This window comes from Heteronotia binoei, chromosome 16, assembly GCF_032191835.1.
Source record: "Heteronotia binoei isolate CCM8104 ecotype False Entrance Well chromosome 16, APGP_CSIRO_Hbin_v1, whole genome shotgun sequence".
NCBI classification, from domain to species: domain Eukaryota; kingdom Metazoa; phylum Chordata; class Lepidosauria; order Squamata; family Gekkonidae; genus Heteronotia; species Heteronotia binoei.
Window position 1 is genome coordinate 28,952,073 of NC_083238.1, and position 257,786 is coordinate 29,209,858.

General features: G+C 43.1%; 1 protein-coding gene across 2 annotated transcripts; it reads right to left on the reverse strand.

The window, feature by feature from the left end:
• Positions 1 to 9,731: 9,731 nt before the first annotated feature.
• On the reverse strand, positions 9,732 to 193,095 carry STK39 (serine/threonine kinase 39). Of its 2 annotated transcripts, XM_060257267.1 has the most exons (18): positions 192,787 to 193,095; positions 145,853 to 145,965; positions 137,419 to 137,527; positions 135,653 to 135,794; positions 135,062 to 135,117; positions 125,825 to 125,934; positions 125,623 to 125,724; positions 120,851 to 120,984; positions 117,688 to 117,736; positions 117,520 to 117,585; positions 85,897 to 86,019; positions 85,761 to 85,790; positions 85,165 to 85,227; positions 84,024 to 84,091; positions 40,772 to 40,824; positions 38,508 to 38,576; positions 21,160 to 21,224; positions 9,732 to 11,302 (listed from the first exon to the last, which is right to left on the reverse strand). In XM_060257267.1, exons 1-18 carry the CDS (start codon positions 193,013 to 193,015, stop codon positions 11,228 to 11,230), a joined length of 1,656 nt encoding a protein of 551 aa, XP_060113250.1. In that variant the 5' UTR covers positions 193,016 to 193,095; the 3' UTR covers positions 9,732 to 11,227. The 2 variants fall into 2 exon arrangements, with proteins under 2 accessions (XP_060113250.1, XP_060113251.1); XM_060257268.1 differs by lacking the exon at positions 85,761 to 85,790.
• Between the last annotated feature and the right edge of the window lie 64,691 nt (positions 193,096 to 257,786).

The window sequence follows — 257,786 nt, forward strand, 5'->3', positions numbered from 1 at the left end:
CACTCTTAACCACATCATGCTGGCTCTAGGGGAAAAAAAACCTCAGGCATTCTTTGTACCTTGTTCTTCCCACAACTTGAATATTGTGTTGATGCAGGCTTCTGGCCAGACAAACAATTTTTGTGCTTGCATACGAAAGCTCATACCTTGAATAAACTTTTTTGGTCTTAAAGGTGCCACAGGACTCTAACTTTATTCTAGATCTTTTTTTACATTACATCACATTTAGTAATTTTTTTTCTGGAGTAATAAAATTCTGGAAAGTGGCCTTGTGGAATTTGTGAAAACTTTCCCTGAAAGCTCTATTTCAGATATCTTGGCATAGATGCTGTTGAGCCAGTTCTATGGCAGTTGTCACAGCTAAGGTGCTTTGTCATGTTACACATCTTAGTTGTGGGCGCACAGGCAAAAACATACCTAGCCAACTTTGTACCCAATTAGACCTCTCAAGGCAGTGAGCAGTTAGAAAAAAGACAATATAAATCAGTTTTCAAAACAGTACATATATATAAAACCAACAAGTTAAAAGTTGGATTGTGACATCTATCAGAGGATTAAATTAGTTGAAGATGTAGCTCTTGGTTTAAATAAAATTGGTGATGCATTTCTCAGTATTAAGAATAAGTTTTATTTTCTTGTATTGCTTAATTCGTGGCTCCTTTGATCCAGTGGTGAGTGAGGAAATTAAGTTCCCCTCTTTCTACCTGATGGTTCCATCAGTATGTTGGGATTGTTCAGTTGCTTAGGCATTTTGGATGGATGTGGATTTGCCTCCTCACTTTCTGTGATGAGAAACTTTTCCACAGACCTCGAGGCTGAGATTCCTCCAGGATGACATTTTTATTACTTTTACATAAATGATGCCTATTTTATTGAATGCATATCAAATACAATCATAGTTTTATACAAATAAGGAAAGTAACTAAGAAAGCACAATTGGGGATTTCTCTTTTCCAGAGTAAGCAAACTGGAATGCAGAAGAAAAAAAGGTAGAGCCAAATGAGAGGGACCACATGGAAGGGGTGTGTTTGGAAGAAAAGGAGGCCATACCAAAGGGGAAAGGGGGGCCAGTTACACTTTCATCCAGAGCCCATGCAATCCTAGAACCAACCCTGCCTCAGCTCAGCCATTTGTACTATGATCAGGGCAGGGTCATTTTGTAGACAAATAGGTGGTGGAGCTCATCCAGGGATTGTTATGCATATTATTCAATGGATAAGGAGATGGAACTCTCAGAAGGAGGAGGTGGAGCTCTCAGAAAGGTTCAGGAGCTGTGCTCCATTTGAGCTCCCACTGAATCCGAGGCCTGACTATGATGATGATGTAAGAATTTCCTAATTGTTTGCCCCCTTACCCTGCTTCCTTGTGGTCTCCTAACTTGTATCACTGACTTCCCAAAGACCGAATGAGGGAATGACACTTGTTCCTATCACCACTGATTTCTGTTGGGAGTGCAGTTCTCCATTAAATTTATCTACAGTACAACTGTTGTATAATCTTAATTCAGGTGTTTTTTTTTAAAAACTGCATTAGCAGAAAGCAGAGGAGGTAAATTATTAGATGGAGGTCAACAGATACAGGGAATGGAGAACGGTGGGGAAGAAAGATTATACTCACAGCCAGGCCTCAGATTCAGTGGGAGCTCACAGGAGTGCAGCTCCTGAACCTTTCTGAGAGTTCCACCTCCTCCTTCTGAGAGTTCCACCTCCTTGTCCATTGAATAGTATTGCAGCTGCATAACAATCCCTGGATGAGCTCCACCACCTATTTTTCTACAAAATGGCTGCTGTGCAGCTTATCTTCCACAGCTTTTTTTCATCCTTAACAAGCCTTGCATCTACTTTATTATTCAACTAGATGACTTCTGAAGGGATTCATGTGGCAACAGATGTTGAAGAGAGGGATGTTATAGCCACCAGCCACATGAAGACTATTTGACCAGATGTGCCATTTTGGCAAAGTTGCCCAAATCAATGAGTGGGTGGTCCACTCTCCAAAAAGACCACGATCTCAGTAAAGGCTAATAAATCCATGCAGCACAAGGGTTTGGCAGTTTTCTTCTGACCTTTATCCAATTTTTGATTGATTAAATGCTTATGCAAAACAGCAGGGCCAAATTTTATCCTAATTGCGCTACAGTCTCATTAGCCTCAGCTGAACTGGAAACATGCTTGCAATTATCCTGCTGAGCTCCTGTCCGTATTTTAATCCTGATTGTCACTCAAGTGATCTTACAGATATTCCACTTCACAGTAGGAATATGCAAATTTGGCATTTGAAATGACCTCTGTGTTGGAATGCCAGTTTACCCCTGCTTTGAGTAGACTATGTGCTTTTACAGGTGTCTGTTGCCATCTAAAATTCATGTCCTCCTAGCAAGATATTTTTTCTATTTATTAGCTCCAAATATTTTTGGGGGTTTTTTCTTTCTCATGAGTTGTAATGGCTCAAGTCCCCATCAGTCATAGAATTTCCTGCCTGCTGCCATTTGCCTGTGGGGCAAAAATAACACAAGGCGGTGGCCAATCCCACATGGACAGTCTGTAAATGGAGTTGTACATGCCTTAGAAAGTGATAGAACTTAGTGTAAGCCTAGCAAACAGACAAAAATATGTAATTTTCACAAGCAATGAACTTTAGCTATACAAAATGTTCAGTTCCGAACAGCTGTCCACTCTGGCTTTCAACAATGAGCCAGAGAGCGCTGCCAAATTAGTCTATTAGTGGTCAGTGTTACTTTTAGAGAGGAGGAAATTCCTACTGTCTTGAAAGAGGAGAAGGGGAAGATTGGATTTATAACCCACCCTTCACTCAGAGCAGCTTACAGTAATCTTTCCTTGCTCTCCCCACAACAGACACCCTGTGAGGTTGGTGGGGCGGAGGGAGCTCTTTCTGAAACTACTCTTGAGAAACAGCTCTGAGAGAACTCAAGGTCACACCAGCAGGTATATGTGGAGGAGTGGGGAAATCTAACCCGGTTTCCCAGCATGTGCTCCTAGTGTGTGCTCCTAACTACTACACCAAACTACTTCTAAGAGGAAGTAGTAAGGCTTTCCTAAATAAATATTCTTAGAACACCAATTATTTAAACTGAGCAAATTTCCCATTGGGGCATGGGGCTGCAGAAGCAGGTAGTCGTAGCTATCGGAATCCAAGCGTGTTCGGATGAGACTAATGAACCTATTTCAGCTCAACTTCAGGCCTAGTTTTATATGAAACCACTTGGTCACCCTAATTTGCAACCGTCGCTGGGGATGGGGAGGGCAAACCTGGTTATTCTTCTGGACTTCTTGTGGCTAATACTGTCAATCAGGGTCAACCATGGTAGCTTCCAGGCATCTTTGTGATTAAACTGGATGAGACAGGGACTGACTGAGGGAATCACACTCCAGTGGTTCTACTTTTGTCAGATAGTTAGCAGTAGATGAAGCTGAGAGACAACTTCTCAATGCGGCATCATATGTGCTGTGATTTCAGCAGAGGTTCCCTCTTGTCCCCCATGCAGTTTAGCATCTCGAGGAGGATTTAGACTATACTGTCAACAACAGGTGGATGAAAGGCAACTCCATTTCTTCTTCTTACCTAAGTCCAGAGAGGATGGAGGTAATGGACTCGATGAAGATCAGTACATTGAAGCTGAAATGACAGAGGTTGGCCAGTACTAAACCATCCAGATGAGTCTGGTCTAGATGGCATTGCAATCTCTCTGAAGGCTCACAGTGTACTTTTTAGTTACAGGTGGAGACACAGGCATTTTCTGTGACCCGTAGTGCTTTTGCCCAAGTTGGGTTGGTGTAGCAGCTGTGGCCTTTCCTCAGCAGACTTTATCTGGCCACAATTACCTTTGTTTTGATTGCATCCAGATTTTATTATCGTGATGCACTCCATGTAGGGCTGCCCTGGAAAATGGTGTCATATAAAATGTTACAGCCAGACTACCATCTGGGGCAGGCAATAGGGAGTCGTTGTCATTACAATCCTGGAACGACTGTATGGCTGCTTACTTGCTTCTAGGCTTCAAGCAAAAGTGATGGTCATTCTCTTGAAATGATCTGGGACCAGGATACCTAAAGGATCACTTTTTCATCTACCTTCCAGCATAATTAAATGTTTCTATACATGTTTTTCTGTGTGGAAGGTGAGTGGCCATAAGGAAGAGGGCTGTTTCTGTGGTCATGTGCTGGATCTTACTACTTTTAAGCAACAGGCAGAAGCTCTTTCTTTAACCAAGCTTTTGACTGTGGGCTGCAAAAAAGTGGGTTTTAGATATATCTATTTTTATTTATTTTACAAAATTTATATCCTGCCTTTCTGCCCTCACCAGGGACACTAAGATGGCTAACAAATTAAAACTTACATAAAATCACATTTTAAAACCATTAAAATCAACAAAAAAGAACAATACACCATTAAAACATTGATTAAAAACATATGAAGACATAAAAGCAATAAAACATTGGGAAGGAAGGAAGGATCCCTGAGAGAATGTCAAATGAAATGAAAATGTTTGGCAGAAGATAGCAATAGAAAGGGACAGAAGAATCTCCCTGAGGAGAGAGTTCCAGAGTTTGGGGGCCACAACTGAGAAGGCCCTCAGTTGCCACCCACCTAATCCAAAAGGTGAGGGCCTCCAAAGTAGGGCCTTGGTAGATGATTGCAGTGGTTGGGCAGGTTCATAAGGGAGTAGGCAGTCCTTCAAGTATGTTGGTCCCAGATCATATAGGGCTTTAAAGTGTGCGGACTCTTATCTGGGAGAACCGGGTTTGATTCCCCACTCCTCCACTTGCACCTGCTAGCATGGCCTTGGGTCAGCCATAGCGCTGACAGAGGTTGTCCTTGAAAAGGGCAGCTGCTGTGAGAGCCCTCTCAGCCCCACCTACCTCACAGGGTGTCTGTTGTGGGAGAGAAAGATAAAGGAGATTGTGAGCCTCTCTGAGGCTCTGAGATTCAGAGTGGAGGGTGGAGTATAGATCCAATATCATCATCATCTTCTTCTTCCCCCTGAAACTCTTGCTACTGGACTTGAATTGAGCTGTTCTACAGACCCTTACAGTTACTGTCTACTGAAGTCAAGGGCTTAGAAGGGATTGTGCTGTAATGCTTAGATATCTCCAGCTCCTCCTGGTATGGTACATTCCTAGTTTTCCAAAAGTTTTGGGCCAACAGCTGGTGCCAGAAGGACAACCCACCTACAAGTGCATGAAGTTCAGGCTGGTAACCACTCTGCACAGTCCCAGAAGTCGCAATAATGGGGGAGAGGGGTCACGGAAATGCCCTGCTTTAGGGATGGCCAAGTTCAGTTTTCTGCAATATACATACAACAATTTTGGGACTAGAAATGTATTTCGCCACACAAAATAGGCCCTTGAAAGAAGTCAGGCTGTTTAATCAAGTTAGTGCTGTGTAGCATTAACAACTATTATTATACATTAACAAATTATTAGGAACACGGTTATTTTCAAATACCAATAGTGGTGCTACATCCAGAAAAATTGTTAGCCAAAGAGGAGGGCAATTTCCACTGATTTTGTTGGGTCCCTCTCCTACTGATCATGGGACTGGGGAGGATGACCCATCCCCCAGGAGCTACATTTTGGGTGTCATTTGGGGATGAAAGGAAGTCCTGCACAATGGACAGAAATCCTTTCTGTCAGCACAGATTTACTATGTGTCATTCAAGCCGCAATATGCAAATGTGTTATTCAAGCCGCAATATGCAAATATACAATACCTGATCCCCTCGTCCGATGAAGTGTGCTTAAGAGAATGCACGAAAGCTTACGTTCTGAATAAAAATTGGTTGGTCTTAAAGGTGCACTTGATTCCTGCTTTGTTCTACCGCTTCAGACCAACACGGCTGCCCACTTGGATCTATGGGTCAGATGTTCTTCCACATTGGCCTCACAGTCCCAGCAGTGATATTTTCAGGTCAGAGATGCCTGCAGGAATGCAGAGGAACACAGGAAAACCAGCCTTCTGCACACGCAGGATTGGATACGTGCCCAGTCAGAATTAAGTGGATCCCATTTTGAAAACAGAGCTAAAATGGATCCCAGGATTGGCAGGAGGTTGGAGATCTCAGCAGTAAAGCTCAAAACAAAGAACTTCTGCATTTTCCTACAAATCCATGTGTGCATTCCATGGCCAGGGAAAATATATGAACGTAGCCCTTGGGAGAAATTTAGGCCCAATTCATAGGAAGCAGTAGTGGAGTGATCATTTGGCTTTTCAAATTATAAAGGTAATCCCCTGTGCAAGCACCAGTTGTTCCCAACTCTGGGATGATGTTGCTTTCACAACATTTTTACGGCAAGACTTTTTATGGGGTGGTTTGCCATTGCCTTCCCCAGTCATCTGCACTTTCCCCCCAGCAAGCTGGGTACTCATTTTACCAACCTTGGAAGGATGGAAGGCTGAGTCAACCTCGAGCCGGCTACCTGAACCCAGCTTCCGCCAGGATCGAACTCAGGTCGTGAGCAGAGCTTAGTACTGCAGCTTTACCACTTTGTGCCACGGGGCTCTTTTTCAAATTATACAAATCCATAAACCAGTGTATTAAAACCGCAAGCTGCATTTCTAAGAGCAACTGAGCTCACTTTGTGCACAGAACATAAACAGGCTTCTGTGTAAAGCTGCTTAGCATGACGTTGCCTCCACCCATTCGATCGTAACAATTACAAAGTCGTTGAAATTCTGATCGGCAACGACGTTTGGTGCCAATAAAATAGTTGCTGCATGTGCATCTGAATCTTTCAAGTTCGGCTTCTTAGGCATGGGGTGAAGAATTCAGCAGCACAAATGCAAACACGTCAAGCAGTTCATAAAAGAGCCAAATGTGTTTGATTTCTTATGGCTGCATGCATAGCAACTGAGCTTAGTTTTTCCTTGATCATTTGTCTGTGTCAAATAGTAGCTTTATGTCTCATTTTGAGGTTGGCAGCAGTGTTTTTGGTTTCATTCAAAAGAATGCTTCAATAACTTTTCTGCTTTTACCTTTGGACCTATCTCTACAAATTCTGCTATCAGCTCTGTGGAGTTAACAGACTGTAGTGCAGCATGAGAGAGCTGTTAAATGCATCCCCACACACACGGTTTGCACCCATTCACCGCTGCGTCAGATAAGTGTTCCTGTATTCGTATTCTGTAAATGGAGGAAGACCTACTCAAAGTTCCCATATGCAGTTTAAGAGATTCAAAGAAGTTCCACAAAGCTGTCCTGCACAAATCCACAAATCTTTCTCCCCCCCTGCACGATATTTCACTGTCCAAAAGAACAGGAGAAAAAGCTAAGGTACCCTTATATACATTGAGGGATTTGAACCCACAAGCTGATCCCCCTCCCCACAAGCACAGAACACAAGACAGTTTAAATATGCTGCATCTGTGAATATTTGAAACCACTCTGTCATGGGACCACTGAATAGTCAGTCTAAAATAATGCTGCATTGCTGGGGCAGACTAGATATACATCTGAACAATGCAGTGCCCTAGCCAGGAGGGAAACAACACCAGATGCAGGACACAAGTACAGTAATTTAACTCTTTACATCTAATTAGGCATAAATAGAGTCTCAAGTGTAATTAAGACAATATGTTTAAAAAATTGTGGAAAAGTGGCCTTTTTAAAACTAGTTTTGTGAAAATACTGGAGAATTCTTTACAATGTTCTGTGATGTTTTTCCCATTCTTCCACTATTAAAATTTATTTACTCTTTCCAGCTTGTACTACACAGGAAAACAGGATTGCACACTGACCTGTAACCACTGTTTATCGAGTGGTCTTCTGTGCAGGCAACACTGCGCTTTCACAGGCTGACCAGAGAGGAGCTAGTAAGCTATTTTGAGAAATTTCTAGAGCCCCAGGAGCGCTCCCTCTCACTTCAATGTGTGTAGTTTTCTGTCCAAATGGTCATGTGACCTGGGGGGAATAGTCCTTTTGCCATCGTAAGGCTTTGAGCCAAAGCCAGCAGTTCACAGTGGGGGAAAGGAGGGAGGAATGTGTGCCTGCATAGAAGTCCACTTGATGAATAGGGGTTACAGGACAGTGCAATCCTGTTTTCATCCTCATGGCTTCTGTGCAGTCCCACATGAAAGAACAGCAAGTTCACTCACCATGGAAGAGGATGTAGGCTGGATCAGCAGAAAAGTGATTGTAACACTGCTTTCCCCACAGCTGCCTTGCTCCTGGAATCAATATCCATTGAGTAAAGACAGATAAAAGTTGAGGACATTGACCATGTGGCTGCTTTGCACACATCCATCATGAGTAATCTCGAAGAGAACAATGCAGAAGAATCCTTGGCCCTTGTTGAGTGTGCAGAGACATTAATTGGACAGCTCCTACAAGGCACAGTGTACACTGTCTTAATTGCAGGGACTAGATAAAGCCTGTATAGAGGCAGTTTTACTTCTATTACAACCTCTGAAGAAAACAAGTTCTATCCCTCCTGAACTCTTCTGTTCTTTTAAAATAAAATAGAATAGCTCTCCTAAAGGCTAGTGTGTATGATTTTTTTTTTTTGCTAAATCATTGGGGGATGGGGGGAAACAGAAAGAGTAATGTAGGTAACCAAGTCAAGTCGTAGTCTAAGAACTACCTTTTCCACATGAAATTTTAGAAAGGGAGGGATGCAGCACAGACCACTGAGTTCTGCTACCCTTTAAGCTGATGTATTGTATTAAAGGAAAGATAACTCAGAAGTAGCCATAGACTCAAATGGTTTATAAAGAAGTCTCAAAAGAACTAGAGACAAACTCCATTGAGGGACAGAACTAGAGAAAAGCTCCACTGATTGATCAAACTTAAGCTGGAAAGCTTTAAAGATTAAAAAATAAAATAAAATAATATGGTCCAAAAGGATTAAGAGACAGAATTGAGTAACGTATGTTTATGTTTATAATGACCCAAGGTCAGAAATGTTAAGAATGAAAACATAATTATATGCAGACCACACCAAAACAAAAGTATATAAGTAATTTATATTTAACAATGTAATACCTGTTTAACAATTTTATAGGTAGAAATATGTTATTTGTCATAATTCATTAGACAATACTGATCATTAATGATGGTTTCTTTCATGCATTGATTTTTGCTCTCCTGTTGATCCAAATATGACTGTTTATGTATATATACGGTGGTATTTCTATCTTATATTTGTTAATGTTTGCTTATACACACACACACACACACAAAATTTCCAGATGTCCCAGATGGCATCCTATTAGTCCCCTCCACACACACATTCTGGACTACCATGATGTCATATGGGGGGGGGCGGAGAAAACCTACAAAGTGTCTGGGGAAGGAGGAAGAGGGAAAGGAATATGGCAGTTTTTGAAAACTGTACGCCTCTCAACCAAAACCCTGACAGAACATGTCTGCATTTCAAGGCCTGCAGAATTGTGTGAGGTCCCGCAGGGTCCTGGTGTCATTTGGCAGAGAGTTCCATCAGGCTGGGGACAGGACTGAAAAGGCCCTGGCCCTGGTCGAGGACAGCTGGGCCTACCCCCAAGGGCCAGGGATCTCCAGTAAATTGTTATCAGTGGAACATAAAGTTCCCTCTTGCTCCCACATGGGCTCTAGGAAACACATTGGTAGGCACCACGTTAGAGACGACTGCTCTAGGTTAGCAGATAATCCAGCTTGTTCACTTACCCAGGCAAAGCAGTTAAATTTGCCATTTGGATTTATAATCCTGTGAAATCATCAATAGAAGAAATACAAACAGTTTGTGCAATACACTTTATTTTCCTTTTACCTCTGCAGTCAGTCTTTGAGTAATCATTGTGTAAACAATAGAATGGAATGAAATTACATTGAGTTGTATGCAAATGGCTCTAGAACACCTCAAACATTTATGACAAGGCATTATAAATAACTTTTAAATAACATATCTGCCATTCTTTTTGCCCCTCCCGTATGTCAGAGAGAGATGCCGTTTATCTATGTTTAGCATGGAAGTGGCTGAACATGGCAATGTCCAAGAAACCCACCTCCTGAAAAATATGCTTCAAATTAGAGAATCCATCTAATGATTTACTAGCTCCAAAATATCTATGCCACAGGTTAAGCATATGACTACTTCTGTCAAAAGTATTTTTTTTAAAGTCTGTAACCATTTTATTTCTTTTTACCCTTAAGTCATTGCACAAAGCCCCTTCTCCTTTGCACTCCACCATGGTGTTCTGCAGAATTTCAAGTAAAGCTTAGATTCTCTTCAAGTTTTTTTAAATTGTTATAACACAAAAATTCCTAAACTTTTAGAGATAAGCCAAATCAGAGATGGGCAAAGTAAAGGCATATTTTAAAAGCTTAATGGCAACTGTTTATAAGAAGTTTTCGGCTTGTAGACTTCCCCCCCCCCCCCACCCCCAACAAAGCAGAATTCAGGCCATATTCTGTTTCAAGTCTGATACAGCAAACCTTTCTCATTACTCAAGAGATCTCGATGTGGTAGGTCTAGAATTGAGATGAGCTCAGATTCACAAAGCTTCAGGCACAGTCTTAGATCAGTTAATACCCACAAGGCACCTCCCACACCCTCCACGACCAGATGATGGATTTAAAAAAAGACACACAAACCAAAACAAAACCAAAACTAAAATGCCTACATCAGTTCAAAAAACTAGGAAAGAGAGCAACAAAAGCTTCAAAGATGAACCTGAAACTCTCTTTGAAAATTAAAAAAAAACAGGTTACCTGTAAGTAGCACATAATCAAGGAAACAACAAAAAAAGATATAATCGATTTCTTATAGCTAGGCTGTATAATGCATAAATATAAGGAAAGAAAAAAAAAATTCACAGTTTTTTTTTTCTTAAAACTAGAATTCAAGTTTGGCTAATAAATTCTAGCATTTGTAAATTATGTTCAGTTCTACCTACAACAGAAGAGAGTCAGTATTACCCCCCTAAAATAGGTTGTTATTGATTTCTTTTTTCCTTTTTAATTAAAGAAGAAAAAGCTCTGATAGAAAATGAGTGCATTTCCAATTCGTCTGCTTTCACTTCAGGGAAATCCGAACTTGATTGCTAGAAGAGAGACATTTAGTAGTTTCTGGAATGGTAGCGAGAGCAGGATAGCGGTGGGCTTTTTGCTTGTTCCAACTTGGTGAATCGCCGTAGAATGAAGCAGGTCAGAGTGTGGTGCTCGGATTTTTCCTTCGCTAATGAAAGCTGGCCTCTTTGCGATCTCGCCGTTCTGCTGGGGGTCAGGTGGTTGGCATCAGCTGACACTTAACTGAGCAAAGCCAATCAGTTTTATCTCATCCGGGATCTCGGTGCCATCACAGCCGGAAGCCTGGAAATGCATTGGGAGAGGAGGGAGGGGGAGAAAGAAGGGGGGAGGGAACAAACAAACATTTGTTATTTGTAAGGAGACCTACTTCTTAAACATTATGTGCCACACTTTGCAGACTGGAGAACATCAGGGCTGATCCTGCCAACTTTTAAGACCACTCAGTTCCTTTTCTTTATTACAAACCCTGTGCTACATGGCTACCCGTCATGGCAGTCCAGTGATTTCCAGCGTAGCCTTTTTGGTGGTCCAAAGGGAATTTCTCCTACACTTTTCACTGGTGAAAAAGCTGACTGGATCCAACCCACTATTTTATCCTTGGAAGACTGAATGAACTTCTGAATGAGAGAGCCAGTTTGGTGTAGTGGTTAAGTGCGTGGACTCTTATCTGGGAGAACCAGGTTTGATTCCCCACTCCTCCACTTGCACCTGCTGGCATGGCCTTGGGTCAGCCATAGCTCTGGCAGAGGTTGTCCTTGAACGGGCAGTTGCTGTGAGAGTCCTCTCAGCCCCACCTACCTCACAGGGTGTCTGTTGTGGGGGAGGGAGATAAAGGAGATTGTGAGCCGCTCTGAGACTCTTGAGTGGAGGGCAGAATATAAATCCAATGTCTTCTTCTTCTTCTCAAGCAGAAGAAACAGACAGCAGGTTGGTTGGGCTGATCCCTCGGAAAAAGCCAGAAGAAAGAGCAGCACAATACCTACACGGCCATGGAGAGCCATCTCATTCCCTCCCTTCAGACAAACATTCTCTCTGCTCCCCTCTAAACTAAGCCAAAATAATGTAAAACCAAACCACGTGACTTCCTATTAGTATGAACTGGCTAATCGTTAACCAGATAAGAACTACTATAGGAAAAGAAACAGCTTTGTAATAACAGACTCAATTTGTGATTTACACAGTGCCTGCTGTAACAGGCTAATGCAGAGGTACATAAGCCTGTGATCTCTGAGAAAGCAGCATATAAATATTCTAAATAAATAAATGCCCCTGTTCCCATATCGCAAATGACAGCCAGCTAGTCAACAAGTTAGAAAGAGGCCTACAGAGACAGAGAAGCTGGCTACACCTATTATCCATTTTAAAGCACCATCCTAGCAACTGGGGTTCTTCTCTTAGAAAGTATGATCTCTAGCCTCATTAGGTATAGGTTGGCTGCTAATATCCTCTTTTTGGGTAAGCTGCTCAAGTCCAAATGGCTTTGAATGAAACCCATTCTCTAGACTCATTCCAACTGGATTTCAGTCTCAGCTTCAAACCAGAGACAACTTCGGATGCCCTAACGTCAGGAACGCAATGGGGGATGTTTGCAAGATAGTTTTCAGTACTGCTGACCTTGTTACCAGCATTGGGAACTGTGTACTCCGCTGGATCCATTACCTGGCTAATTCTTTCAAGAAAACTGAGATGGTAGAGTTTTGTTTGGCACCATGGCTATTACACAAAAGCGCTGGATATGGTCCAATTCTTTCTTGCATCCTATTTTGTATCTATATGAAACTGTTGGGAGAAGTGATCAAGAGACTTGAATGTGATCTCTTTCCTTTCCATGTGAATCAGGTGGGGCTGTCAATGGAATGTATCAGTTTCTAGATAAAGATCAATAAAATGAAGTTCAGCCCAGGTAAGAATGTAGTGTTGGCTGGTGCTAGTGTTGATTCTTGAGCTGAGAGACAAGGTACTCCGGATGATCCTGGACCACCACCACCCCCAGCAGGTTTACAGCTTGTAGTCCGGATCTATACCTGGATGCCTTAATTTTGTCTGTACTTTGCAATGCTGTTAGATCAACTTTAGCTGGTTCAACAGCTGCAGCATTCCTCAAGGAATGTCATCTAGTTTCAGTGGCCCATATTTTTATCCTCTCCTGATTAGATTACTATAATGCACTCTATATGAGGTTGCCCTTGAAGACCGTTCATAAACTTCAATCGGTCCAAAATGCAAATAGCAAGACTTCTAGCTGGGATGGACTACAGGAAGCAATTCAGGGCATCAGTGCTGGGTAACATATGGTAGCACTAGGGCTATCTTTTAGAAAAGGGCTTGACCAATGTATTCATGACAGTTTGATGGGCAGAAATAATATTAAGCTGTTTTCTTTACATTAAAAAAGGCTGCATATTTAATAATATACCTTCTCCACCCATGCCCAGCCCTAAGCAATTTCCTATTGAATACAACTGTGTTAATGTAGATGACCTTCATTAACAGTGAAGTGTGCATTTATTTTATCAAGAAGCAACATCTTTTGATCAATACTGCTAATTAAATCAATAGCTTGAAGGCATACAACTCTTCTCTCGCTATTTAGGGCAGGTTAGCCTTCTGAAAAATAAGCCACAGATGTCCGACACTTTAAACAGAGACTAATATGTTTGTCAAGAACACACATTTAACACTTCAATTAGCTATTCTCTGTGTGTGTATCGACTACTCCCGGAGAATTAATATACTAATTGTTCTGGGAACATGTGCCTTTTTAAGCCCTCTTTTAAGCAGACTTTTACTTCAGGCAGGGGGTAAAAAATATTTATTTCCCACTTTAGAAGCAGGTTTGAAAGGCAGTAATAGTTAGACTGTTGGGAGACCTGGGTTCAAATCTACACTCTCATGAAATAGGCCAGTCATTTCTCTTAGCCTAACCTACCGCACAAGGTTGTTGTGAGGATAAAATGAAAGCATGCACCCCATCTAAGCTACAAGGGGGAAGGGACGGTTTCATTCACATGCTGCCACTATTTAGTCGTATCCTATAAGGTAGACTTGGATCATCCCCAAGATATCTGCGCTCCTACTAGATTTTTGAAAGCCTTTGCTGCAAGTAAAATAGCTTTTTACAGCTTATACGATACTCTGAAAAAGTATGTGTGCCTACGTGCAACGTTTTCTGCTAAAAACCACGTTAGTTTCATACAATTTGATTACTTTCTATAGGTAGGAGCTAAAAAATGAAGAAATAGTTTTATTAGTAGAACATTTTAAAAAGACCACATCTAGTGCAGCCCACTCAGGATATATATTGATTATGATGCTCAGTGTTTGCTGCAACAGATGTGCTCTGTTTGGTCTTCTGGTATTTTAATCCCTTTTATGTATAAATGGAAATAGTAATTTACATATTACAACAGAAAGTCTTGCAATAAAGTGCTGAAAGAAGCCATCTATCAGAGGTTTAAAGACCTCTCATTGCTATTTAGTGGCTCACCACCTCCCCATTGGGTAGAGTTTGCAGGACTCCAATTGGAAGATGTACTCCCAATTAATGTTTCATTAATATGGCGGCACATTTTCCCCTCAAGACCTGTAGAGAAAACAGCCATACAGAAGATACATATTTTCAGTCTTCTTCACCCCTCACCACTTCAAAACGCTGTGCTGGATCCTATGAACTGCCAGCAAAATGCATTTGTAACCTGGCATTCCACAAACTCTTGTGTGAATTCCTACATTAGTGCTTGTACAAATCTTTTGTGCAACGGCTTTGCCCAATGTGTGATGGACAGGGTAAGTTCCGCTTCTCCCTCAGAGTGACCAATCAGAGCTGACAGAATGTTGGGGAGAGGGTTGGAAAATGGCAGTTAAGAACAGCAGCTGGAGTTGAGGGAGAGAAGTCAAATGCCTGACCGAGGGGAACTACGCAGAAGAGCTGCTCAGAAGCAGGCTAAATATAGTCAATTTGTAACTGAAGGATCCTCATTGCAAGAATAGGATCTTAGTTCAAAAGTTCAATGGTAGCCAAACGTTACTTATACCTCCGTTTCCTCAGTGTTATGGCCATACCATAAATAAAAGTTAACTTCTTGTTTTGTTTACACTACAGGCCACATGTCTAAGGAGAAAAAGCGGACACGCAATTTCAGTTCTCAAACTGAACATGCATTATAGGATATGAATAAATAGTGGCAGCACGTGAATGGAACAGTATTTGAGCCCCAATCCCAACAAGTGGGTAAGGGCTTGTTGTTAAAGGGAGCTGGGCTACGCTGTCTGTGGATGTCTCTGTGCATGAGAGAGAGGACCTGAGATGTGCAATGCTCATGGATCTCTGTATATTTTAAAAGAGACAAGAAGGGTGGCAACTGTAACGTCCTGACCTATATGGGACCTGAGAGTTTTAAGAGAGTGATAGGCACTCTGTGTGAGTGCAGAAGGGGTGTCACAATGACTGAACTGAGGGTATCATATTTTGGTCACAGGAGGAGAAGGCAAGAGTCACTGGAAAAGACAATTATTCTAGGAAAAGTTGAGGGCAGCAAGAAAAGAGGAAGACTTGACATGAAACTGATTGATTCAACAGAGGAAGGAACAGCCCACAGTCTGCAAGACCAGAGCAAGGCTGTTAACGACAGGAAGTTCTGGAAGTCATTAATTCATAGGGTCGCCGTAAGTCAGAAGTGACTTGATGGCACTTAACACACACGCACACAGAACACCAATTAGTCTTTGCATTTGCTGAAGTTTACTGTTGGCTGGATCTAGTTTGACTACTCCATCACAAACTGTTTTGCCAGCAGAGGATATTGAGGACCCCTGAGGCGAGGGAGGCAGGGAGGGCAAGGAGGAAGAATGATGACACAAACTAGATTTGGGGGTGGGGAATAACCACAGCTTTTATTGAATACAACTGCAGGAGCATTAGCGCAGGAGATCCTGTACCAGGCGACCTGTGTGATATACCCTATCCCCATATCTCACCTGCTGGGGAGAAACTGCAGAGTGACAAGCCCCGGGATCCACATGAGTGCAAGCTACCATGTGGCTCTCTTGCCACCTGGTGGTTAAAGCCAATCAACAGTCCCAAGCTGAACATGGCACCCCCCCAAGACGCCTTTTAGAAATGTCTCCAAAACAGGCAAGGCATAGCCTCCTTGACCAGCAGATCCATCCCAATGCCCAAGTCACCCAACCAAGCTGTGAAGAATGTGCAGTGACATGAAAAGCAAGGTATACCGAAATGCAACTTGTAACAACTGAAAATGAGGGGTGGGTGGGAGGAAGAGTCGGAACCAATTGATGGTGAGGCCGCAGCAGCAGCCTGACTAAATAGGGAAGGAACAGACCACAGTGAGAACTCTGAACTCCAGTTCTGCCTGGAGCTCCACCCCTCCCTGGCTGGCCCAGGGCTGCTGCGGGAACCATGCCCTCCCCCCCCCAACTCCACATGGCTGGCTTGGAACCAGCAAAAAGGTCTCCCTCTGCTCACTCCCAGCACTGGGCCACAAATGCAGCCCCTTGGTAACTGCTTCTCTGCACTCACATTGGAAAGCTGCAATTGCTAAGGCAACTGATTCAATACCAAAGCCTTGTGTCTATTTCAAGTAATCTGATTCCAATCTAAAGTTATTTCTGCAGCAAACCAATTACATTTATGGTTTACTGGCTCTGCCAGACTACTGAAACACTGCCTGGTCATGCATGGCCATTGGTGCATTGACGGCTTTGCTCACTTGAGCTATTCTAGAATCATTTCCCATTGCACCGTCCAACTGCCCATTTATCTTCCATGATCCCTGATTCCTTTCCACCCCAAATAGATCACAATAACTCAGCTCTACTGGGAAGCTTCATTAGAGCGCTGCTTGGGTCCATTTTAAATTCATGTACACGGTGAGACTGTGTTGTCAAGGAGCAATATAATAGTTCTCAACTCCAAGATTCACAATTTTGCTTCTTACAAAATGTAGCACTGAAAAGGTAGTGTCACAGCAGGAATCTTCACCTGTACAACATTCAAAGAAAGCAAAGGAATGGAGCACCAATTGAATCCTCTGGTTTTGTTGAAAGAAAAAGAAAATCCCATCACTACTTCTACGCCTCTTCCGAAGTGGAGTGGAACACTGTGACCTCTACCTTCATCACAGGCAAGGGCACTGCTACTTCTTTGTATGTCAACGCCACAATAAATTCAACACACCAGAGATGCATCTGAAAACTGTACACCAGTTACAAGTTCTTAACTTAGGCTGGTTAATGTTCTTAACACATGCTGATTAAAAGAAAGGATACATGTCTCCAATATCACGAAAGTCATAAAGAAATCCAATCATGTTGTACCATCATATTAGCAATTACATCCCTTCCTTTCAGAGGGATAAGCTCGCATAACCATAGCTCGAATAACCTTCTTAATATCGCTCTCAAATTCATAAATGTAGGGCACTGCCTGGCCCAAAATGAAACAAAATTGGCGCCAGTCAGGAACAAGCCAATTAGGAACAAGTAGAGCGCTTGTAAGAGAAGAGTAAGAGCAGCTGACCATCTACTACCCCCTCCATGCCCCAGAGAGATGAATAATTTAGGGCACTGAGTCTCCCAAAACTTATTGACTCACTCTTGGATGAATCCAATCAACACCCAATCTTACTTCCCCTGCACCCACTTACTTTAATAATCCATTAAGTTATTGTTTTTCTGGAAAATGGATCAACCTGCCCCAGGGTACATTTTGCCCCTACATCTGGTGCACCCTGCTTCCCAGCAGTGTGTGGGATCCCTCCTACACCCCGACTCTTGTGGATCATCATCTTCTGCTTCACAAAATGCTGGCCATTTTTTCCCCTCTAGATCTACTGCTTCCATGGACTTCTTCAAGACTGGTAAATATTACCCTTCTCTAAAAACCTTTCCCATTTCTTCCCCCATTTTCTCAAAGTTAGGTCTTGTATGTGCAGGGCGGCACCAGGGTTTTTGGTGCCCTAGGTGAGGCCCCCTCGCGCCCCTGACTTCCCTGCCAAGAATTGGCATTGGCCCCCACAGGGTGGGGGCTGGACAGTAAGCACCTGTGCTTCCTCCATTCATCCCGCACCAGGCCGTTCAAAACCTGAAGGTGACCAGCAGCAAGAATGCAGACTGGGCAACCTCCCTACCTTTGGGCTGACATCCCTGTCTGCCCGAGCTAGGCCTACCCGGGCAGACCTGCAACAGGCCAAGAACTGTCCAAGGGTGGAAGGCTGCACGCTTGGGTGGGAGATGAGCAGCAGCAGCAAGCCCGGCTGGAGAGGAGGTGGAGGTGGTGCTCACCTTGGCATGCAGAGGAGCACACATTCCTGAGCAGTGCTCCAATTGGCTGGGCAGAAGGGGATGTGCCTGACACCGATAGAGAGTGGGAAGGGCCAAAACTGCTGGCCTGTTCAGGCTTGGATGATCTTTCCACACAGGTGCCCGGACACTGGTGAAAAGGATTCAGTCTGATGGGGAGGCCGGGATGGGGTCATTTGGTGGAGCACTGCCGCCTGCCCCAGTGCAAGAAGAGGCTGCATGTCCTCCAAGCACTCGAGGCGGAGGAGGGTGAGCAGTGGAGAGGCTGCCACTTGGAAATGGAGGAGACCAACCATATGGAGTCCAAGAAAGGTAGGCCTGAAGGCTGCAGGAGCCACCCCTTCTGCTAGAGAGCCAGCTTGGTGTAGTGATTAAGTGTGTGGACTCTTATCTGGGAGAACCGGATTTGATTTCCCACTCCTCCACCTGCAGCTGCTGGAATGGCCTTGGGTCAGCCTTTGCTATCGCAGGAGTTGTCCTTGAAAGAGCAGCTGCCGTGAGAGACCTCTCAGCCCCACCCACCTCACAGGATGTCTGTCGTGGGGGGAGAAGATATAGGAGACTGTAAACCATTTTGAGTCTCCAATTCAGAGAGAAGGGCAGGGTATAAATCTGCAGTCTTCTTCTTCTTCTTCTTAGGTGGCACCCCAGGCAACTACCTACCTCGCTGACTTGGCAGTGCCAGCCCTGTGTATGTGTTTTTAGTGTATGTGCATGGATTTTTGTCCGTTTCTATTTTGTTTTTATTTAAGTTATCAGCTGAACACTATTTGGCTGAAAACACAAATGTTGCATTTATCACATTTATATGCTGCCTTGATAGCTGGAAGAGTCTCAAAGCTGCTGCTTGTGATGTAGGTGACTCTTAGGACCAACCCAGATGTTACGTTTAACACCACAGGCACTTCTTGCAGAATCAAGTTCCCTGTGAAAACCTGATGCTGAAGGACCAATTTGGATCGAGACTATGGTGCAGGGGAAAAAGGGCTTGAGTCTTCCCCTTGTACTATTTTCCTAGGCCCACCAGCCCCAGGGGCCATTACTTGCTTTTGGGGGGAGGTGGGTTTGGACATGCAAGTGTTCAATGCACATACAGCAATCATGTCCCCTGTGACCCTTCAAGTTGGGAAAACCACGTGAGGAAAGCTGACGCCCGCCCCCCCCCCCCCCCAGCAGTTCCAGTCCACCCTGGGCCCCTGAAACAATTCAGAACTGAGTTCCTACAAGGAACTTGCAGCAGCCATCTGTCTTTCAGTCCCCATGAGGGTAGACATTATATGAAACAACTAGTTTGTGCTTTGTTTTGATTTGAAAGGCAGAAATGAGCTGAGTAGGCTGACAGCAGTTATGGCAACATCTAAGACTTTGGCTCTCAGGGCCTAATCTGTTAGCAGCTTCTGTCCCACGCTCATAAACATGGTTAAAATGACACTCAACATTAAGTGTGATGTTCTCTATTTATATTTCTATAGGTAGCATATAATATTTATATCAAAAGCAGTGTGCCTCTTTATATTAGTTGCCGCGAAGCATGGGCAAGAGGATGCTTTTTTAGTCGTCCTGCCTGTGGGATTCCTAGAGACAGCTGACTGGCTGCTGTGTAAACCAAATGCTGGACTTGATGGGCCTTTGGTCTGATCTTTTTATCTTCAGATTTGTAGACAAACGACTTCCAAGATCAGGAATAAAAGGCAGAAGATGCTGATTATAACCAGATCACAACAGACAAATATATGACTGCAAGTGATGCTTTTAAAAAGGAGTGAAAGGAGGAGGGGGAAATATATACATGGGAGAAAGAAGAGAAACCAGTATTCAGGCACCCCTGAGAGCCAGCATGGTATAGCGATTAAGAGCAGCGGACTCTAATTTGGAGAACTGGGTTTGATTCCCTGGTCCTCCGCATGGAGCCTCCTGGGTGACCTTGAGACAGACACAGTTCTCTCTGAACTCTCTCAGCCCCATCTATCTCACAAGGTGCCTGTTGTGGGGAAGGGAAAGGGACTATGATTGTAAGCTGTTTTGAGACTCCTTAAGGTAGAGAAAAGCACGGTATAAAAACCTATCCTTTCTAACGACTTCTTCGGAACAAGCCTTCAAGCAGAGACTACTCATCAAGGAGAAGGCTCACACACTGACTCCAGAGCTATAAAAATGGCCTTGTATTTATGGAATGGTGAGCACCCTGGACAGGGTTTCTTCTATTTCAGTAGGGAGGGGGGCACACACACAAACTCTGTGTAAGCAGCAGACACCAACACAATGCTGAATAAAGGCAGCATGTAACATGCAGCAGCAGGCAAAGTATTAATATGGTCTGGCCTTTACACAACATGCAGTACCTTCTGCAATTCCTAGACACAGAGCTGTTTACAACAGAAGGATGGGCCTAGAGGCCAAGTCCCCCGACCCACACATCAGTTTTTGTTCTCTCAAGAAAATAAACTATTGTAGACTAATTGGCTTAAATGGTCCCAATGTGAAAACCTTGCCTATGGCCATTCAATAAACTTGAGGCTTCAGCAGTCAAGAGCAGCTGTTAAGCTTGTGGATGTACAATACATGCCAGGCATTACAAGTGCGGCACACTCTGTTTTGCAAATTATTCTTTTCAGCAAGCAAATTAAAAAAAAAAACAGCCCAGGCCATTAAAACATGGGTTTCTGCTTCAGACTGTGCAGTGTAATAAAATGCTGAAAAGGTCAATGCTCAATACAGAAAGGTGGCTAATAAAACATCAGAAGAAAAGCTGGCTCAAAAGACTGGTAATTATGTTCTATTTACTAATATTATTTTGTTGCCAACGTTGCTTTACTTACCAGCTTAAAGGTTAATGTTTTCAAGGCCTTGGGGTCATCTACTATTTTTTGTAAATTAGCAGCAACTGTAGAAAACAAAACATAAACTGAAATGGAATATACAGGAAAAAAAACCATGATACAATCAATAACTGAAAGCCTTTATTCATGAGGAGAAGAATAATGCGTATCTCTATAAGATATAGGTAAAGATGACAGCCCTAAGAATTATTCAACCATACTTCAGAGGAACAGAGCTATTAGACATAGCCAGCTTTATTTCCTTGAATTCCTTGAAAGGTTCTTCATCCACAGGGGAACACTAGAGAAAAACAGATCAAAATTCAAAATAATTTTGCCTTCTGTTCCAACTTTTTCTACAGGTCTTCCTCTGCTAGAATATGTCCATACAAAGGAGATCTTTGTATCAGCTCCACCCCTGTACCCACTCCTTAAAAAGATTGATAATTTAACAGCAATTTCTACCTTGGCTATTCAGCCTGTCATTAGACATTTTACCTGTCATGGCAAACCTAGCAGAGCATCATTAAAAATACTTAACCGAGAAATATCCTCTTTGAAAAGTAGTGAACACTTATGAAAAATAAAGGAAAAACTACAAAACAAATAAAGGAAAACTACAAAATAATAAGAACTCAAGAGAAGCCATGTTGGATGAGGCCAATGGCCCATCCAGTCCAACATTTTGTGTCACACAGTGGCCAACCTCCCCCCCCCCAAAAAAACCCCAGGTGTCATCAGGAAGTCCATCAGTGAGGCCAGGACACTAGAAGCCCTCCCACTGCTGCCCCCCCCCAAGCACCAAGAATAGAGCATCACTGCCCCAGACAGAGAGATCCGACAATACGCTGTGGCTAATGGCCACTGATGGACCTTTTCCATTGAGAGGAAGATGGAACCTTGATGCTGTAGTTAGAGAGACAGAGACCTTGAGTTGAATCCCCACTGTACCACAGAAGGTCACTGGATAACTTTGGCCCACTCATTCCCTCTCAAGCCTAACCCACTTTGTGGATGTTGTTGTGAGGATAAAATTGAAGGACCCATTAGATACCAGTGAAACTACTGAATCCATGACAAATACAAAATTAGAGACTTTGTGGTAAGACTACATGTGATTCTAGATTTTATTATGCAGGTTTAAAGCACTGACATAGTTGATTTTAAAACTATTACCAAAAATTAAAACAATACTATTAAAAGCAAGAGTAGCAGAGACCCAATCATTAAACAGTTGGAGAGACTGAAGAAGGCCCTTAAAATATGTCTCTTAACAACAAACTTGCATTTAAATCCTATCTGCTAATAACAGAGTTGAACTAGACACCAATGTCAGAAGAATCTTGAGGGGTCAGATCTTGGGTTCAGCTTCCCCAGCATCTTGTTTCCAAAAGCAATCAGCCAGCTGTGTGTCTTCAAGGGCCCCAGAAGCAAGTGCATGAAGGAAACAAGCCTCCCTCTGCTGACAGAAATTTGGAAGCTCCATTTAGTTATCATGCAATACTAGCATTTGGGACAAATTAGACAGCAGTGGACTTCTGTGACTGGAACCAAAATAATTAGTTGGTCTTAAGAAGCTGTTGGAGGAAGGGAAGGAAAGATGTGCATTAGGACTGAAGCACTAAGGAAGGAGATGTTAACTCCTCCCTGTGCTCGTTCTCCAACTGAAATTACCCCTCCTATCACATTACTTTCAGCTCTTATGGATGTCCATCTTTCCTGTCAATAAGGGCATTTATGCTCTATGACAGTGTTTATTTATCTTGGGAAAGTATTTCTCTCCTGCCTTATTTCCTTGGTTTTAAGGAGCTATCAGTGTGACTACAAGATGCAGAATACAAAGCATAAAACTCAATCAACAAATAAGAATGCACAGGTTTCAAATATTTAGGAAGTTAAAGCATCTGCAGTATACACAGTATTTCACAAGTGGTCACACCACAGACTTATATAAAGGCATTGTTATTATGAATTTGACTGGTAGATGATGTTCTGCAATTCCAGATCTAGCCATCTTTTGGGGAATTGCAGAGGTATCTTCACAGGATTCTAGCTGTTCCAAGCAATGCTGTCTTCTGCATCTAAGCTGGTGCTACTTGCTCAATGTCCTGAGTGTCCAGGTGTTTCTTGAAATTTCTAGGCACTGTTCCAAGGGCTCCAATGACAAATGGCATGGTGGTCACCTTCTTCTCCCAGAGGTGTTCTAACTCTTCTTGTAGGTCTTGGCATTTGTGATCATCTCCTGTTCTTTCTGCTCTATTTTTATGTCCCTGGGATTGCAATATCCAAACCCTATTTCTCACACACACCCCAATTATGATATCAGGGGTGTTATGCTCCAGATGTTTATCTGTCTGGATCTTTGTTTTCTCATTCTCCATGATCTTGTCTGGTTCAGGCCCATGAATTTCTGGCTGATGTAAACCATACTTCTTGCAAAGATTCCAGTGCAACATAGCTGCAACTCTATCATGATGTTTTTTATACTCAGTTTAAACAATTTTACTGCAGGCGCGGACCATATGACTGATTGTTCCATCCTTTGTCTTGCAAAGTCAACGTTTGCTGTTATCACCGGTCTTCTGAATCTTAGCTTTCATACTGTTCATTTCGAGTGCCTGCTCTTGTGCAGGTAGAATGAGTCCTTCCATTTCTTCAAGTGCTTATTTTGGAGCCACTTCCAGGTATCTTCAATATCAGCTTTGTTCTCTATGTCTTTCAAATATTGCCCATGTAAGTGCTTTTCTTTCCTGCTATCAAAGTGAGTTTTGATTTCCATCTTTTTATAATCTTCACTGGTTTCTGAAACTTTAAGTAAGTCTGCTTTATAAACTTCAACTATAAACTTCTCTTTGCTTTTCTGGGTGCCGTCATTCAGTGCTCGTTTTTCCTCTTCAAATGCTTGTTTAACTTTTGGGAGACCTCTTCCACCTAGTTTTCTTTGTAAGTAAAGAGAATCAACATCACTTCTAGGGTGCAGCAGTGAGTGATGTATTGTCATTACATTGCAAATTTTACTATGTATGCTTCTAATTCTACTATCTTCCAATAGATAATGCAAGCTCTGTATCTTAGAACTGGGACTGCCCATGTGTTAACTGCCTTTACCAGGTTTCTTCTATTTAATTTTGTTCGCAATATATTTTTAAACTCTTTGGCAATAATCCTCGGTTGTATTTTGCTTAACAAGGTTATGTTTGTTGTCAGCTTCCAAAATTCCAAGATATCTGCAGCTTTCTTCAAAGTTCAGCATCTTGATTTCATCTTGCTCAATGTTCTAGCCTCTATTCAATCCTAATGCTGCACAATTGACGAGGCCAAATTCCATTGCTATATCTTTTTATATAATTCCTCTTTTGTCTTGGCAAATCCAAGCCCCCTCATTGGTTGGAACTGGATGGGAGTGTGTTGCATCAACCTCTGGCCAGTCAAACCATCAATCAACCGCTTTTGTGTTGCACTGGCTGACTCTGCTCTCTCCCACCCACTGGTGGCCCCAGGACAGACAAGAATTGGCCTTTGAGGAAACTGCTAGGCAGTGGCTGCTTCTAGGCAACTAATCTTGCTTCACTCAATAAAAAGCAACTGAGCTTGTTCTCGCAATAAATGGTGGTAGAGGGAATCCCTTTCAAGTCCTATTTTTGTCTTTGAGGGAGAACTCATTGTTTGACTCTGCTCCTCTCTCCCGCCTGAGTGGCTGTTGCTAGCCAGCCAAGCTCATTCTGTCAGTAAAAGGCAACCAACCTTGATTCTGGCAATTGCTGCCTCTCCCTACTTCCCATTGGCTAAGTTGCCTGTCTCACTGCTTTCGTCAATTGTTTCTGAAGGCTTTCCAGGGTTATTGTGAGATCCTCCATTTACTTCCCTTTCAGCTATCATCGCCATGGTCATCATCATCAGTCTGTGGGAAGCTGAGTCTTTGAGCAGCTGAAGGGTGTGAGAAGGACCTGCTTAAACCTTTTGATTAGCAGGTTTCCTACAATTATAAGCCTTCCTCAATCCCCTCTTTGGGGAGAAAAGATACTGGGAGCCATGCTGCTTCCATGTAGCTGGGAAAGCAGTTGATATAGGGAAAATTGTGAACAGAAACAGCTACCAACTCCCCATACAGAAGCTACCACCCCCCACACAAACACACCTTCGCCTTTAAAAATTCAGGAGACTGTTACATGCCCCTGCCTTCTAGCATCCAGTTTGGCCCTGGATTTCTTTCTTTCAGGCTGCTACTGATAGATCTTTTGACAATTAAAATCCTGGCACTGAATACAGATTGTTTCTGTAGGAGTACAAACAAGAGAAGGAAGCAAAGGAACAGAGAGGCAACTCACCCAGGTGGCTTTATCTAGCTAAGTAGCAACTCTTAAGAAGGGCACAAGAAAGTGAACAGACTCAAGAACATAAGAGAAGCCAAGTTGGATCAGGCCAATGGCTCATCCAGTCCAACACTCCGTGTCACACAGTGGCCAAAAAACCCAGGCGCCATCAGGAGGTCCATCAGTGGAGCCAGACCACTATAAGTCCCCCCACTGTGCCCCCCCAAGCACCAAGATTATGGAGCATCACTGCCCCAGGCAGAGAGTTCCAACAATATGCTGTCACTAATAGCCACTGGTGGACTTCTGCTCCATATGTTTATCCAATCCCCTCTTGAAGCTGTCTATGCTTGCAGCCGCCACCACCTCCTGTGGCAGTGAATGGCAAAGCCATGATGTTCTGAGATAGGGAAACCAACTCAGAAAGAGCCTACATAGGCAGTGTTTACCTATGACTTGTACCTTTGGCAACTGTTAATGTCTTTCCTTAGTTGCAGCTCACATATCTCATGAATCATGGTGCATTCAGGAACAGAGTGGAAAAGCTGCACAAAAGACCTTCAACTAGATGAATGTATTGAACGTCAGAGGTATGGAAGACAGGGGAATGAAGATATGAAGATATGAAGCTGCCTTATACTGAATCAGACCCTTGGTCCATCAAAGTCAATATTGTCTTCTCAGACTGGCAGCGGCTCTCCAGGGTCTCAAGCTGAGGATTTTCACGCCTCTTTGCCTGGACCCTTTTTTGGAGATGCTGGGGATTGAACCTGGAACCTTCTGCTTCCCAAGCAGATGCTCTACCACTGAGCCACCGTTCCTCCCCATTAATAAGCAAAGAATGATGGAAGTAAAAATAAAATAAAATAAAAGGCAAGCCTTCAGAAGCTTTAGGATATTCTCTTGTGCTTAAACTACAAATGCCACTGCAAATTAGGGAGCTACTGTATGCAGACACTTTGATCTCCCTGTTTTTAATATAAAACAAAACAAGCAACTCCTACATGTTTCGGGGGAAAAAACGCACAGCAAGTCACAAAATAAGCCTCCCTGGGATTCTTCAAAAGAAATAAACAGCTTTAAAAAAAGAAGAAAGAAATGTCCTTAAGCAAGTTCATTCTTAGGTACCTGACTGACATGACTGAATGACTGCAAATGGTCTTTCTGCAGCACTGAGAAATTATGTTCCAGGACACTGTTTTGGTTAACCTTCCCTGCTTTTCTTGGTAAAGTGAACTGCATCAAATCTTGCACACAATTTCTCCTTACTCAGCCTCACCAGAAATCCATTTCATTAAAAGATTTCAGTTTCTCTTGCTTACTAAAGCATGAACTAGTATCTTGGTAGACCCAGGTTTGAATCCCCACTCGTGCCATCGAACTTGGGCCATTCATACTCTCTCAACCTAACCTACCTGATGGGGTTGATGTGAAGATAAAAATGGAGGAGAGTAGAATGATGTAAGCTGCTTTGGGTCCCCATCAGGGAGAAAGGAAGGGTATATATGAAGTAAGTAAATAAATTTGTAAAAGTTCCGAATTTAAAGCCAGCTAGACAACTCCATTATCAACAACTCCATTAGCACTACTGGGGCACTCTCCTTCAAATATATTCATATTTATTTTCTGCTGAGAATCCTTGCTTGTCTGTACAGTTATTTGTTATTTCCCACTGCCTATATTTATGGACAGGCATAATTTTGGAGCTAGCAAATCTTAAAACAACAAGGCTTCATGAATAACTAAGCTTAGAGTTACCAGACCCTGCATCACACATCCTTCATTAGAGAAAAACAGGATGCAGGTTTCCCCCTTGACAAAATACAGTACTGGAAATGACAGGCTCCCTCCCACTTTGAATTCCTCCTACAGACCTAAACAGGGTTGTGTCACTTTCATTTCTAAGACCGGAGAAGTACAAGAAGAAACCCAACTCTCTCGAAGTCTGTGGAAGTGAGCAGATAACTTTGTCTTGGCCATTAACCTCACCCACCTGCTACAGAATTCCATGGTTGTGAACCATGGTTGTGATTCCCTCTGACAAAGGATATGCCTCTTCCAAGCCCGTCTAAGTTTACATAATGGCAAAGACCAAACTCTGTTGCTACTTCATCCCTCTGTGCTTTGTCTTTTTTGTCCACTGATGTAAGGGCCTCTATCCATGAACAGGAGAGATGAGAGCCCTAGGTACCAAAATATGTAGGGCAGTGACCCCCAACCTTTTTGGCACCAGGAATGGGTTTTGTGGAAGACAATTTTTCCACGCACCGATGGAAAATGTTTCAACTTATTTTAAAAAGAGAGCTTTCCAGTTCTGAGCATTCCATTTTTCAAGACTATCCAATGAAATAGAGTGTGTATGTGTAAAATTCTAGGGATTCTTCCCAGGTGGGTTAGAACAACTAATAACCTGGATATTTTTTTTTGTTTTGATATGAGATCATGGAGGAAGGGTTCGATCCTCCTTTCTCTAAATGCAGATGTAGCATAAACTTTGCCATGTTTCCTTGAGCCACTTCAATTATTTTACTAAAAATGGTTTCCTCACTGTGGAATCTGTTACCCTAGAGCAATACTCACAATAAGCTATGAAGTCTCTTGTGAGTAAAAATTCTACTTCATGAACTACTGGCATTAAAGCTGCGAGCTAGTTTGCTCTGGGGTATTTTTTTTTTTTTTTGAGCAAAGACAATATGTGTGAGCCAGAGGCTAAGAAACTGTCAGCTAGCTCACACTAACTCAGCTTACAGGGAACACTGCTCTAGAGAACACTACCTATCTTATAGTGAACACATGAACATTTTACATGGACATCTGTTTGTAAGAAAAACTAATACAAATTTCAGTTAAAAATAACAGCTGGGGACCAGTACCTACATAAATGTGGGGATGAAAGTGCGCGATACCCTAAATGCAGCATAACAACAGCTCAAAATGTGCACACAAAAAAAATCAAATGTTCCTTGTCCGTTGCATAGGTACAGGGCTTCTGTTTGTTCCTATTCTCTGAATTTAACCTGAAAAAGGAATCACAGTGAGGGAGGGAGACATCCCTAACATAGGAAGGCAGCTGCTTATGATTGATGCCATTAAAATTATCCATAGTGTCATCAGCTTGGATTCTGCTTTACAGATAACCCTAAGGAAAAAAATTAATCCTTACCTTGATAACATTACAATCTAAAATTTTAATATGAGATTCACATAACTCTAGTTACAAATGTTCTTCATGGTTGTAATTTTATTTTCCGGGAAAAGAGCAGCAAGCAAGGTAATCTGTGGAGGGGGTCTGTCTGTACCTCTTGTTCCCCATTCTGCCCCCCCCCCACAAAAGAAAAACTTACCCAATTTTCATTTTAAAGTAATGTCCAGCTAGAGCTCAGACACACTGAATTGGACTTGTGTTATTCAGGAGGCAAGGCTCATTACTGATTAACATCACACAGGTAACTGCATGAACACATTACTTTTAAGCGGCTCTCAATCCATGCAATACTGTTTGCTGAAGAACACTAGAAACTTGACCCACAACACAAGTGGGTCCCCCCTCCCCGTTACATCCCTTCTAACTACCACTTTTGGGGCTCTCAAGATTTATTTTTTAAAAAATATATTACTATGATATCAACTCTCACAAGGCTTCCATAGAACTCGAGAGTTTTGTTTTCACTCACATTATAAACAGACTGAATTTCTGCCCGCTTCAGCTGAAAAGTGGAATGTAATTTATCAGCTGCTTTCAATCGGGCAGGGAGGGAGCGAGCTAATGGAATCAGTTCCTTCCTGCAAACAAGGTTAACCCAACTAATCTCTAAAGCCTTCCCAGTGTGAAACACCTATGGTGAGGAGGAGAGGGAAAGGAGAAGTGTCAATAAATCAAGATATGCGCATAGTAAGTGTGTGGCCTGATGTTATTCAGCATATTCTACATACCTGCTCTCCAAATCTGATTTGGCAATTTATTTTTCTGGTCACCAGGTCAAACTGAAGCTCTGAAGAGACGTGTTTCAAACAAGTTTCATTTTATCTGTTTAAAAACTTGGAACCCATTTTCATTTTAGCCAGAGACATTAATGCCTCCCAAATTGTTAAAGTGTATCATTAATGCTGCAGACCTAACTACAGATTACAAAGATGTTATGTAATGTTCAGGTTTACCTCAAGAACTTTGAATCAGATATGTACTATGAGTTCCCCACTGGAAACGCAATTTGGGTTGGGACCACAGCATGCAGAAATAGGGGGCCTATGACTTCTCCCACACTGTTTTCTTCACCTGAAATGTCCTGGAAGAGTGCTATTTGCCCAGTTGAGGAAACTAGTGTGTATTCCAAGAGTATGCCAGGGATCCCTCAGTGGGGCCAATAGCCCCACTTCAAGTCAGGAAAATGGCTTAAGCGTCCCTTCCCATTTGCCACCATCCTGATCTGAACTGCCCCCAACCAATGTCTGGGAACTAAAGTCCAATTGGCTGATTGCAACCACCCAAGGAGGATGTGAACGAAACATAATGTACAGTTAGGCACTGAGACACACCTTCTCTCATCCCATGGATAAAAGGGAGCCCACTTTCACACAGACTCTCCTCCCACAGAGTAAGGTGTGAACAGAAATTCCATCAAGAAGCTTTTAAAAACTGTATCATGGGGAAAATAGTAAAGGACAGGTTTCTTACCTGTAACTGGTGATCTTCGAGTGGTCATCTGTGCAGTCACACATATGGGTTTATCCGCCAGGATCGGGCCCATCTCGGAGAATTCAAAGCAATCCTTAAGCGTTAATTTTGGCGTGCCTTTCCCCTCGTCCCGGGGAGAGGGCAGCGTCTGTGCATGCCCAGACGAGGGGGAGGCGCCCAACCCACTCAGTTTCTTCCCGCCGCCATAGAGGTGTAGTAAATGCATTGATATGATAGTCCAGCAGCGGGGAAGGCTGGGTGGGTATGTGTGACTGCACAGATGACCACTCGAAGATCACCAGTTACAGGTAAGAAACCTGTCCATCTTCTTCGTGGTCTCTGTGCAGTCCCACATATGGGTGACTGGCGAGCTATTTGTCAGGAGGCGGGTGCTGGATCTGTAATAGAAACATTGTAAGTTATTAAAGAGAATAAACTTGTACTCACAAACAGGTAGCGGAAAGCATCAGTCGAAGATTGATCTCAGCACAGCCTGCCCAAAGGAGGTATCATGCCGGGCACGGACGTCCAGAGCGTAGTGCGAGGCGAACGTGGATGGGGACGACCAAACCGCAGCAGCGCAGATGTCCTCCATCGGGATGCCCTTGCAAAAGGCTGTTGAGGTTGCGACGGCTCTCGTAGAATGAGCTCGCAAGTGCTCAGGTATGGGCTGCTTTGCCAGTTCATAGCATAGTGAGATGGTGGCAGTAATCCACTTTGAGAATCTCTGGGTAGAGATTCTAGCACCCTGATTGTGGGTAGCATAAGACACAAAAAGTCTATTGTCCTTACGGAACTGCTTAGTTCGCTCGATGTAGAAAGCTAGAGCTCTTCGTACATCTAAGTTACGTAGGGTGCATTGACCCGTATCTGTAGGGTGTTGAAAAAACACAGGCAAGACAGAAGGCTTCCCCAGATGGAAAGGTGACACCACCTTAGGTAAGAATGCGGGGTCAGGGCGTAGGACCACCTTGTTGTGGTGGAAAACTGTATACGGAGGGTCTGCTCTGAAAGCGCATATGTCGCTGGCTCGTCTGCCGGTAGTAAGGGCTACTAGGAGGGCTGTTTTCCATGTTAGGAGATGTAAAGAAATAGAAGCCTTGGGTTCGAAGTGTGGCTTCATTAACTGACTGAGGACCAGAGACAGGCTCCAAGCAGGTTGTATTTTGCGGATTGGAGGGTGAAGGTGAAGGATCCCTTTGAGGAAGGCCTTGGTGGCAGAGTGTGAGAATACAGTGGAGCCCTCAATATGAGGATGGAATGCGGAGATAGCTGCTAGATGAACCTTCAGAGAAGAGTAGGACAGTCCAGCATTGGAGAGAGTTAGAGTGTAAGTCAAAATTTGGTTGATATTAGCTGATTCTGGTCGAAATCTATGTAAGTCAGCGTATTTGGAGAAGCGTTTCCATTTGAAAGCATACGATTTTCTAGTGGCCGGTTTCCTGGCATTGAGCAAGATGTGTCGGACCTCCGGAGTGAAGGTCATAAATTGATCCTCCATGCTGTAAGGCGGAGGAGAGAAGGGTTGTGAAGAAGAACCTTGCCGTTCTGTTGAGAGAGTATGTCCTGGGCTTGAGGGAACCGGTGAAATGCACCGTGCGATAGTAGAAGGAGGGTGGTGAACCATGGTTGGCGGGGCCACCATGGGGTCACTAGGATGCAGTTGGCATTGTCTGACATAATTTTCTGCAATACTCTCGTGATGAGTGGTATTGGAGGAGCATGTAAAGCATTGGTCCGCTCCAAGACTGTAGGAAGGCGTCCCCTGCAGATAGTGGAGACGACTGGCCGCGCGTGTAGAAGCGGGGACATTGTGCATTGTCTGGTGCTGCAAATGCATCTATCTCTGGGGTGCCGAACCTCTGAAACAGAGGGAGAAGATAATGACTGTTGATGGACCACTCATGGTCGTTGATGGATTGCCGACTCAGAGCGTCCGCTTGAATGTTCTGAACTCTGGGTAGATGCACTGCAGATAGGAAAATGCCGTGGGCAATGCTCCAGTGCCATAGGGTTAAGGCTCTCTTGCACAATCTGATGGAGGCAGTACCTCCCTGCCGATTTATGTAGAAGACAGTGGCTATGTTGTCCGATGTGACTTGGACATGTCTGTTGTGAAGCGACGGAAGAAAGGATCGCAGTGCCCTGTGGACTGCCAGCAACTCCAGGCAATTTATGTGGAGAGACCTTTCGTATTCTGTCCACTGGCCTTGTACAGTGAGCTGTCCTAAGTGGGCTCCCCATCCCCACTTGGAAGCATCTGTAGTGACAATCACCGAGGGAGGAGTCTGAGTGAAAGACATTCCTTTGAGCAGATGATGGTCTAAAGTCCACCATTTCAGGGAGGGAATGATGTGAGCTGGAATGGTGAGTACAATGAGCTGATGTTGACGTTGTGGATGAAACGTCCTCACGAACCACAACTGAAGAGGGTGCATGTGAAGTCTGGCAAATAGAAGAACGGAAGTGGTAGCAGCCATCAGTCCCAACATCCTTTGAAAGGTGAACGCTGTCTGAGAGCGATGTAGAATGATATTTTTGGCCAGAGATTTGATGTGCTGTACTCTGTCTATCGGCAGGTAAGCTTTGCATGTCACAGTTGAGAGATGTGCCCCTATAAACTGTATGGATTGAGTAGGGGTCAGATTGGATTTTGTGTGTTGACCTGGAGGCCCAGGGTGGCCAAGAGGGAGAGGGTCGCGGAGACATCAGACTGGAGTTGTTCCTTGGAATGGGAGACAACTAGCCAGTCGTCTATGTACGGGTAGATGGAGATGCGTTGTTGTCTCAGAATTGCTACTACCACCGCCATGCATTTCGTAAATACTCTCGGAGCTGTTGAGAGACCAAAGGGAAGGGCGCGGAATTGATAGTGTTGATTCCCTATGGCAAATCTGAGGAACCTCCTGTGATGGTGGTTGATGGTGAGGTGAAAGTAGGCATCTTGGAGATCTATTGATGCCATCCATGCTTGTTTCGGGATCAGTGGAAGGATGGATTGGAGTGTAACCATCCGAAATTTTTTGTGATGGATATGGAGGTTGAGCTTTCTGAGATCTAATATGGGGCGTAGGTCACCGTCTCTCTTTGGCACCAGGAAGTAGCGGGAGTAGAATCCGGTGTGGTGATATTGAGGAGGGACTGGTTCTATAGCTCCCTTGTCCAGCAAGGTTGCTACTTCTATGAGCAGATGGGGGGACGGAGGGGTAGATATGAACCTGTGGTGTTTTGGAGTCGAACTGAACTCTATGGAGTATCCATTTTGGATGATTGACAGTACCCAAGAGTCCGATGTTATGGCTTCCCAGTTGTGGTAGAATGGCTGCAGTCTGATGTCTGAGCGGTAACGAAGTGGGAGTGGAGCAGGGGAGTCAAAGAGACTGTTTGTTGGTTGGCGTTGTCTTCTTTGTGGTCTGAGGGCGTGCCCTCTGTTGGAACGGTTGTTTAGTTTGAGGAGGCTTACGTCTCCAAGGTTCAGTTTGGCGAGGAGATCTGGAGCGTTTGAAATAGTTAGGCTTCCAGGATCTTTGTTTTATGGCTGACTGAGGCTGAGTGGCTCCTAGTCTTTTGGCCCTTTTCCTGCTGTCATCAACATTGGTGAGGATATCATCTGTCATGGCGTTAAATAGGCCTTGGCCGTCAAACGGCAAATCCTCAATTTTAAATTTGATGTCTGGCTGCAGGGAAGAAGACCCGAGCCAGGCATGTCTGCGCAGGGCAATAGCTGAAGCTAGGGTCCTGGAGGAGCATTGGGCTGCATAGTGAGCGGTGTTTATCTGCTGCTTGCTAACTCTAGAAAGTTCCTGCAGCGTGTGAGTGGCTTGCTTCTGAGTAGCCTCAGGAAGGGCTGTGACCAAGGAGCTCAGCTGGGTGGTAAGGTTGTGAGCATACGCAGAGAAGTATGCCATATAGTTATGGATCTTGGTGGTGGCAGTGGTGAGGGAGTAGATTTTTCTCCCGATGGTGTCAAGTTTCTTGCCCTCTCTTTCAGGAGGGACAGGGTGTCTGGTTTGTTTGGATTTCGATGAGGAGTGGACTATCATCGAGTTAGGAGCCGGGTGGTTGAAGAGGAACTTCGACTCTGGAGCATGTACTTTGTAAAGTGCCTCAACCCTCTTAGACGTAGGTGGTACAGAGGCTGGTTTGTCCCAGGCTTCCTTCAACGTCTCCAGATGGATGGGGAGCATGGGAAATGAAGAGCCCGCAGGGAGGTCTGTGTGAACTAGGTCATAGACCACGTCAAAGACTCTTGGAACATCTGTTGTCAGCTTTACATTGAGGGAGTTAGCCATATTAGATAGCAGGTCTAAATAAGACTTAGGCCCTTTCGATGGAGAGAGGTTGGCTGGTTTGGCTATGTCCGAATCTGGAGAGTGGAGGCCGGAAGCTGAAGAATGAGAGGACACAGATTGCTCTGCTTCTGATTCATCGAGAGTCTCCACTTCTGGAGTCTTCCTGATCTGTTCTGGTCCTGAGAGCTGGGTACGTTTGGAAGGCTCTATAGCCGTAGAAGCAGCTGGAGAAGGTGGTTTTGGCAACGAGATGTATTCACGGTACCGTTGTTGGTCGTCACAGAATCGTTGGTGGTCGTCGTGGTAAGGGTGCTCTCGATGCGGAGAGACGTCTCGGTATCGGGGGCGAATATCCTCGTGAGAGTGATCCCTGTAGTAGGCCCTTTCTAGGTGCCTAGAGTCGTCACGGGACCGAGAATGCTCACGGGTGCGGTGTCTGTAGAAACCGGGAGAGGGTGACCTTCGGTATCTACGGTATCTGCGAGGAGATGGTGATCTGGACCTCGAAGGGGTGTAATAGTAGTAGCGGTCTCTGTGGCCACTTCTAGACCTTTTTTCTCGGAGACGTAGAGGAGTTTCTCTCGGAGTTGAGGGAGCTCTGGTTAGTGACGGGGCCGTGATTGGTTGTCGGAGATTTGGGACTTCTCGGAAGGAGCGATCATCTAGAAAGTTGAGGTGTTGGCTCTTAGTTGAAGTCGGAGACTCGGTACCGAGGATTTGCTCCGGCAGCAACTCGTGCACCGATGGTGATCTGAAGCTGATGCGGACGATTTCCAGTGGTGTGGTGGCCGGAGTCGCGGTGGATTTCGATGCCGGAGTGGTCTGTATCGAGGCAGTAACAGTCGTGTTCGGACGAGGCGTTGGAGGTCGAGTTACGGCGATGGGGTCGAGGACCTTATGGCTAGACTTCGGTTTTTTGGGAGACTTCGGGTCCGAGGGGTCTCTCGAGGTCGACTCGGTACGGTGCCGCTTCTTGGATTCGTCAGACTTCTTTAGGTGTTTGCCGGATTTATGCTTGCTGGGAACCTGAGCCACGGAAGCCACCGGCTGAGTCATTCCCTTGTGGATCAGGGAAGACGGGGAGGTCTGCGAACCCAATGCGTGCGACATTACTGGGCGCAGCGATGACTCTAGCAAATGGCTTTTGAGTCTTGCCGCGCGGTTTTTCTTCACCTGTTTGCCGAACTGGCTACAGTGCACACAGGAGTCTGTTCGGTGTGCCTTGCCAAGGTAGAAGAGGCAAAGAGAATGTCCGTCGGTAGACGGGATTTTCGAAGCACAGCGAACGCACCTCTTAAAAGTTATTTTTTCCTTCCCTTCCATCCGCCCGGAGAGGGGGGGGGGAGAGGGGGACGAAAAACGAAGTATAGAGAAAGATTTTTTTAATATATATATACAATACCAGAATGAAGAGTGAAGAGGAGTGAAGGACAATGAAGAGACGAAGATATAGAGATTCAAAGGACTGCAATGAAAGCGGGAGATCAGCGAGATAGGTGTTCTCCGGACGGCGGTAAAGAAGAAACTGAGTGGGTTGGGCGCCTCCCTCTCGTCTGGGCATGCGCAGACGCTGCCCTCTCCCCGGGACGAGGGGAAAGGCGCGCCAAAATTAACGCTTAAGGATTGCTTTGAATTCTCCGAGATGGGCCCGATCCTGGTGGATAAACCCATATGTGGGACTGCACAGAGACCATGAAGAAGATCAATTCTTTCTTTGTTAGTTCCCAGTTGTCTTTTTCAGCTTGCAATTATGATGAAACCTGGAAGCCACTTATTGGATTTCTGAGACAAAATGCAGTTCTTCCATGTAGAAATGGTTAGAAACTGGTTAAAATTGTAAGGTTACTGTAAACATGTACCAATATGAGTTTAGGAGACTGTATGAAATGTGTGCGAAAAACTATGACATATTTCGTACTAGCCTTTGTCCTGGTCTCATTCTCAGCTCTCAAGTTTGTGCGGGGCAGGAAGGAAGCAGGGAACATGCAGCCCTGCTCCAAAGATGCCAATGCAGAATCCGGGAAAAAGAGTCACATTGAGGAGCCCCGCACAGAAGGAAGGGAAGTGCTAAATGCAGAATCGGCCTATTTTTAATTTAGGGTTGCTGTTTTTTTAGTATCTACTGGGAGATGATGTAATTGTTTTAGATTGCTCTTTTTTTGTCAACTTAATTTTTAATAAAAATTTCAAAGGAAGATTTTAAAAAGACTAAAAAAGAGACATTAGAGAATTTATCCAAGCTTAAAGGGACTGGGAGTAGGTCAACATGCTCTCTCCCTAAAGTCTTCTTCATACTGGGTTTCTAAAGAAGAAGAAGATGACATTGGATTTATATCCCGCCCTTCACTCTGACTCTCAGAGTGGCTCACAATCTCCTTTATCTTCTTCCCCCACAACAAACACCCTGTGAGGTGGGTGGGGCTGAGAGAGTTCTCACAGAAGCTGCCCTTTCAATGACAACTCTTGCGAGAGTTATGGCTGACCCAAGGCCATTCCAGCAGCTGCAAGCGGAGGAGTGGGGAATCAAACCCAGTTCTCCCAGATAAGAGTTCGCACACTTAACCACTACACCAAACTGGCTCTCAAAGCAAAGGCTTGAGTTCCCTACCAAAGATAGAACCAATTTTGGAACACGCTGGGATCCTTCCCCTTTGAGTGACTTCCTCTGATGAGATCTGCCTCCATATGATGAGAGCTCTGCTACTCCCTTTCTCATCTGAAGGCTGTCCTCCTAACATCACTGAAGAAGTTCCCGGGATTATGAAAAGCTTTGAGCAACCCTGAAGAAGTAATTTTATGTTATGTTTACTGAAGTCAGAGAAATTGGCTGGGCCAAAAGAAATTATGCTGCGCTTCGCAAGGCCCATTTCCTAAAAAAGGCCTCATTTCAATAATTTACTTGGGAGATGGGAGAACTGAGGTAATCCAGAACAGAAACTTTTAAATCTCCCCTCCCCCCGTCTTGAGACTGGGAAAGGGGAGTTTCTGTTTCTCTTGCTGTCACCTTATTAGTATAATCCTGGCAGAGACAACATTGACATTGCTTGATACTTATTAGGTATCTGTCCCTCCTTCCTTTTCACACATGATGCAACAAGGAGCACAGGAAGCAATATTTCTTGCCCTGACTATGATTTTTCCTCAGACAACACCACATAACCAAATCTCACTGATTGTGTGGCATACCATCATGAATCCTTGTTTTGGCATTCATGAGGTCAGAGGAAGAGAAGAACCTGCTGAGCCACTTGGTGGGAAGGGCGGGATATAAATCATAAAATAAATTAAATAAACAAATAACAACCAACGCTTGGTGACCCCATCCACAGGACAATCCAAGCAAGACAGAAGTAGAGGTGGTTTGCTATTGCCTTCCTCCACATAACCATCCCTGTCAACCTTGGTGGTCTTCCATCCATGCACTGACTGTAGCTGACCCAGCTTAGCTTCCAACTCTGATAAACTCAGCCTAGGCTGGATTATTTGGGCTGCCTTCATGAGGTAAAGAAAGAAAATAACAAGAGAACCAAGCAGCAGCAGTGAGCAGTATTCCCACCGCAAGTATGTGGAGCAGGCGCTATGCATCATCTTGAAATCCTTTGAGGGAGGGGAAAAGACATCAAAATATCCCCTAAATGCACCACCCTTTCCAGAAGCTATGAAGCTGAAGGGAGGGGAGAGTTTTGACTCAGCACTGAACAAAAGGCTAAAAAAAAAAGGCAGTTGGAGAGGCATAGCTGTAGATAATGAACACCACAAGACACAAAAGCATTTTAAAATGAAACCGAATCTGCAGTTATCATAAACACTGAATGGCAGGCAAAGATACTCTTTTTCCGCCTCACTAAAAGTATTGGCGGTAGGCTGCAGTAAAGAGTTTCAAGTATGCCCAATTTCTTTTAGAATGAGTTGCTGGTTCTCTTGTGAACAGAAGCGAGTAAAGGAAGATTCGCTAACAAGCGCCCTTTTTTGTTGAAAAGCAGAAGAGAGGAGATGTGAGTGGGCCCTTATCCATTTACCATATTGCGTTGTAGCAACAGCATAATTCCAAAATGAAATGTGATTTACCTATAACTACATCGTGGCCGTCAACCAGCCCTGCAGAGAACAGCTCTTGAGATACGCCATCTGCTGTATCTGTGCAGAAATGGGAAATGAATATATATATTTATATATATATATATGTATCAGTCATGATAAAACTGGAGAAACAAAACAAAAAGATATAAAACCAGGGCAGTTTGTTAAGCAGAATATATCCGACCTATAAACACCCATCATCATTCTGTGCTGTGGCCAAAAAGATTCTTTGCTTAGAGATTCCACATGTTTTGCCCTCTGTGGATAACTATAATTTTCAGCACAGGAGAACTTGGAAGATTAATCTTTTCATTCTTCATGAATCTACTGCTGCTCATTCATTTGGCTGCTGGAATGTCTCCTCAGCTTAGGCATCCTTACTGCAGTGCACGCAGCAATAAAAGAGCCTTAAAATAAACAGGGAATGCTTGCCACAAATCCTTCTCTCTTTCCTCACTTTTTATGGAGTCTTAAATTCAAAAGAAACGTTTAAGGCCCATGTTCATGAATGCCTTGGGAAACAAGTATTAAAAAATAAATGCCTGAAACTTGTTTTGCATAAAATGCAGCATTGCATTTGTAATGGAAGGGACAGTGCCTATTTAAGAAAGATCCTCTACCAGAAAGGATGGGAGCTTGCCACAGGTGCCAATTAGTGTTTATAGCAGTTGTGTATTTTTATTTTTTGGTTAGTCTCTCCCTCCCCACCGGTCTGTGCAATCCTTTCAAAGCTAGGATATTTCAAGCAATCCATTCTAGAAAGAACATATTTTGGGGTGTACACACATTGGTATTTTGGGGGTTCATATATATTGAACCAGAAAAATATTGGTATTTCCCAATATTAATCCTAATATCAGTGTGGTATTGGGATTTTGGAAGTATTTAGGAATGTTGAATTTTTTTTTTGCTCCATTATATCCTATGGCCCCCAGAGACTATAATGGAGAATCTGGGACTCTGTGGGGAGGCTGCTTTTCAAGGTAGAGGCACCAAATTTGCAGCCTAGCTGCTGGTGCCCCTCCTCAAGAAACAAAAACCACACAAAATTCAAAAAGACTGGATTAGGAGAACAATTCTATGAGCCCCAGAAGTAGATGCACCATCCGCTGCTGTTTCCAATGGAGAAAGAAAAGGCATTTAAAGGGATGCCATAGGCGAAGTACCCTGCAGGGTTCAAAAGAGTCGAAATGGCACATACACTTCCTAAGACTGGAATAATCTGACTGTCTTGGTGGGGTCATCAGTAGGATTACAGAAACCAAAGCTTCCATATGCTTTATATTATGCCTGCAGTTACAATTTCTACATAGCAACCACTTCCAGGTAGGCCACAATAGCTGACAGGGTCGACAGCACTTAGATCAGCTTTCAGCAGGCTTGCTTTGTACTCTGCATTCCACAAGATGAAGACCAAATGAAACAAACTGCCCTCTATCACAGGGGTGTCAAACATGTGGCCCAGGGCCCGAACCAGGCCCCCAGAGGGTTTCTATCAAGCCCTTGAGCAACTGGCTGTCATCTGCTTCCTTCTCCCTCTCTCTTGCTTCCTCCTGCATAACAGTTTGCTTTGCAAGGCTTGCTCAATTGCACAAGAGCAACAGAACCTCTATTTTCTCCACTGGCTAAAGCTCCTCCCTTGAGGATAAAGGGGGGGGGAGGGAGAGCTTGCTTTGCCAGGCTCTTTCAATTGCACAGTAGAGCTACTGAGCCAAGCCTCACTTCCTTCTATTGGCTGAGGTTCCTCCCCCTCCTGGTCCCCTGGGGAAGGAAGAAAAGAGCCAGAGCTTCCTTTGCCCAATTCCCTGGATCCCATGGAAGAAATATAGAGAAAGCACCTTTAAGACCAACAAGTGCTAATGTTTTAAGTATGTTTTATTTTAGGTTTTTAAAAAATCTTTGTGTTTATGTCCTTTATAAAGTTTATATCTGCTACCTAATCTTAAACAGGTCCACACATGGCCCGGCCCAAAAAGGTCTCATTCGGCCCTCATAACAAATTAGTTTGACACCCCTGCTCTATCAGTATATGATACCCTCTCTGCCTCCCACAATAGTCAGAACGCTTCATAACTGTCACTAAAAATGTAAAAAAGTGGCACCATTTTTGTTTTGGCTAAGTAGTGCAATATAAAACACTTGGTTGGTGCAAGCGATTTCATAGTGCCAATTTATATTAAACTATAAACAGAAATCAATTTCCGAAATACCATTTGGAGTCATAAAAGCATAATTTCAATTAAAAGCCTTACCTCTGCCTGGAGTAAACTCGAATCGTATGTCATTAAGTTCCTTTCTGGAATTCCTGGAGGGGGGGAAGGAAGCCATGGTAAACATCAAAATGTAATGAAGTGCAGCTTGCTCACCCTAAATGCATTCAAACTTTATAAATAAGTTGCTGTTAATATGCAGGCCATATTTTACAACTTTATGTTCTTGTCTTTCCCCCCAAACACATTACAAGTGTGCATGGGAAAAGCCCTGGAGAGTTTAACTATATTGCTTTTCTAAGACAAGTCTGCAATTGCACATTTTTGTAGTTGCGAGGGACGGCTGTATCTAATTTTTTAAAAATGCATATAATTCCAGTCTGAACCTCAAAGACATCTCAACATCTTTTCTCTGAAGGCAAGAGAGCACTTGAAGACTGCAGGCTTGAGTCTTTCCAAGCTTAGATCATTTGACAGAACTTTATGTTTCTGACCTTCTGTCTCAACTCAGTGGCTTTTGAAGGTAAACAGATTTAGAACGTTATGCATACAAAGCTTGTACTGTATCACTGAGTGACATGACACTTGCCACAATAAGGGATAACCCATGGAATTACTAACAGAAGAACAGCCATGACAGATCAGTCCAATTAGTGTAGCATCCTTTGCCATACAGTGGCCAACCAGATGTTCTCCAAAAACATGTTACAAATTCCTACCACCAGCTACTGCTGCTATGCCACACACACCCTTCTTCTGAACTTATCCTGACGCTGTGCACTAATGTTATGAATGCCGTTCCCAATCCAGGGAACCAGTTATTCTTCTTCTATTATTTGTAGTTATGAATATTTATATCAAGGCTAAACAAATATTAAAATTGGACAGACTGCTTCAAGCCTAGTTTATCTGTTCTCTATTAGACATACATCTGAATGTGTATGAGAAAAGGGAGAGAAAGGCTTGCTATTCCCTGCCAAACCTCCCTCCCCCAAGACTTCAGTGTGTGATTGGGTATAGGACCTGCTGATAGGTAAGTTGTTCCCAGAATTCCTTTCTAGAAGAGGTATCAAGGTTTATAGTTTTAAATAAATAAGCATGTACATTAAACACATGACATTTAGGATCATTTTACAGGCAGGTGTAAAAAAAAATACTGAAAATATAGAACACTGGAAGACAAAACATGAATTAGCTAATATTCACATTATATATGCCTCTCTCCTCCTTGAGAAATGGATCAAGTATTTCTTGTTTCACCGGGATCATCAGGGTATTGTAAAAGTGGGATAAAGAGGGGGAAAGTAAAATAACAAAATAGCCATTGTCATGACATCATTTCTGGGAAAACTTGGAAGTGATGTCACATCTTTCTAGGAACTGGCTGAAATTCCATATTAAAACCATGCGGTTTTTTGGCAATTCCTAGAGAGGCATTAGATCACTTCTGTGACTTCCCCAGAAGTGATGTCACCCCATGAGCACATAGGTCCCATTCCCCTCCTCATTGCAGTCATATGCACAATGTGGAGGAGGAAATGTTTGTGTGCTTGCTCCTTCCTCATCATAGCATACACTGTTTTCTGAATGTTGCTGATCGTGGTTGGAAGCATACGTGCAGACACTTCCTCTGCCTAGGTGTGGGGGGGGGGGGGGAGGCAGTGCAGTCATAAATGATTCACTCTTACCTCTTTGACTGAAGTAATAACAAAAATTGAAGATATTTATCTTTCATTTTATGTTGCGATCTGCCCTGAGCCTGCTTGCAGGGAGGGCGGAATATAAATTTGAATAATAAATAATAAAATAATTTTTGCAAGTACATTTAAAGTAAATCTAACCAGGGCTTTTTAAGTAGAAAAAGCCCAGCAGGGACTCATTTGCATATTAGGCCACACACCCCATGTCACCATTGTTTCACACAGGGTTTTTTTTTGTTGAAAAACCCCAGCAGGAACTCATTCGCATATTAGGTCACGCCCCTTGACACCAAGCCAGCTGGAACTGCCTTCCTGTGTGTTCCTGCTCAAAAAAAGCCCTGGATCTAACTACAACCATTTAATTTACACATATATGAGAAGTAAATGCTATTTGTTGTAACAGGACTTAATTTCAAATACATCTATTTTGGAATAGGCCAGGGAAATCACCTTGAAGTATTTTCTGTTACTGAGAAAAAAGCAAAGCCTGATTTCTTGGGGAAAAAATAGGAACACTAGATTTAGCCTACCCACTCCACAATCTTTACTCTGACTCTTGTTTAAGAGGCATCCATTTAAAGAAAGTGAAGCCCCGCTTGTGGCAATGCGATGGCAAATCTTGCCTCCTCCATCTCCAATATCAAGTGGTCCATCTCCTGTTCCAAGGGAAATGTACTTCACAAATGCACGCCAAGGGCCCGTGAAACACACAGAGCTACTTCTCTGCCTTGTCATATGGATGTGCATCTTGCTAGTATGAAGTAAAATGGCTGATGGCATTCTGTTTTGAAACAGTTCCCCCAGGGATAGATGATCCCTTCCAGAATATGTCTGAAGGCGGATGGCTATGTACTTCACCAGCTTCTTGTTTTCTATCAAACTGCACAAGCAATTTCACCAGTTCTGCTCTATTCAAAGTCTGCTTCATCCATGCACAATGAGGCATGTTTTTTAAAAGTCCACACAGGTTTTCCTTGAACCATAAATATCTTCTTTTAAAAATTTGACAACAAGGGTAATCTACATTTCCGCTCTACTCTTGGTTGACACTTTCCGCTGTCAACAAAGGAGGCGAAGAGAAGATAACCATTTCATTTTTGGAAACAGCAAGTGGGCAAAGCCCAGATAGGAACGTAATTGCCGCAACACACTTTTTTTGCCCAGCGAATAGCTCAATCTACTTGAAAAGCTAATAGCAGTGAAATGTGTTTTGCGGTCCATTATTCTTCTGTTCTTCAGCACAGAAATGGTAAGCAGGCTCATATTTCAGTTTACCAGGCCATGAAGACTTGCTGTGGGAAAAACTAAATCCAGCATCCAGGCCCACTCAGCCATGACTCAGAACCATTATCACTTGCTAAACACATATTAAGAAAATGTCACACAGTTACAAAAAAAACAGAAGCATCCAAGAGCTACAAAAATGGACTGGCAAAGGCATAAGATACAAACTTTTACACAGTGAACTAAAGTGTATGCATGTGTGAGAGAGATCACCTGCTAAGCTACCCGCTTTTTTTTTTTTAAGGTAAATTAATTTCTTGCCGTCCCATTTCTTGATTCTGATCGAACGGATATTATAGAAAACGCCATCATGTGGTAAAAAATAATTATGCAAAACTGTTTTGACCATTAACTGTGCAAGTGGTATTAAGTTCTTTTGCTTTCTTCAGCAGTTCAAACCATTACTCAGAAAGCATTTGCATATGACACAAAACCACCAAGCTTAAAATGAAGTTTCTGAAGTAGAAAAAGTGGCAACTCCAGTAGTTTGTTCTAGGCCCCTCCTCGAGGTCAACTACCAACATCAGAGCTACTGAGAAAGCTGAACAGAGGCTGACAGGCAAAGACCCCACGGGCATTCATAGTCCAGCTAGAGTGACCCATGGTACTCTTCCAATGCCATGTAACAGCCTAGCCAGTCTTCATATGTAAAAGAGTTTGGGGGTCTCTTTCATCTTCTCTTCGTACTATTTATGCAGCTTATTTTAAATACACAACCAACTGGCAGTTAGCCAGCTTGAATATTCATGATCAGGTCAGACATAAATAAAAATAAACTGAGGATCTGAAGCACCCTCTTACTGTCTAGCTGATCTTTCTCTAAATCAAGTCAGTCTTAAGAGATGCTGTGGGAGCTTTCCTACAGCAGCAGCAGCTGTTCCTACTCAAAGTCAAGTGTACCTTTCAAATTCTAGATGCAGAAGTTGTGGGTATTTTGAATGGGTCGGAACAAGTCTCTGTGCCCATCTTCTAACCGAGGGAATGTAATACAAACAATATTCTTCCAGTACGCTTGCCCAAATTTTGGTTGGCTCATTTTCTACAGGCACATTCAGACTTGATGCAAAATGGCCACTATGAGGCAGCTTTCAACCATCCAATAGGTGCTGCCAGTGACACAAAATATGCAGTTGGTGTCAATGTATGCGGTGAGTCTGTATAAGCAGAGCAGCCTGGTATACTGTGCAGCTGTTACACAGAGGAGGAGGAGAGAAGTTTGGATTTATCCCCCGCCCTTCACTCAAAGTCTCAGAGTGGCTTGCAATCTCCTTCCCTTTCCCTCTGCGCAACAGAAACCCTGTGAGGTAGGTGGGACTGAGAGAGCTCTGAGAGAACTGCTCTTGAAAGAACAGTTCTGAGAGATCTTGTGACTGACCCAAGAAAACATCCATGCCCTTCAGGATTTCCTACCTTTCTGCAGGGCTTGCAAGGCAGACATGTTCCATCATGCTTTTGGTTGAGGACAGTGATGGGACAATAAATAATCTGGCACTCTCAGGTTCCCCAGCCCCCCCCCCCCCCCGCCTTGCCTACCCTCTGAAGTGGGGAGTGGTAATGCTATCAAATTTGCTTGCCATTTGAACTGTTTATTAACTACAATTTCACTGTATTTTGATGTTAGCTAATGTAACTGATTTTGAGTGCCAGTTGTTTTTAGGCTGTTTATTTTGATGTAAGCTGCCCTGAGACCTGTGTGAGGGGAAGAGTGGCCTAAAAATCTAAATAATAAATAAAGGTCACATCAGCAGCTGCATGTGGAGGAGTGGGGAATCAAATCTGGCTCTCCGAGATTAGAGTTTGCACTCATAACCACTACACCAAACAGGCAGTTCAGGTAACTTTCAGGTGGCAGTCATATTATAAAAGTTTGCCATCCAACCTGGGTTGGAGAGGAGGTCTAAAGAAATGCAGGCAGGATGCAGAAGTTCCACAGCCTGTATGCTGCAGTATCCAAAAATAACTGACAAAATTTGAAGAGAATCACAATAAGTATCATCATGAAACTTAAGAACGAATCTTTGCAATGGCTGCCCAACTAAACACAGCCATTTGGAGAAACCCTGCAGCCTGTGTGTGAATAAATTTGCTTTCAAGACAAGTGAGAAGCAGAGGTGGTCTATCATTGCCTTCCTCTGCAGAGCCTTCCTTGGTGGTCTCCCATCCAAGTACTGACCCTCCCCACAGCTTCTAAGATTAGGCTAGGCCATGCCACCTTCCCTCCCCCCTGGAGTTTGCAGAGCCTCTAATCTGTAATGAAGTGGGCAGGCAGACTGAAAAACAAGGAAACTCATTGCCACAACCAACCCTGTTCTCCTAGCTCATAGTCTGTGGCTGCCACTTTAGACAGATCAAGAGGCAGGAGAAAACCCGGGACAGCCATCTGAATGAGAAGTGAGAGATGACAGGGAAAAGTACCAGAAGCAATACACTTTCCCTACTCATTAAAGTGAGATGGTAACGGTGACTGAGAGAGAAGGCAGTGGAATGGATGATTTGAATGGCTCTGAATGGTTGATGATGCCTGGAATTTGAGATGAGCCCAGGACATTAAAGAAACGCAAACCAAACTGGATAGAGTTGAAGGAAGTGACTGAAAAGAGAGGTATTACCACAGTTAAGTGACATACGCTGCCCACATGATTTCACAGCACACCACTGTTTTACCACCATTCTAATATATATATATATTCCCTGTGACAGTCAGAGCACACAAATGTATCCCATCACAACCGAAGCCAACGAAAGCAGTGCTCTGAATAAGTCAATAGGAGCTGTGTACTGGGAAGGAGTCAGGTTTGACAGGTAGAGATTCGGTCAGTTAGGTGCTGATGATTGAGAGGCTGAGGTTGCATAGTGAGAACCTGGCACTGAAATAGAAAAATCAGGGGAACAGGAGTGTGAAATATCTGTGGAGATTTCAGAGGTTTAGTTAACTTCCGCTTGTCTGGGTAAAAACAGGTTTCTTACCTGTAACTGATGATCTTCAAGTGGTCATCTGTGCAGTCACACCGATGGGAGAAGGCGCCTGCGCCGATCACGATCGGTAAACTTCAAAGCTGCGGATTTCCGCGCCTCCGTCCCAGTGCGCATGCCCAGACGCCCCACTGCGCATGCCCACCGGGACGGGGAGCGGACATCCCGCCAGTTCCTTCTGACCGCTGCGTTAGCCCACAGATGGACCGACAGCAGAGGGGAAGGAGGGCGGGTAGTGTGACTGCACAGATGACCACTCGAAGATCATCAGTTACAGGTAAGAAACCTGTTTATCTTCTTCGTGGTCTCTGTGCATCACACCGATGGGAGACTAGCAAGCCAAGGTCCTACCTGGAGGAGGGAGCGGCGGTCCATCAGGAAGAGACAGACTGCAACACAGCGCGGCCCACCGAAGAGTCCTGACGCCTCCTCAGGTCCAGCGCATAATGCGAAACGAAGGTATGCGCCGAGGCCCATGTGGCAGCCTTGCAGATGTCCGGAAGAGGGACCCCTCTCATGAAAGCCGTTGAGGCCGCCACAGCCCGCGTGGAATGGGCCCGGACTGGCGTCTTGCGGAGGAGGTAGCAGAGTCGAATGGTCCCAGTAATCCATCCCGACAGCCGTTGAGACGAAATCCTCCGTCCCCGCGACGCGGATGCGTATGACACAAATAGTCGAGGGTCCCTCCGGGAGCCCTTCGTGCGATGGAGATAAAAGGACAGCGCCCGCTTGACATCCAGAGCGTGTAGCCGATGCTCAGAGTCCGACGCCGGGTTGGGAAAAAACACCGGCAAGCACAGATCAGCATTCAGATGAAATGGAGAGAGCACTTTCGGCAGAAAAGTTATATCAGGCCGAAGCACCACCCCCTCCGGGGTGAAGCGCAAGTAAGGGTCATCACACCGGAGAGCCGCCAGCTCGCCCACCCTCCTGGCCGACGTGATCGCCACCAGAAAGGCCGTCTTCCAGGCTAAAAGATGAGGGGGGCACGTGGCCATCGGCTCAAATGGCTTAGCCATCAAGGCTTTCAACACCAAAATTAGGTCCCAAGCCGGCGCCGGAACCTTGATAGTAGGGTACAGCCGGGTAATCCCCTTAAGGAACTTCTTTGTATCCGGATGAGCAAAGACGGAATATCCCTCCACCCGGGAATGCTCCGAGGAAACAGCCGCCAAGTAGACCCGGACGGAAGACACCGTCAGGCCCCCGTCCAGCATGGACAAGATAAAATCAAAGATGACAGGCAAGCCTGCCCCGCGAGGCTCAACCCCAGCGTCCTCAGCAAACCGGACAAACCTCGCCCACTTATAGGCATAGGACTGCCTAGTAGAAGACTTTCTGCAGTTCAGTAGGACGAAGCGCGCCCGGTCCGATAACTGCGAGCGCTGAGGCGCCACGCCGTCAATTTCAAGTGCGGCACATCGTGGTGTAGGACCTGGCCCTGATGGGAAAGCAGAAGGTCCGGGGCCTGTGGGAAGTGATGAAGCTCCCCGTTGGCGAGACGCAGAACTATCGGGAACTACTGCTGCCTCGGCCACCAAGGGGTGACCAGGATTCCCACCGGTCTGTCCCGCAGGATTTTGTGCACCACCCTGGTTATCAGCGGAATCGGGGGGGAAAGATAAACGCTGAGGTGGCTCCATGGAACTAGGAGTCCGTCCCCCAGAGACCCGGGGTCCGCTCCCCCCCTGCTGCAAAAAAGTTCGCACTTTTTGTTGTCTTGCGTTGCAAATACGTCCAATTGGGGAGTCCCCCAATGCCGGAACACTGGACTCAAGAACTCCCAGTTGAGCTCCCATTCGTGCAGGGAGGTCCCCCCTCGGCTGAGGAAGTCCGCCCGCACATTCAGCTCCCCGGGGAGATGGGTCGCGGCAATCGAAACCCCCAAGGTCTCGCATAACTCCCAGATGGTCACGGCAAGCAAACAGAGGCTGCAGGAGACCGTGCCCCCTTGTCGGGTCACATATGCCATGGCCGTTGTGTTGTCTGTTAGAATGGCCACCGAGTTGCCCCGAATCAATGTTTGGAAGGACTGGAGAGCGTGGTATATGGCCAGCAATTCCAAGAAGTTGATGTGCCGGCGAAGGTGATGGTCCGTCCAAGGGGCCCCCACGCAAAGACCTTGAGTGTGCGCCCCCCAACCCCAGAGGGATGCGTCCGTCGTAATCATTACCGTCGGGGCCCGCCTCTGGAAGGGGACGCCCTCCGTCAGCCAACACTTCAGTCCCCAACAGTCCAGGGAGGCTACCACCTCCGGAGGGACGTGCAGTAGTCGAGAGAGGGGGTCGACATTGCACCGGAAAGCTCTCAGGAACCATAGTTGTAGCGGGCGCATGCGGAGTCTCGCTAGACCGATGACAGACGTAGTGGCCGCCATAAGTCCCAACAGTCGCTGGACTTGCCGGGCTGACAAGGTAGGGTACTGGCGTACTGCGTGGACCATTCGCACAATGGCGTCCGCCCGATTCGGAGGGAGAAAAGCTCTGCAGACCGTAGTGTCCAGGATCGCCCCTATAAATTGCACCCTCTGAGAAGGGCAGAGGTGAGACTTTCCCCAATTGACCTGCAGGCCCAGGTTGGCCAAGAGAGTCACAGTGACGTCGATGTGCTGCAGGAGGAGCTCCCTGGAGTCCGCCACCAACAGCCAATCGTCGATGTACGGAAACACCGTTACCCCCTGCAGCCGCAGGTGGGCCGCCACGACCACCATAGTCTTGGTGAAGACTCTCGGGGCTGTACATAGGCCAAAGGGTAGGGCCCGATATTGGAAATGGTCCTCCCCTATGGCGAAGCGCAGGAACTGCCGGTGACTCGGAAGGATGGAAACGTGGAAATACGCATCCTTCAGATCCAACGTCGCCATCCAGTCGCCACAACTGAGAAGCGGCAGGATGTGCTGCAAGGACACCATGCGGAACCTGTCGCATTGAACGAAGAGATTTAGGGCCCGGAGGTCCATGATCGGCCGTAATCCCCCGTCCTTCTTCGGGACTGTAAAGTAACGGGAGTAAAAACCACGGCCCCGCTGGCCCAGAGGAACCACTTCGATAGCCCGTTTGCAGAGGAGAGATTGCACCTCTTCCTGGAGGGACGGGGAAGGTGGGGTATAAACAAAATGCGGGGTCCGGGGAAGACAAATGAACTCTATCCCGTACCCGCGTTGGATAACTGATAAGACCCAGAGGTCCGAAGTAATGCGGGACCATGCTGACAAAAGAGGGAAAAGGCGGGTAGGATCCACAGCCGTGGATAGGCACGGGGCCGGGAGGCAGTCAAAGGCCCTGCTTCTGTTGTTTAGACCCCTTCTGTCTGGCTTCGTACACCAGGACTGTTCCGGTGACTTGGAATACGGCTTCTTGGGCCACGGTTTCCATTGGCGCTTTTGAGGACGAGAGGTGGACACCCCCAAGTTTCTGGATGTCTTCATGCTCTTATCCAGCTCTTGGAGTACAGAGTCAGTGGTGGAGCTGAAGAGACCCGACCCGTCAAAGGGAAGGTCCTCAATAAAAGCCTGTGTGTCCGGCTGGAGCGCAGTGGACCGTAGCCAGGAATGGCGCCGCAGTGAGATGGCCGCCGTCAATGCCTTGGCACAGGTGTCCCCAGAATGTTTGGCCGCATTTAGTTGTTGCTTCGCCAACAGCATTCCTTCCTTCTGAAGCTTCTTCAGAGCACTCCTACTCTGATCCGGAAGGGTATGGAGAATTGTAGAGACCTGGTCCCATAAAGCATACTGGTACCTGCCCATGCACGCCGAATAGTTGGCTATTTTTACGCCGAGGGAGCCCGTCGAATAAAGCCGTCGGCCCATTGAATCAAGCTTCCGGCCCTCCTTATCAGGGGGGGGGGGGTGGAGTGTGTCTTCTTGGCTTTGGACGAGGAAGACACAACCACAGAATTAGGCCTCAGATGGGTGTAAAGGAACTCTGCTGTGCTCTCTTGGATCCTATACATATGATCCAGACGTTGCGAAGACACTGGGGTAGAGGCCGGCTTGTCCCAAGAGGACTTCGCTGTCTACAGCATGACATTTGTGAGCGGAAGCGCCACCGCAGTTGACGTGTCCCTCTGGACAATGTCGAATACACTGTCTGTGACTACCGGTTGCGGCTGTTCCGTGGTGAGGGACAATGACTGCGCCATTCGTCTGACCAAATCCCCGTAAGATTTTAAGTCCTCTGATGGGGAAATGGGGTGCTCGTCCGAAGTTTTGTCCGGCGGGGAAGGCACCTCAGGGGAGGAATCTTCCATCTCCTCCGGGGACGATTCCCGGTGCGATCGTGGAGACGCCGAATCCGAAGGCTCCGAAGGATTCTATACCGGTGGCGACACCGGTGCCGCCGGTTTGGTAACAAGCTCGGGAGCAGGCTTGGGGCGTTGTTCGACCTCGGGTGGTTTCGGTACCGAGACCGGTGCCGATGGGGCCGATGCCGACGCTGACCGCTTCGGGGTATGGTAGGATGTTCGAGAGCGATACGACGTTTCCGACCGCTGGTCCCACTCCGATTGTTTGGGGGGGAGCCATGGAAAAGGTGGTGGCATGGAATACGCTCCATACAGGTACTGCCATTGGCGCTGGTCCCAAGGCACATGAGTCACAGGTCGATCTTGAGCGTCATCACGGCGTGGAGAACGGATGTCGAAGGGTCGATCCCGACCGGTGTCCCATCGATCCCGCAGTGGGCTTCGGGGGCGAGGGGTCCTTGGCCCTGGTGTGAGGCGGCCCGTCGGACTTTTGTCGGGTTTGAGAGGCTGCGCCAACTCGATCTCGGAGTCCGAGTCCGATATGACGAGCTGGGTGGACATTGACGAAATCGGGGGGCTTCGCCGATGCACCGGCGACGTGAAGAGCTTCAGCGGGGGACCGACCCGCGTCGGTGCCGGGGGCGATTCAGGAGAAATCTGTAGTGGAGGCTTAGAATGTTTGGCTTTATCGGCCTTCTTAGCCTTTTCCGTGTGCTCTCCAGCGTCATCCTTGTGCCGTTTGGCAGGCACAGAGGGTTCCGCGGCGGAAGCCGAGCCCGAACGTTTTAGGGGGCGATCGGCATCGGTTGGAGCTCGATCGGCGTCAACAGTTTTCGATGTCGACGGTTCGATGGGCGCGGTGGCCTGCTCCTCCGCCATTTTCTTGGGGGTAAGCGCCTGCTAACTACACTAATATATACAGCTATTAACAAATCGAACGAAGTTCACCGACCGTAGCCTATGGATTGACTGATCAGCGCGGCGGTCAGAAGAGAACTGGCGGGATGTCCGCTCCCCGTCCCGGTGGGCATGCGCAGTGGGGCGTCTGGGCATGCGCACTGGGACGGAGGCGCGGAAATCCGCAGCTTTGAAGTTTACCGATCGTGATCGGCGCAGGCGCCTTCTCCCATCGGTGTGATGCACAGAGACCACGAAGAAGATCTGAGGTTTTACGATACGCTGGAAGGGTTTACTGAGTCGAATGCAGACAGGACAAACATTTGACCCATGGAGCAGAACTGGCCTGCCCAGGGCTCTTATCTGACCCATGAGTAACTGGGTGGAAACCAGTATGAATGTGGACCAGAAGGGTCTATATTAGGATATTATACCCCCCTGCTGAGTCCCTCCCTTCCCCAAACATGGGCCCTTTCCCTATTGGTCTTCCCCCAGATCTTCAGGAATTGCCGAGTCTGGAGTTTACATAAGGGCAAGAAGGGCCAGTTTGGCCACAAGCTCTGTGCAGCCAACCCTCTTGAGTCTGCTAACCTTGGCCAAGGCATTGGGCTGGGATGCGCTGCCTGCTACCACCTCCTATTCATAAGGCTTCTGCCTCTGCTTCCTGGGCTGCTGGAAAGATGGCTGGCTGTTCATGTGTGGTACGCAGAACTACTTTAACTCCACCCCCCTGAACCCAGAAGTTCCCATTTGCAGACAGCCTGGGAAAGGAACCTGCGGGCATAGGATGCTGTGGAAAGCTGTTGGTCTGCTCACCAAATATGAGAACTTATCTAAGCATGTGAACAGAGCAACAGGCTGGGTGTGCTGTGCACAAGAGCCCAGAAAAGAAAGAAAAGCAAGGGGCACCATGCATGCAGAACGCTGAGGGTTGGGGGCAGAGGAGACCCACCAAGTTGGGTGAGTGGATTTGCACGCAGCAGAGGCAGGTACTGGATGAGCATCTGTGCACTTGGCACATGGGGAAAGAGTTTGATTCCCCACTCCTCCACTTGCAGCCTTGGGTCAGCCATAGCTGCTGTGAGAGCTCTCTCAACCCCACCCACCTCACTGGGTGTCTGTTGCGAGGAAAGAAGATAAAGGAGATTGTAAGCCGCTCTGAGACTCTGATTCAGAGAGAAGGGTGGGGTATAAATCTGGAGTCGTCTTCTATTTCGGGTGGTTTCATGATGCAGTGGAGCTGGCAGGAAACAAGTCTGCGAAAGGCAATTAAAGTGGGGTTGGCATCTTTAGAGAGTGGCAGCACTTGGACTATTGCTTGTTGTGGTACTGGGGAGCATCGCCGTTCTCCTTGTGGTTCAAGGTTGCTGCTGAATTTGGGACTTTAACAGAGGCAGACGTAGCATTGTGTGGCTGCCTCATCCCCCTCCCCTCTCCAAAGCCTGATGGACTGTAGAAGTTTCTTTAAGGCAGGGCTTGTTGGGTTTCCTGGTTGGTGCCACTTGGCCAGCTGTCTTTGGTGGCTGTGCCTGCAGCAGTGGAATGTAGCACTTCATGCTCCAGATCATCAAAAGCTTCTGAAATGTGTTAAGTCTTTGAAGAGCCAAGAGAGTCTCTGGTTCTTCCACCTCAACTGTCAGGGTGTGCAAAACTTCTTGCGCATATCGAGTAAAGGGTGGTTAAGTAGGTGCTGAGGAGCGGTGAGGGTCACAGTCCAAAAAAATACCTCTGGTACCTTGCATTATGTTTTATGGCACACATGGCTCGACAAAGTTGAGAGCCAGTTTGGTGTAGTGGTTAGGTGTGCGGACTCTTATCTGGGAGAACCGGGTTTGATTCCCCACTCCTCCACTTGCACCTGCTGGAATGGCCTTGGGTTAGCCATAGCCCTGGCAGAGGTTGTCCTTGAAAGGGCAGCTGCTGTAAGAGCTCTCTTAGCCCCACCCACCTCACAGGGTGTCTGTTGTGGGGGAGGAAGGTAAAGGAGATTGTGAGCCGCTCTGAGATTTGGAGTGGAGGGCGGGATATAAATCCAATATCTTCTTCCTCAAAGTAACATTTATGTCAGATCTGGCCCTCATAACAAATAAGTTTGACACCTTGAGTCTAATGTGTAACTTACTGCTGCATTTACGCATAATAAGCCTGCCTGAGAGAGGGATTTTCCTCAGACGCATATTGTTCAAACCCTAAATCCCATAATTCCTGTTTTAAGTGTTAATACTTACCTCAGCTGTGTGTTTCTTTCTGACTAAACTTTTTTTTAAAAAAAACCATCTGTCAATTTTCCTTTACTTCATTATCCCTCACTTATTGATCCAGGTTTGGGAGGCTTCATATGCAGGCCCAGATTACATCACCTGGAATCTTCTAAAATTACCACTGAGAACCCCGGTGCAGTGGGTTATGTAGAAAATTGTGATAGGAGGAACCCTGCAAGCTAGTATCTAGTTCCAGGAATTCCACGCTTTTGCATTCTATTTTAATTAGGTATATAGTACTGCATTTCTGGGAAAACTACATTATTTACTCATTTTATATTTCAGATATTTTAGAAGCTGAAGAACAGTGTGCAAAGCGGATCATTTTAAAATGCCAAGCCTAACCCTTGGTTCAGAAATCCCACATAAATTAGTGCAACGGTAGATAAAATAAAATGAAACACTTAAAAAAAAACAAAAAACACCCTGCAATTAAGTAGAAACGCCATAAAATGACTTTAGCCTTCGTTTTGTCACGATAAAACACATCCCAGAATTATGAGCTCATTAATTGCCGTGTCCCGGAATACGGTGCTATTTCAATCATTTCCTATGATGCAGTAAATATTGATCTTCCATTTTGTAGGGTACACGTGAGAAAACCACTGCACCAACCATAATTGGCGTTGTCCTATAAATCGCACCATCATTGTTTAACTGCACAACATATCTGGATAACAGGCCACAGAGATAAGAGCATTTAATATTCTGAGACTTCTGTAACTTAGGGTTACCAGCTCCAGACTGGGAAATACCTGGAGATTTTGAGGGTGGAGCCTAAGGGGGGGTGGGGTTTGGGCAGGAGAGAGACTTCAACTGTCAAATCCCTTATTTACTGCGCAGGCCTGTTGTATGTCTTGCATGGAATGTGTGTCTAGATTATAGCCACAGGAATTTGGCACCTTCTTCGAGTGGGAAAACGTTCACTTCAAGACCGGTAGCTCCCACCTTAGAATGCTGTTATCTCAGGGTAGCCATGCCCTGAGAGGACTGTTGATGTAACATTTAACCTTTGTAGTATGCAATGTCTGCCTTTGTAGTCTGAAATGCCTGCATGCTCTAAATTGGGAGCGCTGTTAACTGTCAGTAACTGCCTATATAATTTTTGTCCTGTTCAAAGTGAGTCAGTTCCTTCACTGACCCAGTGCCTGAAGTATACCATGCTACCTTCTATTAAAATGCTTATTTGAAAATACAAAGAGCCGCTCTTTTGAAGGACTTGAGGACTTGACATCAACAGGGTTTCATGCCACAGAATCCACCTTCGAAAGTGCCCATTTTCTCCAGGTGAACTGATCTCTGTCATCTTGAATTGTAAAAGAGGGAGATATCCAGTAACCGCTTGGAGGCTGGCAATCCTATTCATAAGAGTTGCTATATTCATATACTGGATTGGTGAAATGTCTTTCTCTTTTAATCTGAGAGTTGCGCTTGAAGAAAAACTGCTAAAATAGCCACAAGGTCAAGGTAGTACTTAAAGCAGATTAGAAAGTAGCAGCAAACAATTTTCAGAATAATTGCTGTTTCAACTGTATTTGTCTGAGAATTCAATCATTTCTAATTGAAAGCAAGTTCATCCTTTGCAATGTGGCAGGAACGAGACATTTAGACATACAGTTAGGTTTTTAAAAAAAAAAAATACAAGTAATGTTTTCCATTTAGAAACTTTTAAGTCTCAGACAGGATAGGATTGACAGAGCTGCAAAAGAGGACTTCAAGTTCTCTACAAACTTGAAGTCACAGAGTAGCAGAAAAATAAAAAACAAAATGTTGAGGGATTGAAACTCCTCCAAATAATGGAAAGAATGCCGGTGGCTTTAAGAAAAGTATGTCCACTGAACTCTCAGGTTCTCTTGGAGGCTGCTAGGCAACCTCAAAGATATTGCCAAGCCAGCTAAAGTGGACTGGGAGGCCAAAACAGTCTTGAAAAAGGTCCACCCCTCTAATACTGTGTACTCTGGTGGATATGGGCTGGTTACCTCTCTGTTTCCAGGCACAATTCAAAGTTCTGCCTTTGTCCTAAACAGTTTGGGGGCATGGTACCCAAAGGACAGTCTCTCTCATATTGACAGTTAAGATGTGTCTCTGAAGAAGGTCTTTTTTTGTAGCAGGAACTCCTTTGCATATTAGACTATTCCCCCCTGATGTAGCCAATTTTCCTGGAGCTTACAGTAGGCCCTGTAAGCTCCCCCTAAGTGCCCTGTAAGCTCTTGGAGGATTCGTTACATCTGGGGTGTGTGGCCTAATATGCACAGGAGTTCCTGCTACAAAAAAAGCTCTGTCTCAAGCCTTGCCTTCAGAAGTGGCAACTAGAGGCAAAGCATTTTCTTTGTTGACGCCTCACCAGCTTGAGGCTTACTGAGCACAGCTATACCTTCTTTCAGGTACCAGGACAAAACATGCCTTTTTAACCAGGCTTTTAAATTGGGGATTGTCTCTTACCAGCTTTTTAATGGTCTGCCTCTGTTTTAGGGATAATTTTTATTTTTGCCCAGTGGCTTGTTTTTAATAGGGTGATGTTGTAAGCTCCCCTGATAAATCAAGCCATCTTGAGCATGACCCTGAAGAGGCAGCATAGAAATATCTTAAATAAATACATGGAAGAGATGTGGAAGGTCATTTAAAATGCTATCTCCCCCCTCCCCACTCCTGGTTCATTAGGAAAATTGGGATTTCTGGGAAGAACTGAAAAAAAACTCCTATGAAATACTTTTTTCTTATAGAATGAATGAAACACTTTTAAAGACAAAGTGGGCATTCTGAAGACATATATAGCTCTTAAATCCAAGATGCATTTCTGCACCAAGAAGGATTCCTAATCTTCGTGAGAGGAGCATGCAGGGCTTTCATTGCTTCTCAACCGTTGAATGTCTTCAGTTGTACTTCTGCTCATCTGACTATTCTCTTGTGGCTGGCCTCAAAATATCACAACACAGATTGGGTGACATGTAGCTTATTGCTCTACCTTGCTGGAGGGAAACAATATCAGAAGGAGGTGGGGCAGAAACTGCGCCAAAGTCTCAAGGGAACTCTGGAGACACAGAAGCAAAGGAGAGGGAGGAAAGAAAAGTTAAGTAAAAACAGTCCACAGGAGTCTGCAAATGCTGGCTCCTGATCATTCAGTCATTAGGGATTGTAGAATCTTTCGCGATCAAGCGCCGTGTTCTACTGGAGAAAGTTTTCCTTCCAGACGTTTCAAAACGTCTGGAAGGAAAACTTTCTCCAGTAGAACACGGCACTTGATCCCGAAAGATTCTACAAACCCTAATGATGTTACCAGCCATGAAAACCTGAAATCTTTGATAACATTCAGTCATTCTTAATATTTCTGGGATTTTCTGGGACCTTGTTTTTGGTTTTCCAAAAATATCCTGGATATATTTGGGAAAGCAAATATACCTGAAAACTACCAATAAGGTATTTTTGGGGTATATTTTCAACTCAAGTTTATCTAAATGCACACCGCTACTGATGGCCTAGTAATAAATGAAATACGTATTCCATTCTATTCAGCTCAAGAATGATGCAGAGAAAGTGCTACTAGGATAGTACCATATGCATATGATGAAATATTGAGTAACAGCTTTGTTATAATTTTTCATTTCAGCTTAATATCGAGAACCTAATGATTTTCAGTGACTTGACTTTATTTTAGACCGGCTCATTTGTTCCCATTTTTTAAACTGACTGAAAAGAGCTTTCGCATATAATGAAGTCTAGAACTCATGTTCATACTTCAAAGCAACAGGATCTTTTCTACAACAGAACAGTTATACTTTGGGCAGCACAGTTATACAACAGCCTTGAAGAAGAATGTTCTGTCCCTTTAATAGAGGTTTAATGTATAGAAAAGGGCAGCTGAAGCTTTTCAGAGCATGGCAACCCCAGCCATACTACTGTTTTCACAACTTAGCCCTTCCATTTATTTTTATTTATTTACAAGATTTGTATCTTACCTTTCTGCCTTTACAAGGGCCACCAAGGCAGCTAACGGTTTAAAACACACATGATAAAAGAATGCCCCAAGTAGAGTGCATTGCGGTAATCTAACCTAGATGTAACCAGGACGTGTACCACAGATCTTTTCTGCCCAGGAAAGTTTGTAGCTGCCTAACTACTCTGGCAAGAACACCCCCAGACTATGGACCTGTTCCTTCAAGGGGAGTGCAACCCCACCCAAATCCCAAGTCAGACCTCCTGCCCACCAGTAGCCCTTCTGTCTTGTCTGGATTAAACTTCATCCACACCAAAACACTGCCTCTAGGCACCAGTTCAGGGTACCTACAAACTCCCTGGGATCAGCTGGGAGACAGAGCTGAGTGTTATCCATATATTGCTGACAACCTAGCCAAAATCTCTGGATGACCTCCCCTGTGGTTTCATGTAGATATTAAAAAGCATAGGGGATAAGATGGAACTTCTGGGACCCCAAACATCAAAGGCCAAGGGGCTGAACAGCAGTCCCCCACCACTGCTTTCTGACACCTACCATCCAGATAGGACCAGAACCACTGCAGAACACTGCCTCCCAAACCCAGTCCAGAGGGATACCATGATCAGTGATATCAAAAGCTGCTGAGAAGTCTAGGAGAAAGAGTCACACTCCCTTTGTCCATCTCCTGGTGTAAGTCATCCACCAGAGCAATCAAGGTTGTTTCAGTCCCATAACTAGGCCTAAACACAGATGGGAAGAGATCTATTGCATAAACATATTCTACTGCATAACCAAATTATTTGCTTCCATATCTCCCATAACCAAATCCTCACATACACTGGATATGTATATTCTGCATGCCAAACTCCCTGTCTCTTTTCAGAGAGTCCTTTGCTACATATGAATAATCCTGGCCTGACTACTAATAGGTGAAATATGGATGGCAAGAGAAATACCCATACTCCCAGCCTTGACCTGAACCATAATGTTTAAAATGATTTCCTTCACAGTGTAGTGCAACACAGAAAGCACAATCGAACTGGTTTCATTTCTTGCCAAAGTCTGCGTGTATTAAATTCACTTTTATTTCTTCTTTGTTGTTGTCTGGTGTTTACACATTCCTTCACTGTCTATTGTCTTCACTTCTTTCTCATGATCTGGTATGCAGTTATGGGCCCTTGCCAGATGTGTTCTATAACTGTATTGCTGCAACTGTCAGATGCTCATGTGTTTATTAGATTATATGACTCCAAACGGTTGGAGCGAAACTGAAGGGTTAATGCCAGCCAGCCATTTAAGCTGAACAGCGGACCCCATGCCACACAACTGTTAGGTTTAAATGGCTGGTCCCGAACAGCCAAACCAAACCAGTCAAAAGTCAGGTAAATGTTCAAGGAAGACACTTTCCCCAAACATCGGTTCCTGAGTTCCTAATCCATGTCCAATTCATGCTGAATTTTGGCTTATGAGTTGGTTCATGCCCATCCCTAATATCCAAAGATACCTGCAGTAGAGGGAAAACAATTAAGATAATCATCCATAGCTGGATTCTGGGGGGAAATGATTTTGGAAGGATGGAAAAGGGCTCCTTAAGCATTAAAGAACACCGGAGAAACAATTTACATTCCCGACCCAGGAACTAACAAACTATATGAATGGAAATCACATTCTATCAGAGTCCTGTGACAGGAGATGGGAGAGCTGGAGCTACACCCTCACCAGTGTAAAGTCCCAAACAACAAGCAGCAGACCAACTGGAGGCAAGAAACACAAGCCATGTACTAGGAGGCATACTGCAGGGACCATAGGTCAAGGATCACATAGCCATGGAAGAAGCCTCCTCACTGAGAGACCTTACTTTACTCCCGCATTGTTCTTTTCAGCATGAATGCAAAAAGAGGCAGGGAACTTCACACCCTTCCTCTCAGTGCAGCTGGTCTTTCCAAAAAGGCTCCAAAAACGCAGTGCTCAAGGAGTACATGATCCAGCAAGGGAAGCTCCACACCCACCTGGGGGTTCTGACCCATGAGTTGAAGACCACTGTGACACAGGAAAGTTTATTAGCATGGTAAAGGTAGTATAATGGTGTTTGATTGCTGAAGGGTTTTTAAGTACCTGAAAGAACCCTTCAAAACCTATTAGAAAAAGTTGTGGGAGAAGAAGAAGAAGATATTGGATTTATATCCCGCCCTCCACTCCGAAGAGTCTCAGAGCGGCTCACAATCTCCTTTACCTTCCTCCCCCACAACAAACACCCTGTGAGGTGGGTAGGGCTGGAGAGGGCTCTCCCAGCAGCTGCCCTTTCAAGGACAACCTCTGCCAGAGCTATGGCTGACCCAAGGCCATGCCAGCAGGTGCAAGTGGAGGAGTGGGGAATCAAACCCGGTTCTTCCAGATAAGAGTCCGCACACTTAACCACTACACCAAACTGGAGAGTAAATGGAGGTAAGCACAACACAGACAAGAAGCCTCGATCAGGTAACCTTCAACGCTCAGAAACTGCTGTTCACCAACAGAATCTATCTGCAGATTTTTCAACAGATTCATCATGGAACAGAAGCACCTGTAGAAATATTAAAGGCTTTACTTTCCTCACACCCCACAGAAAAGAAGAGAGAATCGTTAAATCTGCTAAATCAACAACACGGCATAGTGACTACGCTTTTCATTTGTAACACACGGCATCTCTACAAGAGCAGTAGACTGTCTAGGCAAAAACCGACGAAACAGCTGCCGAATGCCACATACAAAAAGCAGTAAACATTCCTGGTGTGCTAATTCCATGTTTCCACAAGAAATGCCATTTACTGTTTGAACTTTTATTATCCATTTTAAAAGAAACTCTGAATAAAGAAATGCTGGGAAAGATGGAATTATTTCAGTAGACGGAATCGCCAATTAAACGTAAAGCTGTGTTTGCTATGAATCTCTGCTCGTTAACTCTCCCACCCAGCTGGAACCCATTCGTGTACTGCTGAGATTGAACCCATTGACAATGGTGGCCACAGCACCTCGGGCCTGAAGCAACATTACTCCCTGTGCTATTTGCTTCTGCACTGCTAATGCAAAGACACAGTTGTGTACTTCCCTCTTATTTAGTTTTGGCTGGATAAACAAGCTCGGGGAAATGGATAGAATTTTTACACACACACACACAGTGGATCGACAGTGGCCTCTGACAACGCTTCCCTTGTGCTCGTTTTTGGGTCAAAGATAACTTGCTTCAAAGAAAACTCTCAACAGTCATCCCCCTCGGGAGGCAGCTCCAAGACACCACAAGGAAAAGAGTAAGCTTTTCAGATGTATTCAAGCAGTACATTTCCCATTTGACGATTTCATTAGGACGGTAGGATACATTAAATGAGACCATGAGCCGTGCTTCCATTATACGTATCCTAGCATTCTGCACGCATGCTCATGATTTACCAAGTCTGGTGGCTCAAAAAGCTTCTACGTAAGTAAAACAGAAACCATTTTAAATTATGGCCTTTTCTTTAATGAACTTGAAAGATCCAGTGGTATCCAAAGTACCGTGGCACTGTGTAGTAATCTGAATACCACAGTGTCACTGTCCTATGTAGTACTATGGAAAAGCACAGCCCCGCTCCAGTCAAAGGCCACATATCTCTAAAAATGTAAAGATAGTCTAAAAAAGTAAAGCTAGAATGAGGTTAACATACAAGCATCTATATCTAGCTATATAAATGTCAGACAATCATATATACACACTTGCACCTGTGTGTGTGCTAACAACTCACAACCAACTCACAGTGACTTCAGTAAGGGGCTTTCAAGGTACATAGGAAGCAGAGGTGGTCTGCTTTTACCTTCCTCTGAAGAGTCTCCCTTGGTGAGCTCCCAACAAAGTACCAACTCTACTTAGCCAGGTATACCACGCTGCCTTCCCTCTCCAATGATATAGACATAAACAAAATGTTTTAATGAAGTGATTTCTATACCATTCTTCTACTTTAGTAGAACTTGGGAACAACAATAATCATCAAGTAACTATCGCATGAAAGACAAAGTAATAAATTCAGCAATAAGCCATACTTTTCAGAAAGCTGTTGCCTTCAGATGCATTTAAAAGAAAGACGAGGTGGATGGACATCAGTTATTTATTTTATTCGATTTTTTTTTTTAGTGACCGGAAGACATCAGTGTGATGAATACCCATGTAAATATGAGTAGAAAGGGAATTCTACAACAAATATACCACAATAGAAAAGACACTCTTGCTCTCTGAATAGCAATCTGCCTGACTTCAAAAGATGGAGATCCTTTGAACAGGTGGATTTTACCATTTCCCAGGCTGAACTGGCTACTCCCCTTCCGTTGTAGGTCAGAAGCCAAACTGGGTAGCACATGCAGCTTTGCAGGTGACACTTGCTCAGTTATTCTGCCCATCTCTCTTTGCTACAACTACTGAAGCCCATTCAACATGTAGAGGGGGGGCTCTGGACAGTTCACATCCCTGTACTGAACTTGGTGCGACATCTCAGTTAGACTCTCATCTAAAGGATGCTAGGCAAGTAAATCACATCAGGTGACTCAGGGTTCTAGCTGGTCTATCTGAAGAAGCCTGCAGCACTTGAGACAGCTATGCTAGACAGCACTGAAGAAATGCAGTACAGGCAGGTTCTTTTTCATTGCCACTGTCTCCATGCAGCATGTCTGAAAATGGGCTCTCAGTAGTATTGGGCTAGATTCGGTTTCCTTCTTTCAGGATTCTAGTTGCGGTCCCAATGGTTTAGCTGCGTTTCTGTTACTGGTCTCACCTTTGATGAGAGAGAACCAGTCCCCAAGTCTTCCAATAACTAGAGTATTTGTGCCCCTTTATTATTTTATTTATATCTTGCTTTTCTCCCCAGTGGGGACCCAATATGGCTAACATTGTTCTCCATTTTATCCTCAGAACATCCTTGTGATGTAGGTTAGACTGAAAAGATGTGATTTGCCCAAAGCCACCCAGCAAGTTTCCATAGCAGAATGGGATTCAAACCTGGGTCTCCAGACTGTACTCCAAAACTCTAACCACTGTACCACAAACTGAAAACAAGAGTGGACTGAAAAGTTTTTGTATAGACAGCATATATTCAGCTCTGTATAACTTCCACTGCACCCTGGGAACTTTCTACTTCATAGTATCCAGAGAGTAACTCACTGACACTGGGAGGAGCACGATGGGATGACACCAATATTAGCAGAGAAGGATAAGGAACAGTTGCCTCTTCTGAGCATCAACTGGATGCCCAGAAGATGTTCTGCTAGCTGTGGCATTCTGGGGAAAGCATCTGCCAGTGGGGTTCCATATTTCATCTCAGTCTTCTCATGAGACAAGTTTCCTTCACAGGGATATGAAAAACCACATGGTGCACATGCATATTACAACACATTATTTAAGGCTGAGAAGGAAGTCTGCCAGGGACAAAGCTGGCCCTGTTTTGGGTGCCCCTACTAATTGAGGCTGGATGGACGGCAACCCGAGAAACAGCCCTCTCAATCATGGCAGCAAAATAATGGAATTCCTTCTCTGGGGAGATACCAGTGTCTTCCACCAGCAAGTAAAGATTTTTCTGGTGTTCTGTTACTGATCGATCCTCCTTCCCATTCATCTGTCTATGCGTTTTATTTTCTTTATCTGTATGTGCGTTTAAACCAGTTTTTATTGTTCACGTCCTTGGGGACCCTTAAAACGTTATCAATCAGTAAAAGGTCTCCTGACCCAAATGATAGTGTTTGGGAGTAAATGAGGGCCGGGTGACAGATTACCCTTTTCCCACCAACCCTGGGGCCAAAGAGCTGTCTTGGCCCAATTCCAATCAATAAGTACTGAAGGTTGGCTCATAGAAACTAACATCCCCTTCGGACAGAGGCATTACTTAATGCAGCAACTCTTTACATGGAAGCCAAGGCGGTCAGACTGCTCTAAAATCCATATTTGTGTGTAATTTTTATTTATTTATTAAAACATTTATATCCCATGTTGCCTCTTGAGACAAGGGAGCCTACCATCAGAGCTTTTCTTGAGCAGGAATGCACAGAAATGGAGTTCCAGCTGGCTTTCTGTCAGGGTGATTGTGGCCTAATATGCAAATAAGTTCCTGCTGGGCTTTTTCTACCAAAAAAGCCCTGCTTACAATAATAGCTAAAACATCCTCAGCTGAAACCAAAGACAAAATATTCAGCCCCTAATCCCCCCCCTTAAAAATGCTCACCACTTAAACCCCCTTGTAAACAGACAGACCTTGTACTGCCTCCTGAAAATCTCCAGGAAAGGGGGCCCCTCCCTCTTCTGGAGTGGTCAGCTATATCAAAGCCCACTGAGAGCTCCAAGTGCCTTTGATACAGTATTTTTAGGATGCCAAAAGAATTTTAGAGCATCCTCCTCCTATGCTGACAGAATCATCCATCAGAATCACGGTGGATAAAGCTGTATTCGGCATGTGCCTATTTTCCTTGCTTCTCTCGTTTAAACAAAGGCCTTTGTAAATAATCACAAAAGGCTGCCGCAAACTTGCTCTCATTCTTCTTCATCATCTGGCCCTTGCCGCCATTCTAACTTTTGGGAAAAAAAAAAAATTCAGCCCAAGAGCTCTAATTTCTCTAAATTATTTGCTTATGATGATGGCTGTCCTCCACGATTGAAGGCGACAGATTGCCTCCAGATATGATATTGGCTTGCTCAACAGTGCTGAGATTCCATAATGCAGGTTTCAATATCATTTAGTCCTGCTCATTAAAAAAAAATGTTAAAAATGTCTTTTTAATCAGGCCGTCCTAATTTGACATGGTCAATGCCCAAGTATTACATCCATGGTTTGTTATGATGGATATCACAGCATATTGCCGTCTTAAGTATCTCTCAAATCTGTGGTGGACCTCTGGCACTTACAACGTTTGAGTGTGATGTTGCTCTTCTTGGGACGTGCTGCTTGTTTGTTCAGAACATCTACATCCCACCCATGGTGGCAGGCAACAACACAGCAACAGAGGCTTCTATGATGTAGCGATAAAATCAAGCTTTCGCTAGCATTTTAAGTAATGATATATGTAAGTGCTTTTGAATCCCATTAGTAAATCAGTAGCTCCATGAAAAATACATGATTGTGTAATGTTGCTGCATTGTGCATCCAAAGAGGAACTTGAAGAATTCAAGGGAATCTACATGTGCAGCAAAAGCCAGTGTGACAAAGTGGTTAGAGTGTCAAACTAAGATCTGGGAGACCCTGATTTAAATCCCTTAATCCTTCGCCATGGAAGCTTGAAGAATGATATTTGGCCAGTCACACACACACAAAGCCTAAACTTCCTCAAAGGGTGATGGTGGTGGTGGTGGAGGAGAGTTGGTTTTATATCCCGCCCTTCAGAGTGGCTTACAACCACCTTCCCTTCCTCTCCCCACAACAGGTACCTTGTGAGGTAGATGAGGCTGAGAGAGTTCTGAGTGAACTGTGACTGATGCAAGGTCACCCAGCTGGCCTTATGTGGAGGAGTGGAGCATCAAACCAAGTTCTCTAGCTTAGAGTCCACTGCTCTTAACCACTACACCAAATTGGCTCTCTCAAATGGTGAGGATTAAATGGACAAAAGTACAATGAAAGCCACACTGGATTCCCACTGGGGAGGGTGTATTCCCAAAAATATATAAAATGTACTGCAACATAAACAACTAGCCCAATCTTAATGATAAACAGGATACAATTTGTAGGACATCTCTTGTGTTCCAGCAAACATACGTTGCAGCAATCTGACCTAGGCATTTCATTGAAACCTCCCACTGTTTAAGATGGGAGAAAAAAACATTTTTGTTTAAGAAAAGATATGTACAGTGCCATTGTAAGTAGAGATATACACGTCCAAGTCCTTGGCCAAATCACTGGGCTTAACAAGTTGCAACTCTGTTTAGGAAGGCACCGTTGGCAAACACTCTGAAAGAAACCACACTAATTGTATTCTGGGGTTTATATCTTCTCTAAGCCAAACTCCAATGTGTCTTGGAGTTGAAAAATGTCTCACAGTGCAGAACATTTATTTGTGGTGGCAGAAAACATTGTTCTTTTCAATAGCCAAACCATTATGGTCTGAAAACATACTTTCACAGGAAGGGGAAAAAATTGACTGCTATAATAATATTAAGAACTGTACACTTCGCAGTCAGTCTAGGGTATTTTTCTACCCCAATAACATCTGTTTCTGTGGTGGTGAGGCAGATGTTATGAGGGGCTCTCTCCTTCTCTCACCCTCCAGAGAACTTAAAAAAAAAATATTTCCCTAGATCAGTGATTCTGGGGAGAGGGGGGAATTCATGGAGTATTTTTCTTTTTCTCTCAAACTCATTTAATAGAACTGGATGAAAAAAGCACCCAAAGCACAAATGAGTAGATTTCTGGGGTTACTTTGTACCACAGGTGCTTTTCTGTGTACAGAAAGAAAATGGCAAATGGGAAGTAAAACTACTTTGTGGACACTGATTATTAACGTGCAGGTGACAATATTGTATGTATTCTGCCAACAAGAAGGGCATCTGGGATAGAAATCTACCCCAGACCACAGGTCCAGCACTTACAAACTCAAGAACGCTTCAAAAGTGATGCAACTGTAAAATAAGATTTGGATTTAAAGCATTTCCAGTTCAATGAAAACATAAGAACATCAGGGCTTCCTTTGCATATTAGCCCTGATGTAGCCAATCCTCCTGGAGCTTACAGTAGGGTCTGTACTAAGAGCCCTGTAAGCTGTTAGAGGATTGGCTACATCAGGGGTGTATGCCCTAACATGCAAATGAGTTCCTGCTATAAAAAAGCCCTGAAAACAACCTACTGGATCAGACCAATGGTCCATCTAGTCCAGCATCCTGTCTCAGTGGCCAATCCGTTCCTCTGGAGGTCCAACAACAGAGCATAGATGTCAAGACTTTCCCCTGATGTTGCCTTCTGGCACTGGTATTCAGACGTCTACTGCCTCTGAATATGGACTTCCTTGTAGTCACCATGACTAGTAGTTATTGATAGACCTATCCTCCATGAATCTGATTCCCTTTAAAGATGGCTACACCTGTGGCAGTTAATTCCACATTTTAGTCACTTGTTCAGTGTAGAAGTATTTCCTTTTGTCCACCCTGAATTTATTGCCCACCAACCTCAGTAGATGTCCTCAAGTCCTAATATCTGGGAAAAGGGAGAAAAAATGTTCCCTGTACGCTCTGTCTACCTCTTCCATAAATTATAAATCTCTATCATCCCCTCCTCTTAGTCATCCCTTTCATAGGGAAGATGCCTCAACCTCTTAATCTTCTTGGTTGCCTTCATCTGTACTTTTTCCTTCGCCACAATGTCCTTTTTTAAGATATGGTGACCAGGACACCACGCAGTGTTCCAAATGAGGCCACACCATAGATCAGTACAAAAGATACTATTATACTAGCTGTTTTATTTTAAACCCATTTTCTAATAATCCCCAGTAGTTTGCCTTTTTCACTGTTGCAGTACATTGGAGTGACATTTACATTGAGCTATCCACTATGACCCCAAGGTCTCATTCCCTCTCAGAGTCAGCAAGTTCAGATTCCACTAACGTAGGGTGAGAATTCTTCAAGTAGAGTGAGACTTCCTGTTGCAGTTTACCCCAAATTCTGTCCCTTGAAGTGCAGCAAAACCTCAGCATTGGGTATCTGCAGTAAAACGAGGCACTTGCAAAAGTCACCCTTCCCTCTACCAACAGAAGTACCATTCTGCCAGTGTAACTGACACCTAAAGATCCAACCAAATTTGGCCTTGATTTGCAACATACAGCCTCATTTATTCTATATGCATACAAATTAGATTCCATGCACTCACATTTTGTATTGGTCTTTCAGTTCTCAATCCTCTTTCTCTCTTTACTAGGAGGATACACAGGGATTGGAGTGTAACCAAGGAACTGAATGGAATGGTAGGACTAAGATTATGAAAAATTGTTAGAAAAATTTAGTGGGAAAAAAAAGCAACTGGAAACATTAACACAACTACGATTGGGGAAACCCAGGTTCACATCTCCCTCTGCCATGGAAAGCTGATGCCATGAAGATATTCCCCCTAGTCCAATCTTCTGACATTAATTTTCATCGCTAATGTAGGCAGATTTTCTTCTTCATTCATAGACTGCAGGAGAAACTATGTAACTATGTCCATAGATATACATGATTTCTGTCTCACCCCAAGCTTACTGCTTCCCCAGGTTTATTCAGAAACCTAACTATGACTTTCCCCATATACACTGTTTATGCATTTGTTCATCTGAATTGGTCTAGCAGTATATATGACATTTATTTAAATAACACATTACATATAACTGACATACATGTGGAGCTTCTATCTGGTTTCCTTGGCAGATATATGTATTAGTGAAAATACGCTTTGCAAGGACTACATTGTGTACTGTTTGTGTAGAAATTGCACTGCTAAATATGTCTTCTTTTTCTCAAACTGGAATTAACAGAAATTTATATGAAATAGAAACAAAATCGATTGCATGCATGTGAAATGGCAACCATCAGACATTTAAGTTTTCTCTTTTTGTCCTTTCCTGAATATGTGGAGGACTCGGTTCACTTTCCAGTAAACCTGACATCTCCTAGGTCTGATTATGACTGGAATGATAGAATGCTGCCAGGTTAGAAAAGATGGTCACTGGAAGGTGGAGAGAAGGGAAGGAGGGCAAAACAAAATCTACTGAAGCCTAAACCTTATGAGAGGGAACACTAAATCTAGAATGCAGATCTCAATGTTAAGAGGTTTACTGATTTAACAATGTCTTTCCCTCAAGAAAGCAGAACTCTATTGCCACCTTAGAAACTAACAAAGTCTACTCCAGCATAAGCTTCCATTAGTAAGAGCTCACTTCATCTGATGCATATGGTATGGAACATCTTTGTACAGAGATTTTTGAAACCAAAATCATGGAGAGGGACAGGGAGAAGGCAGAGCTATAGAAGAAAGAAGCCTGTTGTAAATCATTAGATGTGAGACTGTGCAAGGGACTAGAGCAGATGCATTTGTTATATATAATGAATGATGAGACAGAGGGCACAGTCTCTTGTGGGCACAGATGAACAATGTGTAATAAGGAAAGACTGGGCTATTGCAATGCACTATACCTGGGGCTGCCCTGGACGAGTGTTTGGAAGCTCCAGCTAGTGCAGAACACTGTAGCTAGACCGCTGGTGGGGTCCAGCTATAAGAAACGTGTGACCCCAATATTTCAATAATTACACTATTTCAATAATTATTACAATATTTCAATAATTAGCAGGAAACCATCCAGGGAGGCAGTGGGGCCCTTGGATGACCAAGGGGTACAAGGATTACTGAAGGACGATAGGGAAATGGCTGAGAAGCTGAATGCCTTTTTTTCCTCCGTCTTCACTGTGGAAGACGAGAAGTGCTTGCCCGCTCCAGAACCACTAATTTTGCAAGGGGTGTCGAGAGACCTGAGTCAGATTGAGGTGACAAGAGAGGAGGTCCTACAACTGATAGATGAATTAAAAACTAATAAGTCACCAGGTCCGGATGGCATACACCCAAGAGTTCTGAAAGAACTCAAAGTTGAACTTGTGGATCTTCTGACAAAAATATGTAATCTTTCATTGATATCTGCCTCCGTTCCTGAGGACTGGAAGGTAGCAAATGTCACCTCCATCTTTAAAAAGGGTTCCAGAGGAGATCCAGGAAATTACAGGCTAGTCAGTCTGACTTCAATACTGGGAAAGTTGGTAGAAACCATTATCAAGGACAGAATGAGTAGGCACATTGATGAACACGGGTTATTGAAGAAGACTCAGCATGGGTTCTGTAAGGGAAGATCTTGCCTCACTAACCTGTTACATTTCTTTGAGGGGGTGAACAAACATGTAAAGAAGGAGACCCAATAGATGTTGTTTACCTTGACTTCCAGAAAGCTTTTGATAAAGTTCCTCATCAAAGGCCCCTTAGAAAGCTCAAGAGTCATGGAGTGAAAGGACAGGTCCTCTTGCGGATCAAAAACTGACTAATTAATAGGAAGCAGAGAGTGAGTATAAATGGGCAGTCTTCGCAGTGGAGGACGGTAAGCAGTGGGGTGCCACAGAGCTCAGTACTGGGTCCCATGCTCTTTAACTTGTTCATAAATGATTTGGAGTTGGGAGTGAGCAGTGAAGTGGCCAAGTTTGCAGATGACACTAAATTGTTCAGGGGGGTGAGAACCAGAGAGGATTGTGAGGCACTCCAAAGGGATCTGTTGAGGCTGGGTGAGTGGGCGTCAACGTGGCAAATGAGGTTCAATGTGGCCAAGTGCAAAGTAATGCACATTGGGGCCAAGAATCCCAGCTACAAATACAAATTGATGGGGTGTGAACTGGCAGAGACTGACCAAGAGAGAGATCTTTGGGTCGTAGTAGATAACTCACTGGGAATGTCAAGACAGTGTGCGATTACAATAAAAAAGGCCAATGCCATGCTGGGAATTATTAGGAAGGGACTGAAAACAAATCAGCCAGTATCATAATGCCCCGATGGTGCGGTCTAATTTGGAGTACTGTGTGCAGTTCTGGTCACCGCACCTCAAAAAGAATATTATAGCATTGGAAAAAGTCCAGAAAAGGGAAACTAGAATGATTAAAGGTTTGGAACACTTTCCCTATGAAGAAAGGTTAAAACGCTTGGGGCTCTTTAGCTTGGAGAAACGTCGACTGTGGGGTGACATGATAGAGGTTTACAAGATAATGCATGGCATGGAGAAAGTAGAGAAAGAGGGTTTTTTCTCCCTTTCTCACAATACAAGAACTCGTGGGCATTCGATGAAATTGCTGAGCAGTCAGGTTAAAATGGATAAAAAGGAAGTACTTCTTCACCCAAAGGGTGATTAACATGTGGAATTCATTGCCATAAGAGGTGGCGACGGCTACAAGCATAGACAGCTTCAAGAGGGGATTAGATAAAAATATGGAGCAGAGGTCCATCAGTGGCTATTAGCCACAGTGTGTGTATATATATATATGTGCGTGTGTATATATATGTATAGTTTTTTTTTGCCACTATGTGACAGTGTTGGACTGGATGGGCCATTGGCCTGATCCAACATATGTTCTTATGTACACTGACTACTGATCCACTCCTGCTGTTGTTTTTGACCTTTAAAGCCTTTCATAAGCTTGGAACTATGATAGCTGAAGGCCCATCTTCTTCCATATGTTCCTGTCTGGGAATTAAGATCACAGGGAGAGGTCCTCCTGACTGTCCCATCAATCAAAGCAGCTCATTTGGTGGATACACAAAAGAGGCCCTTCTCAGTGGCAGCCCCATGTTTGTGGAATAACCTCCCTGACTCCCTTGCTTTTGATTTTTAGGAAGCGGTTGAGAACAGGTTTATTTGCATTTCGTTAAGTTTAGTAGCAATTTGAGTACGATTTGGTTTTATGCCTTTATTGTATGTTATCCTATACATTTACCTATGCTTGTGTAAGCCACCTTGAGATCTGTGCATGGAAGAAAGGAGGCTAAAATAGGTTTTAAATAAATAAAATAAATATTGAATCAAGGAAGAGACAGTATGATGATGAAGATGACTGCAGATTTATACCCTGCCCTTCCCTCTGAATCAGAGACTCAGAGCGGCTTACAATCTCCTATATCTTCTCCCCTCACAACAGACACCCTGTGAGGTGGATGGGGCTGAGAGGCACTAACTCCTGCGATAGCTATGACTAACCCAAGGCCATTCCAGCAGCTGTAAGTGGAGGAGTGGGGAATCAAACCCAGTTCTCCCAGATAAGAGTTTGCACACTCCAAAGAGTTTGTGCTCCAAAGAGTGACGAGAAGAGCACAAAAGATTTGTGGATGTTCTCTCCCCTCATTGGTGGATCTGTATAATATGGCATGTAAAAGGAAGATACAAATGATCCTAAGGGACCATACACATCTGGGCCATTTGCTTTTTGAGATCTTACCGTCAGGTAGACGATATAGAGTGTTGAAGGCTAGGACAAACAGATTTAAGGACAGTTTCTATCCAAGTGCTGTGGTTAGGTTAAATGCAGGGTTATGAAGGATTATCTGTTTTAGATGTATTTAATGGTTTAAATGGTTTTAATGGTTTTATGAATGTTTAATGGTTTTATGAATGTTTATTTAATGGTTTAAATGGTTTTAATGGTTTTATGAATGTTTATCCGTTTTAGATGTATTTAAATGGTTTTAATGGTTTAAATGGTTTAATGGTTTCAGATGTATTTAAATGGTTTATGAATATGTGTGTTTGATGTGTTGGTATGTTTGTGGAAGAGCACCTCATTTCGTTGCTCTCTTTTTGTTGAGAACAATGACAATAAATTCATCTATCTATCTATCTATCTATCTATCTATCTATCTATCTATCTATCTATCTATCTATCTATCTTTACCATTGCACCAGACTGGTGCAAAAAAATTAACATGTATAAAAGATTACAACGTAATAACATGGTAGGTAGAACCAATTAAGGACATAGGGAACTTCAATGGGTTGGGCCATCTTCATGTCTGCCCTCTGTCATTCCCTGTTCCGGCTGTATCACACTACCCACAAGCAGCATTACAAGTTAAGAGTTCCTTTAAACTTCATTTCTCCTTCAGTTTTTCCTAAACACCTCGTTGCTCACTTTTTTTATTCCCTTCCTCATTTTAGAAATAATTGCCAAGTTAAATATAGCCCCCCATTATTACCTAACATTTGTGGGGGCAGACTAATGCATTAAGCCTTGGATGCTCAAGAAAAGTCTTCTCCCTCCCAAGAACAAAAGATGGGAAAATATAAAATTAATCTTTTACAGTTCTTCTGACTTCTATTTCAAGGCAACCATAATGAGTTCACTGTCTCCATGCATGGTGATTTACAGACAGAGTGTCACAAAGTCAATTTTACCATAAGATATGTTAGCGAGGTTTGATTTACATTTTACTGCTCGGGGAAACCTTGATAAAAATGATGCAATATACCTGAATGGGGGTGGGGGAGAGGGGAGGAGGAGAGTCCAGAAGTCAAATGAAAGTACCCTGAAAATAACTGCATTAAATTTATGAAGTTGCTAAAGCTTTGTGTTATGGTAAATATGATGCAACAGCTGTAAAAGAGTTAGGTAAATAGACATTGCAACAAAAATGTTTTGTGGTGACTTCTGAAAATGTCAGTGGGCTATATGGGCTAAGTGAGGAACATTACAGCAAATATTGGGTTGTTGACACAGATGAGGAAGAGGAGACTGGATTTATACCCTTTCATTTGGAGTCTCAGACTGGCTTAGAATCCCCTTCCCTTCCTCTTCCCACAACAGACACCCTGTGAGGTAGGTGAGAGAACTGTGATTGGCCCGAAGTCACACCAGCAGCTGCACATGGAAGAGTGGGGAATAAAACTTGGTCCGCTCAGATTAGAGTCCGTGCTCCTAACCACTTCACCAAACTGGCTCTCCAGATGCACCCTATCAGGCTCTCCCAACTCTTCTGTAACATGCAGTTTCACACATCTCTGAAACCATAACCTGTATGTTTCTTACCATCACCCTCTCCCCTACAACTCTGGGCAATGAATTGGAGAAGGGCAGGAAACCTGACCATGTGATGTCACAGGCATGGGAAATGACATATTATCCCAGACAAAGAATGTGACATGAAAATGTGGGTTTTGGTGGCAACTGAGCACCTGCCACACAATTCATAGTTCATCCCTCAGCTTCACAGTTTTCCTCCCTGGATGAATTAATGGAAAGTCTGTGCCTTCCACTATTCTACGGGAAAAAATGAATATAGCGACTACATTCACACAGCATGCTGTCAACAAATTCCAATTTGCCACTACAGACACAAACACGGCTTGTGGGTTCCAGCCACAACCCCCTTGCTGTTTGTCCTGTAAATGGCAAAAACTTTCCCCAGCTGCTCATGACCTTCGAATACAAGCACCAAGTTGAATTGGCATTGGTTTCAGGACTCTAAAATAGGATTCATGGAGGCACTTCCATTTGCCCTGGTGCCTGGATTCCAAGGTCCCAAGTGGCTGAAGTTGGCTTTCATTATCCAAGCACAGGGAAAGGAGTGAAGACAACATGAGGGCACAGCCAACAAACTTAGTGCCTGTCGAAGCAAACTGGCTCAGAATGGCCAGCATGGTGTAGTGATTAAAGAGAGAGGACTCTAATCTGGAGAATCTTGTTTCATTCCCCACTCCTCCACAGGTCTGCTGGGTAACCTTGGGCCAGTCACAGTTCTCTCATAACGCTTTCAGCCTTGCCTACCTCACAAGGTGCCTACTGTGAGGAAAGGAAGAGAATGTGATTTTAAGCCTACTCAAGGTAGAGAAAAGCAGGGTATAAGAACCTGAATATGATCATAGCTTGGTTTTTTCACACTGATAATTTTACTCTCACCTGTTCAACTCAATCAGTTTCATGAGATACTTCAGGGAACAATAAAAACCATTTAAAAAAAAAAAGAACCTTCATGCAATTAAGATTTATGAGTTAAGGTCTAGGTATATTTGTGCTATAATTTTATACCCAATATATTCTCTATATTCAAAGTGGAGAATGAAAGAGGTTCTGGATTTATGTTCAATAATTTGACAACAGCCTATTACCAGTTCTTGCTTGTATCTACCTTCACAAACTTTTTTATTTTCAGATTCAGAATGCCAAGGGAGAACAAAAACGAAATTAACCAAAGTCATACAATTAAAGGAAGAATAGAATTGAAGTAAGACTAGAAGTAGTTTAGACACATTCCTGAGCCCAAAGGTATTTCCCCCTCCCAAATAACTTACAAGCCCATGGACAAGAAAAGTGGATGCAGCACAAAGTCGCAACTATGCTTTTATACAGTTCAGTCTTCTCTAGCTACTTCCACTAACTAGTTGTTAGCTGCATTTGTCTGTCAACTACATGCTAACCCAACTCAATATGGAACATGGCTTAACTAAATGGTTGTGTCCTTAACGCTAGGCATCAAAAGGAGGAGGCAGAATGGTTTTAAACAGGAGTACCATTTAAAAAGCCAGGTTCTTTCTGTCTTGGTTCACGAAACATGAACAGGCCAAAATTCGTGACAAATCTTAGTGAGCTGGTTTGTGCCCGTCCCCAGGACTTTTTTTGAGCAGGAATTCCCAGGAGGTATGTACTAATATGCAAATGAATTCCTGTTGGGCTTTTTCCTACAAAAAAAGCCCTGCCCATCCCTCTCCACCACCAAGACAACTGAAAACACTCATTGTGACAGATTTCCTCAAGTCTAGGCACCAATTCACAGGATTTTACAATGTGTCACAAGACAGCTTCCTGCCTACTCCACTGACCACAATTCCCAGTGGGGTATCAAACAAAGTTTTGAAGAGATAGAAGCTGAGCCTGCAGTAAACTCAACCCAAGCTTGGATAGATAACTGGTGTGAATAAATACATCTGAAGTAAATATTAACACGTAAGTAGGAGCTGGTTATTGTTAGGTTTTAGAGAGTACATTCCCAAGATTTGAGTCCAGTGGCACATTAAAGACCAACAAGATTCCCAGAGTAAGAGCTTTGGAGGGTTAAAACTCCCTTTTTTCGTTCCTATGTCCAAACAGCTCAGAATGGATTTGATTATGGGGGAAAGACTGTGTACAAATCATTGCATGCATGGGTGTGTAAAGTGCCGTCAAGTCCCAGCCGACTTATGGAGACCCCATAGGGTTTTGAGGGCAAGAGACCAACAGAGGTAGTTTGGCATTGCTTGCCTCTACGTTGTGAGTCTTGAATTTCTTGATGGTCTCCCATCTACATACTAACGATGGTCGACCCTGCTTAGCTTCTGAGATCTGAGAAGATCAGGCTACCTTGGACCATCCAGGTCTGGGCTAAGCAGTGAATTGGCCTCCTCCTCCACCATCCAGGTCAACACTGCCACCTGATGAGACTTATTAGCAGGATCACTTGGTACCTGTCTATGGACTTTTCCACCTGTGTTATTATTTCATCACTTGTGTGCCTGCATTGGGTCTTTTTTTTTTTCCTTTTCTGCACGTTTTGCTCCCTCTGTAAGCTACTTAACAGTAGCTATTGCAGTAATGTAGAAGTAATCAGAGTTACTGAAAGCAAAAGCTAGATAAATGCTATTCTTTGCTTTTATGAATTATGACTACATTCTTTCTAGTTGCAGACATTGTTAAATCAGCAAGTGCTTGATCTCCACGCTCTGAACTTCTAGTGGAACAGTTATGTTATGACAGATTGTTGACTGACACAAGAACATTTGGCTTGAAGAAACAGAAACTGCTGGCATCAAGGCCCCAGACCTGAACTTTCACTGACATATACTGAGGCAAGAAATTGCTGTTCTTCATAGGATACTAAAACAGTACTCATCTTGAATAGCAGAGGAACAAGCCTTAGCTGAGGCCACATTTAGGCTATGATCAAAGTATTTTGAGACTGATCAACATCTGGGTATTGTTGTGAAGTTACAGTAAGGACTACTGGTCACATGAAACACTTACTGAAGCAGCATTTTTCCCTAGACGGCGGAAGTCATTTCATGAACCCAAGCAAGCTCTAACCTATATGGACATATTCTCATTCTCAAGCATTCCAGGTAGTAGCCTTCTACATGGAGGAACTATATCCCAGAACATGATGCTGCCTTCTACTAAATCAAATCCTTAGCCCACCAAAGTCAGTCTTGTCTTCTCAGACTGGCAGCAGCTCACGGGAGTTTCCCATCACCTCCTGCCAGATTTAACGGGATGTGCTGAGGATTGGACCTTCTGCATGTTAAGAAGATGCTCTCCCCCTGAGCCATGATCCCAGCCTCTAACATGCTAGAGATGCTCATGTTCTGTTAGGCTTTTAGAAGTTGTACCAAAGAATTTTTCTGCAGGACTTTCAGCCAAGTACAGGACTTTTCTTGTAATTTTACAGCATATTTTGTTATCTAGTCTTTTCGCTGTTAATTACCTTATCAGAAGCTGCCTCCATCATAAGAAAGATAGGATATAAATTAAATTAAAGCATTATTTTATTGTATTAAGACAAAACAACTCTGCCTTTTTTTGAGGGTCTAACACATTTACCCTACAGGAAAATTCAAAAACTTTACTGGGGAATTTTTTAAATGTACAATACATCAACTCAGATAAATTAGACTGACTCTTTCAATTGCTGAAAAAGTGCAGATTTTAAAGTTTTGCTATTTCTAAACTTTAACAGAAGCATATTAATTATAGGTTGGACTTTTCTTTTAACTAGATAATTTTCATTCTGAGAAGCACTGTGATGTGCATTCTCCTGATGAACGGAATTTATTTTTGGAACCACTCAGAGATATTGACACTATAATCAAGCTAAGTGATGGTGCTGGTGACTGCGTGTTACCCTAAAAATAATAAGGGTACCATAGGTTCTTCTCCAGCGTATGATAAAAGATCTAGTGAATAAGAAGGGTTTTATAATACTTTTCTGCTAATATAACATTGGTTGCACTGAACAGAAGTGGTTTCTTTTATGTGACTTTTCCATAGGTTTTGGCCCTAGTTAGACTTTCTCCGTACACCTTTAATTTCATTAGGTGTTGTCACTAGTTAACTCCAAAGCTGCCCTTGTGAAAGGACAAGGCATTTCCTTTTGTACCACAGAAAAGGGACACCAGTCATTTCCTCAGATTTTATTTTTTGCACTTGAACAACAGCCTCCCACACTTCAGAGCAGCTTTTCAGGTGGTGTGGGTGGCTGCTAAGACCTCTGCATTGTGTTTCTAAGACAGTCAACAATGACCTAAACATCACTTGAAAGGGATCTATTACCTGGGAACAACACAAATTCCTATGGTGTAACTCGCCTTTCAATCAAAACCCAAAGGTTTTTAGAACAATAATTATTTGGAATAATAAACTGTACTGTAGTGAAAAGTAGAATGTAATGTAATTTAGAATGGTAGATTGGAATGTATTTCTCTGGTCTGGGAACAGGGGAGATAAGTCTACACAGCCAACTGCACCACCTCAAAGAACAGGATGCTCTACTGTTGCCTTCACACTTGAGAGGAAATGAATGGCATGTAATAGCAGGGTGTCAGTTAATAACTTTCAGCATTCTACAAATAAAAGGGTACATCTGTCCATCAATCTCCAATTTTGATATATTTATTTCCTTCACTAGGTTTCCCCCTGGAATTAAACCCAAACAAATGGTGACCATAAACTAAGCTTGTTATTCCTGTTTGGTCCTTGCATTTGTTAAACATCTTTATTATGCTGTATGCTAATTTGCTGCTCATTCGCTAGACATATGTATGGACTGGTAACTTCCATTTCAATGTATCTGAAAAAGTGTGTGTGCACATGAAAGATTATACCTTGAATAAAACCTTGTGGGTCTTAAAAGGTGCCACCGCACTTGAACTTTGTTCTATTTTTTTAAGTGACATTTGAGCCTGACATTCCAAACTTTATTGGACCACCAAGCCTTTAAAAAAGAAAGAAAGAACTCTGCTATGCATGTGAAGATCCATCACAGTACCAGATGAATTCTCATGAGAATGCAGTTTAATATGCAGTGGTTGACTTGTTCCTCTTCGGGAACCACAGAGCTCATCATAACAGCCCTTACCCTGCAGAAGTTGCTTGATGTTCTCTAGGCCATATCAACAATCAGATTTAAAGATCAGCTCAGCTTGTATTGTTATGACATTTAAAAAAAAAATAGCAGTGATAAAGCCAACAATCCCAAGAGACGTTATCCCCTTCTGCTTGTATTAATACCAGAACTCAAGGCACATTACAAAACAAATCACATACAATTGAGAGATCATACCCTTCTCTCTATGCAGAATGGAGCAATGGAAGCCAGAGCGATAGTGAATACATTTTATAGAATAGTTATCTTTTATTGGGCTCTCAGCTTTTGTTTGTGGCAAGGAGATTTACTACTGGGCCTTTAAAAAAAAAAAAAAAAGCAAGCACTAAACCCAATAATAGGTGAACAGGAAAAAAAACAGGTATGGAGCTCCTACAGTATCCGCTGCATTTTAAAAAACTGTATAGAGAAGCAACACAAATAAAAAAACCCTTATCTTGGACTACTGTTATAAATTCTGCTGGAAAAGAAAGATTGCCTGCCCTTTCCTGCCAGGAAAAGAATGTACACAGAGTTCCACAGGAGCCCACCATTTGTAACCGTCACAAAGACCCGTTCTAATAAAAATTAAAGCTCTTTCAAGCACTGCTGAAATAGTCTCACTCCAAAAGAGTAAAATAAGTTGAGAATTGATCACAGGCCTGAGACTTGATGTGGCACAGAGGCTTAAATGTGGAACTTGAACAAGGCAAAATGTGGCTTCAAGCCCCGCTGTATTATAAAGCCCACCAAGCAAGTCGCGATCACTCAGCCTGGCCTACCCAAAGAGACTGCTGTCAGGCTGAACCTTCATCCCTTCAGAGGAATGTTGGATTACAAACGTGACAGTTACCATACACTGTTGGAATCTGCAGTGGATGCCCACTCAAAGAACGAGTTGGACATATAATCTAAGTGACGACGTTTGGCAAAAGGTCTTGGTAATTACCGCCGTAATGAAGACTCCACTAGGTTGAAGACAGACAGATTTGCCTATTTCAGCTTGTTATGATTCAGATAAGGCCTGCACTCAAACCCTATGAAGCTGATTCACAAGAAACCCAACTGGTTGTTTGTGCAGCCAAACTGGCAGGGGTACCGTCCACAAGGAATATCCTGTGTTTAAATCCTGCTGAGATTAACGGAATCATGTAAACGCCACTGAGATGAATAGGACAAGTACAAATCACAATTTACCGTATGAATTTGGATGTCCAAAATCTTTCTTGCCCATGCGTCTTTATGACAATGTAATTTTGAGTGCGAACCGTTCTCTGTATCCAACTCTGACCATATACATGTGTCTACATTGTCTTAGACACTTTTGTTTTTTTTAAAAAAAGACTATACTCCAGTTTAGTCCCTGGATTAAAATGCACGAGTACAAGCTCTCTTTGCTGAAAACAGGTATTTTAAACAATTCTCTGAAAGAAGAGGGTTTTATTTTTATTACACAAGAGATGCATTAATTTAATGCACAGCTCTTTTCCCTAGATAGTTCAGTTGTTACATAAATCCATGCAGGGATTCTGAACTTCAGTTTTAGTTGGTAGTAAACTAAACTGTGTACAGCAGACCCAAAAAAAGGAAAAGAGGGAAGGGTGGGAGGAAAGCAACAGGCATGGCTGGTGCTTTTCATTACCTTCCAGACCAGGTCCAAGATTGTACTCCACCTTGGAGTGGCAGGAGGAAGCAAGCGCTCCTTCCCTGTTCATGCCCCTTGGCTCTAACAGCTCACACCTTGGAGGTGGAGGAGATTGTCCCCTTCCATGACTGGCCATGATGTGGGGTGTGTAGGATATCTCCTCCTGTGCTGAGTTGGTTGGGGTTCCAAAGAAGGTTCAGCTTAGCCTTGCTATGAGACTTACTACTGAGACCTTGCTTTATCCTTTCTACTTCTGCAGCCTCAGCTTTTTCACAAAAATATGAAATAACATGTTGATTTACAGCTGGCATGACTGCCACTTGTAAGTACACAAGTTTTTGCTGGAGAGTTAAAGGGAGAGGAGAGAAAACTAAGAGAACTCAAACTAAAAAATCTAACAAATCAGTTGGGCACATGAGATAGTCCTCAAGGGACATAATGTACTACATCCATTATGAATATAAGCCATCACTGCTTGTTTGAAGACAGTCACATGATAAGATCCTCCTGAATGCAATTACAGTGCTAAGGTTTGCCATGTGCACAGTGATGCTAAGGGGGGGCGGGATGATTACCTGCACCTAAAATCCAATGTTGGATTAGAATCTGAGAAACCTGGGTTTGAATCCCCCCTTTGCCATGGAAGCTAGCTAGGTGACTGTGAGATGGTCACACTCTCAGCCTAATCTTCCTTACAGGTTTGTTGTGAGGACAAAAAGAAGAGGGGAGAACTTGTAAGCCACTTTGAGTCCCCACTGGGAAGAAAAATGAAGTACAAATGAAGTTAATAAATATAGTTCAATCAAGGCTACTGAGAAACTCACCTGGGACCAGTCCTTCTCTTAGCCTAACCTACCATACAAGGTTGTTGTAAGGACAGAACAAAGAGGATAAACACATACGTTATCCTTAACTCTTGGGGGGGGGGGGCATAAGAACATAATAAATTAATGTTTTATGTCCACAGGCTGCAGTGGGTAAGCACAAGGAACCCTGTTGTTAAGTGGGGAGTCTTCCTTCATTGAGCCAGGGTATCTCACTTGGCAGAAAAAAGCTTCACCCAGCCTGTTTTTTCCCTATCAAATACAATACTCTGGCCTATTCGTAATAACAATATAGAAGCTACACGGCGAAGTAAAATACAGACTCAAACAGAAATGATCACACGGTATTTAGTAAACAAAACAGCAGGCAATTAAATATGAGAAATTTATCCTTTGGTTGGTTAAGAACACATGGGCAAAAAATGGTTTAGAATAGGAAGGCAGATAACAGGAACAAATGATGTTGAGTAAACAGTGTGTGTACAGAAGCATTTTGCTTTGTTGCCAGCAGAGCTGGTTAGGCAAGCTACAACATGAATTTTGAATATGACAACCCACAGAAGCTGATATTAAGATACCGAGAAAGACTTGAGTAATTCTATCCTTGGAAGGCAACTTTCTCACCTCCTCACTCTAGCCCCAAATATTGCTGAAATAGTCTTGCCAGAGACAGAGGATCCTTGGAACAACATTTGGGGGGACATCTGGGGCCACAGAGGGAAGGAAGAAAGTTTTGTTCTATAGGCAGAAATTCTTTCACCTACAGAATCGTTCCAGTGGATCCAAGCCAAGGAGGAGGTGGAAAAGGTAGAAAGAAAACATACTGTGTGTTCCTAAGTCTCCTGACTTAAGAGGGTGGTGGAGAAGAACAGGAAAAAGAAGTCCTTTGAGCCTCTCCCCCTTTTTTGTGTTACACGGTAAGGCAATTGCAAACTCATGATCTCCACACATATCATAAACTTTTATCTTCTTCCACAGGAGAAATTCCAAATGCTTCCCTTTTGACAACAAATGAAGAGCAAAAAAGAGGAAGTCCTTATGCAGATACCTGTTCACACACTGGATCCCAAATAATTTGTACAAGGTAGCACTGCCAAATAAATGAGCACAAAGGCCTTCAAAGAGTAGTGACACTGGACATACACGAAGCTGCCTTATACTGAATCAAACAATTATTCCATCCAGGTTAGTGCCGTCTACACAGATTGGCAGCAGCTCTTCAGCATCTTAGACAGACGTCTTTCACATCACCTAATATTGGAGATGGAGATTGAAACTGGGAACTTCTGCCAGTAAGATACATCATCACCACCACCATCATCATTAGCAGGGGTGGAATTCTAGCAGGAGCTCCTTTGTATATTAGGCCACACACCCCTGATGTAGCCAATCCTCCAAGAGCTTACAAGACTCCAAGAGCTTACAAGGATTGGCTACATCAGGGAGGTGTGGCAAAGGAGCTCCTACTAGAATTCCACCCCTTATTATTAGTATTAAGACTTATTTATTTGCCCCATCCTAGGCTAGGCTCTGGCTGATGTGCAACAGATCAAGCAATACAAGATTTAAAATTCAAGTTAAAACATATTAACAAATTAAACAAATAAAACACTCAAAACTCTTGATGTTGTCCGACTATTGAAGTTCTCCTTCTGGACTATCGGAGCATATGGAAAAAAATCTGAAGGGGGGGGGGGGTGGACAAAAAAGGAAGGAAAGGTGCCAGCCATTGCTGTCCTCAATCAAAAACCTGGCAGAACATCTCTGCCTTGCAGGCCCTGTGGAATTGCAGGAGGCCCTGCAGGGCCTGGATGTCATCTGGCAGAGAGTTCCACCAGGTTGGGGCCAGGAAAGAAAAATACCACAGAGCCATGGCCCCACTCCATGATGACAACTTTCATGTAATCACCTGCCTTTCTTCTATCTCAAAACTTAGAATGGTAAACAGACACTTCTTCCCAGGAGGTCCTCCATCGAGAAAGGAACCAGATGCCAACCTTCTTAGGGTTCAGCAAGGTTACTGCATCATATGGCTTCCAACCATACCTTGGGACTTCACAGAGCTAGAATTAATTGCTGATGCCAAGGCAGTACTACTAAGAGGAGAGTATTCGGCTTTCTCACAGCAACAAATAAGGATGTTAATGAAGAGGGGAGGGGAGGCTCTTTCCTTCAGATGAGAAGTGGGATAACATAAATCTCTGAAGAAGTTTTATTCTTTTAAAAAGACAGCCGTCTGAAAAAAACAAACAACCTAGGCTAGCACTACATGAAAAGCATGCTAAAAACTAAAATTAATTAGGGCTCTGAAAACCGTGATATCCGGGAACCAATTAACAGGATGTAAACTCACTTTATTAGAACGGAAACCAACTTTTTTGTCTAGTGCCTGAAGAATGATGCGGTCTGACAACATATTTGTATCATTTCCTAGAAGGCTGAAAGTTCTTTGAAAATATATATCAGTCACTTTCCCCTCAGCTGCTGATCAAACCTGCTCAGTAAAATGTTCTGAGCTGGCAAGTTGTAATACAGCCATGGTTTATTTCTGTCAGAGGTTGACTGCTGAAGTGTGAAAGAAACTCATTAAAAACTCACTGTGATCCTGCAACAGAATGAAAAAGGAGGAGGGAAAGAAAATACTTAATGAAGGGTCCCCTCAGCCTGAAGCTACATTCATATTCAGTGCCTTTTTCCCCTCCACCCTTCTGTTTTAGTAAGCAATTAAAAGACAGCAATTAGTCACAGGATCACTATTGCTATTGGTCACACTGGGAGACTGACTTTGTTAACCGTTTTTTCCCCTGCCCTCCTAATATCATGAAAGTTGAATGCAGGGAGGGAGACATAACAGAGCTGACAAAAAGGGGGGAGCAGATATGAAAATAAATAGATGAAGTTTCTTACCTTAATCTTAAAACAAGATTCACAGCACACGGAGCATCACTATATTCATTGCAAACAGCTGTTCGAGTCTGCTTAAAAATAAAAAAGGAAGGAAGGAAGCAGTACACACTAGTTAGAGATGCAACATATCATTGTTAAAGCATAACCATAAACTGACAAAGTATCATTCCTGAAAGGTTATTTTCTGTAAGCTCAGTAAAGTTCTTCAGAATCAAGCATAGGGACTTAAAACATAAATGCAGAGGTAGTATAAAAATCAAGGTAGCAATAGGGACAACACTTTTACAGCCACTGGGCAGCTAAATCCGATATGCAGAGGGTATACACTTCTATATCTTACTGTTTGTGTAGTTCCATCCAATTGCTTTACAGGTAACATCCCTGCTCCATTTTGTGCAATTCACAGCTTAATATAGTGCTAGTAACTTTGCAGCCAATTGCCTTAACAATGGCACTGAACTGGAGGAGATCCCTAATAAATTTAGCATTGTTTATATTGCAATCACACACACAAATAGTAGTTACAAAAAACAGTTGCTGAAAAATCACCATTGCTAGCTGTGTCTGCCAGTGAGGGGACAGGGAAAGATAATAAGCGGGAAGACCATTTCTACTCCTTTCACAGCGCTGCCCATTTTTCTTAACATCATTTCACACAAACTAACTTCACGAGGCTAGATTCAAGTCCAACAGCACCTTAGAGGCCCACAAGATTTGGCGGTTATAAGGTTTTGAGAGTCAAAGCTAGAGCTAGAGACTAGACTAGAGCTTTGACTCTTAAAAGCTTATAACCACCACCACCCCCCCCCCCAAATATAATCTTGTTGGTCTCTAAGGTGTTACTGGACTCAAATCTAGCTGTTCAACTGCAGAACAGCATGGCTACCCTCTTGAAACTAAATTCACAAGGTAAATCTGCATAGTTAACTGGGGTAAGCGTTGACAAGTGCACGCTATGCCATGTCCAATCACAAAGAAGTTAGCTGGCAGCAAGGGAAACAGTGGCATAAGTAGCAAGCTAAGGGTTATGTGAAAAGCTAGCCTAAGACCCCTACACAATGTCAAACCATGCCTGGGCCCATCCAGCCCACGATTATGTCATGTGGCCCTTAGATTCGCAGACATGCTCCCATACACATACCCGAGAACCTTGTAGAGACAGATTCTGTATTTGATCAGGGATGTTTCCGGAATTCATAGAAATCTGTTCAAAGAAAGCATGAAACATTTTTGTTTTATTATAAAAGTGTCATGACTTCAAGGAAGAATGGTTTAGGCTTAAAGTGCATTAATAAAACTTAGTAAGCACTCGTGTCCACATTTTTCTATAGTTCTGTGGAACTCCCTTCCCAGAGAAGACCCATTAGCGTTCACCCATCAAGGCATGCTGTTTTGCTTAGTCTCAATTCAGAAAAGACTTTAAAAAAATCAGCCTTTCAATGTGTGTTACAGGTTAATATGCAGCTTGTGAATTGCTTTTCATTTACTTCAAGAAGGGCAGTGTAAGTGTTCTCCCTTAACAGAAACCTTCTTAACGATGACTCATCCAGAAAAAATGGAGAGTACTCTAAATTCCACAATAATGGGACACTGTTTACTACTGGCTTTTTTTCAATACCACCTTTTCATTGGTTTTGCCAATATTCTATGTATTATGGTCCTATTCTGTAAAGCGATAAAACGAATTTAAACTGCCCACATCCTTAACACATAAGATAAGTCAATGCAGCTACTTACCTCAGCATTCTCCTCTTTTACCCTTCGTGACTGGAAGACAAGCATCAGTTATTATTATTTGCATATTAATAGTTATCAAAATTTTGGTTAAGTAAAAAAGAAAAAAAAATAGCCACATGCTTCCCCCCAAAATTACCTTTTCTTGGGAAAAAGCAGCTTTGCCTTCTTCACTCTTTTCGTCCATTTCATCATCACTCCACTCCCAGTCTCCGTCTTCTGTCTTGTGGAGGTGGCCACTGGAACCGGGTACTCTTCTAACCTAACAAAATCACAGCAGCAGCAACAAAGGATTCTTTATTATGCATTTTCCATTCTGAATCTTCCTTGGGTTTTTTTTTTTTTACTATGTGAAAAGCAAAGGCAACTAAATACATTCTTCATTACCTCCCTCTTTTCAACAGGTTACAACACTGATTTATTCTGCCCAGACTACCAGAGCGCAAATTCCTAGCATCTTCGACATTCTAGTTCTAAGACCATTAAAATAAATTTTACAATAGTCAAGCAAACCTGTGGAAGCCACTACTGCTGGAAACTCAGAGATGTATTATGTCAGCACATTACTGCCACCATCACCCACAGCATATTTAGTCTACAGATGCTTTTCATCAGACTTTCAAATCTGCTTAACAATTTGTTGCAAGTCACCAGCCTACTAGACTATAGCACTATCTGTTGGGCCGATACTTCAGATACTTCTCTGTTTGAGGAACAAGGGCAAATTTCAGAAGCACTTATGAGAGAAAAATCTGGATCTCCAGCTAATTTTGAAGTAATCAAGTTGGATACTATCTCTTCAGTTTTCAGCACAGAAATCAGCAATGGCTCATCTGATGCAAGTCACCTTGTCTTTTTTCCAAGCCTGATGTTCACTATTCTGGCAACAATATACACAAAATGGTTTTGCTCCTGTTTTTGGTAGCTAGTACAAAAGTGTCCAAATCTTAGCTGGACTAGAGAACAGTCCACTTAATTCCCACCCAATTATCTAGGGAAACTAGCAAAACGAAGGGATCAACTATAAAAAACTATAGATAACTGTAATAGCTCCAAAAGGGAAGAATTACTCAAGTTACTCAAGAATTACTCAAGAATTACTCAAGTTGTAAATCAAGATCACATATCGCAACAACCATCTTCATTCCAAAACCAGGTCTGAAGCTAGACTGAAGGTAGATTTTTTAAAGTGGTAGCTTGTTTGTAACATTCTTAAGAGGTTTTAGGAAACCTCACTCCACTAATCTACTGCTACCCAACTTGAATCTTATTTTTTTTTTACCACAGACCAACATGACCACTTTCTGAAACAATGTCTCCTGTAAGCAGATGATCACAATTTTAGCAAAGAAGACTTTCTCATACATGGAGAAAATTAATTAGGAACGGCAAGTATTCTGCTAACAAAGACATTGTCTACAGAAAAACTGCCTAAGCCTATATATAGAATTCTGACTAATGGATGTGTCCCAGCTCTTCTTGACCTGAATCTACCTTCAATCTGGTATCCAGGGCAGATCAGATGAGAGAGACTTTGTCACAGCATGAAACCCCTCACAAAATCACCACAGCTAATGGCTGAATTACTTTTGACAGGAAGGGGTCAGATCTAGGTGTTAAAACGTTTCAAGATTTTAAGACAGAAGTGACAGTGCCGTTTCACAATGTAGGAGGAGAATCATATTTGAAATGTTCCCTGTGTTAAAAAATTTCTGCAGTCAGTCAACTAAAATAGCAGAAGGAGCAGAACCTGTCTCCTTGCCATGTTTGTTTTCTATCTGCAAGGAGGTTTGGTTTTGTTCTTTTAATGCAAAGGAACGTTCAAAGCTGGAATCCACCACCTGTAATCTGAAGTCCATTCTGTCATTTCAGGTCTCTATTACCTCATTCATCTGCATGTGTGAATGAAGCATCCTCTGCTCTAGCCCACTGCTTATTCCTCAGAGCCTGTTAATTCTTTGGCTGATGACATTCTGTCCAGCACTATTTCATCCTACACAGAATTACATCCCTCTTAGCCTTCTAACGTCAATGGACTTAGAAAGGCATAATAGCTTTGCTTAACATTGTACTGTAGACCACCAGCATCTCTTCAAGGGTTAAACTACTGTTCCCATGCTGGTATTTAATCTTGCTGTCTTTTGTTTCTTCACATACAAGTACACAGAAATACAAGAAATTCAGTTTGAAGTATTTCTTAAATGTTTCTGCAATCACACAGAAATCAAAATACAGAATTCCAAAATGGCTTCTCTGTTCGCTTCCATATCTCCACCAAAGTATCTGTAACCTGAACAAAATTTCGTAGATACGGTAATAAGAATGAAACGTGAGAAAATGAAGACCATAAGAGTATAATAAAAGCTTATTCAATATAGCTTTGACCTTTTCAGAGGAGTTTGTAACTTTATAAACAGTGGCACATGACATGCAATGTTTAAACGTTCCTTCATGCCAAAAAAAAGAAAAAGCACATGAAAAACTCACTGCTGATGGTGAATGTGTGGAGATCCCAGAGGGTAACATAATGCACTCAGGCAGTCTTGTTTTCCCTCTCCATACCTTTTCAAGAACCAAAACTGCCCCCCTCACAGTTGTTTCAGCACTTGAAAAAGCATGTGGGGAGGGGGGGATGAGATAGCTTGATCCTATTTTATTTATTTATTTATTTATTTATATTGGAATTTATACCCCGCCCTTCACACCGGAGTGTCTCAGGGCGGCTTACAACATAATAATTCAAATACTACAATTTAAAACACTTACAAGTAGAGTTAAAACCATAAATTAATAAAAACAAGATAGATAAAACCGGCGGTCTACAGATGCGTTTCGTTCCATCCAAAAGATTTCCTTGTCAGTCAGTATTATAGGCCTGCCGGAAGAGGGCTGTCTTACAGGCCCTGCGGAACTGCCCTAGGTCCCGCAGGGCCCGCACCTCCTCCGGCAGCTGGTTCCACCAATAAGGTGCCGTTATTGAGAAGGCCCGATCCCTGGTGGATTTTAGACGGGCCTCCTTTGGCCCGGGGACTACTAACAGGTTTTGAGAACCCGAGCGTAGTACTCTCTGGGGAACGTGTGGGGAAAGACGGTCCCTAAGGTAGACAGGTCCTAGTCCATATAGGGCTTTAAAGGTAATGACCAACACCTTGTACCGGACTCGGAATATTACTGGCAGCCAGTGCAGATCCCGGAGCCCCGGCCGAATGTGCTCCCATCTTGGGAGCCCTAATAACAGCCGGGCAGCAGCGTTCTGCACCAACTGCAGTTTCCGGGTCCGGCACAAGGGTAGCCCCATGTAGAGGGCATTACAGTAGTCTAACCTCGAGGTGACCGTAGCATGAATCACTGTTGCCAGGTCGTCCCGTTCCAGGAAGGGGGCCAACTGCTTCGCCCGCCTAAGGTGAAAAAACGCGGACTTGGCAGTGGCTGCTATCTGGGCCTCCATTGTCAGTGAAGGCTCCAACAGCACCCCCAGGCTCTTGACCCTGCCCGACGCTGTTAGCGGCGCGCCGTCAAAAACTGGCAGGGGGATTTCCCTTCCCGGGCCGCAGCGACCCAGGCACAGGACCTCTGTCTTCGCCAGATTCAGCTTCAGCCCGCTCAGCCTAAACCACCTAGCCACTGCCTGTAACGCTCGGTCCAGATTTTCTGGGGCGCAGGCGGGCCGGCCGTCCATAAGCAGATAGAGCTGGGTGTCATCAGCATATTGATGACACCCGAGCCCATACCTTCGGGCAATCTGGGCAAGGGGGCGCATGTAGATGTTAAATAACATCGGGGAGAGCACCGCCCCTTGAGGCACCCCGCAATCAAGCGTGTGTCTCCGGGACAGTTCCTCCCCAATCGCCACCCTTTGTCCCCGACCGTCAAGGAAAGAGGAAAACCATTGCAAGGCCAACCCCTGAATCCCTGCGTCGGCAAGGCGGCACGCCAGAAGCCGGTGGTCGACCATATCGAACGCTGCCGATAGGTCCAACAACATCAGCACCGCCGAGCCGCCTTGATCCAGATGCCGCTGAAGGTCATCCACCAGGGCGACCAGCACCGTCTCCGTCCCGTGGCCCGGGCGAAAGCCAGACTGGTAGGGGTCAAGGACAGAAGCGTCCTCCAGGAAACCCTGTAGCTGCAACGCCACTGCCCTCTCGATAAGTTTGCCCAAAAATGGCAAATTCGATACCGGCCGATAGTGTGCCAATTCGGTCGGATCTAACGTTGTTTTCTTCAAGAGGGGGCGGACCACCACCTCTCTGAGCGCTGATGGAAAATGCCCCTCCAGTAGGGATCTATTTATGATATCCCGTATAGGATATCTTAGCTCCCTCCGGCAGGTCTTAATAAGCCAGGAGGGGCATGGGTCCAATTTACAAGTTGTTGGGCGTGCATGGCTCCATGGCATGTTTAAATTGCCAAATTCTTCTGCAAAATGGTATTGGCAGCCATGGGTCAGACCCATGGTCACCATAATTTGCCCTCAGCCTGCTTAAACCAAACACAAGACTGCTCTTGCCAATTCTTGGTAAGCCATGCACAAAAGTCACATCAGGAAGATCACTGCTCAACATTCAGCCACTCCATGTCTTCAATTTTAATTAATCAAAAATACCAAAAATAATCACAATATTTTCCCAAAAAATTGGATTCCTAAGAATGCAACTCAAGTTCACTACATTTAATGCTACCTCTATTAGCCATAACTGGTTTACTCTGTTTTCTAGCCAACTGAAGTCCATACTTTGTTAGGAACTAGGAATATGTTCTTTTTGTGACATATATTTTCATCATGGCTTTTCATTTCACTGATTGTAATTACCAGTGTTCTTGATTTCTTTCTTTCACAGCGTTTATATTATCTATCATCAATTTTAATGGTAATATACTTGTTGAATTTTATTAGCATGATCAGGGCGGGAAAATGCACTACTAGTCTGCCATAAGTGAAGAGAAGCCATGACAGAAACAAGAATTCTATTTATATTCTCAAAATTTGATACAATTCCTATTAAGAACTTAAAAGAAGATCAAGAGGAGCCCAAAAGCACCACTAGAAAAAAAAATAACTGGAAGTGTCACTGGAATACTCTACATATAGATGGAGATATTTTGAGTCTCTGATGACAGATATGCCTACACAGCTGACCTCTTTCAGAATTAAACACACTGAGTTCTTCAGGTTCTGTGTAATTTTTTCAAAATCATCTTTGCTGTTCTTTTCTGAAGGATATTGTACCCCGCTATTATTAAAGAACCCCATGTTTATACTAGAGTTTATCATTCTATACTAGCATTTAAGAACCATAGATAGGACTTGAAGGTGCTAAGTATAACCTATTTCTGGTTAAAGGTAAAGATAGTCCCCTGTGCAAGCACCAGTCGTTTCTGGCTCTGGGGTGATATTGCTTTCACAACGTTTTCACGGGAGACATTTTATGGGGTGGTTTGCCATTGCGTTCCCTAGTCATCTACACTTTCCCCCAGCAAGGTGGGTACTCATTTTACCGACCTCGGAAGGATGGAAGGCTGAGTCAACCTTAAGCCAGCTACCTGAACCCATCTTCTGCCAGAATTGAACTCAGGTCGTGAGCAGAGCTTAGGACTGCAAAGTTTATCAAAAACAGTCATAAGACCAGCATACAAAATAATATGATAATACAGCAGAAGAACATGGCAATAGACAGTTACAGCCATAATTCCTAAAATTCCGGACAGAACTAATCCTTCACTAATAACTCAACTTACAGTATGATCTACGCTTTTTAATTACCAGATAACAATACCTAGCAACCTTGCGTTAGACGGATTCATAATTGTCAGCCAATAAAAACTTCATCACTTGTTCCTCGGCATATTTACAATAATTTGCCAATGGTTTAAAATGTGAGAGAAGGGGTATCAGCAGCTGCTGTCTCTCTTCATCATACAGAGGACAATGAAGAAATATATGGGCAGCTGACTCCACCTGATTCAACGCACAAAAACAAATCCTCTGATGCATAGGAGCGCGGGTATATCTACCCAAAAAGGACTGCTGATGGGAGCGCATCGAAACGGGCTCTAGTAAATGCCCATCTATGATTAGGATTTTTTAGGCTTGGTCCCAGTTTCAGTTTCTTGCAATAACAAGATAGGGCTGCATAATCATTTTGTGCTTCAATATCCTTAAATCTCTGAGAAATCGAACTCCTTGCATACTTCTGCCCTCCCTCTAATAAATTTTCAGGATCTAACCCAATTGATTTCAGTTTATCAACTACTCTATGAGAGCATTAGGGATAAGGAGTTGATGTCAGAAAATCAGGGATGAGCCCCAACGGGTTCAGATGAGTCTTAACCCAATAGTTACACCTCTGAATCCAGACATTCAATGTGACTGTAGATAAACCAGCTTCCTATCTCAATATCAAACTTGGCGTACCTTTCGGGGTATAAAAAAGCACTCTAAGAAATTTCGATTGCACTAACTCCAATTCTTTAATTTTACTCAGACAATATTTGCGTTCTATAAATCATCTGAGGGAGAACTTGGCTCAAATAAAGTTTAAGAGCAGCCGGCACATACTGGGCTCCCTCATTCCTAAAGAAGCACAATATAGCATTTGCGCTCTTTTGTGCTGAACATGCTGTATATTGAATATGACTGGAAGCCCTGCCGTTAAATGTAAAAGTTAATCCCAGATATTTACAATTTTTAACCTGATCTACCCGGACCCCATCCATTATCCATTTCATTTCTTTGTATTTTTTATTGAAGCGCATAATCTTTGTTTTTGAGTAATTTATTGCAAGTGACTCTTTCTGGCATTGCGTGCTAAATTTTTCCATTGCCCTATTTAGACCCCCTCTTGATAATGAGAGGAGAACGGCATCGTCTGCGTACATTAGGACGAGAATCTTTCTTCCTTTGCCTAAAATGGGAGCTAAACTGTCAATTTCATGCAGGTGGGTTATCAAACAGTTGACATACAAGTTAAATAGAAAGGGAGCAAGAAGGCAACCCTGCCTTACACCTTTTTGCTCTTGAATGGGTTTCGATAGCTTACCATCAGCAGTATATCGTATTTGTAGAGCTGTGTTTTTATATAAATTAACCATCAACAGTAGTAATCTCTTGTCTATGGTAGTCTGATTTAATTTAGACGATAATCTTTCCCTCACAACCGAATCAAAGGCTGCTTTCAGATCGATAAATGCAGCATATAAAACTCCCTTATGGTTATGCGTGTATTTTTGAACTAAATAATCTAGAACAAGACAATGATCTAGGGTGGAACGGCCTTTTATAAACCCCCCCTGTTCAGGTTTAAGGATCTTTTCCTGCTCTAGCCATCTACATAATTTCATGCATAAATGTTTGGTGTACAGTTTACATATGATATTTATCAAGCTAATAGGTCTATAATTATTGGGATCGGATCTGTTATTTTTTTTAAATATCGGAATTATTATGGCCAGCCCCCATCCCTCTGGAATTTGTCCTGTTTGATCAATATATGTAAAGAGGTCAGCCAAAATCGGGGTCCACCAGTCTAAATTAGCTTTTAGAAGCTCTGCTGTATTATAATCACTACCTAGGGCTTTTCCGCTTTTAAGATTTTTAATATAAAATTCCACCTCCTTGGATGAAACTGGATCCCAAGTTGTAGTAGTATTCAGATCCCTCAATGGGAAAGGTTCCCAGTTATCTCCTTTATATAGTTCTTCAAAATGATTTTCCCATATTCTTGCGGGGATTATATACTCCCTGTTGGCATTACCTACTTTCTCAGCACCCGCAACTATTTTCCAGAATCGCCTATGATCCTTGTTCTTAGCTGCCTCTATTAATATCTTCCATTTAAGCTGTGTGGCAGTGTTCTTCTTACTTCTCAAAAGATTTTTATAGGCCCTTTTATTAGCTTGTACTTCTAACTTATTTCCAATCACAGGTGCTCTATGAAATTCTTTAAGGCTCCTAATAAGTCTCTGTTTTGCTTGCACGCACTCCTTGTCAAACCAGCTTTTATTATGGGAGCGCACAGACTGGGAGTTACAAATCTCCTGTGATAGGAATGAGGATAAACGGGCCGTTGGTTGAGCATAGTTATCAAGAATAGAGTCCTCATGGTTAGAGCCCTCCTCCACCATCAGTGAAGATAAATTTCTATGAATAACTCTCCCTATATCAGACTTTGTCCATAATAGAAATTTATCATTCAGCCTGGAACACCAGTTGATTTTCCGCCTACCTGGTATATTTTCTGTTTCTAGAAAGGTACCGTGGGCATTATGTAGGGGGACCGCCCCTACATTCCAACTTAAATTGAGAGGCAGATGGTCACTCTCAGCTCTCGCTTCAATGAAGGCACTTTAACCTTGCAAGCATATCATTGGTGGTTATCAGGTAGTCAATAGTAGAATGTCTGCTACCAGACCAGGTGTATTGCCCAGGATGATCTCCCTGAATTACTCCATTTAGGACCTTAAGATTCAGTTTGTGAATCAGCTGGACTAAACATAGCCCTGCATAATTCACGACTGAGTCCAGTGAACATCGATCATTTAACCCATTTGTATCTTCCCCTCCCGTTGGATCTATCCCAAACTTGTCAAATAAGATCTCAACCTTGCATTCAAATCCCCTCCCATAATTAACTTTGCGTTAGGATATTTTTGCAAACAATGAACAATATTGGCTTCCATCAAATTCCATGTTTTCCTTATTTGGCCCCTTAACCGTTGTGGAAGTAGATAACAATTTAGACACACCATAGAATGTGTAACTCAAGTGTACCGCGATGGCCCCATCATTTGGTAAATAAATTCTTTTAGCCTGTATATTTAATGCAGTAGAAATAAAGGTAGTCAGACCACCTGAAGGTCTCCCCCCCACCCTTATTACTCGGCGTTGCTGGGATGTGGAAAGCAAAATAACCAGATATATCAAAATCTTCCAAGCTTAGGACTGCAGTACTGCAGCTTTACCACTCTGTGCCACGGGGTTCTTATATTTACATAAGCATAATTTGGCTTGACCTACTACTCTTTTCAGCGCAAGGCCTTGAAATGACACTCAACTTCCCTTCTCCCTTGGCAGCAATTAAGCAGTTTTTCCCAAGTCCCCGTCCCTTTAAATGGGAAACCTAAAAGAAGCTTAAATATTCTTGAAAGTTTTAATTGGAAACATTGCTGCAGCATTCTATATCTCTAGGGTGGACCTCGAAAATACTGTTTGCATGTGCATCAACACTAAATATGAGCCACAAGTATAAATATTGTGAAGCTCTCTTAAAATGAATACCCTGCCACCACTGTAGGCCAAGATGTCTACATTGTCAGACCAAGATATCTACACAAGTAACATGGAAAAAACCCGTGTCTGCTACTGTGGAATACCAAAATGGAATCAGGAAGGAGGACAGGGCACTGTTGTAGAAATGAATACATAGAAAGGTCCAAATACAGCCTTTGTTGAGGCTAGAACAAAATGTAGTGTGGTGCCTTCTTCTTCTACCTTGAGCAGTAGCTCAAACCAAGGAATCTACAGGCTACAACGGACTGTTCCATCTTAAGATAGAAATGGAGGACAACAACAGGTTGCACTCTCTGCCAGAGAACATCCATGCCCTGCGGGATTTATTACCTTTCCACAGGGTCTGCCAGGCAGAGATGTTCTGCCAGGCCTTTGGTTCAGGCCAGTGACGGGGCAACACGAAATTTGGTGCTCCCAGGTTCCCCTGCCCCTTACCTACCTTCAGAAGTTGAGGAGCAGTAACATTCTGCTTATGCGCCATCTGCATTGTTTCAAACTAGACTTAATTGTATTTTAATTGTATTTTTAACAGCATTAATTGTATTTTAACTGCATTTTACTGTTATATGATTTATTCCGATTGTTTTATCCTGATGTAAGCTGCCCTGAGCCTTACATGCAGGGAACGGCAGCCTAAACATCCAAATAATAAATACATAAAAATAAATAAACTGAAGTAGGGGAACCTTTAAGACATTTGCTTCAGTGCCGCTACTAGGACAGACACCATTTTTTCTTTCTCCAAGTACTTCCACAAAATAATATCCCATGATTGTTATGCAACTGTCCTGTGCTTTTCACTTCTGGCCTGAAGATAAACACCCACTACAATAGCTGTTACAGGACCAAGCAGAAGGCACCACCGGCTGCTAGCCACTGCAGAAAATGAAAGATGCAACAGATCCCTTATCAACAAGAACACTAGTGCATGATGCCCTTAGGGACTGATGCATCCAATTGAACACTCTATGGCCAACTCTGGATTGCTGCCATCCTTGGCTGTGTTCTCTGTTTTAGGAAACCAGAAATAGTACATGTTGTATCATACCATGCATCAGAAGTAGCTTCACTTTGACAAGAGGTGGAAGGAGTGGGGGGGGGGATTTCTAATTTGGGTTCTATTATTTGCCCATAACAAAAGGCCGTTCCCACAATGAATGGCGAACTTATTTGTAACTTTCAACGAATTACAGTAACAAAGAGAACCTTCAATCTTACAAAGACAAATTAACACATATTAAAAGACACATTTCACATGAATCACAAGAGTGTACAGGTGATAAAAAAAAAACGAATCTGAAGGGCTGACATTTAAACTGTACCTAGCACAAAAGCAGTGCAGCACATTGTAATCTGCAGCAGAAAGCTGTTCGCAGGAAAGGGAGAAAAATTAACAAGCTACTGCCAACATTGCCGCAGCTGTGGAGGAAGACAATATGAATGTCAGCTGGGAAGAGAGAATGCAGGACAAATTAGAGGGTAAAAAAAAAAAAACCCTCACAATGACAGAAAATGGCAAAAAGCAAATTATCCATCAGGGGAAAAAACACAGACGCACATCCAGTTTCCACTGTGACTTTATATGTTGTGTGGTCTCTGTTTTCTGGTCAGCGTTGAAGCTATTTGTGTCAGAAGATGCCAAGAACTGTTAGGCCGTTTTAAAACCTTCACTGGGAGATTAATTCAAGTAGTACACTGCGAAAACGATAATTCATGGTGGTCAGTAGGATGACAAATGACACACTTAAGAATGCTCAAAGACCAGCAGACAAATTGTTTATAGCCGTGTAGGTCCAAAAATAAAAATCCTAAAAGCCAAGAATACAATCCATGAAAAAAATCTTTTTATTGGAACCAACCAATGACATGTAACAGTGTGCGAGCTCTTGAGTTCCTCAGAAATCAACCCCTACGTCAGCAGCCCAACCAACAGAGACAGTAAATAATAACAGCATACAAATGCCCTTTTGTTTGGTCATTTTCAAATGCCTCACAATGCAAGCTCATTGCAACAAAGCTGTGTATGCTATTATACTGCCACCTTGAGATTACTTTGAGCCGGACGAGTGTTTTATGGATTGTTTTTGACTGCTCATTTGTTTGCTTTATGTTGTTTTTATGCCCATCGCTTGTTCTTTATATTGTTAATTCATGTTGTTTTTTATGATATTGTTTTTACTAGTGGCCCACCTCAAGCCCTAGACCCCCTCTCCCACCACCATGGATTATAGTTCTCTGGCTCTGATGCCAGGATCACATGGACTTTCACTTAGTAACTTAAAACTCGTGTGCCTACTGCATTATGGACATTCAGTCTCATTTGACTATAAGCATTTGGCCTCTGTGCCAGCCACAATATGGACATTTACCCTGTATGCACTATGCAGCAGTGTGTCCAGCCAGCCTGCTGTTGTGTGACTGTTTGTACCTGCCCGGTAAAGAGGACTCCAAACTGCACTTCCCAGATGAGCTGCTCAGCCCTGCAGACAGCAACTGCACTCCTGTCATCTAGAAGACAGTGCCAGAAGCAGCCCTGATAGAAGCCACTGTCTGTGAGAGGTCCCAAAAAGACAACTCCAGCTCCTGCAAACCACCATGCAGAGATGTACACACCACATACTGCATTCCAGCGACCAGACATGCTTTGGAGATGTACATGAAGAAGCCAACAGTCAACAATAGAACTGCTGCAACATCTTCTCCCCTAACAAAAGATTCTTCCTGCTGACCATCAGGGCAAGCATCTTACACAATAGGTCATCGGTGAAGACGATCACCTGTCAACTACTTCATCCTGTCACGTAGACCTTTCTTCATTGTGTCAGCCAAGGTGTCACAATAGGGAACAATTTGGCTCTAGGTTGAAAACTCACATTTCTTTGTTTTAACGATGGTTTGCACTAGGTAAAACCATCATTGCCCATTAATCCTTTTGTCAAACTCCTGAGAGTCATCCCTGGGATGAGTCATCTCAAGCTCCAGGACTTGAATTTGGCTAAAGAAGGCCAGGTTTCTGGTCAGTCAGGTATGTCCCTGACGGTACCCCTATCTTGCTGTTTGAGCCACCCCCAATTACCTGATCAGTATTGGGCCCATTATTTGCAAGTGACGCTGGTCGTCTCTTGCTTCCCCCTCCCCTTATCATCTCTTGGTTCCCCCTCCCCTTATTATCAATGACGCAGGAATTCGGGGTCTAGCCTTACAGTGGCTCTCCTCCTTCCTTGAAGGTCGGGGACAAAGGGTGGCAATTGGAGGAGAGCTGTCCCAGAGACACCTACTTAACTGTGGGGTGCCTCAGGGGGCAGTCCTCTCCCCGATGTTGTTTAACATCTACATGCACCCCCTTGCCCAGATTGCCCGGAGGTATGGGCTGGGTTGCCACCAGTATGCTGATTACACCCAGCTATCTATTAATGGACAGCCGGACTGACGATGTCCCTATAAACTTGGACCGGGCGTTGCAAGCTGTGGCAGGTTGGCTCAAGCTGAGTGGGCTACAGCTGAATCCAGCGAAGACAGAGGTCCTTTGCGTGGATCGCGGCGGGCCAGGAGGGGAGGTCTCCCTACCAACTTTTGACGGTGCGTCACTGATACCAGTGCGCAGGGTCAGGAGCCTGGGAGTGCTACTGGAGCCTTCCTTGACAATGGAGGCCCAGATAGCTGCCACTGCCAAATCCGCCTTCTTCCATCTTAGGAGGGCGAGGCAGTTTGCCCCCTTCCTGGAACGCGGCGACCTGGCAACTGTGATCCACGCAACGGTCACCTCGAGGCTGAACTACTGTAATGCCCTCTACATGGGGCTGCCCTTGTACCAAACACGGAAATTGCAGCTAGTGCAGAATGCAGCGGCCAGGCTGTTAGTGGGACTACCACGGTGGGAACACATACAGCCTAGGCTGCGGGAGCTGCACTGGCTGCCAATTGTGTACCGAGTTCGTTACAAGGTGCTGGTTATTACCTTTAAAGCCCTATATGGCCGAGGACCTGCCTATCTTAGGGACCGCCTCTCTCCATATGTTCCCCAGAGAGCACTGAGATCCAATTCCCAAAACCTATTACGAATCCCTGGACCAAGGGAGGCCAGACTGAAAACAACAAGGGAGCAGGCCTTCTCCACAATGGCTCCCCAATGGTGGAATCAACTACCAGAGAAGGTGCAAGCCCTGCGAGACCTAAATCAGTTTCGCAGGGCTTGCAAAACCACCCTCTATCAACTTGCGTTTAAGGTGGAACCCGGAAATGACACCTAGCCATCTTATACATATATCGAACTGTGGCACTTTATTTTGTAGCTGTTAATAATCTTAATTGTTTATTTAATTTAATTGAATGTATTTAACTATTTTAATTGTCTTTTATTGTAATGACTGGATTTTAGTGTAATCATGGTGTAAACCATGTCATGTAAGCCGCCCTGAGCCCACTTTGGCGGGGGAGGGCGGGATCTAAGAATAAAATTATTATTATTATTATTATTATTATTATTATTATTATTATTATTATTATTATTATTATTATTATTATTATTATCATTATTATTGTCTTCGCTAGAGAATTGTTCCTTCTGCATTGTTGAGAGCTAAAATATCACCCTGTATGTTTTCCCTTATATGTTTCCCTATCCAGTTTCCTTACTTATTTTTCCTAAGACTGTGATTGCTGTTTGATTTGTTTTTCTTGTGTGCTTGGAACAATTTTCTTAATAAAAATCCATTTTAGTTTATCAATCTCCTTGCTTAGTGGGCTACTGGGATAGACTGACTCCTGTACGCACAGGTTATTGACCCTGCTTAGTTTGCTACCTTTGCCCACCTAAATAATTCCCCCATACCTTATCTGAGGGCAAAAGATCGCACAAATTCCCTAAATAATGAATAAACAAATACTCATCCTTGGATATGCCTAGAACAGACAACATGAAGAGCAAGTTGAAGAGTGGCATCCATGACAGGGACATCTATGTTTTTAAAGCTATTGGATCATTCACTTGCTTTACTTAACATTCCCCGCAGGAATGTGGCAGCTGAGGAAACTTAAAATGCCCTTTCTCAACAGAATGGCCAATAAACAAAAAAAAAAGTAGCATAAACAATACAAAAGAGCAAACCAACTGAAAGTATTATTTACTAACTAAAATATGAAAGACTAAAACATTTAATATCCTGTGTAAATATATATTCTACATTAGGGTTGCTAGCCTCCAGGTGGGGCCTGGAGATCTCCCGCTTTTATAACTGATCTCCACATTGCAGAGATCAGCTTCCCTGCAGAAAATGGCTGCTTTGAAGGGTGGATTCTATGGCATCATACCATGCTGAGGCCCCTTCCTTCTCCAAACCCCTCCTTCTCCTGGCTCCACCCCCAAGATCTCCAGGCATTTTCCGACATAGACTTGGCAACCTTACTACAAACTCAAAACACGGAAAGAATATTTGTCTAAAAGCTCAAGAGAACAGAAATGTTTTCCTGGGCTATGAAAGACAGCAAATTTAATGCCAGGCAAAGTTCTGCATTGAGGGGGTTCCCAGAGACTCCATGCCCTAAGAGAAAGGGTCCAGTCACTGGCACTCACCTACCTTATCATCCTTCTGTAAGTAGAGACATACAGAGCAGGGCCTTGAGGGTCAGAAAGCAGGCTCATATGGCAAAAAAAACCAAACACAATCCTTCAAGCATCCTAGTTGCAGAGCACAGAGGGCCCTACAGGCAATAACCAGCACTCTGCACTGTGCCCTGAAGCAAACCCAGCAGCCCCTGGTGATATGGGATTGCTGCTGCACCCTGAACCAATAGACGCTTCTGAACAGTCTTTACAAGGCACCCTCATGCAGCTTGCTCTGCAGCTGTTGAACCTTGATGAATTACAACAGATGGATAATTAATGTCTCTCCATGAAGGTCCACAGCGAAAGCTGGCTAAAAACACTATGTACTATAGAAGAGACGTGGGCTTCTATCTGCAAGCTACAATCTTCTGGCACTCTAAAACTGCAGGTCTCCATGCAACTTCAACCTCAGAAAGCTGACACTGGAAACATCATGGCTTTATTTTTTGACCAAAAACACCCGAATCTTACACAGACTGAGTTTCAGTTTATTGGCCAGGCCTGGCTTGGTTAAATGGAGAAAGAGCATTTGATGTTATTTCTACTCTCTGTCTTTCCCACGGAGGTATGCTGGTCCCTGTTGCTTCAACACGAGAGAGCAAAATATCAAGATGTAACCCCCCACCCCCACCCCACAACACACACTCCATATATCCGTATTCAATGTGTGGAGAATATTTAATCACTTGGCAATCAACCAAGCTAAACCCAGGTAAGAGCTCATCACAGATCCTTTTAAACCACATAAACTGGCTTAATCTACAGATTAAATGCCATCAAGTTTAAAGAAATATAAAAGAGAATCTATCTGCCAATAAACCAGGGCTGTCTAAGTATCATGTTTTTCATTAGATATGCCAGAAACTCAATTTTAGAATCCAGCTAAATCTCAAAATGGTTGTGGACATCTGCTTTGGTGAAATTCTGTAGGCAAGGTGACAAGACGTGTTTCAGTTGTACACTAGAATAGAAACTACAGAAGAATACACTACACTTTGATAAAAGCCCCTAGGCATGGAGGGGGGAAGGATTCAAAATTCTTGGGCATCAAAACTGAATTTTCAGGTATACAGACAAGCAGATATCACAGATTCTTCCATTCTTTTTGTAGTGCATACATTGTTAAATGTAACCAGCATACATACCATGGAAGAGACTTTAAAAAGTATGTATACACACACACACAACTTAAAAATAAAATTTGATGATGATCTAGGATTGCAAAACAGTTTTGGATTATGCAACACAGCTCCTCCAGATTTAATTGACTGCAATTCAATTTAAGGATGTACACAAAATTATAGCCATTGTTGCAGTACCAGAAGCTCATCAAATATTCATTCTTCAGTTATAACTAAATACATTTAATTACCATAAGAGAGCTTTATAAAAATATATATATCATCCAATTTAATTAAGGCAATTAGGAGAATTTATAGAGAAGGAGTAAAAATGCTTTAGAAGCTGTTTTGATTTTTATTGATTATGTCAAAAGAGGATGCTTATTACTAACTACAAAAAGTGGGAAGCAAACTGTTATTTTACTATACTTGTTACCTTAGTTTTTGGGAAATGAATTTGAAATCCTGAAACAAAGACAGCTGAACCCTGAGTCTTGATGATAAATCACTCGGAATGCATTAGGATCTATTCGTGCTAAAATAAATCCTGTTCCTCCTGCAATTTCTGCAGTTAGAGAACAACGGTGCACAATGTCATAGCAATATCAATTTGACCCACATTCACATGCAAAATTAACGCTACGGGCCAATCAGGAAGAAGTCTTTTTTTAAATAGAAGTTTTGGACAGATAGGGGGATTTTTAATTTGGACCAATTAATAGACTGCAGAAACAAGCCTTTGTTTTCTCGGCTGAGATCTAGATATGACTTGTCAACCTCTGCTGAATGGTAATATTTACAACTTCAACATCTGCTGGTATCTAAATATGGCTGTGTTTCAGAAACTCCCTTACTCTTGGAAACTCTCACTGAATCCATGCAGAAAATGAAACCCACAGTATAAATATTTGATGTCAATGAATAAATATGACATGCAAGATTCTCAGAACTGAATGGAATAAGGTGCTAGATCAGGGTTGGTCAAACTTTCTTAACGCAAGAACCACAGAGGATAAGTGTCAGATGTTTGAGAGACACACGGCATGAATGTCAGACATCTGAGAGCTGCAAGAAAGGGAGGAAAGGTTGAAAGAAAGTAATAGATGAGGGAGGGAGAGGTGGAAAGAGAGCAACTTTAACTTTAAATACATTCTCTACGTCCCCGGCTGATTTGGTTTGGAGAAGTGATTTAAAGAGACAAATGCCTTCTCCAAGTCAACCAACAGGGCAATGGGGGCTTCAAGAGCCACACAGTATGTGTAAAAGAGCCACATGTGGCTCTTGAGCCACAGTTTGGCCACCCCTGAGCTAAATCATTCCATTTTGCCAGAGCAATGGGATATGGTCCTTAATTTTATACCTGTTGTTTCTATGGACCTTCAACCGCAACTTATCCAGTTAAAAAATGTATTTTGGATAAACTGGATACCACAGCACACTTTTAAATAAATAACTAAGCGAAGTGTCTAACTGCTGGTGCTGTAATTCACAGGATGCGTCTCTAAAACATCTGCTTTAGGCCTGTCCAGTTATTCTGTCTTTTTGGGAGAAATTACTTATATTGATTTTGCAACAGAATATTAATTGACCTTTTATGGAGACTCACCGATGATCAACAGAAATGGATCCTCCGTGTCGCTAGAAGAATTACGTTACAATGTTAGAAAGATTAATGCCCACCTCCAGTAATCCAATGGATTAAGGACTTTACAGCCTTATCAGTATTTGAATATATGGCATATAGACAGCAATTCCACACGAACATGGTTTTAGATACTTGAAAATCTTTCAAAGATGCTTATCGGAGACTTGCCACCACTATTGTTATATTTTGGTTATATTTTTTTTCTGGTTTTGGGGGGGGGGGTGGCAATTATTTTTTAATTTAAAAAATCATTCAATAAGCAACCCCTTGGTGCTCTTACTCTTAGGTGTGTTTACTCAAACAAGGAACTGCTAAGAAAATGAGGCTAGCCACAAGTAATGAGGCCCAGAATGACTGGGGGGCTCTTGATTTAGCTTTGATTCCTGCCCGCAAAAGAAAAAGAATAACTTTGTGATAATTGCACATGTGTGAGAGGGGATTCGGGTCTTGCTTTCTCCTCTCTTTGCTCTGGTCTGTAGTTGACCTCTGTCTCTCTGGTGAGTTGTACATATTGCATTTGAATTGATTTTGATATTATTGCCATTCACCACCTACTTCACCAGTCAAATGTTAAATGAATCGACTAAAAATTAATAAGTATTTTACATCAATTGACTAAAAATCAATAAGCATTTTCTCTTTATCTCAGTAATCAGGTTTGGATCTAGCCAGTTTTTTTTATTCAGTCTTACATAATTCCTTGGTACAACTCCTGCCTCATTGTCTTTTGCCCATGCAGACCACTCACTCACAGCTTTTTGGGTTTCCCATTTTTCACCAACCGAAAACCCAGTTGTTGGTTCCAACCCAAAGCTAATATTTCCCATTTTAGAGATTGCAAACAGATGTGATGTCTCCATTGAAGTAAGGTCTCCTGAACCATAAATAACCAAAGGCAACGAACTATATTATCTCAGATATGAAGACATCTCGTAAAACCTCAGTGGCTTTTGATGCCATCAATCATAGTATACCCTTCCGAACTACCTTTCTGGGCAGCGATTGAAAAACACTGTCTTGTTGAGGTTCTGGCTCTACCTGGAAGGTACGTTTCAGAAGGTGGTGCGGGGATGCTGTTGCTCAGTCCCTCAGTCTTTGGGCTATGGGATCACCAAGGTTCCATCTTATCCACTGTGCTCTTTAACAATTACATGAAACAACTGCGTGAGGACCTCCAATGACAGTATGTGGACACTGTAGATGACAGTATGTGGACACGCTCCAGATGATCCAGGGAGGCTGTAGAAACCCTGAATCAATGCCAGGAGGCAATTCTGGAGTGGATGTGGGCTAATAAACTGCAGCTTAATTCCAGCAAGATGGAAGTGCTACTGGTAGGAAGGCCTGACCCAGGATTTAAGGTGTCACACATTCTGGATGGGTGGGGTTGCACCCCCTTTGAAGGAACGGATATATAGTCTGAGGGTGTTCTTGACCCTGGCCTATTGCTGGATAAGCAGATGGCAGTCTGTAGCCAAAAGTACCTTTTACCAGCTTTGCCTTTCCTAGGGGAGAAAACATTGGGTTTTGTGGTGCATGCCCTCGTTACATCTGGATTACATCTACCAAGATCTGCCACATAACAAGCCAGTGCAGAAGTCAGAGACCTAAACAATTCAGCGATAGGCTTGCTTGAATAAAGTGGTCTTGCACAACATGAAAAAAAAAAAAATCTGGTGAAGGGTGGTGTGCTCTTCACGCCTCCTTTGCAAGGCAAGACCAAAAGGAGGGTGGTGCCACTCCTTGAAAACATCTTGTTTGTCCCACAACCAAGTCAAGAGCCTCAGGAAAATGGATCGAGGGAAGAAATCACCTTCTCAGCATGCCCATGTTAATGCCAAATTTAAAGAACCAACTGGAAACCCAAGCTGTTTACGTATTCAAAATTCTGCACACACCTTTCCTTAGCTACACAATAGCAAAGCATCTCTTTTACCTGATTTTTTTTTCCCTGACAATCATCCAAATTTACCAGGAGGCAGGAAAGCCTCCAATTGTCAGGAAGAGATTCATAAGAGGCCGCAGTGCTCTCGGCCAAGCTACAGTAGAAGGGGTTGAAAACACAGTTCACACACAAGTGCTTTCCAGCGCGCTCCCTTCAACAAAGAACAGGCTACCTTTCCACTTTAAACCCTGAAACGCAAGATGTTGCTAAGGAAGCGCCAGAAGTGTCATTCAGAATGTTGATATGGGATCTTTGAAAAAAAAAATTCTAACTGGCAGTTGCCTCCTACGGCTTTACAGTTAAATAAAAAAGCGGACAGATAGATGCATTTGCAGAGCCGCTATTCTAGAAACTGGAATCAAGACCTTGAACATTTTTTCACCCAGAAGCATTAAAAAATCTTCAATGCCAAGTTTTAAGGCTTCAGATACCTTACCTGCCAAGATGCAAAGGCTAAAAAAAGAGTTCAACTTCATCGTTCAGCAGGGATTTTGCTACTGAGACCTTCTTATTTGCCCCATCATATAACACAAAATGCCTGTCGCTGATCTTAAAACTCTTTATTCATTTCCTTTTGCTTTGTTGATGGGTACATGTCTGTAGAATGTATGCAACCATGCCCCTGTAACCTCTATGAGACATAATGGTGAACCAGCGCGAGCATGAGCGGAAAAACTGAACCTGAAAGGGAAAGCAGGGTGGGGGGAGAATTGCTTTTTCACCTTATTTCACCATGTTCGTAAAGGAATGCAAGAAAAACACTGAAAGCAGCTTCTGAAATTATGCATTCCAACTGCTCCCTCTGGTGGCAAACACAATTACACCCTAGTAGTTTTCTTCAGCTGAAAATGAACAATGAAATAAAGGCTGAACATGGGCACGCACACTGAAATTCTGGGAACGTATGAAAGACACGAGAAGTGGGGAAAGAACTATATACAATTAACACAACAGAATTCCGCATTTTGCTTTGCATTATATCTTTCAGTGAGGTTAAAACTACTGTATAATATTATTAAATAGATACACTGAATATTGTATTGTAGCCCAAGCTCCCCATACCAGACTAGCATATTAACAGAGCATAAACAGGAGCACTATCATGGAGTCAAATATCATGAGGATACTACTAGCCATAGGGGTCAGACAGATCCAACCAGTTTTCTTACAAGTGAAAAAGGAGAACATACTCTTTAATCACTAAAAATGACTATGCTGGGATGACAGGACCTGCATGGACAAAAGCCACATGGGATGGGGGCTGTAATAAAGGTGGGTGATTGACCTTTTGCTCAGTCTCGAGCCAGTTTGCTGTAGTGGTTAAGTGTGTGAACTCTTATCTGGGAGAACCAGGTTTGATTCCCTACTCCTCCACCTGCATCTGCTGGAATGGCCTTGGGTTAGCCATAGCTCTGGCAGAGGTTGTCCTTGAAAGGGCAGCTGCTGGGAGAGCCCTCTCCAGCCCCACCCACCTCACAGGGTGTCTGTTGTGGGGGAGGAAGATAAAGGAGATTGTAAGCTGCTCTGAGATTCTGAGTGGAGGGCAGGATATAAATCCAATAATCATCAAAAAGCTAGCTGGATCCAAGCCACAATTATGAATTCTGTGTTGTCTGAAGAACTTCTGGGACGTTGGAGAGGTATGTGGACTCAGGCCTCACCTACAGGCACAAAACTAGAAGGGAATGCTGGAAATACCAAGTTGCAAAGCGCAGAGTCAAGCAACAACTTGATGTGCCACCCTTGGAGGTGGCTCTGCTGCCCCTCTAAACTGAAGAAGAGCTGCTTCTATTTAGTACAGGGGTGGCCAAACTGTCGCTCGGGAGCCACATGTGGCTCTTTCACACATATTGTGTGGCTCTCAAAGTCCCCACTGCCCTGTTGGCCAACTTGGAAAAGACACTTCCCTCTTTAAAACACTTCACCAAGCCAAGCCAGTGGCTTGGAGAATGCATTTAAAGTTGCTTTCTTTCAACCTCTCTCCCCCACCTCTATTTGCTTTCTTTCCACCTTTATTTCAATCATTCCTTCCTTCCAGCTCTCAAGATACCTGACATTCTTGTTTTGCAGCTCTCAAACATCTGATGTTTATTCTATGTGGCTCTTATGTTAAGCAAGTTTGGCCACCCCTGATTTAGTAGATGCCCTTATCTCAAACTTCAGAGTTGTATTTGGATCGAGGTGGCTCGGCGGTACTGATGCTGCATTCGATATGGTCAACCATCAATTACTGACCCGCCGCCTTGCTGACGCGGGGATTCAAGGGTCGCCTTGCAATGGCTTTCCTCTTTCCTTGATGGTTGGGGACAAAGGGTGGCAACTGGGAGAGACCTGTCCCGGAAACACCCGCTTAATTGTGGGGTGCCACAGGGGCCGGTGCTCTCCCCAATGTTGTTCAACATCTACATGTGCCCCCTTGCCCGGATTGCCCGGGGGTATGAACTGGGTTGTCACCAATATGCTGAGGACACCCAACTCTTATCTACTAATGGACAGCTGGCCTGACTGTGTCCCAGAAAATCTAGACCTGGGGCTGCAGGCTGTGGCACGGTGGCTCAGGCTGAGTAGGCTGAAGCTGAATCCAGCGAAGACAGAAGTCCTTTGCCTGAGTCGGGGCGGTCTGGGAAGGGAAATCCCCCTACCAGCATTTGACGGTGCGCCATTAAAAATGGCGCGCAAGGTCAAGAGCTTGGGGGTGCTACTGGAGCTGGCCCTGTCAATGGAGGCCCAGATAGCAGCCACTGCTAAATTCGCTTTTTTTCATCTTAGGCGGGCAAAGCAGTTGGTCCCCTTCCTGGACCACGACGACCCGGCAACAGTGGTCCATGCAACGGTCACCTCGAGGTCAGACTACAGTAATGTCCTCTACATGGGGCTGCCCCTGTGCTGAACCCAGAAACTACAGCTAGTGCAGAACGCAGCAGCCAGGCTGTTATTGGGACTCCCTAGATGGGAGCACATACAGCTGGGGCTGCAGAAACTGCACTGGCTGCCAATAATGTACCGAATTCGTGTTGGTTATTACCTTTAAAGCCCTATATGGCCAAGGACCTGCCTACCTTAGGGACCGTCTCTCCCCATATATTCCCCAGAGGATACTAAGATCTGGGTCGCAAAATCTATTGGTAATCCCCGGGCCAAGGGAGGCCAAACTGAAAGTCACCAGAGATAGGGCCTTCTCGATTGTGGCCCCTCACTGGTGGAATCAATTGCCAGAGGAGGTGTGGGCCTTGCGGACCCTTGCCCAGTTCTGCAGAGCCTGCAAGACGACTCTTTTCCAGCTGGCCTATACTTAAGAATCTACTGTAGAAGAATACCATCGCCACGGAAAAACTGTAAACTGTGTAACATCAAGATTTTAGCTCTAAACCAATTTAAATGGTTTTAATGTTTGATTTGTAATATATGGTTTTAATGTATGATTTATAATATTTATGTACGATCTATTATATGTATTGTGATTGTTGAAGTTTTTATGCTGTGAGCCGCCCTGAGCCTGCTACAACGGGGAGGGTGGGATATAAATTAAATATATTATTATTATTATTATTAATCAACAAGGCTTTTAATAGTAAGAGCGGAGGGGGGAGTATCCTAGGTTCATTTTGCATGAGTATGATAAAAGTTTTGGTGCAATGTACCCAAGTATTCATCGTGAGTGTAGTTTGCAATTATTTATATAAAATACCCTACATTGTTAGCATGCAATTGGACAGAATGGGGAGGGGAAAGAGAGGTTCTTTCAACTTAACTCAAGTTATATTGACACAACAAATGATTCCGTTCCAACCTGGAAAAAGCACAGATCCTTCATTGCTGCTTTTCATTTGAACCAATATTAAGGCCTGCAAAGTGCGTTGCCGCCCTCTGCTGGGCATTTCAGTTCCAAAAGAACAAAGTTTTGAGTCCACCAGCGGCACCTTTTCAGACCAACAGTTTTCTTCAAGGTACAAGCTTTCATGTGTACTCGAAGAAATGTGCTTGTACACGAAAGCTTATACCTTGAAGAAAACTTTGTTGGTCTGAAAGGTGCCACTGGTGGGACTCAAACTTTGTTCTGCTGCTTCAGACCAACACAGCTTACCTGCCTGAATCTAATTTCAGTTCCAAGTCACGCCACTATTGTTTCACTGCACAAAGAATGCGTAGATCTATCACAGGCATCTGCAATTGGAAACTTCCTTATGCTGCGCAAGTGGAAAGTGTCTTTTGTGCTCCAAGATGAACTGTGTCTCCGTGAGTCCGTTAAATGATTTACAGCCGTTTATATTTGCCAGTCCCCAAGGCTTTAAGCTAATGCCTCTTAAAACGATTACAGGGGAGGCAACAGTCCTTGCAGCAAACAGGGGGAAGCACGGATGGAAAGAGAGACACAGTTGGCGCTCACTTTGCCAGGTGCAGTTAAACGCATTCAAAATTACTTAATTACAGTGGACAACCAGCGCCTGGAGGCTTGATCCAGGATGCGTCGAAACTCACAAAGCAAAATTTATTTATTTTTGAGAGCCGTACTATAAGAGCCTGGTGCCAAAGCGAAGGAAGCCACTCCACTGTCTTTCACGTCAACCAACTAGGCGCTACTGCTCTATCATGGGATTAGAAACTAACATTTACAGTTCATCCCCACCCAGCAGCAATTAAAATAAAAAGCAGCAGCTGCTGCTTGGCCAGGTAAATTAAAGCAGACAGAGTTTTTAAAAACCGGAAGTAATTAGAAATCTAGGGCAGAATCTAGCCCTTGCTACTACATGCAACGCTGGGTACATTGACTATGTCCCGCATGTTCATAAAGTGTCACAAAACCGCTAGATTAAAGAAAGAGAAGAAGAACAAACACTGGGAAGACCAAGTTATCAGCATTACCTAGAATACAACGGATCAAAGTAAATGCATACTACATCAACTCTAGAAGCACTCATAAAAGGAGTCTTCCTTAGTAGAACTAAAGCCTAGTTCAAGGCATTTACAGTTAATGCAAAAAGAAGTATCTTCTGTGAAACCAATAGCCAAAAACCAGTTTCGGAAATGACAGTAACCGTACGAAGCATACAAAAGCATTTTTGCTTTGCAATGCAGAACTAATGTTAAATTTTTCATAACACTCTTCAGTATGAGTTGACTAAAGATAATTACATCCTTTGCTCACAACTGCTGAGTCCTACCCTACAGCACTAGATTCCCGGTCTTATTAATGTGCAATGTTTTAACCAGTGCCTGGACCACAGAACTCTTGACAGGAAAGCCTTGAACCTGAACAGGTCAGGAGGACACAGGCTAACGGGTTTTTTTCAATGGGATATCCACCCACTGAATGTGTAGTAAACCTCCAAACAAGTGTTTTCTGACAGCATTCCCATGGCCCCATCAGATTTACACTGGCCAGTGGGAACTAAAGTACAAAGACCAGGTTTGAGGCAGGAAAGCAAACTCCAATCTTCGTGTACGGTTGCTCAGCCTGGAAAATTGGGGAGGTGGGGGTTTTGCCTGGAGAGGGCAGCGCCTGAGGAGTAGGGATGTGATCCCATGGAGTTTGCTCCCTGAAGCCGCCATTTCCACTAAGGAAACGGTTCTCTGCAGTCTGGAGGGCAGATGAAATCCCAAGAGAATGCCAGGCCCCAACCAGAGGCTACTGTGACCCAAAATTACAAAAAAAAACCCTTACCAAAATATTATCTTAATGATTCAATTGAAAATACACAATCCATTCCAAATACACTTGGTTGTTCCAACTGACGTTGAATAATTCCAGTCAATGTTCATACATATTCACAGTAGATAGTCCATTCTTAATCCCATGAATAGTGACAGGGCCATTAACATCCACTTCCTGTTTCAGTAATTTCCTCAGGCACAGGATTAACAGAAATTTCAAAAGTCAACGAAGACATAAATTTACAACATTCCCATGGGACAAAGATGTCTCCTGCATTACTTTCTAACAGGCATCTTCTCAGAACGCTATTCAGCGTCAGCTGGAACAACTGAGTATATTTGGAATGAATTGTTGTGTTACTTTCATTTGTATGTCTGTTCTCTTATAACACCAACAATTCAAACTAGAATATTTGGGTAATTTTGGGTCAGAGTAGCTTTTTTTTTTTTTTTTAGGTCCCGGTTTGTCCCAACCAGAGGCTGGCAACTCAACCTCCCTGAGATATTCTCAGCATAGCTGGTTCTAGTCCACAGGACATCCAGCAAAGTATAAAAAGAAGGCTGCATTAGGCTAAAGTATCTGGGGGAGGCAACATTAGAGGATACTGACTGAACTACCATTTGCACAAATAGTGATGAGAGTGTCAAGGCTAGGAATGAGGGGAACCAGGTTTAAATCCCCCCGTCTGCCACTGAGTGACCTTGGACCAATTCCCTCTCAGCCTAACCTATCTCACAGGATTGCTCTAAGGACAAAATAGAGAAGAACTATGTACACCACCTCGAGCTTCAGGGAGAAAGGGCATGTTGAGTTGCTCTTGGAATGAGCAACTCAACATGCGGACACTGGGAAGAGCTACATCACTCTAAGAGTGTGTGGGCACTGTCTCCTTGAATAGGATGCCTCTCTTTTCTTAACCTGGGAACTGCCGCCCTCTAGCTCCCCTCACTTTGTCCTCTCAATTCCTCAACATGGCCACTCATGGAGACACATGTCTCTTTAGGTCACTCCTGCAGATACAATGCCCTCATCCTCCCACAGACATGATGCCAAACTGGTCATTTCTGGCCTTGAATGAGCAAGAGTGATCTTGTCAGATCTCAGAAGGGTTGACTCTGGCAAGTATTTAGATGGGAGACCTCCTTGAAATACCAGAACAGGGAAGGTAGGGGCAGGCTTTATTCAGCCACCTCTCTGAATATCCTCCAGGCCCCCAGTAGAGGTCAGTCACCAGAGGTCACCATGACTTCCAGGGGCGCACATATACACACACACACACACACACACAGAAAGAAAGAAAGAAATTAAAAAGCTGGCCATTTCTGGTTGTGGGAATACTCTTTAGATTAGGTCTTTCTCTCTTCTTTTGACTGTAACCTCAATGTGAACTGAATCAACTTGAATAAATGTAAGATTACTTTTTTTTTTTTTGCAATAGATTTATTTACCACACTCAATATCATGCTTCTATGACTGGACAAACTTGAGGATATTAACCAAATATCCCAATAAAAAAATATGATAAGAGAAAAGCAAAGGCACGTCACATTTCAGTCTCCAAGAAAAGAAGTGGATACTCTGAAACATACTCATAAGAAGGGACACAGAATTCTCCTCTGGATTTTCAGCACTTGAAAGAAATGAGAACCAACCAATAACACCAGATAGCTAGTTTCTTTCACAGGCCTGAAGAGTCTGCTCCATTGGGGCCATTATCTCCTGGACTTTATACATACAGTCCCCGTGGGACTGCTGCATACAACATTTCTATTTACTTTCCAGTGAGATTACTTTCCAACAGAAGGGAAAAAAGGCTCACAGAGCTTCTAAGCATCACACACTCACATACACAGAGTGCATGTGAGAAATCCTAAATAAAATCTAGACATTTACAGCTTCATTTACGTTTTTTAATAGCTGGAAATGTTTTTTTCCTTCCAATTAAGACTGCACTTAGCAAACGTTTAAGCAATTTGCCCAGTTTTTATAGCACTCAGAGCTCCAAACACAAGCCTGCCTAATTTAGACAAAGAAAGAACACACTTGAGGGTTGTGGCTTTTTAATTTCAGGAGTAAGTCATACCTGAAAAGCACTAGTAGTTCATTCACAAGAATGAAGTAGATCGAGTTTCTGGGGGCTCCTGAAAAAAACCTCTCCACCAGGTGAAACGCTGCTACAGCCATCAGCTTACTTATTTTCATACTTCTATTTAAAGGCGTCAGTCTCTTATCAGTGCAAGAATATCCCCGCTGGATCTGACTCCCAACTTTTCAGTGCCTGTGGATACCTCTGCAATTCTGACACAGGATGGTGGGTCCAACAACAAAATGGCCACTTCAGGATGTGGAGACAATCACAATTGGTGCAACAATTTGTACCAAATCAGGTTAAAGGTTCTGGCTTTGACCTGTAAGGCCTTGAGTGGTCTGGGACCAACGTATCTGCGGGACCGTCTCCTCCAATATGTCCCTGAAAGAGTATTATGCTCCACACACAACAACTTACTGGTGATCTCTGGCCCTAAAGAGGTCTGACAGTCCTCAATCAGGGCCAGGGCCTTTTCAGTCCCGGCCCTGACCTGGTGGAACTCACTGCTGAATGACAACAGGGCCCTGCAGAATCTTATGTAATTCCACAGGGCCTGTAAGGCGGAGATGTTCTGCCAGGCTTTAGGGTGAGGGCAGCAACAGTTGGTCATCAGCTGGCACCTTCTTTTTCCTACTCTCCCCAACACTTTGTAAGTTTTCTCCCCACCTCCCATGTGACACCCTCATTGTCCAGAACATGAACAAAAATGTGTCATTAGGACACCATCTGGGACTTCTGGAATAGTTTCAATTTAAATTATTGTGTCATTTTAACTTGTGATTTGTATATTGTTTTTTTATGATATACTTTTGTACATCACTCAGAGCCCGGCTTGTGCTGGGATGGGGCTATTAATATATCTAATAAATAATAACATCTCAGGCCTAAGTTCTGCTTAATAGGATGCCTTTTCATCTGCACAGCCAACCAGAGCTCCAGTGGCCAATCAGAAGTCCTGCTGGGCAAAAGCTTCACATGGCCCCACCCACTTACTAAAAATGCTTGGCAGGAACCAGGAATGGTGTCAGCAGGCACCATGGCGCCCACAAGTAATGCGTGGGGGCCCCTGCTCTATCTAGTTCAGCATCTTGTTTCTTGCACAAGCCAGCTGGATGCCTCAAAGATGGCCATAAGCAGAGCCTGAAGACATCACATCTCCCTCATCTCCTCAGCAACTGGCCTGTCACTGCTCACCTGAAGAGGTTCCATTGAGCTATCAAGACTAATAACTCACCAATTGGCTTATCTTCCACAGATGTAGCTAAAATTTATTTTAAAGTAATCTAAACCAGTAGCTATTGTCACACCTCCTGGCAATAAATTGCTATAGCTATATGTTGTAGCAGCTAGAGTGAAGTATTTCTTTTCATACATCAACCTCACTGAGTGACTAAGTTTTAACATCACGAGGGAGAAAAAAATCCTAAATAATATGTTCTCCACCAAACTGATTGTCCTAGCTGCTCACTTCCTACTCCATTATTAATTTAGCAGTAGGCACAATACAAACTCCTGAGGACCCCCACTGGTTGCCTCTCTCCGTTGTGATAACAAGCCTCTGCTGTTGTTCAGTCCCACAGTCGAGTCCGACTCTTTGCGACCCCATGGACAAATTCATGCCAGGCCATCCTGTCTTCTACCATCCTCCGAAGACTGCTCAAAAGCCTCTGTTTAAAAACCTCCAAAGAAGGGAAGTCCACCACCTCCCAAGGAACCAGTCCATACATATGTAGAGGATGAGCAGTAAATTTGTATACAATATAATGAAGATGTTTAACAGGTTCAAGGACCAAACAGGAATACCAGGCTAGTTTATATGGTTGCCATTTGTTTTTGGTTGAATTTCGAGTGGAAAGTGGGAATTGTGAAGGGAATAAATATGTCAAATTGATGGATATTGATGGGCAGATGTATCCTTAATTGTGGAATGCTGAGAGCAATTGAGATTCTTCCATTACACTCCATCCATCTCCTCTCAAGCATGAAGGCGACCTTACAACATCTTCTTATTTGAAGTGGGGCAACTGGCTTGTAGAGTTATGTCTCCTGTTCCCAGGGCAGAGAAATACATTCCAGTCTACCATTCCAAATTACATTACATTCTACTATTCATTACATTACAATCTACTATTCTAATCTATTATTTCAAATAAGAAATAGAGGACATATGGCCCTTCTGGAGGATTGGTGAGAATACAGATGTAAGGGCTGAATGAGGTTAGCATATCCCTGAGGTTAGAAACCAATATCCCTGTTAAGCCCTGGAGATCTCATTGTTCTGAGTGTTATAATAATTTGCAACTCAGCAATCTCCCTTTCTAGTCTGTTCCTTTGCAATAAACAGCTACTGTGAGGTCACCCATTGAATGTCCTGGAAGGCTGAAGTGTTCTCCTACAGGTTTCTTAGTACTGTGATTCTTGATGCCAGATTTGTGTTCATTTATCCTTTGATGTAAGGTTTGACCTCTTTAACCTATGTAGAGAACTGAAGGGCACTGTCGGCATTTAATGGCATATCCAGTGTTAGAACATGAGTATATCAATAACCCTGAGATGGTGTAGTTCAGGGGTGTTAAACATGTGGCCTGGGGGCCAAATTAGGCCCATGGAGGGCTCTTATCAGGTCCCTGACCAATTGGCTGTCATCTGCTTCCTTCTCCCTATCTCATGCTCCTTCTGCATAACAGCTTGATTTACAAGGTTTGCTCAATCACATGGGAACTACAGAGCAAAACCTCCATATTTTCCACTGGCTAAGCCTCCTTCCTTGGGGAGAAAGGGGGGGAAGGCAGAACTTGTTTTTCCAGGTTCTCTCAATTGCACAGCAGAGCTACTGAGCCAAGTCTCTCTTCCTTCTATCGGTTGTGGCTCCTTCCACTCCCGGGGAAGGAAGGAAAGAGCCAGAGCTTCCTTTGCCCAGTTCCCTGGACCCCATGGGAGAAATACAAAGAAAGCACCTTTAAGACTAATGAGTGCTAACGTTTTACATTTTTTTAAAAAAAAATATTTAATGTGTTTGTGTTCTTTGTAAAGTTTATATCTCTCCTCCCTAATCTTAAATAGGTATACACATGGCTGGCCTGATATGGCCTGGCACAGCAAGTTCTCATTTATATCAGATTCGGCCCTCATAACAAATGAGTTAGACACCCCTGGCATTGATGCTGTTAGATCCAAGTGATCGTGCTGTTTGGGTACGTAGCAGCAAAGTTGGCATCTAGGTTTGTAGCAAGCTCTGGTAACAGTGTCCATGTTCAAATTAGATGTTGTATTACTGCGGGTGAGCTGTTTGAAACTGGGGGGGGCTGTCTGTGCACAATAAAAGGTTTTCCCCCAGTACCTGAGAAAGAGAACTGCCATTATCCAGTAGAGGTAGTAAGTCGCTGATGATATGCTGAACTGTTTTGAGAGCTGTATGTGACTACTAGGAGTATTCTATTATTGTCTCTTTCTATTATCGTCTTGCAACACAGTACCATTTCTCTGGATGCCATTCTGGCTTTGTTAATTTGTTCCTTGACTTCATCAGGTGGATACTTTAGTTCCAAAAAGGTACTGTAGTTCCAAAACTAACATTATAAACGAACAAGCAATTTCAGGAGCAGCCGCTAGAGGGATCTGTAAAGGCCTACTAGGAAAGGAGTGAGGGAAAATAGGGAAGAAAATCATCTAATGCTAGTATGGTCGATTATACATAGCCTTTCCCCCAAAGTACCGCTATAACAATATTTGTATAGTTTTACATAAAAACATTAAGATGTCAAAATTCTTTTCCTCTCTCAAAATTTACTTGCCAACTAACCAATATACTCCTGAACATTACAACTCTGTTTTCTTTCCTCAGTACGCCAGGCTTTTCACTTTTTGCCACACACACACACAACTTTGCAGAAGGAATAAGCAAATGCAGCATTTCCCTAGTAAGCAGAATCCCAGAACACATACACCGTGTCTGTCTCTCTTTCTGTCTCTCTTTCAGCAGTGGATCAAGCAGAAACTTGATTCTGGGTTGCCTACTCCTCGTTCTCCATGCTGCCTGCCTGAATTAGCTGATAACCCAATCCAAGCCAGCCCACACCAGCACTGTGACAGCAGCCATAGCTGTTGAGGTGCTGCTACTAAAAGACTGAACTTTTCCTTCCTTCCCTTGTCTTGCCTGGTCCTGTAACCAGCAGGCCTGCTCTTAGGGGCCGCACTGACCTGTTAATGGAATTGGCTGGATAGTGGCCCAGTCCTCTCCCCGCCCCCAGCCCCAACAACCCTCCAATGGCCTTTAGGTAATACCTGCTATGTACTTAACACACTGAATTCCAAACTACAATTACAGTAAACCTGAATATGACCCACATGCTGAGCATAACTTGCTACTGTATTCCTCATTGCCTACTGCAACTAAACAGTACAAGGAACCTTACCTTTTTTGCTCTTTGGCCTATGTCAGGGGTCTTTGTAAGAAGCTTTTCAATCAAGTATTCTCTAGTCTGTAAAACCAATGTCATAATTAAAGCCAGCCTCAAGAAAGTAGGAGGAAAATATACAAGCATAAGATAATTCAGGAAGAATATCTGCTTTAAGTATTTTACCTTGGCTTTCTGGAAAAACTTGCATTTTAAAAGTTCTGCTGCCGTGGGCCTGAAATATCAGGAAGAAGTTATAAGAGCAGACAGAAAAAGACAAGTCCTCATTCATACAATTCAGGACACTGTGATTCTCCAGCGTTTTTCACTTTGTCCTTTCAAAAGCTGCTTGAATGGCTAGCATCAGCATTTCTGCATTTCAGCTGACATCTAGTCGCTAAAAATGTATTCCTTGTGGAAGCTGAACATCCAGAATGAGGGTTTATAAACCAGAATACTACTATTTATATTAGGAGCAGGGCTTATGCGTGCAAACAGTAGCACACCAGAATATATTACTGAGGCAATGGTTTATGCCAGTCATTGCCTCCCAGACCTACACAGCTACCAGCTAAGTCCAAAGCAAACCCCTCAGATATTGGCAGTGCCACTGTGGCTTGGCTTACTCCAGGTGTGATTGGCTGAATACAACCCTCATCTTCTCCATCCAGGCTTGCTTGCTGGCACAGCAGCATCTTCACAGGTAGATGTTTTTTCCCCAGCACTTAGGTCAAAAAAGGCTGCCTATCTTTAGTTTATACAGAGGATCAGAAACTGCTGTGGTTATGGCCAAGATAAACTCTTTGAGTACAACGCAAACACACCTACTTGAATTTGATAGATATGGAAAATGTGGTTGACCTATTCTGTAAATAGGCTCCCAAACTTTTACAATAAAAAGGTATGTAGGACAGACAGTTACTAGGGAAGAGCAAACATCTATGTGTCTCCAAGAGCTTGCAAAAGAATGCGGCATAAGATCCCCTGAAGGAACAAAGACAGAACAGGAACTCGGGACCTGCCTGACAAAAAAACCCACCATCTGGGGTACAGTGTACTGGTCGACCTGATCTGACTCACCTCACTTAATCCATTTTAAAGTTGTAATTCTTAGTAGTTCTTAAAGTAAGCCATATGCATAAAGCTACTCTGCTAGATGAGCAACTATTGCTGAAGAAGTTAAAAACTGGTCTATGGAGACCTTTGAAAGAACTTGTGACTGACTCAAGGTCACATCAGCAGGTGCATGTGGAGGATTGGGGAGTCAAACACTATTCTTCCAGATCAGCGTTTGCACTCCTAATCACTACACTAAACTGGCAACTATGTGAAAAATTGAGAGGGAAGGTGTGCATAATTATAGGATATCAGTTTATAAACACTAAGAAACCAGTACAATATGTATTAAAGAAGCAAGTAGAAATATACTCTCACTCCACAGAAAGGATCAAAATAACTTTTAAAAAAATAGTTTGTAGCTTAAGAATTGATTATACCAATCATTTGTAAAATTCATATTTGTAAAATTACATAACATTACAAATGATTAGCCCATTTATTACCAAAATGTTCACTGAGCAATACACCTGCCTGCCTTGAAATATCTGCTTAAATCCATTTCTCTTAGCACAGAAAAGCAGCTTTGTTTGAAAAACCAGGTTTCATCTCAGATACACCCTGTTTTGTGACTACCAAAAGCCACAACACCCCTCAACCACTGGCACCTTCCGAAGGTACAAAAGGTATTCTGAACAACTAAGGCGAGGAGCTCCAAGGTCTAGCAGGGTTTGCATACCTGAAGTACTGCAATGTTCAGGGAGAACAATATTAAGCAGATAAAGGCAGCCCAGAGACTGTGACCACACCACGCAAGCAAAATGAGAATGGGGGCCATTTTGTGGCTAGGCTTGACATAAGAGGGGATCACACTGGATGTTTAAAGGGTCAAACAAAAGGAAAAAAGGCATCCAGGTTTCAAGAATGACCTAACACACAGCTGTCCACCCCCTTGAGACTATAACACGTGCAGTAGGCTTGAACATATGAAGCTGCCTTACACTGAATCAGACCCTCAGTCCATCAAAGTCAGTATTGTCTACTCAGATGGGCAGCAGCTCTCTAGGGTCTCAAGCTGAGGTTTTTCATGCCTATTTGCCTGGACCCTTTTTACTTGGAGATGCTGGGGATTGAGAACCTGGGACTTTCTGCTTACCAAGCAGGTGCTCTACCACTGAGCCACCATCCCTTCCCTAAGAACTGCAAGAACCATAAGGCTTGTAAGACCTGTAGCAGTGATGGTGTTTCCTGGAAAATAACTGCTCATCTGCTTTAGTTTAATCCAATCACAGAACAGTAGACTGCTCATAATCAGTATTCAGCTTTACTAAAACATGTTCTCAAAACATTTCAAACTAAAGGACACAGGGTTTTAAAAAAATAAATAAAAAATTCTGCTTCGCTGTAGACTTTTGTTTAAAGCATGTGTGCCTTGGGGACTTAAGCATTAATGAAAAAGGAATTTGTTTATAATTATCTTGAAGCAAATCACAGAAGGGGCAGAGAAGCAGTCAAAGAGATTCACAAGGTTAATTTAATTGCATGCATTCATGTTTCAACTGTCAATTTTCAGCATGAAATCCTGGTCTCTCAGCTGTGATGGCAACTGCTTCATATCGACTGCAGAAAAAGAAATGGTTCGTGGATTGCTTCATTAGTTTCACCGATCTTCCCAACTTCACCACTCTGCTGCAGATTTCCGACTCCTCCTCATGCCCCGTCTCTCAGAAGCAACATTTTGGGGTACTTCTGGGACAGCAGTATGAGGGGAGAGGCAGGGCAGACATTTTCCATGGAAATAAAGGTAAAGGTAGTCCCCTGTGCAAGCAATGTGTCTTTACTGACCCATCATGATGGTTTTTTGGCAGTTTTTTACAGGGTGGTTTGCCATTGCCTTCCCCAGTCATCTACACTTCCCCCCAGCAAGCTGGGTACTCATTTTACCGACCCCGGAGGGATGGAAGGCTGAGTCAACTTTGAGCCGGCTACCTGAACCCAGCTCCCGACGGGATTGAACTCAGGTCATGAGCAGAGCTTGTACTGCAGCTTACCACTGGGCTCCTCTCCATGGAAATAGCTTCCCTTATTTCTAGATTCAACCTATCATAAAACATCAACTGAATATTAAATCTGAACTAGTAGAAAAAGGCCAACAGATGATGCCACCCTTCTTCTGCAGAGTGGTTAGGTGCTGATAGAGAAACATGCACAAGTTAGGCCAACATTCCCAATTAGTTTAATGTTTCCTCAAAACTAATCATCTTAATAAAAATCTCTTTTAAAAAGCACACACCTTTTAGAAGGGTCTTTTTGAAGACATAATGAAATTAGTTTCCTAAAGGACTTGCCGTACTTCTTTGTCATTTCTTTATCTTCCACGCCCGTTTCCAATGTTGGAGGGTCATTTTGCAATGTCAGCATTAACACCTACATAGAAACCAAACAAGAGACATAAAAAAAAAACAATTTTAGTCAAATAAATCAAATACTAATTCACCCCTTAATAAACACATCATGAACAATTACTATCAATTTTGAACATATAGAATGCGGGTGCAAAGTTAGGAACCTGATATATGGATCTTTTGAGCATGAAGGATAACTTCAGAAGTCCACAATGAGCCAGAGAACCTTAGTGTATCACGACATTCCCTTTGCGCAGGAGAATTTACTGCTGGATAAAGCACCATCCCCAAAAATGCATTATTTGCCAGACCTTGGCTACTGCAGACAACCATAATTGCTGCTCACCACAGTTTGCTGTTATAGAAGAAGAAGAAGAAGATATTGGATTAATATCCCGCCCTCCACTCCGAAGAGTCTCAGAGCGGCTCACAATCTCCTTTACCTTCCTCCCCCACAACAAACACCCTGTGAGGTAGGTGGGGCTCAGAGGGCTCTCCCAGCAGCTGCCCTTTCAAGGACAACCTCTGCCAGAGCTATGACTGACCCAAGGCCATTCCAGCAGCTGCAAGTGAAGGAGGGGGGAATCAAACCCGGTTCTCCCAGATAAGAGTCCGCACACTTAACCACTACACCAAACTGGCTCTCCTTATACAGCATTCTGAATCAGACTTCAAAACCTGAGCTGATGACATCAGCCTTAACACATGCCAGCAGAGGGCAAAAAAGCCACCCTAGAAAAGGAAGAAGAGGGTGGGGCAAAGGGAATATGCAGGGCTTCTTTTTTTTGTAGCATGAACTCCTTTGCATATTAGACCACTCCCCTCTGATATAGCCAATCCTCCAAGAGCTTACAAGGCTCCCAGTACAGGGCCTACTGTAAGCTCTTGGACGATTAGCTACATCAGGGATGTGTGGCCTAATGTGCAAAGGAGTTCCTGCTGCAAAAAAAGCCCTAGGAATATGCAGTCTCACAAGCCACTGAGTGAATCTGACCAGCACCAGGTCAGTGCCATGTTTACTTGTCTTAGCAGAGCGCTGTTAATATAACACATTTATCACCCTACGGGACCGCCTCCTCTGCTATGTCCCTAGAAGAGCATTACACTCTAATGGTCGAAACTTGCTGGTGGGTCCCTGGCCCTAAAGAGGTCTGGCTGTCCTTGACAGGGGCCAGCACTTTTTCGGTCCTGCCCCTGACCTGGTGGAACTCTGTCAGAGGACACCAAGGCCCTGCGGGACCTTCTATAATTCAGCAGGGCCTGAAAAGCAGAGATGTTCCGCCAGGCTTTCGACTAAAGACAGCAATTGTTGCCGAGCTGACACCTCAATGTCCAGCCATCTAGACCAGAAGAATATTAGTAGGACACCACTGGGGTTTATAATCTGTCTTTAGCTTAATTGTTTTTATTAGTTTTATATGTATCTATTGTGTTATTGCCCAGAGCCTGGCACCAGCTGGGATGGGGCTATTCATTAAATTGAAGAAATAACAACGACAACAACATAATAATCATAAAATCTACTATAAATCTTCAACACCTCTACAGCAATATTTTTTATTCTGCCATTATTACTACAAAATGAGGAAGAAGGAGCAACCCTTCTGAAAAAAATGAAACATCAATATAGGAGTCAGACTATATTAATGCCCGTGGCGCAGAGTGTTAAAGCTGCAGTACTGCAGTCCTAAGCTCTGCTCACAACCTGAGTTCGATCCCCAGCAGTAGCTGGGTTTTCAGGTAGCCGGCTCAAGGCTGACTCAGCCTTCGATCCTTCTGAGGTCAGTAACATGAGTACCCAGCTTGCTGGGGGGAAAGTGTAGATGACTGAGGAAGGCGATGGCAAACCACCCCGTGAAAAAGTCTGCCGTGAAAACGTTGTGAAAGCAACGTCACCCCAGAGTCCGAAACGACTAGTGTTTGCACAGGGGACCTTTCCTTTCCTTTCCAGATTTAGAAGATTAAAGACAGACATCTCGGGGGTGGGGGGGGGATGACAGGTCAGGCACCTGATTATTTAAAGCTGTGGTCTCAGAACTCAAATTATTGTATTTCAGCTGTGTACCATGCTTAATCCTAGTTATCCAAAGAATGCATGTGACTGTCCTGCGAAACACATTGGAGAATGCAGCACCTGTTTCAATTTTCTCCTTTCTTTAAAGAATTGGTCCAATAGAATATAAACAACAGAATTCATAAAATAGATATCTATAGGTCTCTAGCCGCCCTGAGCCTGCCTTGGCGGGGAGGGCGGGGTATAAATAAAAAATTATTATTATTATTAGACTTACTGCAGTACATAAACATGGAACTTTCTATATATTAACAGCACCTTGCCCTGACCTGGATAGCCCAGGCAAGCTCCATCTCAGAAGCTAAACAGGGTAGACTCTGGCAAGTCTAATCTGGCAAGCAGGGTAGACTTTGCTTGGATGGTAGACCTTCTTGAAATGCTAGAGGTGGAAGGCAGGGGCAGGCTTTATTCAGTCACCTCTCTGACTATCGTCCAGGCCCCCCGTAGGGGTCTGTCATCAGAGACTGCCATAACTTGCAGGTACACACGCATGCGAGAACCCATACACTAGTATATACATACAACAGCCTCTTTACAGTAAGGGAATTAATATTCTGAAATTACTGTAATTTATAACTACCAACTATTTTTCAATTTATGCTTCACAGACCTCTGTCATCATCTGCCTTTCAAGTAATAACAAAGAATGCAAAAAACGTGTTGTTAGTCCACTTGATCATTCAGTTCTGTACAGAAATCCTCCTCACATTGATTAAAAATGTGTTCCAATTAACACTTCAGTTGTACACTGAGAATAACATTTTCGGTTTTAACTCTTTTACAATTCAAAAGCTCAGATGACTCAACAGTGCGAAGTTTAAAAAAAAAAAAAGCCCTCCAAAAAAAACTCCCAAACCTATTTTCTAAGTATGACTTGCATTTTTGGTAACAAAGAAGAAGAAGAATTGCAGATTTATACCCCGCCCTTCTCTCTGAATCAGAGACTCAGAGCGGCTTACAATCTCCTATATCTTCTCCCCCCACAACAGACACCCTGTGAGGTGGGTGGGGCTGAGAGGGCTCTCACAGAAGCTGCCCTTTCAAGGACAACCTCTGCCAGAGCTATGGCTGACCCAAGGCCATTCCAGCAGCTGCAAGTGGAGGAGTGGGGAATCAAACCCGGTTCTCCCAGGTAAGAGTCCGCACACTTCACCACTACACCAAACTGGCTCTACTACTACACCACTACACCAAAATGGAAATCTAGGATCCACATAAGAGTGTGTACCTCTGAAATTGGTAACTTCCAAAATTCTGGAACTCTCTCTCCAGATAGTCCTCTATCCCCTTCCATTACTGCTTTTCACTGGCAAATGAAGCCTGGTTTGCCTCAATGACCTCTATTTCCTGCCCTATGTTTCAGTTGCTGGGGGTTTTTTAATACATATTTTACTTTTTGGTTTACCTGATTTTATGGTTTTGAAAAAAACATTTTGCTTTTAATAGTTAGCTGCCTTGATGGCCCTGTTTGGCCATAAAGGTGGGATATAAATTCTGTAAATAAACAAGTACATGTGCATCCACACAAGATACTCTATAAATGACTGGCTGCAGGTTTTTAAAGGCCGCTGAGCTCAGGGTATCCATGGGCTTCTCTACTTCAGCTCCTTTCCTTGTCCCTCCAATTGCAACTTGGACCATGGCCAATTTGCATCCTTTTAGCCCCAACTGTACCAGAGCATTAAAATAAGGCACAAGAGAGCCCAGCCCCATTCCTTCTAGCACTGCTCCTACCAAGATGTGTGCCTGTTTGAGAAGAGAACAGAGCGCAAGATTCTTTTGTGCTCTGCTTTCTCCACTGCGATAAGGCTGTACAAAATGCTTGTACAGAGTGTATTAACCTTTCCGGGCAGTAACAGTCCACCCAATAGACTGAGGGGGAAAACACAAGAACAGAGCACTTGCCGTGTAATCAACAACTCCAGTGTTGCCTCCAGAAGGAAATCAGGGGAGGAAGGGGGTGATAAGAGCATCCTCATCAAACCAACAGTGTAGGAAGCTACTTGGCAAGTATAGTCTAAAAGCCATTTTTAATCTGAGCAAACAGATTCAAAGAACACATGGGCTACTCTGGAGACATCGTTCTCTGAAAACTGTGCCAGGCTTTTAGACTCCCACTAGGTCCAGAGTCAAAATACACACCAGGTTGGCACACCAGTAGGCTTGGCAGTCACACATGTCCCAGAAGACAATAAACTAGCAAAGCTGTACAATCCAGATATACATAGCTCAAGCTTCACATTCTGTGTTTTTAACCTGGAAGGGTAGTGTTTTACTTGGGAACTTGACAAGATGTGTTGCAAGACTAGTGTACTTTATTTTTGCAATCTACTTTCCAAAATGAAGCTCATGTTCTTCAACTTTTTTGGGGGTGGGGGGGGGGAAGATCTCCAATTAGGTAGAAATCCATAAACCTTTATCTTTCTCATGGTTTTTCCACTAGCACTCCCTTGTCATGCAGTTTATCCTAAATTTCAACAGTTTAAAAAAAAAAATTAGAAAGCCAGTCCTATATTGTTTGAAGACAAACAGAGAAGACATTTAATGTAACATTAGATTATAGGCTTATGTTCTAAGTATAATTACTTTCATTGGAGGATATTTGTGGTAAGGTGCAGCTCCTGTCGCCAGTTCAATGGCTGTTATTCCAAAGCTCCAAATATCAGCCTTGAAGTCATAGCCTCTAACCTATCTCACAGAAAAGAGAGGGGGAAAGAAAGTTAAATTAGCACTGATGTGTTTTAACTCAATGGAAAATACAAGAAACATAAATCGACTCTCCGTGTACCTGTTCCATGACTTCAGGTGCCATCCAACATGGTGTACCGACAAATGTCTTCCTTACTTTGTTACGGGTAACGTCTCCTCCTGTGGCTAAAAATGCACTAACACCAAAATCTAAGAACCAGAGGAAATACAAGAGGAACAGAAACCATTTTTAGCACTCAATCAGTGTACTGAGGTAACTACGATAATTTTAACTCAGACACTACATAAAAATATGACATTTCTATTTAAGTAAAGCTGCGAATGTAACATTCAGTAGGTGTAACACTGCAGTTTATAGAAGACTTACAAGTCATAAGCTGCTCCTCCTCATGAATCATGCTTTTAAGAGAAAGCAATATTTGCTCTCGTCTATTAAAAACACAAATATACTCAAAGACGCTGAACAAGAGGCCTTTTTTTCTTTTCATCTGGCATCACAAGTTGGCATTTCTATGCACTTCATAGGGAACTTAAAGAACGCTTTTAAAATATATGTATCCAAGAAAGTTTGAGCAAAAAAGGAGCAATTTTTTCAGTTATTCTGCTTTGAGTTACTTTAAGTTTGTAAGAGACAACTACCTGTAGTACAAAGGTTATGGTGAAAGTAATTAAAATACTGGGGGGGGGGGGAGAACGGTGTGTGTCTGTCATGATCTGAGGCCTAGCGCGGTTTAGAGGGCATGGAGAAGCCTGCCTAAGAGTAGATACAGGGGTCTACATCTCCCAGGATCCCTGCTGTCCCTCTGATTGGGTGAAGAAGTTTTGGAGGGAAACTAGCCCAAGAGGGGTGGGACATGGAAGGAAAACTTAAATAGTCATGGCTGCAAAGGAGGTTTGTTCTCTCTGGAAAAGGCTGCAGGAGAGAAAGCAGCAGGAGAGATCCCTTGCCCGAGGGGTGAGGAGTTTTTGGTATTAGGGAAGGGAGCATTCTTGTTTTGCACCTACTTTTACTGTTTATACATTTCACTGTTGCACCAAAAGTTTTTATTACCGACTTATTGTTTGAGCACTGTAAATAAACTGTTATTGTTACACTGCCTGGGTCCTCACGTTTTGCTAAAAAGGAAGAAATAGGGGTGGGCTGGGTGCTCTGGGCCTTACCAGAATGGTGGCAGCAGCAGAAGGCCCTTTCGGGTCCCCTTCTGTATGACAGTGCCAATGAAGTGTCAATTGCGAGGAAGCATGCAAATTTCACCACAGATTAATTCATATTCCACTACTGTAACTGTGTAAAAAAACCTTACTGGTATTTTTGGAAGCTGATATTTACTTGTGTGTCAAAGGCAAACCAAGCACAGATTCACAGATGCATGTTAATCACAAGTAATGATGTACATGTGTGGAAACTGTCTGAGATTAATCACAGAAAGGAGCTTTCAGATCAACTCCGCATACTTCAGACAAAGCCTTTGCAATGGAGCCAGTTCACACATGCATCTCCTGATTTACCCAGATATTTAGGGCTTCTTTTGTAGCAGGAACTTCTTTGCATACTAGGCTGCACCCCCTGATGTAGCCAATCCTCCTTGAGCTTACAGTAGGCCCTGTAAGAAGAGCCCTGTAAGCTCTTGGAGGACTGGCTACATCAGGGGGTGTGGCCTAATATGCAAAGGAGTTCCTACTGCAAAAAAAGCTCTGCAGATATTTATGTACATGCATGTGTAAAATCAGTACCAAATCTACAGGCATGATTGTTTACTTTCCTACCGGGGATCTGATGGCATGATTAGTGTTTTCATGTTTGAGGGGCAGCGATTTGCAGACTCACTTTCCCCCCTGCACTGTTAAAAACAGAAGAGTAAGGGCCACTTCAAGATATTTTGTTCTCCAACAGAAACCCATGAACAAAATATGTATGTACAGAATCAAGTTGTGTATTTCCAGATATGACAAATGGAGGGAGACTGGAATTTGCTTTCACTTAAAGTAAAATCCATAAATGAAACAATGGGTGTTACACATATTTTGAAGGGGGGAAAAACCCAGGATGCTATACATGTTTTGTACTCTTAAAAAAACTTCTTGAGAGGATTCCAGAGGGATCATTTGTCCTGTAGCACTTCTTTTATGAGCCTTTCTCGTAAAAGCTATGGGCTGGATGCAGAGTTGCCAACTTGCAGGTGGGGCCTGGAGATCTCCTGATATTACAACTGATCTCCAGAGACAGAGATCACTTTCCCTGAAGAAACAGCATTGTGCTCTGCTAAGATTCCTCCTCCCCACAAACCCTGCCTTCTCTAGTCTTCCCACCCCCCCCCCCAAGAATTTCCTGAGCCCCCCCCAATACCCCCTTCCCCCCCAGCAGCATTTCAGACTGCACTGGGAAGGAGAAAGTACAAAAGAACTCCTCCTCCCAGCCTTATACACACATGCACAAATTTACAGTTCAGCAAATAAAACCCTTGACAATTTCTGCGGGTTTTGAAATTTCATAACATTTCACAACTCTCTATTGAGAGCTGTGCATGTCAATACACACTTTGCTGTTAAAGCTTACGACAAGGAAGTAATAAAGCTGTCCATCTCAACAAGCCATTCATTCTCCCCCAAGAGCTGTTCTGAGCCAGTAATTCTTAAATAGTATTCAGAAGCAATTACTTTTTAATGAATAGAGCACGGTAGATAAATTCACATGCTTTTTTTTTTTAAGGTAACAAAAAAAGTATGCATACTTCATCTCACTTTCTCTTTCCTGCTAGAATAGGGGTCCCCAACCCCTGGGCCGTGGCCTCTTAGCAACTGGTCCATGAGTTGTATAATTATTTCATTATATATTACAACGTAGTAATAATAATAATAAGACGACGACATTGGATTTATATCCTGCCCTCTACTCCGAATTTCAGAGTCTGAGTGGCTCACAATCTTCTTTACCTCCCCCCCCCATAACAGACACCATGAGGTAGGTGGGGCTGAGAGAGCTCTCCCAGAAGCTGCCCTTTCAAGGACAACTCTGCGAGAGCTATGGCTGACCCAAGGCCATTCCAGCAGGTGCAAGTGGAGGAGTGGGAAAGCAAACCCAGTTCTCCCAGATAAGAGCCTGCACACTTAACCACCACACCAAACTAATAAAAATAAAGTGCACAGTTGTATCATCTTGAAACCATTTTCACCCGCCCCTCCCTAGTCCGTGGAAAAACTGCCTTCCACAGAACCGGTCCCTGGTGCCAAAAAGGTTGGGGACCGCTATGCTAGAAGAATTGTATCAAACTACAGGGGAGGAAATCCTCATCAAAGCAAAAAAAAAATTAGCTATCAACAGATAAGTATACCACTGGCTCCAGTGACACAGTCATGATTTTAAGTTATTAAAACAGACCAAAACAAAGTATTGAACCAAGATTGTTTCACTCAAGTCTACTGGTGGGCCTTTTCTGAAGGAACTCTTCCATCTTACAACCACGCCTTTATAACAGTTTCCAGCCTTCCCTGGCCTACAGTTTTTCATTCTGGCTACTAAGCCAGAAGAGCAGACAGGGGATCTAGTGGGAAACCCAAGTGCTCTGAGATTTCTTGAAGGTACAGTTCTCACCAGAATTTTAAGGACATGTAATATTAAAAGGACAATGCACACACATTTTCTAAATGACATGTCCTGAAGAGCCACGTAAGACAACAGTCAAAAGAGAAGTCATTTTAGAGGAAAATTTCAGCTAAAACTCTCATTCTCTGGTACTCTGAGTGCTTGCAGGTATCAGCTAACTCCCCCAGAGACTGACAGTTACTTGCCAAGGTCATCTTGAGAGCTTGTTTATTAGTTTGCAGTTCAGCTGTATCTGATATGAGGGAAGGGGGACTTGCTTTCACCCCAGAAAACTCCATGGAGACAACACTGTGATTGGTTGGGAAAGTCAGGAGGTAATAGCTGGCATTATCTGTACTACAGACCATAGCATGGGGGGCGGGAGAGAGAATTCTCTTCTTATCCCCTTTTCTCTACCCACATTCTGGTTGTGCTCTATGTAAGCTCTGGAACATCATGCATCAGTTGTCACAACCAGTAACGCTGCTGTTAAAGTATATAAGTAGTGCAATCAATTAGTCGTTATTATCTAATGTACATTATGACTCTAGTGAACTATATTCCTTGCTTTTGATAACTTTTCTTGAATTTCTTCAAGAAACCTGTGATGGACTGTCAAGGGTTAATACTCTAGCAAAGTCTGAGAACCTCTGAGTGACAGGCTGTTCAAACAGAGTTCTGAGGAGAGTATCAGTTAAAGCATGACAGTTGGGAACTGACAGTTGAAGAAGAGACAGTTCAGCGCTGATCAAGGACTGGGAAGGAGGCAAGAGGAGTGGGAGGAGTTATCATTGAAGATCCCCATTCAAGCAAAAGAGAGACAGAGCTTCTAGTCTAGAGAAGTAATCCTTTCCCAGTAAAAACAGAGATCGCTCTTAAGAGAGGAGTGATCTCTGTTCTCATGGTCTGTGCACAGAGAAGGATTTTGGGAACTTGGTTGTGTGTGTCTGCCTTCAAAACCTGAAGTATCAGTGAAACTCAAGAACTTATACTTGAGTGTTTAAGTGGACAATGAAAAGAAAACCTCTCTCCTCAAAGTTTCAAAGACGTGAAAAAACAGAAACACCTACTTGTTGGCAACAAATTATCTTGAATTTAGTGTGATTACAAAATTACCTCAATTACCATAATCTGTTCACCTCATACACCCTGCACTTGATTCCAAATAACATTTTCTCCTGGAAGTTAAATAAAACGTTTCATTTATTTTAAAATTACAAAAGCCTCTTGTGAGCCATTTCAGAAGCAGATTACATGAAGGTGATTTTGTCTCTTCCCTCAATTCCCTGGGCTGGGCCACCATCAAAATATATCATTTTTAAAAGGATAGGACTAGCAGCAAAGGGAAAATGCTGTGTGTGAGGGAGGGAAGAGGGCGAGATCGGCATAAAAGCGTTTTTGCTTCATTTCTGTGTGTGTTACTAGGGCCAGAGTTTGGCTATGTTATCACACCAAGGCAAGGTCAGCAGGACCGGATTAACAATTAGGCCAAGTAGGCACTGGACTATGGGCCCCTTTAGAGGCCCCGGGTTGACTTTTCCCCATTTTCCCCCCTGCTTGCAATGCTTGGAGCCTGCACATGCAGCCAGCAACTGAGCTGCTCTTTGCCCAACCTGCCTGGTGTAGCTTCTCCTGGTGTCGCCAAGTTTGCCTCTCTCTGCCTCTCCCCCATGGCTTTGTCAAAGGGGCTGTTGAGAAGGTGCCTGAAGGCTGCAGCGGGAGCCATGGGCGGTGGGGTGGGTGCTCCGACTCGGAGATAATTTGCAGGGGGCCCCCCCAAGATTTTGACTGCCTAGGGGCTTCCAAAGGGTGGTAATTACCTAAGAGTAATTTTTTTAAATAACCTGCCTAGTAGGTATAGAATATATTTAGGCAGTTAGGAATTATTATATATGACATAATTTTTTTTAATAATATAAGTATTTTTTTGGATTGATTGCATCTGGATACTCATCTTGACCTCTCTTCTTGAATAGAGTATGGTAAGCACGTCTAGTTACATTTATGTAACTTAATATCCTTCCTCGATATTTATTATATGCATTTAAGAATTTGTGCTAGTTTATAACTTGCTTTTAATAAGATTAATTAATTGTATACACATATTAATATTGATATTTACTTGTTAACTTCAAAAATTAATTTTAAAAAGTTAATAATAATCTGGCACTGAGGGTCAGCCTCCTTGACAACAACCTATTTAGGACTAAAATGGAGTACCTATCACATCTGCACACCAGCTCACCTGGGAGAAAGGCTAAAACAGAAAGACTCTCCAGATATGCAAGATTTCCCTATGCCGAAGGGTTTTTATGCAAGTCACGTAAGGGAGCAAATATGCAAGCCCCCACCTGAACTTTGAAGAAATGTACCCGTAAACCTTAAGAAATGTACCCATGAAATATCGCTTGCAAGCAAATTTCAAAGACTGTTTAGAAACAGCACTTGAAGCTCCTTTCTGCTGAGTCAGCCCATTTCTCCATAAACGTTGGTATTGTCTACTCTGACTGGCAGGAGCTCTCCCTGAAGTCTTTCATGTCACCTACCACCAAATCCTCTTAGTGGGAGATGCCAGAGATTGAACTTGTGGCAACCTCCTGAAGGCAAAGCAGGTGCTCTGCTGCTCAGCCACGGCCATACCATGCTTGCTTCTGGCTCCATGTACGGAAAAGATGGACCAAGGATTGTTTCGGCAACCACATAGTACTTTGGAGGTGTCTGATGAAACAACTCACTGCAGTGCCAGAAGCAAGACCCACTCCTGCCTCAAACTGGTCATGGCAACCGTACCTTTTTTGCACGCTACCAATTTGTGGAGCCCTGGGCAAGAAACTATTAACACTACACCATGTAATATTAGCCACTATGGGGAACAGGGTTGTGGGTGTGTGTGTGCTTTACAATCTCTGTCTACACAGTGTACATAAACCTGCTGCCTGCCATTCAAAGAGTACACTTCTAAAAATATGGATTCCCAAGGATATACTACGTTCATAGACACGGGCATGCCTTGTTTTTAGCTGGCCAGCCTAGATGTAGCCAAAGGATTTTGTATCAAGAAGCAGCCTTCAAGCAGAACTGAAACTGGAGAGTGCATGAATTCCAAGCATACGATAAAAGAAAAACACAACCCCCTAGAAGATAAAAAGCAGTTTCATCAAGAGATTCTTTGTGAGCCCTTGATCAAAAAGAACACAACTCACTTTCACTGGGTGCAGAGAATCTTTATCAGTTTCTGCTTCTTTCCAGATTCTACCAATGAAACTGCTCTGCTTTAACCATAACCAAGCTCATGGATTCTCCAAACAAATGCTATCAGGAGTTTTTTTTTTCTTTTAAAGTTACTTTCAACTTTGCTAGAGCAAGCCTCTCGTTTATTCCTAACAATTTTTTTTAATTTTTTTTTTTTGCAACAACAAAAAAGGAAACATAAGCATTAAAAATTAGGACTTAATAGGAGAAACACACACACACCATTTCTACCCTGGTCACGAACACATTTTCCATTATCAGAACTACAACTGAGCAATTAAGACTCTGTAGCTCCACAGATTCAATGTAGCTCAGTGTTAAACTTCTATTCAAGCTTCAAGTTCCTAACAATTTATTTCACTGGACGGGGTTGGATCCAGGGCTTTTTTTGTAGCAGGAACTTCTTTGCATATTAGGCCACACACTCCTGCTAGCCGCCCTGAGCCTGCTTCGGTGGGAAGGACGGGATATAAATCAAATAAACTAAACTAAACAATCCTCCAAGAGTTTACAGGGCTCTTAGTACAGGGCCTACTGTAAGCTCCAGGAGGATTGGCTACATCAGGGGGTGTGGCCTAATATGCAAAGGAGTTCCTACTACAAAGAAAGCCCTGATTGGATCCAAAGCAACACCATAGAGACAAGATGTCAGAATGGGACTTCCCTGCATTCCACGCCTTCAGCTGCAGCCCAATGGGACTGCACCTGCCAAATTCTGATCTCATGGAATAATGGATCTTTAGAAATGGGGGGGGGGGGGGAGTGAGGAGTCTGCAGTAGAAGAGGGGAATTGGCAAAAATCACCCATCCTTCCTCCATCAACACAAATGCTGTTGTTCTGCCAAACAGCTTGAGATCTAACCCCCAGAATTCTGAAAGTTTCTACACTTTCTGCAATAGCAAATCCATGGACTCAAAGAATTTTAAAAATTGTGTTTACTGTGGGAAGTGTAGAAAGGTACCTCAAATACTAGCAAGGCTTTGTTTTACATTTATTTTAAACCATAGTCATCTGGTATTTTAATTCAGTCAAATCTGCAATAAGAGAGAACACACTACCCTTTATGCAGATCCACCAAAGTTGCTTGTTGTCACAGGAGTTCGACGTTACTACACACAGGCAAAAACTGGTCCTCTTTCAGTGCTACAAAAATGCTTTCATTTTCTTTAACAAATACATACATGCAGGGCTTTTTTGTAGCTAAGTCTGATTTATGTGTGGACTAAGCCTTTTGGGTGAATCTTAATGATTATAAACAGGGCTTTTTTGTAGCAGGAACTCCTTTGCATATTAGGCCACACACCCCTGATGCAGCCAATCCTACAAGAGCTTACAGGCCTCTTAGTACAGGGCCTTCTATAAGCTCCAGGAGGATTGGCTACATCAGGGGGGTGCGGCCTAATATGCAAAGGAGTTCCTGCTACAAAAAAAGCTGTGCATACATGTTTCAAGAAGTTTACACTATAAAAAGTAATAGTGAGGCAACACATGACTTATGCTCAGATCAGAGACAGAATGCAGAATTTCACTGTAGAGCATAGGTTATAGTGACTTGCTGAACTTTTCAACAACCATCACGGAAAAATCATTGAACTAAAGCACATTTTTGGCCATATGCGTCATTTTTAAAAGTTGTGACATTCTTGTTCCCTGGCACAGAACTTGGTTTTATTTGCAAGTATACATAGCTTTCTTATTTTTGAACAGAATTAAGTCATGAGATGTACTAGCAGCTATGCAAAGTTAACTTTATAGAAACTTTTGACAATGAAGCCACTTTCGTAAGTTACAAAACAACAAAAAACTAAAAAAGGAGAATGCTGTTATCCCCACATTGCAAAAGAGGGTTAGAGAACAGTTTGTCTTAAGTCTACTTAGTGAGTTCAGGACAAGTGAAATTGAATGGAGGACTTGTGAGCTCATATTTTTAGCCACTACAACACAAAGGGTTGGATGCCACAGATCAGTTCTGCTTGCGCAACAGCTCTTGAACAAGTAAAAGCACTGAAACCACCCCTCGTGCTGAGTCAACTGAACCTTGTCCTGTTTTGCATTTCTGCTTGCACAAAAAACACTGCAAGGTATACTTCAGCACCTCCAACCCATTATGAACTTCTCCCATCAAGCCTTATAATACCTCAAAATCAGACTCTAATGACAGGATCAAATAGCCTTTTGATTGTTTATCACAGCAGTACTGAAGGGAAATGAAAAAAAATCAGTGCTTGAACTTGCGGCAGCTCTTCTGCTATCACATGGTGGGATCCAGCTCAAAGTCTACGCCATGCAAAGTTAAGTGACACATATTTCAGAAATGTTCTTCTGAGTACTTTGAATGCATGATCAATGAACAGTCTTGCTTTTTTTTAAGCAGCCTTTTCAAATGTTAAAATTCAACTGGATTTCAACATACTTCAGATTCTCTCCCACACCCCACGGACAAAATGTTCAAAGCTCTAATTGTTTTTAATTTTTATTACCTGCTATTTGTACTGAACCATCTTCACCCAAAAGAATATTACCGGCTTTTAAATCCCTGCAAAAATGAACAAATGGAAAACATGTAAATTTAAGTAGCAAAGATACCATCCCGCTCAATGGAATTTTCTTTACTGAGAAACATGCTATGGGATAAATTAAACGCCACTCCACACATGCAGATTACACAATTGTCTCATTAAAAGGATAAATTATCACTTTAAAAAGAAACCGGGGGGGTGCAGAATTGGCATTCTTCCACTCTAAAAAAGCTGATCATTTAGACAAGAGATTGTCTCTCTAAGACTGCAGACCTGAGCCCTCAGTCACATCAAATCCCATGTGGAATGCCAGCTCTCTTCATGCTGCATCCAGCCAATCAGAGCAAGTCAAAAGCTGAAGCAGGCCCATGACATTCTCCATTTTGAGAGAACGTAAGAAACCTAAGTGACCACCTGGAGAAGAAACTTCAATCCTTCTTAGCACTGCCCCACCCATCAACAAAAAACCCATTAAATTTGGGGGAACTATCAGGAAAAAAAGAGCTAAAGTGTAAAAGAAATTGGGTGGTGGCTCTTTCCACATGTTCCTACCTATGAATTTGTCCATTCCTGTGTAGATAATCTAAGCCTTCCAAAACCTCTTTAAGAATTGTTGCTATTATTGATTCTTCAAGGACACCATTCTTGTGTTCTCCTCTGTTGACGATGTACTTTATTATATCCAGCATTGATCCTAGAATTTAAGATTCAAGGTTACAGAAGACTCTCCTTCAGAATCATCTTGCAAAATGTTGGGCCCAACTCAGAAATAAGGAGCTTTTCTTGTGCTCAATCTATGCACATGTTTGCAGAGATCTGCAAAAATCCAGATTGTACCCAAACTTCTCCCAAAGACATCTTCGGCATGAAAGACTCATTGATTTCTGAAAAAACCTTGGTTACCCAAATGGCTGGCTCGCTTCCGAGGAAGAAAACACACAGTGCACAAACAGCAGCCAGAGAATTCAGGACCATGCATAAGGGATGTTGCAACACTACACTGCCTGATTTGGCTATGTTACAATACCACAAAGCTTGTAGTGGCTATGGGGAGGGAGAGACTTTGAGGCAACTACCCACTGGAGTGAAGAATTTTCAGTCCCCCACTCTGACCAGTCTTACAGATTCTTTAAATCCCCAACCACGCACAATCAAATAAAAAAAAAGGGGGGGGGGGTTGCCATGATTTCCATGTGCACACACTCACAAGCACATATAAAAAATAGAGGAGGAGGCAAAGTAGTAGTAGTAGAGGACTGGTAGTGTGTAAGCTATGTTTTTCTAAAAGATTTCATATGGGTATCTGCTAGACTTGGCTAGACAGACAAGACATAGATGGAGATGAACAACAAAGGTTTATTTTATAGGGTAGATATAGCTGGTTTCAACATATAAAGTAAAACTGGCTCTTGATTTCAACCCCAAAGGTAACAAACTTTCCCCCAGTGAAAGTAACTACGTTGTAGTTGAGCCTTAGGTAAAGAAAACAAGCCCTGAAGGGAGATACGATTCTCCCTTTTTCTCAGGTTACCTCAGCAGGTTCAAGGATGCTCTTTTTATACACAGAGCTCCTGTCCACAGAATCCATATGCAAAAGTTAGGAATAATGGGCCCTTTAAAAAAGGTAAAGGTAGTCCCCTGTGCAAGCACCAGTCATTTCCAACTCTGGGGTGACTGCTTATTTGTCTCACTGAAACAAAACTTTCCTCTCTATGCTGACCCCAGGTCCTAACTAAAAGCCAAATAAAAGCCTACCTAAGCTTTTTCTTAAGCAAAGGCTGCCTCACCCCCTCCTGTCCAATGGAGTTCCAGGGGCTCTGACTGGTCAACAATCACTTGGATTGGCTCAAAGCCCCAGAGATGGGGGATGATTGGCACACAATTGATTCAGAGTTAAGGTGATTTTAGGGCAATCTGAAGCAAGAAGATTTTCCCAACAAATTTAACACCCCGCCCACCACCCACCAAAAAAAGCAAACTGAGGGAAGAATGTGTTTTAGCAACTACCAGTGCTTTTGTAAAAAATCCACCCTTCAATTTAACTTCAGAAATAAGCAGTATCTTTCTAATTTCAAAACAGCTTCAAGCACTGGAAATAAACACCACACAGTGTGAGTTGGCAGTATTACTGCAGATTCAGATAATGTGCTACACCAGCATAACAGCAACCTTGAAGAAAATGACAGACAGAAGAGAGACAGAGGAAACCCAATACTTCATTAGGAGATACTTGAGGGACACCCTAAGATGGCATATTGATTAGGTAAGATAATATAGAGATAGGGCTGCATCATATCACAAAGTGAGAAAAAACTTACCTCCACTTAACAGCTTCATGACCAACCAAAGCTCATCCTTGACCACAAAAGATGTATAATACGTGACTATGTTGGGATGGCTGCATTGACTCATGGCTTGAATTTCTTTCTATAAGGAATGCAAATACGACATAGGTATTCTGGCACGGGAACAACAAGGGAACAACAACAGTCTATCAAAGACAGTCAATGATTCAACCTAAGGGAAGTTGTATGTTTGGATATCATGCCTACCCTCCCCAAGTCTACAATGGATATAGCTTTAAAACTAGTACTTCTAATTTGCATAATACATACCTTTATGTACATACAGACCAATACTCCCTCTAAGCAGTGGAGTCTTGTGAGCAAAAATTCTACTTTGTGAGCTACTAGCATTAAAGTTGTGAGCTACTGCATAAATTACGTAGTTTGCTCTGGGGCCATTTTTCCTGAACTAAGACAAAAATATATGAGTCGGAGGCTTAAAAACTGTGAGCTAGCTTACATTGACTCAGCTAAGCAGGACACTGTTACACACCTCTGTTTTAAAAAAAGAACGGATTGTATCTCATTAAAGATTTTTGCACACACGAAGTGGGAAGTGATTTTCATCAACCCCCCTCCCCCCTTCCATGGCAGACTTCCCCTCCCCAGCTGTCCTAGGGGTCCCTCATCCATCAGGAGCAACATTTTTGGAGGCATTTTGGACTGCGGCAGAGTGGGAGGCAGGGAAGTATGCTTCTGTAGATGGAAATCCTTGCCTCTGTAGAAAGCTTTGGCAAGATGCAATCTATGGTTCTGAGAAGGTGACCGGACACTGGAAACCAAAAGCTTCTCCAGCTTGAAGAATAAGACCTCTCTCAAAATTATAAATGAGGAAAAATAAATGAAGACATACAGACTGATTCATGACTGCATCATTTGATGAAAGATTTTGGATGGGCTATACATTTAAAATATTCTGTTTTTAAAAAGAAAGATACTTGAACACATCAACACAGGGATTTCTTTTTCCAAACTCATGTGAAGGATTCTAAGAAAAGCACGATCCTTTTATGCTTCCTTTAAGAGACACAAGCTTTTTGTTCTGAAGCAATTTCTGCAGGACTAGCAATGCGCATTCTAAGCAGCCCCGTGCTGCAGAGTGGTAAAGCTGCAGTACAGGTCTGCTCACGACCTGAGTTCGATCCCAGGGGAAGCTGGTTCAGGTATCCGGCTCAGGTTGACTCAGCCTTCCAATCCTTCCGAGGTCAGTAAAATGAGTACCCAGCTTGCTGGGGGGGAAAGTGTAGATGACTGGGGAAGGCAACGGCAAACCACCCCATAAAAAGTCCGCCGTGAAAACGTTGTGAAACCAACGTCACCCCAGAGTCGAAAACGACTGGTGCTTGCACAGGGGACTACCTTTAACTTTTTTAGCAATGCATTCTATAAATTATGTGTCAGTGTGGCTCAAAAAATAAATTTGTACTCAAGATAGACTATAATAAATTAGGATGAAATTAAGATACAAAAACAAATTCCAGTTTTGTTCTAGGTGTGAAGATTCAAGGTACCCCTAAAGACAATGACTCAACACACAGAATCTCCATTTTAATACATCTGGATTTCTGCTTACACCCCAGAACTGGATTCTCCCCACCCCCGCCCCTTCCCCTTGCACATCTAAAGGCCCATTTGAAGCTCACACCCCCTCACTTGTAAAAATAATATCCTCTGTGAAAGAGATGGAAGGGAGAATGCCTCTAGAGAAGAAGGCAGCCAAAATATTTACCAAGCAGTGGAGCCAGTTTGCACGTGGCTTTTACTTGGAATGTATAGTTTTACATTCAGAGACACGTTTTCATCTCCTGAGTAAAGCTCTGAAAAATAAGCTCTTCTCACATTTACAAATACAGGCTGCCTGTACAGTGTTGATACCTCTCCCACCCACCCCCACACACCTCTCGGGTTCAGATTCCTCTCACTCAAAAATGTTTTTTTTCCCGGATAGTATAGTTTTTATTTTATATAAATGATACAAACATTGAGAAAGGCAAGATAAGATAGAAATACCACAATGATTCATTTATACATACACTGTCATATTTTGGTCGACAAAAGCATAAGAATCAGAGAGAAGCAATCATTTCAAATCATCAATATTGTCTAATAAATTGTAACTAATAATAATTTTTCATCTATAAAGTAGTTGAACAGATCTAAGTTTCTTAGTACAAATTACTTATATACTTTTGGGGATGGGACGGTGGCTCAGTGGTAGAGCATCTGCTTGGGAAGCAGAAGGTCCCAGGTTCAATCCCTGGCATCTCCAAAAAAGGGTCCAGGCAAATAGGTGTGAAAAGCCTCAGCTTGAGACCCTGGAGAGCCGCTGCCAGTCTGAGAAGACAAGACTGACTTTGATGGACCAAAGGTCTGATTCAGTATAAGGCAGCTTCATATGTGCATAAGTAATTTGTACATAACAAAAATGGGTTTTTTAAGGTTTTGCTGTTAAAACAAGGGGGAAAGAGCAATACAAAACATAATTGAGTCTCAACGGTTAGGAGACAAGACTGACGGTTGAACCAGAATTTCATTAGATAGTTTCTACTTTTATAATTCAGATGGCAAAACCGGAAGGAAGCTGGGCTCATTGTGTGGGCAAAAGGACTGACTTTTTAATGTTAGGTCTGCCTTCAGTCTAAGATGGTACACCAGCCATTTGCGTGAGGCACTTGAGTTAAAAATAAACCTAAGAAATGACTGCATGACACAAGAGGGAATTCCTCCTTAGAAACGAGAATGTTTTCATCAATCAATTTCATTGCAGGCCTAAAGACAGCAGTACAACAGGCCAGTAGTTGGGACCCCAAACATGGGTTATTAATTCACCTTTAACAGAATTGTGGCGGGGGGGAGAGAGAGGAGGAACAGGGAGGGTAACCTTTGGGAAGCTACATGGCCAAGTAAGATTTGCCTCTGCATAAAGTACAGTCAAGACATATAGCAGGGGTGGCCAAACAGCAGCTCAGGAGCTGTATGTGGCTCTTTCATACATACTGTGAGGTTCCCAGAGGTCAAGGATATGAACATATGAAGATATGAAGCTGCCTTATACTGAATCAGACCCTCGGTCCATCAAAGTCAGTATTGTCTTCTCAGACTGGCAGCGGCTCTCCAGGGTCTCAAGATGAGGATTTTAACACCTACTTGCCTGGACCCTTTTTGGAGATGCCAGGGATTGAACCTGGGACCTTCTGCTTACCAAGCAGATGCTCTACCACTGAGCCACCATCCCTCCCTATGTAGACTTAATGCAGGCTTACTCTCGAGTAAGCATGCTTCGAATCACGAGTTCAAGACCTAAGTCAGCCTCTGAGCACTGACCCATAGGTAGGCAACTATTTCTACCTGTGTGAAGTGGGGAAGGAGGGAGAAATAGGCAGGCTTACAAGCCCTTCTCCTCCACCACAGAGGTCACTTAAGAGTGGGGGAAAGGAGCGCAAGAGCCAAGGGAGAAAGCGAGTACGCAGGGGAGGGAAGCTGCACCACCAAGTCCAGCTGGGTGCACCACAGAGTTCAGTATTAAGAAAATTAATTTTAAAATGTGTAGTATTTGTTCATGTCTTTCAGCTCTCAAACATCTGACATTTATTCTATGCGGCTCTTAATCAAAGTTTGGCTATTCCTGACATATAGCCTGTTCTACTAGCTTCAGAGGAAACTGTATTTGGAACTGTTAGCACCTTACAGCCCGTCAAGATTTTCTGGGCATAAGCTTTCAAGAATCAAAGCTTTGGTGTCTGATGATTTTACTCTTGAAAGCTTATATCCAGGGCTTTTTTTTGTAGCAGGAGCTCCTTTGCATATTAGGCCACACACACCTGTTTGTACACCTGGCCTACTGTAAGCTTCAGGAGGATTGGCTACATCAGGGGGATGTGGCCTAATATGCAAAGGAGTTCCTGCTACAAAAAAAGCCCTGCTTCTACCAAAAAATTTTGTTGGTCTCTATGGTTTTAGCTACTGGACTCCAATCTAAATTGTTAATACATACTAAAACTGAAACGATAAAGTATAAACTTGTTTGGCAGATCAGATTATGTGAAGTTCTTGTGCTTTGTGTTGGGGAGGTGAAAAGGGCCCTTTGAAAAAAGGGCAGTGAAGAGTATAGTAAGTTTACAAGCAGTTCTTACTTCAAAACATTTGAGACATACTGAAATGGGCATTAAGTACCTATGTGGGCAAAGTCCTGTGTGAATGGAGCCTTGTGTTCAACTACTCCCTTCTCTGTGCCCCCAGAAGTCAATGAACTATTTCCACAAATTGTACTTGGCCATTACACCTGAACTGATCATTTATTATTTGCTTCTCCCACAGAAAACAGGAATCCTAAGCCAAGATTTAAAACTGGTCTACAATCTTGACATGGAATTTGCCCGTTCAGATGTAGTGGCAAACTACATTCCTTAATTGACTCTTGCCACGCAAAGGGAAGAAGGAGCATAGGACTCATTCTTGTGGGACTGAACCATGTTGTGCCTTTGTTATCCTGTAGTGGCATTCCTACAGTAAAATCTTTCATCTTTTCTTTATGATGGAAAGCACAGTGGGCTTGGGCCCTGCAGCAGTTTCCACTGATGAAGGCATCACCTCTTCTGTCCTGCTGCATCCTGGAATATTCCCAAAATGCTGCTCTCAAGCAACAGGGAACTCCTAAGAAAAGCATGAATGTGAGGCACGTCCTGTGCCAGTCCCAAACCTCCACCCTCTGCCATTATTTCAGCTCCTTCAAGGTCACATTCCTAGGACTCAAAAATGGATGCTGGAGCAAAAATTCCACTGCTTCCCCTAGCTGGCTGGTTCCTGTACCAGCAAACCCTCCAGCCACCTTCCCTCCAGAGAACACTATCTTAGCCACCATGGATGTGGAATCTTTATATACCAACATCCCACATCAAGATGGATTACAAGCTGTAAGTAATATAATATCTCAAAAACACAGCTGACTTTGCCACCAAACTGTGCCATTTTGTTCTCACCCATAACTACTTCAGTTCTGGCAATGAACTTTTCCTACAGGTCAATGGTACAGCCATGGGCACCCGCATGGCCCCACAATATGCTATCATCTTTATGGCTGACTTGGAGCAACGCTTCCTAGACTCCCACCCACTCCTACCTACCTTATACCTGCGTTACATTGATGACATTTTCATGGTCTGGACACATGGTAAAGAAGCCCTGCATACATTTCACCAGGCGTTCAATGACTTCCACCCCACCATCAACCTGACAATGAACCAGTCTACGCAAGAAATACATTTTCTGGACACCACTGTTAAAATACACAATGGATGCATAGACACTACCTTATACCGGAAACCTACTGATCAACAAACATACCTGCATGCCTCCAGCTACCATCCCAAACTTACCAAACGATCCATTGTATACAGCCAGGCTCTACACTACAGCCACATTTGCTCCAATCCTGCTGACAGAGATTCTCACCAGAGGGATCTACAACAAACCTTTTGGGAACTAAACTACCCACCTGATGAAGTCAAGAAACAGATTAACAAAGCCAGACTACCCAGAGAAAACCTGTTACAAGACAGGCCCCAAAGAGACAATAACAAAACACCACTTGTGGTCACACACTGAAAACAGTTCAACATATCATCAACAACTTTCTATTGGACAGTAACAACTTACTATTAGACAACTTACTATTGGACAGTGACAGCTCTCTTTCAAAAGTACTGGGGGGGGGTGTAAACCTTTCCTTGCACACAGACAGTCCCCCAATCTCAAACAACTCTTCACCCACAACAATACAACATCGCATCTGAGCAGGAACACCGGTACCAGAGCTTGCAATAAACCCAAGTGCCAACTTTGCTGCCACATACACCCAGACAACACAGTCACTGGACCTAACAGCATTAACTACACCGTCTCAGGCTCATTCACTTGCTCATCTTCCAACATTATATATGGCATTAAATGCCAACAATGCCCTTCAGTTCTCTACATAGGGCAAACAGGACAAACCCTCCGCCAAAGGATAAATGGACACAAATCTGACATCAGGAATTACAGAACTGAGAAACCTGTGGGGGAACACTTTAACCTTCCAAAGCATTCAATGGGTGACCTCAAAGTAGCTGTTTTACTGCAAGGGAACTTCAAGAACAGAATGGAGAAAGAAACTGCTGAATTACAAATTATTATGAAACTTGGAACAAACACCTCCCCAGGACTGAACAGGGATATTGGTTTTTTATCTCATTACATATGCTAAACCCACTCTCAGAACTTCAAGAACAGAATGGACAGGGGAACTGCTGAATTACAAACTATTATGAAACTTGGAACAAACACCTCCCCAGGACTGAGCAGAGATGTTGTTTTGTTTTTTTATCTCATTACATATGCTAAACCCACTTTCGCCAAGTATGGCGATATATCCACAGTATTCCAAAGTACTTCTATTTTAGGATAGTGTTATCAAAATAATGCATTTGTACTGACATACTCAAACAAAGAGTATTGGCTGTTTATCTCATTACATATAGTAAACCCATCTTCCACTATATTTTAATGTATTTTTTTTTCCTAATGGCAAACTAGAATGATGTATATATTTATGTTACTTGTTAAAAGGTAAATTAGTTGGACAGGAAAAACCTCTGGGAAAGAAATACCTTCTTTTTTGACCCAGGTTTATTAGCAACAGAATAATTAACAGGCATTCTCACATGTTACTGTTTTATGGTTTCCCACGCTAATGCAACCCAGATCAAAGGTTTTCTGCATTTGTTAATTTTACTATTCTGCTATTGGATTTTAACTTTGTACCACTTGGCATTCCAAACCCCACCAGCTATATGTGGCTCTGCTTACTGTACCTCATTCCTCGTCTGAAGAAGTGTACATGAACACAAAAGCTTACGTTCTGAATAAAACTAAATTGATCTTAAAGCTGCAATTGACTCCTATTTTGTTCTACTTCTATAGGGTGGTTACTCCACCCCCTGTTCCCTCATTATCCAACATGATCTGCCCTGCCCCTGTCCTCCCTAACTCCACCCTTCCTTCTTTACAATAATACATAATCTTTACAAGGTTATGCATGGGATAGAGAAGGTAGAGAAAAAAGTACTTTTCTCCCTTTCTCACAATACAAGAACTCATAGACACCCAATGAAATTGCTGAGCAGTTGGGTTAGAAGGGATAAAAAGAAGTCCTTCACCCAAAGGGTGATTAACACATGGAATTCACTGCCACAGGTGGTGGTGGCAGCTACATGCATAGATAGCTTCAAGAGGGGATTGGATAAACATATGGAGCAGAGTTCCATCAGTTGCTATTAGCCACAGGGTATAGATGGAACTCTCTGGTGCAAGTGATGCTCTGTATTCTTGGTGCTTGGGCAACAGTGGGTTTCTGGCATTCTGGCCCCACCTGGGGCACATGACCCACCCATTGGCCTTGTCTCTCCTTTTCCCACACTCATGCCACAGCCATTCTCCCAGCTGAAAACCGTTCCCCTTGACTGTGCCTGGGAAGATCAGGGCATTCAGCCGCACTCTTCTCCCTCCAAGCTGCTTTAATTAACATTGGCTCGCTAAGGCATGTATATTTCCCGGCTCCCACTGATCAGGCAAGTCATCCTTGTCGGTGCTCAGGGTTGCACCAAAGCAGCACTAAGTGGGTGCTGTTTCCTTCCCTTGGGCCTTGCTTCTCCTGAACTCCCAGGCAGGAGGGAGGTCAGTCCCACTGGGAGGTTTGGGGAGCTGGGCAACCCCGAACCATGAAGGGTGAAGCTGCAGATCTGAAGTAGAGAGTGAGAGATTGGCAGAATCCCCGCCCCACCTACTGTTAGTGGATCCAATGCTGGATCCAATGGAGTGTGATACGTGGTTCCAGTGTAAACTTAATGTCACTCCAAGCAAGAATGTTTACACTGCAGCAACAATAAGAGCTGTCAAACTGATTATACCTCTGCTTAGCAATGCTGCCATGTAGCAGGCATACAAAGGTAATGCCAATTAATTAATTTGGCAAGACACTCAAATGTCAAAGAGAACTCTGAAAGAGACAGGATCAAATTAAAAACAAGTCCTGCTGAAAGAACCGTGAAGCAGTTATGGTTTCCAATTCATTTATGAGACAGGTCGTACAAAGAAAGGCATTTTTCTAAAATCTGAGGTTACTGGTGTTGATAAGCATATGAAGTATTTTTTAAAACACACACACACACACAGCTCAGGCAGATGAAGGGAGTAGGATCTTGGAAATGACACTGTATACTGCTCAAAGTTCCTTAGAGGACAGGTGGGATAAGATATGTAAAAAATAAATATACTTTTATCCTACCACATAGGACCATTTCAGCTCCTATTAATAGTTTTGCAAGATTTAAACATGGAAAATTAAATTCTGCATATTCAACATACTTACCAGCAATTCATCCATACTGGTCTGACATTTTTCTAAATTGATTCTTTTTATTGCTACCCGTTCTTGTCTGGGTTTGCATAGCGCTGCCTGGACAACAGCTGTAGCGCCACTACCTGAAAGAGACAGAAGAAATGAAAGTATTCAAAGTGGCATAAGGTTGTGGTGCTGAGCCAGTGTGGGGTGATGGTTAAGAGCAGGGCATTATCTGTACACACCATGAGAAAGGGGAAAAGACAAAAAAAAATCTTAAATTCCCCTGACAGTATTGGGGGGGGGGGGAACACACCCCAATTTGTAAACTGCCCGAGTTAAAAATCACAGATATAGATGGACTATGTTGTTCGACTTCCTATGTTCATGTGTAATTCATGACTAACAGACATCCACCATTGGCCAATTTCACCAGTTGGCGGAATGTTTGCAAATCATGCTGTATGAAGTGAATCCTTGCATTCGCAAGAAGGCATATCCAGGAATTCTCAACACAGAGTTGCTATGCATTTAAGCAATCAATTACAGACTCAATTTTTAAATTTATGGACATAAGCAAATGTGGTGGACTACAGGAACCACAGAAAACAAAAAGACTTCACACAGGTCTTAAGTCAACCTAGGATGCCCCTTTGGTTCAACATGGGCAGTAAAGAGGATTCTACAGGGCTGGACAGCTCTTTGTGTGGACAATATTCTCTAGAACTTTCTAGAACTGCTAAAAGATGCAGAGGTTCCATGGCAGACAAGCTGATGTGGAAAGAGCTCAGAACTTCATACAAATATACTATGGAGAGAGCAACTTGGTTTTCAGACACAAATATTACTACTGCGCATCTCTGGACACTGTCATTAAGGTATTTCCTTTCAAAAAAGACAGTCTGTGGAATTTCTACAATCTGGATGCTGCTATGTCAGTTCATCACACACACACACACAAATGCTACATTTTTAATCTCACAGTTCTTCACTCCTCTTCCATTAAAAAGAAGATATCAAAGAATGACATCTAAAGCAATATCAAATAGCTCAACTGAAAAGTTTACAGTGAGCAAGCTTATTTTGGTAAACTCTAATCTCCACGGCAGTTTGCTAGGCTCTCACGAAAACTTTACCAGGTTAACCTGAGTGAGAGGGGATGTTTTCAGAGTTAGACAGCTTCTAACTCTTTGGCTGCATCTCTCTCACCTGTGGTTTTACTGACATCCATGGCTACACATCTGATTTTAAACACAAGGCCAGCAAATAAGAGAGTACCGTATTTTAGCTTTTCAATCATCTGAGAGGTGACAGGCCAAGAGTTTCTCTGTTTCTTTGTCAAAACTGAAGCGCTGATCAGTTTCCAGTCTCAGAAATATGGGTGATATTCTGAAAATCATCTGGTGCCAAAATTCAGAGCCTGCCTGTTAGCAAACCACTGTTACTCCATTTCATTTGCCCTGAAAGCAGGGCCCTTCTGGACAGAATAAATGGATGCCTTTGAGATAATAATTCATAAAGGCAGACTGGAATTTCTATTCCCACTTGAAATCCTCAGCCTCCTCTGTGAATAAACCCAACTCTAAACCACAATAAAAGCTCTTCAGTACGCCTACACACAACCACTTGGTTCTTCCATGTGGTTCAGAACGAAGTTTTGGTGTTTTCAGCGTGCCCCCTCCCCCCGCAATCAATCTTTCTGCAATTTTAAAGACAAACTGAAGTTCTACCAATGAGAACGTCATTTATAGTGTATTCCAATTATAGTGTACTTGGGTATATCCTAGTTGGTCTTCTCAAACAATAGGCATCCAATCTGTCCTTAAATCTGGCATGCCCCAGTCCCAACACAACCAGCACACACACAAAAAAGGCCTTTTGTTATAAAGCTTTACAATGGGAATTCAGTTACATGGCTAATCCTGAACAAAAGGCTGCTCTCTTCCCTCCCATCTGACAACAGAACTGACACAATACCCCATGACTGGAAGTGATTGTCTGCATTTTAATTGATGTGTGCTTACTTATTTAGAAGTAGGGTGTTTTTGTGTGCAATTTTCGCCCTGCAGTGCTTTAAGGACAAAGCTTTTAGTTCAATTATATATTACCATGATCATACAGACAAGCCCCCACAGCACAACACAGCAACAAGTGCTTCAATTATACCACACAATTTCGTTCCCCGCAATCTTTAGTTAAAGAAATCCATGTAAGAAACACAGACCAATCATGCCCTTCACAAAGATTCTTTCCATCCCAGTCGTACCCGAGGCTGACAGGTCCACGGATCAGTAACACATGTCAACATTTGAGATCTCAAACCAAAGGCCTCTTAAAGTCTCTTAACAGGAAACATTTTAAATTTCAGTACGTGTACCCAACATCTCATTCAGAAACAAGGATAGCTCAGTAGGCAGAACACACCTACATCAAATATAGGCCACAGACTTTATAAAGGGTAGATGTAAGCAGTGTTCCCTCTAAGCTGAATTAGTGTGAGCTAGCTCACAGATTTTTAGCCTCTGGCTCACACATTCTTGTCTTAGCAAAGGAAAAAATGGCCTCAGAGCAACTAATTTGTGCAGTAGCCAAATTATTTGCTCACCACTTTAATGCCAGTTGCTCACAAAGTAGAATTTTTGCTCACCAGATTCCATAGTTTAGAGGAAGCACTGGATGTAAGTATCTTTTGTTTTCTGCCACAGTAATAGCAGAGGTTCAGGCACCTTCCTCTTACTATTACGCACCTAAGTCACTGTCTTTGCAGTCAGGCATGTTGGGCTCCACACCAAACAGGGAACTCTATGGTTGTTGGTGATCGTTTTTAGCTTGTCAACTGCCACATCATCCTGCCTCTCTTGCTCAATCGCTAGTAAAGCATGCTCCCCTTTTCCTTCCTCAGTCTGGAACCAATTTCCCACTCTCCTTACGCCTCTCTCACGCTCTTCTTCTCAGTGGGGCTTCCGTCCAAATTCACACTATCTGCCCTAGGGCCGCAGCTAGCTTCGCCTTTTTCACACGGCAAACAGAAACTGGTTTTTAGAGGTTTCTGTTTGCCGCGCGAAAAAGGCGAAGCTAGTTGCAGCCCCAGGGCAGATAGTGTGAAATCGGATGGAAGCCCTGCTGAGAAGAGGAGTGGGAGAGTGGCATAAGGCGAGTGGGAAATTGGTCTGGCTCTTTTAAGCTCCTCACAGCTGCCATTCAACTTGTAACGTTGAAATCGTAAAGCACTTTTCAGTGAGACCCAGCGTGGTGGTGTCGTAGTTAGGAGTCGTACTCTGATCTGGAGAATGGGGTTTGATTCCCCACTTCTCCTCCACATGAAGTCCGTTGGGTGACCTTGAGCCAGTCACAGTTCTCTCAGAACTCTCTCAGCCCCACCTACCTCACAAGGTGTCTGTTGTTGGGAGAGGGATTGAAAGTCACTTTTAAGTCTCCTTGAGGTAGAGTTGCCAACATCCAGGTGGAGGCTGGAAATCTCCTGGGATTACAACAGATCTCCAGGCAACAGAGATCAATTCACCTGGAGAAAAGTAGCCTCTCTTTCTTACCTCCTGTCCCTTGAGGGCCAGCTAGATGAAAGTCATGTTCACAGGGTTGAATTCCCCATTTTTTTTGGGGGGGGGAATTAAGCCAGAACTGGTACTGAGCTTAATATACCCTGATTTAATGGTTAATCATGTCAGAATATGGGTGCAGGATACATAAGCATCCCAGTGAAAACAACAAGCACTATTCAATACTGGAATAGGTTTTAAAATGCATCTAAATTAGGTCCATGTGTTTTCTTGCCAAGAGTGGGGTGATAATACAGCAGAGTGATAAACTGATGAGGGCTGACAACTATTTCACTTGCTCAGTAGCTGTGCCATTCTTAGCAGCTTGATATTGCTAGATAGTGAAGATCAAGCTCTGTGTATAGGCAACATAACAGAAGCACTGCAGCTTTTTTGGGGGGGGGAGCTTAAATGGATTTCAATGCACTGATGCACATGAATGCACAACTAAGAACTATACACAAAACTGTGTGTAAATTGCTTTCAGTAACTTACAAGCATATATAGGGGTGAGGGGGGGGAAGCACTCAGTCTGTGCCTTCAAGATTCACATTTGATTAAAGAAAAACATCAACCTGGATTACAGAAGTAGTAGTAATAGGGCAGAATTCTTCTTAAGTTAAATTTCAGAACTTCCCATACTAAATATCGAATCATTAAGTCTTTAGTTCTGAATGAACACACAGATTTTACAAATAACCAAGTAGTGCAGATTTTAGGCAGAACTGTTGGTTGGATCCAATGATCAATCAATATGAGGGGTTGATGGAAGAGCAAGCAATTTTGCCCCCTTCTTCCTCCTAACTGGAGCCCACTAAAGGATTATGGGGGAAGGCAAAACCTATGATTCATGTACAGACAGATAGCTAGATACTGGCCATTAGTCTAGCCTACTGCTATTCTGTTTTTAAAGTCAGAAAGTGGAATAGAAGGGAATCAGGGAATCTGCTCAAACAAAGAAAGAATCAAATCCCCAGGTCCCAGCAGGGGAAAAGCCCCACCCCAACAGCCATAATGTGCCTTTCCACTTCGGAAGGCTTAAAATGATGCTTGGAAAGGCTTACTTTTTAGACAATGCGTCTGTGCCTTTAAATCTAGGAGCATGCTAAATGGGGGGCAGGGTGAGCTGGCAGAACAACGTGGCTGCTCCCAGTAGCTGTTAAAGCAACCCAGACCCTCCATTTGTTTTACAATCTTTTCAGAGGTCATTTGCGTAGTAAAGGGTAAATGAGAACCTTTGGTTTCCCCGTGTTAGTCTGAAGAAGTTGAAGCTTCAGCAACTCGTGAGTAAATTGCCCCAGTGAGACCACACAAGTATGGGATTGCAAACTGTTTATTTTGGCTGCTCTCTCTGTGAGTGTGAGTGTGTGTGAGGGGGGAGAGAGAGAGCGCATGCTGGGGGATGAGCAAATGAAGACTGTATTCAGGGGAACTGCACTGCTGTATTTTTACTTATTTATTTTAGGAAATGTGAAAGCCTCCTGGCTCCACCTCCAAAGTCTCCAGATTTTTTTCTGAATTGGCAACCCTACCCCCAGGCCCCTTGGATTTGTTTCTGAATTCTGTAAAACTTTTACTTATGTTCCAATTCCAAACAAAAAGTAATAATTTAGTATCTTTAAGGCTTGAATATATTCCATATCTTGGAAGCAAGCCAGGATAGCGTTAGTTCTAAAAGTAGGAAAGGAGCCTATGGCGGAAGGTTTATAAAGACTTAGCTCTTTAGCAAACATGGATTACAAAATTCTGACAGATTTTGTTAGGAACAGACTGAATGAGATCTTGATAAAATATATGAATGCAAACCAAAAAGGTTTTTTATTAAAGGAGGATATTCAACATATTAAGGAAAGCAATCAGTATTCAAATATTCAAGCATCAGATTTCCTATATTGCTTATTTTTCTTGATGCCACTTAGGGTTGCCAAGTCCAATTCAAGAAATATCTGGGGACTTTGGGGGTGCAGCCAGGAGACTTTGGGGGTGGAGCCAAGATCAAGGCTGTGACAAGCATAACTGAACTCCAAAGGGAGTTCTGGCCATCACATTTAAAGGGCCAGCACACCTTTTCAATACCTTCCTTCCATAGGAAATAATGAAGGATAGGGACACCTTCTTTTGGACCCCCTGGTCCAAACTTTTTGAAACTTGGTAGGTATTTTGGGGAGAGGCACTAGACGCTATACTGAAAATTTGGTGCCTCTACCCCAAAAAACAGCCCCCCCAGAGCCCCAGATACCCGCGGATCAATTCTCCATGATTTTCTATGGGAATAAATCTCCATAGGGAATAACAGTTTCCACCAGACATTTCCCTCCCCTCCCCCCGCTTTCTGACGACCCTGAAGCGTGGGGGAGGGCCTCCAAACCGGGGGATCCCCTGCCCCTACCTGGGGATTGGCAACCCTAATGCCAATGGCATTAGTATGGTGGTATGGTGGACAGGCAGTATCTCTTGAAGACATTAGCCAGTGTAGTATAGTGGTTACAGTGTTGGACTATGATTTAGGGCAGTGGTTTTCAACAAGAGTCATATGGCCGCCAAGGGGGCCATGACATATTTCTAGGGGAAGCCACAATAAGTGCCATATTTCTACGTGGGCCACAATAACTTTCTGATGGAGCCACCAAACTTAACTACTAACCTGTCATGATCTTGGACCTAGGCCGAGGCACAATAAGGCATGGAAAGCCTCAGCTACATTAGGCTGTGGACCTACAGTTCCCAACGCATGCACCCTCTTGCGATTTGGCAAGGGATAAATGGAGGGAAAACTGAAGCCAATCACAGGTGGAGAGATTGTGCCTGGGCAAAAAAACATAAAAGATCCTTGCAATAGGAGGGACTGTATTCACTCTTGGGAGGCAAAACTGGAGAGAAAATGCTGCAAGCAGAATGATCCCTCACCCAGAGTTGGGTGACTGTGGCCTTGAGCATAGTGTAATGGGAAGTAAAAAGGTAGACACATTAGGGATTTTTGTTGTTTTGTGGCCAGCTCCTGTTCATTGCCTTGTTTTCCCTAGTCCAATTTAATCCATCCCTGTTATTACCAAATCTGTTTAATAATAAATCATTTTTGTTAGCTACTACAAATGCTTTGTCTTTATGACACAGTTTATATTATTAATAAAGAGTGCAGAAAGTATAGTACCTTTTTTCCAACTAACAGCAACTATGAGGGGGGGGACACCGAGGTAAGGGGGGACATGAGCAGAAAGAGTTGAGAACTTCTGATCTAGATAGGGTTGCCAAGTCCAATTCAAGAAATATCTGGGGACTTTGGGGGTGGAGCCAGGAGACTTTGGGGGTGGAGCCAGGAGACATTAGGGGTGGAGCCAAGATCAAGGCTGTGACAAGCATAATTGAACTCTAAGGGAGTTCTGGCCATCACATTTAAAGGGACGGCACACCTTTTCAATTCCTTCCTTCCATAGGAAATAATGAAGGATAAGGGCACCTTCTTTTGGGGCTCATAGAATTGGACCCCCTGGTCCAATCTTTTTGAAACTTGGTGGGTATTTTGGGGAGAGGCACTAGATGCTATACTGAAAATTTGGTGCCTCTACCCCAAAAAACAGCCCCCCCCCGGAGCCCCAGATACCTGCGGATCAATTCTCCATGATTTTCTATGGGGATATATCTCCATAGGGAATAACAGAGTTCCCAGCAGACATTTCTCTCCCCTCTCCCCGCTTTCTGATGACCCTGAAGCGGGGGGAGGGCCTCCAAACCGAGGGATCCCCTGCCCCCACCTGGGGATTGGCAACCCTAGATCTAGAAGATTTAGCTTTGAATCCTTGCTCTGCCATGGAATCTTGCTGGGAAACCCTGGGCCAGTGACATGCTCTTCCCTACCTCACGGGGTTGTTCTAAGGATACAATGAAGAAGAGAAGAATGATGCAAGTCAGCCTAAACTCCTTGGATGATGGACAGAGTAAAAATGCACTACTATAATTTAAAACACTGAAGAAGAAGAAAAACCAATCAAAACAGGACACTTCTGACGTCATTCATTCATAGACTGTGGCGAGTCAGAAGTGATTTGATAGAGCTTCACACACAGAGTTTCATAAATATGCATCAACAATAGTTAGTGGTGGATACAAACAATATATCAAAGATTTCAGGTTTTCACAGCTGGTAACATCATTAGGGTTTGTAGAATCTTTCGGGATCAAGTGCCATGTTCTACTGGAGAAAGTTTTCCTCAGAGAACAAAACATCTGGAAGGAAAACTTTCTCCAGTAGAACACGGCACTTGATCCCGAAAGATTCTACAAACCCTAACAAACAATATACTTTTGCTATCAGATCAAGATTTTAGTTAAATTCTGATTTAAAAATAAAAATCTCACACTATTGCCACGTCACACGATAGAGATAGCCTCTTCCTCCTTTAAAATTTGTTTTAGCTACTGAGATATCAGCCACTGCAACGAGATCTGATTTTCAAATAAAATTGGCTCAGAGAGCTGTCAGGTAATTATACTCCATGCCAGTGACAGTGTTACTATTGAACACTCAAATCCTTTTCTATCAGTTAATTAAAAGAACAAGGTGGGCAGCCGTGTTGGTCTGAAGCAACAGAACAAAGTAGGAGTCGAGAAGCACCTTTAAGACCAACAAAGTTTTATTCAGAATGTAAGCTTTCGTATGCGCAGCTGTGGAAACAGAGAAAAATACCAGAGAAATGGGATTGGATTGTGAAAGTTTTATCCTGGAGTGAGATGGACAAATTAACTAAAACTTTAAGAAACTATGATTTAGATATATTCACAAAGGAGTGGAAGAAATTTAAAGGATATATGGAGAAAGAGTGGAATGTAAAAAGACATTGGACAATTTTTTAGTATTAATGAGAGAAGAAAAATATTGAACTTTGATTGGTTAGCGGTGCCTTTATAATTGAATTTAAATTTATAACTTCGGGGAAGTCAAATACTGGAGGAAGAAGGGGTTGAAATATCATATGGGTTAGTATAGAAAAGAGACAACTAAATATTGTAACCATATGTTATTAATAAATTGTTAAAACACAAAAGAATGTAAGCTTTTGTATGCATGCACACTTCTTCAGACAATGGAATGGGGTACAGTGAGCAGAGTTACATATAGCTGGTGGTCAGTGGTTAAGAATGCAAAGTGGTACAAAGTTAGAATCCAATGTTAGAATATTTTGCCATTGGATTCTAACTTTGTACCACTTTGCATTCTTAACCACTGGCCACCAGCTATATGTAACTCTGCTCACTGTACCCCATTCCATTGTCTGAAGAAGTGTGCATGCATACGAAAGCTTACATTCTGAATAAAATTGTGTTGGTCTTAAAGGTGCTACTCGACTCCTACTTTGTTAAAAGAACAAAGTTTGATTCCAACGACACCTTTAAGACCAACAAAATTTAATTCTGGGCATAAACTTCCATGTGCATGTACATTTCTTCAGATACACTGAATCAGACTTTCTCAAACCTTACATATAGGAGGGGGTTAGTTGCCAAGATGGGCTAGTTAGAGTCAAGATGCATAAGTAACTGAGCAAAGGTAAGGCTAAGATTGGATCAAAGCAGTTGATAAGACCAGAGAATAGCAGCAAATTAACTTACAAATAAAAGAGTGAAACAGATGTGAGAACTAAGCTTTGAGTTCAGTTAATTAAAAATTAGTCCTTCTGGACTGGACAGCAATATAGTAGCAATTTAAAATATCTGATTAATTCACAGTCTGGTTTTAACAAAAAGGGACATTTGATACTTAAGAGGAAAGATTCATGGCACAAAAGACTTAAGATGAAATATTTATTTGCTTGAACTATTAATGCATAAGACCTGAATAGTCTTTGTTGACTTTGTTTACAGGCTGAAGAAAAAATACAGAGTTAACAGATGGTTGCTAAATGACTTTTATGGCTTAAGTAAATATTTGCCATTATATGCTAGCATTAAACAGAAAGCAATTAATTAAGGGTATTTCTCAACTTGATGTTTTAGTATAAAGACATCCACTTCCATAATCATTAGAAAAGCCAAGGCAAAAAAATTAATGGGTATCAACTGAAACAAAGGTTTGTTCCATGTCCAATGTATTTAATCGCCTGAATACACAGGAAGGTAGTAAATAGATGCTTGAGTGAAAGGCCATTCCTTATCCGTTATTAAATCACTTGAGGAAAGAACAGAAAGGAGTTTAGCCCTCCTATCCTAATCAAGTGGCAGTTTGGAGGTTTTTCTGAATGGGAAACGTGCTCTATATATTTATAACGTATCATAAGTACAATCTTATAAAACCAGTCTCTCCAAAGCCACTAAAATTTCCAGCCTAGGCAATTCTGTACAATTCAAAATCAGCAGTCTATTTAAAATTCAACAGCATAGGAAAACAGGGCTTTTTTTGAGCAGGAACACCGTTCCAGCCGGCTTGGTGTCAAGAGGTGTGGCCTAATATGCAAATGAGTTCCTGCTGAGCTTTTTCTACAAAAAAAAAGTCCTGGGAAGAAATAATGATTCTAGAAGAACTATGTGGTCCCTCATTGTAAATACAAACTTTTATTAGACTTTGCTGCTATCCTCTGTTGGGAAGGGGACCTAAGCTTGGCAAGTTCTTGACGAAAACCAGTCCAAGGCCCATAGTTTGATTCCAGTTCATCAGTTTGGCTCACTCTACAGGAAGCAGAACACAAGTTAATGTTTCACTGGCATTTAAGCCCAGTATATGAAACAAGATATTTTATCAGGCAGAGTTCAATGGTAGCAGTGTTCACTGGGTCATGCTATCTCATTTTCCTGCTTGGTAGACTTGCGGCTATGCTCCAATATCTTGGTCTTGGATACTGTCTGTAGACATTCAAAGAACTCATGTTAATGTTGGGCTAGACTCAAGTAGTCGTTTATCAAAGCTTATGGAGAATTATCAGATGCCTTCTAGATTGTTTATGCCCATGATGAGAGAATTAAGGTAGTGGAATCTGCCGAAACCAAGAAGATCATTAATTATATGCATTGTAAAAATGGTTTAAAGCTTACTGTTTGAATGAAAAGATGTGCATTTTCTCAGTGCCTTCACAAGAGCCCTATTTAGCAGTTTCTCCATTATGTTATGCTAAACATACATAGTTGGAACAAGGACCATTTTACGCAATGACAGAAAGATAGCATATAAATGTTTTCAAATAAATAGATCATTCCTATTGGCTCCCCTAACACACCTTCAGCAGATCTGTATAGCATATCACTTCCTTCCTTCTCTGTGTTTACCATACAAATGTAAAACCACATGGGGGGGAAAAGAGAGTTTATGCAGAACAATAAAATAGAGCTAAAGAAATAACCACAGCTAGGAAAGGGAAGACAGCCATGGTCTCCTGTTACAGTACAGTCAATATACATTTTGAAATAATGAAATTGACCATGAGGTGAGCTCACCATCTGTATTCACCCCCAGTCCAAACTGCAAGGTGAGCTCTGTTGTTGCCTTATTGCTTTGTTTCCTAGTATTTCTGGGCAGGAAGGTTTTATTCGTGTGTTCTCATTTCAACCCCTTTCATCTCCAGTACTCCACCTCTTTCTAGCAACTGTCTCAAGCCTCTTCCTCCTCCACTATCAGGTCCCATTTTAGCAGAAGCTAAAAGTACTACCTAGACACTTGTGTGTGTGGCTACAGGGGGATCAGAATCCAAATGCATTATTGGGTTTACATTACCTAGACAGGCCAGCCTGTGAATGTACAAATTGTAAAGGACAGTTCTTATTATCACGACTGCTCCAGCAGTATCCCTTCTCATACCATTTCATGCCTCTACTCTCTAGCATACAGGACGGTGTGAGGAGAGCCAATTTAGGATTCCATTATTGAATGAGCAATACCTTCTCATTGGGACACAGGCAGGCCTCTTGTCTGGAGAGTCCATAAAACACTTAGGGTGTTTTCGCACAGGGCTTACCCCGGAGCGACGTCCCTCTTCACCGCGCAGCGTCTGTGCGGATTTCCCACCAACTGCTCCGCAGAACCAGGAAGAGCGCGAAGTGCCGCGGCTTTTGCGTCGCAAATGTAAACCGCCAAAAACCAGTTTACATTTATTTATTTATTTATATTAAGATTTATACCCCGCCCTTCTCACCTAAGTGTCTCAGGGCGGCTTACAACATGATAATTCAACAACTTCAGCTTAAAACATTTAAAAATACAATCAAACCATAAATTAATAAAGACAAGATAAAATAAGATAAAATAGAACCGGCGGCCTATAAATACATTTTGTTCCATCGAAGATGTTTCCATTGTCAGTTGATGTCATAGGCCTGCCGGAAGAGGACTGTCTTACAGGCCCTGCGGAATTGCCCTAGATCCCGCAGGGCCCGCACCTCTTCCGGCAGCTGGTTCCACCAATAAGGTGCCGTTGTTGAGAAGGCCCGGTCCCTGGTGGATTTTAGGTGGGCCTCCTTTGGCCCGGGGACTACCAACAGGTTTTGTGAACCTGAGCGTAGTACTCTCTGGGGAACGTGTGGGGAGAGACGGTCCCTAAGGTAGGCAGGTCCTAGGCCATATAGGGCTTTAAAGGTAATGACCAACAGCTCTGCGGAGCAGTTGGTGCGAAATCCGCGCAGACGCTGCGCGGTGAAGAGGAACGTCACTCCGGGGTAAGACCTGTGCGAAAACGCCCTTAGAGTCAACCCAGTTAAAGACCGGCATGTTGGTATGGATGGGGTCAAAACCTTTCACCTGGGCAGGTCCGAGTTCCATTTATCATCCAGCAAACAAAATAACAAGTCTGGCTTGGAACATGGTTTTCAAACCAGCTTGATATACTTTCTCAACGTATACCTCCCACTCTAAGCTACTGAACTATGTACTGACCTGAAAGAACTCACACATACAAACGCCCAATTCTTAAGAGGCAGGTGCAACAAGAGGATTAACTGGCTACATATTCCACCTCGTAAAGTACAAAAAGAACTGTGCTGGCACCTCATCAGAATCAGCAAGGAATCTGGTCATTATATAAACAAACCACAATAGGTTACTGTTCATCAAACCTCTGACAATTAAGTCTCACTTGACAAGGAAATTCCCAGAAAAGAAGAGAGCTATATCATTTGTGTCTGCCTTTCAGCAAACTAAAAACAACAACTATTCTTTGTTCATGGTATGGGTGGACACAGCTGTTTTGCCACACGTTTGCACCCAATGTGTAGCAAAAATCCTCCTTTATATTTGCCAGGATGACACAGCAGACCAAACTACCTATAATACAGTAAGCTACACAGGTGGCCATTTCAAAAGGAGACTTGAATACGTGTGAACATGAGTATGACTCTTTTCTGTTTAAAGCGCCCATCACCTTTAATCTCCACATACCCGATAACCCACTTGACTTGAATAGGTGTGAGCGTGAGTGAGATTCTTTTCCATTCAAAGCACCCATCACCTTTAATCTCCACACACCCAATAACCCACTTGAGATGCACATATTTATATAGCAGTAAACTGGATTTTTTTTTCATGCTCCACGATCATCAATACTGATGAAGCATAGCTAAGTTGAAATGAACTGTGGTTTAAGGGTTCAGTGATGCACACAAGCAGATTCTGAGTATAAGGCCCAAAAACCCTTGGCTCAGTTTACTACATAGTTTAATTAATATGAATTACACTCTAGGAACTTTTCCCTGACAAATTACTGCCTTTATACAGGTGTTGTGAAAGGAAGAGGAAAAATAGCTATGTGTCTGACCCTCTCCCACACACAAGTATGGTCCTTGCTTGGATTGGTAACCAGTGTCCCCTCTAACCTGAGTTAGCGTGAGCTAGCTCACAGATTTTTAGCCTCCAGCTCACACATTTTTGTCTTCGCTCAGAAAGGATGATGCCAGAGCACAATAATTTATGCATTTGCTCACGTTAATGCCAGTAGCTCACACCTTTAATACCAGTAGTTCACAAAGTAGAATTTTTGCTCACAAGACTCTGCAGCTTAGAGGGAACATAATCTAATATTATTCCAGTTTGGAGGTTTTTCTGAATGGGAAACGTGCTCTATATATTTATAACGTATCATAAGTACAATCTTATAAAACCAGTCTCTCCGAAGCCACTAAAATTTCCAGCCTAGGCAATTCTGTACAATTCAAAATCAGCAATCTATTTAAAATTCAACAGCATAGGAAAACAGGGCTTTTTTTGAGCAGGAACACAGTCCCAGCCAGCAAGTTAAGAGGGGATTCTGGTGGTACCCTAGAATACCTGTTCTATACACAGGAATGGTAAAAGGGTATACCTATAGGATTTATAACCTTTGTTCCCATCACAGCAAGCAGGGGCATGTGTGCATGTATGAAGGAGCTCCCCATTTTTTTCTCTCTTCCCACCAAGCATTTCGGGTCACCACCACCCAAGCGGATCTGCCCTTCTCTCATTTACCAGTGGCTTAGGACACTGGTTGTGCTCCCACCCCCCACCCCTCTCCTGTTTGCTCTCCAGCCAGCCTAGACAGGAGACTGTAGCTTATGTATTGACAACACAGCCAGATGTGCTGGTGATGCTCTTTGAACACAATCTGAGTTCCTAAAAGAGAAAGATCGTTCTTACCTGTAAGTTATAACACAGCAATACGCTCAGCAGCACATATGGAAAAAGTCTATCACAGAACTAAAGGATATCGCAAAACTAAGAAAGAAAATTAAGATGTGAGGCTAGTCAAAGTTTTAGGGACACAGATGTGGCCTTGCCGTTCCTTCCCTGGAACAAGCCTGGTGGAATTTATGAAACAGAGGCAGTGTCCAAGTCTTTTAACCCTTCCTGCTCTAGCTGGGTGGGTTTCCCTTCACCCAGTTCTGAGTATGGGAAGTGATGTCCCTTGTGGGTCACTTAGCATTCTTTTGTCCAATCAACTCTTTTGTCCAATCACCCTTTGGTCCAATGCAGCACACATCTTCCTCCTTTACTGCTCCACTTAGGTCATCCAAACAGCCACCCCTCTTGCCCATTTCTGGCAGTTTATTACTCCCTTCCCTCAGATTCCGGTCCCCTGGGTGTAACTCAAAGCATCTTACACATCCCTGTCACAGATTCAGGTGGGCAGCCCTGTTGGTCTGAAGCAGTAGAACAAAATCCGGAAGCACCTTTAAGATCAACAAAGTTTTATTTAGAATGTAGGCTTTCAAATAAATGCATGCGTCATCAGATGATGGAATGGGGTACAGTGAGCAGAACTATATATAGCTTGTAGGCAGCAGTTTAGAATGCCAAATGGTATAAAGTTAAGAGTCCAATGGCAAAATAGTGAAATTAACAAATTGAAAGAACATTTGGTCTGGATAGCATTTGTGTGTGTCATGATAATGCCACCAGGATCTCTTTGTTTATACCATATAATTCCTGCTACTTTACAAAGAACCTGTACCACTCTGTGCTTTCCTGGGATGTTAACAGCATCAAGCAAGAAAGACAAATGCTTCAGTGATTTGCTGCTACTGTCAGTTTAGCCGGCCTTATCTGGTGCACACTGCCAAACCTTAGGAGAAGGAAATGACTTGGGTAGCTTTTAAGTGCAAAAAAAAAAAAATCTCCAGTCTGTTTGCCAATATGCAGGCAAGTCCCACAATAAGCAATGAAACAAATATTTATTCAGATAAAGAGCTAAGCACTTTATCTTCTGTCTTGCATAGGGATACACTAGCTTTATATTTTTTAAAAAAAAAATGTATAGCAGACACAGGAAGTTTGCTTGCTAGAATGTCTAATTCTTTTGTCCCCAGATTGTCTAATTCTTTTGTCCCCCCACTCAAAATCGCAAAAACAAAATCAAAACAAAAAAGGGAGGGGTACTCAACCCTTCCAAATAAGAGATGTGTCCCAAAACAGCTGCTTTTTAAATTTTGTTATTTACTTAAAATATTTATACACAACCTTTCTACCCAAAAGATCCCCAAAATAAAAGCATCAGACATTTACACAGAATTTAAAATATAGTTATAAATAAAACAATATGGTAAAAACGTACAGATAGCAATATATACTATCAGGGAGGAGAGCCAGTAAGAATTTACTAGGGGTAATAAACTGGCAAAAGAAAATGACAAAGGAAGTTCTATACCCCCAGAGATGGTATTCTTAAGTTTTGGTGCCACAACCAAAAAGGCCCTTTTCTTGGACTGTGTCCCTTCTAACCTTAGATGGCAGGGGCACATAAAGCAAGACCCCTGAAGATGACTGGAGTGTGGGGGAAGGTTCATCTGGGAGCAGATGGGCTTGAAGTGTGCTGGCCCCATACTGTTTAGGGCTATAAAAGTCAGCACTAGCACCTTGAGTTCGGCCTAGAACAGGGGTGGCCAAACTGCGGTTTGGGAGCCACATGTGACTCACACATATTGAGTGGCTCTTGAAGCCCACCCCCCCCTTGGCCAGCTTGGAGAAGGCACTTAGTCTCTTTAAATCACTTCTCCAAGCCAAGCCAGCAGAATGCATGCTTGGAGAATGCATTTAAAGTTAAAGCTGCTTTCTTTCCACCTCTCTCTCCCTCATCCAATCTATTTCCCTGCCTGCCTTGCTAATCAGAATTTTAATCAAACTTTTATTATTGAAGAATTAAAAAAAAAAGACATTTAACTCTTATTTTTGACAGACTTGTGGATACAGCCAGTGACAGTTTCCAAGGTTTCCCTTGTTTCTAAGCCATTCCCGTTTGCTGATCCTGGTATTACTTCAACTGTGGCTAAATTTCTGGCAACAGTGGCTTCTAAGTAAGGATGGATACAGGCGGTGGTATTTTTAAGAAATTTAAGTCTACAAGAACTTAATGGATCCCTGCACAGCAAACCTCTTCCCAGTTATATCTTCCCTTTCGATGCCTAGACTGAAGAGCACTGTGACAGAAACCACATATGGACTGCCACATAGCAATAATTGTTTTGCTGCAATCACATCTAAGCCAACCCATAGCGTTCAAGGCAAAATAGGCTCTGATGGCTTGTCATTGTCTGTCTTTGCGCAGCACCCATGGTATTCCTTGGTAGTCTCCCATCCAAATACTGACCAGGGCTAACCCTATTAGCTTCTGAAATCCGACGAGATCAGGCTAGCCTGGGTTATCCAGGTTAGGGTACCATGTAGTTTGCCCTAATCCTGGGCTGGGAAGGAGGTGTTTTCCACCCAGGGACAGGCTTGAGTGTTTCCCTGTCACTGCTACAGCTGCTGACACAATGAAGTAGCAAAGGGGTTTCCAAAAAACACATACTCGAACCCAAACACTACCAAACCTACTCCAACATCTTAGCTACTAAACCACACAGATTATCCCAGGGTACTAAAATGTCTGGCAAACACTTCGGGTTTTTGCTGTAGTACAGAAATAAGGCACACTATCCTACACAGTGGTCTCCTTGGTACAGATGACTCAATCCCCACCCCAACCCCATCAGCTATTTACTTCTACTAGAGGACTTCTGCTCTGTCCCAAATGCAAACCCTTGCCAGGACACATCTGTAGAAGATCCCCTCAAAAGCCCAAAGAGAGAGACATTATGTACAGGCTTGTTTGCTGGCAATTCTGAGACACGGAGGTTTGTTGTGCAGTGATCCATTAGTAAAATACTTCCATAATGTTCATGTCACGTTCTTGAAGTTTCACTTAAGAAGCAAACATCCGGCACACAATGTTTGCTTTCTACTATTTGCTTCCAAGATTAAGTGACACAGGATCTCCCCCACCTCCACCCCTTCCCTTTAGAAAATTGGACAGAAGAGCATGCAAAGTACAGTAAAGTCCTTTCTACACTAGACTTTAATCCTGGTTCAAAACCCTGTCCCCAAACTGACACTCTTCACTACACTCAAGTTCACCCTTGTTCTTATTTTGGGTTTTATTCTCATTTCTATAGATTTGAGTTCATTCCTGTTTTCTTAGGGGGTTTTCCCATTTCTACACTACACTGAGTTCACCCCAGTTTTGCCCCATAATAGTCTTGGGATATATGAATGCTGTTTTGTCCAGGGTTTTCCTGTAAGGTAAATGAATGTGAATCAAACTTAAGAGAAACCCGGGTGGAGGTCCAAGCATAGAAAGGGCCTGAGAGAAGTTCTGCACCCCTTTTCCTGCCCTGTACAAGCTATCAAAGGTACAAGAGTTATCCTCTCAATTGTAACACCAACATTTGGGTGAATTGTTTCAATCTCAGTGGCAGTCTCTCCAACCAGCCTACATGAAACTTGGCACTGCTATGCCCACAAACCACCAGTGTGCAGTGAAACTGGTTGGACTAGTGGACAAAAGATCCCACAGACCACAAGAGCTCACCTTGATCAGAAAACTGAAGCCAACAGATAAACAAAATGGTTTGGCACATTACTATTTGGCAGAAGTCATGGTGGTTGCCTGCCCTAGCTTACACTACAGCCTAAGTACTGCAAGGTACTAGGAAGTTCCCCACACTATGCAGCATATTAGACCTTTGTGTTTCCTTTGAATTCTGGCAAATAAAATGGAAATCCAACATGTTCAAGAAGGAAGTCACAGAAGACATAGATGCCTTTCTGCCCAAGGGCAAACAGCTGGACATCACATCCAATAAGCTAACAGTCCACCAGAGTTTAATTGTTGCATTGCCATGCCTTTCAGGGCCCCATTCTGCAACAGTTTCCCCATCGCATGATCCCATTTCAGGGATGTAATTAATGAAACACCTTTCCACAAAAGCTTTTTGCGAGTATACATCTGTTAATCTCTAAGGGGCTATCAGACTCACGTCTGTGATATTATAACTGTGGTTGCAGTAATTAATATTCTTACTAATCTATTATAATTTATTATCACCTCTAAAAGCACATTGAGCATCTGCCTGATGTGAGCATGAAGCCTGCTCCCTTCCTTTATTTTATCTCTCAAATAATTTTTTGTGCTTCCTCTCTTTCACTTCTACCTTTTGGTTACAACACTGGCAATGCCCACCAAATGTTTTTAGGATGCTAGTAGAGCCTGGCGGGGGGGGGGGGCTTGTTGTCCAGCAGGGCTTCTGACTAGCTGTGCAGACTAAAATAATGTTTCAACAGCAGCTCCCATCAGTGTTTGTTTTATTCTCTCTCACCCTTCTTTACCAGTATATATTTCAAACTAACTCTCTTCTCTCTCGCACTTGGGCTTCCTCTGTGTGGTTGGCTCTGTCCCCTGCAGCAGCCATTTTGTCAGAACATAAGAGAAGCCATGTTAGATCAGGCCAATGGCCCATCCAGTCCAACACTCTGTGTCGCACAGTGGCAAAAACACACACACACTGTGGCTAATAGCCACTGATGGACCTGTGCTCCATATTTTTATCTAAACCCCTCTTGAAGGTGGCTATGCTTGTGGCCGCCACCACCTCCTGTGGCAGTGAATTCCACATGTTAATCACCCTTTGTGTGAAGAAGTACTTCCTTTTATCCGTTTTAACCTGTCTGCTCAGCAATTTCATCGAATGCCCACGAGTTCTTGTATTGTGGGAAAGGGAGAAAAGTACTTCTTTCTCTACTTTCTCCATCCCATGCATTATCTTGTAAACCTCTATCATATCACCCCGCAGTCGACATTTCTCCAAGCTAAAGAGTCCCAAGCGTTTCAACCTTTCTTCATAGGGAAAGTGCTCCAGCCCTTTAATCATTCTAGTTGCCCTTTTCTGGACTTTCTCCAATGCTATAATATCCTTTTTGAGGTGCGGCGACCAGAACTTTTTGAGATGCGGTGAACCAGTATTTGGATGGAAGACCACCAAGAGAAACCAGCAGGCCTCAGATTCAGTGGGAGCTCACAGGAGCACAGCTCCTGAACCTTTCTGAGAGTTCCACCTCCTTGTCCATTGAATAGTAGGTGCAGCTGCATAACAATCCCTGGATGACCTCCACCACCTATTTTTCTACAAAACCCCTGGATACCAGAGTAGCCACACAGAGTCAGAGAACTGCAAACCACCTCTGAATGTTGCTTGCCTTGGAAACCCTATGGGGTTGCCATAAGGTAGCTGCCCCTTGATGTCAACCCCGTCCCTGAAAAGGCACTCATCCCTTGCTCTTCTTGATTACACTGCCTTTTCCCTGCTTTCACTGGGATACTATCATGTGCATTGGACATAGCACTTTGAAATGAGCAGCTATAATATTTCCAACCTTTAACAGCCAATGACCTCTGCTGAAGACCCTATTAGATGCCACTCAACATAGGTAAACAGTCAAATAGTGTGAATTGTTATAGGCCAGGGGTGGCCAACGATAGCTCTCCAGATGTTGTTTGCCTACAACTCACATCAGGCCCAGCCATTGGCCATGCTGACTGGGGCTGAGGGGAGTTGTAGGCAAAAAACATCTGGAGAGCTACCGTTGGCCACCTCTGTTATAGGCAGTAGTTCACCCTATTAAAATTTCTTCTAACACACAGAATTATTCTTCGGTACTCTCCAGTGTCTGGTTGTTCATAAACAGGGTGGGTTAAACAAGACAGGGGGTTTTGCATTAAAAATGAAACTCTTGCAAGATGCCCCTGTCTTATATTCCAGGCGGCAGAGCCAAGAATGACTCTGGGATATTCCTATGAAAATTCACTATTGACGTTCCTCAGGGTGGGTGGGGGGGGGCTTTATATACTCCAATTCTTAAGACATATGATAAGAGCACAGAAGTAAGGCATGCCCTCCCGAAACAGATCCTAACAATCTTTCACTTATGCTGATGACGCCAATCCGGTCCTGGTGAGAGCTTTCACTCAGTCCAGAAAAACACTGACATGGCTTATTAGACAAAGCCAGGACATGAAGCTTTGAAGTTCTAAGGGCGAAAGGGAGCTCGATGCTCACATTCCGTCACATTCTGTTCTTTCCATTCGACAGCTAGCACACAAAGCCCATTTGTCTTTAACAGTAACTGTTCTTGGAAGGAAAAAATAAAAAGTAGTTCTAAATAGGCTGCTTTATTAATTTTGGGAAGAGAAAAACCACCAACACGTACAGTTACAACGTGTTTTGAGTTCCTCGAAGCCTGCCTCTCTGCTCTGGCAATATCTCTTCTTCTCCCATCTTTCAACCCAGACCTTAGTCTTTAATGTTTAATCAGACAGGAGGATTCAGGCAAGGTAGGACCTGGACACTGTCCACTGCAGCTCAGGGCAGCTGGTATTCCATGTGAAGCAAATGGATACCAGAAGAACTTAGCTTTGGTTGAAGAGGCAGGTTCCATGTTGCCTAGAAAGCTGCAGCTACCCCTAACTTCAGGAAGTTTTCATAGACCATAACACATGTAGGGTTACCAACTCCTGATAAGGCCTGGAGATCTCCCAGGTTTAGAACCGATCTCCAGAATACAGAGGGTGGACTCTGTGATATTATATCCCACTAAGTTCCCAAGCCCCACCCTCCCCCAGGCTCTACACCCAAAACTCCAGGAATTTTGTAACTCAGAGTTGACAGCTCTATGCAGAGGTACAGCAAGAGCTAGCTCAGAATGACAGCATCTTTTTCTTATAAAAAAAAAGTAACGTAACAGTACATGAAGGCCAAAAGGAAAAGGCAGTTCTAAAAAACAGTTAAGATTACAAATCATTCTTGTAAATCTAATACTGAAAATAAACATGGTTGAACATTATCTTAGTATTTATTGTTCCAGCACACCATCGAAATACGGGCAATATGTACCCTTGTATGTACTGTGGGTCACCCCAGAGTCAGAAACGACTGGTGCTTGTACAGGGGACTACCTTTTTATGTACTGTGAAAAGCTCATTTTGACATTAAAGCAACATCCCATGTCCTTCTAGACTACTCAAGTGTAGCAGAGGATCTGATTTTGCTTTAGTAGTACATAACACACATTCTCGGAGCCACAAGAAGATACAAGTTCAAGAACCATTACCCCAGCTTGCTAGATAAAATCTACCACCTCAGCTTTACTGGGGTGCTTGAAAAGTAGTGTGGTCTTTATAGCCTTCATTAATTCGATCACCACTCCAACAATCTCAGACATGTCTAGAAGACATGTAAACACTCTTATTCCCTTGATATCTAATGCTGGGTTATAAACTAAGTTCTATACATATATATGGCTTTCACTAAGATATATATGGTTTTCACATTTCTACCTTTTGTAGGTGTTTTCCTAAAAAAGGTGGGCTGCAGCAGCCACACACCTGGCCTCTTTTCCTACTTCACAACAAACCAAGTAGTTCAGATGGAACACTGGAAAGGAAGAGAACATGTACAGTTAAGCCATTCAAACGAGTTGGAGAAGACTTGCTGCTAGCAACGATATTAACTTGTGTGATACATCATGCCCATAGCAAGCACCTGTCTATCACCCTGATAAGGACCACATGGATTATGTGCCAATCAGCCAACATGATCTTCCAAGCACGGAGAGGAAAACGTATCATAAGCAATGTAAGAAGTCATTTGTAGTTATATGGCAGAAGTTTAATACATTGGTCACAAAACCCCTAAGAACATATTGGTGAGGAAAACCGTAGTGTTGATAGCAGCCATGTCTCAGAAACAGCCATGCCCCAGAAACAAATTGCCCAAAGGCATGGGATGTTTGTGAAGTGCACCTATGGGGTCTGGAGAAAAGGCAGATGGAGGAAGGGTTATCATATTCACTATGGAGTAAAAGAAACAGACGCTTAAAAGGGTAAGGTTGAAGAAAGGGGGTAGCTGGGCACAAAAGAAGGAATACCAAGGATGCCCGACCTGGTCACAAAATAGCTGAAAAAATATGACAAATGTACACAGCAAGCTGAAAAGAAAGGTACTTGACACATCAGTTTGAACCAAACAACCGGTTAGTTTACTCAGCAGTCAGATAGAGACACTTTTATACCATCAGTGCCATCTTCAGTGCATTTTAAAAAAAACTATATTAGCAATATATAAAGCATAAACATTAGAGAAAACTCAAATAAAAAAACCTGGAACAAATTTCCTATTCCAGTTGTGAAGAGACCTTGCTTCACTTTACAGAACCATTTGAGATTGTTTTTCATACTGTGTATCTCAAACATTGATGAAGTATCAATATTTCAATAACAAAACATTCTAGCAAACTTCCCAAAAAGATGAAACCCCATTCTAAGCCTTGCATTCATACTTCATGAACATATGAAGCTGCCTTATACTGAATCAGATCCTTGGTCCATCAAAGTCAGTATTGTCTTCTCAGACTGGCAGCGGCTCTCCAGGGTCTCAAGCTGAGGATTTTCACGCCTACTTGCCTGGACCCTTTTTGGAGATGCCAGAGATTGAACCTGGGACCTTCTGCTTACCAAGCAGATGCTCTACCACTGAGCCACTGTCCCTCCCGATACTTCACATGGCAGTTAACAGATTTTAAGACATTCCAGCTTTCATTCCCCTCCTGCTTGTGTCAGAAATTAGCATTTCTGCTTCCTGTATTGCCCCTTGCATTTTATCTGTTCCACCGTGGTTATTTTCAGATAGGTCTCGTCACAGCACCATATTACCGTAAGTATACTTCCTAGTAGTTCCTATATCCTAGAGATGCAAGAGGACAACAGGACCCTAATAATCACATGTACCAGAATTCTTGCACAACAAGAACAACAGTGGCTGCAAAAAGACGACACCTGTAAACATATGGAAGGATTCACCAACCTTGCAAATAAATCTACAAGAGTTGTGTGTGAAAAATACCAACAAGATACAGCTGACTCATGATGGTGACCCCAACGTATTTCCAAGGCGAGAGACATTCAGAGAGAGTTAGCCATTGTTAGCCTTTGCGTAGCAACCCTTGACTTCTGTGGTAGTCTCGCATAGGCTCCCATGATGGTCTCCCATTCAAGTACTAACCAGGGCCAGCACTGCTTAACTTTCAAGATCTGGAAAGATTGGGCTAGCCTGGGCCATCCAGGTCACAGTCTACAAGAGTTACAGCCTACCGGGGGGCGGGGGGGGGGATTAACAGCCCACCTGTCTACCCAAAGACAATATTCAGGGTACAGCAACAAACAAACACAAGCCAAAATTTCAACTCAACAGCAACATTTTAAAGCTGCCAGAAGCAATCCTTACTTAGCTAGCTATTTAATTCCTGGGGGACAAGACCAGTACTCCCAGTGTGAAAAGGCCACAAGAAAACAGCAGAGTCAACGGAGAAATTAAAGCAAGATGGAATAAAACTGATGTAGGACACAACAAAGCAAGCCCATGAAAAATAGGACTTCACAGAGAACATGCAAAAATTCCCTTGAGTTGTGAAGTTCACATACTGCCTACAGCCAGCCTACAGACTGAGAAGCCAATTGTGAAGGTGAATTGGCTTGAAATCAGACAGTCTCTCCCATGCTCCATTTCAATCATTTAGCAATTCTTGACAGGTTCTGTAAATGGAAGCATGTTGGTTAGACTATCTGAAATGCCTGCACAATAAAGAGTTGCCACAGGAGAGCCACACCAAGACTAAAAGGCAAGCTATCCACCAATGGTTTGCTTCCAGCACTTGCTTTTCCAGACGGCACGTTCTTTGGAGCAAAGATCTGCTTGTTTTAGATATTAGTGGACAGAACTAAACTCTCACTTCCAATCCTATGTTTCGGTCAATACAAGTACAGCAGAAACTCCAAACATTTAGTCCTTTAGAAGGTCACAAGTAAGATGGAAATAATGTTCAGAATACTTCTATATTATTAAGAACATAAGAACAAAAGAGAAGGCATGTTGGATCAGGCCACTGGCCCATCCAGTCCAACATTCTGGCCCCGTTCACACAGTGTGTTGAGTCCATGTTCAACTGACCCGGTTCTGTTCCAAATATCTTTGTTCCGGATATTATCGATCAGACTGCCATACTGCAATTCGAATCACTCCGTGGTGAAACAGTCTTCTGCCATCCACACAACGGCACCATGCATGGCTCTTTTTTTGGTTCCCCCCCACTATTATGTGCATGCGCATGATGCGCATAATCACATTGTATGCATGTGCACGTAAGCACATTGTGCGCATGGGGCAGAAAATATGTGGTTATGTGCATATCACTAAGCAGCTTTTTTTAAATAGCAACCGTAAACCAGATGTCTGAGGCTCCTTTTGCTCTGGGACAGCCTTCAGACATCTGGAAGTTTAGACATCTGGAACTTCTGACATCGCAGCAGAACTATCCAGATGGAGAAAACTATGAGGTGAAACCGGACAACTCAAAAAACACCACAAAGGACAGGTAACAAAATAATCCGGTTTGAAGACGGATTTTTTTTTGGGGGGGGTGACAACAATTGAGTACCGGGAGGCAAATGTTGCTGTCTAATCAGTCACTTTTAATTCCGGTAGGAAACAGCAACAACAACTGATTAAACTGTGCGTCTGAACAGGCCCTCTATGTCACACAGTGGCCAAAACCCAGGTGCCATCAGGAAGTCAACCAGTCAGTCCAGTAGGGTTGCCAATCCCCAGGTGGCACAGGGAATCCCCTAGTTTTGGAGGGCCTCCCCACGCTTCAGGGTTAGCAGATGCGGGGTGGGGGGAAGGTTCACTGGGCACTCTGTTATACCCTATGGAGACCGGTCCCTATAGGGTATAATGGAGAATCAATTTGTAGACCTCTGGGGAGGCTTCAAAAAGATTGAACTAAGGGGTCCAATTCTATGAGCCCCAAAATAAGGTGCCCCCATCCTTTATTATTTCCAATAGAGGGAAGGCATTGAAAAGGAGTATGGTCCCTTTTAGTGTGATGGCCAGAACTCCCTTCAGAGTGCAACCTTGCTCCTGCCTCCACCCCCAAAGTCCCCAGATATTTTCTGAGTTGGAACTGGTAACCCTAGGGACTAGTGATTACTGATCACCTGCTGAGTCCCTGTTAGGGCTGCCAACTCCAGGTTCAGAAACGTCTGGGTATTTAAGGGTGGAGCTTGAGAGAATGGGGTTTAGGGACCTTGGCAGGGTATAATGCCATGCAGTCCACCTTTCAAAGCAGCCATATTTTCCAGGATAAATGAAATAAATGTTTAAAGTAAATAAATTATAAATACTTTATGTAGCCTGAAGATCAGTTGTAATTCCAGGCGACCTCCAGCCCCAACCTGGAAGCTGGCACCCCTAGCACTGTCTTGCTGTGCCTTAACTCACAAAATAATAAAGGCACAAGAATTTAACAGGGGCAGAAAAGCAGGGGACAAAGTTATTAAGTCTTTAACACCTGTTGATAGTATAATATATTAAAGATGATATTCTGTATTAAAAGGAGGAATGTACGTTGAGCTAAGCTACAGACCATGCACAATGCGGGAAAGAGCAGATCTGCATTTTGCAGACCAAATTAGAGATGGGTTTTTCCATTTGCCTTTGATCTAATGGTTATCACGTCATCCTTGTTGCAAAGTGCTCTTCCTGTTTAAGCCAGGCCACACGCGCAACTGCTCAGTTTCATGTGCTGCTATCAGCCAGCTGGGTAGGTTCTCATTATCTTTCTCCAGACTTCACTCTTCAGAGGAACTGCTGAATGTATGAAATCAGCTATCTAGGAGCAGATTACACAAGGCTTTACTGCAACAGGAAGCTAATTCAGTTTCTGCCTAGAGAGGAACTACTCATGACTTTCAGAAGTGAAAGTTTTCTGCCGTTCTCAATATATACTGGGTGGGCACTCAGTTTGCTATGAGCAGAATGGTTTATTTTCAACAGCCTCTAATTTTTTGCTGGCCGAGAAAAGTTTGGCCTCTTATTTGAATTGCTTGCTTGTTATCCGCATGGGTAAGTCTGAGTAAATGTATCTGTAGCATGAACAGCTAAGACAACATTGAACACTTTAGGGGGTGGCCAAACTGTGGCTCTTTCACATATGTTGTGGGGCTCTTGAAGCTCCCACCACCCTTTTGGCTTGGAGAATGCATTTAAAGTTAAAGTTGCTTTCTTTCCACCTCTCCCTCTGTCCCCATTTGTCTGCCTCCCTCCCTCCTGGCTCTCAAATATCTGATGCTCATGTCCTGTGACTCTCAAACATCTGGTGTTTATTGTATGTGGCTCTTACATTAAGCAAGTTTGGCCATCCCAGCTTTAGAATAAGATCTTATATGAATAGAGAACCCATTTATATGAAAAAGCAAACCTTGAACAATCAAGGCACAACTCTATTTCTGTGGTTGTGTGAAAATTTTCAAGTTTTTTCCTGGTTGTGCTCCTCCAGGAAAACTTCCTCACATGCACAGAACATTTTACACCTCATCTGAAAGAAGAGGAAGAAGCAACTCTGCATCTTATTCAGAAGGCATTCCAGAGCTATGGGACAACTGCAGTAAAGGCCCTCACTCCTCTCAACTAACTGATGTTCTTAATCACTTAAGAGTAGGGCCTGACCTGCTGAATTTAGGGTTAGCTTAGAGAAAAATGTCTCATCCCTTTAATAGAGGCTTAATGTGAGGTAATGGACAGTTGATTCTTTTTTTTGTTTTGGTGTGAAGGTAAGTAACATCAGCCGGTGTGGTGTGGTGGTTAAGCGTGTCAGATTAGTATCCGAGAGACCAGGGTTTGAACCCCATCTTGTGCCATGGAAGCCCACTGGGTGACCTTGGCCAGTCACAAGCTCTCAGTCTCATCTTATATGGCTATTGTGAGGACATAATTGAAGGAGAACAATGTTAGGGGCTCTGCAACGCTACTGTAGAGAAAACTGGGGTACAAATGAATAAATACCACCCCATTAATCCTTTTCTCCAGGCCACTTGGCAACCCCATTTATAACTTACTTGCTTAATATATGACAGAGGAAAATTTCAATTTGTTATGGATGCCTCTGGGCGCCTTAATTCTGGGGCTGGTTCCTAGTTCCAAAGAAAACTTGCCAAGACTTGCTGTAACTGATGTATAACACAAAGCATGTATTTGAACGGGAAGCATGGAACTATACTCACAACCAGAAGGCGCTGTGATATTTCCTCTTCTATAACTAAAACCTGACTTATATCTCCCTTTACAATCCATTTCACAGACTTAATGCCCAAAATGCAGATTCAGTAGCCTGAAGTGCTTCAGGTGAGCCGAAGTACTTTGACAGCTGATAGGGATCCAGTATGGTTTTTCATTAAATATTACTTCAGTAAAGGACAGGGGAAGGGGGCTAGCGATTTCACCCATCTCCATCTCATCATGATTGTTGCACAGCCACTCCCATGGCAGACAAGAAATGTGGGTTTCCCTTGATCTCTGTACATTTGACCACAACATGGCACACCTTTCCAGCAACCTCACTACTAAAATCAGGCACACCTGGATGTACTCCCAGTAACTCAGGGCAAGGTTCCTCGCCAGACTGAACATTTGTTTAATAAATCAAAGTATCTTCACCAGCAGAAACAATCTGACATATTAACATGAAAAAGGGGCAAGTAAAAACTGGGATTAGGTTAGAGCAGAACAAGCAGCAAAGCTGGATAGCCAGTTTTCCTGTAAACTGTATGAAGCAGAAATAATGGAGTAACTGAGCTATTTGTATAACAAGAGAACTTTCCCCCACAGTATTACACTATAGTCAAGTCAAGTTAGCCTTTATTGGCATAAATATTACACTATAGGACAGACACTAGCTTCAGCTTTCTCCATACCACTCTCCTTTTTCACATGCAAAAAAAGGGAGTCCTGGTTACCTTTGAACATATGAACATGAACATATGAAGCTGCCTTATACTGAATCAGACCCTCGGTCCATCAAAGTCAGTATTGTCTTCTCAGATAATGTATATAGCGGTAACTCATACAGAAAGGAAGATAAGATCATTTCTCCAAGTCTTGCCCATTCATCTATGTATGTTGAATTGAACATGGACATAGAGTACACATTATATAAGAGGAGCCCTGCTGGATCAAACCAGTGCTCCATCTAGTCCAGCACCCTACCTCACACAGTGTCCAACCAGTTCCTCTGGAGGGCCAACAATAGGGCATAGAACCTGAGACCTTCTCCTGATGTTGCCTCTTGGCCCTGGGATTCAGAGGCAGACTGCCTCTGAATGTGCAGGGTTCCTGCAGTCACTATGGCTACTATACACTGATGGACTCTCCAGGGCTTTTTTTGTAGCAGGAACTCCTTTGCATATTAGGCCACAAACCCCTGATGTAGCCAATCCTCCTGGGGCTTACAATAGGCCCTGTACTAAGAGCCCTGTAAGCTCTTGGAGGATTGACTACATCATGGGTGTGTAGCCTAATATGCAAAGGAGTTCCTGCTACAAAAAATGCCCTGGACCTATCCTCCATAATTGTGTTGACTCTGTCCATGCAACTGAGAACCCTTAACAAGCAGCAGTTCCCATGAGGCAAAAAGATCATGCGATAACTACCTGACATTTTTATACAATAAGGAGGTGAATCAGAAGATAAAAATTAGCAGAGGGTAACCTACCGCCCCCAAGCAAGATCAAATGACTCATCCGAGGATGAAAGATAACTAGATACATTAACAATAACAGGGCTCTCTCTTGCTCCCTCTGGCATTGCAGTTTGCAGTTCCACAAAGAAAAACGTGACCTGAGAATGACTCAGGAAAAGTCACTGATGAAGTAAGTGAGGCATCATAAAACTCCTCCACCATTTCTGGAGAAATGGGGTATCAGCTCAGATAAGCAAGCCTCAACTAAGAATCTGTTGCCACTTCTAAAGCATCAAACCTTTGGAAACCTGTACATTAGATATTTCCCCTCCCGGACATACTCTACAATTCTCAACCAAAATAGGAGAACGCTAGAATGATGCCACAATTCAATGTGCAATTTGTAAATACAGAATTTTGTCTTATAAAATTTTACAAACCATGCTGGTCTGCTTCTGTTCCAGCCAGTTCATTAGCAGTGGTTTTTAATCTTTAATCCACTACTCCTCACCACAATGCAACGTTATCACTGAATTACCACCCAAACAAAGAAATTAGGACATGAAAACAAGCGCTCAGAGGTCAAATAAGGCAACCCTATTTATACAGGCAGATTTATGATGTATGCCTATAAAACACAGATCTCAGGAATGAGATCATTGAGAACCATGTAGACAGAGAAGGAATCTGAGGTTTTATCTTCAAGGCAGGACGAGCTTTATAAAACAAATCTTTTTTTCCCCACTGGCTGTCAAAAGCTACTGAAAGTGGGGAAAAGGGACTGCCTGAAACCCCAAATGCCCTCTTAATTCTGAATGCTCCCCAAGATTTGTAGATTATTTCTCCCAGGATAAGTCACATGACCTCTGTAAAGAATCACTGACTTGGAGTTTTATATCCACTAGAGTTGTCAGTGGTAGATGGGACTGATGGGGGGGGGGGGGGTGTCATTCTTACAACAAGGTCAATGAATGCCAATCCCTCCATTTTATTTCTCCTACAGAGTTATCACACAGCCACTGAATTCTGCACTTTTTCCCAAATCACATTTCTTATTGGAAAACAGTCAATTTTGCTTAATCTTTGCTGTTTAAGAGCAGCCGACTTGGTTGTTCATATGGGGCAAAGTCTGACATCTTTTTTCTCTTGGCCTTTACCTCCTTTCTTTCACTCTCTATATACCATTCCTCTATATCAAACTTTGCTAGCATATTCACATCAGGCCCTGCCTCCAGGTATTCTTCCATCACCCCAGAAGACCAAGAGGGTGTTTGTGACAGGAAGCATTTCATGATAGGGATTATCCTTGATAGCCTAATGGGGAGAATATACAACTATCAAGGCTGTTTTTGCATAGCCACATTCAGGGCTTTTTTTGAGCAGGAATGCACAGGAACGCAGTTCCAGTTGGCTTGGCATTAGGGGGTGTGGCCCAACATGCAAATGAATTCCTGCTGGGCTTTTTCTAGAAAAAAGCCCTATGTGAAACAATGGTGGCATCAGGGGGTATGGTCTAATATGCAAATGAGTTCCTGCTGGGCTTTTTCTACCAAAAGAGCCCTGGTCACATTTAAAAGCAGCTATTTTGTACAAGTCTGTTTTGGGTTATTAACCACCTCAAGGGGTTTTTTTTGGGGGGGGGCAGGTAATTACTGCATTTACTAGGTAACAGATTTCAGTTTTGGCACTGTTGGAAGTTCCTCAGAGCAGTCTACAACATAAACATAAAAACCTTGTTTCCATGGGGTTTGTCAGTTCACAACACTTCACTACCTCAAACTCCCAGCATATAGAAGTATTTCTCTTCCCCCAGAGGTTTAGGACCTCTTAGCCACTTCCCAATTTTCATCACTTCAGTACATCACGAAGATCTAGTTCTTCAAGACAATCGATTCCCTGTTGCCAAGTCGCAGCAAATGCTAGCAAAGTTTGATGCATCATCCCAGGGAGAAGGGGGAAATCATCAAAATTCAACCCATCAGGCATTTAGAAATGAGCAGCTAGGTACATGAGCAACTTCAAAATAAGTGCTGAATAAAATGATATGCCAAAAGGATACGAAAGCCAAGTAAGTATCATATACACATTAATAAAGTTTACTGATACTGGCATTTAAAAAAAAAATCTGTGCCTCATTTATTTGCAGTGACGTCCATCCATTAAATGCGAGGAGGAGGAGTTTTATTAGGAAAACATTCTTGAAATAATGTTTCTTTTATAGAAACTCATACTAATGTCATTCTCTCTCCATTCCCCTGACAGGCACTGGAAAAACACTAGCCCCTCCTTCGGTTAATTAGCCTTCCAGGCTGACTGCCAATAGAAACCTCCTGCCTTTCTTTCACCGGCATGGCTTAAAGAGTATAAAGTGTGCAGTTAAAGTGGCAGGGGATAACTTTCCAGAAATGAAAAGTTTTACCCTTCTCTGTTTATCGAAGTAAATAAGAAAAAGCCCACCCTCTCTCCTTCAATTAATTAACAAGGCCATCCCAGTTTCCAGTAGAGAATTCATTGTAGTCCTCAGTCGCCAAGTTATTTCATACAAGGTAGCCCACAGCAGAGGATTTTTTTGTGTGTGAGAAAGTCTGAATGAGCAGAAATTGCCCAAGGGAAAAAAAACCACTTAACCCCAAGAGCTAGACATCGTCCACATCAAAAATATGGGGAAGAGGGAATATGTTTTTAAATATCAGCACAGCTTCGTATTCCTTGTCATCATCAACAGGCACCACGGAACAGGAAGTAACGCAGCCTGCTCGTAATGCCCTCCAGGAAGTGTTGTAGGAAGTTCCCGTCTCTCTGACCAACTACAGGCTGAAGAGCAATTTACAAGAGCAGAACAGACTTCATGGCTCCCAGGCAGACCTGATACCTACCCAGCAGCCCACATTTTAAAATTTATGCTCTGGGTGCAAGCAAAAGGGTTATTCTAAGCGAGGGACATACCTCGCTTCTTATGACCCACCTCCCCACACCTTTATTACCAACTGACCATTCACAGAGCCCTTTGCGCTTCCCAGGAAACCAAGTAAGGTTGGCAGGTCTGTGTAGGAAAATACCTGGAGACTTTTGGGGGTGAAGCCGGGAGAAGGCGGGGTTTGGGGAGGGGAGGGGCCTTAGCAGGGTACAATGCCATAGAGTCCCCCCTTCCAAGCGGTCATTTTCTCCAGGGGAGCTGATCCCTGCCAGCTGGAGATCAGCTGTAAAAGTGGGAGATCTCCAGGCTCAACCTGGAGGCTGGCAGCTCTAAAACCAAGTCAAAATATAGCCAAGGTCATATGCACTTGTAGGCTTTGACTGGAATAACTACACATAGGAACTTTTAAACTCTTTTAAAAGTTGTTTTAATGATGCATGTCTTTATACTTTTTATTGTAACGGCTTTATAATGTATTTTTTTTATTATAATGGTTTGATAATGTAATTTTATCACCTATCTTCTAAATACTTAGCTACTTTGGCAGCCCTTGTAGGAGCAGAAAGGTGAGATATAAATTTTGTAAATAAAATAAATTAGAATTATGTTACTAATGTCTTATGAACAGGAACTGTTGCTTTATAAAACTTTGATACCCAGATTCATACATTACATTGGCCATGGAAAATTACTTCCTATGAACAACGTGGAGGTCTAAAAATATTATATATGGTTCAGATCTAATAGTAATTTCCACTCAGAAAAGGATGTGTTAATGGAGCGTGACTCTCCTGCCATTCCCCAACGCCCACTGCAGCCCCAAATACTGTTCCCAAGGAATGTGAGAGGGGAGTTGTAGGTCTCCTCCAGTGTGTGAAGCGGGGGGGGGGGGGGGGGCGGCGTAGGGATCAGCAAAAATCACTCCGACTGTGAACATTCTCTGCAGGATACAACCCTATGACTCTAAATTGCTTTCAAGCAAAAGGGACTTTTTTCGTTACGAGAAGCAATGAACACCCCAAGATAATTGAAACTGCTGTATTTTCACCCCAGTGTTAAAAGCTCGCAGTAAAGCAGTCAAAGTAAACTTTGACGTCATGCTTTCATTCCATTTAAACTATCAAACTGGGTCAAGGTTAACAACTGTACTACAGTGTTCCAAACACCACCTCTTGAAATCTTCTAGATACTTGGAAGTTTAACTTTAGACAGGCAGCTAAACAATTTTAGCAGCCATGAGAAATTAAAGTGCTGTTGATTCAGAGATCTAAAAAAGTATCCAAGGTTAAACACTCCCCAGGAAAATCCAAGTACTTAAAAGAATGAGAGAGGCAAGACTTCATCTCAAAACACTCAATTTTTTCCAATGTAAGACACAAAAACTATTATTGGCCTAATCTCCTTGCTTCTTAATAAGAGGCAGCCTTATTCTAGTTGAAACCCAGCAGCTTAACAAGTTGTGATGAAAACTACAGGTTGGATCCCACCAATCATTTCTTGTACACAGGGGTGGGGATTTTCACCAATTCCCACCTCCTTTGTCAGACCTTTGACCTCTCCCTCATAGTGTTAATGGCAGTATCCTGTGGCCCCAAGAGAAACATCTGAAGTACATTCCGGAATGTAGCAGGAGGGTGGAAGCGGAAAAGTCACGTTTGCCTGATGGAAACTGCCCCATCAGAGATTTTCTGTGGGATCCAAAATTATTCAGGCCTCATTCTTACGTATGCATAGTTATAAACACTCAGACTTCCAAACTACAAATTTGAAGTTCTCCTACAGACTCCTCACATCCTACGTCGTTACACATGTCTACTATATTGGCAAAACATCCTTCTGACATCATATGTACATACATCAGTGTGTTTAATCCTGTGTATGTCTGTTGTATACCTCACACAATACTGCTATTCAATGGCAACAGTACAAGTACTACAAGCATAGAAAGTTCCTTCCCAGAGGGCCTATATGTATGCCATATCGCCAAGTCAAGGGAGTTGATCCCCACAATGCTATCACATTTTGGTACCCAAGGCAAAAAATCAAACTGACACCTGCCTGTTCTTCTAATCGATGTGGCACATTGTGAGTGGAAAGAGGTAATGTGCGATAGCTTGACGACAAGGCAGCCAGGGAATGAGCCGTGAGAGAATTTAAGCTGGGAAGAGGCGCAGCTGGGTGAGGTGTGAGAGGGGAGAATAGATACCATCCAAAGAGAACGTCTCCATCAAAAGGTGAAGAGAATCTTCCTCATGGATCAACCAACAGAGATCTTTACGATGCCAAGAAACTTAACAGGCAAGCTCCGCAGTCCTAACTACCCACTTTTAGTAAGAGAGACAGTAACAGAATAGTGGCAGTCACGTGGTGGATGAGGGAAACGAGCTACCCCATTGTAAAAGAAAGTGCCTTCCACTAAAGTCACAGCAAAGCATGAGCCAACAGACTCCGGCTTGGTCCTCTGAATCACACACACATTCAATGAAATTTGCTTACCAGAACTTCACATTAGATATTGTCCCACATTTCAGATCTGTCTTTTCCATTCTGCAACCATAGTGGTACCCAAAGATAATGTCTCACATGAATCTGCATCTCCATACCAACCAGATATCATTACAGGTAGCTGGCATGTTTGTTGTGCCAGGGCTGTACTAGCAAATACATAAACCACGACCTTTGGTGTCTTTGTTAGCCGGGATGTTAGGAGTGTGCGTGTTTGTGTGTGTGTATGCTATCAATGTTCCTTCTAAGTTGAGTTAGTGTGAGCTAGCTCACACTTTTAAGCCTCCAGATCACATATTTTTGTCTTAGCTCAGGAATAATGGTCCCAGAGCAAACTAATTTAATGCAGTAGCTCACAACTTTAATACCAGTGGCTCACAAGTAGAATTTTTGCTCACAAAACTCCACAGCTTAGAGGGAACACTGCTATGGGTATATATTTAAGCACACACTAAGACAGAGACCATTTCATTAGTGTCTGGAAAAACCCCTGAAGTAAGCTATCTTCCCAGCAAACACGCTTCTCCCAAATCATCTGGCTTTTGCATCTTATCAGAACGTTCACAAGTCAGCATCTGTCCAAAGAGTATTTGAGATGTAATTAGTTTAATGAGATGATTCACGAGTTGGCATTAATCATGCAACAAGAATAAAACCAATATTAATTCAGTATGCAGGGCACCCTAAGCAGTCAAGTCAGGTCAAATATCTAAAGAATAAAGTATGGCTGTATTAACTCCATAGATGCCATAAATTAATCTGCCACCTAACTGATCAGTCCCTGTTTCATGTCTTCACTCAGGTGTCTTCCCAAACAGGGGGTACTGAAACAAGAAGCCCTCACAGTAAGGAAGTGGCAAATAAGACTGCTAAGCACTTCTCTGCTCCTTTTCCAAAAATTCCAAGTGTCAAGGAGACAGTCTGATTGTTTCGAAGCACAGCAAGATGGCCTACAGAACAGGATTTGATAGCAGTGTTTCAGGTCAGAAAAGTACAGACTGTTGACATGAATACTGTTTCCTGTACACTTCCACCTCCACAAGTCCTACTCTGGCCACTGCTGGCAGTGACTGACAGTAAAGCGACCACACCAAACATTAACAGTGACCAGCATCAGATGTTACTTAGCTTCATATCCAACATCTAGTCAAACATAGGCAAAAGGACATGTACTTTCTACTTCCAACTCTGCAGTGGCCTTTCCCTACCACCATCACTGACTTTCTAACACTACTACCGGCATCTCCCAGTTACAGATTTACTGTTTAACCTTGAGGTAAGTTATTTGCCTCAATTATGTCATCTCAAAGCTATTAGTCGGAAACAGCAACTCCTGCCTACATTAACAGTGACCTCCAGGATAACTCTTGAGTTCTCAGTGACTTTTTAAAAAATTGAAATATGGATACCAAAGTGCAAAACATAACCAGACCTCAGCTTGTATATACATTTCAAGTAATTTCTTTTCTCAGCAAAATGCACAAAAATAGCTATCAGTGATGGAATGGGATGGTCCCCTGCTACTATGCATTTTGCTGAAGAAAGCAAACTGAAACATGTATGGTATTTGCGTATCTTCTGCAGAACTCAAAACAGTGTATCTGGTTCTCATCCAGGTACTGATTATACCCAGATCTGAGTAGCTTTACCAAGCTTGCTGCGACATATACCCTCAAGATAATGCCTTAGGGCCTGGTACTCACCTATGCAAGGAGCCACGGATCTGCATAGCAGAAGAGAGAGACATTAAAAAGTTCAAATTTCACTTCTGTCATAAACTTCTAAAAAGAGCCCTTAGCAAGCCACCCACCTCCAATGTGGGAGTAACCATGTCACCTACCTTTGTAGTTCTAAGAATGAGTGAGAACATTTGTGATGCTCTTTTGAACATTCTACAGTGCTACATAAAACGGTCCAAAGTGAACATATGGGAAGCTAAAGCAAATTCAGAAGGGCTGTGGTCACAGTCATCCTCCCTCTAGCATATCACTGGACATTCACATTTCTACTTCCTTCCAGGTAAAGTCTTTCTTTACCATTCTGCAGGATAATACAAACCACCAAGCTCCTTCCAACAGAAGAGAGGTCACTGGAGGCCAGCCACCTGGATGCAAAACGGAAATAATTCACAGGAAAACTACAAGAGCGATAAAAGAGCTTGATTCCAGAACCCATCTGGCTTCCTCAAACAATAGAAATAGTAACAGAGCTGCAGCTGGTTATTAATGCAGCTGTCCGGAACAAGAATCCTGCCACGCTGTCCAGCACTGGGCCTTGCAAAGCCAAAACTGCTCCAACCAAACAAGACTCATGCTTGAACAGAGGCAGGATTTACAGAAGCTAAAAGCTTGGTGTTTAAATACCCACATTGGAATAGTGTTAACGGCCTACATAAAATACAAATGATGTTATGTTAGTTATGTCAACAATCAGTCAAGGTTGAAAATATAAACCGCTAAATACATTCTGCTGGTCTTCTATACATCGATTGCATATACACTAAGAGCAGGCTTTCTGCCCAGCGGATCTAATCACCTTGCAGAGAGTTTCAGCTAGCATACTTCCATTTCAGTTCACAGAGATTCAAGAGATATGAGGAAGGGGAATGCTGAGTTTTATGTCATCTTCAACCTAGGAGTTATTTTCCTCTAGACAAACCAAGTCTGTAAGAATAACCAAGACACACACAAGACAAGCAGCACAGTCTTCAGAAAGAGAAAGGAACCTCAGACTTCAGTTATCTGGTGAAAGCCTGCAGGAGAAAGACATACTGCATTTTTATACTTAATACTTGAGAAACAGTGTGGTTTAGTGGTTAAAGTGTCAAGACTAGGATACAGAAGACCCAGGTTTGAATTCTCATTCTGCCATGACTGCTTGCAGGATAACACACTCTCAGCCAATTTCATAAATTGTTGTGAAATAAAATAGGAGAGAACAACACAAGCTGCTTTGGATCCCCATTGGAGAGACATGTGGGTATAAATGAACTAAATATCTTCTTAACAAAATAAAGATTTTACATGATTTTGCACATTATCAACTGGCAGGTATCGGCCTTGCTGAACGGGGGGGGGGGGGGGTTAGGGGGGGGGAGGTGTTTTGCATATCCAAAGGCATCACCTGGAAATCGGAAGGGCATTAATCCTATTTTTTTTAAAGTTACACTATACAAAAGTTAGATTTCTCATGAACATTACTGGAAGATTCCAAAAAGGAGGAAAGAAGCCACGGTCAAATATTACAAATTGCCAGCTCTTGGGGACAGAAGACTGGAGTCACACCTTGAACTGCAAACCTGATTCAAGTTCATTTTCCTTCTAATATGCTCTCACACACACACACCACACACACTTTTCATCATCCCACCTCCAAATAGTTTCAGTTATAAACTTAATAGGATTTTGCCCAGGGCAAAGAACAAATGAGTGTCAAACTATACTTGCACCCTCCCAGACATCGCAGCAACATTTCCTCTAGGTGGAGAAAGAAGACTCAGCACAAAGGTAGATGGAGTCATGATTCTCTCTCCTCTCCCTTGTGCATCAGTAGCTTAGGTGAGCAAAGCAGACTGAAGCAGACAGACAACATATAAGCAGGGGTTTTTTGTAGTACTCACCAGCACCGAGTACCAGTATTTTTTCTGGAGGCTCCCCAAAAGTTGCAGCCAACTTATGGAGACCCCAGCAAGGAGCTTTCAAGGCAAAGGAGAAGCAGAGGTGCCTTCCTCTGCAATCTTCCTTGGCGGTCCCCCTTCCAAGTATTAACCCTGCTTAGCTTACGAGATATGATGAGATCAGGCCACACCACCTTCCTTCCTGCAGCCTTATATCCTGGCACTTTAAAAAACAACAACAACCCACTATGTGTAAATATCTGTAGATTGTTTTTTCACAACCTTTATCAAATGCTTCAGAATCGTAAAGAGACGAGCCTTCAATAACTGTACATGTTCATAATGAAGGTACTGCTTTATACTCCTAGATTCACAGTACATGTTCATAACGAAGAGGGTACTGCTTTATCTCAGGTCAAGCCTAGACGTACTTGCTTAATGCTTGGACTGCTGTCAGAAATCGAGCTCAAGGCTCAATCTCATTTTTGAAGAGAAAATGCATACCTCAGCTCTTCAGCTGTTTGCTCTATCCCTATATAACTGGCCCCATTACAAGGCCTAAAACATCCTCTACGGGATCCTCAGAAATCTTCTATACTCAACTGATGAACATAACTGGTTGGGGAAGAGGGGAAGAGGAAACTAAGCCATATAGCCAAAAATGCAATGCATACAGCAAAGCCTAAAGAAAGCCCTTTTGACCTGCTATTTCAAATATATGCAACACTACTTCCTTTTTCCTCATGAACACAATCTTGCCTGTGTATCTGTTCCCCCCCCTCCTCCTCTAAAGAATTCAGACAGGCATACATGGTTCTCTTGTTCTCATTTTATCTTCACAACCTGTTGTGTAGGTTAGGCAGGGAGAGGGGTGGCTGGCCCAAGTTCATCCACAGAGTGAGTGGTCGTCCAAAGGACATGAACACAGACTGTAGTCCAGGGGTGGCCAAACTGTGGCCTGGGAGCCACATGTGGATCTTTCACACATATTGCACGGCTCCTGAAGCCCTCATTGCCCCATCTGCCGACTTGGAAAAGCCATTTCTCTCTTTAAATCACTTCTCCAAGCCAACTGGCAGTTTGGAGAATGCACTTAAAGGCCATTTTCCCACTGAGCTTACCTCGGAGCAACGTCCCTCTTCACTGCGCAGCGTCCGCGCGGATTTCCCACCAACTGCTCCGAGGCTGCTCCGAGTACCCAAGTAAAGTTGCGGCTTTTGCGTCGCTAATGTAAACTGGTTTTTAGCGGTTTCCATTTGCGCCGCAAAAGGTCGGGAACTTCTTGGTTCCTTGGAGCAGCCTCGGAGCAGTTGGTGGGAAATCCACGCAGACGCTGCGCGGTGAAGAGGGACGTCGCTCCGAGGTAAGCTCAGTGGGAAAACGGCCAAAGTTAAAGTTGCTTTCTTTTTACCTCCCCCTTCTTTCCTCCCCATCTATTTGCCTTCCTTCCTTCTTGGCTCTCAAACATCTGACATTCATGTCTTTCAGCTCTCAAACATTTTAACGTTCATTCTAGGTGGCTCTTACATTAAGCAAGTTTGGCCACCCCTGCCCTAGTCCAACATACCAATCCCTACCTTAGCACCTCCACACTACACACAAAGACTGCAAGTTTAATCCATTTTCTGAAAATAAAATAGCAGTATCTTTTTAGTTGTGATTATCCTAAAGTTCACTGAAATCAGCCTCAAATACAAATTGTACCCCATATTGATTGGCCCTGTGCCAGTGTGTCAAACCTAACTGTTGCCTGTACTTCTAATGACAGTTGTCAAGCATGTAGCTTGGAGTGTATCACAACTCATAATACATATTGGTTGACAGGTAATCTTCTAGCCCCAGCTTAAACACAGGTGGCTGAGACAGCTGAATCATTCCTTCCCCCGCCCCCCCCACACACACCCCAGTCACTGCTGTGTGTTTAACCAAAGCCTGAAATAGCAGAGCTGTTGCCTCCTATTTAAGCTGTAAGTAACCTATGAGTCTGCTAACTGTATTAACAGCTCCCTAGGAGACATGGTTTAATCCACAGGAGAAATCACTAACTCTTCAAGTAGCTACAGTGAAACACATAGAAAAGGAATTGTTCCAGCTCAAAAGGGAAACTACTGAAAAGAACTAACCTGAATTTTCTGCAGTTCTTTTCTAGGTTTCAAGGGTGAACCTTACCAGTTCTGGGCTTGGTTAATGGTCTTGAGTTTGAGTCCACTATATACAGACTCCCCACATTTTCAGAAGACCACTAAAAATGAAGTTTGAAAAAATCTCACAAAATTCACTAGAGTCCTGGGTACTGACAGCCCTTTTTGCAATTGTTAAAGCTGTTAGGTAAGAGGCCCAGTGATTGAAATATGGAATTTACTGCCACAGGATGTAGCAATGGCCACAACATGACAGCCATGAAACAGAATAATGGAGGATAAGTATAGCAGCGGCTATCAACAGCCATGCTGACTAAAGGAAACCTCCACATTCAGAGGCAGTCAGCCTCTGAAACCCAGTGCCAGGAGGCAAAATGAGGGGAAGGCCTGTGCCTCTCTATGCCCTATTGTTAACTCTCCAGAGGAACAGGTTGGCCACTGTGTGAGTCCAGATACTGAACAAGATGGACCATTGGTCTGATCCAGCAAGCCTCTTCTTATATTTAGTAAGGACTGGCCTACAGTCTCTTTACTTATATATATATATTATTTATTAAATGTATAGACACCCCCCCACCCACATATCCAGTTATATGGCAATTATTCTGCTTGCTGGAGCAGCCTATAGAATCTTTCCAAGTTTGCTTGCTAGCTACCAAACATACACAGGTATTTACAGGATTAGGAGCTCAGCGATAGTTCCTTCATCTCTGTCCTTTCCTCTGCCACCACCACCCAGCCACAACATTTGCACTAGCACAGTAAACGACAGGTAGAGCTGCACAACCTTCATATAAAGGGTTACCCATGAAAAATACATGGACCCAGAATGAATACTAAAGTTGCCCCTAACTGCCCATGTTGTATACAAACTGCATGCTTATAAGTAACAGATATTTTAGTTCTAATGTTTTATCTCCTAGGTCTGGCCATATACCCACCAACCATTGTGCAACATGGCAAATGAATGCAACATCAGCGCAAATTGTCATAAGTCATTACACAAGTAGCACAGGGAACCACCAGTACGGTATATGCTATCCGGATTACATTTGTATGAATTCCATGCTTCTTGCACATTTATCTGTCAACCATGCTCCCAACAGAATTTCATGATTATTAAAGTAAATTCATGCTACTTTGCCAGGACAAATCACTTCTGTAACACACTGTTAAAGTGACTTGGGACGCACAGGTGTGTGTTAGGAAAATGGCTGTTATCTGGCCAATGCCCTTTACTTAGCTGCAGCACTCCTTCAAAGCAATGCTTTTTTTCTGTACTAAATTAAGAGCCTGCTGGAAGATGCTTTAAAAACACATCTACTGAAGAGATATACGTGGATAAGTTCATGGCAACGCCATTACTGCCAGACATCCTTTCACAAGACACTGCTTCAATTAAGCGCCAATTAAAAATCCACATTTGATCTGCAATTAATGAACTGATTAATCATACCACTTAAAAGCTTTCAACCCCAGCGCCTATCATAACATCAGCATGGTACAAAGCACTCAATGGAGTGTTGAAAAGAAGCATAATAAGAACTCCTGAGTGAAGAGCGATCAACAAGGTCTGATTTATTTAAACAGCTTCAGGATTCCTTGTGCCACACTTCCAGCGCTCTCCTAAGCAGAGTTACACCCTTCTGCAGTGGACTTTAGAAGGGTATGCTTTGCTTAGGATGGCACGGTTCCTCACCCTTTTTTCTAGTTGAAGGTATTCTGCACAAAGAAAACCCTTATGTTGCAAGACGCTGAACAAGGCACACTGAAAGTTAGTTTTCTCTTTTCCTTATCTGTAAGAGCAATCCATCATGGTGAATAAATATGGATTTGCTTGCATTTTTCAAAGAAGCTACACTAAGTGTGTTGAAGTTGATCAGCTGTTCCACTGGTAAAAGAGGAAGGAGCCGGTTGTCTCTGACTACCAAAAAGGCTTTGATGGGGACCAAGGGGCTTGCACAGAAAAAACATGGGGGGCAGTGGCTGTAATAAGTCTGGAAACTGGGTGTCATTAAGCAAACAAGCTGGAAGGATCCAACTCATTATCCTTAAAGTGGTGTTATTTAAAACAAAATCTGAATTGAATACAGACAAAAGTCTACATTCATAAAACTGAATCCATTATTTTCTATCAAATACGGAGTTAAAGGTGGCTTTTCTTCTGCAAAAACAAACCATCCCCCCCCCCCCAAGGAAATAATACCTGGCTTTTGACATCATGCATTTTACATACGAAGATGATTCCACGCTGCATTCTATAATGCAATGAAGATTTAAATTTATACTTTCCATCCCATGATGAAACTGTGTTCAACCTAATAACTCCCAATCCTTGCTTCTGGAAAGTTTGGGGCACTTAAGTCTTCAAATAAGTGCTCTCAGCATAGTATCCTCACACAGTGTGCCTAAGAATACAAATAATAATTTTTCAATTGCTCCCACAAAGCCAATATAAACCCTGTAATGCAAAAAAGCATGCATGCTTTTAGGTTATGCTTCTAAGTTGAAGAATGGCCCTATTTAGTCACAAGCTGGCATGCTTTTAACTGTTACAACAATCAATTAATGTACACATCTATCCAAGAAATGAATGAACCAGAAAAATGAGGCCCAACAAAACAAGATGACAGAGATATTCGGCTGGATACAGCTACAGGACACCCCTCACCAATCTGGGCTGGAGCACTTCCATTTCCCCCATCAGCTACACTAAACTACTACTAACCAGAAAAGGGGAAACAAGGGTACTCCTCTAATATTTGTCTTTCTTCCTTGCTTAATAGCATAATGAAAAAAGCTGACATGAAGTAAATTGATTAATCTGAAATGCAATGTTGGAGAAGAGATTTATGGATACCAGGGACCGCAAAAAGACAAATAAGAAGGTTTTAGACCAAATGAATGACTAATTCAGATATCACCTGTGCTGTTGCAAAATTTTTGGCTACCATTCTCCAACACAACTCTGGCTGTGCTTGATTTTATGTTTAACCTAAATTCAATTCTGATTTATCTTGTCTATCCAAATCTTTTTCTGTATTTTATGCTATGCCATTAAAGGTTTGAAATTGGTCAAATCAAGCCTGAACCCTCCTTAGAATTAAAATGACTACACTGAGGCGATTGTACTTTGGTCACATGATCAGAAGACAGCAATCACTGGAAAAGACAACAATGCTAGAAAAGTTGAAGGCAGCAGGAAGACCTAACATGAAGATGGACAGAATCAATCAATGAAGCTATGACCCTGCGCTAGAAAGAATTGAGCAGGGCATAATAGGGCATTTTGGAAGTCACTAATGATTAGGGTTGCCATACGTTGGAAGGGACTTGAAAGCGCTTAATGCACACAATAGCAGCATGAGTGAAAGATTCTACTAATTTCATCATCACCGTACCTTTTCTTGGCATACTCAAGCATAATATGAAATGAGGACAGACAAAATACACAGTCCAAGATTAACAACAATAAGCTAATAGAATTTATAGCGACGCATGCCCCACGTAGATTTTAATGGACTTCTCCAGAAGTTTACTACCAGGCCTTGTGATTTCTATTTCATTATCTTTCAGTAGGCGGCGATCGTCAATTCCATTCACTAGGTTACAGGGAAGATTTCCAAACCATTCTCTTTGGGGATTAGAATATAGCTGGCAGTCCAGTAATATATGCTGGATGGAATCTGGATTGCTTGCCCCACAAGGTTCTACTCATTTGTTTTCCTTGAAGAGGCTGGTCCCTCCTATTTTTATACACTAATAACCCTGTGAGATAGGTTAGGCTGACAAAGAGAAACCCATGCTGCGAAATTTGCATCAGAATTGTGGATTTGAAGGCAAAATTGTCCAGTTCCTATGTGACTTCACCACTACATCACTAGCTCTCCAAAAGAAAACAGAAGGGGAAAGGGTGACATTCCACCTACATGATGCCCTCCTAGTGCTATGGGCCCTCCTGACCCCATATGATGAACACGTTACTTTTAAACCTTACAGTACATATCAGGAGATCAGTTGAGCTCTGAGGCCCAAAAGCATATGCTGGAATAAATTTTGTTCTCCTTTAATGTGCCACTGGCATCCTGTTTTATTTTGCTTCTAAAGACCAAAACAACTAGCCATTTGGGATGGTCATAGGAAACCTAGGAAGAAATCCTAGACAGAACTACTCAGAAGTAACTCCCATGTTATTCAGAAGGACTTAACCTCCCCCCCATCTCAAAATTCTTAAGAAGCTTCAATTAAATCAGCATTTCTGTTGACTTTAATTAAACAATTTAAAGTTACTCCACAGTAACCTGTTCATATCAGCAGAACACACAGCCCAAACTTGTACATGAGTAAGTCTGTGTTCCATATTGTTTACTTCCAAGTGAATATAAGACTGCAGTCTTGGCTGTATCTGTGTTGGCCAGCTGGCATATAAGAATTTTAGATGGATCATCAATGAGAAAATAAGGCAGGGACAAAGGCTGCTATCACACATGCTAACTAATGCATTTTCAATCCACTTTCAATGCACCTTCCAACTGGATTTCGCTAGTTCACACAGTAAAATCCAGTTGAAAGTGCACTGAAAGTGGACTGGAGATGCATTATTTAGTGTGGGTGTGGTTACACATGCTAAATAATGCACTTTCAACCCACTGTCAAGGCATTTTCCAACTGGATTTTGTTTTGAGAAGTAGCAAAATCCACTTCCAAACAGTTTCTGAAACGGATTGAAACTGCATTATTTAACATGTGTGACTGTACCCCAAGTGTGATTAAAGCCTCAGTCTTAGAAGCAGTTCACATTACACTAGGACAAATGTAAAAGGTTTGTTGGTTTCTACCACACAGCCTATCTTCTCCACTTTACAAGACACATTTAGGTTCCAACAGGTGTTAGAGACCAACACCCAGCTGTCTTGGTTACTTCCAAAAGCAAATCCTCCATTTGCTTCTCTCTCCCAGCATGCCTTATAGTAACTTGAGTGCCTCTATCCAAGGTGAAAGTCTAACCTGATTAGTTTGCAATAGCTTTCTCCATGACCATTTTTAGACTGAAACAAGGAATTATTTCATGCCCTCACTCAGAAATATATTTCCCTCCCCCTCTTTTTATTTTTAACATCCAGCCTGAGGAAAAGTTGTGTTTAACTTGGAAGCCTCTACACCACATTCTGAACACTGACTGGTTCTAATAAAAGGTATTTTCTCGGCATCCCTGTGAATTCTCTCTCTTCGTGTTCAAAGTACATGTTTATGTATCGGTGTCTCTGAACAACTTCTTCTGTTAATTAGACATTTAAAACAAAAAGAACACAGACAGACAAACAGCTTCACAAGGTGTTCTGCTCCTGTTCTCGCTTGATAATGCTCCAGCAGCTGCCAGTACATACACTCATCTGAAGAACACCCTCCCTTCAAGGAAGAAATCTGTGACAGATTCCCCTCAGAGCAGAAAACAGCCTCATTTAGATGCCTTCCACAACATTCTTCAGATATCTGACTGTCACTGTGGGAAGGCAGACAAAGAATAAGAATGAGATAAAATAATTTTTTAAAAAACTCCACAAGAATAATTATCTTTAAAAAAAATAAATAAGGACAAGTTGTATACATTCAGTGTGATCACCATTAGGAAAATACGTCTTTGCCCAGGTCAAAGCAGCACAGAGAAAGGCCAGCTCTCGTTTTCATTCTGCCCTTCTCAGACTTTCAGCAGCTGGAGGCCATCAATATTAAAACAACTGCAAGATGAACCTGAGGCGATGCTCCCCAGCTGGAGTAACTGCTGCTGGATGAGGCCTAGCTCAGCAATAATCTGCAGTGCTGGATTTTTAGCCTCAAATTTCTGCTACATTTGGAGGTTTTTAAAAACCAGGTTATGTTCAAACGAGGTCCCAAACTAATTTGCGCACAACACGGAGCAGCAGCTGGGCGATTCCCTCCTACTGTGTTTATCATTCAGCGATACTTTTATTGCCTCAGAGCAACACAGGAAAAACAAGTATTTAGGCCCCTTGTATTCTGACATCACTTCGCCATACATTAATTCAGTAGACTGTGTCAACAGCCCTACATTAAACTGTGGGGTCTGGGGGAGAGATGTGAAGGATAGCAAGATTCCCCCCCCCCTTTAAAGTAAGCTATCAGGTAATAGGATGCCATCCAAAGAAGGCTACTTTGGCAATTGACGGCATATAAAGCAAAGGGGTGGGGCAGGGATTAAAAGATTTGGAGGTTAGGGGAGACAAAATCCATAGCAGAACTGCGATGCAGAGAGATTTGCTGGAGATTGTAAAACTAATCTAAAAGGGATCTACGGGCTGGGGTTATGAGAAAGGCACCGCTAAGAGAGAGTGTAGGGGGGAAAGGCCACTGGTTTGTGATGTTTTGCCACTGGAGGGTGACAACAAGAGCACAGAGTTGGGAAAAGCAGTACTTCAGAAAGATCCAGAAGCGCCGTGGCAACTTGAAGGCTCTTTGGTTCCACGCCACAACACTTTGAAGTGGAAACTCTGGGGCAAGGGGGTTTGGGCGCTGACGCAGCATCCCTCCAGGTGCAAGCAGGCGAAGAGCTGGTTGCCGACCTAAAGCCGCCGCCCCTCCTTACATCCACCTTCCTCTCTCAAACTGCAACAGAGGAAGCAAAAGTGCTGGAGGCAGAGAAGCGGCCGCCGCTTGCGAGAGCAGCAGCAGGAGGAGGAGGAGGAACTCAAGTTTGCAGCATCGGGCACTGCAGTGCCGGGCGCATCCGCCGCAATGAGAGCCTCCGGGCTTGAGAAACACACGGCATGCCGGTAGGCCCCAAAGCAGGCTGACGATGCGTCCCTCCTCCTCCTCCTCCGTCTCCCCCCCGGTGCCTGCCTGTCTCTCCCACCCACCCACGAGACGCTCCCGTTCCGCCACTGACCGATCACCTCCTGCAGCTCATAGGTGTCCCTGCAAATGGGCCAGCCGACAGCCTGGGCGGCGGGTGCAGCAGGAGCCGGGGCCGGTGCAGAAGCCGGCGTGGGCTGCTGCTGCTGGGGTGGCGGCGCCTGTTGTTGCTGCTGCTGCTGCGGAGGCGGCTGCTGCTGTTGTGGCGGCGGCGACGGCTGCTGCTGCTGGACATGGACGGGCGAGTCGTTCTGCTCCGCCATGATCCTAGTGCTGCTGGAGCGCCCAAGCGGCGACCTTCTTCAAAGTTCCCTGCCGGCGACACCTTTAACCCTCATCTGCGGCTCCCTCCCTCCCTCGCTCTCATCCTGCCTGCCTGCCAAGTCAGCCAGCCAGCCGGCGCACGGCGGGGGAGGGAGCGCACCGAAGGGGCGGAGGCTGAAAGAAGAAGCAGCAGCGAGCACCGAGCGCCGCGCTGGCTCCTGTATGCGGCCGAGCGAGCAAGCAAGCAATGGAGTCCGTGCCCCGTCACGTTAACCTTTAATAAACGAGAATAATTAGGCTTTTTGCACATGCATTGCAAGAGTGGGGGGGAAGTGCTGCTTGTGGAGCCAGTGTTGGGAAAGAAGGTGGCTCTCTCTCGAGGAGGGAGACCCACTAAGTTCAGCTGCAGTTAGTCCGGGGTCAGTGCGCCCGGTAGCATTTGCTTCCGAGCATCAATCAATCAGTCAATCAAGGTGCCACGAGCCGCGGAAAGCAGAAAGGCCGCGGGGTTGCTTTAGACAGAAGGCTTGCAAAAACTGCCTAGGCTACCCCGGGGGCGCATGCTCAATATCTGCAAGTGATTTCTTCTTTAACCGGCCCCTGAGTATTCACAGCAAAAAGGTAATTCTAGATGGGGTGGCCGTTTATTGTACCTCAGGAACACTTTGTGGTGAAATACGTTTTGTTAGCCATTAAGATCTCGCTGGACTCCTGCTTTGTTTTACAAATGGAAAAGTGAAGTTTTCCTTTCAGGTTATCTTAACGGGTAAAGTCAGGGCTTTTGAATCTACATCAGTATTTATAAATATAGGATGAGGATCAAGGGTCGGTTGTTACGTCTGCGTGGAATACAAGAGTTTCTATTTGCATATCATAAGAGTTGGAAAGGACCTCCAGGGTCATCTAGTCCAACCCTCCACATTGCAGGAAACTCACAAATACCTCCCCCTAAATTCACAGAATCTTCATTGCTCAGGTAGGGTTGCCAAATCCAATTCAAGAAATATCTGGGGACTTTGGGGGTGGAGCCAGGAGACATTAGGGGTGGAGCCAAGATCAAGGCTGTGAGAAGCATAATTGAACTACAAAGGGAGTTCTGGCCATCGCATTTAAAGAGACAGCACACCTTTTCAATTCCTTCCTTCCATAGGAAATAATGAAGGATAGGGGCACCTTCTTTGGGGGCTCATAGAATTGGACCCCCTGGTCCAATCGTTTTGAAACTTGGGGGGTATTTTGGAGAGAGGCACTAGATGCTATACTGAAATTTTGGTGCCTCTATCCCCAAAAACAACCCCCCCAGAGCCCCAGATACCTGTGGATCAATTCTCCATGATTTTCTATGGGAATAAATCTCCATAGGGAATAATAGAGTTCCCAGCAGACATTTCCCTCCCCTTCCCCCCCCCCCCCGCTTTCTGATGACCCTGAAGGGGGGGAGGGCCTCCAAACCAGGGGATCCCCTGCCCCCACCTGGGGTTTGGCAACCCTATGCTCAGGTCAGATGACCATCTAGCCTCTGTTTAAAAACCTCCAAGGAAGGAGAGACCACCACCTCCTGAGGAAGCCTGTTCCACTGAGTCCTAGGCATGTTTATTTGGAGATAAGTCCCGCTGAATGTGGTAGAACTTACTCTCAACTATAATCATAATTTTAAAAATAGAAGTTTTTTTTAAAGTGGTAGTTCACATTAAATTGCATTCACTTTCTTCTGTAATATTTAAGTTTCTTGTAAATTAACTTTTGTATGTGCCTGTTATTTTTATGTACATTTCAGGTTCATTCTCAGTTCTCGTTTTAAGTTTCTTTGTCAGCATGTCTGGAATTCATTAAGTGTACTGTAGTAAAGATTATTAAACGGCTTGGAACCCAAGCAATGCAGCTCTAAACAGAGTTATACCCTGGTAAATCCTCTGAAATATATGGGAGAAGAAAGGTGGAATTGCATTTAGGATTGCAGTGCTACATTTTGGTAGCTTTGTTTGTTTCCTTTTTGCCGTCAAGTCACATCACATCCAACTTATGGTACTCTTGTAGGGTTTCTGAGGTAAGGCATTCAGAAGTGGTCTTATATCGCCTGTCCAATTGTGTACTGTTAGTGCGTGTACTCTGTGTAGTAACTATGGACTTCCTTGGTGGTTTCCCATCTAAATACTAATTAGAGTTGACCCTGTTGAGCTTCCTAGATCTGACAAGATCAATCTAGCCTGATATGGTGCAGTTATTCAAAGTGCAAGTTTTTCATGCAGTTCAAGCTTGACCCTGGCATTTCTTTTCAGATATAGCTCAGTGGTGAAGGTTTACTTTTGTGTGCCCAAGAAATTGTAGCACTTCAAAATTTGATAAAAATTAAAAATATTTGAGAGTCTGACCAAGAAACATGTTTTAGTACTGATCGTGTTTAAACAATTTTATCGATAACATATGGTAACAATATCTAATTATATCGTTACTATCTCTAACCCATATGATATTTTCCAATCCCCCCTCCCTCTGTTACTAGACTCCCGCCGAGGTTATATACTTAAGTTCGGTTATAAAGGTACCCTTAACCAATCAAAGTTCAATATCTTTCTTTTCTCATATTCATATTAAAAAATTGTCCATTGTCTTTTTACATTCCACTCTTTCTCTATGTATCCTCTAAATTTCTTCCACTCCTTTTTAAACACATCCAAATCATAGTCTCTTAAAGTTCTTGTTAATTTGTCCATCTCACTCCACGATAAAACTTTCACAATCCAATCCCATTTCTCTGGTATTTTTTCTTGCTTCCACAACTGCACATACAATGTCCTAGCAGCTGAGAGCAAATGCCAAATTAGAGCCCTATCTTCTTTTGGAAATTTTTCCATTTGTAATCCCAGCAGAAAAGTCTCTGCAACTTTCTTAAAATCATATCCCAACATTTTAAAAATTTCTTGTTGTATCATCTGCCAAAACTTTTTCGCTTTTTCACAAGTCCACCACATATGAAAAAAAGAACCTTCATGATTTTCATGGTTTAGTACTGATGACCCTTTTGTGTTTAAATATAGTCTTGTTTATTTATGGCAACCCTGCTGTGAATTTGGGTGCAACGTATGAGGAAAGAGGATAGAACATTTTTTTCCAGTCTTGCTAGAAGTCAGGACACCCACCGATGATAATGAGCAGTAATAATGATTGATCAGGATCCATAAGACAATGAAAATAAAAAGCTTTAAAACATTCAAACAATTAAAAATACTGTAAAAATTTTAAAATAATTCAGTTAAAAACACATGAACAAACAGTACTAGAAAGAGAACCAATAATTGTTACTGCGGGGGTATAACAGCCAAAATAAAAGTGTTCACCTTCCGGTGAAAGACACCAATAGGGGGAGATAGAGAAATCTCCCTGTTGAGGGAGTGCCATAGTTTTGTTGCTGTGACTGAGAAGGCCCTTTCTTGGGTTGCCACCTGTCTAGATTCAGAGGGTCTCCAAGGATGACTGGAGTGTATAGGTAGGTTCATATGGGAGAAAGTGGCCCTGAGACAGGTTGGTCCCAAGAGGGTTTTATAGTAGGATAGACAAAAAGAAAGTAGATTTGGGACGGACAAAAGAAAGGGTCCCCCCCCCCCCACACAGTTTCTTTTTAATTCATGATGTTTACTGTTACAACATGTAGAGTGATATGTGCCGGTTTGGACGGTTTTAAAAGGGAATTAGTTTAATAAAGGAGTGTTCTGTTAACATTGCCAGCAATGAATGATAGCTATGAATGGGCCTCCATATTCATAGCAGAACCCTTTTACTAGCTTCATTTAGTGTAAAATTATGTTTTTATAGATCCCCCTGATGAAACCTGTGTGGAAAAACATGTTGGAGCTTTGTATATGGGGACCTGGGGAAGGCAATGGCAAACCACCCCGTAACAAAAAGTCTGCCAAGAAAACATTGTGATCACCCCATGGGGCAGTAACCACCTGGTGCTTGCACAGGGGGCTACTTTTACCTTACACATATCACCTGACTCTTTTTTCCTGTTATTGTTTGCTGGCACATTGCTGGGTGCAGCCCAGTTTTCTTTCTCTTAGAAATCGGTCTCCATACCCAGAACACTGTCTCTTTCCATATCAGTTACTTGCACAACAGTGAAGGGAGAGCATCTCTGCCATGTTTGTAGGTCTTCATAGGGCATCCGCCACTGTGTGAACATAAGAGAAGCCATGTTAGATCAGGCCAGTGGCCCATCCAGTCCAACACTCTGTGTCACACAGTGGCCAAAAAAAATTTATATATATATATACACACACACACACACACTGTGGCTAATAGCCACTGATGGACCTGAAACAGGATGTTGGACTAGATAGACCATAATCTGATCAGCGAGGCTTTTCATATGGAGTCATTTTGAAGGGGGCACATGTAACATAGGTGGATAGATCCTTGAATTGTGGCAACTCAGCCTTGTGCATGCTTACTGCAGAATAAGCCTGGATGCGTTTAGTGGGATTTACTCTTAAGTGAGTGTGCACAAAACTGCAAACTTAGATAGTCTAGTGATGCATAAAAGCAGTTTTCCATATAAGTAATTTCTAATGCTATCCATTATACATGTGGCTATAAAGTGGATTGCACACGCGCTAAATCCTATGCTACATAGTGCTTTGTGTTTTACCAAGTTTAAGGGGGTGGGGTGTCTTTAAGCATGTCCACTACATCTAAAAGAATAGTTCCATTTTTAATAGGATTTCACCTTGTTTTTTGTTGTATATTTGACTCTACTCTAATCCCACTCTTAATTTTGAATCCAATAACCATTTTTAAAGCTGTATAATTATTCAGAGTTGTAGGAAAACTATTTGCTTTACCAATATCATAAATATTTACATTAATTTTTTTTGTAAGGACCATAATAAATGTATTCTTTTTGTAAGGACCATAATATCAAGTGGTAAGCTGCAGTACTGTAGTCCAAACTCTGCTCATGACATGAGTTCGATACCGGCAGAAGCTGGGTTCAGGTAGCCGGCTCAAGGTTGACTCAGCTTTCCATCCTTCCGAGGTTGGTAAAATGAGTCCCCAGCTTGCTGGGGGTAAAGTGTACAAGACTGGGGAAGGCAGTGGCAAACCACCCCGTAAAGTCTGCCAGGAATACGTTGTGATATGACATCACCCCATGGATCGGTAACGACTCAATGCTTGCCCAGGGGACTGCTTTTACCTTTTTAAGGACCATAATATTAGGGGAAGGTAAAGGTAGTCCCCCATGCAAGCACCACTCGTTTTTGACTCTGGGGTGACGTTGCTTTCACAGCGTTTTATTATTATTAATAATATTAGGGGAAAAGGGAATATAAATCTCTACCTAGCTTTTTGCCTTAATGTAGTCCTGAATAAAGGGGCCAGATGTATGTAATTTTTGTAATCTTTTCAGTGAAGTTAGTGAAGGTTTTCCATTTTTATATCAACATGTTCACTTGGTTTTTCTTATCAGCCCTACAGATGAGTTTTGTGTACATCATGGAAATGTTTTGTTTTTGAAAGAGATTTTAGGTAGATGAACATGTATTCACAGAATTACAGTTCTTTGCCCACATCTCTTCTTGACTGATGGCTTTATACCTGATGGGATTCACCCACTGCTTAAGGAATTATGGCCTTAATCGCTGCCCACCCCCTGCCCCCCAAAAGTCAGTGGGTTGGATCCAGCAATTCCATTCCACTACTAAGAGATGAGTTTTCCTTCAGTGGAGGAAACCTGACAGAACAAGAATCCATCCAACAAAGCAAAGTTCCTTACTTAACAGTAAGTAGTCATTGGATAAAACCAACTTTTTTCATTTCTCCAGTTGAATGAAAAATGGCAATGGCCATATGAAAGCATCCACTGGTTTTGCATTATCAGATTTCTGTTCCAGAGCTGGCAATTGTGTTCTTCAATATGGCAATTTTTTGCTATCCTTTTCCCATAGTACTGAGTTTCTATATGGATCCTACCCCATCCTACCACTCAATTGAGCAAAGTTTATTTTTTGTTTGGTTGTTAAACTATTGATACCCCACTTTTTAAAAAATCAAATTTGAAGGCTTCCTCCAATCTAAGGAATGTTCCTCCAAAATAAGTGAGTTTTCCATTGGAGGAAGAGCCAGTTAAGTTAGAAGGATGCTCCTTGGGGAATAGCTGGATCCACTCTATTATTATCGGGCAGAAACACAACTTTTCACCTCCATTTCTCAAAGCTATTGAAAGTTAAAATAGACACAATGGTTTTGTTAGATCCTCGCAGTGGGTGTGAGGCAACCAGCTTGTTTGTTCAGTCTCTCCCATGTCCCTGATTTCAGCCCTTGTCTTGCATGGTTTGTGTCCAAGCACACCCCATGATCTGCAACATAGCTTTTTGGGTCTTCAAAAGGAACTTCTTCCTCTCTTTTCTTCACCAGCAGAAAAGTTGGTTGCATGCAACTGTGTTTATTTCTTAATGTCTGCCTCTATTGACTTGTTCACAATTGCATGTTAATTTTTAAAAAATGTATAATACATAGTGAAAGACAAATGTTTTCATTTTCTTTTTTGCTGACAGATTTTTGAAGGTTATGTCAAAATAACTTCAGACTTTCTCTAGAGATCAGGAGACTGAAGTGCACTGATGGGAACAAACGATAATAAGAATGCTGGTTACTAATAAAGCAGTTCATACACAGCAAGGGTCCTGCTACAAAATAGCCTGTGGAAGATTAATGACCTGACAGGGGAAACTGACATTGCCATGTTAATCCGTCAAGGATTTATAAGGAAGAGTTTTTAGGCAGAGTACAACTTCATAGAGTTTTCAGATGAAATACCACTTTAATATGTGACAAATTTTTTTTAAAGTTTCTTCACTTCTGTAGCCAAAATAGAACCTTAGCTTCGTATCACTGACCCCACATCCTGTGTGGTTTTGCACTCTGATATAGCTGCATCCAAGCAAGCAGTCGTGTTGGTCTGAAGCAGTTGAACAAAGCCGGAGTCAAGTGTCACCTTTAAGACCAACCAGTTTTTATTTAGAACGTAAGCTTTCGTGTGCTCTTAAGTGTGCTTAAGAGCACACGAAAGCTTACGTTCTAGATAAAAATTGGTTGGTCTTAAAGGTGGCACTTGACTCCGGCTTTGATATAGCTGCAGTTTCTGTTTTATATTTTGTGGAAAATATATACCAGCTATGTGACCAGCAAAAATTAAACAGATGTGAAGGGCTTGTTTCGTGAAGGGCTTGGAGAGCGTGTGAGGGGCTGCCCTAAGGAATAGACTAGAGATCCTAACCTGCAGGCATGTTAGCATTCTGACTTAAGGCTTTGGGCACAACCACAAAATGGCTGCCTCGAATGGCAGAACCAACCACACAACGTTAGGGAGTGGAGTTATGCGTAACAGTGACTCTTCAACATTTCAGACTGAAGCTTGTTTAGCACAATGCCTTTTGAAACGAACATATTGTTTGAAATACTTATTTGCATACACCTTCATCCATGCAGTGAAGATCTTTGTGCCATGGTGGCAGCTACTGCTGAAGCAACTTTCTGCACAGCCAGTGAGATCTCCGGTGGCCAGTCAGAAGCCCAGCTGATCAAAAGACCCTTCTGGCCCTGCCTGCTTTCTAAAAACACTTGGTGGACATCATGAAAGGTTTCAGTGGGTGCCAGGGCTCTCCGAAGCACCGTGTTGGAGACCCCTAGTGTAGACTATTAACATTAAAAAGACCATGATAGAAGCCATGTTGGATTTGATTTGATTTGATTGATTTGATTTTTAGCCTGCTCTTCCCACAAACGGGCTCAGGCCAATGTCCCATCCACATAATCAACCAAAAGGTCATTAAATAATTTTCAGGCAGCAATCCTACCAATTGGAGTTGTTGGAGTCCTGCCTGTCATGCAGTTATTAAATGGACAGGGCCTGTCTCAGGTTAACCACTGCCCTTGGAGTTTCTTCTTTTTCTTCCTTGAAACATTCCAGCTGTTCACAAAGACTTATGTCTTCAGGATTTTAGAAACATTTAACATAACTTAAGAGTGTTCCTCCTGACTGTAAGGGCTCTGTAGACAAGAATAGCAGTGTTCGATTATACAGACTACAGAACTGTGATTTTTAAAAGTTCAGGGAAGGAATGTAAATTTACCGAGTATATGATAGAAAAGAGTAAGGGTTCAGAAGTACCTCAAAGAGAGCCAGTTTGGTGGAGTGGTTATGTGCGTGGACTCTTATCTGGGAGAACCGGGTTTGAGTCCTCATTCCTCCACATGCACCTGCTTGATGTTATCTTGGGTCAGCCACAAGTTCTCTCAGAGCTGTTCTGCTTAGGGTTGCCAATCCCCAGGTGGGGGCAGGGGATCCCCCGGTTTGGAGGCCCTCCCCCCCGCTTCAAGGTCATCAGAAAGCGGGGGGAGGGGAGGGAAATGTCTGCTGGGAATTCTATTATTCCCTATGGAGATTTATTCTCATAGAAAATAATGGAGAATTGATCCGCGGGTATCTGGGGCTCTGTGGGTGCTGTTTTTTGAGGTAGAGGCACCAAATTTTCAGTACAGCATCTAGTGCCTCTCCCCAAAGTATCCCCCAAGTTTCAAGACGATTGGACCAGGGGGTCCAATTCTATGAGCCCCAAAAGAAGGTGCCCCTATCCTTCATTATTTCCTATGGAAGGAAAGCACTGAAAAGGTGTTTGGGCCTTTTAAATGTGATGGCCAGAATTCCCTTTGGAGTTCAATTATGCTTGTCACAACTTTGATCTTGGCTCCACCCCCAAAGTCTCCTGGCTCCACCCCCAAAGTCCCCAGATATTTCTTAAATTGGACTTGGCAACCCTAGTTCTGCTCAAGAGCAGTTATGGGTGAGCTCTCTCAGCCCCACCTACTCACAGGGTGTCTGTTATAGAGAGGAGAAGGGAAATGAGATTGTAAACTGCTCTAAGACTCAGGTAATGAAGGACAGGGTATAAATCCAATCTTCCCTTCTCTTCTTAAAAACTAACAAAATCTGTGGTAGGATATGAGCTTTCGTGAGTCACTGCTCACTTCTTCAGATACTTAAGAAGGTATTGTCAGAAGTGACTCACAAAAGATTATACCGTACCACAAATTTGGTTAGTCTTTAAGGTGCTACTGCACTCAACTCTTTTCTACTGCTACAGACAGACTAACATGACTACCCAAGTAAATGATGTTCTTGGCTGGTTGGTTTGTGTTCGCCTGTTGCTTGCCCTCACAAAAACATTGTTCAAGGCAGCTAACAAAACTCAAAGTATACCAATGAACTAACATTTAAAATGCCAAGCACAACTATTTTAAAGCTCTCATTAAGACCACCCATTGATTTGAGTTGAGACAGACCTGGAACAAAAATCAAAATAGCAGCAGAAATTAAAACAAGACATAGCCAAGCAACCACATGCCATAACAACAGGGCTTTGCCCTGGTGTCTAGTCTAGAGACATCAACACTTATAATGCTAGGTGAACTTTACAGGATAGATTATTACAAAGATTACTTCCATTTGAAGCCTGTAGCCATACTGAAAATAAAAAGTGACTACATGTGAAAACAAAATGAGACATCAAAAAAGAGTAAGACAATTAACTATATAAAATGGAGAGATCCACGGTATTAAAGACCATATAATCAACAAAGTTAGCACTTTTGTTCATTCGTAATTAAAGATTCATCTTGACTGTGCTCTAAAAGCAGCCTAGGGTTGCCAATCTCCAGTTGGGGGCAGGGGATCTCCTGGTTTGGAAGCCCTCCCCAACGTCAGGGTTATCAAAGCAGGGGGGGGAGGTTGAATGGCTGTTGGGCTCTCCATTAGGCCTCATTTGGGGCAGGAGCTCAAAGGAGTGGAGCTCCAGAACCTCTAGATTTTATTGTGCTCTTTCTTTCTTACTCCCCTCAAATATTTGCTTCTGGGCTCCATTGTTCAAACGTCCTGTGAGAATTTTGCTGAAAAGATTTGACAAACTTTCTAATACTTTTTCCTCACAAAAAATGGGAAAATAACCAAAACACATAAAGCAGAGAGAGATGGAAATCTTCATCATGTCACTATGGCCACATGGGAGAAAGTAATTTAAAAAGTATGATGGGAATAAGGTTTTATTATGACAATTATAAATTCAAGAAGCATTTTAAGGAAGATGCTGAGCTGATATAATTTAGTACACCTTCTGATGATGTCAGGGGTATGTGACATATACAAATGAGTTATGCAAATGAGTTGTACAAATGAGCTCCGGCATCTCTTTTTCTACAAAATGACCTCTGCTCTTTATTATACCCTATGGAGACCAATTCCTATAAGCAGGGGTGGCCAGTGGTAGCTCTCCATATATTTTTTGCCTACAACTCTCATCAGCCCCAGCCAGCATGGCTAATGGCTAGGGCTGATGAGAGTTGTAGGCAAAAAACATCTGGAGAGCTACCATTGGCCACCCCTGCCATAAGGTATAATGGAGAATCAATCTGGGGCTCTGAGGGGGCTGTTTTTTTAGGTAAACGTAACTACTTTTATCTGATAATAAATGATTTAATTTCCATATTTTATCAAGTCTGATACTGTTACTTGCATGTTAAAATAAATTAATTCATGGCCCTTTTAGCCATGGATAGTGTTAAAGTGGCCAGGCCCCCTGTGGCTGCTGGTAGGAGTTGGAGGTTAGGGTTGCCAGCTTCAGTTAGGAAACTCCTGGAGATTTTGGGGTGGAACCTGGGAAGGGCAGGGACCTCAGTAGTGTACAATGCCATAGAGTCAACTCTCCAAAACATCTATTTTCTCCAGTGCAACTGATCTCTGTAGTCTGCAATGAGCTGTAATTCCATGGCAACTTCAGGTCCCACCTGGAGGCTGGCATCCCTAGATACTTCCAAGTGGGCAGCCGTTTTGGTCTGAAGCAATAGAAATTATTCCAGTTTTGTCTGATGAAGTCTGCTTAAAGCATACGAAAGCTTACATTCTGAATAAAACTTAGTTGGTCTTAAAGGTGAAGCTTGTCTACTGCTTTATCCCTAGATAATGTTGTCTCACCCTCCCCCCTTTGAATTCAAATAATCCATAGGACCTTTTTCACTGCCTTTGCTTTATCCATACACAAAGGTTCAGGAAGAATCTGTTGGTGAATAATATCTTAACATGGTAAGTAAAAAATGTCTTCATATCTTTTTCTGAACATTCTTTGCCTTATAAAACTGCAAATGTATTTCAGTAGAGGCAGTATGTATTGCATTCTCATAGTTGATCAAAGGAAAATAGTTCTTTTGCTGTCTTGACCAATATGCTAAAATTTTACCAGGTCTCTCACCACTTTCTCTCAATATGATGTAAGAATATAAAAGAGGTCATGTTGGATCAGGCCAATGGCCCATCTAGTCCAACTCCTTGTGTCACACAGTGGCCACAACCCAGGTGCTATCAGGAGGTCAACCAGTGGGGCCAGAACATTAGAAGCCCTTCCACTGTTGCCCCCAAGCACAAGTATGCAAAGTATTACTGACCCAGACATAATATTCCATCTATACCTTGTAGCCATGTTTATCTAATTTCCTCTTGAAGCTTTCTTTGCTTGTAGCTGCCACCACTTCCTGTGGCAGTGAATTCCATGTGTTAAGTACTTTTTGGGTGAAGAAATACTTCCTTTTATCTGTTCTTTACCTACTGCTAATTTATTTCATTGAGTGCCCATAAGTTATTGTATTGTGAGAAAGGGAGAAAAGTACTTCTTTCTCTACCTTCTCTATCCTATGCATAATTTTGTAAATCTCTATCATGTCACCCCTCAATCATCATTTCTCCAAGTTAAAGAGCCCTAACCTCTTTAACCTTTGTTCACAGGGAAAGTGTTCCATGAATTACCTACTATGGGCCACCAACAGTCAATAGTTTGTTACATATATCACCCATTTAAATAAGCTAGTTCAACCCAAGACTGGTTGTCCTGCGTATTTATGAGCGGTGCTGTGGACAATCAATGTAAGGCCTGGCACAGCCCCTCTTCCCATATCCTAATCTATTATTTTAAGTATTGTATAGTTAGTGTAACTTTTAAAGTATCTATTATAGAATAGGGATTCTAAAAAGTAAGCTCCAAAATCTTTTTGTTCATGATGCAAAATCATTCTGGAATCTTTTCATTGTAATGCATCTAATTCATTTTAAAAGGATGTCAAATTTGTTCATATTCCTTTAATTCTATCCATTTTGCTCTTCCTAAAGAAGGGTTTGCCACATAATCAAAATCTCCAGTGATAACAATTGTGTTCTTGCATTGCATTGCATAATTGCTTAAAGGGGTCTTTAAGAACATATTATTATTTTAATAACCATTGTTCATAGTGTATTAATCTTTTAAAGAACAATGTCCTTCTTCCTTCATCATGTAACTCTTCCTTAATTTTAAATACCACTCTTTCAGAGATAATTGCAGTAATACCTTTTGTCTTTGCCAAAGCTAAAGAAAAAAAGCAATCCTTTAATCAGTCATGAATTACACTTACCAGGTTCCTTTTTAAAATGGATTTCTTGTTGAAATATATGCTAAATTTAACTGTTCTAATAACGTTTTCTTTTGAATGAACTATTTAATCCCTTAACATTTAAAGGAACATTTCAAATCAATTGTTAATGGTAAGATGTATTTTGTTTATTAATAAGATAAAGGGAAAAATCATAATTGAAATGTTATACTTTTTATTGTGCTATGCACTTCCTTTTAACTTTTAGGTATCCTTCCCTTTCCAACATTGTATATGCTCAATAAATTGCTGAGTTTCACACTTTCGATTTACTGCAACTCATTTACTCTTATACTTTAAAATGCTTCATGATCATATACCTGAAGAAACAAGCAAAAGGACAGGAAACCTCTGAGAAACAGAGGGGGAAAGGTGGCACCTACCAGAGGTGAAATATTTATAGTATAGAAAGATATTAAATGTGCACATATATTGACCACATCACAAACATTAAATTGCAAAAACATGAAAATTGATTATAATTACAAAATTACAAAATCCTCAAATTGTGAAGATTATAAAAGCATTGAATGGTGCCTAGTCCAAGGTCGTAGAGGGCGTCGAGGTGCGATCTCATCAATGGCCCTGGAGAGCCGGCTGTTCCAGGTCTCAACCAGGCCATTGAGGGGGTCGCCAGAGGGCCAGGGGTCCCGTAGAGCCATTTGGAACCGCTCCGGGTCCATCTGGCTCCGCGGGCGAGTCATAATAGGCTCATTGTCTAAACAGGTTTGGGGTGGCATATCTACACGAGCCTTAAGGGCAAGGTGGTCCGACCATGGCACCACTTCAGTGGTTATATCGTCCACCGTAACACCAGCCGCAAAGATCAAGTCTAACATGTGCCCGGCCTGGTGAGTGGGGGCTGTGACAAATTGAGAGAGTCCTAGTGTCGCCATGGATGACACTAGGTCCACTGTCTGACTAGAGGCCGGGTCATCAGCATGGATGTTGAAGTCACCCAGGATTATTAGCCTTGGGTGCTCCCACGCCCATCCTGTCGCCGCCTCGAGTAGGGACGGTTAGGCGCTGGGTGGTGCGTTAAGCATATGGTATACCAGCCAGCGCCTTACCATCCCTACTCGAGGAAGTAGGGAAGAAGTATGGAAAAGTTTCAGAATTGTGGAGTCATGCCAAAATTCTAGAAAAATAAGTTCAGGGGAGAGCGGAATAGTGTGACCTGTGATAGGTGTAGCATGTTCTAGAACTTTGTTCCAAAAAAAGGCTATTTGAGGGCATTGCCACCAACAGTGAGCAAAGAAGGTAACATTACCACAACCTTTCCAGCAGCTCGGAGAGTAGGAAGGGGAAATAAACATTAGTTTCTTGGGGCTGAGGTACCACCTTGTAAGTAATTTGAAGTTCTGTAATTTCATAGGACTTGAAGTCTATGTAGTCAAGGATGAGGTGTTGTGCCATTTTGAAAACACATTTAAATCTCTGTTGGGTGCGGCAATGGAATATGCTATGCCAGGGTGGCCAAATTTGCTTAACGTAAGAGCCTCATAAAATAAGCATATGTTTGAGAGCCACACGGCATGAATGTTAGATGTTTGAGAGGAGGGAGGAAGGAAGGAAGGAAAATAGATGGGGAGGTAGAAGTAGAAAGAAAGCATCTTTAACTTTAAATGCCTTCTCCAAGCTGGCTGACGGGGAAGTGGGGGGCTTCAAGAGCAACATAATATGTGTGAAAGAGACACATGTGGCTCCCGAACCACAATTTGGCCATCCCTGTGCTAGGCTATCTCAATATCTGTTTTGCTTTTAAAATAAGGATTTGCTGTGAAAATAAGCCATTCCTCCAGGAATACAAATAACCTGTCACCTTCCACAGACTCCACTGGACCTTTAATTTTGACATTGACCTAGCTAAATTTATCCTCAAAATTAGTTTTCACGTTTTCAAACATAACTCCTGTACAATTCCTTTGATTCTTACCTTTAGCTTTAACTAATAATTCAAAGACTTAGCTCACATTTGAAATAATTCCATTTAATTTCATTTTGATTCATCTTTGCTTTCCCCTTCTACTTTGTTCAAATATGTCAAATCTTTAATATACATTTTCCTTTAATTTCAGTGATGGTACATCTTTAAATCTCATTTATAGCACTCATTTCCTGATCTTTCTTATCGCTGTTATTTTGCAGCCCCTGTTACCACTGGTGGTTCTGTAGGTCAAACAGATTTATGATGCATACTCATGACTGATTGTTTATGGTTTTAGAAGACTACTAAGGCAGTATAAATAAAATAATCATATGCAAAACCTTGATAACAGCAGCAATCCTATTCTCAATAACTTACAAACAAGAACATCAAAACAAAAGTAAAAAAGAAGAGGAGGAGGAGTTGGTTTTACACCCCACCCATCACTATCCGAAGGAGAGCAGCTTACAATTGCCTTCCCTTTTTCTCCTCACAAAAGACACCCTATGAAGTAAGTGGGGCAGAGAGAGATCTTGAGAGAACAGCACTGAGAGAAATGTGACTGGCCCAAGGTCACCCAGCAGCTGCATGTAGAGAAGTGGGGAATCAAACCTTGTTCTGCAGATTAGAGTCTGCTACTCTTAACCACTACACCAAACTGGCTCTCAAACTGGCATAGGTCATAGCATTAATCCGTTATAAGAAAATGTCCCAACAACAATAATAAAAGATTATAAGGATAATAACTGCAGTAATCACTGTTTCATTTATAAGCAAAGCTAATTCCAACAATATTTTGCTGGTCTGCTTGCCTCCCCTTTCCTGCTTCCTTTTCTCCTTCACACCCACCTGCCAATCTACTTGTATCTGTTCCCATTTTCAGGTTTTCCTCCTTCTGTCACCATAACTGGGCCCAGCTTAATTGCTTGTGGTGGCCGCTGCTAGGCCTGTCTTAGTTGTGTGGATAGTAAATTTCTAGTGGTGGCTGCCAAGCTGGTCACTAGCAATGATTCCTCCATCAGGGGATGTGACATAGTAGGAGGATGGGATTTTTTCCATTCCTTTTTTGGCCTTCAGACCCATCCTTACTCCCCTTCACAGTTTTGTTTCAAAGAAACTGAGTACTGGAAGGCTAGGGAATACAGTGGAGGTTGCTTAGCAACTCCCCAAATGGGCATGAGATCTCAGAATCTAGTCTCAGTGGGAATTCTTTAATTAAAACTACATTTGTTTCTATTATCAAGGTATTTATTTAAAAATTTCACAGTTTTCTGCAAACCGGCTCCTTCCTTCAGGTTTGTAGTGAATTTTTCCCTGTCTGCCCTTGTACTATTTTGTGAATTTTTTGGTCCACACTTTAATGGCCCATTTCAAAAGATTTCCCCTGTAATAAAACATTTATTATACTGTAATAAAACATTTTAACATGTGAATGCTGTCACCACAATTTAACAAAAGGGTATAAAAGCAATCCTACGCACAAGTACAGGAGAGTAAATTCCAATTTACTTTGGTGGCATTTCCTTTGTTGTAAGCAAGGGCTGTAAGAATTCATAACATTTCAGCTGATATAATATTTTACAAGGTCACAGCAAGGCTGCCTCTGCCACTGTTAGCAAAAAAGTACTCCTCTGTCAACGATTGCCTGGGGAAAAGTACACAAGACAGCTAGATATCAAGGCAATCAATCAGTAGAGAAAACTGGGTTACTCTCTGCTTGGTGGACACCAGCCAGCTACTCCATCACCCTTCAGGTGTATAAAAAGAAAACACTATAAACTATTGTGCTCCTGATGATGCAACACTACTTAGATTGACCTTGTTTGTTTACCAAAGGTTTCTAAATTATAGGCATACATTCTATTCCCATGGTCTATGAAGTTCTTCCAGTATCTCAAGGAAGTTTAAAGGGGCTTTGCTATGTCCTGAAACAATCTTGGATAAATCCAGCAGAGAGCTTCCTGCCCCATCCTCCACTAGTGACCAAGCGCAGCCCTACTTTCCAGAGACTTGTGATTCTGAAAGACCTGGAGCCCTCTTTTAATGGCGTGGTTAGTCCTCTGAACTGTGGTTAGAAATAAAATCAAGAACCAGAAATAAATTAAAAGTTCACAGGTTCCTTCCTTTCTGTCAGCCTTCCTTTTGGTTTCCATTTGGGAGCTTAACATTTTCTCTCCAAACCAAAGTGAGAAATCATCATTTGAAGAAGGAGGTTCCAGTCAGGCCTCATTTTGGGTAGAAGCTCACAGGAGCAGCGCTCCAGAACCTCTAAATTTTATTGTGCTCTTTCTTTCTTACCCCTCCCCACTTGCTTTCAGGCTTCATTGTTCAAACCCCCTGTGAGAATTTTGCTGCATTCTAAGATTTGACAAACTTTCTAATATTGTTCCCCACAAAAAATGGGGAAATAACCAAATCATATAAAGCAGACAGATGGAAATCTCCATCATGCCGCGGAGGGCACATAGGATAAAGTAATTTAAAAAGTATGATGGGAGTAAGGTTTTATTATGACAATTGTAATTCAAGAGGCATTTTAAGGTAGATGCTGAGCTGCTGATGATGTCAGGGATGTGTGCCATATGCAAATGAGTTGTGCTAATGAGCTCTGGCACCTCTTTTTCTACAGAATGACCCTAGGTTCCAGTTCTGATTTAGAGGGAAAACACTGGTCATAATTTTCTAATCTGGACATCATGGCTAACTATGCACTGGAATATAAATCAAGAAGGAGGCCACCTATAAGGATTCTATTTTTCTGTAACAAACTAACAATTCTTCTGGAATTTGTAGTCCTGTTTACATGGCCCATATACACCATAAAGAGGCTTTTGTGTTTGAAAATCCAGCAGCTTAGTAATTGGTATTTACTTCCTATTATTTCACTTCCTATTACATCCCTTCAAGTGTTTTCCAGATCCCCGCTTAACACCAGGTTTTCTGATGGACATGGGAGCATAGCTGCAGCAAAAGGGTCGCAAACAGCGATGTCCTATAGCTGAGGAAAGGACTCAGTACCGCTTTATGTGAGACTCCAACTTTAAAATAAGATTTGTTTCTATATTGCCAAACAAATGTCTTTTGGCGCATGCCCTCTTTCTCGTGCTACATATTAATTCTAGGATTATGGATTATTCTTGCCTTGCTGTTTGGCATGCACTCAAATAAGTAGGATTTATAATAGTTCCAAATGATATTTATTTGCTGCTTCATGGTCTACCAAAGGAAAAGAAAGGGGGACTAGAAGACTGCTGTTTGCGCTGACTGTATAGATTAATATCCTTTCATAAATTCATTGTATGGAGTAAAGTATTGAACAATTAAAGAAAATTATATGAATAGCAGTAAGGAGGAATGGTATTTTTTATGTTCCAGTCCTATTCTTCATAAGCTGTACATCATATGACAAACTGACTATACAGAAAAAGATTAATATATGTGTTGTAATTAGCTTTGGCAAGCCAACACCACAAAGAAAAAATACTAAATAGTCATGTCAAAAACAACTGCACTTTTTGATTACCTCCGCTAACTTTGGTAGATTCTTGCAGTACCCGAGGAAATGGCACACTCTGTGCAATTTCAATTCATGTAAGAATTAACTGAAATAAACATTAAAAGTACAAAAAAGTATTACTCTATTGATCTCAAAAAAATCAATTATAACAATTGTTGGATGGGGGCAGCATCAGATGGAAGATGGCACAGGTACTTCACAAGGAAGAGTCATGGTTTACACACAGGAGGGGGAATTGATCCAGAGTTAGGGAGTGGCACAGTGCCCCTCCGCAAAAACGTTTACTAGTACTTCCAAAACGCGTTTCCTTGCCATAGCAGCTTTGTTGTCTCTTGCTAATCAGTGATCCCCGATGCGTTGTCCATGGGCACCAATTTGACTCCTGGTGCCCACTTCCTTCTTTGCAAGCCCATTTTCTCCAAAGCAAAGAGCCAATCCCAGCATTCCTCTATCTCACTGGAATGGGAAATGCTTCAGGAGACCCCAGGAACTCTCTCTCTTGTATCTTCAGGGACTGCCCTTTCAGAAGTATCATGGGAAGATGCTTGGTTTGGAACCTCCCAACATTTTGTGGTTGGCTCTAGCTCCCATGAGAGCCTTTGGTGACTGGCTGTCCCATTTGGGAAGCACCACTAACTGTTCTCAAAATTCCAAACACACCCACAGGCTCTTCAAAGCTGAGGAATCTTGTGCTAAATAACAATCTTTTGAAGATGACCCTGGCGGTCCCTTCCAACTCTATGATTCTAAGGCAGGTGGATCAGCTCTTGTCCTGTGTGTTTTCCTGTATTTCATGGCCCTTAGTCTGACAAACGTTGTGCATTATTAGACTAACAATGATGACAGCCGTCACATTCTGCTCTGCAGCAAGCAAATGTGCAATGATGAGACATGGGCACCTGAACTTCCATTGCCCAAAGACATGTAAATCAATATTTTTTAACCTGCTGAAAGCATGATGGAAAGTCCTCTTGCACCTGTCCAGGTGTTCTCTATAAGGCTAAAAGCCACATGCATAGGAAATTCTCCGTCTGCAACTGTCAGAAGAAGAACTGTGATGTTTTCTTTATAATTATAGTAATAACCAGGACCCCTGCATCTACAGCTTCCTTAATTGCTGAGTTCCAGAGCACACAGGCATTGGTGCTTATCGCTTCAGCCTGCTTCTAAGAAGTATTGTTTTTCTATCCTGCTACAAGGATATCTCTACATCTGGCCATGTGGTTCAAGTTCCTTGCAATAGGATGGAGAAATGCTTCTTCCTATTAATGTATACGTCAAAGGCACAGTGTCTGCTGGCATTCGGATTCTCTGTTATCTTCTGTTAATTCTACTTTCAACTAATACTGGGAAAGTATCAAGTTTGTGGGAAATGGATCCAATGTTTAACCCCCTAATTAGGTGTCAAACTAATTTGTGATGAGGACCAGAAAAATGTCACTTTGTTGGGCCAGGCCATGTGAGCCATAAAATGTAATGCCAGCTGCAGGAGATATAAACTTTATAAAGGACACAGGCAAACCCAATTAACAATATTATTTTTTACTCAAAATAACAATGCTTAAAACATAAACACTCTTACAGTGTTTCCTTAAAATATCTCCCTGATGCCCACGTTCCCGCTTCCACCACCCATTACTCATTAGCTCTGGGACAGTATCCAGGGACATAATGCACAGTTTCTGTCATCAGGCAAGAAAAGCTTCTGATGGCCAGATAAGAGCCCTGGATGGGCTGGCTCTCACCCATGGGCTTATGTTTGACCACCCCTGTATATTATATTTCTCTCTCTCTCGGCTTGACTTCGCGAACGAAGATTTAAGAAGGGTGCAGTAGTCCACGTCTGCTGCAGGCTCGCTGGTGGCTGACAAGACCAATGCGGGACAGGCAGATCCGGCCACAGTGGCTGCAGGGAAAAGTCTGATTTGGGGTTGGTGCTGTAGCAGTGCGATTCTTCCTCAATCTCCTTTTCTCCTCAAGACCAGCTATGCGTGCGTTCTCAAAGGAAGAGACAGCCTGGTGGATGGTGTGCCTCCATGCTTTGCGATCTGAGGCTAGGTCAGACCACTGGTGATGGTTGATGCGACAGGTGACAAGGGATTTCTTCAAGGAGTCCTTGTACCTCTTCTTTGGTGCCCCTCTATTTTGATGGCCGGTGGAAAGTTCGCCATACAGGGCAATCTTGGGAAGGCGGTGGTTTTCCATCCTAGAAATGTGCCCTGCCCAGCGCAGCTGCGTCTTCAACAGCAGTGCTTCGATGCTTGTAACCTCCGCCCTCTTGATGATGTAAAGGGTGCCTGGTCACCTGATCTGGAAGCAGTGACTCACACGATGCAGTAGATCTTGCACAATAAAGTGCAGTCCACATGACCCTTGCATATCATTTTTTTAGACTTGTACAGTCTGTATATGCAAAAATAACATTAGAAGCAGCCATAAGGTATACTTACCATCTTTTGTTCATTATAGATAGTTCAGAATGTTATGTTTCCCAATGTTTTGCGTAATGATTTATTTACACCAGGGTTTCTTTGGAGGAAGAACCCACTTCCAGCTGGCTTGGCACCCAGGGGTGTGGCCTAATGTGCAAATGTGTCCCTGCTGGGCTTTTTCGACAAAAAAGGCCTGTGTGAAACAATGATTTCAGGAGGTGTGGCCTAATATGCAAATTAATTCCTGATTTACACTGATATCCCAATCCCAAAGGTTTGCAGTGATGCCTCGTACATGAATATTATACTGAGGGAGAAGGAGGAAGGAGTTGGACGTATCTGAGTCATCTGAATAAGAAGACCTGGGCTGAGCGTCTGGCCTTCCCCTTTTTTACAGGTATCTGGAGCTGTGGCTTAGTCTTTGGCTTTTAGCTCATGCTCGTATTCCGCACCCTGTGTGAGTTGCGCCTCCAGGACTGGGCCAAGATGATCCTATGACTTATCGCTTGCTTCAAGGATGTATTAGGGCGTGGTCTGAAGTCTGTATCTCTGTGTTTGCAGTCTGCAGTTCGCTTTCCCCCTATGCTTCACCATGACAGCTTTGCTCAACACAGCAAGGTCTTCTGCAGGTGCCAGTCTGCAAATGGGCAAAATCAACAGTGGCTCATACAGGTGCCTTCTCTGATGTGGCCCCCATTTTACAGACTAGCCTGCCTGAGGAGGTCAGGAAAGCTGTGCAAGACTTGCAAAACTATGCAAGACTGAATTATTCAAGAGGGCTTTTCTACACAGGCAATAGAGTTGCACTGTATTGAACGAGTCACAAAGTTACTTGGAAAATTCATTAGAGACTGTTTATACCACTGTGTGTAGCTCGCTATACTTGTACACGTTTCATGATCTGTTCCCTTTATTTAAGGTAGTCAGTTTTTAGGATGGCAGATTACAGCTAGACGCAATTTCATTAATCAGGAAAGGCTTATTGTGATCAGCATACAAGGGCTTGTGTTACTAAGGCAGTGCTGAGGACGAAGGAAAATAGGGCCTCCAAATCTTCCCGCCAACCTCAGAGAGCACATATTTCCTTTAATGATGTTATGCTCACCCAGCTTGTTCAAATTGTGAGAAGTTCCAGGGTTTAATGCCTAGCTGTGTTGGAAGAATACTTCTGTCTCTGGGGTATTTGTTTTACTTACATTTATATGGGAAGAATATAGATGGAGGCACTCTGAGAGGCAACAGATCTGCTGTCTCACATCAGATCCCCAGGAAGAGCAATTCTACACTTCCTAAATGCTTCCTCTAACTCTCCCGGGAAGAAGATGATGATGATATTGGGTTTATACTCTGCCCTTCACTCTGAATCTCGGAGTGGCTTACAATCTCCTTTACCTCCCCCACAACAGACACCAACACAACAGGTGGGGCTGAGAAAGCTATGTGACAGCTATGGCTAACCCAAGACCATTTCAGCAGCTGCAAGTGCAGGAGTGGGGAATCAAACCCAGTTCTCCCAGATAAGAGTCCACCCACTTAACCACTACATCAAACTGACTACTTCTCTCCCTGTCCAAACTAAACTGCATCTTCATAACACAGACCCACCCATACCTGCTTCTTCCCTTTAGCTAAGGGCCAAACTACACATTATGTGTTACTCAAATTTGCCAAAGAGCAGTATAGCAGCTTCAAGTGTCCAGTGGAAACATGAGGAAACTACTCAGGGAAACAATGGGGGGGGGGGTAAGATAGGAGCCCCTCCCCTCACGCTATGGGATCTCTGCAGGGGTCGTTTTGTAGAAAAATAGGTGGTGGAGCTCATCCAGGGATTGTTATGCAGCTGCACCCACTATTCAATGGACAAGGTGGGGAGGAGGAGGAGGAATCGTCAGAAAGGTTCAGGAGCTGTTCTCCTGTGAACTCCTGCTGAATTCAAGGCCTGGATCTATGTAAATTATGCCCCTGCAGCACTTTTTACACGGAGTTCCCAGCGGGGACTCAGTGCAATATGGCTACTACTCTCTTTGATAACTCATGAAAAATGTAACATGTACTGGTCCTCTGAGAAGGGAGTTACTCCCACTAGAACCATTCCAGATTCATTAAGGCACACACTGAGGAGTATTTGCAACAAATAAGTGCCACCAAGCATTATCATTCCTTTTATCATGCACGATTGACTGATCCCAAATGAACAGAAGCCAAAAATACAGAACAGAAATCCTGAATTTGAACCATCCATGGCAAATGGAAAAATGTATTGGAACCATTTTTGTTGTTGTTCGTAGTAATATGGAAATAGTTAATTCCATTTATTTGTGATAGATAGTGGCACATATAAAATTGTTCCCCCAGGTACTTTGGTTCCTGAAACATGGCTTGCCAGACAATTCCTTAATAAATCTGAAGGCTTCCTCTTTGGGGCATCTTCAGGATTTGGAAAGATCTCTTTGGACAACCCAAACAGAATTGTGCTGAACAAATCCTTTTTATTCACTCAGAGAGCTGAGGCTATAATTTGGTCTCCCTGGGTTGTGCCAAGCATTCATAATCGGCCCTTTTTAGTCAGCCGTTATTGATCTGAATTGAAGTATTATTAGTTTTCTCAGACTGCACTCATGTCCCCTTAGCGAAGCAATTTGATCAATTAGTCGATGTAGCTCAAACTGTTATATATTTTGTAACTGTGACTTAATGAAATCCCCCATCTGTGAGGAGAAATGGCAGGCATGTAAAGTGATAACCACCTGAATGTCTTCAGTCACTTGCAATATAGACTCAGTGGCACTTTTTAATAAGACATCAGCCATGGGAATGAATGTTTCCTAGCTTTTCTTCATTATGGGGGACTTAACATTGTTTACGGCTGTTAATATCACAGCCAGAGTAGGAGTCCATTAATCAGTGGGATTCATATACTAGTCTCTGTGTTTTGTAAGTCTTGTAACTGCTTGTGAAAACTGTTGGAAATAATCATAAGGCCTTTTGAAATGGTGCCATAAATATGTTTATGAACAGAACTCCTCAGCTACTTCCTCCCTCATGGTAAATGATGCTTCATGTGATGAAGCCTTTTACCTGGGAACTCTGCAAAATATGTTGATGTAGCATTATTTTTGAGTTAAGAAGCCTTTGCACCATGACTTAGGGATGGGCACGAACCAAAAAATGAATTATGGTTCAAGCATGAACTAGTCCGTTTTGTAGTTTGTTTCGAACTGGTTCACTTGGTCACATTCCTGAACCCAAAAATTAACTTTTTCCTATGGAAAGGGCCAGACCAGGCAGGGCCAGGCCTCACCACCTAGTTGCATTATGTTGACGGCGTCTCCCTGGCTATTTCTGTGGCCTTTGGAGGCTGTGTGTGCTGAGAGGCCGTCTGTGTGGGCCGTTGATGGGGTGGCAGAGGTCTGTCACTGGCGAAGCTTTTTGTGAGGCTAGTTCACAGAGAGGACACAGAGAAGCATCAGAGATGTGTCTGTCTCTGAGGTAAGACTGTTTTGGTGGTTTGTTCAACATTTCCAGGCTTGAAGTAGGCAGGGGCAGGAGAGTCAGCCAATTGGAGGCCAGAGACGCTGAGTGAGCCACGATTGGCCAATTATTTGTCAAGTAAGTCAGTTGGAGAGCTCCATTTGACCACCACCATAGGGAAATTATATATAATGATTATAAAAAATCCATAACAGAATTCTAGACATGCTATTCGCCTCGCATTTCTTAGAAAAAGGCCATGATGCTGATGAACTGAGATTCTTTATAATGTTTAAGTATAACCCACATAGTCACAACATAACGATGTTCATAAGATTCCATTAAATTTAAATGATGGACTGAAACGAAATATGGACTTAACCTGTTTTGTATGAGAATATAACACATTCTGATGAAGGGTGATCAGGTGTTATTCAAAGAATCACTTCCATTAGATTTTGAATGCTGAAAGTTGGAAGGATTACCAGTCATAGAGGAAATGGGAATAATTCAAAAAGAAATTGAGAGTAGGTAGTTTTATTAATATGAGGTGAAGTCTCTGTGACTTAATTTATGGCCATGGGTTGGTTTCCTGTTGCAGGAGTGTTCTCTGTTTAGATTATTTTTGTATTTGTTCATTCCAGTGCAGGAATGTAACAACATGCAAGAAACTGTTCTGCGAATATGAAGCCATTCCAGCTTTGAAAGAGAGACATCAAAACTAGCTTGTTAGCTGGCCGCTTTTTAGCTGGGCCCTGGGAAATGTTGGTTGGAGCTTTAAAAAAAATTGGGTGGTGTTCTACCCAGATTAATTGCTTGTTGAATCTAGTTGTATCTGTTTATTTTCAAAGCATACTTTAATGTTAAGCTGCTGCAACTATATCTTATAGTATGACTTTGAATGGTCAGATGCATAACATGTTCTTTCCTGTTGATACTTGTTATATGTGCTTGTTTAAGTAGTTCAACATTTATATATTATCACCAACGGACACCACACACTTCATATTTTGTAAAAATTAATTAGTATGTATTTAATGCATAGTTCTTGTTTATAGTTCATTTCACGGTTTGGTTTGTTTCTTGTTTATGACACAACCATGACTCTCTTTTTTATTGTCTCACCTGAAGTATGCAAAGCCTGAGTACGGGCTTCATTCAGCTAGACAACCCCTACTTATGATTCAACTGTTAATCCTAGTGTTATAAAGTGGGCATTTGCAAATTTGTTGAAATTCCCTTCATGTACTGTAGTCATTTTAACACGATCTTGTAAAGAACAAGGTTTTGCTTCAGTCCGATTTGATTTATTCAATTTTTAGCCTGCCCTTCCTGTGAATGGACACAGGCAGGGTACAACATAATCCATAACAAATAAACTATATAAGCAAATTTAAAAACAGTCAACATTTAAAACTACAATCTTTGGCTTGTTGTATTGGTTGCTGGTTGTGGCTGCTTGTGGTCTGCCAGGACCCAGACAAGGCCTTGCCTATGTTCTAGTACAGTTCTCTTCTGTTTTGGTATTAGGCGCTGTGGAATTACTACACTTAACAATTTTATTTTTGGGCAACTCCTATATTTGGATTCCATTAACACAAAGCTCAAAATTTGGCTTTCTATAATATCTCCTCTGGATTTATATTGTTCTCTAGTTCTGTCTCTTATCTCATGAAGTTTCATTTAGATCTGTTTGTGATTGGATATCATCAGGGCTTTTTTTGATCAGGAACGCAGGGGGTGTCAGGGGATGTGGCCTAATATGCAAATGAGTTCCTGCTGGGCTTTTTCTACAAAAAAAGCCCTGGCATAAATAGTGATAAAAAGTGCTAAGTCCCAGCAGAAATAGCACACTGTTGTGTTCTGTTGTAGGAAAGGGAAAAAAAAGAAGAGGTTTATAAGACAGTGTGGTCTTGGGAGACCCAGGTTCAAATTCTACTACCTGCTATTAAAGTTCATTGAGTGACCTTGTCCCCTTCCTCTCTCTTAGCCTAACCTAAGATTCAGGAGGAAAGGGAGATCCATGTGCATTATGCTGAAGTCCTTGGAGAAAAAGTGAGATAAAAAGGTGCTAGACATTGTATGGTTCAGCTGACCTCTTTCCTGCATTTTCTCTGGCTGCTAATTCTGCAACTTGAATAACAGCAGGCATCATTTTGGGCAGAAGCTCACAGGAGCAGAGCTCCAGAACCTCCAAATTTTATTGTGCTCTTTCTTTCTTACCCCCCCCCCAAAAAAAATACTTACTTCTGGGCTCCATTGTTCAAACCCCCTGTGAGAATTTTGCTGAACTCTTAAGATTTGACAAAATTTATAATATTTTCCCCCACAAAAAAAATGGGAAAATAACCAAAACATATAAAGCAGACAGATAGAAATCTTTGTTACGCCACTGTGGCCCCATAGGAGAAAATAATTTTAAAAGTATGATGGGAGCAAGAGTCCTGTGGCGCAGAGTGGTAAAGCTGTAGTACTGCAGTCCGAGTTCTTTGCTCACGACCTGAGTTCAATCCTGGTGGAAGCTGGGTTCAGGTAGCCGGGTCAAGGTTGACTCAGCCCTCCATCCTTCCAAGGTCGGTAAAATGAGTACCCAGCTTGTTGGGGTGAAAGTGTAGATGACTAGGGAACACAATAGCAACCCCCCCCCCCCATAAAAAGTCTGCCATGAAGACATGATGCAACGTCACCCCAGAGTCAGAAACGACTGGTGCTTGTGCAGGAGACTACCTTTACCTTTTTAAGGTTTAATTATGACAGTTATCATTCAAGAAGTATTTTAAGGTAGATGCTGAGTTGATATAATTTAGTACACCTTCTGGTGATGTCAGTGATGTGTGGCATATGCAAACTGGTTATGCAAATAGGTTGTACTAATAAGCTCCAGCACCTTTTTTCCTACAAAATGACCCCTGAATAACAGTAACCAACATTTGGTATATTGCTTGTGTTTTAAGTTAAGATGACAGACATTAAAACCTCCAGAAGTCCTTGGTCTCCTTTCTTGGCTCAGGAGTCAAGAAAGACTAGCTGCCTACTGGTCAGAGTCTTTCCGTCTCAGCTAGTAGTAGATTAGCGGGAAAGGACGGGGAAGAATAATGCTTTGTGCCTGAGTTGGCTCTTTCATTTTTGTCCTTCGTTCCTTTTGCATCTTGTGTATCATACTGTATGTGCCATTTTGATTTAGGTGATTCAGATCACCTACAAGGCAGTGGCAGAAAAGCAGAATGTAACAAAATCCCAGGTACTCCAGTTGGAATCCATTTATTTAGATAAGTTTAGACTAGAATAAGTCTCCTGAGAATTGTACTGCAAATGCAACCCACCTCACCTGTTCTCCTCCTCCAAAATGGATCTATTTTGGTTGCCCTCTACTGATGCAGAACCAATTGTACAGCAATCTCAGTAGTGATAGAGAAAATGACTCTAACGGTTTAATATATGTGTATTTATTTATGTATGGTTTATACCCCATCTTAGCTTTACAAAACTCAAGGAAACTTATACGTATCTAACTATGCAGTTTCTCCAACACTAGGGCTATGCTCTTTGCAGAAGAAGGGGAGGTGATGTCTACCAATTCTCCCCTCCTGTTGCAGATCCCACTTTGTCTTTGGGGGTGTTCCTGGGGGGTCCATTGACCCCTCCCCCCAGAAAAATGTCAGGGGGATGGAAGTGGGGATGTCCTGCACTGCAGAAGTCCATGTATAACTGGATACACATCAAGGTGATTAATAAATACAGGTATCGAATACTAATGGTAAAAGCAGTCTCTCCTTCCTTCTCCTCTGGAGTAGCCACTGATGCAAGTCCAAGAAGGAAGGCTCCAGATACCAACTGGCCGGTGAAATTAATGGAATAAACCTTGTTATCTCCTGTGGCTGAACAATGTGTTCTCATCTTAATAATTTTGCCCTAAACATCAGCTGCAATTATTACGATTAATTCATGCTTTGCTACTGCGCAGGCCACGCCCCTCCAGCATGGGAGACCTGGCACCTGGTTTGGGGAAGATGGTAATTTCCCTAGACTGGCACCCTAGGCAAGGCTAACTTCTGGCACCCCCAGTCCATATTGATAACATCACCAAGTCACATGGGGGGCACCCAGTTCAGTGCCCCCAGAAGGCCGGTGCCCTAGGCGTTTGCCTAGTGGCAAGGCAGGCCTGCCTCAGACAAGAACACAGCTGTTATCCAGTGTTAGGGTTCAGAGTAAAATGACGGGACTGTTGAAGACTTCGTAGATAAGAACTTGCATTCCTCTTTCATGGCTCTCTGCAATGTCTGGGGCCCAAGAAAGGTGGAGTAACTCACAGTAGGCATGCTAATAGGTCACATAAAGGCTTAAAGGTAGGGTCAATTATGTTATGCATAGATTGGATTTTAGCAAGGTAGAGGTGATAGACTGGAGGAAGAGACATTTGGCAAATTCCAGAAGACCAGAGTGAGAGTACTACTTACCTGTAGTTCCCATATCATTATGCATTCCGTTTGGACGGGGACACTAGAGGAGGGCAATGGGTGAGATTGTGCTGAGATACAGACTGCAGGCACCAGCCAAACCAGGCTCTCTACTGGGTCCACTCCGCCTGTTTAGATGGAGTGTTGTCTTGGCCTGTCTTTGGTTGGACTCCATTTTGTTTACCAAGAATAGGAGACCCTCTCTCTCTCTCTCTCTCTCTCTTTGCACTGGGGTACTCCGTTTATATCAGGCAGCGCCTCTCTGTGACAACATGTATGTATTTGGTTTGCCAGATTCACATATTGGTTAAGGGTGCACAGGATGTGGGTGTAGGGCTGGCAATCCAGGTTGGGAAACTCCTGGATATTTGGGGATTGAACCTGGGGAGGACAGGGATCTCAGTGGGGTGCAGTGCCATGGAGTCTACCCTCCAAAGTCCACCCTCCATTTTTTTTCCTGGGGAACTGATGTCTGTAGTCCAAAGATGAGCTGTAATTCCAGGGGATCCCAGGTCCCACCTGGAGGCTGGCATACCTGTTCTGTTGCCTGGATTTTGGAGCCTTGCATATGGCCTCTTTGTATATATGCTCACCAAAGAAGAGATACAAGGACTCCTTGAAGAAATACCTTGGTACCTGTCACATCAACCATCACCAGTGGTCTGACCTAGCCTCAGATCGCAAAGCATGGAGGCACACCATCCACCAGGCTGTCTCTTCCTTTGAGAACGCACGCATAGCTGGTCTTGAGGACAAAAGGAGATTGAGGAAGAATCGCACTGCTACAGCACCAACCCCAAATCAGACTTTTCCCTGCAGCCACTGTGGCTGGACCTGCCTGTCCCACATTGGTCTTGTCAGCCACCAGCGAGCCTGCAGCAGACGTGGACTACTGCACCTTTCTTAAATCTTCATTCGCGAAGTCAAGCCGAAGGAAGATATATGCTATGTCTGAAAGCAGGAAATCTGCAGCATTTCTGGAGAGTCCCTTTGTATTTGCAAGGTCTCCATCTTTAAGGATGTCCAGTTGCATTTAAAAAAATAAATACAGATTTTGTGATTCTCAGTAGCAGCTTCCTAGTTGTGTTACTGGAGTCCCTCCTGTGCAGTCCCATCATGGTGCTGCTTCTGTTGTCCTCATTTTATTCTCTGGGTGGTCCTCTTGGCTATACCTGCCAGGACTGCGGAACTAAAGTCTGGCTTTAGAGGGTTGGACCTGGTTACCAAGTAGGTATGCTTAGCTTCTGATGGCTGTATTGATTGTTATATATACTTTGCCAGCAGGAAAGGTCAGCTCAGTCAAGAGAAGTTGGATAATTTCCATGCAAAAGACAAAGAGACTGCAGGGGGGAAAAAAATGTTGTCCAGACACTGAGGCAAAATATGAGTCAGGGAAATGCAGTGATTGATAATGTGGAAGGTTTGTGTCAGTACCAAGCTGTGTCTTACAACTGGAGGGGTTGCTGTGGGATCTCTACACATATACATGGGTTGGGACTGGCATACATTCATTAATAAAGAAAATGTGAAATGGAATTATAAGAAGGGTAGATGTTACATTTTAAGCCACTTGGTTATGTTGTGTATTTGTACATAAGAAGAGCCCTGCTGGATCAGGCCAGTAATCCATCTAATCCAGCATCCTGTTGGGGGAGGCAGCAGACAGGCACAGAGGCCGTGACTTCTCCTGATGTTGGCAACAATCATAAGGAGGTCTATGCAGAAGCCTTTTTTTGCAAAAAAAAAAAAACCCCAGCAGGAATTTATTTACATATTAGGCCACACCCCCCTGCACCAAGCCAGCCGGAACTGCGATCCTGTGCATTCCTGCTCAAAAAAAAGCCTGTGCAGAAGCAAAGCCATGTTAGTCAATGGGGCTTATTCCCAGGAACTGGACAATGACAGTTCTCTTTCACACGTACTTGGGGGGGGAACGTTTAATTGCACAAAGGCAGCCCTCCAGTCTCAAACAACTCCTCGCACACAATAACACAGTATCAGGGTTTGTAATTTTTAATTGGCTCTTTCACACATATTGTGTGACTCTTGAAGCCCCCACCATCCCATTGGCCAGCTTGGAGATGGCATTTCTCTCTTTAAATCACTTCTCCAAAACAGCCAGCTGGCAGCTTGGAGAATACATTTAAAGTTGCTTTCATTCCACCTCTCCTTCCTTCCTTGTGGCTCTCAAACATCGGATGTTCATGTCTTGCAGCTCTCAAATATCACATTTATTCTATGTGGTTCTTACGTTACGCAAGTTTGGCCACCCCTGATATATGCTCTGTGGAAGAAGCAGTCTCTCGGATATCTGCTAGGGATGCCAACTTCTAGGTGGGGTCTGGGGATCTCCAAATTACAGACATCAATTCTCCTGGAGAGAATGTAGGCTCTGGAGGGTGAACTCTACGGAAGTTTTTAAAAGGCACCGCAAGCCCATTTTATTCACTAGATCTTTTCATGGGGTGCAGACGGTAAGCAATTTGAGGTGAGGGGATCCCTTGTGGGGTTATTTGCGCTTTGTATTTTTAAAATTTGGAATTGTAAGCTACCTTGAGCCTCAAGGGAAAGACAGGAATATAAATATTTTAACAAATCAATAACCTCTCTGAGTGAAAACATTCAGAGACAAATGCAGAGACCTTTTAAAATATGTGCCTTTTTTCATTTCTTCTTGAAGGCTGTCTTCTCCTACTTGGGTCACAATCCTTCCTCTGTAAGTGGCAGGTGATTCCGATGCCCTTGAAGGGCTCCAATAAAAATGGCCTGAATCAAAATGAACAACCCTTGCTTAATGTTCCACCTCTTGACAGAACTCCCTCGGTGATCAGTGTCTATCTGTTCAGGAGCTGGAGTAAAAGGCAGACAGCAAGCAGATGAATGTAGGTTTACAACACAGGTAAGGTTGCCAACCTCCAGGTGGGGGCCTGGAGATCTCACAGAATTACAACTCATCTCCAGGCAACAGAGATCCGTTCCTGGAGAAAATGGCTGCTTTGGAGGCTGATGGCATTATACCCTGCTGAGCAATTTTCCTTCCCTAACCTCCGCTGCCCTCAAATCTCAAGAAATTTCCCAGTACAGAGTTGGCAACCAAATACACAGTCATATCCAGACTGTATCGCATTAAATGGCTAGGTAGAGACATAGGAAGAGGAAGTTCTGAGCGAATCCCTCACAGTATCTTCTGTGCTTTGAGACAGAATGGGGTCAGATGAAAGATCATGGCCTAACAGTGACACCCTCTTAAAAACCACTGGAGTCTTAGTGGGGCATGACACTTTTTAGGGTTGCCCTGTATATTCTTGTAGACTTGTATCGTTGCACTGAGCATGTTTTATTTCAGGTGCAACTGCAGATTGCATGTCTGCCTTTACCTTGAACAGATAGTTGCATTTGGGATTTCTATGCAGGAAATTACTCACTTATAAATTATTCAGCGCTGTTTGTGAACTGCTCTCGCTGTGTGTTGTAATGGAGCCCATTCCTATTCTTAAAGTACAAGCCAGTCTTAATGCCCCTGAATGAAGGAAGAGTCAGCCTCGATGCCAGCCAAGCGTGCAAGAATGCATGCCTCTAGTCATTCTAATTAGCTTACTATGGTGACCTCCTGTGGCAGGATCCTGGAACTTGTTGGAGTATTGCACTGCCTTTCACTGAAGCCAGGAAAATGACCTAGTATTAGGGAAGTGCCACATTTTACACAGCAAATGTAGAAGATGCAGATCAGCAGCCTTTTTGGCAGCAGGAACCAATTTTGTAAGAAGATGATTTTCCACAGACTGGGGGGGAGGGTTGTGGTTTTGTTATGATACAATTGTGTGCTTTATTTGGCATGGTGGTTAAGTGTGTAGAAAATTATCTGGGAGAACTGGGTTCGATTCCCCACTCCACTTGCAGCTGCTGAAATGGCCTTGGATCAGCCACAGCTCTCACAGAGTTGTCCTTGAAAGGGCAGCTTCTGGGGAGAGCTCTCTCAGCCCCACCCACCTCACAGGGTGTCTCTTGTGGGGGAGAGGAAATAAAGGAGATTGTGAGCCACTCTGAGATTCAGAGTGGAGGGCAGGATATATTATTATTATTATTAAAGTACAAGCCAGTCTTAATGCCCCTGAATGAAGGAAGAGTCGGCCTTGATGCCAGTCAAGCGTGCAAGAATGCATGCTCTAGTCATTCTAAAAGTACAAGCCAGTCTTATTATTATTATTATTACTAGATTGTAATATATAATGAAATAATTATACAGCTTTCGGCCCAGTTGCTAACAGGCCACAGACCGGTACCAGTCCACGGCCCATGGGTTGGGAACCCTGATGTAGATGATACTCCTGCATGTAATTCCTGCATCCATCTGCTTACCATCTGCTATCCATTTGGTTGGGAGGTATGATACAGAAAGGCAAATCTGTGGGGTTTCTGGTATTGCTCTATAGAATCCTCAAAGCACAGAAACCCTTGTCACTAGTATCCCTAAGTGCCAGAGATTTCGTGGGAAGAATGCATAGCAGCAAGGGACAGTCAGTTCAGTATCTTCCCACTTGCCGCAGCACCACTGAAGCACCCCAGAGAGTTTTGGCTATTGTGCATGACTAGAGAATGCAGATGCAGCTATACACAGAAGAAAATCTTTCTCCATGTTTGGGGGGTGGGCGAAGATTAGAAGAGAGACAGTCTTTTTGTTCTGGGGAGGGCGTGTTTCCACAGATCTTAGGGTAGCAGGCTCCCTGCCCCCCGCTGCTCCCCCCCCCCCCGCACCGAGGCTGGTCTTTAACAGCTTTGATGCGGCTGGTGTGGCATTTATCCTTTGAAGAGCCCATGGGAGGAGACTTCACTCCCCCCCTTCCAAAGCCGGAAGTGAGGGGAAGCGAAGTCTCCTCTCGTGGGCTCTTCAAAGGATTAGAAGCCGTGCCAGCTACATCGAAGCTGGTAAGACCAGCCTCGGTGCGCTCCTCTGATCGTGGCAAGGGGGTGAAGCACAAGGGAGGGGGTGGGCAGCGGCGGTGGGTGGGAGGGAGGCAGGCAAACTAGGTGTTTGTCATGGGGACCGAGAGGGGGGGAGCCCAATTTTGCGCCTCCCGGTGCCCTAGGCAACCGCCTAGTTTGCCTAGTGGGCGAGCCAGCCTGCCTTAGGGTATGCCCATTCTTCATACCTAGGAGATTGCAGGTGATCAAACCACTGGATCTAATCAGTGCACTGCTGTTGCAATCACTTGGTGCAGCTTTGCAGCAGTTTGTGAGCCAGCAGAGGCAGCCTGTTTTCAGTTTTCAGCCAATTTGTTGTAAACTTCTGTAGAACTCAGGAGTATGTCTGGCTCCGAATACTGGATGTGAAAGACCCTCCGCCTGAGACCCTGGAGAGCCACTGCAGTCTGAGAAGACAATACTGACCTTGATGGATCAATGGTCTAATTCAGTACACATGGCAGCATCAGGTGTACTGGGCCTAAATTAGCATTTGCTTTGCTTTAACGCATATAAAGTTTTCATGAATTCAATAGCACCTTCAAACCAACAAAGTTTTAATTCAAGGTATAAGTCAGCAATGGCCAAACTTGATTAATGTAAGAGCCATGTAGAATAGATGTTTGAGAGCCACAAGACATTAAGCCATATTACAAACACATCTTTATTAAAACTTTTAATACTTTCTTTGCACAGAATGCACTTTACAACAGGGACCATGCCTAGAAGGAGACTTTTTAAAAACAAAAGCTGGAATAACAGTCCCCATAAAACCAAATAGGGAAAGGTTAGGGAATTATTTTTTGGCACAGTGTTTTTGCCTTGACACAAAGGTTAGTAAATACAATGCCTACAAGAACTATGAAACGTAAGAGGGACCCTGCACTGCCCTCTTTCATTCTGTCCCTCCTTCCAGATGGTTCCCTTGGCTCTTGAGCTCTCTCTTCCCACTCTAGGTCTCTGGCTGACGTCTGTAGTGGCATAGAAGAGCTTGCAAGCCTTCCTATTTCCCCTCCTTCCCCGCTTCACACGTGGCAGAAATAGTCGCTGGCTCAGAGGCTGACTGAGGTCCTGATGCTAAGCATGCTTACTTGAGAATGAGCTCGCATTAAGTTCCTCCTGGACCTCTGGGAGCTGCACAATATGTGTGAAAGCCGTAGTTTGGCCACCCTTGGTATAAGCTTTCATGTGCATGCACAGAGTGAAGCAGATTCGTTACAAGGTGCTGGTTACTACCTTTAAAGCCCCATATGGCCGAGGACCTGCCTACCTTAGGGACCGTCTCTCCCCATATGTTCCCCAGAGAGTGCTGCGATCTAGCTCGCAAAATCTGCTGACAATCCCTGGGCCAAAGGAGGCCAAATTGAAAATGACAAGAGAGAGGGCCTTCTTGGTTACAGCTCCCCGCTGGTGGAACCAGCTACCAGAAGAGGTACGGGCCTTGCGGGACCTTAACCAGTTCCACCGGGCCTGCAAGACCGTCCTCTTTCAGTTGGCTTTTTAATGTGGAATTATTACACCATCGTTATGCAAAGCTATGTTATATTTGTAGCACCAAACTAATCTGTGGTTTTAAATTCTGGTTTTATTGATGTTTTAATGTTTAACTGATGAATAATTGTAAATTGGGGTATTTTATTTTGTTTTATTATATTATGTGAGCCGCCCTGAGCCTGCTCCGGCGGGGAGGGCGGGATATAAATTAAAAATTATTATTATTACTAACAACCACACAACTGCATGGGTTACACTTGCATACAAAAGCTTGTACCTTAAAAAAAACTTTGTTGGTCTTAAAGGTGCCGCTGGACTCCAACTTTGTTCTGCTGCTTCAGACCAACACAACTGCCCACCTGGATCTAAGTTTTGCATGCATCTTTTAGATATTCTATAATGAATCACAAACAGGGCTGGGTTTTGTTTTGGGGATTTTTTTTGTGTGTGTAGCAGGAACTCCATTATTATTATTATTATTATTATTATTATTATTATTATTATTATTATTATTATTATTATTATTATTATTATTATTATTATTATTATATCAGACAGACTTTTTTTAGCAGGAATGCAGTTCTGGCTGGCTTGGCATCAGAGTGTGTGGCCTAATATGCAAGGTGACCCGTGGTTTCGAGGAAACGTTCGATGCCACGCGAAGCAGTAAATTCAGTACATAACACACTGTTAACAGCGTCCTCAAAACACGGTGGGATCCTATGATTCCATTCCACTAACTGCAGAACATTCTTCCCACGCAAGGAGTCTTCGGCTGGTAGGACACACCAAAGTTCCTTAAGCTAGCCAGAGTCACTCAACCCAGCATCTGATATGTCTGTCTTGCTTGTTGTAGGATCTTTTAAGTTTAATGGGTTTTTTAAAACCACTGAACGTTCGTTCTTGTCCTGTGCCAAAATTTTACGTTGTTTCCCTGTACTTAATTCCTTCTGTACTCAATTAATTTAATAGTTCTGTTATCTTGAGGGTAAAGAACAAAACAGCTATTCACATCATAATTAGAAATACAAACCTGTAATGAAGTAAAACATTAAGTTGCGACATTAAAGGACCAAGAAACTGAAAGCATGAATGTTTATAAAAAGATTGTTGGTCTTGCAGCGCCCCCCTCTTTACAGCAAAGGACTTGCTGAACTTCTTTTCAACTAGCCTGTTTTTATCTTCCAATTTAAACTTGATATTTATGTATTTATTTATTTTGCAGATTAGACTAGGGAATCAAACTTCAGAGTGCAGCTCTAGAGAAAGAAATGGTACAAAATTGCTTGTGCATAGAGCACAATCAAATAACTAAAGGGTAAATTTCCTCTGCAACACCAGCTCCACAAATACAGTGCCTCTGAGTATAAGAAATACTTTTATAACGGCTTGCAAGAAAAGTAGATAAGTTTTGATGTAATCTCAGGTGTTTATAATAACAGGAAAACATGGCAGAAAATAAACTAAAAAAGCTGTCTTAGCCACCATGGATGTGGAATCTTTATATACCAGCATCCCACACCAAGATGGATTACAAGCTGTAAGTAATATAATATCTCATAAAAACACAACTGACTTTGCCACCAAACTGTGCCATTTTGTTCTCACCCATAACTACTTCAGCTTTGGCAATGAACTTTTCCTACATATCAGTGGTACAGCCATGGGCACCCACATGGCCCCACAATATGCTAACTTCTTCATGGCTGACTTGGAGCAACGCTTCCTAGACTCCCACCCACTCCTACCTACCTTATACCTGCGTTACATTGATGACATTTTTATTGTCTGGACACATGGTAAAGAAGCCCCGGATACATTTCACCAGGCGTTCAATGACTTCCACCCCACCATCAACCTGACAATGAACCAGTCTATGCAAGAAATACATTTTCTGGACACCACTGTTAAAATACACAATGGATTCATAGACACTACCTTATACCAGAAACCTACTGACCGACAAACATACCTGCATGCCTCCAGCTACCATCCCAAACATACCAAATGATCCATTGTATACAGCCAGGCTCTACGCTACAGCTGCATTTGCTCCAATCCTGCTGACAGAGATTCTCACCTGAGGGATCTACAACAAGCCTTTTGGGAACTAAAATACCCACCTGATGAAATCAGGAAACAGATTAACAAAGCCAGAATGATACCCAGAGAAAACCTGTTACAAGACAAACCCAAAAAAGACAATAACAGAACACCATTAGTGGTCACACACAACTCTCAACTGAAAACAGTTCAATGTATCATCATCAATTTACAACCTCTATTGAATAGTGACAGCTCTCTTTCAAAAGTACTGGGGGGCTAAACCTTTTCTTGCACACAGACAGCCCCCTAATCTCAAACAACTCCTCACCCACAACAAAACAACATCTCATAGGAGCATGGACACTGGTACCAGAGCTTGCAGTAAACCCAAGTGCCAACTTTGCTGCCACATACACCCAGGCAACACAATCACTGGACCTAACAGCATTAACTACACCGTCTCAGGCTCATTCACTTGCTCATCTTCCAACATTATATATGCCATTAAATGCCAACAACGCCGTTCAGTTCTCTACATAGGGCAAACAGGACAAACCTCCGCCAAAGGATAAATGGACACAAATCTGACATCAGGAATTACAGAACTGAGAAACCTGTGGGGGAACACTTTAACCTTCCAAAGCATTCAATGGGTGACCTCAAAGTAGCTGTTTTACTGCAAAGGAGCTTCAAGAACAGAATGGAGAGAGAAATTGCTGAATTACAAATTATTATGAAACTTGGAACAAACACCTCCCCAGGACTGAACAGAGATGTTGTTTTGTTTTTTTATCTCATTACATATGCTAAACCCACTTTCACCAAGTGTGGCGATATATCCACAGTATTCCAATGTATTTCTTTTTGGATAGTGTATCAGAATAATGCTTTTGTACTGACATACTCAAACAAGGGATATTGGCTGTTTATCTCATTACATATATTAAACCCATCTTCCACTATATTTTAATGTATTTTTTCCTAATGGCAAACTAGAATGATGTATATATTTATGTTACATGTTAAAAGGTAAATTAGTTGGACAGGAAAAACTTCTGGGAAAGAAATACCTTCTTTTTGACCAAGTTTATTAGCAATAGAATAATTAACAGGCATTCTCACATTCTGACATGTTACTGTTTTATGGTTTCCCAAGCTAATTCAACCCAGATCAAAGGTTTTCTGAATTTGTTCATTTTACTATTCTGCTCTTGGTTTTTAACTTTGTACCACTTGGCATTCCAAACCCCATCAGCTATATGTGGCTCTGCTTATTGTACCTCATTCCTCGTCTGAAGAAGTGCGCATGCACACGGAAGCTTACGTTCTGAATAAAACTAAGTTGGTCTTAAAGGTGCAATTGACTCCTATTTTGTTCTACTACTTCAGACCAACACAGCTGCCTATTTGGATCTTGTAATACTCCAGTTATTCCAGCAGTGGGCACCCCTGTCAAGTACAAATGTTCTTCCTGTTTCTCAGGATTTTCTCGAGGTTTATGGACTTCTGAACATTTGTCAATGAACTGTCACCTTGGCCACCTCCCCGTACTGCAACTTCTCCATTGCCACTTTCCTTTCACAACTAGCTGTTTAAGAACGCATATTTTTTTGGAGCAGGAACTCCTTTGCATATTAGGCCACACACCTGTATGGAAACGTCGTTAGCCCAGATCTTTAGAGCAAGCTGGAAATTCGGTACGTACCCTTTAAATAGCCCCAGCTGTGAGTAATAAACTCTTAGTTTTAACTAGCAGCAAAACAGCAGAAAAAAGGAAGCTGGAGGAAGTTTTTTCTTCTTGTTAGTGACGGCTGTCGGCGGGGGAGTAAGAAGAAATATCAATCTTCACTCCTCATACATTTGACCATTTGTATTTATTGAGTTGTACACGCTCCTTCTGTTGCATCTGTTTGTTCCGGGGCATTGTCCCCCAGCCTGACTCGAGAAAAGACCCTGACGCTTAATGAGCATTCCTCCTTAATCACCAAGCCGGTATGGAATTTTAGTGACTTGGCTGTTTGCTTATAGGACTCCCTGTCCGTTGCAATGAAAGTTGTGTTTTTGTTTTAATCCGATTCCTGTTTTGTAATAAATTCTTGTTGGACTTTTATCAAAGACTGAAGTGTGGAACAGCATTATTTGCAAGTGGCCTTTTGCCCTTGGAATCGAACCCCAGATCAGAAGGGATGGGTTTTCTGAAGATGCAGCCCCTTGTAGTTAAAATAGACTGGACTTTGTTAGCCTGGAATCCTGAGCAGCTCTAATTGCAGAAGGAAGGGGCTCCGGGCGAGACCCTGAACCACACATGGTGGCAGCAAAACAGGAGTTTCCAGAGGGATTTGTATTATAAATGCTGTATCCAGTTTTGAAGTCTGACAATTTCAATGTATCCTGTAACCTCTCAAGTTCAGCAATCATCATCAATGCCCTCAATGCGACCAATGGACAATGGGTGCCATGCTCTTTAACTTGTTCATAAATGATTTAGAGTTGGGAGTGAACAGTGAAGTGGCCAAGTTTGCGGATGACACTAAATTGTTCAGGGTGGTGAGAACCAGAGAGGATTGTGAGGAACTCCAAAGGGATCTGTTGAGGCTGGGTGAGTGGGTGTCAACATGGCAGATGCAGTTCAATGTGGCCAAGTGCAAAATAATGCATTGGGGCCAAGAATTCCAGCTATAAATTCAAGTTGATGGGGTGTAAACTGGCAGAGACTGACCAAGAGAGAGATCTTGGGGTCATGGTAGAAAACTCACTGAAAATGTCAAGACAGTGTGCGTTTGCAATAAAAAAGGCCAACGCCATGCTGGGAATTATTAGGAAGGGAATTGAAAACAAATCAGCCAGTATCATAATGCCCCTGTATAAATCGATGGTGCGGTCTCATTTGGAGTACTGTGTGCAGTTCTGGTCGCCGCACCTCAAAAAGGATATTATAGCATTGGAGAAAGTCCAGAGAAGGGCAACTAGAATGATTAAAGGGCTGGAACACTTTCCCTATGAAGAAAGGTTGAAACGCTCTTTAGCTTGGAGAAACGTTGACTGCGGGGTGACATGATAGAGGTTTACAAGTTAATGCATGGGATGGAGAAAGTAGAGAAAGAAGTACTTTTCTCCCATTCTCACAATACAAGAACTCGTGGGCATTCGATGAAATTGCTGAGCAGACAGGTTAAAACGGATAAAAGGAAGTACTTCTTCACCCAAAGGGTGATTAACATGTGGAATTCACTGCCACAGGAGGTGGTGACGGCCACAAGCATAGCCACCTTCAAGAGAGGATTAGATAAAAATATGGAGCAGAGGTCCATCAGTGGTTATTAGCCACAGTGTGTGTGTGTGTGTGTATAATTTTTTTTTGGCCACTGTGTGACACAGAGTGTTGGGCTGGATGGGCCATTGGCCTGATCTAACATGGCTTCTCTTATGTTCTTATGCACTCAGCTGACACAGTTACTAGTCCAAAAGGGTCAGCAGATAAATTTTCTTCAAAAGCATCTTGTCCAAAATCAGAATGATAGATGGTCTAAGCTAAAGTTCCCAGAGCTGAGGCCTGATGAAAATGTTGCTGCCTTTTTTGCATTGTTTGAAGCATCTGCACAGGACTACCAGCTTCCTGAGTCAGAGTATATGGGGGTAATTAGACGGTGTGTGCATGGGGAAGTTGTTGAATTGTTATATCAATTAGCCCCAAGTCAAGGTAAAGAGTATCATTATTTCAAAAGGTTAGCACTTCAGCAATTTGGGCTTTCTGTAGAACAACTGAGAAGACGCTTTTGCGATGCCAGCGTAAGACCAGAAGAACCTTACAGTGCATTTGTAAGTAGGGTCCAGAGACTCTGCATGAGATGGGTGGAGGGTGCTCAAGTGCATACCTCCTATGATTTGTTGGAACTAATAGTGAAAGAACAAATTTTTCAAGTTATCCCCCAAGAATTTGCATCTTTAGTTCCTGCTCAAAGGCCAAGAAATATACGCATATTCGCAGAGATGGTAGATGAAAATGTTGCTACACAGCCTTCACAATCAAAGTGGTTTGAGGATGTCAAGCCGATGGGGGATAGATTATATCAGCACCCACAACAGCCAAGGGACGAGCAGTATCAACAAAAGCTGCCAGCTCCAAGTGGACAACGCCGCCCCCCCCCCCCCCAGTTCAAGCAGGGGTTTGTGCTCAAGATCGCAGGGGACTAAGTAGTTCCACACCAGCAGTATTAGCCTGTTATTATTATAAGCAACGGGGCCACATTTGGGCTCGATGCGCCCGGCTGATGGGGAAGAACACGTCACACCAACCAAATATTTAGCTGATTACAGACCAGGCATCAACATCTTCAGCAGATCTCAATACAGTCTCAAGATAGTGTGTTGACTGCCTCTACTGAAGAAGCATCTCAATTCAGATGGTATGTATACAGAAGCCTGGGGGGATTACCAGTTGGCCTGCCAGAGAAGTAGTTTTAGAACAGCAGAATCAGCCAGTGGGAGATGAAGTTGGGATGAACTGTATCAACTTGACTAAAAGACCCATTTCATGTTATATTAATCAAGAACAAGCTGACTGGTGTTCTCAAAAGAGAACGGTATAATGTGAAGGTACAGGAGTGCACCCATCTTAAAGCAATATGGGATAGTGGGGCTGATATGTCATCTATCTGTGAAACTACTTTCAATAAACTAGGGTTACAACCAGATGGGAAGGTAGATATTTGGACACATGATGTCCAGCCCAAAGAACAACCTGTTACCTACGCCAAGGTTACTGTAGGAGTTTGGTTTAATACTATCCCATTAGCAGGGGTGTAGACTTTTCAATTTCCCGGGGAGGGGGGGACTGGGACCCAGCCAGAGACAATTGATCCAGTGACATCATAGGGAGGAGCCACTGACATCACAGGGAGGGGCCTCCATTATCACTACCTATGAATTTATGGAGAAGCCCCCTCCCCATAAATTTAGGGAGCACCCCCCCCCCAATAATCCCCATGGACCAAGCCAAACCCAGAAAAAGGTGGGAGTTGGCCAGTGGTTATAGTGGTATCTCAGAGGTCTCTTGCTGTGTCCTGTTTTTGAAATTCACTTTTAGAATAGTCACTTTAAGATCTGCAAATATACATATTATGTGCATAAGACAAACTAATGGTCACAAATTTGACAGTAAAAAGCAATACAGAAAAGGTTTAGGGGAACATTTCCCTTCCCCCCGCTGTTTTCTGATGACCCTGAAGCACAATCTCCTTTATCTCCCCCACCCACCCACCCACCAACAAACACCCTGTGAGGTAGGTTGGGCTAAGAGAGCAGCTGCCCTTTCAAGGACAACTCCTACAAAAGTGATGATTGACCCAAGGCTATTCCAGCAGCTGCAAGTGGAGGAGCGGGGAATCAAACCTGGTTCTCCCAGATAAGAGTCTGCACACTTAACTACTGCACCAAACTGGCTGTCACCAACTATACGTTGGGTTCAGTATATGCTACAGTTTACAGCTGCTGCTGATACCGGGGCTTGACACCTAAATCATTCAGTTTTCACTTGTACTCAGAAATCAAAATTTCATTTCATATATTCAACATATCCTGCCCTACCCACAAAATGAGCTCAGGATGGCTCAAATCATAAAACCAACAGCAGCAAAACAATAAATAAGATCAATGATTAATAGCAAAAAAAAGGCTCATGTCAGATAAAATAAGTGTGTGTGCAATCTGAATGAAACAGTGTACATGCACACAAAAGCTGATGCCCAGAATAAAACTTGGTTGGTTCTTATAGGTCCCACTGGCCTCAAATTTTGTTCTTAAAGGCCTCTGATCTTCATGGCCACACTCAATCTCACTTTCCTCCCAAATGTAAATTGGAACCAAGCAAGTATTTGGAATCCACCAACAATGTTCCCTCTAAGCTGCAGAGTCTTGTGAGCAAAAACTACTTTGTGAGCTACTGGCATTAAAGTTGTGAACTACTGCATAAATTATTGTGCTCTAGGGCCATTTTTACTGAGCTAAGACAAGAATGTGTGAGCTGGAGGCTAAAAATCTGTGAGCTAGCTCATGCTAATTCAGCTTAGAGGGAACACTCTCCACCAAAGAGAGCCTGCAGTCTGACTTGGTGCATTAAAAGTGGAGGGGGAAGGAGTGTCACTATTATCTTGATAATTGCTGCCCTATCCAAGGCTGATTGGTTCATCTTTTCCACCTCATGAGACTTTCAAGGTAAGAGACAAGCAGAAGTGGCTTGCCACTGTCTTCCTCTGCACAGCAGCCTCAGCTTTCCTCCATGCACTAACCACAGCCATTCCTGTGTAGTTTCCAGACTCTGATGAGATCTGGCTAGTTTGGGATATGAGGGCTGTGACTTCTTTTTGTATTGAAGGATGTCTCTAGCTGAAGATTGACACCTAGCCTCTGGCATGGGGGAAGCTCAATTAGCATTTCTAAGGAGCTAAGCTTGGGTGGTAAAGTTATTAAGTCATTCATAAAGTCATTCACTGACTTTGAAGCTCAGAGGGAAAGTCACACACTGCCTTTATCATCCCATTCATGCCTTTGAAGCCCCAAGTCCTGTGTTGATTGCCTGGTGGGGGCTTAGCCCCCCAACCCCCACGTACTTTACACCTATGATTATTAGTACATCAGGGGGATGAGCCTGTCTTTCTGCTTGGGATGGATGTCTCTTTTAGAATGTCAAAAGCAAAAGACTGTATCAGTCAGTTCCCAGTAACTACTAGAAGCAAACCAGAGCCGCAGAAATATTACAACTAGTTCTGCAGGTTTATTTGAGTTTCAACAGAATGAGGGAAGAGATCAAGAAAAGGAAGGAGAGACACCTTGTAATCTTTAGATTATGGTAAACAGTCTGCATCTATAATTGATAGCAGTGCTACATTCATGAAATTTGATTCAAAAGTCCTAAGGGACTTCTTAAAGACATCGCCAAGTTTACAATCCTGTCATGAGGCTGCTGAGAAAACCGATTGCCCATTGGATAAACCTGGAAATAGTAAGATTTATCAACACAATGATCTTTTATATAGAGAATACCTTCCTAAAGGAAAGGGAGCCATGTCACAACCAGTAAAGCAGTTAGTGGTCCCTGAACTCTTTAGAAGAGAAATTCTAAGGCTCGCCCATGACCTTCCGCTGTCTGGACACTTGGGATTTAAAAAAAACTCTTGCAAAGGTCACTGCAGCATTTTATTGGCCTGGAGTGAGCACTGACTACGTCAATTCTTGCAAAGTATTTCAAAAGGTAGGACATTCTTCAGATCATATTAAGGTGCCACTGGGGAAGATTTCAATAGTGCAAGTACCATTTTCTGAAATACAAATTGATGCTCAGGGTCCTTTCCCTCCTACTAAATCAGGAAAAAGATTTATCGTTATTATAGACTGGGCAACTTGCTCTCCAGCAGCTGTTTCATTAAGAACAGTCACCGCAACAACTGTTGCCAGAGCGCTATTAGAGGGTGTGTGTTTTTTTTGCTAATTTCAGATTCCCAAAAGTTATCATTAGTGATAGATCGTCAGTGTTTATAAGCAACTTAATGCAAAAACTCTATGACTTGGCAGGGGTGACCCAACAGTTTAGTGTAGCTTATCACCCACAGTCTCAAGGACAAATAGAGAAATGGGGAGGAACGCTGACACAAATGCGAAAAGTCTTTTGCCTAGAACACCATGGCAATTGGGATGAGGCTATTCCACTTTTAGTTGGTGCATATCAAGATGCCATGCATCCATCCCTTGGAGGTTTTTCACCCAATTAGCTAATATTTGGCAGAAAGTTGCCAGAAATTCTGGAATTATTGAAGGCAAACTGAGAGGGAGTTTGGGCTCCTGAATGATCACAGTCTGCATCAGAATAGTTTGCTAATTTACAATATACTTTGAGAAACATACGGCAGGTTGTTCATCAAACCTTTATGGAGGCTAGGGAAAAACAAAAAATATACTTTGATAAAACAGCTAAACTCAGAACCCTACAAGTTGATCAGGCCTTATTTTTGAGCCCTGAAGGTGTAAGAAAGCTAGATTTACATTGGACTGGACCCTTTGAGGTTACACAGAACCTTGGAGATGGAAACTTTGAGATTAGTGACCCAGAGAGAGATCTTCTGTTAGTTCATATTAATCGTTTAAATTTGTTACTTGTCAAATACAGCAAATGTCAATTGAAATTTGGCCAGAGGAGGACTTTGACATCCCAGATCTTCTTGAAGAGTCCGAAAGGCCCTCTGGGATATCTGAGATCCCTGTAAATGGGTCTCTTGTCAGCATGAACAGCAAGAACAACTACGAGAGCTGTTGCAAGAATTTTAATAAAGTGTTTACTAATTGTCCTGGAAGAACTACCCTGATTACCCATGATATAGATACAGAAGATCATGTACCAGTTAAGTCCAACCCTTATCCTGGGAGTGGTCCTATGAGAGAAATAATTAAAACGGAAATTGAGAAGATGCTACAAATGGGGGTAATAGAGCCATGCACTTCTGAGTGGTCTAGTAACCCTGTTGTTGTCTCTAAAAAGAAACTGAATGAAAATGATCCAACCCAATATTGTTTGTGTGTAGATTATAGAAAAATGAACAGGATAAGTAAGATGGACCAGTACACTTCTCCACACATTGAGGAAGTGATAGAAAGATTGGCAAGGGCAGATACATTTCCACCTCTGATCTCACCTCTGTGTATTGGCAGGTGCCACTTACAGAGAGGGCCAAAGAAAGAACTTCCTTCTTTTGTTTTACAGGGCTCTTCTTACAGGGCCTATTGTAAGCTCCAGGAGGATTGGCTACATCAGGGGGTGTGGCCTAATATGCAAAGGAACTCCTGCTACAAAAAAAGCCCTGGTAAAGATAGTTTGCCAGCATAGAGTTTTGGCTATGGTTCCCTGCCACCAGACAGAGATGTGACAGAGACCCATTTACAGGGATCTCAGATATCCCAGAGGGCCTTTCGGCCTCTCCAAGAAGATCTGGGATGTCAAAGTCCTCCTCTGGCCAAATTTCAATTGACATTTGCTGTATTTGACAAGTAACAAATTTAAACGATGAATATGAACTAAAGAGCTGTATCCCAGATTCATTTTTTAAGTATTTCTTTGTCTCCCAAGAGCCCAGAATTGCATATTACTAAGGGGGAAAAGCTGAGAAGTATTTTATTCCCAACTGCAAACACCCAACCTGAACATTAGCTTTCCAAAAGAATTAAGGGGATTAACCCAGATGGGTTGAACCAAAAACATATGGCTTGATACAAACTATGAGCTTCAAGCGACACCTGCCCCAATTCTATCTTAAGACATGCGTTTGGTGCACAATAAGTAATGCGAGATATGCATCTCAGGAATTTAGACAACTGTTTCCAAGGCTTTGTATAAACAGGTTTGTGAATCATACAGGAGTTGAGGTGTCACTGGGAGGGACAGTGGCTCAGTGGTAGAGCATCTGCTTGGGAAGCAGAAGGTCCCAGGTTCAATCCCCGGCATCTCCAAAAAAGGGTCCAGGCAAATAGGTGTGAAAAGCCTCAGCTTGAGACCCTGGAGAGCCGCTGCCAGTCTGAGAAGACAAGACTGACTTTGATAGACCAAGGGTCTGATTCAGTATAAGGCAGCTTCATATGTTCATATATGTTCACTTTGCCTTGGGAAAGTTTAATTATTTAGGGTGTCCAGGTTCGGGCAGGCATAGGTAATCATAGTCCAGGCACAGTCCAGGGTCGAAGCACAGATATTCACAAGTTCAAGCATCAAACCAAAAGGGCAAATCCAAAAAGCACAAGCCGGCCAGAAGGCCAAGCGCACAGGGACAAGTGCAAGTCATCAATGGCTGAGCAGCCTACAAGATTGTTAGCCTTGATCCTGCAGTGACTCCAGGCAGGGGTTGACCAGTGCGGGGCTGCTAACCACGCGCTGTGGTGCTGCTCCTGCACCTCCCTCCGGGTATGCCTTCTCTGGCATTCCAAGGGCTCTGGCAACCCCTGCAGTGAGGCTGGCGGCTCCGGGGCTTCAGCTTTGAGTTCTGGGATGCAGGACCGAGGGCATGGCATGCTGGCTTCTGCCTGAGACTCTCCCCCTCTGCACCTGATGGAGTCTCCACCTTGGTCTGGCGGGTCATCCTGCAGCATCTAAGGGCTGGGGACAGCTTCCTCCATCACTTCCTCATCCGAGGAGATGTTGGCAGGCAGACCCATGACATAGGGAATATGTGAGCCTCCTTTTGGGTAGAAAAATCTCAGAACTGCTGATGCCAGTCTTTTATCACTCTCGAAAACCTGGGTCATCTGAGCCCTCCATGAACCTGTTGATTAAAATACTAAAGGTAGTCCCCTGCGCAAGCACCAGTCGTTTCCGACTCTGGGGTTACATTGCATCACGACATTTTCATGGCACACTTTTTACAGGGTGGTTTGCCATTGCCTTCCCCAGTCATCTACACTCCCCCCCCCCCGAAGCAATCTGGGTACTCATTTTACTGACCTCAGAAGGATGGAAGGCTGCGTCAACCTTGAGCTGACTACCTGAACCCAACTTCCACCAGAATCGAACTCAGGTCATGAGCAGAGCTTGGACTGCAATGCTGCAGCTTACCATTCTGCACCACGGGGCTCTTCCTTAAAATATTACACCTAGGTATTTGAAGATCTTCCCCTGCTCTATGTCATGTCCATCGATCTGCCGTCTATGTCTAACATATCTCCTGGTGAAGACTAGAATCTTGACCTCATGCAAATTTTACTGTTAGATTTCCCTTTTTGTAGTATGCAGTGAGAGGTCAGAGCTGTTGAAAGCAACGGATCATCATTCCCAGGGAATGTTCTCTCGAAACTCAGCTGGCTTTAGGTTTGCATCCTTAAAGGCCTTTCCTCCCCCCCCCCCACTTAAACAAGTATTTCAGTACTTCAAAATGTTTAAGATTACAGAATAGTCTTCATTGCAATTCATAAACAAAGGTTTTCTTGCAACTCATAAACAAAGGAATTTCAACAAGAGCCAGAGACTTCAAGGACGGAGATGAAAGAGTCTGAATGAAAAGTTCCTGGGCGGCAACAATTATTGACATGCTGTTCAGTATCTGCACCTGATGGATTTGTAAAGTTTGGGGGTTACCAACCTCCACAACATTTGTCACGATCTGCGAAGCGAGCAAAAGAACAAAATCATTATTATTTTCTCTTCACAAACCCGTCCGTTTCCAACAGAATTGATTCGTTGGCTGGATGAGTCATTTGCTTCTGTTGTGCTGCTCAAAATGGAATCACCTTTAAATATTCAAAAGAGCCATTTTCTGGATTTGTTGGAGGTGCAAAGAGAGTCATTCTGTCAGGACACGACAACGCAATCAAGCAGCTTAAGCAATCGCCTCTGTGATGAGTAAGTATTCTGACCTTGAGAAAAGCGAAGTCTCACCAATTGATGCCAAGGAGATTGCACCTTCACTTGATACAAAGCATTGTGGAAACCACTTATGCATACAGCGTATTTGTCTGCTGTTGCATGAAAAGGCAATGGGGATACCACTTTAGGATCTATGCCAAATCAATCTGCATTCACTCTGGTGTAGCCAATCAAACAATAAACCGGATTTGTAACTGAGTTTGACCTGGTCTTTGCAGAAGTTAAAAACAAAACATGAGTGTAGGAAGGAATTATTTAACGAAGCTCTGCCCTTACATGTCCCTTTGAAGGATAATGCTCACAGGTGACAGAAAAAACTATAACCGTTTTTGCACATAGCTTACCTCGCAGTCACAATCCTGTTCCCTCCGCAGTGTCTGTCGGATTTCCCACCATCTGTGCCGGAGTTACAGGAAGTGCCACGGCGTTTGCATAGCAAACGTAAACTGGGTTTTAGCGCAGAAGCCGCGGCACTTCCTGTAACTTCGGTGCAGATGGTGGGAAATCCGACCGGACGCTGCAGAGGGAACAGGATTGTGACTGCAAGGTAAGCTGTTGAATACATGAAATGAAATTTTGATTTCTGAGTATAAGTGAAAACTGAATGATTTAGGTATCAACAACTTCCCTGATAAACTGTAGCATATGCTGAACCCAATATGTAGTTGGTGACAGCCAGTTTGGTGTAGTAGTTAAGTGCACGGACTCTTATCTGGGAGAACCAGGTTTGATTCCCCACTCCTCCACTTGCAGCTGCTGGAATGGCCTTGGGTCAGTCATTGCTTTCGTAGGAGTTGTCCTTGAAAGGGCAGCTGCTGTAAGAGCTCTCTTAGCCCCACTTACCTCACAGGGTGTCTGTTGTGGGGGTGGGGGAGGTAAAGGAGATTGTGACCACTCTGAGATTCAGAGTATAGGGCAGGATATAAATCCAATATCAATATCTTCTTTTTCTTTATAAGAACTTGAGTAATGACTGCTCAAATGTAAGCACATTTTGTCTGCAATAGAATGTTAGCCAGTTGATGGTGCTATCGTTTTAACTACCTTCCATACATATTGATGCCAATAATGCCTCTGTCCATTACTGTTTTTGTGCTACAAGGCATAGGCCAAAATGTCAGTTTTTTCCACATTTTTATAAGGTTTGCATATGTCAAACAATGAAGACCAATCAACATCCAGCTGGATAGGCATTAAAATACTTGTCTGTGATAATATCAGAGGCTAGGCTTTAAGATACTTGTCTGTGATAATGTCACAGTTGCATAAGACAATATAAGCTATTTATCCATAATAAATACTCCTGCAAAAGAGATGTCATCTATTTATGAAGTCCTATTAAACCAGTCTATCAACATCATGCAGTCTCTAGAATTGTCTAAGGCTGGGTGTGTTTTTGATCAGGCACTTCATGGAAAACTTGTAGAAATCATGGAAGCATCCAGGAAAAAACTCAGCTCTCCAGATTAGAGTTCACCACTCTTAACTATTACACCAAACTGACTCTCTAATTTTCTCCCATTGCTGGTCTGGGATTGGAACGATGCAGTGGTTCTGTTCGTGAGGGAGGGGGGGGGGGCGTAACGGAGTTGTGGAAATAATGTAATCCTACATTTGCGGAAGTGCTGTCAATAAAGTTTACTGTCAACAACAGGATTTGCTAAAAGCATTAATTAATTGGATGCCTTCCAGCAGCAGAGAAACATTCAGAATATACAAAATTACTTACGGGCAGAGGGAAACAATAACAATTATTATTCTCATATGACAGTGCATGTAGTATAGCCAGGAGATCCGAAGATTGTCTGGCAGCTTGAAACTCCAGCTCTTTTCATGGTAAGCTATGTTTATTTTTTGGACTGAAAGAGTCCAATACCCATGGTAACTTTGCTGACCCATTTATCTTATACCAGCTGGGAGATGTATGGAAGGAGTGGAGGCAACTTATACCATCAAATGCAGAATTGGAGTTTGTTTTTAGACTGTTATATTGCTTTTAGATTCTCTATTGTTTTATTATATGTATCTGATTTTAACCTTGTATTGAAAATAATAAATAAATAAATAAATAAATAAATAAATAAATAAATAAATAAATAAATAAGGTCATCCAGCTGGCTTCAAGTGAAGGAGTGGGGAATTGAACCTGGTTTTCCACTGCTCTTAACCATGACACCAAGAGAAGAAGAAGATAGAAGAAGATATTGGATTTATAAGAACATAAGAACATAAGAGAAGCCATGTTAGATCAGGCCAATGGCCCATCCAGTCCAACATTCTGTGTCACACAGCGGCCAAATATATATATATATATATATATATATATATATATATATATATATATATACACACACACACACACACACACACTGTGGCTAATAGCCACTGATGGACCTCTGCTCCATATTTTTATCTAACCCCTTCTTGAAGGTGGCTATGCTTGTGGACGCCACCACCTCCTGTGGCAGTGAATTCCACATGTTAATCACCCTTTGGGTGAAGAAGTACTTCCTTTTATCCGTTTTAACCTGTCTGCTCAGCAATTTCATCGAATGCCCGCGAGTTCTTGTATTGTGAGAAAGGGGGTGGGGGTGCCCTCCACTCCAAAGAGTCTCAGAGCGGCTCACAATCTCCTTTACCTTCCTCCCCCACAACAGACACCCTGTGAGGTGGGTGGGGCTGGAGAGGGCTCTCACAGCAGCTGCCCTTTCAAGGACAACCTCTGCCAGAGTCATGGCTGACCCAAGGCCATGCTAGCAGGTGCAAGTGGAGGAGTGGGGAATCAAACCCGGTTCTCCCAGATAAGAGTCTGCACACTTAACCACTACACCAAACTGGCACCGGACGGCAACAAGAGGCACAGCAAAAACAAGAAAAGCTTTCAGTAGGAGCTGAACAGTAGACATTAAATCTCCCCCTAGAGTTCAGATGGACTAAAACACACACTGTGTTACTATTTGCATTAGAAAAACCACTCACACAATGTCACCAAGGGAGAGGCAAGGTTCCAATCAATGGTTTGGGGGTAGGGTTGCCAACTCTGGCTTGGGGAAATTCCTGGAGATGGGAGTAGCATCTAGGGAGGGTGGCATTTGGGGAGGGAGGGAGCTCAGTGGAATGTGATTCCATAGAGTCCACCCCCTGAGGCTGCATTTCCTCCAGGTGATCAGTTGTAATTTTGGGAAAGCTCCAGGCCCCCACCTGGTGTTTGGTGACCTTGTTCAGGGAGGTATTTATTCTTTCCCACCAGAGGTCTCATGAGGGAGTTCTCAATAATTAGTTTTGTTATCAACCATACATTTTAATATTTATGTGAAGTCACTGATGGAGGTCATCCAGCGTTACAGAACCCAGTGCTATCAGTATGTGGAATTGTTGTTGTTGTTGACGATGAATTGCCTCATCCCAGCCAATGGGCTCTAGGTGATGTAAAAAGGTAAAGGTAGTCCTCTGTGCTAGCATCAGTCGTTTCCGACTCTGGGGTAGCGTTGCTTTCACAGCGTTTTCATGGCAGACTTTTCACAGGGTGGTTTGCCATTGCCTTCCCCAGTCTTCTACACTTTACCCCCAGCAAGCTGGGTACTCATTTTACCGACCTCGGGTGGATGGAAGACTGAGTCAACCTGGAGCCGGCTACCTGAACCCAGCTTCTGCCGGGATCTAACACAGGTCGTGAGCAGAGCTTAGGACTGCAGTACTGCAGCTTTACCACCCTGCGCCACAGGGCTCTTCATCTAGGTGATGTACACCAATACAATATATACAGTAAGCATTAAAACCAATTAGTTAAAAACCAATTACAAACCCGATGATGTCTGTTATAAGGTGTTACCATTTTCTAGACACTGCATCGGGGGCAGGGGTCCCCCTTGGAAGGGGGCGGGAGAGGGCTGCCAGCTCGGCAACCATTGCTGTCATCAAACAAAAGCCTGGCGGAGCATCTCCACCTTGCAGGATTGTAAAAGATCCCGCAAGGCCCTAGTGTCTCCCGGCAGAGCATTCCACTAGGTCGGGGCCAGGACTGAAAAGGTCCTGGCCCTCGTTGAGGACAGCCAGACCTCTTTAGGTCTGGTTCTCCTTTTCAAGTTCACCTGGAGAGGCAGAGCTGTCCCCAAATTTGTGCCTGAAGCTGAGGATGGATCGTATTTTTTAAAAGATATTCATTCCAGCAGATCTTTCAAAACTGACATTTTTACTTCATATCACTGATTCTGTGAGTGGTCTTCACATTTGTCTGGTTATTTGTTACCATAATTTATCTGTTCTGATGTTGACTTGTTGTCTTATGTAACGATGCTGTTCAGAAACTGTAAATAATATTTAAATTGCTGATAATGAAAACATGGATACAAGTCTTGTCGATGTATGTTTTAAAATGCTCTGTTTTACTCCTCCAGCTTTTCATGACATATCTTGGAGTAAGTTGGACTCCTCTTCCCTGATTAAACATGTGTATCTGTTATGTATTTGATAGCATCAGCTGGTTCTTATGTTTGCCAAAAAAGACACTTTGTTGGGAGAAAGATACCCCTATGCAGAGCTTTTTTTGAGCAGGAATGCACAAGAACGCAGGTGTCGGGGGTGTGACTAATACACAAATGAGTTCCTGCTGGGCTTTTTCTACCAAATAACCAAAAAAGCTCTGTGTGAAACAATGGCGATGTCAGTGCTTGTGGCCTAATATGCAGATGAGTTCCTGCTGAGCGTTTTCAACAAAAAAAGCCCTGCCCTTATGGCAACCAATAGCTTGCTGTAATTGACCAGTTTTTCACTAACTGCTACAGTTGCCAGCTCTGGGTGAGGAAATATCTGCAGAGTTTGAGGGCGGAGCCTTAGAAGAGAGGGATTTGGGAAGGGGAGGGACCTCAGCAGGCTACAGTACTATAGGTCCACCCTTCAAAGTACCTATTTTTTCCCCCCAGGGGAGCTAATCTACGTTCTTGGGAGATCAGTTGTAATAGTGGGATATCTCCAGACCCTACCTGGAAGCAACCCTACCATATTAGTGGGAAACGAAACTGTCACAATAGTTTTTCATTCTATCTATAAAATGGACTCAGTAAACCAGGAGGATTCCTGACCAGAAAAAGTTGATAGCATAACAAGCCTACCCTCGGAGATAACCATTTCAAGTGCATTTGAAAGCGGGTCCTTAGTACACCCTGCTTTGCCACTAGGTTACACACATTTTGGAATATCAGCCATGGTGTAAGAACGTAAGAAGAGCCCTACTAGATCAGACCAGTTGTTAGTCCGGCATCCTGTCTCACAAAGCGGCCAACCGCTTCTTCCAGAAATCCAATAAGAGAGCATAGAGGCTGAGACCTTTATCTGATGTTGATGTATTCAGAGGTTTATTGTTTCCGAACATGGAGGTGTCAACAATAGCACTATACCTTCGAGCCACTTACCTACTCAAGTTTGGCTAAGCTCATATATTAATATGCACTACAATATCCAAGATGGTTGCTCTCTGTTGCTACTTAATGAAAGAGGAAACATTTGCATTTATATTCATTATGGTATAAATGGAATACAGAACTGAGGTGTGCGACTGAGTCTTCATATTAGAGGCAGGCACTGGGAGTAGTGCGTAAGAATCACTGGATTTGGAACCAGAAAGGAAATTTCTGGTAGAAAGGAAATTTTCTTATGTGTCACTGCAGCTGTTGTTAAACCATAGTGAGATTTATCTCACACACACATTAGGGTTCTTTGGGGTCTCTGGAAACTTTAGGCCAGCAGTGGATTCATTTATTCATTTTATTAGTTGTTTTTAAGGATTTAATTGAAGTCTTCGAAAAGAAGCTTGCATTGGCATGCCACGTTTAATGCCAAACATCTGGCATTACAGTCTCAGAAACCTGAAGACATCTGCCAAAATTCAAATCCAAGTACTGGAAATGATAAAATTTATTTCTTAAGAGCAGATTTATTTCAAAAACATCTCTCCCCCCCCCAAAAAAACCAACAACCCTGGAATCTATTTTTAGAATGCTCTGTCTAAATACTTGGAGGCTGGTAGGTCTTCTCAGATGTTGTGATTCTCCAATTCTTTTTAGGCCCCACTTTCTTCATGGATATTTGTATCTCTCTTCCCTCCTATTTTTATAATATATGTATACCCTTCGCCTTCTCTAAAATGTGATTTTTGTAATTGGCTGGTACTATAATTGCTATTGTAATTGCTATTGAAAGACTGCTTCTTATTATGTTGAGTTTTATATGCTAGTTTTATATCAAAATTTAATACAATAATTAATAGTAAAAGATACTCGTGTTGTATATGCACAAGGGCTTTCTGAGCAAAAGCTGCTTGCTTCTCCTTATACATTTCCCCACAAACATATTTGTTATTGCTGAATGCTTGCAGGCATCTAAATCCCAGCAAAAAAAAAAAAAGCTCTCTTGGGAAAGTGGCTTAAATTCTAAAGTCACTTTTTCTGCTTTCTTATATTTATTTTATTGAGAAAAGGCTCAGTGGTTCAGTAGCTCTCTGGTCTGGAATACATAACTTTTCAGAAGTTCATGAAAAAGTACTAGCTGTGAGATAGATCTCTGAAGTGAGTTTCTCTGGCCTTGTTGAAACAGACTGTGGCTCTGGATATACTAGCCTTTTCTGAATGGCCTAATTGCTCCAGGAAGGACAAAAAAGACAACAGGCTTCTCCCAAGATATACTCTCTGAAGGAGAATAGCTAATAGCGGCTGATAGACCTATGTGCCGTGAACGTGTCTAGTCATTGCCTTTAAACCTGTAGTGCCAATCAGAAAATCAAGTGACTGAATGTTACAGGCTAAGTATCAGCTATATTACAGGGCCTAGGAAGCTCCTGGCGGATTGGCCACATCAGGGGTGTGTGGCCTAATATGTAAAGGAGTTCCTGCTACAAAAAAAACCCCTGGTTATGTGTTTGATTGGTTGCTGTCTGTTGGCCAATTGTTGCTACTGCCGGTTTAAAATCAATTTTTTTCAATCTTTGTAATAGGTCTGGTAGGCTGTATTTTATCCATGTATCTGAGTTGCTACTCTCACCTTGATGGCCCAGACTATCCTGATCTTGTCAGATCTCAGAAGGTAAGCAGTGCTAGCCCTGGTTAAGTAATAATAATAATGATGATGATGATGATAATAATAATAATAATAATAATAATAATAATAATAATAATAATATTTAATTTGTATCCCGCCCTCTTCACCGAAGCAGGCTCAGGGTGGCTCACATAGCATAACATAAAATACAAACATTACAATAATAAAAGCACACTGGTTACATAACAAAATTACATATTACAGTTCACTTATATATATTATTGCATTAAAACCATCTAATGGAGAGCCAGTTTGGTGTAGTGGTTAAGTGTGTGGACTCTTATCTGGGAGAACCGGGTTTGATTCCCCACTCCTCCACTTGCACCTGCTGGAATGGCCTTGGGTCAGCCATAGCTATCGCAGGAGTTGCTCTTGAAAGGGCAGCTGCTGTGAGAGTCCTCTCCAGCCCCACCCACCTCACAGGGTGTCTGTTATGGGGGAGGAAGGTGAAGGAGATTGCGAGCCGCTCTGAGACTCTTCGGAGTGGAGGGCGGGATATAAATCCAATATCTTCTTCTTCTTCTAATTAAAACCATCAAATTCAATTCCAACAAATTAGTTTGGTGCTACAGACACGATGTTACTCATCTTATCGTTTTACGTGACGACGGTACAATAGGTTCCACATTAAGAAAAAGCCAGCTGAAAGAGGGTAGTCTTGCAGGCCCTGCAGAACTGGGTAAAGCTCTGCAAGGCCCGCACCTCCTCTGGTAATTGATTCCACCAGTGGGGAACTGTGATCGAAAAGGCCCTTTCTCTTGTAGCCTTCAGTTTGGCCTCCTTTGGCCCAGGGATTGTCAATAGATTTTGCAAACCAGATCTCAGTACCCTCTGGGGAACATACGGGGAGAGACGGTCCCTAAGGTAGGCAAGTCCTCGGCCATATAGGGCTTTAAAGGTAATAACCAGCACCTTGTAACGAATCCGGTACACAACTGGCAGCCAGTGCAGTTCCCGCAGCCTCAGCTGTATGTGCTCCCACTTAGGGAGTCCCAATAACAGTCTGGCTGTCGCATTCTGCACTAGCCGTAGTTTCCGGGTTCGGCACAGGGGCAGCCCCATGTAGAGGGCATTACAGTAATCTAACCTCGAGGTGACTGTTGCATGGATCACTGTTGCCAGGTCGTCACGCTCCAGGAAGGGGACCAACTGGCTCGCTCGCCTAAGATGAAAAAAGGCAGATTTAGCAGTGGCTGCTATCTGGGCCTCCATTGACAAGGAAGACTCTAGTAGCATCCCGCAAGCTCTTGACCTTGCGTGCCGTTTCCAATGGTGCACCATCAAAAGCTGGTAGGGGGATTTTCCTTCCCAGGCTGCCAAGGCTCAGGTAAAGGACTTTACTGTCTTTACTGGGTTCAGCTTCAACCTACTCAGCCTGAGCCATCCTGCCACGGCTTGCAACACTAGGTCCAGATTTTCTGGGATGCAGCCAGGCCGGCCATCCATCAGTAGATAGAGCTGGATGTCATCAGCATACTGGTGACAGTCCAGCCCATACCTCTGGGCAAGGGGGCGCATGTAGATATTAAACAACATCGGGGAGAGCACCGCCCCCTGTGGCACCCCACAATTAAGTGGATGCCTTGGATGGGAGACCACTGAAGAAGTCTGGGGTCACTGTGCAGAGGCAGACCATGGCAAAACCCACCTCTGAATGTCTCTTGCTTTGCAAACTCTACGGAATCACCATAAGTCAACTGCAACTTGATAGCACTTCCCACCACTATCTGAGTTGCTAGTGACCAGTGCCTTGAGCACTATGAAGGTGATCTGCAGATGTTTTAAATAAAGATAAATGCAAAGTTTTAATGGTTAAAAACTGCCAACAATATTGGTGTAATGGACACCAATTAAGCATGTGGTTTTGGGTACTTTATTTTGCTGAACACCCACAGAACTCTTAGAGCTTAGTCTTGGGGTGGGCAAAAATGTTTCTCTCTCGCTACCAGGTGGTTATTGCAGGCAGGAGTTTGCATGTATGTGGCAATTTACAAATCACCTGACAGACAATCCTAGAGAGATATAGCCCAGGTGAAGAGCATGGGATATTTTTCAAAATGGCCACAGGCAGTCCTTTTCCTCCCCTTCTGTGTTTTGAAAAATCTCCAGTAGGGGGGAGGGGTAGAAAAGAGCAACGTTTTATTCTGTGGTGCATCATTTAAAGCAGCGGTCCCCAACCTTTTTGGCACCAAGGACCAGTTTTGTGGAAGACAGTTTTTCCATGGACCGGGGGGGGGGGGGAGGCATGGTTTCAGGATGATACAGTTGTGCACTTTATTTCTAAAGTGTTTGGTGTGGTAGTTAAGTGTGCGTACTCTTATCTGGGAGAACGGGGTTTGATTCCCCACTTCTCCACTTGCAGCTGCTGGAATGGCCGTGTGTCCTTGAAAGGGCAGCTTCTGTGAGAGCTCTCTCATCTCCACCCACCTCACAGGGTGTCTGTTTTGAGGGAGGAAGGTAAAGGAGATTGTGAGCCACTCTGAGACTCTGAAATTTGGAGTGGAGGGCAGGATATAAATCCAATGTCTTATTATTATTATTATTACTACTACATTGTAATATATGATGAAATAATTATACAACTCACAGCCTGGTTGCTAACAGGCTGCGGACTAGTACTGGTCCACGGCCCAAGGGCCGGGGACCCCTGATTTAAAGCACTCCAGTGTTTTTGCTTCTTAAAAAAAAAATCCAGGTAAGCAGCAACATTGAGTGTACTATGTGGCAAATGAAATTTAATATAATAATAATAATAATAATAATAATAATAATAATAAATAATATAATAATAATAAATTTGAAAAGAAATCTCTGCAGGGCTACTGAGACAAGGATTTGAAGAGAGGAACTTTTGTAACTTGCAGAACAGCACTTTGGCTTTATAACATCCTTGGGGATTTTTACGCTTCTGGTCTGGGCCTGTTTTGTTAAGTGTCTCATACTGCCATCTGGGCTGCGACAGCATGTCTCTCAGGTGATTTACAAACTCCCACATTCAGACAACTGCCACTTTCAACAGGCGACTGGCAGCTGCAATCATCATATTTTCACATTACACTTCTGCACTCTAAAGCATCCAAGAGCTGTAGGCAAGAGGGGGAAGAGAAACAGGGATCTGCCCTTTCAGATTCATTAGAGGAAGCACGAGAGTGTTTTGTTTTGCTGGGTGCCCATGCAAGATTCAGCGAAAGTCCAAAGGTTTCCTTGTGGGTATATTAAACTGTTAAATTATGGAAACAAAACCCTGATACAGAAAAACCTGCCGAACTGCCATCTTAATTGGGCCAAACCAAGGATGTTGAAACTAGGGGTGTGCATTCGGTTCGGCCAAACCGAATCAACCGCCGAATCACCCCTGATTCAGCTGTATACGGAATCGCATACAGCCAAATCCAATTGGGGCCCATTACGCAGGAGCCGAGTATGGCTCCTCGCATACTTCCGTATAGATATTCGGAAGTATACGGAATTCTGTGTTTAAACAATTTTTAATAACATATGGTAACAATGTCTGTTTATATCATTACTATCCCTAACCCATATGATATTTTCTAATCCCCCCTCCCTCCGTTACTAGACTCCCGACAAAGTTATATATTTGAGTTCACTTATAAAGTTCAATTTCTCCCTTTTCTCATACTCATTATTAAAAAATTGTCCAATGTCTTTTTACATTCCACTCTTTCTCTATATATCCTCTAAATTTCTTCCACTCCCTTTTAAACACTTCCAAATCATAGTCTCTTAAAGTTCTTGTTAGTTTGTCCATCTCACTCCACGATAAAACTTTCACGATCCAGTCCCATTTCTCTGGTATTTTTTCTTGCTTCCACAACTGCACATACAGTGTCCTAGCAGCTGAGAGCAAGTACCAAATTAGAGTTCTATCTTCTTTTGGAAATTTTTCCATTTGTAATCCCAACAGAAAAGTCTCTGCAACTTTCTTAAAATCATATCCCAAAATTTTAGATATTTCTTGTTGTAACATCTGCCAAAACTTTTTCGCTTTTCCACAAGTCCACCACATATGATAAAAAGAACCTTCATGCTTCTTACATTTCCAACATCTATCCGACATCTTTTTACTCATCTTTGCCAGTTTTTTCGGAGTCATATACCACCTATACATCATCTTGAAACAGTTCTCTTTAATGCGGAATTCAATGCAAAAGGTGGAAAAGGGGCTTCTGCAGCCTCAGGGGAGTTGCTTGCCTCCTTTCCCACCTTTGGTAGCCTTTTCCCGCGTCTCCCATAGCCTCCCTGGGATCAGGGAGGGGGGGAGGGGGAAGAGGAGCCCCAGCAGCCAATCCAAAGCATGCATTTGCAAAATGCATTGCAAATGCATGCTTTGCATGGCTGTTATGTAGCTAATCCCCCAGCCATCAGCAACATTGTTGTTCTTTTGATCTTTTGCTTACTTGGGTATCCAAGTAAGCACTGTTGTCTGGCCAATCACAGAGCAGTGCTATTTTTTGAAACTGCTCTCTGTAGGGCCACAGAACCTTTTTAAGGAGTCTGCCTGGACTCCTCCATTGCTGCTGTGTTGGTGTGTGTTGGTTTGAGAGAGAGATTGTGCTGTGCTGGCCCTTGGCCTCAGTTGCTGCTGCTCTCTCTCAGCCTTACCAGACTTGCCTGGAGTAGAGAAGACGTCTAAGGTAAGACAGTCTTGGGGTTCTTGTTTTTATTTTAGTTGTTAAAAGGACTTTTTAAGACTCAGAGTCCCTTTACTTATCCAGATTTGGGTGGTGGGTAGGTTATTTGGGGTTAGGGTTAGGGGGCTCTGCTGGGGGAGGGGGCCTGGGTTTTTTTTTTTGCCAATTTGCCCATATCTTACTTTAGTGAGAGGACTTTTAAAAGTGCAGTGTCCTTTTACTTTTCCTGATTTGGGTGGCTTGGATTTCTTGGGGTTAGGGTGAAGGGGGTTTTTTTTGGGGGGGGAGGGGTTGGTAAAGTTCCTATATTGTTAAAAATTAAGTTTTTTACTGTTTCAAAAGGATTCTGTGTTTGATTTGTTGCTGCTGTGTTGTGCTGCTGTTGTTCCTTTTCTTTTCTGGTTCTGGTTCTTGGGGGGGGGGGGGGTGCTGTTTGGCCTAATTTTAAAAGGCCACTTTTTTAACAGTTGAGTTTCTTGGCCTTCTCCTGTTGTCCCTTTTCCTGGTTCTGGTTTTGGGGGAGGGAAGCTGGCACCTGGGTGAGAGACCCAGAACCAGCAGGCTTGTTGTGCTTGGCCAGCTCTCCCCGTGTTGTTTGGGGCAGGGCTGGAGAGCTGGCATCTGTAGATTGTGTGTTCTGTGGCAGGGAAGCTGGCATCTGGGTGAGAGACCCAGAACTAGCAGGCTTGTTGTGCTTGGCCAGCTCTCCCCGTGTTGTTTTGGGCAGGGCTGGAGAGCTGGCATCTGTAGATTGTGTGTTCTGTGGCAGGGAAGTTGGCACCTGGGTGAGAGACCCAGAGCCAGCATGCTTGTTGTGCTTGGCCAGCTCTCACCGCGTTCTTTGGGGCAGGGCTGGAGAGCTGGCATCTGGGTTTGCTGCAGCCAGGTCTGCAGAGCAGACCTTGAGCAGACCTTGAGCAGATTGTGTTTTGTGTGGCAGGGTTCATAGAGTAGATAGAGTTCATAGAGGATCCAAGCCAGTGCAACTCTCCTCTCTGCGTATTCAAGCCCCAAGATGAGAAATTATTGAAGTATCTGCAACCGCACAGAAGGGTTGTACCAACACTTGTAGAGAATCACATGCAGGGAATCAGATTTAGTATTGCCTATGGCCAGCCATTATTTTTATGGAGTTCTGCCTGCATATGCGTCTTCTGTGTGAACTATGCCAGTCTACAACTTGATTGAAAGACTGCCTTTTCCTGGCAAGCAATCTTAATGTTCTAAGGAAAACCATCCAATGTTCCAGCTTAAAGGAATTTAATAAACCACTACACCCAGCCTAATGAATAGTAAATGAGAATGGGGAAACCACTATGGAACCTGTTGATATACTGGAGCTCTACAGATTCTGAACTCCTAATCTGGTAATCTAACTCATTTAAAAAACAAAATACTGATAGAGCTGAAAACAACTAGCAACAACTGGTGCCTGCCTGGTATAAATTGTTGCTGCTTGAAGGACACTTGGTGTAATTAGTAGACTGATCAAGCCACCAAGTAATACACCGTCTTTAAAAGTAACAGAAACCCCAAGGGGGCTCTAAAATGAGCAGCTTAATGCTGTGATTAGAGAATGTAGAATGGGGTTCCTAAATAATTGAGCCATTAAACTGAAGAACGAATTGAAACGTAATGAAAATCTAGAAAGACGTCTTTTTAAGAAAGCAGCTGCGTTGAAGCTACGTTCCCCAGGACCACCCACCTTGTGAATTTCAGTTGGACTATTTCCAAGTTTGGACTTATATCTATTTATTTGAGAATGGGGTTTTTTTGCCCCCTTGGGATTTCTGTTACTTTAAAAGGCCCTAGCATCACCAGCCTCTATCATTATTATATTGTTTATTATGTGTTGTACACAATCCTTGTAATATATTTTTGCAAACTGAAAGACGGTGTATTATTTGGTGGCTTTGATCAGTCTGGTATAAATTGTTAGCTGCATTTTCGGTAAGATAACAATGTTAGTTTTAATGTAATTTCATTACACCTGAACCAGCAAGCAATGCCCTCCAGAGAGCCAGTTGGCTGTAATGGTTAAGTGCCTGGACTCTTATCTGGGAGAACCGAGTTTGATTCCCCACTCCTCCACTTGCAGCTGCTGGAATGGCCTTGGGTCAGCCATAGCTCTTGTAGGAGTGGTCCTTGAAAGGGCAGCTGCTGTAAGAGCTCTCTCAGCCCCACCTACCTCATAGGGTGTCTGTTGTGTGTGTGGGGGGAAGGTAAAGGAGACTGTGACCGAGACTCTGAGATTCAGAGTATAGGGCGGGATATAAACCCAATATCATCTTCCTCTTCCTCTACTTTTTTTTCCATTGGTGGAGAGCTTTCAATGCCATTGTTGGGAAAAGGAGAGGAGAACAATTCTGTCCGATTTCCCTCCACTTGCTGCAAGCCTTCCATGGTGTGGTGCATTTTATCTATCAGGGTCTTCTGACCTTAAGCAGAAGAATTTTCAGAGGCTGTTGGGGGAATGGCAGGGTAGGGAAAAATTGCTCCATTGTCTTCTTTTGGGACCTTTTGCTTTAGGATTCAACCCAGTTAGGCTGCACCTGGAATACTGTGTGCAGTTCTGGAGGCCTCACTTCAAGAAGGATGTGGACAGAATGATAATAATAATAATAATAATAATAATAATAATAATAATAGTAATAATAATAATAAAATTTTATTTATACCCCGCCCTCCCCGCCGAGGCAGGCTCAGAGCGGCTTACAAGGAATAGCAAAAGCCATGTTGAACAATAAAACAGTTATACAATTCAATACAATTTACAATTTACCATTAAATTTTTACATAATCTAAAAATGGTCTCATCTCATTGCTATCTCAGTTATATTAATGTTAGTGATGGCATGATGTTTATTTCAAGCTCCATCTTGAAAGGCTAGCCGGAAGAGGGCGGTTTTGCACGCCCTACGGAATTGGCTAAGGTCCCGTAGGGCCCGCACCTCTTCCGGCAGCTGGTTCCACCATTGGGGTGCTTTTATAGAGAAGGCCTGTTCTCTAGTTATTTTTAGTTTGGCCTACTTTGGCCCAGGTACTTCCAGAAGGTTTTGTGAGCTGGATCGTAGTGCTCTCTGGAGAACATATGGAGAGAGGCGGTCCCTAAGGTAAACAGGTCCTCGGCCATATAGGTAATAAAGGTAATAACCAGCACCTTGTAACGAACTCAGTAAACAATTGGCAGCCAATGCAGCTCCCGCAGCCTAGCCTGCACATGTTCCCACCGGGGTAGGCCCAATAGCAGTCTGGCTGCAGCATTCTGCACTAGCTGCAGTTTCCGAGTTTGGCACAGGGGCAGCCCCATGTAGAAGAAGAAGAAGAAGATATTGGATTTATATCCCGCCCTCCACTCCGAAGAGTCTCAGAGCGGCTCACAATCTTCTTTACCTTCCTCCCCCACAACAGTCACCCTGTGAGGTGGGTGGGGCTGGAGAGGGCTCTCACAGCAGCTGCCCTTTCAAGGACAACCTCTGCCAGAGCTATGGCTGACCCAAGGCCATGCTAGTAGATGCAAGTGGAGGAGTGGGGAATCAAACCCGGTTCTCCTAGATAAGAGTCCGCACACTTAACCACTACACCAAATGTAGAGGGCATTACAGTAGTCTAGTCTCAAGGGAGGTGACCATTGCATGGATCACTGTTGCCAGGTCATTGCGTTCCAGGAAGGGAGCCAACTGCCTCGCCCGCCTAAGATGAAAAAAGGCAGATTTGGCAGTGGCTGCTATCTGGGCCTCCATTGTCAAGGAAGACTCCAGTAGCACTCCCAAGCTCCTGACCCTGCGCACTGGTACCAGTGACGCACCGTCAAAAGCTGGAAGGGAGATCCCTCCCTCCGGACCACTGCGCCCTAGGCAAAGGACCTCTGTCTTTGCTGGATTCAATTTCAGCCCACTCAACATAATCCAATCTGCCACGGCTTGCAGCGCCCGGTCCAGATTTATAGGAACATCGGCAGCCCGGCCGCCCATCAATAGATAGAGCTGGGTGTCATCCGCATACTGGTGACAACCCAGCCCATATCTCCGGGCAATCTGGGCAAGGGGGCGTATGTAGATGTTAAATAACATCGGGGAGAGAACTGCTCCCTGAGGCACCCCACAATTAAGTAGGTGCCTCTGGGACAGCTCCCCCCCAATTGCCACCCTTTGTCCCCAACCCTCCAGGAAAGAGGAAAGCCACTGCAAGGCTAATCCCTGAATCTCTGCGTCGGCGAGGCGGCGGGTTAGCAGCCGGTGGTCGACCATATCGAATGCGGCCGAAAGGTCTAACAACAGCAATACCGCCGCACCGCCTCGGTCCAGGTGTCGCCGGAGATCATCCATGAGGGCGACCAGAACCGTCTCTGTCCCATGGCCCAGGCGGAAGCCGGACTGGAATGGATCCAAAGTGGAAGCGTCATCCAGGAAGCTCTGTAGCTGCAGCGCCACTGCCCTCTCTATAACTTTGCCCCAAAAGGGCAAATTTGAGACTGGCCGGTAATGAGCCAATTTGGCCGGGTCTGATGTAGCTTTTTTCAGGAGGGGACGGACCACTGCCTCTTTCAGAGGGGGTGGAAAAGAACCCTCCGAAAGAGATCTATTTATGATGTCCCGTATAGGACATCTCAGCTCCTCCTGGCAAGCTTTAATTAGCCAGGAGGGGCACGGGTCCAGATTGCAAGTGGAGTGCAGAATGGAGTGAGCGCAGTGGAGAGCGACGAGGATGATCAGACCCTGGTGACCAAGCCCTGTGAGGAAAGGCTAAGGGACTTGGGAATGTTCAGTCTAGAGAAGAGGAGGCTGAGGGGGGACAGGATTGCTCTCTTTA

Bases quoted from the DNA above. Each gene is read 5' to 3' on its own strand.
- STK39 (XM_060257267.1), bottom strand. From the start codon at position 193,015: ATGGCGGAGCAGAACGACTCGCCCGTCCATGTCCAGCAGCAGCAGCCG. The intron at 120,985-125,622 runs GTAATTATACTT...GTTTCTATGTAG, and splicing joins ACAAATATCCTCCAATGAAA to GTGTTAATGCTGACATTGCA. The intron at 21,225-38,507 runs GTAAATCACATT...TGTTTTCTACAG, and splicing joins CGGCCACGATGTAGTTATAG to TTGCTGCTAATTTACAAAAA.